The sequence below is a fragment of the Leucopleurus acutus genome (assembly GCF_964270905.1).
Source record: "Leucopleurus acutus genome assembly, chromosome: 16".
Classification (NCBI taxonomy): Eukaryota; Metazoa; Chordata; class Mammalia; order Artiodactyla; family Delphinidae; genus Leucopleurus; species Leucopleurus acutus.
Window position 1 is genome coordinate 56,009,870 of NC_139158.1, and position 288,358 is coordinate 56,298,227.

At 42.0% G+C, this 288,358-nt stretch overlaps 2 protein-coding genes across 3 annotated transcripts; both read left to right on the forward strand.

Moving 5' to 3' along the window:
• Positions 1 to 22,970: 22,970 nt before the first annotated feature.
• Positions 22,971 to 170,591, forward strand: SLC23A2 (solute carrier family 23 member 2; the record flags this gene model as incomplete). Of its 2 annotated transcripts, XM_082856961.1 has the most annotated exons (16): positions 22,971 to 23,049; positions 74,061 to 74,314; positions 111,065 to 111,163; positions 128,378 to 128,494; positions 130,555 to 130,712; positions 142,331 to 142,419; positions 143,441 to 143,511; positions 144,460 to 144,641; positions 154,453 to 154,573; positions 155,100 to 155,256; positions 158,800 to 158,947; positions 160,071 to 160,176; positions 165,576 to 165,705; positions 166,394 to 166,531; positions 167,386 to 167,481; positions 169,057 to 170,591. In XM_082856961.1, the coding sequence occupies exons 2-16, from the start codon at positions 74,207 to 74,209 to the stop codon at positions 169,287 to 169,289; spliced, it is 1,953 nt and encodes a 650-aa protein (XP_082713087.1). In that variant the 5' UTR covers positions 22,971 to 23,049; positions 74,061 to 74,206. The 2 variants fall into 2 exon arrangements, with proteins under 2 accessions (XP_082713087.1, XP_082713088.1); XM_082856962.1 differs by lacking the exons at positions 130,555 to 130,712; positions 142,331 to 142,419; positions 143,441 to 143,511; ... (7 more) ...; positions 167,386 to 167,481; positions 169,057 to 170,591 and having other exon boundaries at positions 128,378 to 128,503.
• A 66,920-nt stretch (positions 170,592 to 237,511) lies between these two features.
• Positions 237,512 to 261,459, forward strand: RASSF2 (Ras association domain family member 2; the record flags this gene model as incomplete). Its single annotated transcript, XM_082856433.1, has 10 exons — positions 237,512 to 237,570; positions 239,777 to 239,852; positions 242,455 to 242,606; positions 245,687 to 245,775; positions 255,256 to 255,416; positions 256,665 to 256,766; positions 258,241 to 258,292; positions 258,779 to 258,900; positions 260,110 to 260,207; positions 261,364 to 261,459. 10 exons carry the CDS (start codon positions 237,512 to 237,514, stop codon positions 261,431 to 261,433), a joined length of 981 nt encoding a protein of 326 aa, XP_082712559.1. The 3' UTR covers positions 261,434 to 261,459.
• Positions 261,460 to 288,358: the final 26,899 nt, after the last annotated feature.

Genomic DNA, 288,358 nt, shown 5'->3' on the forward strand with positions numbered 1-288,358 from the left:
AACATTTCTGGGCTCTGGTATCTCAGAATGAAAATAGAGAAAATAATGCCTCCCTGCAGTGTGAGGGTGAGAAAAATATGGTGCAAGGAGCACCTGGTACCTGGTAGATACACATAAATATTAATGTGGCACTCTCTTCTCTTCTCCACCATCTTATGTGCGGTTGAACTTGCTCCTTGCCATGTCTTGTAACAAGACTTGCAGGATCAAGTGATTCCTGGCCGAGAAACAAAAGCAGTATTGTCCCATTCCCCAACGTATTAGAATGAAAACTGATAATACAACAGGTAAAATTCGGAGAGAAGACATTGGAGCAGAACCAAGTGGGGTCTATAAGCAGCCCCACACATGAGGAGGCAAACATATTTATGCTGTGTCAAAGTCACTTACATCTTACCATATCACCCTGAGAACATCACTATCTGAACAGCTGGATGTATTTTATTGGGAAAATGATTTTTCTCTTTGTGTCAGTGTTTCTGCACTAGTGCTTTGGCTTGGTAATAAATATGTAAGACCTTTTGTTGGAAGGAAAAAAATGTCAATGTGAACTTCAGTTTCACAATTTTGCCTGAGGCCAGCTTTTGCAATACATGTACATGTATGTGAAAAACTCAGATAACCAGTGTCCAGAATGTATGAAGAACTTTTTTTTAAACCATGATGAAATGCTATTTATTACCACTTAAAACCTCTTACTAATTGTCTATAGGCACAAAGCACAAATTTCCATATCTTAAGTTACCAGTTGGTCATTTTATTTATTTATTTAACATCTTTATTGGTGTATAATTGCTTTACAATATTGTGTTAGTTTCTGCTGTGTAACAAAGTGAATCAGCTATATTAATACATATATCCCCATATCCCCTCCCTCTTGTGTCTCCTTCCCACCCTCCCTATCCCACCCTCTAGGTGGTCACAAAGCACCTAGCTGACCTCCCTGTGCTATGCGGCTGCTTCCTACTAGCTCTGGTAGGACTTGGTAGTATATATATGACAGTGCTACTCTCTCACTTCGTCCCAGCTCACCCCTGCCTGCCATGACCTCAAGTCCATTCTCTATATCTACGTCTTTATTCCTGCCCTGCCACTAGGTTCATCAGTACCATTTTTTTTTTTCAGATTCCATATATATGTGTTAGCACACAGTATTTGTTTTTTTCTTTTTGACTTACTTCACTCTGTATGACAGATTCTAGGTCCATCCACCTCACTACAAATAACTCAATTTCATTTCTTTTTATGCCTGAGTAATATTCCATTGTATATATGTACCACATCTTCTTTGTCCATTCATCTGTCAATGGACATTTAGGCAGCTTCCATGTCCTGGCTATGGTAAATAGAGCTGCAATGAACATTGTGGTGCATGACTCTTTTTGAATTATGGTTTTCTCAGGGTATATGCCCAGTAGTGGGATTGCTGGTCATATGGTAGTTCTAATTTAGTTTTTTAAGGAACTTCCATACTGTTCTCCATAATGGCTGTATCAATTTACATTCCCACCAACAGTGCAAGAGGGTTCCCATTTTCTCCACACCCTCTCCAGCATTTATTGTTTGTAGATTTTTGATGATGGCCATTCTGACTGGTGTGAGGTGATATCTCATTGCAGTTTTGATTTGCATTTCTCTAATGATTAGTGATGTTGAGCATTCTTTCATGTATTTGTTGGCAATCTGTACATCCTCTTTGGAGAAATGTCTATTTAGATCTTCTGCCTATTTATGGATTGGGTTGTTTATTTTTTAATTTTATTTAAATAAATAAATTTATTTATTTATTTTTGGCTGCTTTGGGTCTTTGTTGCTGCACGCAGGCTTTCTCTAGTTATGGCGAGCAGGAGCTACTCTTTGTTGAGGTCGCGGGCTTCTCACTGTGGTGGCTTCTCTTGTTGTGGAACATGGGCTCTAGGTGCATGGGCTTCAGTAGTTGCGGCACGTGGACTCAGTGGTTGTGGCCCATGGTCTTAGTTGCTTAGTTGCTCCACGACATGTGGGATCTTCCTGGAACATGGCTAGAACCCGTGTCCCCTAAATTGGCAGGTGGATTCTTAACCATTGGGCCATCAGGGCAGTCCCTGTTTGTTTATTTAATATTGAGCTGTTTATAATATTTTGGAGATTAATCTTTGTCCGTTGATTCGTTTGCAAATATTTTTTCCCATTCTGAGTTGTATTTTCATCTTGTTTGTAGTTTCCTTTGCTTTGCAAAAGCTTTTAAGTTTCATTAGGTCCCATTTGTTTATTTTTATTTCCATTTCTCTAGGAGGTGGGTCAAAAAGAATCTTGCTGTGATTTATGTCATAGAGTGTTCTTCCTATGTTTTCCTCTAAGAGTTTTATAGTGTCTGGCCTTACATTTAGGCCTTTAATTAATTTTGAGTTCATTTTTGTGTATGGTGTCAGGAAGTGTTCTAATTTCATTCTTTTACATGTAGCTGTCCAGTTTTCCCAGCACCACTTATTGAAGAGGCTGTCTTTTCTCCATTGTATATTCTTGCCTCCTTTATCTAAGGTAAGGTGACCATATATGTGTGTTCATTTATCTCTGGGCTTTCTATCCTGTTCCATTGATCTATATTTCTGTTTTTGTGCCAGTATCATACTGTCTTGATTACTGTAGCTTTGTAGTATAGTCTGAAGTCAGGGTGTCTGATTCTTCCACCTCCGTTTTTTGTTCTCAAGATTACTTTGGCTATTAGGGTATTTTGTGTTTCCACACAAATTGTGCAATTTTTCATTCTAGTTCTGTGAAAAATGCCATTGGTAACTTAATAGAGATTGCATTGAATCTGTAGATTGCTTTGGGTAGTAGAGTCATTTTCACAATGTTGATTCTTCCAGTCCAAGAACATGGTATATCTCTCCATCTGTTTGTATCATCTTTAATTTCTTTCATCATTGTCTTATAGTTGTCTGCATACAGGTCATTTGTCTGCTTAGGTAGGTTTATTGCTAGGTATTTTATTCTTTTTGTTGCAGTGGTAAATGTGAGTGTTCCTTCAATTTCTCTTTCAGATTTTTCATCATTAGGGTATAGGAATGCCAGAGATTTCTGTGCATTAATTTTGTATCCTGCTACTTTACCAAATTCATTGATTAGCTCTAATAGTTTTCTGGCAGCATCCTTAGGATTCTCTGTGTATATTATCATGTCATCTGCATACAGTGACCGCTTTACCTCTTCTTTTCTGATTTGGATTCCTTTTATTTCTTTTTCTTCTCTGATTGCTGTGTCTAAAACTTCCAAAACTATGTTGAATAAGAGTGGTGAGAGTGGGCATTCTTGTCTTGTTCCTGATTTTAGAGGAAATGGTTTCAGTTTTTCACCATTGAGAACAATATTGACTGTGGGTTTTTCATATATGGCCTTTATTTTGTTGAGGTAAGTTCCCTCTATGCCTGCTTTCTGGAGAGTTTTTATCATAAATGGTGTTGAATTTTGTTGAAAGCTTTTTCTTCATCTATTGAGATGATCATACGTTTTTTATCCTTCAGTTTGTTAATATGGTGTATCACATTGATTGATTTGCGTATATTGAAGAGTCCTTGCATTCATGTAATAAACCCCACTTGATCATGGTGTATGATCCTTTTAATGTGCTGTTGGATTCTGTTTGCTAGTATTTTGTTGAGGATTTTTGCATCTATGTTCATCAGTGATATTGGTCTGTAATTTTCTTTTTTTGTGACATCTTTGTCTTGTTTTGGTATCAGGGTGATGGTGGCTTCATAGAATGAGTTTGGGAGTGTTCCTCCCTCTGCTATATTCTGGGAGAGTTTGAGAAGGATATGTGTTAACTCTTCTCTAAATGTTTGATAGAATTCGCCTGTGAAGCCATCTGGTCCTGGGCTTTTGTTTGTTGGAAATTTTTTGTTTCTTTTTTTTGGCTGTATCGTGCCGTCTTGCTGTTCGTGGGCTTTCTCTAGTTGCAGCGAGCGGGGGCTACTCTTCATTGCAGTGCTTGGGCTTCTCATTGTGGTGGCTTCACTTGTTGCATAGCACAGGCTGTAGGTACACAGCCTTCAGCAGTTGTGGCTCATGGGCTTAATAGTTGTGGCTCGCAATACAGGCTCAGTAGTTGTGACACATGGGCTTAGTTGCTCCATGGCATATGGCATCCTCCCAGACCAGGGATGAAACCCGTATCCCCTGCATTAGCAGGCAGGTTCTTAACCATTGCACTACCAGGGAAGTCCCTGTTGGAAGAATTTTTAATCACAGTTTCAATTTCAGTGCTTGTGATTGGTCTGTTTATATTTTCTGTTTCTTCCTGGTTCAGTCTTGGAAGGTTGTGCTTTTGTAAGAATTTGTCCATTTCTTCCAGATTGTCCACTTTATTGGCATATAGTTGCTTGCAGTAATCCCTCATGAGTCTTTGCATTTCTGCAGGGTCAGTTGTTACTTCTCCTTTTTTTTTTTTTTTTTTTTTGCGGTACACAGGCCTCTCACTGTTGTGGCCTCTCCCATTGTGGAGCACAGGCTCCGGACGCACAAGCTCAGCAGCCATAGCTCACGGGCCCAGCTGCTCTGTGGCATGTGGGATCTTCCCAGACCGGGGCACGAACCCATGTCCCCTGCATTGGCAGGCGGACTCTCAACCACTGCGCCACCAGGGAAGCCCTACTTCTCCTTTTTCTTTTCTAATTCTGTTGAGTTGAGTCTTCTCTCTTTCTTTCTTGATGAGTCTGGCTAGTGGTTTATTGATTTTGTTTATCTTCTCAAAGAACCACCTTCTAGTTTTATTGATCTTTGCTATTGTTTCTTTCATTTCTTTTTCATTTATTTCTCATCTGATCTTTATGATTTCTTTCCTTCTGCTAACTTTGGGGCTTTTTTTTTTGTTCTTCTTTCTCTAATTGCTTTAGGTATAAAGTTAGGTTTTTTTTTTTGAGATTTTTTTGGTTTTTTGAGGTAGGATTTTACTGCTGTAAACTTCCCTCTTAGAAGTGCATTTTCTGCATCCCATAGGTTTTGGGTCCTCGTGTTTTCATTGTTATTTGTTTCTAGGTATTTTTAAATTTTCCTCTTTGATTTCCTCAGTGATCTCTTGGTTATTTAGTAGTGTATTGTTGACCCTCCATGTGTTTGTATTTTTTACAGTTTTTTTCCTGTAATTGATATCTAGTCTCATAGTGTTGTGGTTGGAAAAGATACTGACTGATATGATTTCAATTTTCTTAAATTTACCAAGGCTTGATTTGTGACCCAAGGTATGATCTATCCTGGAGAATGTTCCATGAGCACTTGAGACAAATTGTATTTTGTTGTTTTGGATGGAATGTTGTATAAATATCAATTAAATCTATGTGGTCTATTGTGCCATTTAAAGCTTGTGTTTCCTTATTTATTTTCATTTTGGATGATCTGTCCATTCATGAAAGTGGGGTGTTAAAGTCCCCTACTATTATTTTTTTTAATTAAATATTATTAGTTTATTTATTTATTTTTGTCTGCATCGGATCTCCGTTGCTGCATGCGGACTTTCTCTAGTTGCCGCGAGCGGGGACTACTCTTTGTTGAGGTGTACGGGTTTCTCATTGTGGCTTTTCTTTTTTTTTTTTTTTGTGGCTTTTCTTTGTTGTGGAGCATGGGTTCTAGGTATGTGGGTTTCAGTAGTGTGGCACGTGGGCTCAGTAGTTGTGGCTCGTGGGCTCTAGAGCGCAGGCTCAGTAGTTGTGGCACATGGGCTTAGTTGCTCCATGGTATGTGGGATCTTCCCAGACCAGGGCTCGAACCCGTGTCCCCTGAATTGGCAAGCTGATTCTTAACCACTGTGCCACCAGGGAAGTCCCCTCCTACTATTACTGTGTTACTGTTGATTTCCCCTTTTACGGCTGCTAGCATTTGCCTTATGTATTGAGGTTCTCTTATGTTGGGTGCATAAATATTTACAATTGTTATGTCTTCTTCAAGATCAAAGGATCGTTATGTAGCATCCTTCTTTGTCTCTTGTAATGATCTTTATTTTAAAGTCTATTTTGTCTGATTTGAGAATTGCTACTCCAGCTTTCTTTTGATTTCCATTTGCATGGAATAGCTTTTTCCATCCCCTCACTTTCAGTCTGTAGTGGGTCTCTTGTAAACAGCATATATACAGGTCTTGTTTTTGTATCCATTCAGCCAGTCTATGTCTTTTGGTGGGAGCATTTATTCCATTTACATTTAAGGTAATTATTGATATGTATGTTCCTACTACCATTTTCTTAATTGTTTTGGGTTTGTTTTTGTAGGTCCTTTCCTTCTTTTGTGTTTCTTGCTTTGAGAAGTTCCTTTAGCATTTGTTGTAAAGGTGGTTTTGTGGTGCTGAATTCTCTTAGCTTTTGCTTGTCTGTAAAGGTTTTAATTTCTCCATCGAATCTGAATGAGATCCTTGCTGGGTAGAGTAATTTTGGTTGTAGGTTTTTCCTTTTCATCACTTTAAATATGTCCTGCCACTCCCTTCTGGCTTGCAGAGTTTCTACTGAAAGATCACTATTAACGTTATGGGGATTCCCTTGTATGTTATTTGTTGCTTTTCCCTTGCTGCTTTTAATATTTTTTCTTTGTATTTAATTTTTGAAAGTTTGATTAATATGTGTCTTGGTGTTTCTCCTTGGATTTATCCTCTATAGGACTCTGCACTTCCTGGACTTGATTGACTATTTCCTTTCCCATGTTAGGGAAGTTTTCAAGTATAATCTCTTCAAATATTTTCTCAATCCCTTTCTTCTTCTCTTCTTCTTCTGGGACCCCTATAATTTGAATGTTGGTGTGTTTAATGTTGTCCCAGAGGTCTCTGAGACTGTCCTCAATTCTTTTCATTCTTTCTTCTTTATTCAGCTCTATGGTAGTTATTTCCACTATTTTATCTTCCAGGTCAGTTATTCGTTCTTCTGCCTCAGTTATTCTGCTATGGATTCCTTCTAGAGAATTTTTCATTTCATTTATTGTGTTGTTCATCATTGTTTGTTTGCTCTTTAGTTCTTCTAGGTCCTTTTTAAACATTTCTTGTATTTTCTCCATTCTATTTCTGAGCTTTTGGATGATCTTCACTGTCATTACTCTGAATTATTTTTCAGGTAGACTGCCTATTTCCTCTGTATTTGTTTGGTCTGGTGGGTTTTTACCTGGCTCCTTCATCAGCTGCATATTTCTGTGTCTTCTCAATTTGCTTAACTTACTGTGTTTGGGGTCTACTTTTCACAGGCTGCAGGTTCATAGTTCCTGTTGTTTTTAGTGTTTGCCCCCAGTGGGTAAGGTTGGCTCAGTGGGTTGTGTAGGCTTCCTGGTGGAGGCGACTGGTGCCTCTGTTCTGGTGGGTGAGGCTGGATCTTGTCTTTCTGGTGGGCAGGGTTGATTCATTGTCTATTCAGGTATTCCAGAGATGCAGCGTACCTCAAGTTGATTGTGAGGCTGCTGGGAGAAATTTCCCTTTCTCTTCTTTGTTCGCACACTTCCTGAGGTTCAGCTTTGGTTTTGGCCCCACCTCTGCGTGTAGATTGCCCTCAGGCTTCTGTTCTAGCCCAGACAGGACAGGGTTAAAGCAGCGGCTGATTAGGAGGCTTTGGCTCACTCAGGCCAGGGGGAAGGAGGGGTACAGAATGCAGGGCTCGCCTGTGGTGGCAGAGGCTAGCATGATGTTGCAACAGCCTGAGGCGCACCATGTGTTCTCCTGGGGAAGTTGTTCCTGCATCATGGGACCCTGGCAGTGACGGGCTGCACAGGTGTCCAGGAGGGGAGGTGTGGATAGTGACCTGTGCTTGCACACAGGCTTCTTGGTGGCTGAAGCAGTAGCCTTAGCATTAAGCCTCAGCTCCCAGCCCCCACCCACCCTGGCGGGTGAGCAGACAAACCTCTCAGGCTGGTGAGTGCTGGTCAGCACCGATCCTCTGTGCAGGAATCTCTCCACTGTGCCCTCTGCAGCCCTGTTGCTGCGCTCTCCTCTGTGGCTCCAAACCTTCCTTGCCCCCACTCCCACACCCCCGCCCAGCCCCCGTCTCCACCAGTGAGGGGGCTTCCTAGTGCGTGGAAACTTTTCCTTCTTCACAGCTCCCTCCCAGAGGTGCATGTCCTGTCCCTATTCTTTTGTCTCTGTTTTTTCTTTTTTCTTTTGCCCTACCCAAGTATGTGAGGGTTTTCTTGCCTTTTGGGAAGTCTGAGGTCTTCTGCCAGCATTCAGTAGGTGTTCTGTAGGAGTTGTTCCACAAGTAGATGTATTTTTGATGTATTTGTGGAGAGGAAGGTGATCTCTTCTCCACATCTTACGCCTCGCCATCTTGAAGGTCCCCCCTCCTGTTGGTCATTTTATATTAAAAAAATACTTTATTGAGTGTGCAATTTAAAATTGAGTGTATTTTACTGAGTGTGTGCATTCATGAGCACAATCAAGTTTTGATCATTTTCATCACTCCCATTAGCAACCATTCTCCATTTTGCTCCAATTCCCCCAGCCCTAGGCTGCCACTAATCTACTTCTGTCTTTATGGATTTGCCTATTTTGGACATTTTGTATAAATGGAATCATACAATGTGTGGTCTTTTGTGACTTGCTTCTTTCACTTAGCATGTTTACAACGTTCCTCAATATTGTGGAAGAACTCAGGAATTAGTAATAAGAGACAAATAATTTTAAAAAATGGGCAAAAGTCTTGAACATTTCCCAAAAGAATATATTACAATGGCCAATAAGCACATGACAATATGCTGTTTATCACTGTCATCAAGAAAACATAAGTTAAAATTACCTCAAGATACCTCTTTACACATACCAGAATAGTTAAAATTTTTTAAATTGACAATACCTAGTATTAGAGGGTACGTGCAGCAACTGAAACCCTCATACACTGCTGGCAGGAGTGTAAAATGGTGCAATAATTTTAGAAATCTGACTGGCAGTTTCTAGTATAGTAAAACGTACATCTACCCCATAACCAGCAATTCCACTCTTGGTATTTATCCACATGAATGGAAGATATATTTATCTGTAAAATGGCTTGTACACGAGTATTCATAGTAGTCTTAGTCATAAGAGCCAAAAATTAGAAAAATAATTCCAAATATCCATTAACAGTATCTTCATACTGAAACAGGAGGGAAGAAGGCAGGGCACAACCTTTGAAAGAATGACATAGCCCAAGGACATGACATAGACTGAGTAGAACAAAATAGGTCCAAGATGGCAGACAAGTCAACTTCCACTAGACCTAGAGCCTCTGTATACGCTTATCGTAACACATCAGCAAGCTAAATGACACACTCACAGGTGCCATGACAGTTTCAAGGCCAACCATAAGGATCAAAAAGATGGCGGTGGCCCAATTCCCAGAAATCCCCGCCCCTTCTTGAAATAGTTGGAATACTCCTCCCACTCATTAGCCTATGAAATTACCCACCCCTATAAAAACTGACAACCCCATACCCTGGGCCGCTCTTGCCTTCTGAGATGGTCCACGCTCTGTCTATGGAGTGTGTTTCTCTCTAAATAAATCCACTTGTTACCTATCACTTTGTTTCTCACTGAATTCTTTCTGCAATGAGATATCAAGAACCTGAGCTTCATTACGTCCTGAAACCAGGTGTGTGATCTCAGTTGGAAGACTGTGGGTTTTGGCTGGGTTCAAGTCCTGGCTGCGTGGGTTTGAGTCCCAATCAGGATTTTGGCTGGGTTTGAATCCTGGCTGCATGGGTTTGAGTCCCAGTCTGAGTTTTGGCCAGGTTGGAGTTCCATCCATGTGGGTTCAAGTCCCAATCTGGGGTGCATGGTTTCAGTACAATGGAATGAAACACCTCTCAGCAATAAGAAGGAATGAATGATTGCTATATGCAACAGTAAGGATAAACCTCAAAAACATCATGCTGAGTAAAAGAAACCAGACACAAAAAAAGTATATATACTGTGTGATTTCATTTATGTGGCAAAACTAATCGATGGTGAGAAAAGTCAGAAAATGGTTACCTCTTGGGAGGTTACTAACTGGGAAAAGGCATGGGGGGAATTCCTAGAGAGATGGAGACATTCTGAATCTTGAAATGGATGGTGGTTACATGGACGTATACAAGGGTAGATAGTCATCCAGATGTCCACTTAAGAAGATCTGCACATGTTACTCCATATAAATTATACCTCAGGTAAAAATGTTAAAGTTGTTCCTTGGCTTTGACCAGCAGGCAACTTATTCTTGTTTGGTTCAGCACTCCGGCAACACCACCCACACCCCCTCCACTCGTGCTGTACCTTTAGTCATAGCAACACTAAAAGAAGATGGGTATTCTGCTTTTTGAGCAGGGCTAGGGCTGACCTTGGCTTGCGGGTGGGGCTGGCAGTGGTGGTCGGTGGCTCAGGGCAGCTACTCAGCAGTGCCCTATCAGGGGGAAAAAGAGAGTCAAGATTTATAGGGAGTTTTGACTCAGAAAGGAAGGAATTTGCTAGAATGAAAAGTTGTGTGTGAAGCACCTGGCACTGGGCTAGGAACCTTGTACTTTTGATCTCATGCTTCCTTCTGCTCCTTTTTGAGGTCTTTGCACACCTGCCTCCTCTTTTTGGCTCCAGGGCCAACATGCCTCTTCAGAGAGGCTGTCCTGGATGCTGTATCAACATGGCACCTACCCCTTACTCACTCTCATCTTGCTCCATTTGAATAATAAGTCGTGATCTGGAATGATCCCCTGGTATCTGTTGATTTGTCCTTGACTCCATTTTAATTGTAAACTCCAAAAGAGCAAAGACCATGTCTGCCCTGTGTGCTGCAATAACTGCAGGCTTAGTGCAGTGCCCCACTCAGAGTAAGTCCTCTACAGATATTTATGGCATCAGTGAATAGTAGCTGTTATGAAGCTGGAGCTATTACTGATTTCACTGTTGTTGAATCAAAGAGGAAAAAGGTGGTTTTGAGAAAGAGCTTAGAGGAGGCTGAGGGGTGGCAAATAGTGGGGAAGTCCAAGGTTGGTGAGAATAACAAAAAAGTCAGTGAAATTGGAGATTGGCTGGTGATGATGGAGATGGGGGCTAATGGAAGATATAAAAACTCAGGGAAAATAGTTTCGTTCCAACAGAAACAAGAATCAGAAAGTTTTGAGGCCCATAAGCCCAGGCCAGACCTTGGCTGACTCTCCCCTGTTCTGTCTCTCCAGAATGAGGTATCCCTGCTGCTCTGTGGCCCCCCAGTTTCCACTGGGTAGATTCGTGAAGATGAGGGCCAAGTCTTTATCTCCAGCCCTAAGCTGTCTCCCAAGCTCCTGACTCATGTTTCTAAATATCATCAGACATCCCTAGTTTGGTGTCCCACAGACATGCAAACCTTAACAAGCTCCAAACACAAAGTCCTTTTCCCCCTCTGGTTTCCAGCCTCTCGACTCTCTACTCACAATCCTGTGTTCCCAATAACACAGTGTCATCTGTGAAGTTGACATCTAACCATCCACAAAATTGGGCTCTTAGATGATTTTCATCTTTGGTCTTTCTCTCCAAATCCTCTGTCTTTCAAATCCTGTCATTCCTAATAACAACAATAAAAATAATGATAATTATTATTTTTATGGCTGCCATTTAATTGTTTCAACAATATTTTGAGAAAGGTACTAGCCATGGGACCTTAGGCAAGTTAACCTCTCTGAGCCTCAGTGTCTTTGTCTGTTGTGTGGAGACAAGAATTGTGTACCTCACAGGGTGGCTGTGAGGGTTACACTAAGGATAACAATGGTAAAGTTTTTGGAACAATCAGTATCTTGATTGTAGCAAAGTGCTCGGTAAACATTATTGCCACTAATATTATTTTTTCACTATTATTATAATTGACCCATTTTGCAGGTGATGCCCAGTTAGGTTAAGTAACTCTTCCAAGCTCACATAGATGGGTTTTTCCAGTCTGGTTCTTCATGTCTATCCCTACTGCCATAGCATTAATTATCACTTCTCATCTAGACTTTTTCATCACCTTTTAAGTAGTCTTCTCTCCAGCCATCTCTTTGCCTACTCTCCATTTTCCACACTTAGTGCAGAGAGTTTAAGAAACATCTCAAATGCCTATATGCTTTCAGTGCTCTGCCCAGATGCTCAACCCACCCAGGGTTCCATTGACAATTTCCTTATGTCACTCACCTGGTTTCTCTGTGCTTTTGCTTCCAGTGGCTTACATCTATATTCTCTTTAGAGGACTGTCTTATATCTGTACTGGGCTACTGGAATTGCTCTGCCTAAAAGCACAGAGAGGACAGGTGCTTATGACTGAAAAGTGCTGACTGAAAAGTGCTGGGGTATGAGCAACCAGCTCCCTTGCCTTGAGATATAATTTATGCTCCAGAACTACCCTATGAGATCAGGATGAGGCTGAGACCTTACCTAAAATTGCCTGTCTTAGCTTCTGATCTTTTCCTGTTCTGTTTTCCCCACTGTCTTACCAATTTCTCCTGGCAGTCTTTCCTTCATAAATCACTTGCAAACAAATCCTTATCTGAAGTCTGCTTCTGGAAAATCTGATCAAAGACATTGGGTCTTAGGGTGATATACAAGGCTCTCAGAAATTTGGCCTGGCCTCTGTCTTTAGTTTTGTAGTGCTTGACCTCTGTGAATGAACTATGTAGTATTTGTCTTGTGGATCACCTGGAGAAGAGAGAATTTGACTCTTAGGTGAGGCATCACAGTGTAGGCCAGCCAAGAAACTCATGACATGGTGTAGGAGACTAACCTGAGTACTCTGGAAAAGCAGGTGGGAAGAATCATTGACTAGAGAGAGAAAGGTAATATGCAGATTCTAGTACACATTTATGGCAGAAACTTCAGAACTTCAAATACAACAAAGAAACTGATAGTCACTTGTTTTTGTTTTGTTCTTTAAAATATTTAATTTATTTATTTGGTTGCTTTGGGTCTTAGTTGCAGCAGGCAGGCTCCTTAGTTGCGGCTCGCTGGCTCCTTAGTTGAGGCTTGCCAACTCCTTAGCTGTGCATATGAACTCTTAGTTGCGAGATGCATGTGGGATCTAGTTCCCTGACCAGAGATCGAACCTGGGCCCCCTGCATTGGGAGTGTGGAGTCTTAATCACTGTACTACCAGGGAAGTCCCCTGAGAGTCACTTGTAATCCTACCACCCATGGATAATTACTATTGATATTGATATTTTATTGTATCCCTGTTAGTTACCTATTGCTGTACAATAAATTATCCTCAAATGTAGAGGCCTAAAACAAAAGTAAACATTTATTATCTCACTTCTGTGGTCAGGAATTCAGGACCAGCTTAGCTGGGGCTCAGGCTTAAGGTCTTGGGAGGTTTTAGTTTAAGATATCAGCTGGGCCTGCAGTCAGTTGAAGGTCTGACTGAGACTAGAGAATCCTCTTCCAAGATGACATGCTCACAAGGCCTTTGGCAGGGGGCCTCAGTTTCTTGTCATATGAACCTCTCCCAAGGGCTGCTTGAACATCCTCATGACATGGCTCCTAGCTTCCCCTAAAGCAAGTGATCCAAGAGAGAGCAAGATGAAAGACACAAGGTTTTTTATAACCTAGCCTCAGAAGTCACACACTGTTCTTTCTGCTATATTCTTTGATTACACAGGTCAGCCCTATTCATTGTTGGAGGGATGTTTACCCTGTTTACCCATGTTTACCCTGTAAACCATTCACCTACCCATAAAACATTCACAAGTGTGTGAATAATAGGGGGCAAGAGTCACTGGGGGGTCATTTTGGAGGCTGGCTATCACAATCCCCCTCCACTCTTCTCTCTCATCTTCTATTTATCTCTTTTTTACTGTACACACTATCTTTTGTAGGAAATAATACAGGTTGCTCACCCAACTGCCATTCCCTTTTTCTTTCTTGTTAATGGAGCACCAACTCATTAAGGTTTTATTTTTAAGGATTCTTAGTAGCAGACAACATAATCTTCTCTAGCAGAAAGTGATATGTGTTGCTCAAAGAATCATTGGCAGGGCTGAAGAAACATGGTCTATGTTAGAGGTAGGTACATTATGGCCAGCAGGCTTGCTGCCAATTTTTATAAATAAAGTTTTACTAGAACACAGTCACACTCATTTGTTTACATATTGTCTCTAGTTGCTTTCACACTACAATGCAGAGTTGAGTAGTGAAGTTCTAATGATGGCCACTGGAAAAGAGTTCCTTGCTCTTAAAAAGCTGCATAGGCAAAATAGTCCCTCTTCTTCAGTTGGGCATTACTGTGAATGCATGCTACACCTGGAACCACGTTGCAACCATGAGGAGAGTTAAGCTGATATGTTAAAGAGATGGAATGGAAAGATGAAAAGAATTTGGGTCTGCGAAGATGTCATTAAGCTACTAATTAAACCTAAACCCATCCTTACCTCTGGGCTTCTTGTTAGCAGAGAGAATACATTTTCCTTACGCACTTATATTCTTTATTCCTTACACATAAATAGGACTCCGCATTCTTTGCTATTTTCAGGCAAAGGTAATCTAATTTATATGCATTTCAAACTGCTTTTGGCTTAGATTTCATGAACACTTTTTCCTGTCATTTGATATTTTTCTACATCATCAAACAAAATGGTTGCAAAATGGTTGCATAACACTTGTGTTGAAATGTATTTAACAATCCCTCTTGAGAATTCCCTGGTGGTCCAGTGGTTAGGACTCCACTTTTCCACTGCAGGCACGGGTTTGATCCCTGGAAGGGGAACTAAGATCCGTCATGCTGTGTGGCTCAGCAAAAAAACAAATAAATAAATAAAAAAATCCCTCTTATTAAATATTTACATTTCCCATTTTTATTATTACAAATCATGCTATGATAGACATCCATGTCTGTAAGTCTTTGCACACATTCATAATTATTTTCATAGGATAAACTTCTATGGGTAGACTTGTAAGATTAAAGGGTAAGCACTTTTTAAAGTCTTACAATATATATTACTAAGGTTTCCAGAAAGGTTGTACCAATTTAACTCCCACCAGGAGTGTGGGAAAGTTTTCATTTCCTCATATCTTCACCAACACTGGGTATTATACAGTCTCCTGTGCTGGAGGAGCCCCCTCAGGCTCATCTCGGGGGCTTCACTCCTCTCCAACTGCACTCTCTCCTCCTAGATGATCCTATTGGATCCATTGGCTTTATTTATTTTTTAAAATATTTATTTTATTTATTTATTTTATTTGGTTGTGCCAGGTCTTAGTTGTGGCTGGCATGGTCTTAGTTATGGCAGGCGGGCTCCTTAGTTGAGGCTTGCTGGCTCCTTAGCTGTGGCATGTGATCTCTTACTTGCAGCATGCAGGTGGGATCTAGTTCCCTGACCAGGGATTGAACCCAGGCCCCCTGCATTGGGAGCGCAGAGTCTTAACCACTGCACCACCACTGAAGTCCCTCCATTGGCTTTAAATATTACATAGCACTGATGACTCCCAAGTGTGTAACTCCAGCCCAGTCCCCCTCCCTGAGCCCATGTACATGAATCTGGATGAAGCTATCCAATTGTTCCCTCTTGAGATGTCACAGATAGAAGTCTCCCAGACTGTCCTCCATCCCAACCCTCCTCCATTCTTCCCATCTATGGAGTGGCCCCTCACCTACCTGGCTTCCCAAGCTCCAAACCCAAAAGCCTTCCTTGATTTCTCCCTTTCCTTTATGCTCCATATACAGCCTGTTAGCAATCCCTGTCATTTTATCTTCCAAGGATATTTTGAATTGGCCTCCTTATCTCCATTTCTACTGCTCTCACCCCAGGCCAAGCCACCATCTGCCATCTGAACTACTGTAACTCCTCTCTGTTCTGTTTGCTTTACCCTTGACTCCTCCAATACATTAACCACATGGCAACAGAGTGATCATCTTAAAACAGAAATGAGATCATGTTATTCCCCTGCTTGTACCCTCTAATGACTTCCTATTATACTTAGAAACCCTGTTCCATCTGAGCCCCTCATGACCTCTTCCTCAATCTCGTTTCATCACATTCTCCCTCCTACCTTCCATGTCCCACTCACACCAACTGCTTTTCAATTTCTCAAACATGACATGCTCTTTCCTGTCTCAGGACATTTATCCTTGCTATTCCTCTTTCTAGAATGGTCTTTTCACAGCTCTGCATAACTGGCTTCCTTGAGTCTTGGCAATAATGTCCCCTCTTTAGTCCTTCTTTACCACTTTACCTAAGATGGCCCCCCAACCTGGATTACAGTCAGCCCCTTTTATTGTTCCTTTTTAGCACTTACCACAGACACAAATATTATTTACTTGCTGGCTGCCATTTCATGTCTTAGAACACAAGTCTACTGGGTACCAGAAGCCCAGCCAGACGTTGGGTATACAATTATTTCTCTTCTGACCTCCCATACTTACCAGTATGTAGGCTCACTGGGGCAGGTGAGGTGAGTTTTGTCAATGATGTCTAGCCCAGTGCCTTCCAGGTAACATGTGACCAGTGAAGATTGGCTATACTAACTTATATCAGATGTAAGTGGTGCAGCCAACAATCTGGGCACAAAGGACCTTAATTCCAAGTGACCTTATATAACTGGAGACGTTATCGAAAAAAAAGAGAATGAAATTTAATATGGATGGAGTGTAAACATAGCCCATGGAAAGAATGAGTGTGTGATATTACGACTCAAAACAAATTGTGGGCTCAGTTCTGCAGCTAGATTAGGCCTCTTATACTAATAGGTATTTTGTATTTGTAAAGGGCTATGAAAAACATTTGCAGAAAACATGTTCACAGTAATTATATCATTTAATCCTTATACCCACCTAGGTGGTAGATAGAGTAGACAGAATTGTCTTGAGTTTGCATAATAGGACACCTACATGTAGCTTGGTTAAATGGTTGCCCCAAGGTCACTCAGCAAGGCAGAGATGGGGCAGGGACCCTGTGCCCTTTCTCTAAGGCTGCAGGAATAGTATGTCACATTTATCCTAGCACTAAAGAATATTCCAAATTAAACCTTCACATCCTACAGTATATATACACACATCCCTGTTTCCTAAAGTGCGCATTCCTGGAGACAATAACTTGTATCAGTTCACCTTCTTGGGCCTGACCTTTTGCCCCAGAACCCACTCGAGACTGGGGCTTCATTGCCACTTTCTTTTGGAGATGGACCATGTTATTTAAAATGGGGAATACCCAATTTATTGGATATAAATCTGTTAACTGGATTTTTTTCTAAGTCTAGTTGTTGCATTTACTTAATAAAGACTTTTTGTAGTATACATACAGAAAAATGCACATATCACAAGTGTGCAGCTTAATGAAATCTCACAAAGTGAATATGCTCGTGTGCCTATAGCACCCAGATCAAAGCAAAGAACGTGGCCAGCTCCTCGGAAGAACCTATGGTCTTCTCTTTAATCATTATCCCCCGACAGGGCAACAGCATCCTGAATTCCAACAGCCTGGATTAGTTCTGCTTCTTTTCTACTTTATATAATTACTGATGGATTTTTATTCTTTTTCCATTTTTTCCCCAAAGACTAAGTGTCTCCATGAGGGTCTAGGTTCAAATGACTCCCTTATTGAATAAAGTTTTATTTTATTTTTACCCTGCATTTGAGGCCTTTTGTGTTTTACCTCTAATTTGTGTTTCTCTCTTAGCTTCCAGTTCTCCAGGAACCTGGAAGTTAATCCTGAGTCTTTCTCTCCCTTCACATCTCACCTTCCATCAGTGGCCAGACCCCATTGGTTCAGTCCAACCTCTGAGATCATTAAGTACTTACTGAGAATCTACTGTGTGGCAGGCACTATTTTAGCTGCATGCAGAGTTGTATAGATCAAGATCTCTGTCCTGGAGGAACTGACAGTTAGTGAGGGAGGGAAGTGAGACAGAAAAACAAATCATTTCAATATAAGTCCATTCTAAATACTAGGAAGTACCCCAGGCTACACTTACACCAGCTGAGGGGCTCAAGAGAGGTTTCTAGGAGAGGCCAAGGTGAGACTTAAAGGATGAGCAAGAATGATCCAGAAGAAAGAGTAAGATGCCCAAGCAGAAGAAACAGCTAAGCCCCTGAAGGGCTTTTGAGGGGAAAACAGAAACAGACACAACCACACTCCCCCCACCCCCACCCCTAGTGTTTGAAGCAAGCAGGAGGAAAAGGAATGTGAGAAGGAGACAGAAAAAAAAAATGGTCAGAGATGTAGAAGAACCAGAAGGAAATGCAGCCACAAAGCCAAGGAAAGAGAGCTTTTCCTGAGGGAACATAGCACTAGCTATGCCAAATGCCTCCAGAAAGTTCTAGTAACATGCGTACAGAAAAGATCCCTTGGATTGTGCAGTTTGGAGGAAATGGCTAATCTACCTGGGCAGTTTCAGAGGAAAATAGGGACAGAACCAGATTGCCAGAAGGTGAAGAGAGGAGGGATGTCAGGATGAGGAGACAGGGACTGGAGGCAGCTCTTTCCAGAAGCTGAGCTGAGAAGGGGAGAGAGGTACATGAACTGGGAAGGAGGCAGGTTTTAGAAAGGAGTGGTCAGTGCCGGAATGCAGGGCAGGAGGACAGCTGAGGGAGGGAGGCCTCAGAGGGCTCTTTAGTCCAGAGGCTGGGAAGAGGGAACACACCGCTCATGAATGGTCTCCTGGGAGCAGGAAGCAAGTAGGGAGTATGGACAGATAGGGAATTTGAGGTTGATGGGGATGGGTAAGAAAGTTCACCTGTGAGGGACTTATAAAGGGTGGTCTTTGTCCTTTTGTATCTGACTTCTTTCACTTAGCCTAATGTCTTCAAGAATCATCCTGGTTGTAGCACATATCAGAATTTCATTCCTTTTTAAGGTCAAAAAATATTCTATGTATAGATGTACCATAAGATGACATCTTCACCACCAGGCTGACCACCAAGAGAGACAGCTGTGGGTACCAGCAGTCAGGTAACAGTGTCCTCAAGGTACAAGGAGAGGCTGGGAGTGCAGGTGAGAAATCTGCAAGGAGTCAGCAGATAAGAGGCTAAGGCTGCCTCGGCAGGAGGGCTGGGCTTGGTGGAGAGAATACCAGCATCTTTGTGGCTGACAGGGCTGGGCTTCAGCTGCGCTGGGTGTGGGGGTGAGAGGGGCTGAGGAGGGAGGGATCTGAGGTCAGGAGGGGCTGCTGAGCAAATGGGGACATGGAGGAGGCTGAAGGGGCAGGGGACATGTCTCCTTGAGCATCCTCAGTCATAAATCCCTGTGCTCTCCAGTGTGTGTTTGTGTCAGGTAAATTCCCTGAACTTGTATTCTGGGTTAAGGGTGCATGCATTTAAACAGATATTTTAACAGATATATGTGCATTTAAACAGACAGATATCTCTAAATCCTATTCCAGAAAGGGCAGACCAATTTAGACTTCCTCCCACAGATTTTGAGAGGATTCATTTCCCTTTGCCATAACCAACCTTGGATGTTATTAATCTTTGCCAATCTGATGGGTGGAAAATGATGTAATGATGACAAATTTTTGTTCCTTTTTGGGGAATAGAGGCCCCAGTCCTCAGAGAGGGACTGGGTTGTGTTCTGTAGTGATCAACCACTAAGCACATGTCCCTCCAGGCCTCAGGCTAGCTCTTTCCTGCCTGCTCACCACCTGGATGCTGGTATTCTCGCTTTGCCGACCTCAGTTCCAGACTCCAGAGAGATATTGGAAATAAATATTGTAAAGATAGCCCCGAGCTACAATTACCTCTCAAAAATAAAACAGCCTGGAAATGACAGAAATTTCAATCAAATTATCCAGGACACAAGATGTTCTTGATAAATTCTGTTGATTTAGTTTAGAGAATGGAGTGGGGGAGGAAAAAACCCTGCTTGTACCAACTCTAATAGGAAAGGAAAATGAATAGGAAATAAAAGGAAATTAATAGGAAAATATTCATGTATTTTTTGAATTAATAGTTAATTGATGATAAAAATAATTATATATAAATACGGATGTATTCAAGCACTAAATAAGCATTTTAATCCTCACAAAAACCCTGGCAATGTTGAAGTCAGGGTCAGCCTCTGACATCAACTCCAGTCTGCCAGCAGACTGTACTTTGTACAGAAAAAAATGAAAAGCAGCTGGAGACGACAGAGATGGGTCTTGAATGCTGTCCTGTCTGTACTGTTTCTTTTTACCCAGTTTTTCTGTAGACCAGGAGGCCCTGAAGAATTTCTAGGAGGGGTGTGAGGTGGTCAGTTCTGTGCTTTGAGATGATTACAATGATGGTTTTGGTAGATAACTCTTGAGGCCAAGAGGCCAGAGAGAAACTTTTTCAACAGTCTGAGGAAGAACAAGTGAGGGTTTGGGATGGTGGACACAGAGAAGAGAATTCCAGACACACTTTCCCACTCCAGCTGACCATAGGTGACAGTCAAAGTCAAAGCTGATTTCAAAGTTTCTGGTGGCAAAATGAGAAACCCCAGATAGAAGCAAGTTTGTGAGAGGAGGATAAAGAGTTCAGCAGTGGAGGTGCCATATTTAAAATTCCTGGGGACTTCCCTGGTGAGAAAACTCCGTGGGCCCGGGTTAGATCCCTGGTCGGGGAACTAGATCCTGCATGCCACAACTAAGAGTTTGCATGCTGCTACTAAGAAGTCCGCATGTTACAATGAAGATCCCGCGTGCCTCAACGAAGACCCGGCGCAGCCAAAATAAATAAATAAATAAATAAATAAACAAATATTAAAAAGAAAAATTCTAAAAAAAAAAAATTCCTGGATAATATCAAGGAGAGGTTATCTGGAGGACAATTGGAAATGTGTGCCTAGAAGTTCAGAAAGATGTCTGTCTGGTCTGGAGAGAGATTTGGGAGTCATGAGGAGATGGCTGATCTTTGGAGGACAAGGCAGGGGAAAAGATGGAGAGAAAGGAGATATTAAGGAAAACAAACATTTTTAGAGGTGAGCATAGGTAACTCTTACATCTCTGAGAGGGAAGTGGGGGGGTTGTAGGAAAAATTGCAAGACCCAGTGGTATTATTGCTAGAGAAGAGTTTTGAGAAAGAGGGAGAAGTCAATGGAATGTTACAGAGCCATCAAGGAAGAAAAGGACTGCAAACAGGCAACTGGATTTGGCAACTAGAAGGTCACTGGTGACATCGAAGAAAGCAGAGAGTGACAGCACCTGAGGAGTGATGGGGAGGATAGGAAGGAAGACAGGCAGGAAGGTGGGAGAGGCCAGGCTAGAGGAAGTTTTTTAGGATAGAGAAAATCTGTAAGTGAGGGAGAGGGAGACCCTGAGGATGCAACAGTTAGCTCTCCCATTTCTGCACTCGGGCTTTCTCTAGTTGCGGCGAGCAGGGTCTACTCTTCCTTGCGGTGCTCAGGTTTCTCACTGCGGTGGCTTCTCTTGTTGCAGAGCACAGGCTCTAGGTGCGCGGGCTTCTGTAGTTGCGGCTCGCGGGCTCTAGAGTGCAGACTCAGTAGTTGTGGCTCACGGGCTTGGCTGCTCCCTGGCATGTGGGATCTTCCCGGACCAGGGCTCCAACCCGTGTTCCCTGCATTGGCAGGTGGATTCTTAACCACTGCACCACCAGGGAAGTCCTGTTAACTCCCCTTCTTTTATCTGAGATATCTCATCCCTGGCTGAATAAAACACTTAGTACCTCCTTCGCGGCTCCACACTGATACCCCCCCCCGCCACCCCCTCCCCGCCAAAAAAAAAGGTTGGCTGGAAAAGGCTCTCTCTGGTATAGGAGGATGGTAGAGATGTTAGATGGACAGGGCAGTGTGAATTTTCTCACTGGTCACAGAATTTTTGTCCCTTATTTTCTCCATCTTCAATGTGGATCAAAACACCTGGTCTTCCAGGGTGTACTGAATTTTACAAGCCAACTCTTGTATTTTAAAAATACATGTTATTAGAGAAGTAAATAGGATGACATTATTGATTCTCAAAGACTTGGACCACATCTCTCTATTTTATAAAATTCCCACAGTTGATGGTCACTCCCCCGCCCCCCCATCGATATCTGTGATATCTCTAACATCCAGTCCCTCAAACTGTGTAAAACAGGCAGAAAACTCTGATGATAAAATCTGCTCCTCCCCATGTAAGGTCAGACACCATTCACGGTTCTTTAGCTCTCTCGAGTTGCTTGGGGCACTAGTCGGTTATTACTCGGTTGTAATAGCAACTAGACTGCAGCCTCAAGATGGAAGGTGCTATGAGAGTGCTAATTATTAGGTTTTTGTTTGTTCGTTTGTTTAGCTATGTGTTCAGATAGTCTTCAGTAGTGGCTCGCAAAGGGTAAACCCCAGAGAACAGCATTATCATCACCTGGGAATTTGCCAGAAATGCAAAATCTGGAGCCTCACTCCACACCTCTGGCCTCAGAAGCCCTGGGGGTGGGGCCCAGCCACGTGCATCTTGAGGCAGTTAAGGTGAAGTCGCGCTAAAGATTGAGGGCCACGGATTTACCTGAGGCCTTTCCGCTCAGCCGCCCTTACCCAGCGGCATCTCGGGCTGCACCCTGACCCACGGAATCAAAACCTGCACTTAAACACGACCCTCAGGGGAGTCTGAGAAGCCTCGGTCTATATTACCGTGTTTGTATAAGGTAATGAGGACCTCTTCCCCAGTAAGTTAAAAAACCTGACAGCCTAACTGGAGAAACGGTGAAAGCGCCTTGACATCCAAACCATTGAGCCCAAGGCGCCGCAGATTGCTTATCTTCACTGAGAAATGACGGCTCGGTGTCAGGCTGAGTAAAAAGGGGGTACGAGGAGGGGGAGACTCCGGGCGAGCACTCCGTATTCCAGGTGGGTCCCCAGAAGCAGGTGTGACTGGAAGGCAGGAGAAGGGGGGCGCTTTCCACGCAGGGGGTCGGGAAATAAAATGAACTTGGAGGGCGGAGAGGACGACGAGGGGGGGCGCCTGGGAGGCCAAGCGGCTCGCTTAGCTTGGCAGGCGCTGAGGGGGAGCCCCTCCCTCGGGGGAGGCCAGAGGGCGGGGGTCGGGCGCGGAGAGGGAGGTGGGTCCGGGCCGGCGCGGGGGCGGGCGGCTCTGCGGCTCCCCGCCCCTGGCCCGCCCCTCCGCGGCGCCATTTTGCAGGCGGCTGTTGCGGGGACCGTAGGCTGCGGCGGTTACTGCGGAGCCGAGGCGCGGCGGCAGGACGGGAGCCCGGCGATCTGCAGCCAGGTGAGAGCCGGGCCGCCGCGCCCCCCGCCCGGCCCAGGGGCCGCACCTGCCGGGCCTGGCCGCGAGGGGCCCGCCGCGCCCACGAGGCCGGCCAGGCACGGCCCCCGCGCGCTGTCAGCGGCGCGGCCTGCGCCCCCACACCCTGGCCCGTTTCCGGGGTTCCCCGGCCACCCTGACCGCGGGGCCCCGGGATGCCCGGCGACCCGCAGCCCCGCCGGGTCCCCGGGCGCTCAACCGTGCCTGCGGCCGGGGCCGCCGTGCGCTCGGGCCCTCAGGCCGCGCCGCGGGGAGGCGAGTGGGGTCCCCCCCAGGACCCGGTCGCCGCCGCCTCCTCCCCGGCCCTCGGCCCGCGCGGCCTGGGGTCGCTCTCCGGTCGGCCGTCCGCAGGCGGTGCGCGCGGGCATCTCCGTGCCCCCAGTAATGCAGGGCCATCAAGAGGGGCAGCGGAGGGGGGTGCCTTTTACATTTTTGCCTTTTTTCTACCCTACAGTGGCTGCGCCAAGTAATTTTAGGAGCTCTCGCTCCGACCCCAGGGCCTTTCTGTCTGGCCAGTTCCCCGGGGGTCGCCGTCCCCCTTGTTGCCACCTTGCTGGAAAGAGAAATTGTCATTTTCGAGTGTGACTAGTTTATGGGCGCAGAATTTTCTCCTTCCTATGACTCTAGATGTCCCTTTGATGGGCAGCTGATAGGGATTCGGCCTACAGGCTGGGGGTTTTAAGCATGACTGATGGGAAATTCTTGATTGTCAATCCAAAGGGTAAGTGAGGGCAACTGCGGGTGGAAGAAAGTCACTTATAAGGGATTTCTGGGTCTGAGGCATTAGCAGTTGCTGACTACTTTTAGTCGTGCAGTGATGGGAGAGAGGAGGGGGAAGATGCTGTCCCTGCTGATATTTGGACGTCTGTGTGCAGAGAAGGCTGGGCAGTGTGAGGACGTGCACAGTCTGATTTGAGCTGTCGTTAATTGGCATGTGATCTCCCTCACCCAGTTTCTTCCTCTCTGAAGCCAGAGGTTAGAATCACGGATGGTTGGAACATTTTAATTTTTATATTTTTGCATTTGAATGCTGTTGGACTGGGGCCTCGCCCTTCCAAGTTGTCTAGACCTGCCTTTTCACCTTTGCATATGACTTGGCCCACTTGACCCCTGAAGGTGAGTCTGGTGAGATTTATAAAAAGGGCCTTTTGGCTCAGAAATTCTGAATTCTGTACAGGGTCATGGTTGACTCTATCAGGGTCACTTGTGAACCTATCACTACTGGTCTCTTTTCACGCATCCAAAATTTAATAGCTTTGGGTCTCCTGCCTTCTAGAAGCCCAGCAGTGGGTGTGCACAGTGTAAGCCCTCATGACACACCTGTCAGTTAAAAGGGGTGAGTAGGTGTGTCCAGCTGACAACCTGTTTCACCTGACAGCCTGAACATGAGCTATCTGCTTTCTAGACTATATCGTTGCCAAAATGGTGACCAGCTTCTTTCTTTGGATACCAGGGCATTTCTCTTTTGGTTTCTTTGCTTGGAGTGAGGAGTGATTTTTTTTTTTTTTTTTTTTTAAAGAAACTAGGTATTTCAATAACTTTTCGTGGTAGTTCCCTCCCGCTCCCAAAGATGGTTGTGTGGCAGTTGTGTTTTCTGACTGTGGCACAGCCAAGCCGAGTTTTAATGTCTGTTAGGATGTTTCAAAACTGCTTATGAAAGTACCTGTGTAGAATATTGGATAGGGTTTTGCTAGGTTTCATGCAACACTGCCTATCTGGTTTGTGTAGCAAAGGCTACTGGATTTATAATAGCATTGCAGAAATGAGTTAGATGTACATCAGCTAATTTGGTGACAAGTGCTGTTAATCCAAATATTATTGACTAAAACCCAATCTTTTGCCTTCAAGTAGCCTAAGGTCTAGTGTGTTGGATACTGGAAATCCTGAGTTGGTTATTGCCACCATCTTCAGTGTCTCCACAGACAAACCGGGGATCCATTTGGGTACTCATTTCTGGCATCACTGGTGACTTAAGGGTTTTTTCCCATTATGGTTAAGGGAATTAAAAGTCAGCAGTCATAATTTGCAATTATATAGTGCTTTGTACTTGTAAATGAAAGCTTTTTAAAAACTTTATTTAATCCTCTTATGCTGTTTTATTTATTTATTTTTGGCTGTGTTGGGTCTTAGTTGCTGCGTGTGGGCGGCGAGCGGGGGCTACTCTTTGTCGCCGTGCTTGTGCTTCTCGTTGGGGTGGCTTCTCTTGTGGAGCACAGGCTCTAGGTGCGCGGGCTTCAGTAGTTGTGGCATGTGGGCTCAGTAGTTGTGGCTCACAGGCTCTCGAGCGCAGGCTCAGTAGTTGTGGCCCACGGGCTTAGTTGCTCTGCGGCATGTAGGATCTTCCTGGACCAGGGCTTGAACCCATGTCCCCTGCATTAGCAGGCGGATTCTTAAACCACTGCGCCACCAGGGAAGTCCCTCATGGTATTCTAACTTAAACATTTTGCAGTCCTTCCCTGACCTGTTTCCAGGCCTTGCCTAAAAACCTCCCAACATGCTAGTCTGTTCCCAGTGCCAGGTAACCTCATTAATTCATTTTCATTCCCTGCTGTTTTTCCAGTTATTCTCTCCTCAGAGGGCCTGAGTCTGGGCTTTCTTTCTTTCTTTTGCTGGGGAGCATTCCTGCTTCAGGTTAAGCTGTGAGCTACTACTAAGCGGTTTAAACTGGTCCTTTGTGCTCCTTGTGGCACTCTCTTCATTTTCTCCCTGGCTTTGCTATTTCTGGCCTGTTGTTTTGTCACTGGTTCTAGATTGTTGTCTCTCTAAGAATTGAGGTCTGCTTGCAACTTATGCTTTTCACAGGCCTCCCCACATTTAATACATGTATTGACTGCCGACTGTGTGCCAGGTAACGATCTTGGTGCTCCAGTTGCTGCATAGAGATTTCTTCCCCACACAGAGCTCACACTCTAGTGTGGAGGCAGACAATGAGACTTGTGCTCTGAAGAAGAATCTGGCAGAATTGGGGGTATTAAGTGTTGCCGTGGGAGCTCAAATTGTAGGAAATGTAGAACGGGAAGCTCTGAGTCATCTTTGAGTGAAGATGTGAAGGAAGGGAGTCATATGGATATCTGGGGGAAGAGCATTCCCGCGGAGGAAACTGCAGATGCAAAGGCCCTGAGGCAGGAGAAGGAGAATAACAATGGGAGTTGAATCATTTAAGGCTGCGTGGCACCTAGGAAGGCCTGTAGATTTTACTTTGAGGTGGGGTAGGAGCCATTGGAGAGTTTTGAATAGAGGAGGGATAGAGACATGCTGGTTGTTGATGTGAGAATAGAATGAAGTCAGGGTGAGCAGGGTAGGGCTGCAGGGCAGGCAGCGAGTACAGGGCTGAAGATGGTGATTGAGTGGAAGTGGGTGCCGGTACGGTGGTGGTGAGAAGTGTCGGATTGTCAGGTGGGGCTGAGGAGATTGCTGATGGACCGTCTGTGGGGGGTGAGAGAGGGAGTTCAGGGCAACGGCAGGGTTTCTGGCCTAAGCACCTAGAAAGAAAGTGGCTGCCCCAGGAGCCACATGCCGCATGATGCCAGCCTGATGCAACTAAATGCAGTGGTAAGGAGAGGGTGGATGTTTTGGGGGAGGTCTTCTTCCATGGAAATGTAACTCTTCTTGGGAGCTTCTCATTGTCCTTTGTCTTAATTCTCTCCTCTGACCTCAGGCGGGTAAGTCCCTCACCTCAGGTCTAGGTGGCCTCTAAGATCCTCCTTACCCCATGAAGGAAAGTTCCATCTACTCGTTTTTTCATAACCATGTCTTGCATTACTTCATATTTTTGTTGTTGTTGTTGTTATGCAGGCCTAAAATCTAAAGGTAGCACAAAAAGCAAAAATTCGGATTCATGAAAAATGGCCTCTGACATCTTAGAAAGTGTGGTAGACATGATTTGCATATACACTATATACAGAAATATCTAAGTATTCAAGTGTAATGGGTACAGCAGTGGATACTGCATAGGCTCATGGAGGATCATACTTAGGACTTCAATCAAGTAGTCTCACTGCCTGTGAACTTTTCAGCAACTTAAGGGTGCAGCTCTCAGCCTCTTCCTGTTGGCCATGGTCTTGACCCCAGTTCTTCCTTCATCATTGTTTCTCTGTAGCCTTGATGAGTTCTTCAGTTTCCTCCTTCAGTGAGGGGGTCAGGGTTGCACTGGGCCTCATGTTGCCTGGTTGCCACAAACCATGGCTTTTTATGGTCTGTGGTCCAGAAAGCCTTCTTTATTCACGGGTTCTTTCCACAGTTTTTCCCAAAGCAGCTGATCTTTAAGTCTCCTTGTGTCAGTTGCCCTGGGGCATCTCAATGAGTGCCTGGTGGCCACCTCTCTCTCATTTATGTGCATGTGACTCTTACTGAGTTGAATCTTCCTATCTTCTAAGTTGAACTCAAGAGCAGTTTAAAACTCTTCTCTCCAGGAGCCTCTCTAAGCAGTAGAGGGGACCCAAGAAAGACTAGACAGTGAGCCCCATGTGATAGGGCCAGTGCAATAATGATGGTGCCAGTGGTTATTGGCTATGTGCTGAACACTTGAGGTCACTATTGTTGGTTTCAACAGCTGGCAGCCAACATGGTTCTGGTCTGCATCTTATCAGTGAAGGAACTGGAGCTTGATAAACTTTTCTAACTTAACTCTTGGGTCTTGAATTCTGCTCTTAATGCGCCAGTAAACCTTGGGACCCTCAATGATAGAATGCTATTCCCAAGGCTTGCCTGAAGGTCTGTGTTTCTTAGCTCCTGTTGGCATAGAAGAGGGCAGGGAAACTAGTGTCAGTTGGTCAACGGGTACTTTGCCTAGCACTTCCTGTGTTTACTAATGGCATTTAATCACAACAGCCCTATGGTAATAGGTATTACTGTTCCCATGTTACATCTGAGGATGCTGAAGTTGGTGGTGGGCAGCTCCTTGCCCAAGGTCATAGTAGCTGAGTCAGAATTTGACCGAGGGCTGGTCTGATTGCTATGCTCCATTGGGTGGGTGTGGGGGAGGGGGAGGTGGGAATGGCGTGAGTAAAAGTGGAGAGGCTTGTGAGAGGCGCTGAATGTGTCAGGATGGTTGGAGGGAGGCTGAGGCTGAGGTAGGTGGAAAGGGTGTACAGAGCTTAAAGGTCCTTTTCATACTATATTATGGGGCTTGAATTTTGTCTGGAAGACCACTAAGAAATTCCCAGAAGGGGAGTGACTTGTAAAGATGTGCATTGTAGGAAACTCTGGGGCAGTGTGGAGGGTACATGCTGAGGCTGAAGGAGAACAGATCGTCCTCGCTTTCTCCTGCCTCCTCTTATCCATCCTGTTGTTCATAACAGGCTCAGTGTTTTCTTCTCTGCACCCCAGCTTGGGTCCTTTGTTCTTTCCTTTCCCTCATTTATTCCTGCAGGCTCCTCCCACAACCCCCTACCCCAACACATGCACATCTCCTTTATACAGGCTTCCTTTGAGGTGGCTTCGCTTTGTTCAAGTGAAGACATACATGACCCAGCGTTAATTAAACCTGCATTAACTTTTCCATTCTGGACCAAGGCTTCATTACAGAGGTCTTGGTATAATGACTCTGTGGATGGTCTTCTCCCCCGCTTCTGATGAGAAGCACTGCTTGAAATGCTGTTTCTCACAATTCAACTGTATTGGGATTTCAGTCTCCAATTTGGTATGGCTTTCTTGTCCCCTCTGCAGTGCTGGCTTAAATTCTTTGCTGTCTCCGAAGACATATCACCTGGTTGGGGGTACAACCTCTTCCTTGTCTAACATGATAGATGTTAAACTTGAGAGTTTCTCATTCAGAAGGTCTGGGATGGGGCCTGGTCTGCATTTCTAACCAGTTCCCAGATGATGAGGATGCTGCTGATTGGGGAACCACCAGCACCTGTTTTTGTAAATCAGGTTTCACTGGGACATAGTCATGCCCATTCAAGAGACCATATAACCTGCAAGCCTAAAATATTTGCTATCTGGCTCTTGTAGAAAGTTTGCTTATCCCTGCTTCATAGTAATACTTATGTGGTCAGTGCTGAAAAGTTTGAGTTCAGGACTTCCCTGGCAGTGTAGTGGTTAAGAATTTACACTGCCAATACAGGGGGCGTGGGTTCCATTCCTGGTCGGGGAACTAAGATCCCACATGCCGTGTGGTGCAGCCAAAAGACACAAAAAGTTTGAGTTCATATTTTATTATCAAGAGCTCTTCCTTTTTCTTTCTTTTTTTAAAAAATATTTATTTATTTATTTAGGCTGCGTGAGCTCTTGAGGCACGTGGACTCTTAGTTGCGGCATGCAGATTCCTTAGTTGTGGCACACGAACTCTTAGTTGCTGCATGCATGCAGGATCTAGTTCCCTGACCAGGGATCGAACCCCAGCCCCTCTTGCATTGGGAGTGTGGAGTCTTACCCACTGGACCACCAGGGAAGTCCCTCAGGAGCTCTTTCTATATTAAGACATTGCTTCACAAATTATTCCACAGAAGTATGGTATGGGGGAATATATGCATATTTTGAAGTGTTAGAGAATATAAAAAGCATGACACTTTTAAGTCTTTTTATCTAAAATTAATGTAAAGTTTATATTCTATTCCAGAAACATCAGTGCTTGGTTTAACATGAAACACTTTTCCTCCCTAATCTTTGAGTAAAGTTGATGCTGCTAGACGTGTTACATTTGATCCTGCTTTCACTTTGTTTGAGAAATATGCTATTAAGATTTGCATTTTAAAAAAGTGCTAGAGAGGGTTTGGAGAAAAGGGAACCCTCCTACACTGTTGGTGGGAATGTAAGTTGGTGCAGCCACTATGGAATACAGTATGGAGGTTCCTCAGAAAACTAAAACTAGAATTACTATACGATCCAGCAATCCCACTCCTGGGCATATATCTTGACAAAACTATAATTCAAAAAGATACAGGGACTTCCCTGGTTGTCCAGTGGTTAAGAATCTGCCTTCCAATGCAGGGGACATGGGTTCGATCCCTGGTCAGGGAACTAAGATCCATCTGCTGCGGGACAGCTATGCCCGCACTCCACAGCTGTGCCTGTGCTCCGCACCTACTGAGCCCACGTGCTCTGGAGCCCATGTGCCACAACTAGAGAGCCCACATGCCACAACTAGAGAGCCTGTGCGCTGCAACTAGAGAGCCCATGTGCCGCAACTACTGAGCCTGCATGTTCTGGAGCCCCTGCGCCACAACTAGAAAGAAGCCCGTGCACTGCAACAAAAGACCCCACATGCTGCAGTGAAGATCCTGTGTGCTGCAACTAAGACCCAACATGGATAAACAAATAAGTAAATAATTTTAAAAATTAAAAAGAAAGATACATGTACTCCTATGTTCATAGCAGCACTGTTCACAGTAGCAAAGACATGGAAGCAACCTAAATGTCCATTGACAGATGAATGGATAAAGAAGATGTGGTACATATATATATAATGGAATACTACTCAGCCATAAAAAAGAACAAAATAATGCCATTTGCATCAACATGGATGCACCTAGAGATTATCATGCTAAGTGAAGTAAGTCAGAAAGAGAAAGACAAATATCATATGATATCACTTATATGTGGAATCTAAAATATGGCACAAATGAACTTATCTATGAGACAGAAACAGTCTCATAGACATAGAGAACAGACTTATGGTTGCCAACGGGGGAGGAGGGGGTAGAGGAGGAATGGAGTGGGAGTTTGGGGTTAGTAAATGCAAACTATTACATGTAGAATGGATAAAGAACAAGGTTCTACTGTATAGCACAGGGAACTATATTCAATATCCTGGGATAAACCATAATGGAAAAGAATATAAAGAATGTGTATATGTGTATAACTGAGTCACTTTGCTGTACAGCAGAAATTAACATTGTAAATCAACTATACTTCAATAAAAAATAAATTAAAAAATATTTGCATTTTTTGGTCATAAGTTGCGAATATATGCTCTATGCTTTGAATTCAAATCTGTCAGTTTATCTTTCCCATGCCTTCTCTATCCAAAGATTTTATAAATATGCATGTATATTTTCTCTTAGTTCTTTTTTTAATATTCAGCTATAATTAGTATTTGTGTTAGAGTATGGCATGAAGTAAGGATTTTTTTCTGTACATTAATTCCAACACCATTTATTCATTGATTCATTCTGATTAACTTATTAACCATAATCATATGCTGAATCCTTATATCTGTCATGGGACTTACTGTGTTATTCCATTTATCTGTGTATTCCTTAGCCATGACCTTGCTATTTTCATCATAATAATCACTTTATAGTAGGCTTTACTATGTAATAGTGCCTATGCTCAATTTTTTTCCCAGTATGTTTCAGTTTAGGGTTTCAAAATAACTTTTAATGGGCAGTTTCATTGAATGTATGTTAATTTGGGGAGACTTCTCATCTTTATAATATTGAATTGTTCTGTCCATAAACAAATCTTTTGATTCATACAGATCTTTAATAGGTCTCATTTTTTAGATTCTTCCTAATGTATGGTCTACAGATCACTTATTGATTGCTCTTTATTTTAAAATGCTTGCTATTTAGAATAAGGTGATTTTCCTCCTTCTCCCTTACATATATACTGTTTCCTAATTGGTATAAAGCAAGTATACTGCATGCAGTCTATATATCTCTTCTAACTGACCTCTAATGTTGTTCAGCTTAGTTAATGCTAGCCAAAATCTGTACACTTAACAAAATAAAAAGTTATTTCTTGCTCACATTTTTCTAGGTGGTTCTCCCCTAACTGGTGAGTTGGGGATTTAGACTCCTTCCATCTTATAACACAATTGACTTCAAACTCTGGCCTCTAAGTTTGCCAGACTTTGGCAAATTTTGTGTATGGACGATTTTTTTTATGGGTCAAGCTTGGAGTTAGTAGTATTTTCTTCCACAGTCTCTTAGCCCTATCCTAGGTGCAAGGGAGCTGGGAAACAGAGTCATTTGTGTGTCAACAAGGAAAATGAAATAGCTGGTGCTGGTGTACTACCTAACCAAACTCTGTTATTCTTTTCAGTTGATTCTCTTTAGTTTCTTAGATAGGCAGTCATAATAGCTGCAAACCATCATTTGTTGTTGTTTTTTCTTCTTAAATACCTCTTTTTCTTAATATAAACTGCAGAGTACTTACAGAACAGGTTTAAATGTGGTAGTGGTCCTTCTTATTTTCAATATTTATTGGAATGCATTATTGTATATAATCTTTAATGATAGTAAAGTGTCCTATTTTCAATGTCTTTTTCACTAAATTACAATATACATAGTGTTTTGAATGAACAAAGTTTGTCACCTTGACATTGACCCTGGAATTTTATGTACCATAAAAAAAATTCTTTGTAGAGTCTGTTCCTGTTTTTGTGGTAATTCTCCAAATTCAGTTTCCATGCTGATTTAAGGATGACCTCAAATTTCTTGCTGGAAGGAATTATACAAGTTATATCTTTCCTTCAGGTTCAGATATTCTGTGCTGTTTGCATCTTTTGTGTCAGGGATTCTGACCCTCAGTCTTTGAAAATGTTCTCTCCCTCAGAGAAGTTTTGTGGGTTCTTGTTTCTCATTATTTTTTCATCCCTGCGAAGATAAACAATATACTAGCAATATCGATTTTTCCCTTTTCTGTTCTCCTTTTTGTACCTGCTTTTTGACACCCAGTGTTGGGGTGTTGGGGCCCTGCATTTCCGGCAGGGATCCTGAACATCCTAGGAGCAGGAGGCTCCTCTGAACCCACGCAGAAGTCCTGGGAGGTAAATGGGGTAGGGAATCTTTTATTACTTCACTAGATCAATAAAAACAGACATGGGGTCCAATTCACTTTTTCTTTTTAAAATTAATTTATATTTTGGCTGCGTTAGGTCTTTGCTGCTGCGTGCAGGCTTTCTCTAGTTGTGGAGAGTGGGGGCTACTCTTTGTTGTGGTGCGTGGGCTTCTCATTGTGGTGGCTTCTCTTGTTGCGGAGCCTGGGCTCTAGGTGCATGGGCTTCAGTAGTTGTGGCACGTGGGCTTGGTAGTTGTGGCTCTTGGGCTCTAGAGTGCAGGCTCAGTAGTTGTGGCGCACGGACTTAGTTGCTTCGCAGCATGTGGGATCTTCCCGGACAAGGCCTTGAACCCGTGTTCCCTGCATTGGCAGGTGGATTCTTAACCATTGTGCCACCAGGGAAGTCCCCAGTTCACTTTTTCTAATGTTTAGTTCATTGCCTAGGGTGATGCTCCAAAGTGGTTTCAATTTTCTTTCAATTTGTTTTTGACTCTGAGATCTTGTACTTATTGTTTTGTTTCTTTTTTTGGGGGGCGGGTCGGCACACCAAGCGGCTTGTGGGATCCTTTTTCGCCGACCAGGCATCGAACCTGAGCCCGCCTGCATTTGAAGCGCAGTCTTTACTGCTGGACCGCTAAGGAAGTCCCTTGTTTTGTTTCTTGAATAGGTGTCAGTCAACTTCTACAATATATTTTCTAGACTTTGTTTTGACTGACTCATTTTTCATCAACATATATATGTCTGTGTGTCTGTGTGTGTGTATCTCAAAAACAAGTGTCACAAAAACATTATATGCTGTGTATTCTGATATTTTCTATTTCACTAACTAAAAAAATTAGTGTGTCACCCAAAGCGATTTTTTGATCTGGTCATGAAATATAAGGCTCAGAAGTAAGGCCTTTGAGTTACTACGAATAAATAACCTTTTTATTGTATGGTAAAGGAACCATATGAGGTTCTGTGGGAATGACAGGGAAGGGGCACTTGACCGGCTAGCCTTAAAAAAAAGCATTATTGAGATATAATTCACACACCATAAAGTCTACCCTTTGAAAGGTACGCTTCAGTTGTTTTTAGATTTGTGTAACCATCACCACTATCTAATTTCAGAACATCTTTTTTCACCCCAAAGAGAAACCCCATACCTATTAGCAGTCATTCCCCTTTCTTCCCTCCCCCTACCAGGCCTTGGCAACCACTAATCTGTACTCTATTTCTGTGAATTTGCCTTATCTGGACATTTCATATAAATGGAATCATGCAATATGTGGTCTTTTGTGATTGGCTTTTTACTTAGCATAATGCTTTTATGGTTCATCCACCTTGTTGCAAGAATCAGTGCCACATTTTGTTTATCCATTAATGAGTTGATGGACACTTGGGATGTTTCTAGATTTCAGCTATTATGAATAATGCTGCTGTGTACATGCATATACATTCATGCACATGTTTTTGTGTGATCATGTTTTTAATTTTCTTTGGTAAATATCAAGGAGTGGAATTACTGGATTATATAGTAATTCTGTGTTTAAAATTTTGAGGAACTGCCAAACTTTTGCAGTTGGGTGCAGTTTGCAGTTTGGGTGCATCAGCAATTTATGATGGTTCCAGTTTCTCCACATGCATTATTGTCTGTCTTTGAGTATAGCCATCTCAGTGGGTGTGAAGTGTGTCTTGTGGTTTTTATTTGCATTTTCCTAATGGTGTGGAGCATCTTTTCATGTGCTTGTTGGCCCATTGTATGTCTTCTTTGGAGAAATGTCTATCAAATCCTTTGCCCATTTTTAAATTGGATTGTCTTTTTATTGTTGAGTTGTAAGGTTTCTTAATATATTTGACATATGAGTCCCTTATCTGATATATACTTTACAAATAACTTTTACCATTTTATGTGTTGTGTTTACTTTCTTGCTGGTGTCCTTTGAAACTTCGAGTTTTAAATTAAACTTTCTGAAATTTTAATTAAAAACTTATGGTTTTTAATTTTGTTAAAGTCCCATTTCTCTTTTTTTGTTACTTGTACTTTTGTTGTCATATCTAAGAAGATTTACCCCTGTGTTTTCTTTGAAGAGTTTTATAGTTTATCTCATAGATTTGGGTCTTTGATCCTGTTTGTATATGGCGTGAGGTAGGGGTCCAACTTCATTCCTTTATGTGTGGATTTCCAGTCATCTCAGCAACATTTTTTGAAAAGGCTATTCTTTCCCCCATTGAATTGTCCTGGCACCCTTGTCAAAAATCACCTGACAAATGTTAAGATTTATTTCTGAATTCTCAATTTTATTCTGTTGATTTATATGTTTATCTGTATACTGGTACTATACTGTCTTAATTACCACAGCTTTGTATTAAGTTTTGAAATTGGAAAGCGTGAGTCCTCCATTTTGTTCTTTTTCAAGATTGTTTTGACTATTCTATGTCCTTTGCATTTCCATTTGAATTTTAGGATCAGTTTGCCAAATTTTTGCCAAAAAAGCAGATGGAATTTTTGATGGTGATTACACTGAATCTGTAGATCAATCTGGGTAGTAGTGTCAAGAATTATATATATATTTTTAACATCTTTATTGGAGTATAATTGCTTTACAATGGTGTGTTAGTTTCTGCTTTATAACAAAGTGAATCAGTTATACGTATACATATATCCCCATATCTCTTCCCTCTTGCATCTCCCTCCCTCCCAGCCTCCCTATCCCACCCCTCTAGGTGGTCACAAAGCACTGAGCTGATCTCCCTGTGCTATGCGGCTGGTTCCCACTAGCTGTGTATTTTACATTTGGTAGTGTATATATGTCTGTGCCACTCTCTCACTTTGTCCCAGCTTACACTTCCCCCTCCCCATATCCTCAGGTCCATTCTCTAGTAGGTTTGCGTCTTTATTCCCCTCTTGCCCCTAGGTTTTTCATGAACATTTTTTTTTTTTTAGATTCCATGTATATGTGTTAGCAAGAATTATATATTTTTAATTGAAAAATTTCTTGAGAATATATGTATCTGCACTAGGAGCAATACATTCTGATATTTTCTTCTAGTCTGTTCCATTCTTTTATTTATTTTTTAATTAAAAAAGTTGCTGGCCCCAGCCCGCTGCATTGATTTCTCTACTCTGGTGAGTCATTATCTGATGTTTGAAAAACATGCTTCAAGTCAGTGGTCCTTAACCTTGACAGCAAATTGGAATCAACTAGGGTGCAGTTGATCAGAATACAGCATAAGCGTAGAGGTTTTAAAAAATCTCGCAGGTGATTCTGGTGTGCAGCCGGGTTTTGAGAACCCTTGCTATAAATGAACTAAAATGCAGATATTTACCGCTTTTAAAGACTTTGAATAGTTGACTAAACATACTGTGAGATCCTCGTGTGGAGCATTAGATCACTTTGGTGAAGAATGTATTAGAGAGGTCTGTGCACTTTCTCTTAATTTAATATAATCAGTGATGTTATTCTCCCAAGAAATGATTTTGCTTTTGACTTCCTCCCGGCTATGTGTAGTTGTCCCTAGTCTGTACAGAGAGCAAGGATAGAGTGGAGTCCCTGGAGAGTGTCTGTTATTTCTCAGGAATTTTAGTGTTCTTTTTCTTTTCGCTCTAGGAAATGGGGTGATCTGCGAAGAATATGCAGGAAATTCACAGTGATTTTAGGGATTATGATATGGAGAACACAGAAGCTGTTGGTTAGAATCGCTCTTAAAGTATATGTAGCAATTGGTCAGAATTAAGATAAAAATTACTGGAAAAAGATCTGGAAGTGGGACTGGTATCCTGTCTGAGAGATATTAAGGAATATTAGGATTGTGGTGAAAACTCATACACAAAATAGTTTCGTTTACTCATTGATGATCCTTTTTTTTATGATTTATTTGAAAGTAAAATGTGTGTATATATGCATGCATACATGTATGTTTATTTGTGTGTGTTTCAAAATAGAGATCATACAGGGCCTTTTTTTTTTCTTTTTTTATTTTGCTGTGGTGAACATAATACAGTGGTGAACAGCCTTGTACAGAAATCTATATGCATCTTTCTGATTTTTTTTTTCTTCAGACTACATTTTTGGAGGGGATATCATTTGCATTTTTAAGGCTTTGATACATATGTAACATATATGCCAGATACTTCTGCATCCAGGTTAGGGAATTACTGTTATTATTTAAACTTAAAAAAATTTTTTTAAACAATTTGGGTGAAGGATAGAACCATGTTTCTTTTGCTTTTCTTTGATAACTAGTGAGTTTGAACACTTTTTAATGAGGTTTTTTTGCCATTTATGTTTTGTTTGGCTTACTCATTTCTTTCACCAATTTTTCTAGTCTTGTGTTCATCTTTTTCCTGGTGATTTATAGCAGTTCTCTTTTTTTAAAAAATTTATTTACTTTATTTTTGGCTGTGTTGGGTCTTCGTTGCTGTGTGCGGGCATTCTCTAGTTGCAGCGAGTGGGGGCTACTCTTTGTTGCGGTGTGCAGGGGCTACTCTTTGTTGCGGGGGCTACTCTCATTGCGGTGGCTTCTCTTGTTGCGGAGCACGGGCTCTAGGCACATGGGCTTCAGTAGTTGTGGCTCGTGGGCTCAGTCGTTGTGGCTCATGAGCTCTAGAGTGCAGGCTCAGTAGCTGTGGCACACGAGCTTAGTTGCTCCGTGGCATGTGGGATCTTCCTGGACCAGGGCTCCAACCCGTGTCCCCTGCATTGGCAGGCGGATTCTTAACCACTGCACCACCAGGGAAGCCCAGCAGTTCTTTTTATATCCAGGATATTAGTACTTTAAAAAATGTTACAGATATTTTGCCCATTTTGCCTTATAATTTTATTTTATGATGTATTCAAGACATACATTTTTTATTTGTAGTTCATTTTTCTTGGGGTTTAGTTTTCAAAATAAAAATCTAATCTTTTTTCAAAGGAAATATTTTTCTTAAAGATGAATAATCAGAACATGATTTTGTTTAAAATATTTTTTAGATTTCAAGTTTGCTTGTTTGTTAAAATATGCTTGGGATAATCAGCTGAATTAAAAAATAAAATTTGAACTTGAAGAGTATTCAACATCTTGGTCCCAGTAAATGGGAACTTTAAGTGGTATGGTCTGAAAGTTGGGTGCTCTTATTCTAAGCAGCCAGAAAGTGAGGCTAGGTGTCATTTATAAACTTTCCACTCAAGTTTTAAATTTCGGTACTTTTGGTGTTTAGTGCTTGACCCTTTGGGCACATATGTCTATTTTGAGTTGATGGAGCTCTTGTGCCTTAATTCCTTACTTTTGCTCCAGTACTATTAAAAAATAAAATTTGAGACTCTGCATCATACGTTGATAATAGCCTTATGTGACTCTGATGATATCCTTTAGGCTTTTTTCAAAAAATGGGCTTCCCCTTGTATTCCAGGTCTCTAGAAACACTCATCCTAACTACATTTTAGGGCTAACTCCTCGAGGTTGTGGGCTGGGAACTTAGTGTAGCAGAGGCATGGAGTAGGCACTAAGAGCCCTCTGCCATCCTGGCACTGTTTTCCTCTCCATAGCTTCTCAGGAGAAATGAGTCTGGTCTGGGTTCTGGTTATCCTGCTGCCTCTACTGTGTGTGAGTCTCTGCTGCAGGATTTCTAAACCCTTTGTGTTCCTTCTCCCACCCTCCTTTGTTGAGCACCGTCTTTGGGCAGAGTGCTGGGTCAGGCACTGGGGCACAGTTTGGGAGAAGCAGCCTGTCTGGGACTCTGGCATGACCATCTCCAGGTCTTCTCTAGTTTTGAGTTCAAAATTTTGACTCCCGGTATTTTAATCTGATCAGTATCTAATTGTGATCACTCCTAGACATTTTGGAAAGGTTTTAGAGTTTTTTTTTTTTAATTGAGGTATAGTTGATTTACAGTGTTGTGCCAATCTCCGCTGTATAGCAAAGTAACTCAGTTTTACACATATAGACATTCTGTTTTTATATATTATTTTCCACTATGGTTTATCCCAGGAGATTGGATATAGTTCTCTGTGCCATACAGGGAACCTTGTTGATTATCCGTTCTAAATGTAATAGTTTGCATCTACCAACCCCAAATTCCCAATCTTTCCCTCTCCCTCTCCCCCTCCCCCTTGACAACCACAAGTCTGATCTCTATGTCTGTGAGTCTGTTTCTGTTTTGTAGGTAGGTTCATTTGTGCCATATTTTAGATTCCACATGTAAGTGATATCATATGGTATTTGTCTTTCTCTTTCTGACTTACTTCACTTAGTATGATAATCTCTAGTTGCATCCAAGGAGGTTTTGGGTTAGTGTACATAAAACAGGCTTTTCAGCTTGATTGAGCTGGGCAGTGCTCATTCATACACTGATGCACAGTCTACTAGGGAAAATGGAACCATTTGTGTTAGCTGAGTTTGAGTTACTATCACCACTGATCTTTGCCATTGGCTTGTGATATTAACTTGGTCATTTTGCCAAGAATATAAATCAGGCATTACTGCCTGATTTAGGTAATTAGGTAGATTGGCAAGACCCCCATTTTTCTTGAACTAAGTTTTTATTATCCCATTTGTAATATGGGATTAAATAAGTGAAGGAAAGGCATCTTATTTTTTTTGCAAGACAGTTGCAACTTAAGCATGTGGGCAAAAATTTTTAGTGACTCTTTTTGCATATGTATTTATGAATTTTAAACTTTTTTTCTAATCACAAATATAATACAAATTCATAAGTAATGTATAAAACAAAAAAGCATAAAGAAATGACATCACTTGGAATCTGACACCCAGGGAGGATCACTGTTAATGTTTAGGTAAGTGTCTATACTGCCTGGCTTTTCAAATAAGTGTAGTTTTTATATAAAAATGGTATTCTGCCTTTTTTCCCCCCACTTAGTAGCAGTTCATGACTATTTCCCCATGTCATCAGATAGTGTACTGTAGAATGGCTTTGTAGTATTTTATCATAAAGTACTTTACTGTTATAATTTACTTAGACTTGTTCTACAACTAAAGTTAATATAATTATACTCATCTAATTATTTTCTTGAACAGTGATTTTATTAAATATGCAGTTTTTAGAGATGGATGTTACATATATTAAAATGATTCTGAGCAAAAACATCTGGCTGAAAATAATGGTGACTGTTTCTCTGATCTTGGAATGGAGAGGGACTTTCTAAGCATGAAAGTGATAGAAGAAATTGCAAAAAGATACTAGATTTGACTTAAGAGAAATTAATTAAAAAAATCCTTCATTTCAGGTGGTACAAACAAAATGGAAAAAGCAGTCTTTTGCTCTTTCTGGGGATAATTTTGCAACCCAACAAAGAGTTAATGTGCTTAATTTATAAGGAGCTCTTACAGACGAACAAGAAAAAAAACAAACCTATTGAAAAAAATGGGCAAAAGGCACTTACAGTTCATAAGAGAACTGTAGACATGTGGATCAAAGAAATCAGGATTAAAACCAGATGTCATTCTTTGCATGTCATATTTGCAAAAGTTAAAAAAAAAATCTAGGAATGGCAAGTGAGGTTAACATACAGTTTTCTTCTCTTGTGCTTTCTTTGTTAGCTTGTCAGTTTTTCCAGAAGAAATTGGGAAGGTTACCAATTTCCCATTTCTTACCAGGAAGATTAGGAAATAACTGGCCTGTGAATTTGTCTGAGTCTGGCACCTTTCTTTATTCTTTTTTAAAATAAATTTATTTATTTATTTATTGGCTGCGTTGGGTCTTCGTTGCTGTGTGCGGGCTTTCTCTAGTTGTGGCAAGCGGGGGCTACTCTTTGTAGTGGTGTGCGGGCTTCTCATTGCGGTGGCTTCTCTTTGTTGCCGAGCACAGGCTTTAGGCACGCGGGCTGCAGTAGTTGTGGCATGCGGGCTCAGTAGTTGTGGCACGCGGGCTCTAGAGTGCAGGCCCAGTAGTTGTGGCACACGGTCTTAGTTGCTCCAGATCTTCCCGGACCAGGGCTTGAACCCGTGTCCCCTAAATTGACAGGTGGATTCCCAACCACTGCGCCACCAGGGAAGTCCCTGGCACCTTTCTTGTGAATAATTCTTTGCTTTCGTACTTTTCTCTATTTGTTTATTGTTACTTATTCTGGATTTCAAAAAAGTTTTCCTAAAAAAATTGCTCATTTCATCTAGATTTTCAGGTACATACACATGTGCTTCTTTTATAAGTCCTTTAAAATATACAAACTAAATGAATAGTATATAGTATTTTTGTGTTTGCCCTTGTTTTCAGAAGATATTTTTTGTTATATTCAGCAAGTATCGTTATAATTTTAATTGAAGAGGTTTTGTTTTTGTTTGTTAAATCAGGAGTAGGTGTTTTGTCAGCCTGTTTGGCATCTACTGAGTTGATATAATGATTTGGCTGCTCATAGTTTCTGACTTGTGAATGGTATTGGCCCTGGGGTTATCTCTTTCCTGCTTCTGAAGTGTTAACATCCCTTTTTAAGGAAATGGTAAAATGCAAAAATGACAATTCTGTATTATTCCTACCACATTTTTTTGGTGACTTTTTTTTCCTCTAGGAAATCAAAGTCTGGCAACCCCAGCATGTAGCACTTTTGCACACCCCAATTAAGAAACAAGAGAGCACTTCCCTGGTGGCTCAGTGGTTAAGAATCTGCCTGCCAATGCAGGGGACACGGGTTCGAGCCCTGGTCTGGGAAGATCCCACATGCCGTGGAGCAGCTAAGCCTGTGCGCCACAACTACTGAGCCTGCGCTCTAGAGCCTGTGAGCCACAACTACTGAGCCCACGTTCCACAACTACTGAAGCCCATGTGCCTAGAGCCCGTGCTCTGCAACAAAAGAAGCCACCGCAATGAGAAGCCCACGCACCGCAACGAAGAGTAGCCCCCGCTCACCGCAACTAGAGAAAGGCCACTTGCAGCAACGAAGACCCAATGCAGCCCAAAAATAAATAAATTAATTAACTTATTAAAAAAAAAAAAGAAGAAGAGAAGCACTGTGAACAGTTTCCTGTGAGTGGGGAGTGGCCTTTGTTGGGGGAAAGTCGGGTGGCACGTCATTGTTCTCCCTCCACGTGACGTTTCCTCTGAAATGCTCTCAAGGGCCTGGGCTATGATGTCAGCTGGGTAACCTTGTGTGCAAAGGGCGGGTTTTCATGTTTCCAGAGTACAGTGGAGCCTACGAAGGGGAGGGGTGTTACAGGGCCACTTGACAGAAGTTCAAGGATGCTCACTTGATAACTCAGTCTTGTTTTTGTTGAGTGGCTCCTCCTGCTTAATTCCTTTCTCAAGGTTCCTTTCTTAAAAATATGTTTGCATTTCTCCAATATTACTGATAGAACCTCTGACCCAATTCTGTGTTTTGGTCTCTGATAGTTGTTCAGTAGCGTAGAAAGTGAGTTCTTCCAAACACTCATCTTACCAATCAGCTTAAAAAAATACTTTCCAAAAATAAGTATTCATAGAGTCATAGTACTTTCACTTTCAGAATTTTTCTGTGATTTGTCTAAATGATATTTTGTTAATTGCAACTTTGCCATCATGGAACCTTTTTTTAAAACAATATTTTTTAGCTTTTTAAATGATTTATAAAAGAAGCATATGCATGTTGGAAAATAATTCTAACTTGTCAGAATTGGATAAAGCAAATTTTGAAAGTCATACAGACTCTTATGCCCCCTACACTCAAGGCAGCTTGATGTTTAGCCATCCCAACCCATTCCTATGTCCACAAATATGTTCTATGTAATTATACTTTTAATAAAAGTCAGATTATACTATACATGTTGTGCAACTTGCATTTTTCAAAGTACAAAGTATATAATTTGTTTCACTAAAAATAAGATATTATTTTAACGCTTTTCTTGTTACTTTTTTCCATGTTCTTCCCACTATTCCTCTTCTTGACTAATCTTCACTGATGGATACCTCCCTTTTGACTCTGTAAATTTTTAATAAACATACCTTAAAATTGATTTATGGTTATGAAGATTTTATTTTGGGAAGTAAATTACCCCCCCGTTTTTTTTTTGGCAGGAAAAAAACCATAATTTCTCTATTCATATTCTAATCATTTAAAATGACTAGTATTTTTTGTCCCAAACAGCAAAAGACCAATGTTTAGTTTCTGAAATTAAAAAAAAAAAAAAATACAGGATCATTGGACACTCGTTGAAGCCTGGAACGGGTATAACTCTGATGGCATTTGTGTGCTTATTTACCTAGAGTCATCTGTGAGTGGCAATGCTAAGTTGCCCTAGAACAAACAGTGAAGTTGAAAGATTCACAGCCTAAATATTTTCCAGTGAAGAACTTGTTGGTATCTGGCTAAACTATAGTCATCTCATACGTTTTTCTTTATAATGGAGGGTCAGGCTCATAACTGGTGTTGCATTGACTATTCCAGAGACGCTGCCTGAGTCAGGCTCTGGGTTTTTATTGTGAAATGCATGCATAGGTACAAGCATGTATAAAACACGTTCATTTAATAAACAGTAAGATGAATATCTGTCTACCCAAGCTTAAAAAAACAGAACGTGACCCAGCTTTTTTGGAAGCACACCCCGCCCCCCCAACGTATTGATACATTTTTAAGAGGCTTTAAAAGAAAGTGATTTTTGAGTAATTAAGTCTTCTGTTTTCCCACAAATACAGTACCTGCAGTTTATTCTAGTGGTGGCATTGAAGGCAATGTAGAGTCATAATGAAAGGTGAGGGTTCTGCTGTCACAGTCCTGATGGGCTCTGTCCCCTGTCTTGTCACGTCTCCTATAAGCTCCAGGACCTTGACCAGGAGGCCTCACCCCTTCTGGGTTTTCTTACTTATAAAGTGTGGGCCCAGTTTTTCCCAAGGGTTGTTGTGAAGATGGAATTTCACACATAGGATATATAGTACAATGCCTGGCACATAGTGAGAACTAAAATCTTTTAAAAGTTTTTAAAATTTGAGGCCCGGTGCTAGGGAATATGGAGTTAAAACAATTATCAAGAAAGCCCACTGGGTAACAAAATTTACTTCTTCTGGTGCTCTAAAATACTGTCTTTCAAAATATTTTGTGCAAATGGAGAGTTAATTTTTAAGGGACTGAAAAATTTGTAATCCTACCTAGGGATGCATTAGGGCCTTGGAGATATTCCTTTAGAGGGAAGAAGTAATAGAGCGAGTTCTAGGATTGAGCATGGCCCATTGAAAAGTAGACTGCATAAACCTCCTGCCAGGTTTATTATTACTTTTTATTTTGATTTACCATTTGTTTTTCTCTGGCTAGGTCTTAACTCCACTAACCGGGACTCCACATGCTGTTTTGAGCTTGGGCTTTGGCAGCACAAGGAAATGTAGCTCAGCAGCTTATAATGGAAAGCATAAGGACAGGTCTGCATCTGAAACACGATCTTTCTTGTTCTGCATTTTGTGAGAGTTGTACTGACGGTCCTTTTGTGCTTGACTTTGCCCTTTGCGCATGTCAGCAAAGGTCTAAATGCAATCCTGGGAATAATTATTAGGTTAATGCTAATGATAAGGTAATACTTCTTTAATAAAGGCCAAATTCCACATAAGTAGCTTAAACTAGAAAACAAACAGGCACGGTCTTGCCACTTATACTAATTACAAGGTAGGAGGTAAATATTTTCATTTTCATTTACATGCTTTTGACTTTTTTTTAATCCACTAACATTTGAGTGCCTGTTGCTGTTGGGGTTCTTGGTCAGGGTCACAGGTGTGAAGCCTGGGGGTAAAGAAATTGAAGACCTGTTCCCTCGCTCTTATTCAGGTATTCAGCAATTTAAGTAGTGAGACTAAGCACAAATACATTACTAAGGAACATTACTTTTTTTCTCTCCTTTCCTTCTACCATCTCCCTCATCCTAAAGCTTGATGGGCGTTTTGGTTATTTAAAAATTTTTGCTATTATAAATAATAATGTAGTGAAATTTCTTGTACATACTTTGGAGAGACTACCCATAAGTAAATTTCTAGCCGTAAAATTGTTGGGCACAGTGATAAGATTTTCCAGTTTTTAAAATTTTGGTAGATACTGGCAAATTGAAGATTGAGAAGCTGCAAGAATTTATATTCCTACTGATAAACATTCTCTCATTTTGTCTTGTCTAGACGAAATTTATTCAGTATGGTGAATGTCAAACACTACATCAATGGTATTTTTGTCTATTTAATTTTAATTTACATACAGTGAAATAAATTCACTAGGTGTACAGTTATAAGAACTTTCAAAAATGCTTAGAGGGAATCATGCCTTTTTAAAACATATTTTTTATTTTCTAATAGAAGCTATGCTTGCTATTTTAAAAAATAAATAAAACTTGGGAAATTACAAAAATTAGGAAGAAGAAAATATCCTTGAATCCTCTACTTAATGACATCACTGAATATTTTTGTGTATTTCTTTCATTCCTTTTGTTTTCTGTGTGTAGTTTTTTTTCCTTAAGCCATCATCATTAAATTATATGTTTTGCATTCTTAAAAGTAATAATTGCTAAAGATAAGGGAGGTGAGGGGAAGGCAGCTGTGTTTGGGGATATCTGCAAAATAAATGGTCTCCCAATCCCAGAGTTTCAGTTACCATTTTTCTATTTCAATTCATAAATCTCTTTCTCTGCTCTGTTCTTTCATAGAGCTTCTCTCAATTTCTGGTGGTCTTTGTTGGACACTTGTCAGATGTACATGCCACCACCAGCTCAAATTCAACACGTCCAAACTTCATTCATTACTTGCCTGTCAAATCCATTTACTTATTTCTGAAGGGGGAACATTCTTGTTCTCCCAGAGGTCATCTTTGACACCAAGTCTTAGATTTTTCTTTTTTTTAGAAATCACTCCCACTATCCATCCCTTGTTGTTTCCATCGTCCCACTTGCCAAGATCCGTATAGTTGGATTAACGCAGTAGCTTCTTGATCTCTTATCTTGAGTATCCAGCGGTGGACTCTTGCTAACTCTTATCATCTGTCCAGAAGCTCATGTGTCATAAAGCTGTGTTGCATTCACATTGGACTTTGGAGACTCCGAAGATCCTGTGAGGCGTTTTCTTCCTCCATCTAGTGTGCCCTGGTTAGCCTGTTTTCATGCCTACCTCTGGACTGACCCCATGGTGGCCTCCTGCTCAGGACTCTCCATCTTTCAAGGCTGGTGCCAAGTCCCAGTTCTCAAAAGTCATTTCTGACAGTTTCAAGCCCTGTTGAATTCCTGCTTTTCTGAGCTCTCATGCACTGTTTGATAATTAGGCAGTGTTTCTTTAGTTCACTAGTTGTTCCAGTCTGTCTAGGTATATTGCTTCACATGTACTCCCATTTCCATTTCAGTGCTTAGACAGTTGTGGCAGTTCAGGAAGCTAGCCAAACAGTTGGTTTAATCCATTTTCTTTGAGACTGTCAGTACAGATGCTAAAATATTGACCTCTTACTAAACTGGGAAAAAGAGAAGCCTTGATAGTACCTTTCATCATTGTTAACAGGAGCATATAGGCACTTCCCTGGTGGTCCAGTGGATAAGACTCCACGCTCCCAGTGCAGGGGGCCTGAGTTTGATTCGTGGTCAGGGAACTAGATCCCTTATGCTGCAACAAGAACCCGTATGCCGCAACTAAAAGAGCCCACACGCGACAACGAAGAGGCCACATGACAACAAAGATCCTGTGTGCTGCTACTAAGACCCTGCGCAGCCAAATAAATAAGTAAATAAATATTAAACAACAAAAAAAGAGCATACAGGTGAGAGTTCACTGCCTGGGCGTTCATAGCTGAGAGCAACAGCTCTGCCCAATACATGGAGCCTACAGACTGGGTGCTGATTCAGGCTCATTTTAGAAGTTGATTGAACTGCCACAGATATGGAGGGACTTAGATATAAACTGGATCAAAAACTGAGCAGGGAAGGGAAATTTCTATTTTATTGGAGGCTGATTTCTGAGAGGCCTCACTGTGTCTGGTAGTTCTGGTGTTTTTGGTTTACAGATTCTTCATGCCGTTGACGTCAGTGTCCTACTTTCTCATTACTAAACATGTTATATGAAAATGCTGTGTTGTTTATAGTTTGATCAGTAGCAACAAGAGAAATATTTACCAGAGAAATTGAGTAGTTTTGCAAAACTATATAAACACTGATGATGATTACAGAGCTTGCATAAGAAGGTAAGGAAGGAAGATTGTAATGGTTATATGAAAGAGATTCGAAGCATATTAGAACAACTCTGGCCTTTTCAGTTGGATATATTTTAAAATCAACATGTTAGTGTTGGATTAAGACCAACTGTCTATAAATTGTCTAAGTTGTTTGCTGACTTTCTGTTTGGTATGGAAAAACCTCATCAATAAATTTGTCCCATTCCCTCTGATGATAATTTGTTTTAAATACAGGTATTTTGTTTTAGGTTTGCCATGTAAAACCAGAACCTGCAATTTAGTAATTATAAAGCCCTTTTGGATTTGAGTAGTGTTTACCCTTGGATGGACCCTGTGTTTCATTTAGATTTCTTATGCTGGTTCTGAGCTTCTTAAAAAGAGCCTCTGACTCCCCTTTTGGCCTTTCAGCTTGTGCTTGTTACCACGTGGATTTCTGCTTTGGCCTTTTTCACATCTGACTCCCTCCCTCCTCCCAGTGCTGTGAGTGAGAAATTAGGTTATGGCACTTGTTCACCTCCATCATAGTGCAGGCTGCAAAGTTGATTACGTAGGATATGATATAGGGTTTGCTTTGATATTTGGACTAAGATACATGGCCATGCCTCTGTTGTGTATATGTGTATTTGTAAAAAGGTGTCAGAACACACTCTTTGAATGGAGTCTGATTACCATGGTTATCTACTATGAAATAACATTTACTTTTTTTCCCTGATATCCATTTTCTTAGACTGGTGCTGTCCAATACAATTACAGTGGGAGTCACATATGTAATTTTCTAGTAGCTATGGTGAATAAAGTTAAAAACAGGTAAAATTTATTTTAGTAATACATTTTATAACCTAATGTATAAAAAACATTCATGTAATCAATATAAAAATTAATGAGATTTTACTTTTTTTTTCATGGTAACTCTTTGAAGTCTGGTGTGTATTTTACATATCTCAGTTGGACGGACCACATTTCAAGTGCTCAGTAGTCATATGGGGCTGGTGACATTGGGTGGCACAGCTCAAGACCACATTGCTTTATCTACTGAGTTGTCAAGTTGTAAGCTTTTGGATTCTGGGGTATTTCATAATGTAAGACACTTCAATTTAAGGACTGCCTAATAAAATATACTCATAGTTGAGTGATGTTTCTGTCACCCCTTTCTCATTTTTTTCCTGTTAAATGGAGAGGTTTCCCATTGCCTGAAAATTGTTTCTGAACCAATTTCACAATTAGATCGATTGATAGGCAGTATTTCTAGATGTTAATCCATTTATTCCCTCGCTTGAGAAGTAGAAAAAAAATTCTTAACATAGCATTTAAAATTTATATATATATGTAATTTTTTTAAAGTAAGAAGTACAGTACTATTGTTAGATAAAAATGGGCTTTGGAAGAGTTGAAATCAGAGAATAAAAGGATATGAGGAAATACAGGAAAATCAGGAACCCCTGAACCCGGTAGGTTTGCAGCACATTAAGAACGCCTACCTTCTTAACCACACCTTTGGTTCCCTTAGTTACTCAGGTGCTCTCAGCAAATCACAGAAATGAGGAACTTAGGCATATCGTTACAGGGAGACCCATCTGTCCCCTGCTGTTTGGGGAGCGAGCACATTGACTACATCAGTTGGGTGTGTTTCTTCAGCACTGGTTTTGAGTGCCTTAGCTTCTTTTTTCTAGTTTGTGTTGCCTTCATATTTATTTCAGTATTGACCTTATGCAGTGATTTAAGGTTTAAAAAATTTGAAAGTGATACATATACATTCTAGAAAAATAAGAGGAAAAAAATCAGTTTTAATCCTGTCATCTGGAGAATCTGTTTTTCCGTGTGTGTGTGTGTGCACGCGCGTGCGTGTGTGCGTGCGTGTGCGTGCTTAAGTGTGTGTGGTTACAACTTTAATAGGATTGTCACGTATGTTTTGTAACCTGCCTTTTCCTCTACTCAGTGACACAGTCAACACATTTCCATGTCAGTGAAATGTTATTACCAATTTTTTAATCCCCATAATATATTATTATAAGAATTAACCCACGATTTAACCAACCAGTTTTCTATTTTTAGACATTAATAATTTACCTTCCAGTTTTGGATTATTCTAAGCACTATTTAGTGAACATTCTCACTTTGAAAAATTTGAGCCTATTTTAATTATTTTGTTATGATAAATTCTTTAAGAATAGGATTGTTGGGTCAAAGGTTAGGTGTATTTTTAGAGCTTTTGATTAATGTTGTTAAATGGCCATCTAGAAATGTTAAAGCCAGTAATTACTCCCACTAGCAGTATATCCAAAGTGCTTTCCTGCTTAAGGGACGTTAAAAATTATTTAGTAATTTTATGATTTGCTGAGTGAATTATAAGTAATACATTTTATTTATGATCTTTTGGATTTCTCACATTTTTCAGAAGAAAGCTTACACATGATTATATTCCCATCAGCAATATAGTGAGAATCACATTAAAATTAAAAAGGAATCTTGATGTGTTAGGAATTCTTACAGCCAAGTGGACTGCTTTTAAGTGTGTGTGGCTAAGGTGTCCTAAATCCAATTCATCAGAGAACCTGCCTTCCTGACCTGGTGGCTCTGGATAAATTTTGGGGTATACCCTTCTGAAATCTTTTATTTTGCTAGTCCAAACTTAGGAACCAGATAGATTGAGGAAAATGTGGATTCCTCACTGCATGAACTCAAAAAGAGCATAAATTTGGATAAAGAAGGATACTTGGTATGAATTGTGTCATTGCTTTGGAGGGAACAGTGAAGGAAGGTGAACAGTTTGACTTGGATTTTGAGGGGTCTGGAAGGAATTGATCATTTAAACAGAGATCTGAAGTATGAATAGGAATTCTCCAGATGTTATAGCATTCCAGGTAGTGAGAATAGCAGGCTGTGTTCTCCAGCCTTGATGCCTGTCAGTTTTGAAGTTCACATCAGTCTGTGATACCATCCTCTCTTTACTTTGTGCCATCATCTACCAACTTCTTGGCCATTTATGTGCCTTGGATGTTGGCTCCTGGCTTGCTATGTTTCTTTCCACTGTGTCTTCTAACATCGTCTCTAAGTTGTTGGCTTATCCAGCCTTCAAACCTCACCCTTCCTCTACATTATCTTTTCCAGGGAGTTTTACATCCAGTTCACTTCAGCTTTCTTGGGCCTTGTTATCTCCCAGATGATACTTTGGGAACCTTGAGCTTGGAGAATCTCCCCTCTGCACACATCCTGTCCTTCCTAGCTCTCATTTATTCTCCTCCAGCAGTCCTTGTTACTTGGGCACTTTGGTGTTCTCTGGCTTCCTCTTGCCTTCCCAACCCTTCTTACCTGCTGTGAACTTCAGGGAGTCTCGTTACTGTCATCTCACCAACACCTTGGTTTTCTCATTCTCTGAATTGGCCCCATAACTTGCCAACTTTCGTCAGTGGCACAGTCCTACTTGTTTAATTTTTCTGTCTTTTTTTGTTAGTTGCACTCTGCTGGAGAGAAATTGGATAACAAGGTGACTTTCTCCTTTACGTATTTATAAGTTTTGGGCTCAGCTAGATCCTTGACTTTTTTTTTTTCCTTTGTCAGTAATTTTACTCATTCCTTTCTCATATCTCATCCTTGGCCTCCTCCTTCTCCACCATGACCTCCACTTTTTAGTTCATTAAGAAAATAAGTCATCAGATAAGTGCTCCCTCAACTTCCTGTCTCATTGAGTGTTGAGTAATAGTGACTATCTCTATACATCTCTACCCACTTTATTCCACAGAGGACATGAGGCAATCACTACAGACAGTCTGTGTGGACCTGTTGTTACAGATTCTGAAAGTTTTCCACCCAGGATTACAGGAGAACTGCTTACTGCTCCTTATTGGTATACTTAGAATTTCAGATCTTCAATTTATGGAGAGATGTTTGTGTTTTCGCAGAAAATAGGATTTTAGAAGTGACACAGCCCTTGGAGAGGGGTGGATTAAATCACCTCCCAAGGTGACAGAGCTCATTTGTGGCACAGTCTGGGCTGGAATCTCCATTAGTAGCCTTTCTTTATCCAAAATAAAAATACTTTAGTTTTTTTCCCCCCTTGGAGAGGGGTCGGATTTGAGGTGAAGAGTACATCAGATTTATTTGTAATTTAAAATAAAAAAGGTAGTGGATATACATGGAAAAAAATTCAGAAAGTACATGAAGACAGATATGGAAAGTAAGTCTCCCTTCTGTCTGCTCCCAGTTTCCCTCTCTGGAGGCAACTGCTTTTACCAGTTTTTGCATGTGTTTTGTGTGAAACTTCTGGAGTTTCTTTGTTAGAATTTTGTTTTTAATTGGGAAATTTCAAATATAAAGAAATTGAAAGAATGAACCCTCATATGTCAGATACCCAGATCTAATAAGTCTAACCACATTGTCTTTGCTTTAGGGTTTTTTCTTTTAAATAAGAAAATAAAACATTTTAAATATCCTTTTTGTATCCTTTGCTAATATCATCTTCTCTCTCTCTCCTAGAGGTAACTTTGCAGTCCACAGTTTTACTTTTGTATTATATGTTTCCATATCCATAAGTCAACATACAATATTGACTGATTTAAAACCCATAATAAAAGATCTCATGTGGTATGAATTCTGCAGCCTACTTGCTCATTCAGGTATATTTTCAAGCCATGTTGATCCAAGTGACTAGAGTTCACTTGTTTTAACTGCTCTGTTTTATTCCACTGTTTAAACATACCAGAACTTATTTTTATATTCTCCTATTGATGTGTTGGTTGTATACTGTTAAAATGGGGTGGAGTATGCTGAGAAGTGGCATTGCTGAATCATAGGGCACACACATCTTCAACCTGCTGGATGTTACCAAATTGTTCTCCCAAGTATTTGAACCAATTTATGTTTCTGGCAACAGTGGGAAAATTCCTGTTTATCCACAGCCTTTCCAACACTTGGTATTATTAAACTCTTTTATTCCTGCATTATCTGGTAGGTGTGAAATGATACCACATTTTAATAGGCATATTCCATGGTTTGTTTATCCATTCACTAGTTAAAGGTGAATGTTGTTTCCAGGTTTGGGCTATTGTAAACCACTGTAAACATTTATGTACAGATTTTTGTTTGAGCAAAAGTTGTCATTTCTCTGGGTAGATACCCAGGAGTATATTGCTGGATCTTAGAGTAAGTGTGTGTTTTAACTTTATAAGAAATGGCCAAACTGTTTTCTAAAGTGGTTTGCCATTTTAACAAACCCATCACGAGTGTATGAGAGTTCCATTTGCTCTGTGTCCTTATTAGCATTTGGTATTAGCAGTTTCTTTTTGTTTTAGCCATTCTAATAGGAATGTCTTTTTTTTAACCCAAAGAATTAAATTTTAAAATGGATTATGTTTTTAAATGATTTAAAATAATTGATATTTGCCTTTCTTGGTCTTGCATGTTCTTTTTTCCCCCTTTAATTCAAAATCAGCATTGTGTTAGGGTAACCAAATAATGATAAAGAGATAGTATAGTGCAGCCTAACATTTGCAGGCTGCTACTAGAAAGCTTGGTAAATGTATTTTTTTTGCTGCTCTCAGCAAAGTTCATATGGTTATGGAATCTTTGATTTACTGGTTGGGGATTTTTAAAATTTGGTTTTATTTCTGGAAAATGTGTATTAAAACTTTATAGTGAAGAGTATTGAGTCCCCATTTTAATGACATCATCCACCTACTTATGTAGACTGCCCCCCTCCCAGCTTTGAATAAGATTCAATTTGAGGGTGCTTGTTTCATTACTGAAAGCAAACATGCAAAAACCACAGATATGGGCCAACACCCTTATTTTACAGAGCAAGACATCTGAGGCCCACTGGATAATGTCTTTCCTGCACTTACACCATCGTGCATGGTCTGCACAACCATGGGCTTCTGGATTCTCAGTGAGTTCTGTTTTCCCACTACCCCTTGTATTCGACTTCAAGGTACTGACCAGAACACACTGTAATGTGAATCATTAGTTTGAAGGATGTAGTCTTCACAGTGGATTTACTTTCAGAATTGAATACACTTACTTTTACCTTTATTGCTGAATTCTGGATGTGCTGTCAGCACATATTCCGAGTTGTGCTTTGAGATTATGAATGAAAGGCCAGCCTCTAAGTGTCTGCTGGAGAAGCCAACTTAATAAGTCTTTGATAGTCAAGGGGAACAGTGAATTTATTCACCTCACACAAATGTGTATCCTTTATTGTGATCCTTCCATTTGGTTCCTCTGAAGGAAAATAGAATTTAGCCAGGTTTGAAATATGTACTGATTTATTTCCTGTTGAAAATTTAGCGACTGGGTTTATTCCAAATGTGTTGTCTTGCCAGATTTTCTTTCTACGTGTGTGAGTTTTTTTTTTTTTGGGAGGGGGGTAATAGTTTTGGCTGTTCTATTATACCCAAATATGAAATAGCTTCTTTTTCACATAATCTGGCTCCTTTTTTTTCTTATAGTTTCACCATTCCTAGAGTATTGATTCATTTACATGGCTCAAGATGTTTCCTTCAGCCAGTGGGAAGAGGGAAAGGAGAGAGCATGTTTACTCCAACACATCCCACTGGCCAAAACATAGTCACACGGCCACATCTAGCTGCAAGGGAGGCTGGGAAATGTTGCCTGAATTTAATTGGTTGTGTGCTGAACTTAAAATCAAGGCTTTTTATTAGTCTAGTTATTAATTGAATGACAGAGGACTCACACCTGGTGGTCTCTGACAATTAAGTAGAGAATTTGCCACATGAATGAAAACAATACATAGAAATAAGTTGGATATGAAGTTAAAATGTATTTCAGTTCTGTCTACTTTTCTGTGTGAAATTTTACAAAATATTAAAAAATTTTTACATTTTATAATTTATCTTAATGAAGTGCCATTTAAATATTGTAACACTAGAGGGTGCTGTTAATATATTTGCTTTTAGTGTTTACAGAATTCCTTCCCCCCTTCCCCAGGTTATCTTATTACAGGATCAGAGTAGTTTTGTCCAGTTGCTAACTCTAAATCTCCTTTGTTGTTTTACTCAGTTTTACAACAGTAGGGACACTGAAATGTCAGTATGTAACATTTATTTGGAAAGGCAGAAATAGATAATCACCAAATGTGTAAGGTTTTAAAAAAATAGTTTAAATTTGTCCTTAAAGGGAAAAGATAAATCAGAGATTACATTAATCAAATTAGATATTTTCAAATACATAATTATTTCTGAAGAATTAAACATTTTTTTCAGTATTTGGCCAAGTTTAGCCTTTTGGTTGTTTTGCCTAATTTTTGGTCCTAAATTTACTGACCTTATATGGGTGCCAAGAATTGAACTACTGCTAATTTTGCCTCCTAATACATTGGGAGGGACAAAATTAAGACTTAAAACTTTTCCACAAAGTAAAAACAATTATAATCCTACTTTACAGAGGTAACTGGTATAAGCAGCTTGGTGCATCACCTTTTGCTTTCTTAGCACACTTGCACGTGCATGTATACAGTACTTTAAAAGAGGGTCATCATATGAGTTAATGCTAGTGCATAGGATGGTTTTTTTCTATGTTCATTTGTAAATGGCTACCATTCTGAAGTATCTTATTCTAGTGCCCCCCCCACCCCACCAATTCATTTTCTTTGTAGACAGATCCATTACCTGTGAATAATTCTTTTGTCTTCCCTTTTCTATTATTTGAACTTTAAAAATCTTTTTCTTACTGTATTATTTAGAACTTCCAGAACAGTTTTCTGTAACGGAGGCCATCACATTCCCTTCTGTTTTTGGCTTTAATATAACCTTTCTGGGTTTTTCAGAGTAAGTATCTCATTGGCTTTTGGCATGAGATAGGGATTCTTTTTGAGGACATTTTTCTTCTGTATTGGAATGCATGAAGAATTTCATTCAAAAATTGATTTTGAGTTTTATCAAATGCCTTTTTGGTTTCTGGTTTTCTTTTTGGATCTTAATGGTTTTTCTTCCTTCTGCCTGTTGATATGAGTTGTAATACTAGCTTTTTTCCTTTTTTTGTGCTTTGTCAAGTTTGGAATCAGGGTTATGCTTAGGTTTCTAAAATGATTGACAAGCTTTTCATCCTTTTCCGGTGCTTTGGAGCTAAGTGTAAGGAGTAACTTCCTTAATGCTTGGAGACGTTTGCCTAGGAAACCACCTGGGTCCAGTGTGTTTTTGAATGGAAAGTCTCTATCTGCCTTGGCCTTAAGAGCCCTCTTGGATGTATTTATCAAATTTATCAGTTCTGTTGCTTATTTCCTAGCTAATTTTTTCGTCTTCCTCTCTTTAATTTTTTTTTTAAGTTTCTTTAGAGTATTTTGTTGCTTATTCTTTTTTTGTAAGGGTATTTTTAACAGTCTCAATTTCACCTTTGACCTAACGGTTATTTGGGAGAAAGGCTAAAAATTTTGAAGTTGTTAAACTTTCTTTGTTGATAATTATTTTTTATGTGTTTTGACATTATGATCGGGCACTGAGAAGTGTTCCTTTTTTGTGGGGGCTGAAATTTTCATTTGGCATGGTGGTCAGTTTCCACTAATGCTCTTTAGCTGTTGAAAATAAAGCTCTACTTTCTATGTCATGGAAAGTTTGATACTTATTATGTTAGCCTGATTCATTATATTGGTCAGATTCTCTAATTGATGCAAAATAAAATTAACATAGAGATCAAGCCTGTGCTCATTACCCCTCCACCCTCTTGCCCCCTATCTTCTTGGAGGCAGATAGGTATGTTTATAGTGTTGATCATTCTTCTGTATTGCTAACCATTATGGATCTTATTTCAATGAAATAATGTTCAGAACATAAAATTAACATATGAATTTTATAACATAGCAATGTAAAATGACCCTCTTTTTCCCCTTTTAATACTTGCTGGCATGAATTCCATTGTGTCTGACATTTAAAAATAATGATAAAGCAGCATTAATGTTGCTTTAAGGTTTACCTTAGGCATTTATTTATTTATTAATAAACTTATTTATTTATTTTTGGCTGTGTTGGGTCTTTGTTACTATGCATGGGCTTTCTCTAGTTGCGGCGAGCGGGGGGCTACTCTTCGTTGTGGTGCGCGGGCTTCTCATTGCAGTGGCTTCTCTTGTTGCGGAGCACGGGCTCTAGGTGTACAGGCTTCCATAGTTGTGGCACACGGGCTCAGTAGTTGTGCCTCACAGGCTCTAGAGTGCAGGCTCCGTAGTTGTGGCACACGGGTTTAGTTGATCCACGGCATGTGAGATATTCCTGGACGAGGGCTTGAACCTGTGTCCCCTGCATTGGCAGGTGGATTCTTAACCACTGTGCTACCAAGGAAATCCAGGCATTTAGTTTTTGACAAACCTGGGAATATTTTTAATGGAATGAATTTAACTAATTTACAGGTTTAGTTTTAGTCTATAGTCTGTTTCAAATTCTAATAGTAGTTTCTCTAAAAAAAAAAAAAAAGACTTTCTTCAGTTGTCATAGCTAAAATCTAATGGTATTTTCCCATTCCCGTCTGTTTGGGAGAAGGGCTTTCAGCATCTTCTCATTTCCTGCATTCAGTCTTTAATGTACTCTTGTTCAATCTGCTTTGTTTTTAATTACGTTTTTAACATTACATAGCACATTCTTAAAGAATAATTTGATCTATGCAGTCAGTTTTTTTTTTTTTTTTTGTGGTACGCGGGCCTCTCACTGTTGTGGCCTCTCCCGTTGCGGAGCACAGGCTCCGGACGTGCAGGCTCAGCAGCCATGGCTCACCGGCGCAGCTGCTCCGCAGCATGTGGGATCTTCCTGGACGGGGGCATGAACCTGTGTCCCCTGCATTGGCAGGTGGACTCTCAACCACTGCGCCACCAGGGAAGCCCATATGCAGTCAATTTTATAACTGGGTTTATGTCCTGATCTTGATGGTTTTGGCTGGTATACATTGTTAGCAACCCTGTTTATTAGTGACCACTCCGAATTTTACCTCTTATGTAGCTGGAATATAGCCTCAGGCTTTGCTTTTTTTCTTTCTCAGCCCATGCATATCTGAAATTGCAGTTTTGGGCTTTAACACATGAAGGGCAACTTGTTTGATTATAAAATTCTTTGGGAAACCCTTTTCTCCAATTTTCTATAGATCTATATTTTCTATTGACTTCTGGTGTTTAATACTGCCTTGGAAAATCCTGGGGCTAATCTTAATTATTGCTACTGCTCAAGTAAACCAAACATTTTCTCCATCTCCCTGGGTGTTTCTATGACTTTTTCATCCTGTAGTTAAAATATTTTGCCAGGATATGTTCAAGTTAAGTTTCTTCTCTAATTTTGAATGACTCTGGTGTGCCCGTTTCTATACTCAGATTTTTCTTAATCTCAGAATTAGTTGTGGTTTTTTCTATATCTGTTGTATCTTTAAGTCTCTTTCATTGTTCTTTTTTAAAAAAGTTTTATTGAGATGTAAATCACATACCTTAAAGTTCTCCCATTTAAAATGTACAGTTCAGTGGCTTCTAGTAAATCATACTTGTGCCACCATCACCACAATCAAATTTTAGAAATTTTCTTCATCCCATAAAGAAATCCCAAACCTATTAACGGTCACTCTCCATTCCTGTCCCCCCATTTCTACCCCAGCCCCAGGCAACCACTAATCTTTCTGTCTCTATAGATTTGCCTATTCTGGACATTTCATATAAAATGGAATCCTACAGCATGACTGGCTTCTTTGTTTTTTAAGTCCATTTAATAAGCACTGGATTATTCATGTCTTGGCTTTGCTCTTTGCTTTTTTCCCTCCATGGTACTCATCTCTGAACTGTTGTTGCCTTTCTGGACTTTTCCTTGTCTAGGAGTTTCTCAAGCTTGTCCTCCACCTTTCAGTTTTCTGCTGTTTTCTGCAGTTTCACTTCTCTTTAATGCTTCTAAGCTAATTTTGTGCTTTTTGTTTCCTCTCAGTTCTTCCCCACCCCAGTTGTTGTCTCTTGTTCTTAGTCCATTTTCTTCATATAATCATCCGATCCTGTTTCCTTTGTTGATACACAACTGTCTTTGTTTTTTATTCTTTTTTCCTTTTTTCCAAATTGAAATTTTCTTTTGATTCCTACAGTAGAACCTTTTTGAAGTTTGAGTCTTCACAGAACATCCTGATTATAGTTCTTGTATTCAGGATACAGAAACTGGAGTATTTTTCCCATAGGCCACACACTGGGTTAGCTCACCTTGGAGCAAGGGACTACCTGGGTATGTTGACCTGATGGGTTGGGTGTGTCACGTGTGACCTGTGTTCTGGGCACTTGTGGTTGTGAATCTCTTGCCCCTGAACAGTTAAAGTGCTTGCCTTTCAACCATCTCCCCAGCTTCTGCTATAGCTTCTCCCCTAGTCAAGTGGCATCTTCCTCTTATGCTCACTGCTGATTTCCTTAAGATTATTCATGAATAAGTAACACTTAGAGCTACTTTTCTCTCCAGGAGTTGTCCTTGTTCTTCTTCTGCCTTTATCTCAGGGATCCCATCTTCCAAGATGCATCTTCTGCCTAGCTGTTTCTCATCTGAGTTTCATGGTTTTCTGTCTGGATTTGGGAAGTGCAGTGGTGTTGGGGAGGTGGGGGCAAGTATTTGCCCTCTCACAGCAGAGGCGAGGTGACCATTGCCTAGGTTTTGGTAGGCCCTTGCCTGGAGTCAGGACTGGAAGGGACAAAGTCTGACTGCAGCTGCGGCTTCTTCCTTCTCACTGGTACCAGATTGTCAGTGTATGTCTGCCTTTTTCTATGTCTTCATGGCACTTTCACTGTCCAGTGGGGCCTCTGCAGCTGGGAGTGTACACGAGGTGCCGCATACAGTGGGGCTCCAGCAGTTAGAGCTCTCAATGTTATGGTTATTGTTGGCTCTGCCTGTAATCTAATGAAGAAATCATACCTTCAGATCTATTTTTTTTTTTTTTTTTTGCGGTACGCGGGCGTCTCACCGCTGCGGAGCACAGGCTCCGGAAGCGCAGGTTCAGCGGCCATGGCTCACGGGCCCAGCCGCTCCGCAGCATATGGGATCCTCCCGGACTGGGGCACGAACCTGTGTCCCCTGCATCGGCAGGCAGACTCTCAACCACTGCGCCACCAGGGAAGCCCCCAGATCTATTTTTAATCTCTGAAAGTCTTTGAGCTTTGAAAATAGTTGTCTTTGGGCCCCTGATTGGGGAAATGAAAAATTACCAGGGAGTAAAATTAATCTCCCTTTTCACTGAGCTGAAAGCAGTGTGGGTGGACTTGTTCATCTGAACGGAAGGGTTTGGAAAGATAGGTTTTTATTTTCCTTATTTGTGTGGGTTTGAGAAACGTAATCGCAGCAGCTGCTTGGTTTCCACAATAGAATATCCAGCCTGCCACATAGAAACCTGCTACAGATTGATGGTAAACAAACCATACTAGAGGTATGCAGTAACCGTTTGTAACCAGAGGGTGGCTATTGTGTAATACAAAGTAGATAGCATTTCTGACTAGGTGGTGATGTTATACAATTTTGGTGAGCCTTTGTGGGTTATAAAAGCCAAAATTCCTTCAGCACCTGAAGAGTCTTATGCTGAGCATCAGAAGGATTCCAGCCTCACACAGATCCCAGCACAGAATTGGTGGGTAGGGCACTGAATACAAAATATTGTGGGGGGATACAGTAAGATTTCACTCTTCAGGTAAGACCATTTCTTGGTACAAAAGCTTTGCTTTGGGGAATTAGTGTCTGCATCTGCCTATGTCTGTGCATCTGGGTTTATGGGTGTCTGTTTCCATGCACATGCATCTGTGACTATGTGTGCTCCTGTCTATGAGACTGTGTGTCTTGTTGTTGTTGTTTTTTTTTTCCTGCGAATATATGGCTATGTGTGTGTATGTCTGTGTAGGTGGGTGAGGAGCCTATGGCTCAAGTTTCCTAAGCTGGGTTACCAGAAAATCTCCACAGTCTTTCTTGGTGCTGTCAGACATTATTTGAATATTAATAACATTAAGATTTATGCAACCCTTAGAAGGCGATGCCCTTCATTAAATATGTGAGAGTGACAATAAAAACCTGATCTGCAGCAATTAAAATGTAAGATTCAGTGTTTTTCAGGTGCTCATTTACCTTATTTTCTGAGTGAGGTCCAGTCCTGGGACTTCCAAGGCCCTCTGTGCTCTTTTATGTTTTATTTTATACAAAATTTTAGGGATTTGAGGAAAAGTAAGTACACAGGCAACAAGGAACATAGATTAAACAAACCTCAGAGAGAGCTGGAGCCTCTTTTATAGCTGAATACATCTATTTATACTCCTTTTAAGGTTTTGGGGTTGTAAAAATGTCAGGTTTTGACACCAAAAAAAACAATACATCTGTGCCATAGGATGCTAAGTAATTGTAGTCTCTATATTGAATGGATGTGGGTTTTTTTTTTTTTTTAATGGATTAGGAGGAACATGCTCCTCTGCAGAAAAAAATATATATATAACATACAGGCATGGGATGTTTATTAAAGGTCAGGAAAAAGGCTCCCATTTAATGAAGGTCAGGGAAAATTTATTTCAATCACTGTGTACTTGGTTTTAGTCTAGAGAAGAATTACAGTGTCCCAGCCCCAGGTAATTGCAGTGCAGTGTAGTCAAACCCACTGTTCAGCCATCAGTTAATCCATCAGGGTAGGTGAGATTTCAGAGTGCCCCTTTCCTTATCTTGGGAGAGTCTGTGGGGAGGAGGAGACAGAACTCTTAGTAAACTGGAATAGGGAGCAGGAGGGCTTGGAGGGGAGAAAAAAAATATTGCAGAAGAGATTTGCAAATAGGATTTCTTCCAGACTATAGGAAGAGAGCAGGTGGTTGAGAGAACTAAGTAACTGTGCCAAAGTCCAGCAAAACAGAGCAGGTGTAATGGGTAGTCAGGAAATTAAGGAAAGGTGGGGCTTGACCTCTCTCTGCAGGTGAGAGAAAGAAATTTGGTTTTGGCAGTTGGGGCACAGGAAAGGTGAGAACATTCCAAAGAGGAATGGTGTGGTCTGAAGGGTAATTCAAGGAGAGAGCTGATTAGTCCATTTGAGCTTGAGGCATGGAAATGCTTCTCCCAGCACATGAGCAGTGCCTTCTCTTCTCCAGCGGAGCTAGCAGTGGCAACAGTAGCTAGAGGTGAGAGATGAGTTACCTGTGTGCTAGAAATGGAGGATGAAGCAGGAGCTGGGGTGGTACTGAGGGGGCACAGGGTTAGCAGGGCAGAGCCATGCCCTGGAGGTTACTTAAGCACCCAAGTGTGTTGTTGTACTGGAAAGGTGGGGGGAGACATCGAATGACAAAGGTTACTTGGAGGTGTGGAAGAGGAGAAAGTGTCTTTCTTTTTATTCCCTGACAGTAACTGGGGACTTTCCTCAGCTTCCTCCAAAATGACCTTCAGACATAACATCTCAGGTCTTTTCTGGCTGTTCATCTTTAGAGCCTTGTTCTGTTAGTCTGTAAGGGAATAGGAGCAGTTTTCATGCTCTCAGTGATTGCTTTGTCTGTCATTTGCCCTTGGCTTTTGTCCAAGGGTATATCACCCTCTCTGTGCCTCAGTTTTAAACTGTGGGGATAATAACAACCCCTCCTAGAATTTTTATACAGTTAAGTGATATCATGTTTGTATCTTGGATATAATAGTCAGTTTTGCATATGTTTTATCTTGTCATTAAAATTCCATATAAAATTAGCTTTTCAGTGGCCCCTGTACATTAAAAATAGTATTAATACACTAAAAATAGTGTTTCCATAAAAATACATTATTTGTACAAAAAGTGATATGTTAAATCACACAGTGGAAATAAATGCAATAAAATCCATCTTGATTCTGCTTGAGTTTTCTCAAATATCTGTTTATATTTTAATTCTGGCCCACAGACTATACCTTTTGCTCCACTACCTCTCCCTTACCCTCTCTCTTTTCCCAGCCACACGGTTTCCTTGAGTGAAACTGGAGGGCAGGGATTAGGTTTTGTTTTGGTTGTATGGCTAACTGACCCATGGAAAAATTCTCTTTTCCTCATATATTTGAATGCTTTTTATGTGATGAACACTGTGTCTCTGCCCCATCCCTGCCTGGTTGGGAAGCTGGACCAAGAAGCAGTGTGCTATTGAAACATGGAAGTAGAGGAACAGCTAACCCAAGAATGCTTCCTATAGGAGGAGACTTTTTTTTGCGGTACGCGGGCCTCTCACCGCCGCGGCCTCTCCCGCTGCGGAGCACAGGCTCCGGACGCGCAGGGCCAGCAGCCATGGCTCACGGGCCCAGCCGCTCCAAAGCACGTGGGATCCTCCCGGACCGGGGCACAAACCCGTGTTCCCTGCATCGGCAGATGGACTCTTAACCACTGCGCCACCAGGGAAGCACAGGAGGAGACTTTTTGAGCTAAGACCTGGGAGCTCTGCAGGTCAACATGGTTCATATGGATAGTACCTGGGGCAGGAGAGGCACAGTGAGGATGATGAGTGTTAAGGTCTTGTCATAATTTTGAATAAAGTTTGGGGAAGAGATTTCTGTTGTATGGTACTAGCCACAGCATCTGATACCTACGACCTACAACATTAGGTCAGAAAAACAGAGATCACTGATGACTTTGTATTTTAAAGCCACCAAACTAACAAAACATCAGCTGCTTTGACCTTTTACTGTAAACTTGACTCCATCTTTCCCCTAATTGAGCAGTCAGTGAGTCATTGTTTTCTCCTCTAGACAGCACGACCACCAATTTTCATGACTCAGGCTGTGTGTAAACTGACATCAGCAAAACAACCTGTCTTGGGCTGGATGTAAGCTTCTTTAGGATTTAGAGTCTATTTGGGACTAGAGCTTATTCTGTACCAAGGGCTTCCCAGGCCAAGTCTCTGGAAGAGACTGAAGGTGTCTTCTGAAGGCAGAGCATATTCTTTAACATCTTCCATCATTTTATCAGTTAGGCATGTCATCTTATGCTCCAAAAATATTTGCTTTCAATTAGGAATGATCTTCCCTGCTCACCTCATCCCACAGATGTTCCAGGAATATTTGCCGTGTCTATCCAGTGGCTTTGCATCCTCTCTGGCCCACTGTTGAGGACCCTGACTATATTCTTAGGTGATTCCTAAGTATTTGAGCAGCATTCATCCGGGGGCCCTTTCCCTTCCACTTTGCCTGTAGGATTGTGCCATGGGCGCCTCATAGGCCAGAGGCTCCTGAGGTTCTCAGCATGTGGTTTCTGAGATGAAACCTGACAACCAATCCTGATTCCCCTTCAGAAATCCGGTTTTATCTAACTTTTTAAAAGTCTCTTCTTCTTAAGGGAACAAATTGACAAACCAAGACAGTGACAGAAGCTTACACAGCTCATTGGGGTGCAGCAGAGCCTGTCTTGATTGCAGTCACTGAGGTGGTTTGGTTTAGGGCTCTGATAGATTTTAAAGAAAGGCCACTCTGAGGCCATGATTCTGGGTGCTGTCTCCATCCTTGTGGCAAGGGGATGTTATGATATTTTGTTAATCAGTGTCATCATCTTGTACCACTTCGGCAAATTATTTCTGTGAGTATGTTAAAGTTCAGCAAATAACCTGATTTAAATTGGGCACTTGAAATATGCCTTTTGTGTCACTGGGCAGAACTTTAGTTTATATCAGTGACTTTTAGGCTCTTTTTGACTGACCCACAGTTTTTACCTTGAAACTCTGGGTTACCCTTATCTTGTGAGATGTGCTCTGAATTTTCTTTATTCTGTTAAATTTCATTGTTCTGCAAATTCTGGTTGAGATCCAGTTGGTTTCATGGCCCACTAGTGGGTGGTGACTTGCAGTTTGAAGAATAAGAGCAAGGGTTCTTAGAGTGTTTTGGAAAAGGCTGTAGGATGATTTTTTTCCCCCCCAGTTACACCATAACCGTAATCACAAGGTCAAATGATAACCACTTCTTACAGGTTCATTTCATTACTGTTTAAATGGAATAATGATAGCTAGCCAGGGTCAATGTCAGAATTCTAAACCCCCTAAAGCAAGACTGTATGTTAGGCAACGATTTAAGTCATTATATTTAAAGGAAGTTTGATCACGTACAAGTTGAGGATATTTGTTCCAGTAATCTTTCTTTTGGCTTGAATTAAAAGCATTTAGGTCAAATGTTAGCATTTAACAGAATTTAATGGAGCAGCCACAGTTCAACTATAATCCCCTAATGATCGGATTTAAGCAGAGAGCTACAAATTGACTTTTTAAATGTGCTTTATCATTGAACCTGGCCAGCTCTGAAAGTTCTTGTTTGTATCTTGGGAAGGACCAGATTACCACTTGGCAAGTTGAGGTTTTGAGTTTCCTTATCCCAGAGTTTTCTTTCGTGATCATATAGTCTCACCTGTCTAGATAGATTTCTGCAAGTGGGGAAAATAGCTTTATCCCACCCCAGGTTGCCCATCCAGAGGTGTTGATCTGAGGACCACTAGCATCAGAACATTTGTGCATTTGTTAAAAATGTAAGTCCCAGGTTTCGATGCAGGTCTGTGGAATCAGAATTTGGGGGAGGGGACATTTTTTTAAAGTTGGTGGGATTATGGGAGTTAAAATTTTTTTTTCTTCTAAAATCAACTTTACTGAGCCATAGTTTACATACAGTAAGTGGATATACATACAAATGGAGCCACCAGAATCATAGCTAAGTTATGGAACATTTCTGTCACTCCGTAGGTTCCTTCCTCTGCCTCTGGAGTCCCTCCTTCCCATCTTAGCTGTTGTAGGTCACCACTAACTGTTTCCTGCCACCGAAGATTAGTTTTGTCTATAGGGATTCAGGCAGCACGTCTTGTGTCTGGCTTCTTTCACTCAACGTTGTGTCTGTGCGATTTCTCCATGTTATTAGGTGCATCAGTAGTTGCTTCCCTTTAATTGCTTAGTATCCCTTTGTGTGGACCCACCATGTTTTGTTTATCCATTTGCCTGTTGATGGACATTTCTGTGTCTTGAGTTTGGGACTGTTATAATAAAAACAGCTTTGAATATTTTTCTGCCACTATATGTGTGGAAGAAATCTGCATGTTGAATAAGATTCCCAATTAAATCTTAGGTACATGAACCATTGATTCTTATTCTCTCTATTCCTTTTTAAATTTTTTAATTTACTCGGTTGTGCTGGGTCTTAGTTGTGGCTCATGGGCTCCTTGTTGTGGCATGCATGTGGGATCTAGTTCCCTGACCAGGGATTGAACCCAGGCCCCCTGCATTGGGAGTGTGGAGTCTTTAACCACTGTGCCACCAGGGAAGTCCTTCTCTATTCTTTTTTTTCTTATTCTTTATCATTTTGGAGAACTGTAGGATTTTGTATCCAGATCAAGTGATGGATTTGCTTTGCAGTTATGTGTTCAATGTAGTATTCATTCAGTGCCATCTATTTGGGGTAAATGTGGCTCTCATCAACATTTGTTGAGTACTGTTTTATGAACTGGAATATAAAGATGAAGTGTACACAGGGGGATTCTATCCTTCAGAGGACTCTTAGTGATTAATTCATTCAGCCATAGAGTGTTTTGTATGTTGTGTGCTAGGGACTACTAGGAGCTGATGCTGGGAATACACATTTTCTTAGCATTTGATTGTGCTTCCAAGAAACACAAAAGATGTTGGTATTATGTTCCAGGAGCAGTTTGGCCCTTAAATCCGCTGTTTGGGTAGTACCATCATACTTTCAAGTCAGGTGGCCATGGTAAGCCACAGTTGAAAAAGTTGACACTGACAGGGGAAAAATGGTCAGATAAAAAAATTCAGTGCAAAAGAAATGATCACTGGGGCTTCCCTGGTGGTGCAATGGTTAAGAATCTGCCTGCTAATGCACGGGACACGGATTCGATCCCTGGTCCGGGAAGATCCCACATGCCGCAGAGCAACTAAGCCCGTGTGCCACAACTATGGAGCCTGCAGCGCTCTGGAGCCTGCGAGCCACAACTACTGAAGCCCGTGTGCCACAACTGCTGAGGCCCGTGTGCCTGGAGCCCGTGCTCTGCAGTGGGAGAAGCCACCACAATGGGAGGCCTGTGCACCACAACAAAGAGTAGCCCCTGCTCTTAGCAGCTAGAGAAAACCTGCATGCAGCAGCGAAGACCCAATTCAGCCAAAAATTAAATAAATGAATAAATAAATACATTTATTTTAAAAAAAAAGAGATGATCTCTGGCTGAATAGCTGATGAAATAAACACTGATTAAGAATTGTTATTCTGCATTTGTGCATGATTATCGGTGGCTAGAGAGCTGGTGGCTCAATCTTTAGGGAATTGAAAGATTTGTTGAAGATCTAAATATTTTCCTTTTCTATTTGCTCATAGCAGAATTTCCCAAATTGCTATTTTCCCACCCTATGAGGCTTACATTTATTGAGGTTGATTTATTATTTTTTGAATCTTCAGTGATTTCTTGCTTGCTCTAAGGTAGGGATTTTTAACTCTGGCTGCAGGAGAGTTTTATAAAATCTAAATGCTCAGGCTATACAGTCCTATTCAGTAGACTTTCTGGGTGGGTAGAGAGTATTTTTAAAGTTTTTAGGTGGTTCCAACATAGAGTCAAAGTTGAGGATCACTTCTTGGGGCAGCCTTGGCTATTGATACGCCTCTTTCATTGTTAGTTCCCTCCTTGCTAAGTATAATTTACAAAGCCTTGTCTTTTCTCCATTCTCTGACGACAAAAATTACAACTTTAAACATAAGAACTTTACTCCACACCACTTTGCAATTATAGAGTTGTGTTCTGATCTCTCAACAGAAAGGACTGAATGGCTTTGTATCCCCTTGTTAAGGGAAACTGATCACTTCTCTGGATTTGATATGGGTGCTGATGTGGCTCTTGGGGGAGAAAGAGAGCATAGCATTCATTGTTGAGTAAATAACTTCAGGAAAAATAGAGGAATAAAAGGAAAAAGATAAGTCCTTTGCTGTCCCACCAGTCAACATTTTGGTTAACATTTTGGTGTGTATATGCGTGTGGCACACTTATCCATACACAGTGGGTTATTTCTGTACATACTGCTTTTTTCATTGTATAAATTTCCTTTAATTCTTTTCACTGCATTATTTTAGCAAATTGATATCTTTTATTATTAATTATTACTGAGATCTACCCTCTTAACAAACTTTTTTTTTTTTTTTCTTTGTGGTAAGCGGGCCTCTCACTGTTGTGGCCTCTCCCTTTGCGGAGCACAGGCTCCTGACGCGCCGGCTCAGCGGCCATGGCTCACGGGCCCAGCCGCTCCGCGGCATGTGGGATCTTCCCGGACCTGGGCACGAACCCGTGTCCCCTGCATCGGCAGGCAGACTCTCAACCACCGCGCCACCAGGGAAGCCCTTAACAAACTTTTAAGTGAACAATACAGTATTGTTAACTATAGGCATGATGTTGTACAGCAGATCTCTAGAACTTACTCACCTTGCTTAATAAACTTTATACCTGCTGAAAATCAACTCCCCACTTCCCCCTCCCTGCCAGCCCCTGGCAACCACCATTCTACTCTGTGCTTCTATGAGTGACTGTTCCAGATACCTCACATAAGTGGAATCATGTCATGTTTGTCCTTCTGTGACTGGCTTATTTCCTTTAGTATAATATTATACTTTAGAAAAAAAAACCCTGTTTCCTAATATAACATAAGGCAGACATTTTCCCACGTCAATAAATATTTCTGTGCCATCTTTTTAAAAAAATTATTTATTTATTTGTTTGTTTATTTTGGGCTGCGCCGGCTCTTTGTCGCTGTGTGTGGGCTTTCTCTTGTTGCTGCGAGTGGGGGCTACTCTTTGTTACGGTGCACGGGCTTCTCCTTCTGGTGGCTTCTCTTGTTGTGGAGCACAGGCTCTAGGGTGCGCCGGCTCAGTAGTTGTGGCTCACGGGCTTAGTTGCTCCACGGCATGTGGGACCTTCCCGGACCAGGGCTCAAACCTGAGTCCCCTGCGTTGGCAGGCGGATTCTTAATCACTGCACCACCAGGGAAGTCCGTGTGCCATCTTTTTAATGGCTGCAGTGGCATTCCTTTGTATGAACATACCGTAGTTTTACCATTCAATTCCCTAGTGTTGGATATTAGATTTTTCTTGATTTTTGGTCTTATTAACAATGTTAACACGCACAATTTTGTAGCTAAATCTTTATATGTCCTAATTATTACCTTAAAATACATTCCTAGAAGTAGCATTTCCTCAGGACATATTAGAAGTGAATATGAATATTTATAATTCTTGATACATATAACCAAATTACCTTCTTATTAGCAAATTTGTATTTCATTAGGAGTGTTTATTTCTCTAACACTGTCCAATAAGGGTATTATAAATGACTGATGTAGGTTAAAAAAAAAGTATACCTCATTTCAATGTACTTTTGATTTTAAACAAGGATCGAACATTTATTTTTCTGTTTGTTTTTGTGGGAGACTAAGGATTAGAAGCTCATATGTCTTGCCCATTTTTGTAGTAAGGATTTTTGTTTTCTGTTTATTGGTTTGCAAGAGCTCTTCAGATAGTAAAGATATCAACACATTATCTTACCTATATTATATTTTGTTTTTTGATTTTGTTGGATTTTTGTCCATACAGAAATCTAAAAAAATTTATATTGTAAAAATCTATCAGCCTCCATCTCTTTTTCATCTTTAATGATATACTAAAAATGGAGTCCCCTACCCTAACATATAGTCATTTAGTGGCTTTATTACTTTTCTGGATTTTATTAATAGTGAACCAGTTGTCTTGGCATGTTGTATTGAAAAATCCATACTTTGTTTTAAGATTTAAATGCTTCCCACATCATATATTTGTCACTTTGTGGGTTTTCTGTTGTGTGACCTATTTGTCTCTTTTTATACCTAAGTTGAACTCCTCTGTTTACTACAACTTTAGGGTCCCTTTCTGATAGAACATGTTCTTCCTATTCTTTTTTCAAATATTTATGGCTACTTTTGCTTATTCTTCCACAGGAATTTTAGCAAGCCCCCTTTTCTCCCCCTTTAAGGTATTAATTGATTTTTATTAAATTTATATACTTTATGTTTGTAGGAGAATGTATACCCTTATAGTAGCTCTCTTATCCAAGAACATTGTCTGTTTTTCTGGTTATTTTATGGCCCTTAATAATAGGTTATAGCTTTATTTGTAAAGGTCATGCTCATTTTTGTTAAATTTATTAAGTATTTAATGCTGTTATTACCATTCTAAACAGGATTCCTTCATCCTCTTACCTTTGGAGTCAGCAGACTTTTCTGTAAATATCTTAGGTTTCATGGGCCAGATGGCCTGTGTCATATGTTCTTCTTCCTTGGTGTTGTTTACAACCTTTTAAAAATGTAAAAATCATTCATAGCTGGGGACCACACCAAACCAGGCCAGGCAGTGGTTTGCTAGCTTCTGATCTAGATGCTTATTGCTGGCAACTGGGAAATGTTAGAATCAGTCAGCACTGAAAGAGCCTTGCTCATGTGTTTGTATCTAGCCATCTATGCAAAGATTCTCTACAATTTTCATATCTCTTAATATGGCTATAATTCACTCTTTTCCTTTCAAATATTTCCCCTCATCTTTCTCTGTCAGTTGAATGATAGCAGTGATGTCGACAACCTGGCTTGTCCTTGACATTAATGTATCTGTTGTATCACAGATAAGTTTGATATTGGCTGTTACTTTTCTTTTCCAAGATTAAGAAAGAGTATTAAGCAAGAATGACTGTTACATTATATGAAGTACCTTTATTATTATATTTTTAAGCATCATTTATTCGTTCTACATATTTTGGGGAGCCTTTAATACAGGTGCCAAGTTAGGCACTGGGGATAATGCCTCTTGTTCTGCACCTGTCTGGCTGAGCAGGTAGACATTATCTTGTTGTATCGTAACCATCTTTATGGTTCCCAGACGCCATGATGAGGTGTGGTGATCAGAGGCAGCACTGATGGGAGTTACCCCAAGGGAAAGGGGAGAGATGAAGGGTGCCTATTTTGGAGGGACAGCATGTGCAAGGGCCTGAGGGCTAGAGGAGAACCCAACACCTTCAAGGAACTGAAAGATGGAAACTATAGCATAGCGAGGGCAAATTTCACCATAGGCTTCACAGTGGACCTGCAGCCTTGTTAAGGAATTTGCGTGTCATTCTCTGGCTAATTAGGACGCCATCAAAGGGTATGGTAGTTTCTGTAGCATGGCCGTGCCCGCTGCAGTAGAGCTATCAAGATGGAACAAGAAAATGAGACAAGGCTGTTGTGCTGTTGAGATGATGGCTCGTGCCACACAGTGGCCAGAAGTGTGCAGATTTGGGGGTTCCTGGTCTAAGGGGAGCAGGCTTTAGCCCTGGAGAAGGAGCTTGGCCGTTTCTGCCCCTTGGACCTCCCTCAAAAATCACAAGGAGGACAGAAAGTATCCTGAAGACAATGTTTAAGGCCAGCTGGCCTGGACCTTATTCGCTCAGGGAGGTTGGCTGTAAACTGAGGATAGTTTTATGTCTTGTTTGTACAAACATTGTTAGGACAGGAATACTGATTTAAGTTTGAATCCTGCTGCTGCACTGCTTATAGCTGTGTGTCCTTTGGCAAGTTACTTAACTTCTGTGAAGCTCAGTTTCCACTTTTGTGGAGTTAGTGTGCCTGTCAAGTAATACTATGCTTACTAGGGAGAAATAATTGCCATTTATATAATGAGATGTAAGACATGTGTCTGGCACACATCGGCGCTTAGCTGGAAAACTGCTGTCATTATTACTGTTTTCGTTATTTGTGAATCTGATCTTTTATCCCCCAGCATCTCCTTTCCCCTTGTCATGTGGTCAGGGGCAAGATAGCAGTGGCTTTGCTTATTCTCTTTCTTTTGCAAGGAGTAGGAAGTGGCGTCACTGGGCACTGTGGGAGGACAAACTTTCCCTGGTGTCAGGTTCCCTGGGAGATTTTGCCTTTTGTTTTACCACAAATTCTAACACAGGCCCTAAACTCCACCTTTTTAAATCTTTTGCTGCGTTTGCCTTTGGGCCTTGGCATTTCCCCACACAAAAGTTCAGGTCTGTGCATAAAACACTCTGATCTCAGGTTGATGCGTGGTTTCTGGCCTTCAGGCTGTCTTCATCAGTCTTGAGTACTTGGCTGTTGAATACTCTGTCATTTTGGAACTTAAAAAGATGCGTTTTTGCTTTCAGTGTTCATTATCTTCTCCCTTTCTTCCTCTTCTTCTTCCCTCCATTTGTCCACCCTTCCCAGGCTTTGCAGTCCTCTGCCCCAAAGCCTTTCTCGAAGCTTCCTGCCCTGTGCTTTCTTTGGCCCCAAAACCTTTCATGCTCATTTGGGTCTATATCTTCAGGACTCTCTGAAGGCTGCTGTTGGGTAAGAGACAGGCAAAGGGAGTGGATGGGCCCCCTCAGTATAGCTTGTGAGGGTCGGTTAAACATTTGGTAGGGAAATGGAGTACAGAGTACTTGACGAAAAGTGGTCTTGTCAGGATGGAATTGGTCCCCCTCTGTTCCTGGTGATGGGGAGCAGTGGGGAGGGTTGGCTACTGCAGTGGATGTGCACATCTGAAACAAACATGAAGATAAAATTAACTTAGTAGAATAAATGTATTCTACATTAAAGTCCTGTCATTTTCCCTAAAGTTAACGTGGGTCTGCTGGCATCCTAATGGCAGTGGGGCTGGATGTAGAGCAAAGAACTTATTGGTCCCTCTGAATGTGACTGTAAGGCAGGTGGTCTTGTAAAAATCTAACAATTTCACCATCCTCTTTGCTTGTCCTGTCTTCGGGCAAACATAAGCTCTTGGTCAAGGTAAAAATGTCAGGGCTACTTCAGGCAGATTTTATATTTAGGTATGTTTGCTGTCACACTGTATCTTTTTTTTTTTTTTCAGATCTTGGGAAGTTGATGGATGGCAGTGGCTAAATCACAATGTAGAAGATTGATGGATTTGATTACATAAAAATAAAAACAGTTCTAAAAGATCATTCACAAAATTCATGAGCAAACAAAAAGCTGGGATAAGATATTTGCATCAAATATAACAAAAAATTACTGTCTGTCCTGTGCATGTTTAGCAGCACTCCTGGCCTCCACTTATTAGATACTAGTAGCTCTCCCCTAGTTGTGACGACCAAAAATGCCTCCAGACATTGCCAAATGTCCCCTGGAGGAAAAAAATCACTCATCGTTGAGAGCTGCTGCTTTAAAGAGACATGTATATAATGTGAACAAGAATGCAAAATGTGCATGAACATTTAAACCAAAAGAGCCACCTCAAAAAATTTTGGTGTGTGCACCTAGCTCGATTCTATAGAGGCAACTTGATATTCTGGCAACTATTTCTTTTATTTTTCCTTTTTGCCCTCTAACTATTGAATTTTCAAATTTTGTTAATTCTTTCTCTTTTTTTATTTGTTTCTATTTCAGTTTTTCCCCTGGCTCATCTAAAGTATTTGTTGAATGAAGTGTGCATAAGAGAATTCTTTGAACAGAAGTTTTCCTACTTGTCTTTCCAAACTTCTTGTAGGTTTGCCTTCACATTTGCAGGACAGCTTGTCTGGGTTATTCATTCCTTGTGGGAAATTAATTGGTGCTAAGGTCTATACGCATTGTTCTAATCTGAGTGCCAGTGAATGTTTTCTGTCCCTTCTCACCCCTACATGCTTGTGGTATTTTTTTCTTTATCTTAGGGAATTCCCTGGCAGTCCCATGGCTAAGACTCTGCACTTTCACAGCCAAGGGTGCAGGTTAAATTCCTGGTCAGGGAACTAAGATCCTGCAAGCTGTGCTGCGTGCCCCCCACCAAAAAAAAGTAGAAACACCTAGGCATGTTTGATTGTACGTGTGCCAATCCTGGAAGGGATCCCTTGTGCCCTCTCTCTTTTTTTTAAATAAATAAATTTATTTATTTATTTTTGGCTGTGTTGGGTCTTTGTTGCTGCGTGCAGGCTCTCTCCAGCTACGGCGATCAGGGGCTACTCCTCGCTGCAGTGCACGGGCTTCTCATTGTGGTGGCTTCTCCCATTGGAAGCACGGGCTCTAGGTGCATGGGTCTCAGCAGCTGTGGCACGCAGGCTTCAGTAGTTGTGGCTTATGGGCTCCAGAGTGCAGGCTGGGTAGCTGTGGCTCATGGGTTTAGTTGCTCCGTGGCATGTGGGATCTTCCCGGACCAGGGCTTGAACCTGTGTCCCCGGCATTGGCAGGTGGACTCCCAACCACTGCATCACCAGGGAAGTCCCTGTGCCCTCTCATTTTTTAAGCCAAATTCTCCAAATGCTTTTTAATCTTTTGGTGGATCTCTTATTATTCAAGTAATACTTCTGTTGTTTGAAATTGAGTTTTTAATATTTTCTGCTGCATGGGATTGTTTCAGTAGCTTCCTGCCTTTGACTTTTACTTGGATTTTCTCTTAGTTTGGAGCGTTGTCCAGATTCTCTAAGATTCTCCGAGCATGTCAGATCCACCTTGGGTCTTGATTCTCCTCGGACCCTTTCTTATCTCTTGCCACTTTACTTCCCCAACCCCCTTTTTTGGGGTTGGATTACTTTTTTAGGTTTATGTTGTCATTTGATTTGATATTGAATGTTTCGGTTCTGTTTTTTGTATGGCATTCTAGCCCATTTAAGCTCACCTTGCCACCTTCCTGGAATTCTGTATGGCCATTTAATCCTAGGTTGGTTTTGTCTCCTCTTTTTTGTGCTTTTCAGTGTCTTCCCAGCCTTTAATTGGGCACCTGTAGGAAATTCAGAATTATTTTAATATCCATACAGTTGTAGTAAATTGGCTATAACTGAACTGTCTAGTATGATTGCCACCAGCCACAAGTGGCTATTTAAACTTAAATTTGATACAGTTTAAAGGTTCAGTTTCTCTATTGCACTAGTCACATTTCAAGTGCTCAGTAGCCAGTGACTAGTGATGACTGTATTGGACAAGGCAGATGTAGAACATTTCCATCATTGCAGAAAGTTCTATTGGATAGTGCTGGGCTCTAAGATAGATACCATAATGCATGTCAAAAAAAATCCCTCTGCTATTTTTTCTCCCTAGTATTCTAATATTTTTGGTGGTTCACTTTGGTGGTTCCCCACCCACCGCCCGCTCCAAAAGGTGATTCAGAATCTGAGTGACTATAAATGAAGGTGGACGGGGACTTAAAGAGTGTAATAAGTTTTTTTGGTGTTTGGATATAATTTGTACTTCGACTTTCCCATGCAGGAAACACAGTGTCTGTGTGTCCTGTACTGTTTGAGTGCTTGATGTAATTTGGCTGCTTTCTCTTTTTCTAGGTGTGCTGAGAGATGGCACTTGTGGGGCTCATCTCTGCCTGAGAATTGGCACTGGAAGAGCTGACTCTGATCCTGGGCTCCTTGTGTGAACAAGCCTTAACTTCCAGCCACTTCAGTCCAAAGGTCAAATTACTCGTTTTCTCTTAATGATGGGTATTGGTAAGAACACTACATCCAAATCCATGGAGGCTGGAAGTTCAACTGAAGGCAAATATGAAGATGAAGCGAAGCACCCGGCTTTCTTTACTCTTCCGGTAACAGCATTTCCTGTCTTTTTTCTTCTTAAGTCACTCTAAAGTAGTTTCTGCATTGACTAGGATTAGCTTTTTTTTTTTTTAACCCAAAGAAAGTTTAGTATTAGTTTTCTTTTTTATTTTGTTTTGTTTTGTTTTATATAGCAGGTTCTTATTAGTCATCAGTTTTATACACATCAGTGTATACATGTCAATCCCAATCGCCCAATTCAGCACACCACCATCCCCACCCCACCGCGGTTTTCCCCCCTTGGTGTACATACGTTTGTTCTCTACATCTGTGTCTCAACTTCTGCCCTGCAAACTGGCTCATCTGTACCATTTTTCTAGGTTCCACATACATGTGTTAATACACGATATTTGTTTTTCTCTTTCTAACTTACTTCACTCTGTATGACAGTCTCTAGATCCATCCACGTCTCAACAAATGACTCAATATCGTTCCTTTTTATGGCTGAGCAATATTCCATTGTATATATGTACCACAACTTCTTTATCCGTTCGTCTGTCGATGGGCATTTAGTTGCTTCCATGACCTGGCTGTGGTAAATAGTACTGTAATGAACATTGGGGTGCATGTGTCTTTTTGAATTATGGTTTTCTCTGGGAATATGCCCAGCAGTGGGATTGCTGGATCATATGCTAATTCTATTTTTAGTTTTTTAAGGACCCTCCATACTGTTCTCCATAGTGGCTGTATCAATTTACATTCCCACCAACAGTGCAAGAGGGTTCCCTTTGCTCCACACCCTCTCCAGCATTTGTTGTTTGCAGATTTTCTGATGATGCCAATTCTAACTGGTGTGAGGTGATACCTCATTGTAGTTTTGATTTGCATTTCTCTAATAATTAGTGATGTTGAGCAGCTCTTCATGTGCTTCTTGGCCATCAGTATGTCTTATTGGGAGAAATGTCTATTTATGTCTTCTGCCCATTTTTGGATTAGGTTGTTTGTTTCTTTAATATTGAGCTGCATGAGCTGTTTATATATTTTGGAGATTAATCCTTTGTCCATTGATTCGTTTGCAAATATTTTCTCCCATTCTGAGGGTTGTCTTTTCGTCTTGTTTATGGTTTCCTTTGCTGTGCAAAAGCTTTGAAGTTTCATTAGGTGCCATTTGTTTATTTTTATTTCCATTTCTCTAGGAGGTGGATCAAAAAAGATCTTGCTGTGATTTATGTCAAAGAGTGTTCTTCCTATGTTTTCCTCTAAGAGTTTTATAGTGTCTGGTCTTACATTTAGGTCTTCAATCCATTTTGAGTTTATTTTTGTGTATGGTATTAGGGAGTGTTCTAATTTCATTCTTTAACATGTAGCTGTCCAGTTTTCCCAGCACCAATTATTGAAGAGACTGTCTTTTCTCCATTGTTTATCTTTGCCTCCTTTGACATAGATTAGTTGACCGTAGGTGTGTGGGTTTATCTCTGGGCTTTCTATCTTGTTCCATTGATCTCTATTTCTGTTTTTGTGCCAGTACCATATTGTCTTGATTACTGTAGCTTTGTAGTATAGTCTGAAGTCAGGGAGTCTGATTCCTCCAGCTCCGTTTTATTCCCTCAGGACTGCTTTGGCTCTTCAGGGTCTTTTTTGTCTCCAAATTTTAAGATTATTTGTTATAGTTCCGTAAAAAATGCCATTGGTAATTTGATAGGGATTGCTTTGAATCTGTAGATTGCTTTGGGTAGTATAGTCATTTTCACAATATTGATACTTCCAATCCAAGAACATGGTATATCTCTCCATCTGTTGGTATCATCTTTAATTTCTTTCATCAGTGTCTTACAGTTTTCTGCATACAGGTCTTTTGTCTCCCTAGGTAGGTTTATTCCTAGGTATTTTATTCTTTTTGTTGCAATGGTAAATGGGAGTGTTTCCTTAATTTCTCTTTCAGATTTTTCATTATTAGTGTATAGGAATCCAAGGGATTTCTGTGCATTAATTTTGTATCCTGCAACTTTACCAAATTCATTGGTTAGCTCTAGTAGTTTTCTGGTGGCTTTTTTAGGATTCCCTATATATAGTATCATGTCATCTGCAAACAGTGACAGTTTTACTTCTTCTTTTCCGATTTGTATTCCTTTTATTTCTTTTACTTTTATGATTGCCATGGCTGGGACTTCCAAAACTATGTTGAATAATAGTGGTGAGAGTAGACATCCTTCTCTCGTTCCTGATCTTAGAGGAAATGCTTTCAGTTTTTCACCTTTGAGAATGATGTTTGCTGTGGGTTTGTCATAAATGGCCTTTATTATGTTGAGGTAGGTTCCCTCTATGCCCACTTTCTGGAGAGTTTTTATCATAAATGCATGTTGAATTTTGTCAAAAGATTTTTCTGCCTCTATTGAGATGATCATATGGTTTTTGTTTTTTTTTTTTGCTGTACGTGGGCTTCTCACTGTTGTGGCTTCTCCCGTTGTGGAGCACAGGCTCCAGACGTGCAGGCTCAGCAGCCATGGCTCACGGGCCCAGCCGCTCCACGGCATGTGAGATCTTCCCGGACTGGAGCACGAACTCGTGTCCTCTGCATCGGCAGGCAGACTCTCAGCTACTGTGCCACCAGGGAAGCCCAATCATATGGTTTTTATTCTTCAATTTGTTATTATGGTGTATCACATTGATAGATTTGCGTATATTGAAGAATCCTTGCATTCCTGGGATAAATCCCACTTGATCATGGTGTATGATCCTTTTAATGTGTTGTTGAATTCTGTTTGCTAGTATTTTGTTGAGGATTTTTGCTCTATATTCATCATTGATATTGGTCTGTAATTTTTTTTTCTTGTAGTATCTTTGTCTGGTTTTGGTATCAGGGTGATGGTGGCCTCATAGAATGAGTCTGGGAGTGTTCCCTCCTCTGCAATTTTTTGGAAGAGTTTGAGAAGGATAGGTGTTAGCTCTTCTCTAAATGTTTGATATAATTCACCTGTGAAGCCATCTGGTCCTGGACTTTTGTTTTTTGGAAGATTTTTAATCACAGTTTCAATTTCATTACTTGTGATTGGTCTGTTCGTATTTTCTGTTTCTTCCTGGTTCAGTCTTGGAAGGTTATACCTTTCTAAGAATTTGTCCATTTTTCCAGGGTGTCCATTTTATTGTCATAGAGTTGCTTGTAGTCGTCTCTTAGGATGCTTTGTATTTCTGCGGTGTCTGTTGTAACTTCTCCTTTTTCATTTCTAATTTTATTGATTTGAGTCCTCTCCCTCTTTTTCTTGATGAGCCTGGCTAATGGTTTATCAATTTTGTTGATCTTCTCAGAGAACCAGCTTTTAGTTTTGATCTTTGCTATTGTTTTCTTTGTTTCTATTTCATTTATTTCTGCTCTGATCTTTATGATTTCTTTCCTTCTGCTAACTTTGGATTTTGTTTGTTCTTCTTTCTCTAGTTCATTTAGGTGTAAGGTAAGATTGTTTGTGAGGTTTTTCTTGTTTCTTGAGGTAGGCTTGTATAGCTATAAACTTCCCTCTTAGAACTGCTTTTGGTGCATCCCATAGGTTTTGGATCGTCATGTTTTTATTGTCATTTGTTTCTAGGTATTTTTTGATTTCCTCTTTGATTTCTTCAGTGATCTCTTGGTTATTTAATAATGTATTGTTTAGCCTCCATGTGTTTGTGTTTTTTACGTTTTTTTCCCTGTAATTGATTTCTAATCTCATAGCCTTGTGGTCAGAAAAGATACTTGATATTATTTCAATTTTCTTAAATTTACTGAGGCTTGATTTGCGACCCAAGGCGTGATGTATCCTGGAGAATGTTCCATGCGCACTTGAGAAGAAAGTGTAATATGCTGTTTTTGGATGGAGTGTCCTATAAATATTAATTAATCTATCTGGTCTATTGTGTCATTTAAAGCTTGTGTTTCCTTATTAATTTTCTGTTTGGATGATCTGTCCATTGGTGGAAGTGAGGTGTTAAAGTTCCCCACTATTACTGTGTTACTGTTGATCTCCTCCTTTATAGCTGTTAGCAGTTGCTTTATGTATTCAGGTGCTCCTATGTTGGGTGCATATAAATTTACAATTGTTGTACCTTCTTCTTGGATTGATCCCTTGATCATTATATAGTGTCATTCCTTGTCTCTTGTAACATTCTTTATTTTAAAGTCTGCTTTATCTGATATAAGTATTGCTACTCCAGCTTTCTTTTGATTTCCATTTGCACGGAATATCTTTTTCCATCCCCTCACTTTCAGTCTCTATGTGTCCCTAGGTCTGAAGTGGGTCTCTTGTAGAGAGCATATAGATGGGTCTTGTTTTTGTATCCATTCAGCAAGCCTGTTTCTTTTGGTTGCAGCATTTAATCCATTCACGTTTAAGGTAATTATCAATATGTATGTTCCTATGACCATTTTCTTAATTGTTTTGGGTTTGGTTTTATAGGTCCTTTTCTCCTCTTGTGTTTCCCACTTAGAGAAGTTCCTTTAACATTTGTTGTAGAGCTGGTTTGGTGGTGCTGAATTCTCTTAGCTTTTGCTTGTCTGTAAAGCTTTTGATTTCTCCATCGAATCTGAATGAGATCCTTGCCGGGTAGAGTAATCTTGGTTGTAGGTTCTTCCCTTTCATCACTTTAAGTATATCATGCCACTCCGTTCTGTCTTGCAGAGTTTCTGCTGAGAAATCAGCTGTTAACCTTATGGGAGTTCCCTTGTATGTTATTTGTCGTTTTCCCTTGCTGCTTTTAATAATTTTTCTTTGTCTTTAATTTTTGCCAATTTGCTTGCTATGTGTCTCGGTGTGTTTCTCCTTGGGTTTATCCTGTATGGGACTCGCTGCACTTCCTGGACTCTGGTGGCTATTTCCTTTCCCATGTTAGGGAAGTTTTCCTCTATAATCTCTTCAGATATTTTCTCTGGTTCTTTCCCTCTCTCTTCTCCTTCTGGGACCCCTACAATGCAAATGTTATTGCATTTAATGTTGTCCCAGAGGTCACTTAGGCTGTCGTCATTTCTTTTCATTCTTTTTTCTTTATTCTGTTCTGCAGCAGTGAATTCCACCATTCTGTCTTCCAGGTCACTTATCCGTTCTTCTGCCTCAGTTATTCTGCTATTGATTCCTTCTAGTGTATTTTTCATTTCAGTTATTGTATTGTTCATCTCTGTGTGTTTGTTCTTTAATTCTTCTAGATCTTTGTTAAACATTTCTTGCATCTTCTCGATCTTTGCCTACATTCTTTCCAAGGTCCTGGATCATCTTCACTATCATTATTCTGAATTCTTTTTCTGGAAGGTTGCCTATCTCCACTTCATTTAGTTGTTTTTCTGGGGTTTTATCTTGTTCCTTCATCTGGTACACAGCCCTCTGCCTTTTCATCTTGTCTGTCTTTCTGTGAATGTGGTTTTTGTTCCACAGGCTGCAGGATTGTAGTTCTTCTTGCTTCTGCTCTCTGCCCTCTGGTGGATGAGGCTATCTAAGAGGCTTGTGTAAGTTTCCTGATGGGAGGGACTTAGTGGTGGGTAGAGCTGACTGTTGCTCTGGCGGGCAGAGCTCAGTGTAGGATTAGCTTTAATACTCCTGTTTTCAGCGAAGGTTAAGGCATTTGAAAACCAAATGCTTTTCACGAGAGAGAGGCTTTGGGAACCCTGTTGGCTGACAGTGGTTTTGGCTCTGCCTAGAGTCACCTGATGGGATTAACTCCAAGAAGGAAGCATGCCTTGCTGTGAATATTGTGAAACTGGCCCAGTGCTTACTGTGTACTGGAGGATGTTGAAGGCTTAATTTTATCTCCAAAAATGTGTTTTTGTGAAATAACCTGTCACCCAACTTCATACTTGTATTTCAAGGTGGAAGAATGAATGAATGACATTCATTGTTTGGAACCCAAGTGTCCATGACTTGTATTATGGCAGTAGCATCAAAGATAGAGGTATTTTGCCTGGACAAGTTATATCAGTCAGAGAAGGTTGATTACACACCTTCATTATATTCAATGCTAATATTTTTTTCAGATGTAGGATTATGACTTGATGTGTATAAAGTTACCTAAAGTGTTGGTTTAAGAAAGAAAGAAGCTCTTTAGAGGGAACTTGCTTCAGCTGTTTTTCCCTTAATATAGGAAATGAGGTTAATGTCAAGAATACCATTCTAGGATTCCTTAAAACATGGTCCTAGAATTTGCCTCACTGAAACATTACCCAGTAAGAAAGATGTGAACATGGCATCTTTAAGTACGTTGGTTGCCCTGATTTACTGTATTTTGAATTTTACTCTGTGAATTTAGAGAGATGTTCCACTGATTTTACAACTGGTGTTACTTGTTTTCCTTCTTTCTGTAAAGTGAAATTTTGAAACTAGATTTTCTGTTATACTGAAGACTTAAGGTCAACACAGATTATCTAGAGGAAGAGATGTCAGGTTTCCAAGTTTAAATTAGAGCATCTCTGAAAAGTGAAGAGGAAAGTTCATGCCTGAGTATTGACTTGTCTCTCCTGCGGCATTTGCCCAGCAGACCATTCACCCTCACCCTTCTCCACTTGAGAGACAAAAACTTGAGTACACCTTAGCCACCCACTTGCCTTGTCATTTTGGCTTAGAGTTTTAGGCTTATTTTAGCATTCAGATTGTGATATTGCACCGTTAGCAGTTAAATTCACCAGCATGTTATCAGTTTTCATGTTCACTGTTGTTTCTTGTAGCACTCTCCTTCCCTCTTTGTTCACTTTTCTTTTAAACTACACCAAGGGACTGTGAATGGTCACTGACTTTGTCTTTGCACATCTGAAAATAACTGTATTTTGCTCTCAATTCTTGAATGAACTTCTATTAATTATACACTCCCGTTCTGTCTCCATTTCTCTTTAACTGCTTTCTCATGGTTTGTATATCTTTTTCTAGTGCTTCCTTTTGGCTGGATTCCCTAGTGTTATTTTACAATTTATTAATTCTTTGTGTACAGTCATGTGTTTATGTTGAAGTTTTATTGCAGTGATTCTTTTCTTATTTCTAAAATTACTATTTGGTTTATATCTGCCTTTTTTTTTTTTTTTTTTGTGGTACACGGGCCTCTCACTGCCGTGGCCTCTCCCGTCGCGGAGCACAGGCTCCGGACGTGCAGGCCCAGCGGCCACAGCTCACGGGCCCAGCCGCTCCGCGGCATGCGGGATCCTCCCGGACCGGGGCACGAACCTGTGTCCCCTGCATCGGCAGGCAGACTCTCAACCACTGCGCCACCAGGGAAGCCCTATATCTGCCTATTTTTGTTCTTAATTTCTTGTATGTATGTATTTGTTTTAAAATGTTTGTACTTTTAAATTATTGAGGACCCTAATGTACTAAAGTATTTTTCCAATTGTTCTACTTTCTTCTGGTGTGAAATCCTTGTTTCTTTTGATATTTTCTTCTCTCTCTCTGCCACTCCCCAATTTTTTCCTATAGTTTTGCCTTTTCCTTTCCTGGATCCAGTCCAGAACCTGTTCTTACAGTGGAGGTCTTCCTGTCTTCCCCCAGTGGGTACAGACCATAACATGAAGGAGTGAGGAGACCTGCTGGCCCCTGAGCACTGAACCTGGTTCTGGTCCTCCCCTTGTGTGGGGACCCTTAAGTCCCTGTTTTTCCATGGGAGCTGCCTGACTGAGGTCTTCCAGGCTCAGAGTCTCGTGGGTCCCAGTGTCCACCCATTCATTGCTTTATGTTTCTTGTATTCTAAAAGGCTTGTCTGTTTTTAGCCTTGTCTATTTTGGGGCTTTCCCAACTCCATTGTTATTTAGGGGTGGGGTTGGGACGGAGTATTCCTCAAAGCATTAATTTCCAGATCCATCTTCAGCAGGATTACAAGTACATGGGAGCTGGGAATGTGGATATAATATGTAGTTAGACATAAATATAATGTGAATATAAAGTAATTTAACACTAGAGCAGTTTCATATAGGGATGTTATGGAATTTTTACTCTAGTCTTGGGCTATAAAAGTAGGCATTATAAAGGGAGAAGAAAAAGAGGAGTAATAGAGTTGGAATCATGGGATTGAGCTAGTGGGAGGAGAGCGAAATATCAAGGGGATAAGCTGTTAAGGTCAGCACATGAATCATCAGGATGACTTAGAACAGGGATGCCAAGAAGTGTGTTAACATGTGCTACCTCGAGCTTATGAGAAAATGGAAGGTGAAATAATAGAAGGAAAACAGATGAAAACAAAAGCCTATCCAAAAATTTTTATAAAGAAATAGTTCATTTATTAGAATTTGGGGTTGTAGAAAGTTTTGTTAGAAAATATTTTGTAATACAATAAAAAGAGGAACAGTAGTGCCTATATTTAATCACTAGTGAAATTGCTACCCTAAGAAAACTTCGACAGTAAGATAGAAGACCATTTTGAATGATTTGCTTGTTGATAGGACAGAGGTAGGAGGCTAGGTTAGAGCTGGTCCCTTTTCGCTGCCCAACTGGTAGGATTATTTTGGTCCCTGCCTCTCTGCTCTTAGGAAGTGTGTCTGTCTCTCCCTGTTCCTCATTCAGGGACTACAGGTCTACACACTAATTTCATAGACTCTGATAGCCTTAGAGGTGAAAGTGGCTTTAGAACTTTCCAAGTGGTTCTTTGGGAAGGTGAAATGTAGGGATTTGCCCAAAGCATCTAGCTCACATGGTGTGTTAATTAAGTAAAGTTTATATCAGTTGGATCACATAGGCTCTTGTCCCCAAGGAGTTCACAGCCAGTGAGCAAGGCAGGAGCTGCACATTAGCAACACTAACAACAGGTACAGGGCATTTATCTTCTGAGTTTCACAGATGTTCTTGGGAACGGTCTTCGAAATAAAGAGTTGGGAGTGGTGGTGATTAAACTGCTATAGCTGATGCTCCAGTGGGAGCAGTGGTGAAAAATGAGGCTCAGTTTTGTTTCCTCCAGCTACTTGTCTGTGTGAGCATCTGACTGACTTCATGGTTCTGGTTGTGTTTTTCTTTTCTTTTCCCTATAATGTGGCCACTCAGTGCATTTGAGAATTGGTATTTTGGAGTATAGGGTTAGTCCTCCTAAGAGAATCTCTAGGGTAGTTTCAAATATAGGTGATATTTTGGCTGACTTTAAAACACATCTCCCATGGAAAATATGATTGCACTAGACAAAGAGAGGTGTGGGTAAGAGGCAGGAGGTGTTGAGGTGGGGAGAGGACCCTGGCTGTGTTGGGCCCTGGACGCAGGGGCAGCTGAAATGGACCTTGAAGTGAAAGGAGGCAATGTTGGAACATGTTGGGATAGTGCAGAGGAAGGGATCAGCCTGAGCCAAGTCAGGGGTAGAAGAGGAAAGGTGTGGAGGAATGGTGTTAGAACCATTAGGCTAGAAGCCTAGATTCTGGGTGGTTCCTGAATGATTTGCTAAGGGATTTGGAAGTTTCTACTCTATCAATAAAAAGCTCTGCAAGAGTTTTGACCAGGGGAATAACCCAAAAGGTTGTGCTTTAGAACAAACTGGAGTAGGGCACGATTAGATGAAGAAAGAAAAGTGTTGTTTTAGTCACCTCTGGCTGCTATAACAATTTACAATAGACAGGGTGACTTAAGCCACAAACGTTTATTTCTCACAGTTTTGGAGTCGGGGAAGAACAAGATCAAGGTACTAGCAGATTTGATTCTTGGTGAGGGCTCTCTTCTTGGCTTTTGATAGCTGCCTTCTCACTGGATCCTGACAAGGCTGACAGAAGAAGCTCTGGTGTCCCTTTTCCCTCTTATAAGAATACTGAGTCTATTATGAGGGTTCTACCCTTATGATCTTATTACCTTCCAAAGTCCCTTCTTTTTTTTTTTTTTTACATCTTTATTGGAGTATAATTGCTTTACAATGGTATGTTAGTTTCTACTTTATAACAAAGTGAATCAGTTATACATATACATATGTTCCCAAATCTCTTCCGTCTTGCGTCTTCCTCCCTCCCACCCTCCCTATCCCCCCCGCTCCAGGTGGTCACAAAGCACGAAGCTGATCTCCCTGTGCTATGCAGCTGCTTCCCACTAGCTATCTACCCTGTGTTTGGTAGTGTATATATATCCATGCCTCTCTTTCGCTTTGTCACAGCTTACCCTTCCCCCTCCCCATATCCTCAAGTCCATTCTCTAATAGGTCTGTGTCTTTATTCCTGTCTTACCCCTAGTTTCTTCATGACATTTTTTGCCTTAAATTCCATATATATGTGTTAGCATACGGTATTTGTCTTTCTCTTTCTGACTTACTTCACCCTGTATGACAGACTCTAGGTCTATCCATCTCATTACAGATAGCTCAGTTTTGTTTCTTTTTATGGCTGAGTAATATTCCATTGTATATATGTGCCACATCTTCTTTATCCATTCATCTGATGATTGACACATAGGTTGTTTCCATCTCTGGGCTATTGTAAATAGAGCTGCAATGAATATTTTGGTACATGACTCTTTTTGAATTATGGTTTTCTCACGGTATATGCCCAGTAGTAGGATTGCTGGGTCATATGGTAGTTCTATTTGTAGTTTTTTAAGGAACCTCCATACTATTCTCCATAGTGGCTGTATCAATTTACATTCCCACCAAGAGTGCAAGAAGGTTCCCTTTTCTCCACACCCTCTCCAGCATTTACTGTTTTTAGATTTTTTGATGATGGCCATTCTGACTGGTGTGAGATGATATCTCATTGTAGTTTTGATTTGCATTTCTCTAATGAATAATGATGTTGAGCATTCTTTCATGTGTTTGTTGGCAGTCTGTATATCTTCTTTGGAGAAATGTCTATTTAGGTCTTCTGCCCATCTTTGGATTGGGTTGTTTGTTTTTTTGTTATTGAGCTGCATGAGCTGCTTATAAATTTTGGAGATGAATCCTTTGTCAGTTGCTTCATTTGCAAATATTTTCTCCCATTCTGAGGGTTGTCTTATCATCTTGTTTATGGTTTCCTTTGCTGTGCAAAAGCTTTGAAGTTTCATTAGGTCCCATTTGTTTATTTTTGTTTTTATTTCCATTTCTCTAGGAGGTGGATCAAAAAGGTTATTGCTGTGATTTATGTCATAGAGTGTTCTGCCTATGTTTTCCTCTAAGAGTTTGATAGTTTCTGGCCTTCATTTAGGTCTTTAATCCACTTTGAGCTTATTTTTGTGTATGGTGTTAGGGAGTGATCTAATCTCATACTTTTACATGTACCTGTCCAGTTTTCCCAGCACCACTTATTGAAGAGACTGTCCTTTCTCCACCGTACATTCCTGCCACCTTTATCAAAGATAAGGTGTCCATATGTGCGTGGGTTTATCTCTGGGCTTTCTATCCTGTTCCATTGATCTATATGTCTGTTTTTGTGCCAGTACCATACTGTCTTGATTACTGTAGCTTTGTAGTATAGTCTGAAGTCAGGGAGCCTGATTCCTCCAGCTCCACTTTTTGTTCTCAAGATTGCTTTGGCTATTCTGGGTGTTTTGTGTTTCCATACAAATAGTGAAATTTTTTGTTCTACTTCTGTGAAAAAATCCAGTGGTAGTTTGATAGGGATTGCATTGAATCTGTAGATTGCTTTGGGTAGTATAATCATCTTCACAATGTTGATTCTTCCAATCCAAGAACATGGTATATCTCTCCATCTATTTGTATTATCTTTGATTTCTTTCACCAGTGTCTTCTAATTTTCTGCATACAGGTCTTTTGTCTCCTTAGGTAGGTTTATTCCTAGATATTTTATTCTTTTTGTTGCAGTGGTAAATGGGAGTGTTTTCTTAATTTCACTTTCAGATTTTTCATCAGTAGTGTATAGGAATGCCAGAGATTTCTGTGCATTAATTTTGTATCCTGCTACTTTACCAAATTCATTGATTAGCTCTAGTAGTTTTCTGGTAGCATCTTTAGGACTCTATGTATAGTATCATGTCATCTGCAAAGAGTGACAGCTTTACTTCCTCTTTTCCGATTTGTATTCCTTTTATTTCCTTTTCTTCTGTGATTGCTGTGGCTAAAAATTCCAAAACTACGTTAAATAAGAGTGGTGAGAGTGGGCAACCTTGTCTTGTTCCTGATCTTAGTGGAAATGCTTTCAGTTTTTCACCATTGAGGATGATGTTGGCTGTGGGTTTGTCATATATGGCCTTTACTATGCCTACTTTCTCCAGGGATTTTAGCATAAATGGATGTTGAATTTTGTCAAAAGCTTTCTCTGCATCTATTGAGATGATCATATGGTTTTTCTCCTTCAATTTGTTAATATGGTTTATCACATCAGTTGATTTGCTTATATTAAAGAATCCTTGCATTTCTGGAATAAACCCCACTTGATCATGGTGTATGATCCTTTTTTTTTTTTTTTTTTTGCGATACATGGGCCTCTCACTGTTGTGGCCTCTCCTGTTGCAGAGCACAGGCTCTGGACGCGCAGGCTCAGCAGCCATGGCTCACGGGCCCAGCCGCTCCGCGGCATGTGGGATTTTCCCAGACTGGGGCATGAACCCGTGTCCCCTGCATCAGCAGGCGGACTCTCAACTGCTGCGCCACCAGGGAAGCCCTGTATCATCCTTTTAACGTGCTGTTGGATTCTGTTTGCTAATATTTTGTTGAGGATTTTTGCATCTATGTTCATCAGTGATATTGGCCTGTAGTTTTCTTTCTTTGTGACATCCTTGTCTGGTTTTGGTATCAAGGTGATGGTGGCCTCGTAGAATGAGTTTGGGAGTGTTCCTCCCTCTGCTATATTTTGGAAGAGTGTGAGAAGGATAGGTGTTAGCTCTTCTCTAAATGTTTGATAGAATTCGCCTGTGAAGCCATCTGGTCTTGGGCTTTTGTTTGTTGGAAGATTTTTAATCACAGTTTCAATTTCAGTGCTTGTGATTGGTCTGTTCGTATTTTCTATTTCTTCCTGATTCAGTCTTGGCAGGTTGTACATTTCTAAGAATTTGTCCATTTCTTCCAGGTTGTCCATTTTGTTGGCATAGAGTTGCTTGCTTGTAGTAATCTCTCATGATCTTTTTTATTTCTGCAGTGTCAGTTGTTACTTCTTTTTCATTTCTAAGTCTATTGATTTGAGTCCTCTCCCTTTTTTTCTTGATGAGTGTGGCTAATGATTTATCAATTTTGTTTATCTTCTCAAAGAACCAGCTTTTAGTTTTATTGATCTTTGCTATCGTTTCCTTCATTTGTTTTTCATTTATTTCTGATCTGATTTTTATGATTTCTTTCCTTCTGCTAACTTTAGGGGTTTTTTGTTCTTCTTTCTCTAATTGCTTTAGGTGCAAGGTTAGGTTGTTCATTCGAGATGTTTCCTGTTTCTTAAGGTAGGATTGTATTGCTATAAACTTCCATCTTAGAACTGCTTTTGCTGCATCCCATAGATTTTGAGTCATCGTGTCTCCATTGTCATTTGTTTCTAGGTATTTTTTGATTTCCTCTTTGATTTCTTCAGTGATCACTTCGTTATTAAGTAGTGTATTGTTTAGCCTCCATGCATTTGTATTTTTTACAGATCTTTTCCTGTAATTGATATCTAGTCTCATAGCGTTGTGGTTGGAAAAGATACTTGATACAATTTCAGTTTTCTCAAATTTACCAAGGCTTGATTTATGACCCAAGATATGATCTATCCTGGAGAATGTTCCATGAGCACTTGAGAAAAATGTGTATTCTGTTGTTTTTGGATGGAATGTCCTATAAATATCAATTAAGTCCATCTTGTTTAATATATTATTTAAAGCTTGTGTTTCCTTATTTATTTTCATTTTGGATGATCTGTCCATTGGTGAAAGTCGGGTGTTAAAGTCCCCTACTATGAATATGTTACTGTCGATTTCCCGTTTTATGGCTGTTAGTATTTGCCTTATTTATTGAGGTGCTCCTATATTGGGTGCATAAATATTTACAATTGTTATATCTTCTTCTTGGATCGATCCCTTGATCATTATGTAGTGTCCTTCTTTGTCTCTTCTGATATTCTTATTTTAAAGTCTATTTTGTCTGATATGAGAATTGCTACTCCAGATTTCGTTTGGTTTCCATTTGCATGAAATACCTTTTTCCATCCCCTTACTTTCAGTCTGTATGTGTGTCTAGGTCTGAAGTGGGTCTCTTGTAGACAGCAGATATATGGGTCTTGTTTTTGTATCCATTCAGCTAATCTGTGTCTTTTGGTGGGAGCATTTAGTCCATTTACATTTAAGGTAATTATCAATATGTATCTTCCTATTCCCATTTTCTTAATTGTTTTGGGTTTGTTATTGTAGGTCTTTTCCTTCTCTTGTGTTTCTTGCCTAGAGAATTTCCTTTATCAGTTGTTGTAAAGATGGTTTGCTGGTGCTGAACTCTCTCAGCTTTTGCTTGTCTGTAAAGATTTTAATTTCTCCATCAAATCTGAATGAGATCCTTGCTTGGTAGAGTAATCTTGGTTGTAGCTTTTTCTCCTTCATCACTTTAAATATGTCCTGCCAGTCCCTTCTGGCTTACAGAGTTTCTGTTGAAAGATCAGCTGTTAACCTTATGGGGATTCCCTTGTGTGTTATTTGTTGTTTTTCCCTTGCTGCTTTTAATATGTTTTCTTTGTATTTAATTTTTGACAGTTTGATTAATATGTGTCTTGGCGTATTTCTCCTTGGATTTATCCTGTATTGGACTGTCTGTGCTTCCTGGACTTGATTAACTGTTTCCTTTCCCATATTAGGGAAGTTTTCAACTATAATCTCTTCAAATATTTTCTCAGTCCCTTTCTTTTCTCTTCTTCTTCTGGAACCCCTATAATTCGAATGTTGGTGTGTTTAATGTTGTCCCAGAGGTCTCTGAGACTGTCCTCAGTTCTTTTCATTCCTTTTTCTTTATTCTGCTCTGCAGTAGTTATTTCCACTATTTTATCTTCCAGGTCACTTATCCGTTCTTCTGCCTCAGTTATTATGCTATTGATCCCATATAGAGTATTTTTCATTTAATTTATTGTGTTGTTTATCGTTGTTTGTTTCATCTTTAGTTCTTCTAGGTCCTTGTTAAATGTTTCTTCCATTTTCTCTTTTCTGTTTCCAAGATTTTGGATCATCTTTACTTTCATTATTTGAATTCTTTTTCAGGTAGACTGCCTATTTCCTCTTCATTTGTTAGGTCTGGTGGGTTTTTATCTTGCTCCTTCATCTGCTGTGTGTTTTTCTGTCTTCTCATTTTGCTTATCTTACTGTGTTTGGGGTCTCCTTTTTGCGGGATGCAGGTTCGTAGTTTCCATTGTTTTTGGTGTCTGTCCCCAGTGGCTAAGGTTGGTTCAGTGGGTTGTGTAGGCTTCCTGGTGGAGGGGACTAGTGCCTATGTTCTGGTGGATGAGGCTGGATCTTGTCTTTCTGGTGGGCAGGTCCATGTTTGGTGGTGTGTTTTGGGATGTCTATGGAGTTATTATGATTTTTGGCAGCCTCTGTGCTAATGGGTGGGGTTGTGTTTCTGTGTTGCTAGTTGTTTGGCATAGGGTGTCCAGCACGGTAGCTTGCTGGTCATTGAGTGAAGCTGGGTGTTGATGTTGAGACAGAGATCTCTGGGAGATTTTCGCCGTTTGATATTATGTGGAGCTGGGAGGTCTCTTGTGGACCAGTGTCCTGAAGTTGGCTCTCCCACCTCAGAGGCACAGCAGTGACTCCTGGCTGCAGCACCAAGAGCCTTTCATCCACACGGCTCAGAATAAAAGGGAGAAGAGGTAGAAAGAAAGAATTAGTGGAAGGAAAGATTTAGTAGAAAAAAAGGAGGGAAGAAGGAGGGAAGGAAGGAAAAAAAGAAAGAAAGAAGATAAAGTAAAATAAAATAAAGTAAGGTAAAATATAATAAAGTTATTAAAACAAAAAAAATTAAGAAAAAAATTAAAAAAAAAAACCAGAATGGACAGATAGAACCCTAGGACAAATGGTGGAAGCAAAGCTTCCACACAGAAGCATACACATACACTCTCACATAAAGAGGAAAAGGGGAAAAAATAATAAATCTTGCTCTCAAAGTCCACTTGCTCAGTTTGGGATGATTCGTTGTCTATTCAGGTATTCCACAGATGCAGAGTACATCAAATTGATTGTGGAGCTTTAATCCGCTGCTTCTGAGGCTGCTGGCAGAGATTTCCCTTTCTCTTCTTTCTTCTCACAGCTCCCAATGGCTCAGCTTTGGATTTGGCCCCGCCTCTGCGTGTAGGTTGCCAGGAGGGCGTCTGTTCTTCGATCAGACAGGACGGGGTTAAAGGATCCGCTGATTCGGAGGCTCTGGCTCACTCAGGCCGGGGGGGATGGAGGGGCACGGAGTGAGGGGCAGAGGCCGGCGGGACGTTGTACCAGCCTGAGGCGGGCCGTGCGTTCTCCCGGGGGAGTTGTCCCTGGATCCCGGGACCCTGGCAGTGGCTGGCTGCACAGGCTCCCCGGAACGGGGGTGTGGAGAGTGACCTGTGCTCGCACACAGGCTTCTTGGTGGCGGCAGCAGCAGCCTTAGCGTCTCATGCCCGTCTCTGGGGTCCGTCTTTTAGCTGCGGCTCGTGCCCGTCTCTGGAGCTCCTTTAAGCAGCGCTCTTAATCCCCTCTCCTCACGCACCAGGAAACAAAGAGGGAAGAAAAAGTCTCTTGCATCTTTGGCAGGTCCAGACTTTTCCCCGCACTCCCTCCCGGCTAGCTGTGGCGCACTAACCCCCTGCAGGCTGTGTTCATGTTGCCAACCCCAGTCCTCTCCCTGCGCTCTGACCGAAGCCCGAGCCTCAGCTCCCGGCCCCGCCCGCCCCGGCGGGTGAGCAGACAAGCCTCTCTGGCTGGTGAGTGCTGATCGGCACCGATCCTCTGTGAGGGAATCTCTCCCCGCTTTGCCCTCCGCACGCCTGTTGCTGTGCTCTCTTCCGCGGCTCCGAAGCTTTCCCCTCCGCCACCCGCAGTCTCCACCCGCGAAGGGGCTTCCTAGTGTGTGGAAACCTTTCCTCCTTCACAGCTCCCTCCCACTGGTGCCGGTCCCGTCCCTATCCTTTTGTCTCTGTTTATTCTTCTTTCTTTTGCCCTGCCCAGGTACATGGGGAGTTTCTTGCCTTTTGGGAGGTCTGAGGTCTTCTGCCAGCGTTCTGTAGGTGTTCTGTAGGAGTTGTTCCACGGGTAGATGTATTTCTGGTGTATCTGTGGGGAGGAAGGTGATCCCCGCGTCTTACTCTTCCGCCATCTTCCCGGAAGCTGGCCCTTCCTTCTAATCACGTTGGGAGTTAAGGCTTCAACATATGAATCTGGGGAGGGGGGGGCCAAAATGTTCAATCCATAACAGGTATCTGTTGCAATAATCATTTAGCAAATATTTATTGAACACATTCTGTATAAGAGGTGGCCCTTATCTATGCATAAAACCTTACAACTTACTCTTTTCCCTCAAGTAGTGAATGAGCCAGAGCAGTGAGTAGACAATTCCAGCACAGTAGAGTGAGCACTGCAGTAGGGATTCCTATAGCGTGCAACAGGAGCCCACTGGAAGGCCTCCAGACTCTTTTTGGGATGACTCGTTGGGGTGAAGACAGGTTAGGACAGGGAGAGTCAGGGAGACCTGAGAGATACCAAAGTCTTAAGCATGGGTAAGTGCAGTTGGAGTGGAGGTGAGGCTGACAGAAGAGATGCCAAGGAGATTTTGAGGGCTGAGAGAGAGGACTGAGAGTTAAGGGTGATATTAAGATTTATATAAAGGAAACTGGTTGTGTGATGGTACCTTTGCAGAAAATAAGGAGTCCAGGGAAAATCATAGGTTTGAAGGGTGGGGAAGATGGAAGATAATGGGTTTCATTTGAACAATTGTGGATTTGAAATGCTGATGAAACTCCTAGATCCTCTAGGAATTGGGGGTGTGGAACCTGGAGCAGAGAGAGAGCAGGAGTGCAATAATAATAATAATAATAATAATAAATTTTTAAAAAGACTTGGGGCTAAGGTGGCTGGTGGCTGCATCTGAAGAGGCGGATATTGCTGCCAGGGAGAGAGCTGAAATGGGAAGAAAGGAGAGTTGAGGATCTCACTGCTGGAGATGCCTACATGTGGGTGTCTCAGAGCATTGGCACCAGGGCATCACTGCCTGCTAGGGCCTTACTTCATCCTGGCTTTCCAAAACATAAACATTGAAGAGTGACCAATAGGGCAGCTCTGTATTTGTTTTTTTCTCTAGATCTGTGCCACCCCTAGGTTCTCTAGCTCTTGTGCTACCAGCTACTAGCCACATCTGGCTGTTTAAATGTAAATGTAATTTAAAATTAAATAAAATCTAAAATCTAAAATCTAGTTCCTCAGTTGCACTAGTCAGCTTTTTTAAAAACTTGCTGGTAAGGGCCTTCCTAGACTCTAAAATGCAGGCTCTTATTTCCTTGTTTGCTTTGGAGTCTGAAGCTGGGCCTCAGGCTGGCTGTTAAGATATTTAGAGACTGGTGTGCTGGAGTGTAGGGAGGTGGGGCAGTGGGAATCAAAGCTGTCTGTTCCTCAGAACCAGGTTTGGGGAAGGTATCTCGAGTGGGTTGCTGGTGGGGTGTGTGTTCAGGGTCTCACTTGGGCATCCTATGTTAGATAACTGCTTCCTCAAATGTCACAAGTGCTGATTTTTAAAAAACTCCTATGGGAGGAAATCACAATGTCTTTAAACAAAATAAAAGAAAGACCCATGAAAATAAAGAGAAAAAGAATAAGTCCATAAATAGAGGAAGAATAATGAATGGATCACATTAAGAACAAGAGACATGCAAAGCCCCAAGGTTGATAGAAATTAGATCATATGATCAGTGTTGATATTAAATAGAAGGATAGCAAAAGGTCTTCTCCTTATCCCATGGGAATCTTGTTAGGCAAGTTTGTGTGCTTTTAAAGGCAGCTAGGAAATGTGTAAGGGGTGAATGCAGCCTGGCAAGAAATTGGAACCAGAAAAACAAAAAGAGTCTCGAAGAACTGCCATACCCTAAGGACACCGGCCGGGGAAGCACAGCCAGGACAAAGTCATGTGTTGCCTCTACAGTCCTCCTATGTTGGTAGCTCCTGTATCTTCTGAACCTGGAAGGGCATCCAGGGAAAACCAAGTAAATAGCTTAAACTTACTGTTGGCAAAGGCCCACCTATAATACAGTCTGATGTTTCCACCACCCAGTTCTGGGCTGGGTGAAGTGCTTAGGGTGCCTTAAGTTTTTATTTTCTCTCCTTCTAATAGGCTCTGTGAGAATATTTGAGTCTCCTCTCTTGGGTACCAAGAGTGGATCATTCAGTCTGGAGATATTATGGACAGAGGAGTAGCTTTATTTGGTTCAGTTTTAACAAGGAATGGGAGAAATACTCATCAGTGTTCATACAAATCCGCTATTTGTTTCAGATTTCCCTAGTGTATTTTCTTCAGAGCCATATAATGTTAGGAACCCATAATGCCCCCAACATGGTGGGTACCACACAAACCTGGTAATAAGCTACTTATAGCCCACTTGAGGTGTGAAGTAATAGAAAATATATAAGTTGGTCTTTGCCCCTGGTCCCTGGCACAGAACCCCTGTGTAATTTCTGAACTCCTGAACTCCTTGTAATTTCCTAAATGAAAAGAACACTAGGAACATCATGTTCTAACAAGATGACTCTGCGTGGGCTTCTGGATGGTGACTGGTCACCAAAAAGACCAAGCCGTGATTTGAAGCTTGGCATTTTCAGCCTCATATCTCATCCTCTAGAGAGGGAGAGGGGCTATAAATGGAGTTAATGATTGATCATGCCTACTTGAGGAAGCCTCCATACAAGCCAATAGTAGAGAGTTTGGAGAACTCCTAGGTTGGTGAAAACATTCACACCAGGAGGGTGATGCACCACAGCTCCACAGGGACAGAAGCTCCTGTGCTCAGCCCCTCCTAGACCTCACTCTCTGTATCTCTTCATCTGGCTGTTCGTCTGTATCCTTTATCATATCCTTTAATAAACTGGTAAACATAAGTGTTTCCCTGAGTTCTGTGAGCTCTAGCAAATTAATCAAACCTGGGGAGGGGGTCGTGGGGACCTCCAATTTGTAGACAAATTGGACAGAAGTTGTGGGTAAAGCTGGGGTTACTACTTGAGATTGGTATCAGAAGTAGCAGGGGCAGTAGTCCTGTGGGACTGAGCCCTTAACCTGTGGGCTCTGACACTCTTATCTAGGTAGACAGTATCAGAGTTGAGTTAAATTGTATTGGGTTGGCCAAAAGGTTCGTTTGTTTTTTTCCATAAGATGGCTCTAGTAGCACTTAGTTGTCTTTAACTTCATTCCAAACAATTTTGTTAGATTGTATTGTGACAGCTGTCATATCAGCGTGCATTTAAAAAAAGACATCAAAATTGGTGAATTTTTGTGTAGCCATTTTAATGTTGAAGATGGAAGAAAAACAACATTTTTGGCATATTATGCTTTATTATTTCAAGGAAGGTAAAAATGCAACAGAAATGCAAAAAAAAAGGATTTTTGCAGTATATGGAGAAGGTGCTGTGACTGATCGAATGTGTCAAAAGTGGTTTGTGCAGTTTCATGCTGGAGATTTCTTGCTAGATGATACTCCATGGTTGGGTAGATTAGTTGAAGTTGATAGTGATCAAATCGAGACATTAATTGAGAAGAGTCAATGTTATATACCACACGGGAGATAACCGACATACTCAAAATATCCAAATCAAGTGCTGAAAATCATTTGCACCAGCTTGGTTATGTGAATCGCTTTGATGTGTGGCTTCCACGTAAGTTAAGTGGAAAAAACCTTCTTGACCGTATTTCCGCATGCAATTCTCTACTGAAACGTAATGAAAACGTTCCGTTTTAAAAACAAATTGTGATGGGCGATGAAAAGTGGATATTGTACAATAATGTGGAATGGAAGAGATCGTGGGGCAAGTGAAATGAACCACCACCAACCACACCAGAGGCCAGTCTTCATCCAAAGAAGGTGATGTGTATATGGTGGAATTGGAAGGGAGTCTTCTATTATGAGCTCCTTCCGCAAAACCAAACAATTAATTCCAACAAGTGCTGTTCCCAATTAGACCAACTGAAAGCAGCACTCGACGAAAAGCGTCCAGAATTAGTCAACAGAAAATGCATAATCTTCCATCAGGGTAACGCAAGACTGCATGTTTCTTTGACAACCAGGCAAAAACTATTACAGCTTGGCTGGAAAGTTCTGATTCATCCACCATATTCACCAGACATTGCACCTTTGGATTTCCATTTATTTAGATCTTTACAAAATTCTCTTAATGGAGAAAATTTCAATTCCCTGGAAGACTGTAAAAGGCACCTGGAACAGTTCTTTGCTCAAAAAGATAAAGTTTTGGGAGAATGGAATTATGAAGTTGCCTGAAAAGTGGCAGAAGGTAGTGGAACAAAAGTTTGAATACATTGTTTAATAAAGTTCTTAGTGAAAATGAAAAATGTGTCTTTCATTTTTACTTAAAAACCAAAGGCACTTTTTGGCCAACCCAATAGAACACCTAGCTGGTGTCACCGAGAATTACTTGCTGTGGAGAAAAATCCCTACACATTTGGTAGCAGGAGTGTCAGAAGTTAAGTATTCTGTGTGAGTAGTAAAGGAGATACACAGGAAAGAAAGATGCAGGAGGTAGACCAAACTGGGTTTTTCTAATATAGCAGGAGGTATGGCAAGTTGACAAACAAACCATAGTGTTAGGGTTTGAATTCAGTAAGGGTGCTGTGAGAGTGCCCACAAGGGACCCCTGCCCAGCCACAGAGGAGATCACATCAGAGTCCTGAAAATGTCTGGGTGTAGCAGGTCCAGGGGAGGGAGAACGAGGGCCTTTCGGCTGGGGGAACAGTGGAACCATGTTCACTCTGGGCACAAGTTCAGTGTAAACAGTACACCAGAGTTGGGTTGGGCAATGGAGGTGCTCATGAATGGTTGTAGCAAAATCAATTGCATTCAAATTTTAGGGTAGAGAATTCCTGCTGTGGGCACTGGGAGTGGAAGGATCTGGGGATTGGAAGGAGAGTTAGGGTATTAGAGCAGTTCAGGTGGGCACTGATCGTGACCTGATCTGGGAGAGTAGGAAGGAAAGGAATTCTTTCCTTCCCAGACGCTCCATGTGAGGCGCTGAGAACACAGGTTCCTACTGCCGTGAAATTGATCTCCTGGTGGTGGTGAGAGGAGACAAAAAATAAACAACTAAGCAGAAGCATCATGTAGTGGCTGGTGACAAATTCTGTGAAGAAAATAAATCAAGGAAGGGGGATAGTGAGGAATAGAATATAAAGTCAGATAGGGGTGATTCAGGACTTGCAGACTATTGATTAATTTATCCCTTAAAAAAATGCACTCGGAAAAAAAAAAAATGCACTCGGTATTTCCCTCAGGTTCAGGGGTCTAGGAAACAGCAGTGAATTAAACAGCAAAAAACCCTGACCTCACAGAGCTTTCCTTCTGGCAGGGGAGACAGGTAATGTACACTAAAAATAAGTCAGTTGTGTAGGTGTTAGATATTGATAAGTACCAAGGAAAAAATAAAACCAGGAAGAGGGATAGAAACTGCTAGGGGTGGTGTGTTGACCTTTCAGGTGGCCAGGAAAGGCTGCACTAGAAGATGGCATTTGAGTAAAGGCCTGAAGGAGTTGAGGGAAGCCCGTCATGGTAGTGTGAGCAGCAAGTGCAAAGGCACTGAGGCAAGAGGCACTTGGTATATCTGAGGAACGCTGAGTAGGTGGTGCTGCTGGACAGAGGGTAGGGCAGGGTCAACAGACTGTGTAGGCCTCATTGGCCCTGGTAAAGATTTTGGCTTTTCTTGAGTTAGATGAAAAGCTGTTGGTGGCCTTTGAGCAGAGGTGTGACGTGCTCTGCCTAGTTTTAAAGGATCATTCTGGCTGCTGAGTGGGAAGCCAACTGAAGGAGGGGAGCAGAAGAGCATTCAGGAGGTGACTGCCATAGAGCAGGTGAGCTGACAGGGCTCCAGCCAGGGTGCCAGTGGTGTGGGGGTGGTGACCAGTGGTCAGGCACTGGAGGAGAGCTGACCTGGATGCTGATGGACTAGACGAGAGTAGGGGCAAGAGAGAGAAGACAAGGATGGTTTCAGGTTTCCCCCAAGCATCTTGGAGAGGAACTGGCCAAGTACTGACATGGAGCAAGGCGCAGGGAATCGTCATGAGTTTGGTGTTGGCCGTGGAGACACTAGATAGAAAGTTGGTAAGGGAAGCAGTGTGGGCTGGAGCTATTCACTGGAGCTTAGCAGTGTGGAGATGGTATTTAAAGCCAAGGAATTAGATGGCATCTCCTGGGGGTAGATGCCCCTAAGAGAGAAAGGGGGTCTGAGGGCCCTGCACTGAGGAGATGCAGTGTTTGGAGGTATGGAGGCTGAGGAGGGCCAGCAAGAGGGACAGGTAAGGAGTGGTGGCTGAGGTGGGAGAGAGACCTCAAGAGAGGTCATTGTTTGAGCAGGAGAATGGCATCCTTCTTGCGTGCGTTTGCAGTCAGTGAGGAAAGCACTGTGAAAGCCAGGTGGATGAGGAGTAAGGATGGATTGCTTGATTTAGCCAGGTGAGCACCAGAGAGGACAGTGAGGGTTTGTAGTGATGTGCCATGGTCCCTAGGTAGGGTGAAGAGGGAATTAAGGTTGATGCAGGGGCTCTGGGGCTCAAGGTGTTGAAAAGGCATTTGGGTAAAGGGTTTGGCAGTCCTGCTGAGGTCAAGAAACTGGGAATTGGGGTCCTTGGGGGCATCTAAGAGGAAAGATAGGTGGATGAGGAAAAGGCAGCTTTGAGAGGTGCTGAAGAGGTAGATGTGACCAGATTTGGTGCTGGGTTGGATGTGGGTACAACAGGAAGTCAGGAATGACCTGAAGGGGTTGGGGTAGGGCACCTGGGTGTATGGTGACACCCGTCCATGAAAAAAGAGACACACAAACAGAACACAGGGTACATTTTTTGTTTGTTTTTTAGTTGGTTTGGGGAAGTAATGAACTGATAGAGCAGAATCTTTAATTCTGTATCCTTCCATCATGCTTTGTATTCATTTACAGTCAGGAAAGTCATGATTCCTTTGCATCTGAGGTCTTTTCCCTTTTGTCTTCTAGCAGCCAGGAAGCAAGTCTTCCTTCTTTTGCTGAGAATGACCATCTGAAATCAGATCTGAACATGATTTATATTGTCATCATCTAGCACAGAAAACAGCTTTCTGATTCACAGTTAGGAAGAGGATTGTAAAGAGATCTCTCTCTCTCTCTCTCTCTTTCACTCACACACACACACACACACACACACACACACACACACACACACACACACACACACACACACACACACACACGCATTATAACATTTGGGTTTGCTGGGCAGTCCTGGTTTATGCCTGTTGTCCATACTTCTTGTTACAGTTCCCCTTTATGCTCACAAGAGTCCTGGTTTGGCTGATATATGGTCAGCTTAATTACAAACAAATGTAAGCATATAAATAGCTGAAAACATTTTTGGCTCTTGAGAAACTTTTCAAAAAGTCATATGTTTTATTAGACTTACATAAAAAAGCCCTTCTCTGATTATAAAAGTAATCCATGCTCACATTAGGAAATTTAGAAAATACAGTAAAGTATTTAGAAGATAAAGGTTATTTTTGCATTGGATGGTTATGGAATTGATCAGAAAACAATTGGTTCCCCTCCCTCCCCCATTTTGTATTACTACAGGTGGGTTTTCTTCTTCCTGTAAATTTACACTTGTGCCAAATTGGAAGGAAGTCAGAGAAAGAGGCCTGGTCCAGGCATAAGAAAGTATATGAAGAACAAATAACCCAGGAGGGAGAGGTTTGGGTGGCACCAAGGTGGGGGAGGGGTGGCCAACAGCTTTATAAAGAAGAGATGAGACGTCCTCCTGGAAGAGATCTAAGACCCCAGGGCAGTGGCTGGATGGGTGTGCTATAGGGGGTGGTGAGCATCTCAGAGCTGTGCCCACGTAAGGATGAAGCCAGGGAGACAGATGGTCCTCTCCTTCCTTTACTTTTTCCTGTCACGTCCCTCTACTTCCTCTCCTTTCCTTCCCTCTCCTTTCTTCCCTTTCTTTCCCTTCACTTCTCTTGTCTTTTCTTCTTGTAAGAGAAGTGACTTTGGCAGACATGGGGAGGGGTGGGTGAAGAAACCATATAATGGTGTTAGTTCAGAAACATGCAGGACAGGGAGAGACCAAAGAAAGAGGCAGACACTCCAGATTGGTAGGTGGCAGGTTTAACAAGCAAGGGAACTTACATGCAAGGCTTTTCTTGGGTGGCCTCAAGAGGAGTGGATCTCCACACCTCCCCTCCAGAATCTTAAAGTTTATACAGAGGCCTCAACAGGGTTCAGTCATGTATCCCATCCAGATGGCCCCTGTTGGATGTGCTCTCTCAAAGCTGTGTCCTTGGAACAGCTCGCACTCTGGGAAGTGGGCAGAATGTACATTCCAAGGATGGGGGTGGGGAGCCTCCAATTGCCCAGGTCCAGCTCTAGGGTCAACTGGTGGTCACGTCCTCTTGATGACCTCATCTTTGATTCCCCTGGGCCCTTGACTCTGTAATGGCAGATTTGAACATGCTCATTCTCAGCAGTGAAAAAAAGGCACAAGATTTTTTTTTGGTGTAAATAGTCCTTTTAAAAAGAGTGAATAAGGAAGCCTGGAACATGTCCTTGTTCATATGACTTTAATACCAGGTGCTGTGGAGTTCCTTCTTGTACATTTCCTAAATAGAGAGTTCAGAGTTGTTAGATCTTAAAATTGAAAGTTTTAGTTGGATGATAATAATAGTTGTTTTAGAAAATGTTCTTTTTTTGTAATAATAATTAGAAATTGGGATTGAGATTGTGTCGTTCTAAGAAGAGGATGAAGAGAGAATATATTTCCTGGAGCCTGCCCAGAGAATTGGTTTAATTCCCCTCTTTCTGTAAGATAAGAGTTTGAATCTACTGCATAATGGCCATGATTTAGGGGAGGGAATGTTGATGGGTCAAAATTTAACAGCCAAAATGAACAGGCTTTTCTATTTAAAAATGTATGTGTGGGAAAAATTTTTTATTTTAGAAAGGGAATATGCCAATATATGCTTTAAAATAAAAATACTGAAAAGATAGGATGCAAATGAAGGTTTTATGTATATTAAGAGATTCTTTTCCTTACCTCTTCCTTCCTTCTAGAGTTTTTGATATTTTAAAAATTAATTTTTCTGCTCTGGTTTTGAGTTTCAGATAGTTTCTTATATTGCAGCTTTTCATTTGAATGGAGTTTTGGTAGTTTTAAATGAAATCAGAGATGTTAGTAATACAAAATGCCCATCTATTAATTGGGACACATACAGTTTGGCATGAACTATCTTAAAATAAGAGTTGCTCTAGTCACCTCCTAGAGCAGGTTTACAAAGTTGATTGGCGTTTTGGCTGATTATCTCTTACTGGTGTTGTGTGAGGCCAGATCCATAGAATTTGGGCCTTGAAGGACATCTTGTCCCATCTGCTCTTATTCAATGCTTGCCTTGTGCTCCAAGCTATACCAGACGTGAGGAGAATGCAACAGACATAGTAGCCTAAGCTTCCTATCTTCCCTACCCTATAAGGCCACCATCAGCACCATCCCTGCTGCCACTGCTTTCTTTGGGTCCTCATTATTTCTTGCCAGGATCACCAGGACAGCCTCCCTGCCTCCTAGTCTGTTTCCTTTCCCACCCCTCATTGTCATTCCTGCCTGTCTTTTGCATTTCCTAGACTAGTTAAGAGTTCTTTTTCTTCTAGGTGTTTACACCTGCTGAACACCCCCAGCTTTGAATTCTCCATTCCTTCATTACCTGTATTCACCCAAGCTAGGTAGGCAGTCTCCTGAGCTTTAATGATTAGAGGTAAGATATTTCAGATTGATTTCTTTACCACAATCTAAGCCCAAAATTCTGTTGGAGAAAAAGCTTATTTCCTGTTAGGATTTAATAAAGTAGTTGAGGAGGAAAATAGGTTGTGGGAAGTTGCATGGTAGTAATTACCTGGTCATTCCCCCTCCCCCTTTTACATTTTACATGTTTTAAAGTATCTGTATTTCTCACCAGGCTTGTTGTCACAATGAAATGGAAGTAGTAAGAAAACCAACGTGTTCTTTCACTGTACCTTTTTTCTAGCTTGTATATGTTTATTTTCTGTCAGTTTTGTTATTTGTATAAATTAACTCATTTAGAAAAGAAATATGTTCACTGCAGAAAATTTTGAAAACATAAAACAGTGTAATGAGGAGGAAACCAAATCAGTTAAAGTCCCATCAGCCAGAAAAACAACATGCTAATATTTTGGTGTATTTCTTTCCAGAGACTTGAAACAAATATTTGGGTATTCTGTAAAATTCTCTCTCTCTCTCTCTCTCTCTCTCTCTCTCTCTCTCTCTCTCTCTCTCTCTCTCTCACACACACACACACACAAACACATAGATACAATCTGCTTTATAAAGCCCTTTAACTTCATATTATATCCTGGCTTATCAGTGTCATTGAAATACATAATTTGTAGTGGTGACATGATAGCAAATCGTGGACCTTACTTATAACTTCGTTGGGACCTTGGGTTGTTTCTAATTCTTTGCTATTATAAATGACAGACTAGTGTATGTTAACCTTATTGTAGCAGTTTATACTCTTAGCAGCTATGTGAGAGAACCCCACCCACCCCCCTACCCCACCACTGTGCACACAGGCCAATGCTAGATGTTAGATTTAAAAATCAACAAGTCGATAAGTGAAATCTAATTGTTTTAGTTTTGAATTTTAATATGTGGAAAACTTTTCCCCCATGTTCCTGGCCATTTATATTTTTTGTGAATGTCTCTCTTCTTCACCCCTCCCCTTTTATCTCTGTTGAGCGATAGTGATGATCCGAAATAGCTCAGCTGTCAGAGTGGCACACAGGGCTATTAGAAGTTACAGTTGCAGAGAAAATGCCTGGATCACATAGCAGTTGGAGGGAGAAACTGTAGCACTGCTAGCCAGAGCTGTGCCTGCTGTCAACCAGTAGCCCCAGGGTAGGAGGGGGAGATCACATTTGGTTCCATCTATGGAGGAGCAGCTTGGTGTGTGGAAAGATGTGGCTTTGGGGCCTTAACTGTAAGTCTCAGTTTACCCCTTGATACCCGTGAGAAACCGTGCGTTCACTCATCCTTGAAGCCACAGCCACCTGGGATGTTTGAAAAGTAAATGAGATTACACATAGCAGCATCAGATCATATACACAGTATGCAGTGAATACATGTTTGTTCCACTCCTCTTCTCCACTTCTGCTGTGCCTCTTAAACCACAGAACCCAGGCAGATGGGAGGATCAGAAGGGGGACTCAAGCCATTGACTCTTTTACAAATGTTAACTGGCTTTGGGAAACAATCCTTCTCTGATAGGCTTCTTCAAAGGCCTGCACAAGTATGTGGACCAAGGGAGGGTGGGCACCTGTAGAGTGATTATCTAGATTTTATTTAAAGCCTCAGCCAGAATCCTGAAGGAAAGAGCTTGAGGTCTGGAGTAAGGTCTGCATTGCAAATGTGACTCAGACCCCGAGGGAATTGCTTAAATTCTCTAGGTATCTAGTTTTCTAGAATGGGAATGCAAATAACATCTCAGAGTTGTCTCAGAGTTGTCACAGGGATAAAATGAGAAAATATATGTAAACTTATTAACATGGTACCTGGCATTTGTGAAATGTGCAATAAATAAGAGAATAAGGAGAAACTAGTGGTTAGTTTAGCTAAAATGTCAAAATACTTTGACAGAGTTTTTCGACCAAAACATTGGAAGTCGCACTAAGATGGGGGAGAATCTTCTTTGCTCCATTCCATCTCCTTTTGAAGGCTCATCCTTGTGGCCATATTCATAGAAACCAGGAAAGAAAGAAGTCCAGATGGAAGGAGTCCTGCTCTCATGTTGGAACCGGTGGTGAGGGTCAGGAAAAGTTTCCATATTAATACATGGTTGGGAAGCAGGGTGTGTAATTCTGTCATCCAGTGTGTATGCGCAAATGGGCTGGTACTTTCGCAGACTGTCTGTAACCAGCTTTACTGAGTTTATTAACAAGGTGCCCTGGACCTCTTTCCCAAAAAGTTCAAATGGATTTGCCTCGTCCTCATTAGCAACAACATGGTATTTATCTTAGAAGATGTACCATAATTTTAATTGGTCCTGAAAGGAAGTTCTAGTTTTAAATTAGTATTTATTTTTTAAACATTAGGTAATATATTTATATAATTCAAAATTTAAGAGTTCAAAGGGTATTGAGTGAAAAGCCCCTTGCTTGGTCTTGCATGCACCAATTCTCCCTACACACTACCTTTCAAGAAATAGTTTGTGAATATGTAAGCAGATCCCCTTTTACACACGTGTGTGCATCTAAATATCTATGTCTATAGCTCTGCTCTTGCTTTAGCCACTTATATATCATGGATGATGTTCTGTATGTACCTACGTCAGAATATAAAGCTCATCCTCATTCTTTTGGTAACTCCAGAGCATTCTGTGGTATGGATGTATCGTAATTTATTTAACTTTCTAGATAGGCATCTAGATTGTTTCTAATATTTTGTTATTACAATTTGCACTTCAGTGAATAACCATGCACATGACAGTTCACTCAGATGTAATAGAAGGATAAATTTCTAAGAGTGGGATTGTTGAGGCAGAGGGTGTGTGCCTTGGTAATTTGAGGGGTACAGCTAAGTGACCTCTGTTGAGGTCATTTCATCTCCATTTGCAGATTGCCTGCCTGTTTTCCTGTAGGCTTGCCAGTGGAATGTGGGTCAGACTGGGCCTTTGGCCAGTTTAATAGATGAAAAGTTTAGTTTTAATTTGCATCTCATGAGTGAAGTTGAACATCTTTTCAAATATTCAGGAGCCATTTATATTTCCTTATTTTCCTGTTGGAATGTTCACCTTTTTCTTGCTGGTTTGTAGCCCTTACATATTTGCATGTCAGAGAATTTAGCTTTGTTATCTATAAAGTGTTAGTGCCTGGAAAGAACGGAAGACAATGGCCCTCTTTTGGGTGGTGTGCCGTACGTAACCTGCTGGGTGCCCTTGGGATTTTTACTGGAGTCAGTCTGAGGATGGGGTGGGGGTGGGGGTGGTCCAAGGGACATACCTAGTTAAGCTCTTGCAAACATTGCCTTGAAGGGAAGATATCTGGTGAAGTGCCCAGCCCAGTGCTCGGCGTGAATCTATGCCCAGCAACATTAGCTTTCACCGTCACTGCGGCTGTGAGATGTGTGTGGGAGCAGGAGGAGCAAAGACAATGTTCACAGTACGAGCCAGTGATGGCACATCAACCCATCCAGCCCTTTGGGGTAGGGGCTGGCTTTAGAGAGAGGTGAGGTACCTTCTGCTCCTCTTGAAGGACAAGTCATGCTGGGGGGGCAGGTGGGACACACCTGGAACCCTGAGGGATTCTCTGGCTGCTGTGGCCCCAGGAGCTTTCTGGAGAAGGCTGAAGAAATTCAGAGCTACCCTAAGACCTGGGCTGGGCTGGGGCAGTGCAAGGGAAGGAGGCTGTGCTTTGTAGGGTTGGCTGGGCTTTTGGCTGCAGTATTGGTTGCTTCTGATGGTTTTGCTTGCACGTAGCCACTGAGTGTGTCACAGGGAGCTGCTGTATTTGAAGAAGCAGTGGAAATAAGATTAGGGGCTTTGCTGCCTCTGCCAACTTTAGGGTCAGTAGCATTACATTAGATCTACCAGCTAGATCTTTTGGGGTGTCATAACCTAAGATTGACAAGCTCTGGAGGTTTAGCATATGTTGTATTATACTCACTTTGATTTATTTTTCATGGCAGTTAATCTTGAAGTTTCAAATAATTTGAAGGTAGGTGGGAGATTTTTATGTTCATTAAAAGGAGGCTTGGGTTAAAGGCTGTGAAACAGTAGTCTTGATATCATCTTTATTTAAAACACATTTTAATTGTAGTATAGATACACATATCAGAGGAAATAATGGTGTGTGTAGGGGGGTAAGAATAAGGTGTGTTACCTCCATACCACATTGCTTGTGGGATCTTAGTTTCCCAACCAGGGATCGAACCCAAGGCCCAGGCAGTGAGACCGTCAAGTCTTAACCACTGCACTGCTAGGGAATTCCCACCTTTTTATTAAAAGAATAGAAAGCACTTACTTTGGGGACCTTTATTACTACTCTGAAAATGATTGTTTTAGTAGAAAATGGCTCACTTGACTACCAGACACATGACAGTCAGTGGTGGGTAAATTTTGCCAGATCTGCAATAGGTGATAAATTGAGCTCTGAACGTTCTGATCAGAGGTGCTGGGTTTCCCTGGTACCTACATCCTTTACCTTCTATATGAGTAACACAGGCTCATCCAGCTGTCAGCTTAAATTGGCATTGCTGTCATAATGATGCTCAGTGTGGGACTCCTGGGCTATCACTCCTGTCACTCCTGCTTCCTATACAATTTGACCATCTCAGGATTACTGTTCAGAAACAAATACTTTAACGTTATTGTTAAAGAAAGCAAGAAAGACATATTTACTGAGCAGTAGACACATACCCCCACCAAAGGCAGCATAGCCTTTTTTTGTTGGAGACAAAACCAACTGGAAAAATTTAGGCAGAGAGAACCTGCTTTCCTAAACTGATTGAGTGATTGTATAATATTAGTTTAGGCAAAAAAAATTTAAAGCCACAAGTTTGATTTCAAATAGTTCTGGGGGGAGAAAGGACATGGTTCCCGAAAAATGTTAAAATAATCTGCTGATATATATATATATATTTTAAAGAAAAACATGATCAGTTCCCTGAGATGAAAGATTTCCCTCTGTTATCTGTGATGCTATTAATAACACAAAAGAAAATCCATTTTTATTAAGTTTAGAAAGCTTTCTAAGACATGTTTTATTTCCCAGTTGAAATAATATTTAGAGGTTCAAAAATATGGAGCTTTCATAGTATCAGCAACATTTTAATCTTTTTCTCTTAAAGAAAACAAAACAAAACTCTGTGCCTTTCCTGAAGAACTGATCTGATTTTTTAAATTAAATTTCATGTTTTTAAGAAAATGGACCATTAGAGTGGCTAATTTAATATGCCAAAGGGAAAATATTAGTGAAACAACTAGTGTTTTACTTTCAGTGATGTTTAGTCACTCCCTGCACATAGACACAGGAGACATAGCAGGTCAGTGGTCCCTTTCTTCTATAGCCTTGGCTTCCCCCTGGTGCTGAATTCCCCTTTCCCTTGAGTGAAAACCTGTTTCATCTCCCATTTGCTCCAGAATCTCCTACCTTCTAGGTTTGTTCCCATTCTCAGTTGGAGCGCTGATGGAGCAGGGGCCTGGGAAGAAGGGGCGCATTTTCCTCTCTTAGGGGTGAGGATGGCTTGGAGAGAGGCAGTGGCTCAGCTCTGGAGCATGAGACTTCCAGGGAAGGTGGGCTCTGAGGTCCCCAGGGATCGCTTTACCTATGGAAATATGTTAGAAATCGTAGGTCAATAATATTTACAGTTGAATAAACTTCGCACACTGGCCTGGGAACGTAAGCTTCTTTACGGGGTGATTTCTGTGGATCAAACATATTTTGAATTGACTTACAAACTTCTGTTTTACCAGTTTGTCACTCTGTCTCTCCCTACACAAATCTCTTTGGGACCAGCACCTCCATCCACCGGCCACCTGAGTGAGTGAACTGGACAGCAGCCCAGATGCTTTACCCCTCTGCCCGCAAAATCCAGTCCAGGCCTGGGATGTTGCCTATCGTACTGTGGTGGTGTCTCCCCCTGCACTCGCCCTGCAGAGCTGCAGTGCTGTGGTGCTACGGCTCCTGTCTGGGCAGTCCCCAGGCAGTATTAAGGCCATGTCTTAGCTCTCTCTTGAACCAGACTACCTTTCCCAGAGCACTGTTAAAACCTTGGCTCAGGCCACTGTCCCTTCTTGTCTGGCAGTTGCCTCATAAAGGGTCTGCCCGCCTCTGTTCCCGTCATCATCCCCTTTACTTCACCCCACCCTTCCACTCTCCCGCTGCAGTCAGCATGTCATCCAAAGCCAGATGTGGCACACTGGATCATGGCACACCTGTCCTGGGCAGCACGTCGTGACTCCCTGCTGCATCCTTTGTTCAGTCACAATTCTGTAACCTGACACCCATTCCTGGGGCGTGTCAGGACTGCATCCTCATTGCCTGGGCAGAGTAGATTCTCAAACAGTGTTTGTTGAATGAATATGTGAGCCTTTTCCTAGTCTGGGGACCACCTCATTTTATAGTACCTATTTATTTAATTGTGTGTGTGCGAGATTGCAGTAAGTCAGGGGAGGAGTGAGAGTTGCCTACTCCTGCCAGAATCTACTCTTTGGTGACACATATACAGATTAAAAAAAAAATATTGAGGTGAAATTCACACAACAAAATTAATAATTTAAAAGGGAACAATTCAGTGACATTTAACACAATCACAGTATTGTGCAACCATCACCTCTGCCTAGTTCCAAAACATTTTCATCACCCCAAAAGAAAACCCCATACCCATGAAGCAATTTTGCTCTCTGCGGCAACCACTGATGAATGTAGATGGTTAGTTTTAGCTGGGATAGGACTTTAAATCAGGCCTGGGTTTTTCGGATGACTAAGTAATTAAATGTTGTTTGAAGACGGTTCATCCTGAGTGTGTGTACCTCTTGGCTTCTAAGTGGGTTGAGTGCTGCTGTGATATGACTTGGAGCATGGTTGTAATAGTGGGTTAGAGTTTTATGTTGTGGACTTGAACTTGGCTTGGAGCATGTATCCTGCCGGCAGCTAGTTTTATAGGCAAACAAATGCCACAAATTCAGTCGGCTGTGTAAAAAGCTATAGCATGACTTAGAGAGAGTTTTAAAAGCAACTCTTTATTTGAAATAAAAATATTTTATCCTGTAAGAATTATGTACTACTTAATGGAGATTTTTGGAATACTTTAAAACTAGCCTTAGACTTGGGTTATATAATCTATATGACCTTGAATAAGAAATTAAAATGTTCTCTGACCTGATTTCCTCAAGTGCAAAAATAGGTGGATTGAAATCTCTCTGGACTGCCTTAGTTAGTCCAAACCATGCTGCTTGAATCTTTAGTCTTTTTAATTTCTTCCCTGTTATAAAAATAAATTGTCCTCATTAGAGAAAATTATCAAAATATATAAAGGGAAAAAGAGGGTGAAAATGGCCCCACTGCTTAAAGGCAATCACTGTTACTGTTTTGGTATACTGGTGTACGTCTTTTTTTTTTTTTTTTTAATATCACTCTATCTATCTAATCTGTGCCAAGTCTTAGTTGTAGCACTCGGGATCTTAGTTGTGGCATGTGAACTCTTAGTTGTGACATGCATGCAGAATCTAGTTCCCTGACCAGGGATCGAACACGGGCCCACTGCATTGGGAGCACGGAGTCTTACCCATTGGACCACCATGGAAGTCCCTGGTGTACATCTTTTTATTAGCCATTTTAAAAAGCAGTATCAAATAACACACGCATATACTGATTATAAAAGATCCAAATGCTAAAGAAGGGTTGGTAAAGAAAAATGAAAGCTACCCATCATTACTCCTTGCACCTAGGGCAACCTACATAGTAGTTTGTGACTTTTCTGGATCCTTAACCAAACATTTGGACAGATAGAGAGGATATTAAAATTTTATTTTATTTAGCATAATTGGGATAATTCTAGGCTTACTGTTTTGTGGCTTTTTTAAAAAAAACAGTATTTCTTGGACTTGTTTCCTTGTCAGTACATCAGTTTTATTCCTTTATTTTTTTGCGGTACGCGGGCCTCTCACTGTTGTGGCCTCTCCCGTTGTGGAGCACAGGCTCCGGATGCGCAGGCTCAGCGGCCATGGCTCACGGGCCCAGCCGCTCCGCGGCATGTGGGATCTTCCCGGACCGGGGCACAAACCTGTGTCCCCTGCATCGGCAGGCCCAACCACTGCGCCACCAGGGAAGTCCAGTTTTATTCTTTTAAAAAAACTTTTTTCATTAAATGAGTCAATCTACGTAAAGTGCCCTTTTTTTAAAAAATTTATTTTTTTTTTGGCTGTGTTGGGTCTTCGTTGCTGCGCGCAGGCTTTCTCTAGTTGAGGAGAGTGGGGGCTACTCTTCATTGTGGTGCCTGGGCTTCTCATTGCGGTGCCTTCTCTCGTTGCGGAGCACGGGCTGTAGGCGCACGGGCTTCAGTAGTTGTGGCTCACGGGCTTAGTTGCTCTGCAACATGTGAGGGATTGAACCCGTGTCCCCTGCATTGGCAGGAGGATTCTTAACCACTGCGCCAACAGGGAAGCCCAGTTTTATTCTTTTAAATGGCTGAATATTGGGAATTCCCTGGTGGTCCAGTGGTTAGGAGTCGGCACTTTCACTGCCGTGGGTCCAGATTTGATCCCTGGTCAGGGAACCTGCAAGCCATGTGGCAGGGCCAAAAAATTAAAAACTTAAAAAAAAAATGACTGAATATTATTCTTGAAACGGATATATGATAATTTAACAACGTCTGTCTTTTTGATAAACATTTAAAGTTTTCTAAGTGTTCAGCATTGTAAATAATGCTGTAGTCATCAACCTTGAACATAGATATTGCATAGATATTTCTGGAGGATAAGTTTCCGTGAGTGTAATTGCTGGCTCCAAGAAAATGCCTGTTTCGAATCCCAGTGCTAAGTTCCCCACCACAAAGGTCATTCCACCAAGAACATAATCTCCCTACACCCTGGTCAACACCAGATTCGTCTTTTAAAATTTCCCCCTAATTTATGTTAAAAAATGAAATTATATTTTGTCACTTCTATAATTTTACGTAAGGTTGAACAGCTTTTTTTTGTGTCTCATTGGATATTTTAATTTTTTTTCCCCCTGTGGATCATAGACTCCTATTCTTTGGGTTATTTGTATTACGGATTTGCAGGTGTTCTTTTTGAATTACTAATACCAATCATTGTTACGTGTTGCACCGTGTTTTCTCTTACACCATCACTCATCTTTTACTTCTCCTTAGGGTATTTTATAACACCAGAATTTAAACTTTTTGTGTGGTTTTTCTTTTTTCCTCTGTATTTAAAAAATGTGTTGTTATTCATACATATAATTATATTCAGTATTATTTTTTTCAAGATAGATTCTTAAAAATGGAATCATTAGGCTAAAGACTAAAAATATTTTAAGGTTCTTGCAGTCAGCCAGGACCTAAGGAGACTATGCGTTATCTCACCAAGGGTAGGCATGAAGACGGGTCGTGACCTGCTGGGTGCCCAGGTGTTTTATTTTGATTCTTAGGATAATTTCTAGTCCATACCTTTAGGGCCCAGAAACTCAATTTTGTTGGCGTAGACAGCCCCTGCCCATCCACATCCCTCCAATGCCACAAAGAAAGGCACACACCAGTGGGCTAGTTTATTTAACTGCAGTGAGAAATATAAGTTAGTAAGTTAGGGTAACAGCAGTGCGTGAATTGCTCTAACTGGCACATTTCTTCCCTGTAGGGACATAGAAGTAAGTTGTTATCAGGCATTACCTGGGAAGGGATCTCAACCAAGGCAGCTCAGAATGCCTTTCACCCGCTCAGAAACTGCAGCTTTGTCCTCTCAGCCAAGCCTCCCTTGTCCCTGGAGGCTGTTGAGGGTCCTACTCCTTGTAGTTCCTTTGGGTGTTGCATTTCTGGTCTCCTTCAGCTGACCCCCATTCATGCAGCCTCACTCTGTAGAAAACATGGTACGTTTCTCCATCAAAAACACGTGTGATCACTGGTGCAGCGCACTTGTCAGGAGTTTCATTTAAGAAAACTTAAAACTTGGCTAATCTGATAAGTGAAAATGCAGTTTTTTTCTTTGGGGCAAAATGTTTTCATACAACAGAGCGTATAGGGTGAAAAAAGCCTCTAAATGAAGTGTTTCCCTTCAGGTGGTGATCAATGGAGGTGCCACATCCAGCGGTGAACAGGACAATGAAGACACCGAGCTCATGGCAATATACACGACAGAAAATGGCATCGCAGAAAAGGTACTCCTTGCATCAGCCCCAGCCACTCACCCACCACTGCTGTCCCAGATCCCCTACAAGGAGGCAGATATCCATCTGGAGTTTTGTCTCTACCCTCCTGAGTGTGTGTGTGTGGGTTCTCTTTACAATGGAAATAGAAGGAGTGATGAGGAATAGAAGTTACTAATTTTTAATTGTTTTAATGGCAACATGAAAGTGAGAACCATGTAGAGGTCTTTATCTAGATATTTTTAAAACCTCAGCCAGGATGCCAGAGGGAAGCGTTAGGTCTGGGTGCTAATATGACTCAGACCTTGAGGGGGTCTAAAGCTTCCTGGGCCTTAGTTGCCTCATCTCTAAAATGGGTATAAAAATATTAGCATCTGTCTTAAAATTGTTGTGAGTATTAAATGAAATAATATGTGTAAAGTTATTAGCATTGTGCCTGGTACATACCATGTGTACAGTAAATAGGAGACACCAGTAGATAGGTTATGTAGACTGTGAAAGTACCTTGGACAAAGATCTTTGAAAATCATGCTGAAGTGGGAGAACCTTTTTTTCCACCTCATCCCCTCTGCTTGACAGGTCAGTCTATGTGACCGTAGAATGTGTGACCATGTTCATAGAGGCCAGGAGAGTGCTGCCTGGAGAGGGTCCACATGGCTTGATTTCTTTTTCTCTTTGTATCTGCCACTGTGCCTAACACATATGAAAAGTATGATAACATGGCATTTCCAGACTGCATTGCAGCCCTAAGACTTCTCAATTTCATTTGAGTTTCACTTGACAGACTTTTAAAACAGATTTTATTTTTACTATCATCAACTTATATAATGATGCATTATATTCTAGAACCACTGTACTGCACTGTAAACAGTATATACTATGTATTCTAGTAACAGACCACTAGGAAGTTGATATATACAATTATAATACCCAGCTTGGGTATTAGTGCAGTAAGTTTACAGTGTAATCATGAAAATGATAAAGAACAAAAGAAATTATATTGAAATTCTTAAATAATCAAATTTTTTGTGTCTGTGATTTCTTTCTTTTTCTCTTTCTCCCTCTTTCTTTTTCTTTCTTTTCCAGTTTGGGAGATGGAAATTTCATTTTTGGCTGTCTTGACCAATATGGCTGTTATTTGGTCAAGCTATTCTAAGTTTTGTGGAAGCTAGATTCATGCTGAGATGTTGAAATTCCTGCAGTGTTGGTTTCCAAGTTGCTCCTCAGAGCACAGATTGGAGCAGCCATGGTTGTGGCTGTGGTCTGCAGCAGAGACTCATTCCACAGGGCAGGATCTGGGAGGGGCCCACTGCCTGTCTGGCTTGGGTCTCAACATCCAAGAGGTACATCTTATAGCAAAGTGCTTCTATTTTTACAGACTTGTTGGGCTGCATCCAATCCTCAGTTATTTGGGCCTTAATCAGAGAGTCACCAGAATTTCCAGGCTGTAGGCTGTCATGAGTTTTGATGTTCATTATCCGGGAGTTGATGGCTGTCTTTTAATATACGATATTTGTTTTTCTCTTTCTGACTTGCTTCACTCTGTATGACAGTCTCTAGGTCCATCCATGTCCCTACAAATGACCCAATTTCATTCCTTTTTATGGCTGAGTAATATTCCTTTGTATATATGTAGTTTATACTGTGATGGCTGTCTTTTTTTTTTTTTAACATCTTTATTGGGGTATAATTGCTTTACAATGGTGTGTTAGTTTCTACTTTATAACAAAGTGAATCAGTTATACATATATATATGTTCCCATATGTCTTCCCTCTTGCGTCTTCCTCCCTCCCACCCTCCCTATCCCACCCCTCCAGGCTGTCACAAAGCACCGAGCCAATATCCCTGTGCCATGCGGCTGCTTCCCACTAGCTATCTACCTTACTATGTTTGTTAGTGTGTATATGTCCCTGACTCTCTGTCGCCCTGTCACAGCTGACCCTTTCCCCTCCCCATATCTTCAAGTCCGTTCTCCAGTAGGTCTGCGTCTTTATTCCTGTCTTACCCCTAGATTCTTCATGACATTTTTTTTTCTTAAATTCCATATATATGTGTTAGCATACGGTATTTGTCTTTGTCTTTCTGACGTACTTCACTCTGTATGACAGACTCTAGGTCTATCCACCTCATTACAAATAGCTCAATTTCGTTTCTTTTTATGGCTGAGTAATATTCCATTGTATATATGTGCCACATCTTCTTTATCCATTCATCCGATGATGGGCACTTAGGTTGTTTCCATCTCTGGGCTATTGTAAACAGAGCTGCAATGAACATTTTGGTACATGACTCTTTTTGAATTTTGGTTTTCTCAGGGTATATGCCCAGTAGTGGGATTGCTGGGTCATATGGTAGTTCTATTTGTAGTTTTTTAAGGAACCTCCATACTGTTCTCCATAGTGGCTGAACCAATTCACATTCCCACCAGCAGTGCAAGAGTGTTCCTTTTTCTCCACACCCTCTCCAGCATTTATATTTTCTAGATTTTTTGATGATGGCCATTCCGACTGGTGTGAGATGATATCTCATTGTAGTTTTGATTTGCATTTCTCTAATGAATAATGATGTTGAGCATTCTTTCATGTGTTTGTTGGCAGTCTGTATATCTTCTTTGGAGAAATGTCTATTTAGGTCTTCTGGCCATTTTTGGAGTGGGTTGTTTGTTTTTTTGTTATTGAGCTGCTTGTAAATTTTGGAGATTAATCCTTTGTCAGTTGCTTCATTTGCAAATATTTTCTCCCATTCTGAGGGTTGCTTTTTGGTCTTGTTTATGGTTTCCTTTGCTGTGCAAAAGCTTTGAAGTTTCATTAGGTCCCATTTGTTTATTTTTGTTTTTATTTTCATTACTCTAGGAGGTGGGTCAGAAAGGATCTTGCTGTGATTTATGTCATAGAGTGTTCTGCCTATGTTTTCCTCTAAGAGTTTGATAGTGTCTGGCCTTACATTTAGGTCTTTAATCCATTTTGAGCTTCTTTTTGTGTATGGTGTTAGGGAGTGATCTAATCTCATACTTTTACATGTACCTGTCCAGTTTTCCCAGCACCACTTATTGAAGATGCTGTCCTTTCTCCACCGTACATTCCTGCCACCTTTATCAAAGACAAGGTGTCCATATGTGTGTGGGTTTATCTCTGGGCTTTCTATCCTGTTCCATTGATCTAGCTTTCTGTTTTTGTGCCAGTACCATACTGTCTTGATTACTGTAGCTTTGTAGTGTAGTCTGAAGTCAGGAAGCCTGATTCCTCCAGCTCCTTTTCTCGTTCTCAAGATTGCTTTGGCTATTCGGGGTCTTTGGTGTTTCCAAACAAATTGTGAAATTTTTTGTTCTAGTTCTGTGAAAAATGCCAGTGGTAGTTTGATAGGGATTGCATTGAATCTATAGATTGCTTTGGGTAGTAGAGTCATTTTCACAATGTTGATACTTCCAATCCAAGAACATGGTATATCTCTCCATCTATTTGTATCATGTTTAATTTCTTTCATCAGTGTCTTATAATTTTCTGCATACAGGTCTTTTGTCTCCTTAGGTAGGTTTATTCCTAGATATTTTATTCTTTTTGTTGCAGTGGTAAATGGGAGTGTTTTCTTGATTTCACTTTCAGATTTTTCATCATTAGTGTATAGGAATGCCAGAGATTTCTGTGCATTAATTTTGTATCCTGCTACTTTGCCAAATTCATTGATTATCTCCAGTAGTTTTCTGGTAGCATCTTTAGGATTCTCTATGTATAGCATCATGTCATCTGCAAACAGTGACAGCTTTACTTCTTCTTTTCCAATTTGTATTCCTTTTATTTCCTTTTCTTCTGTGATTGCTGTGGCTAAAACTTCCAAAACTATATTGAATAAGAGTGGTGAGAGTGGGAAATCTTGTCTTGTTCCTGATCTTAGTGGAAATGCTTTCAGTTTTTCACCATTGAGGATGATGTTGGCTGTGGGCTTGTCATATATGGCCTTTATTATGTTGAGGAAAGTTCCCTCTATGCCTACTTTCTGCAGGATTTTTATCATAAATGGGTGTTGAATTTTGTCAAAAGCTTTCTCTGCATCTATTGAGATGATCATATGGTTTTTCTCCTTCAATTTGTTAATATGGTTTATCACATTGATAGATTTGCATGTATTGAAGAATCCTTGCATTCCTGGAATAAACCCCACTTGATCATGGTGTATAATCCTTTTAATGTGCTGTTGGATTCTGTTTGGTAGTATTTTGTTGAGGATTTTTGCATCTATGTTCATCAGTGGTATTGGCCTGTAGTTTTCTTTCTTTGTGACATCCTTGTCTGGTTTTGGTATCAAGGTGATGGTGGCCTCGTAGAAGGAATTTGGGAGTGTTCCTCCCTCTGCTATAGTTTGGAAGAGTTTGAGAAGGATAGGTGTTAGCTCTTCTCTAAATGTTTAATAGAATTCGCCTGTGAAGCCATCTGATCCTTGGCTTTTGTTTGTTGGAAGATTTTTAATCACAGTTTCAATTTCAGTGCTTGTGATTGGTCTGTTCATATTTTCTATTTCTTCCTGATTCAGTCTTGGCAGGTTGTGCATTTCTAAGAGTTTGTCCATTTCTTCCAGTTGTCCATTTTATTGGCATAGAGTTGCTTGTAGTAATCTCTCATGATCTTTTTTATTTCTGCAGTGTCAGTTGTTACTTCTCCTTTTTCATTTCTAATTCTATTGATTTGAGTCTTCTCCCTTTTTTTTCCTGATGAGTCTGGCTAGTGGTTTATCTATTTTGTTTATCTTCTCAAAGAACCAGCTTTTAGTTTTATTGATCTTTGCTATTGTTTCCTTCATTTCTTTTTCATTTATTTCTGATCTGATTTTTATGATTTCTTTCCTTCTGGTAGCTTTGGGGTTTTTTTGTTCTTCTTTCTCTAATTGCTTGAGGTGCAAGGTTAGGTTGTTTATTCGAGATGTTTCCTGCTTCTTAAGGTGGACTTGTATTGCTATAAACTTCCCCCTTAGAACTGCTTTTGCTGCATCCCATAGGTTTTGGGTCATTGTGTCTCCATTGTCATTTGTTTGAAATGAATAGTAGGGAACATTAATTCTTCAGGTTTTTAAACATCTGTAGCTGTACCTTTTACTGATCTGTTGGCAGGAAAAATATCTAGTACACTAAAGTTAGCACATTTCTGCTAGACATTTATTGTTTGTGTGAACATTTTTTTCATCATCTAAACTTTGATAGGTGTGTATTTCCTTGAATACTAGTGAAATAGAGTATCTTCCTATTTTCCTGGTCTTTTTTTCCCTTGTATTACGAAATGACAAGGATAGTGAGAGTTATCATGTGTTTAATAGTGCTAAGCATCCAGACCCTTGGCTGAATGCTTTAAGCAACCTGTCACATTTAGTCCTCATAGCAACCCTGTTAGAAAGGTGCTATCACTATCCCTGTTTTAAAGGTGAAGAAAATGAAACGTTTAGGTCCTTTGCTGTCTTAAATTTGTGTAAAGAAAACTTCATACCAGAGGATGCTGCCCTCTGGGATCTTGCTTTTCAGATGGCATTGAAAGGCTATCTGAACACCTGACTGTGAAATAAGAATGGACCATTCAAGAAGAGACAAGAGAACTGAGAGCAGGAGAGCCTGTCCTTTGCGTTCCCCATATTCACAGGTTTCTTAATTCATTGTAATGTATTCACTTATTTTATTAAAAACTTGACTTTTCTGATGTCCATTAAAACTCTTGAAGTTCTTATGATAAATGCTGGCTAATATGATATTAGCTATAAGATACTCATCTTGGAATTTGCTTAAAGGGATTGTTTTTCCTGAAAGGATGAGAAGGATAATGCCTCAAATCATCAATCATGAGTCCATAGGATGGACCTCAGTATCATTGGGACTCTTAGATTAGGGATGTTGAAGGACTTGAACTTCATAATGAGGGTATTTTTTTAAGTGTTTTTTAGTTTTTACCTTTTTTGACTTATGATTCCTGCAGATTCTCTTTAAGTTACCTTTTATCCCGGTACTAGCTGGTCTTGAAAAACAAAGTTCTCTTGAGCATACTTGTTTAACATAAACAGTTCAAAATTGTATTAAACAGTTTAAAATGTGCTGCCTCCATTCTTGGTCTACCCCACATAATTGGCAGCGGGCAGTCTGGTGTGTATATTCCACATTCTTTTCCACTCATGCCCACACACATATCCGAGAGTGTTGTACCGTGGACAGTGAGCCACTGCTAGTCCCCACCCCACCTACATAATGTATACCTCACCAGGTTAGTAAATGTATATGGAATTTTTTTATTTTTAAAATTAATTTTAATATCTTGAATAATCTCATGGTTTTAAAAATCATTCTCTCTATATACACCTATTATTTCTGAACTGTTTGAAAGTAAGTTACAGACATAATGCTCCTTTATTCCTAAATAACTTCAGTGTGTATTTCCTAAAAACAAAAACATTACGATATTCACATTGATACAATTATTATTGATAATTGGTTGATTTCATTAATTTCAATTTTAAAATAAAGCTTAATAATTTTCATTTCCTCAGTTCCAGTAATGTCCCTTACAGCTAAATAATAAGGAGTTAAATAGATAAAGCTTAGTTACAGGATCCAAATCAATATCACTTAATGCATCTAATTGTTAATGTGTATCTTTTTTTATTAATTAATTAATTTATTTTTGGCTGCGTTGGGTCTTCGTTGCTGCATGTGGTCTTTCTCTAGTTGCGGCGAGCAGGGGCTACTCTTTGTTGTGGTGCGTGGGCTTCTCATTGCAGTGGTTTCTCTTTGCAGAGCACGGGCTCTAGGTGCACGGGCTTCAGTAGTTGTGGCATGTGGGCTCAGTAGTTGTGGCACGCAGGCTTAGTAGTTGTGGTGCACGGGCTTAGCTGCTCCGTGGCATGTGGGATCTTCCTGGACCAGGGCTCAAACCCCTGTCCCGTGCATTGGCAGGCGGATTCTTAACCACTGCATGACCAGAGAAGTCCCGTTAATGTGTATCTTTAGTCTCCTTTGATCTGGAACAGTTCCATAGTGTTGTTTGTCTTTCATTACCTTGACATTTCTGAATAGTATGGGCCAATTTACTTTGTAGTATGTCTCTCAATTTGGTTGTCATACTATAATTTTATCTTGTATTTTTCATTAGTGAGGTTGCATCTCTTTTTCACATGCTTAAGAGCCACTTGTATTTCCTTTTCTGTGTACTTTCTTTCATATCTTTTATGCCGTTTTAAATGTTGGTTCTTGGTCTTTTTACTAATTTCTAGGAGAGCGTTGCCCTTTTTGATAGGAGTTACAGATGTCACCATTTGGCTTATGATTTTTGCCATGTAGAGCTGATAAAAAATTATGTAGTTAAATTAGTCAATCTTTTATGGATTCTGGATTTTGAGCCATGGTTAGAAAGGCCTTTTTTTATTCTAAATTTATAAGGGAATTCTCTTCTTGTTTTCTGCTAGTACTTTCATGGTTATTTATGTTTAATAAATACCCTGATCTATTTGGAATTACTCTTAAGATATGGCTCCAGCTTTGTTTCCCAGATGGCTACCCAGTACCCCGACCCCATTTATTGAATAATCTCATCTTTTCCTCAAGTGATATGAAATACCTTTGTCATATACCAAATCCCCAATGTAATTAGGCCTATTTCAGGGCTTTATATTCTGTTTAGATGTTCTGTCTATTCAGGCACGAGTAGCATATTTTTATTGTAGGCTAATGGTGTTTTATATCTTTTAGGGCTAGTTTCTCCATGTTGCTCTTTTTTAGAATTTTTGTAATCATATTTATGAGCTGTAGAATCAGCTTGTCTAATCACCCTCATCATCCCCCAACAACCCCAAAAATACCTATTGGTATTTTTATTGGGATTGCATAGATTTAGTAATTCGCTTAGAGAAAATTGGCATCTATATGATGCTTAGTCTTCATGTTTAAGACTGTGATAAGTCTTTCTGTTTGTTCTGTTCTTCTTTTGTATCTTTTAGGAGGGGTTTTGAAGTTTTCTTCATTTATGTCTTTCATATTTCACAAGTTTATTGATAGGTAGTTTATCTTTCTCATGTCTATTTGTAATCAAACTTGTTTGTCCATTATATCTACAAACCTTGTAAACTGTTGATGACTATGTATTGGTTTTATATTCCATTACTTTACTGAATATCTTGTTTTCACTTGATTACTCAGATTTTCCAAGTATACATTCATGTCATTTGCAAATAGTGATAAGTTTACCTTGCCTTATCTAATTTTTATTCTTGTAATTTCACTTTCTTATCTAGAATAAGAAAACGAACTTTCTTTACTAGAGGTATCTAGCATTGGCTAGTACCTTCAGTAAAAGTAATGGGGGTAATAGTGGACATCCTTGACTTTGGTGGTTATAGTTTCTCTATTATGATAGTGGTTTTGGCCTAAATAGATACATTTCACTATGTGAAGGAAATATCCTTATTCTTAATCTATTGAATCTTTCAAAATCAAGTATAACTTTTGAATTTTGAGCAGATGCTTTCTGTGTGTTATAGAGATGATCATTTGATTTTCCTCCTAATATCTCTCAATATGATCTATTGAGAGATAGATCAGCAACAACTGAGGCTGTCAGTGTTGAACCATCAATGCATTCTTGATGTGTATGATCACAATATATTATTATTTTTTAATGCATTGCTGGATTTTGTTAATACATATTTCTTTAGGATTTGAGCATTAATATTCATGAGTGGGGTTGATCTGAAGTTTTTTTGGGGGGGTGGTAGTGTCATCTTTGGGAGGTTTAGATATCGGTATTATGTTTGCTTCACAAAAGATTTTGGGGAGGGACTTCCCTGGCAGTCCAGTGGTTAACACTTTGCACTTCCACTGCAGGGGGTGCGGGTTCAATCCCTGGTCAGGGTACTAAGATCCCACATGCCATGTGGCTTGGCAAAAAAAAAAAGATTTGGGGGAGTGTTCTTTTCCTTAAAAAACATGGGAATTTGTGTCTGTGTATGAAACATAAATATTACATGTAATATGTTGAGTGTGTGTGTATTTAAAAGTTTGTTAGTGTTCCCTATAAAATCATCTGAGTCTAGTATTTTTTTTTGACATACCTTTGAGAATTTCTGTTTCTTCTTTGGGAATCAGTCAGTTTGGGACTTATTTTATTCTGGAGTCAGTTTTGGTAAAGTATTTTTTTCTAAAAATTTGACTCATTCTAATTTTCAAGTTATATACATAGAACTGAGCAAAATGGATTTTTATGTTTTTTAATTCCTTTATTCTGTGATTATTTCCACTTTTTTTCTGATTTTTTATGCTTGTCCTTTCTCCTTCCACATTGCTCCATTTTTATTTCCCTGGATTAGCTAGTTGGGTTTTTTTTAATTTAAAAGAACTAAATTTTAGATTTACTTAGTGCAAATGCTTTTCTGTTTTCTAATGTATCCGTTTTTTATTCCTTTATTGGTTTTCCTGTTATTTTCTATTATTTTTTGAGGCATATGCTTAGTTTGTCTTTTTGTTTTAAGTGCAAAGACTATGAATTTTCCACTAAGCACTGCTTTAGCTATATCCAGTGGATTTTCATAGTTAATTCTAATAAATTTTCTATTTTCTAAATAGTTTTCTATTTTGGTTCATATTTCTTCCCCTTTGCCCTTTAAGGGGACATTTAAAAATTTCCAGATAGAGGAGGGTTTTTCTTTTTCTTTTGGCTGAGTCAGGTCTTAGTTGCGGCACATGGGATCTTTTGTTGTGGCATGCAGGCTCCTCATGGTGGTGCGCAGGCTTCTCTCTAGTTGTGACGTACAGGCTCCAGAGCGCATGGGCTCAGTAGTTGTGGCATGTGGGCTTAGTTGCACTGTGGCATGTGGGATCTTAGTTCCTGCACCAGGGTCGAACTGGCATCCCCTGCATTGCAAGGCTTATTCTTAACCACTGGACCACCAGGGAAGTCCCTGGAGGAGGGTTTTTTTGTTTTGTTCTTGTTTTTGTTTTTTGCTGTACACGGGCCTCTCACCGCTGTGGCCTCTCCCGTTGCGGAGCACAGGCTCCGGACGCACAGGCTCAGCAGCCATGGCTCACGGGCCCAGCCACTCCGCAGCATGTGGGATCCCCCTGGACCAGGGCACGAACCCGTGTCCCCTGCATCGGCAGGCGGACTCTCAACCACTGTGCCACCAGGGAAGCCCCGGGAGGAGGGTTTTTGATTGTCTGTTTTTTTAATTTCCAGTTTTATTGTATTGTGATCAGAAAATGTTACTTGTATTATTTTTTGGAATGTATTGATGTGTTCCTTATGGTTGAATTTTTGCAAATATTTTTTGTGAATTTTTGTGTTCTAGATAATTGAAAACAGTTAAATATTTAGGTTATATTTTATTAGTTATTACATCTTTTCTTTTGCCTGCCATTTGGTCTGCCATAAATTGAGAGATTAATTTCCCATTATTGGTATTTTTTAGATTTCTCATATTTCTGAGATATTTTGCTTTATAATTATCGACTCTCTCTTATTTGTACGTAGACATTTATAACATGTTTATGGTGAATTGTACCTTTTATCATTTAAAACATACTCATATTTGTCTTGGTTATTGCTCTTTAGCTAGAATACTACCTTGTTTGAAGATAATTAAGACTTTATTTGCATTTTTCTTTAGCTTTGCTCATTCTTAGGTGTATCTCTTATATACAGCATAGAATTGAGTTTTGCTTTGAGAAGGTCTTAAAATCTTGTTCTTTCAATAGTTGAGTTTAGCCTGTTTACATTTAGTGATAATGACAAGTATCTATTTTATTTATTTGTGTGTGTAGTTGTGATATTTTAAAACTTCTATACTTTATTCTAGTGGACACCTATATAATCATAACTATAGAACAATATACTTAACCCTTTATTTCATTGTCTTCTAGTTTCCTACCATGAACAGTAACAAAATTACTGTTTTTCCTTCCTTCCTTTTGCTCTTTCTCTCCTCTACTATCTGATTTTGGTCAGAAATATTACTTTTGCCCATCATTATAATTGATTTGTTAGCTTCAAGTATCATCCTTTGACTTCCAGCTATATTAGATGACAATTAATTTACTCTACCGCTTGCCTTTTTCCTTTTCACTCTCACATTTTGTTAATTGTAATGACTATCTTTTTGGTGCATTTATATATTCTGGCAATCTAATCCCTATTTTTAGTTTTTTTTTTTTTTTGGTATTTTGGAATTTTTGAATTTTATTTTTAATTTATTTTTTGTACAGCATGTTCTTATTAGTTGTCCATTTTATACATCTAATCCCTATTTTTAGTTTTATTTCTACAGTTAATTTGAGACAAGCCTTCTGCTGGTTTCCCTAATAATTTCTGGGTTGACCGAAGTTCACCCTCTAGGCCCTTGATATTCAAAGTGTAGTCCATGCACTAGCATCATTGACATCATTACCTACATGTTAGAAACGTAGAATCTCTGCCCCAACCAAGACCTGCTGAATCAGAATTTGCATTTTCATACAATTCCTATGTGATTTGTTATGTTCACTGAAGTTAGAGAAGTAACACTATAGTAGTAGTTTCCAAGAGAAGAGCTGGATCATGGGAATAGTTTTGGATGAGAATTTATCTATAGCATTTAGCCTTGAAGGAGAGTTCAACTGGGTGTAAAATCCTTGGGACATCGTTTGGATCCTGACTCAAATAAATCAGCTGTAACAAAGTTTTGATACAATATGAAAAAAGTTTTAAAAGCATTGGGTATTAGGTGATATGAAGAAATTGTTAATTTTATTAGCATGTAATGGTATTTTGCTTCTTTTTAAAAGTCTTTATCTGCTGAAGAGACATACATATGTGTTTATGGACAAATTTATGTATTTTGAGGATTCAGTTTAAAATAATCCATCCCCTTACCCCAGTAAAGTTGGAATGGTATGGGGAATAGATTAAAGAAGAACATAGGGCTAATAAATTTTGAAGCTGGAGTTGGGGATAGATATAGGGCAGGCATTTCATATTCCTTCTACCTTTGTATATGTTTGAAAAATTCTATAACACAAAGTTAAGAGAATAATTGAATCATAATAGTTTGCTGTTTTCCCATTTTCTGGTGTTGAATGTGGCTATGAAGAACTCAGGCTGGTTTTTTCTTTAAGTCAGTATCTTGATCTTTTTGCCTGTCCTATTCTTTATTTATCTTTGATAATCAGTAACTTTAATGACTATCATATGATAATAATCATATCATAAGTTTTGATGCTGACCTGGGTCAGTTTTTCCTGGCACTTTCAATATTTAGCTTCAAGGCTAATGAATGTTGTCTTGAATTATATCTTTATTTTTTGTTCCATTCTCTTCTTTTGGTTTTCTTATTTGGGGGCTCCAATTATGCATATTTTGGATCTCCTTTGTCTGCCTTCTTTATCACTTCTCTCTAATCTTTTTTTCTCTTACATTTTTTTCATGTTGTCTCTTCCCTCTTGTGCTCCTATCACTTTCATCTTTCTGTTTTTCCCCCTTCTGTCCAGATTCTTTCAACTCACATTTTATTTCCCTTTGTTCTTAAATTTTTTAATACAGTTGATTGAGTTTTCAAAATATCTGAATCCTTTTTCATTAATTTATTGAGTACTTAGTGCATCTTTCTAATTTGTAGGCATATCCTTTAGTTCTTGGAAATTTCTTATTTCTTTGATTCCTATATTCTGTTTCCTTCCATAAAAATTGTTATTATTTCTTGTCTTTTGTTTTAAGCAACCTTTTTATTATGCTCAAAGATTTGGGATGGCGCATCACGGGCTGGTTGCTTCTGTCATGCTGGCATGACTTTTTTTCCTCCCCCTCCCCTAAATATTTATTTTTATTTATTTATTTTACTTTTGGCCGCATCAGGTCTTAGTTGCAGCATGTAGGATCTTTCATTGTGGCACACGGGCTCTTTATTGCAGTGCGCGGGCTTCTCTCCAGTTGTGGTGTGTGGGTTTTCTCTCTCTAGTTGTGGTGCACAGGCTCCAGAGTGCATGGGCTCTGTAGTTGTGGCGTGCAGGCTCCAGAGTGCGTGGACTCTGTAGTTGTGGTGCGTGGACTCTGTAGTTGTGGTACGCAGGCTTGGTTGCCCCGCTGCATGTGGGATCTTAGTTCCCTGACCAGGGATTGAACCCACATTCCCTGCATTGGAAGGCAGATTCTTTACCACTGGACCACCGGGGAAGTCCCCGTATTTGTCTTTTTGTTATTTTGAGCACATATATTTGACTTTCAACCCTTTTGTTGAATTTTTTTTTACTATTTTGTTTTTAGTTTCTAAGATCTCTTTTCCTGTTTTTTTTTGTTTGTTTGTTTTTATTTGCTGATTAAAGCTTTTAAAACGGCAGTGCTCTCCTCCCAGGTTCAAAATATTTTTATTTTTGTGAAGACACAGGTTTCTCCCCCCCCACCCCCAATATGTTTTCTTTCTACTACATGGACCCTATTTCCTCTGTTTATTTGGTTCTTAGTTTTGGAGGAATGTGAGGCAATAAAAAATATGACTGTAGGGTCATTGTGTGTGGATGAAGTTTGTCTACTGATGGGCCTTTCCACTGAGTAAGGAAAGCTGTCTTATCACTGTAGGGTCTAGAGATGGCAGTGTCTTGTCTCTGAGGCTGATCAATTCCTCTAGAAATAAATCCTCTAGTCTCCTCCTGTGGGTATATAACCTGGCTTCTGGCATTTGGAAGCAGATGAGGATCCCGCTGTTCACGCTTGCATTTAACTCCACATAGCATTCTTCAGTCTGAGGTGTTTCTGATTTGTATTCTTCAAACAATACATTTTTGTGTCTTGTAGGATGAAGACAGCAGTAGGCAACAGGGTGTCTGATTGGTTCGCAGAGTTAAATCCCATCTTCTTTCCATCCCTACTCTGTCTTGTGCCTCCAAGCATAGAACCTTTCTGGACTTCTGTTGGTCAACCAACTTGCTTCTTTATACCTTCCCTCTCCAGGCACCTATGTTTTAGGTTCCTTCCCTCTCCTAAATGGGTCACAGCTCATACAAATGCTTTGCATATTCCAAAATATGTTATTCTCATTTCTCTTTCTACTGTTTTCTTTGTCCTTGTAGATTTGTGTCATATTTATTCTTAGTGTTTTTAGGAGTTAGAGGAAATGACAGATGTGGTCAATCAACCATGTTTTACTAGAACTCAAAAACTGGTTATTGAAAAGACCAGTGACATTGATCTTTGGTGGACCTGATTAAGGTGAAAGATGAGAAAGCACTAATGCATATTAGCAATGTGAAAGGAAATATAAGAAACGTGTATAAGAGAATATTAACTACAACTTTATGATAATCAATTTGAAACCCTATAGCAGGGTTAGCAAGCTGCATCCTGCAAACCAAATCTGGCCCAACACTTGTTTCTGTAAATAAAGTTTTATTGGAACACAGCTATAACTCATTTGTTTACATATTGTCTAATGTTCTTTTGCACTATAATAGCAGAGTTGAGTATTTGTGACAGAACCATATGGCTCACAAGGCCTAAAATATTTACTGCATAACCCTTTATAGAAAGAGTTTGCTGACTCCTGCTGTAGAGGAAATTATTTCCTAGAGAAAAAGACTACAAGTGACTTAAAAGTGCTGTACTAGATAAATAACCATAGGAGAGATTGGAAAGGTTATTAACGATCTTTTAAGAAGTCTCCAACAAGAGAACTGAATTCTGAGTTCACTAATCTTTGAAGAACAGGTAATTTCCTTTTCCTTTAGATTATCTTAGACCATAGAATAATATGGAAAAGCCTATTCAAGATGATATCATCAAATTATTAATGTAGTCATCTTTTAAAGAAACCTCGCTGTTGGAGCTTTTTGTTTTGCAGTTTTAAGAGAGTTCATATTGTTCATGCAGTGATAACAGCATGTGGTACCAGGGTCCACAGTGACCAAACACACTCCTTCTGTCTCTGGGAAGGGTGGTGCAGCATTTTTCTGACAGAGTTCACTGATCCCCTTGACCACACAATTCCCTACTTTTTCTTAATACCATTTGTGGACTTTTTACATTAGTTCCATTTCTGAGTTGTAGAACCACCCTCATTACTAAGAAAAATTGTGTGTGTACAGTATATGTATATGTTTGTGTACACATCTTAATCTTAGCCTTCCAGGCCTGAAAGAGGACAGATGCAGTCTTTTCATTTCTGTTCATCTGTTTTATAGTTAAAACTAGTCATTTTGGAATCATTAGAATAATAATGCGTATAATATTATTGTAACAGATTGTACTAATGTAGTAATTGTAGTGTTACTATACTCTGTTTTCAGGTATTTCTTTTTGTTACTTTGTGAGCAGTAACATTCCCCATCTGTAGGTCATATGATAATGTTGAATTGTCCTTTTTATAGTGAGTCCAGTATCCATAGTTGCATCATGTCAGCAAATGGTCAACTTAGTTCAGGGATTTCCAAGACTGATTTGGGAGTCCCAAATCAGGTTCAGTGGTTTGCTAGGAGGACTCAGAATTCAGAAGAGCTATTACACTCCTGATTACAGCCTATTTGAGAGAAAGGGTCAGATTAAGATCAATGGAAAAAAACATGTAGGGCAAGGTCTAGGAGACACAGAACAAGCTTTCGGTTGTCCTCTTCCTAGTGGAATCATGTGAGCAGTGCTTAATTTCCCCCGAAACAAAGTGTGACAACACTGAAGGAGTGTTGCCAGACCCTCTGGAGTCAAACTGATACCATGTGGCCCAAGGCCCCATCATCAGTTGCATTGTTAGCATAATCTATGAAGGGCAGCTCAAGGCTTCATTCAGGTAAACAGATACACTCTTAAGAGGCAGGATATTCCAAGAGCACAGAGGTTATCTTCCAGGTGGCAGGCAAGGGCCAAACTTCTCTTTGAAATGTGCAGGGTTTGGACAACCCAGACCTGCTGAGTTAATCCTTTACTGTACATCACCACATATCAAGTTCCTCACCATATGTACTTTCTCTACCACTACTACAAACAAATTTTAAATGACACTTATAATAGGTTTAAACGCATTTAATAATGCAGATCTGCCAGCATCCATTTTTGAATGGAAGAAAAAGTTCTTTCCGAAAGGTCATATTCAATTCACATTTGGATTAGATAAAATGTCAATTTACATCAGATATTTACCTTTAGGCTTTAGAAGGTAAGGCTGAATTGTGTCACTTCTTTCGTTCAAGAGTATTTGGCCCCCAAATCCCTGTGCATGAAAAATGGAGTGATAAACATAAGGAGTCAGCATCTTTCAAATGTGGATCAAATCCATTGGAAAGGGGGTACAAATTGGGCTAGGTGTGGCCAAGGATCAGAATGTTATCATCTTTATCTTTTTTGTGGCATATCTTTTAATTTTATTTCCTCTTAGTCACTTTATGTTATTAAAAAACTAAAAAAAAAAAAAAATGCACATCTTGGATTCCAAGAAATTGTTTGTAGGGTTTTAGAAACTACAGCAGTATTGAGGGTATATGGGGGAACCCCCGAGTTTTCAGTTTGGCTCAGATACTGGATGAGTTCAAAAGTGATGCTGAAGCTGAAGCTGACTGGAAATGTCTAGACTATAACCTAAAGTGTCTGGTCTTTGTAAAGATTCTGGCTTATAAAGGATGCAAGGCTTAACATTTAAAAAAATCTTTAGTAATGGTGAGAGGAAAAGAAAAAAAAAAAAGTCCCCTGAAATATAAATACATTTTTAGTCTGTTTTTTAAAACAAAATTTGAATCATCATATCTGTATACCTTTGCTCTCTTCACTCACCATTATGTCTGAGCAGCAGTGTTTTAAAAGAAGGGTGTTTAGGTACAGAAGTCTTTTTCCTTGCAGGGATGGAATGGGATAGGAGGGACAGATTAGTGCTCTCTGTTGGAAAGTGGTTAGCATTTTGTAACATTGCTTCATTAGGGTTACTACCCAAGGGCAGCTCATGCCAAGGTATTACTTTGTGGTCTCAACCTTGGGAGCATCCCTCTCCATGCAGTGGGTGCCCAGTCTTGGGGAGAAGCTCTGAGCAAGTTGGGTGCTCTTGGGTGTGAGTTGATGGAAGGAATGCTGAAGCCCCAAATCCTGAGAGCAGACTGTCCCACCAAGTGAGTGTGCTTGACACTGTGTCAGAGGTGACCAAGGCTTAATTTTACAGAAGAGCAACAGACACTTTATAAAGTTGTTTTTCAGTAACAGTAGCCTGTGCTGAGTTAACTTTAGTCCTTGCTTCCATTAAACAACTTGTTTTCTCCCTCTCGTTCACAGAGCTCTCTTGCTGAGACCTTGGATAGCACGGGCAGTCTTGACCCCCAGAGATCGGACATGATTTACACCATAGAAGATGTTCCTCCCTGGTACCTGTGCATATTTCTGGGGTTGCAGGTAAGATGATTCCTTTGGAATATAACCACCAGCAGATGCTTGAATTGTCTGTCTGGATTATTTAAAATTCAATTTTTATTTTTTATTTATTGACAACTTTAATATAAATTACTCTTTTAAGAATGTTGAATGGGAATTGTTAACATGAACTTCATAACAGTGAAAGGAGGAAAACAGGAGGAGTAGGTTAATCATGGAATGAAAGAAGGAAAATGTTCAGGGAATAAGCAAGAGAAATGACATGGAAGTAAGGGAAAAAGATCATAGATGTGTGGAAAGGGGAGAATAGAGGGAAGATAAAGGTAGAAGAATAGAGGAAAAAAGGGTTAATGTTCATCTCTCATGCCTAGTTAATCAACCACAGTCACCGTCAGTTCTGCCATGAAATATGGGTGACACTGAGAAGTGCTGTGTTGGTCACGGCATAAATGTGGAGGCTTCAATCTCATTTTTAAAGGAAGGCAAACTTCGCCTCCGTGGTGTCTGCTTTGTCTGCTGCAATTTCCAGTGGGAGCAGAGCAGGGAAGCTGCCAGGGGAGGGGTGGGGGGATGGGGCGAGAGGTGACCCAAGCTAATGCAGGACTCCTGAATCTTTGGTACCCACTCCCCCCCCCACCACCACCACTCCCTTTTCCCACTTACGATTGAAGTGGGGCTTTAAGAGAAAGGGGATGACATGGAAGCTTCTTTGTCCAGACACATACCCCTGGCCTGTGTTTGCCTTGGTTTTGAGGTTTCACTTTCCATTCTTTACGTTTGAATGATCAGTTCATGCTGAGAAAATCAGTCCCATTATCCAGAGAGGTTTATTCACTTGGAGGTGAACTGTACCTGATGAGAGCTGATGCTTTGGTCCCGTTTCCAGGCCCCTCCCCTTAGGTATCAAAGCACTTGGTAACCTGGACAAAAAGGCATCTAATAAAGAAGACATAACCAAAGGATTTGACTGGTCTTGGCAAATAATTTCCCTAGGGCTGAGTATCTGGAATCAGATTCAAGAAACTCGTTTTTTGAAATGTTTATATTATAGATGTTTCTAGAAGTAGTCTTCCCTGTTCAGATAGGATTGGGAAACCCTGTGTGCATCATGCCCTTCTTGACAGTGCACAGCACTCTTAAACTTGTGAATAGCTCTGGGAAGTCCTGGATGAGAATGTTCTCTTCCCCTCACCAAACACCTATTAGTGTTACACAGTTAGGCTTTATGGGCTGCAAGCAGCACATTTTGGCAAACATGACCAGAGATGGGGAACTATTAGGAAGAAATGTAGGAAGTTTGCAGAACAGAAGTAGGAACTGAACAGGCAGGCCTCTGGGAGGGAGGGAAGTGAGCAGTGAGGGCTGGAATGTCCTGCCAGGGCCACAAGGAATGGGGGAGGGGCCCTAAAGGAAGAGTGGGATGGGCTCTTTCTGGAGGATTTCCACAGCTACTGTGTGACCCTAGCCCTTCCCTGATTGCTGTTAAACAATGCCAGACCATAGAAAAAGATGGAAAACGCCTTGTGCAATGAAGCTTCTAACTTTAATCCCCAGACCTAAAAGAATTAAAAAAAAAAAAAAGGACGAATTATCTCAAGAACATAGATGTAAAATTCTACATAAAATATTGGCATATCAAATCCCAGAAGAAAAATCTAGCATGACTAACTAGAATAGTTCAGTGCCACACGGTTCATGTTAACAGATTAGAGGAGAAAGACCTATGGTTTTAGCAATTGATGCTGAAAAGCATTTTAAAAAAGCAAATATTACCAGTAAGAATTATATAAATAAAACACTACCAGTGTTTGTGTTGAGTACTTCCTTTGTGCTGGTCTGGATTCATGCAAGTAATAATTAATAATACAAGTTAGTGATAAGACAAGAAAATGTAATGGAAAGGAGAAATGCAAAAAACAGAGATGATTTGGCATATGATAAGAGTGTGTATCTAAAAAACCAAATTCTTCATGTGTGTAACTTTTTAAAAACAACAGGGGGGTGGGCAAAGTTAGGGTAAAATCAGAAAAAATACAAAGAAGGGTTTATTCTTTTCCCCTCTGTCTCCCTGTCACCCGTAGCATTACCTGACGTGCTTCAGCGGCACCATCGCGGTGCCCTTTCTGCTGGCCGATGCCATGTGTGTGGGATTTGACCAGTGGGCCACCAGCCAGCTCATCGGGACCATTTTCTTCTGCGTGGGAATCACAACTTTGCTGCAGACAACTTTTGGATGCAGGTGAGATTGGGGCACTAAATTGGGGATGCTGAAGCACCCATGAAGCATTAAGCACTGCCATTCACCTAGGGCTGCTTAGAGGGTCTGACTGGAGTATAGGGAGGTGTGTCCTAGTGGCATTTGCCCTGCCTTCCCCCAACGCTACTGTGTTTCTTCTCTAGGTGTGTGGCACCGCTTCCCACCTAGTTGTGCAGGCTGGAAACATACTCACTCTCAGCTCCTTCCATCCCACCAGTTGGCAGGGCAAGTTTTCTCTCCAGTACCCCCTCCCTGCCCACATTCCTGAAGTTCAGGCCTAGACTGTTCTACTAGGTTCCTAGTTGGTTTCCCTGCCTCCAGGGCTACTCTCCTCTGCCCTGTTCTGTGTGCTACTCTAGTGCTGTCTTTCAGTGTTTGCATCTTCCTGGGTGTTACCAGGCTACAGCCCTACTTCCTGTTTAAAAAAACAGATGTGCCCACCCTGTAGACTTCTCCCTTGTTTTCTGTCCCACCACCCTTCCAGCCATGTCCCTGCGCCCTGCAATCCCCTTCCCTGCACTCACCCAGGGGTGAGTTCCTCCCCGAGCCCACCCTGCTGTCTTGCCATCCTGTGCTTGTGCTTCGCTGCAGCCTTTCAGTCCTGGCTTGCCCCTCTCCTCTCTGTGAAGCATCCCTGACTTCCCAAAGCCTCCTTTCTCTCTGAATTCCCACACATGCACCTTGTGTATGTTCTTCTAATGTGGCTCTTATTCCACTTTGTCCTTTTTTGTTTGTGTCTTTTCTTGCTGATTCGTGTTTCCTTCCTTGATGCCAGAACTGCGCTTTGCATCCCCAGTCCCCAGCTTAAATGGGTATGGAGCTGGCATAGGTAGGAAAAGAACTGTCCTGTCTTACCTCCTCCTGCAGGCTTGCTTTGTCCCCTCCTGTCCCCTTCTTCCACCCTCTTCACATGCAGCCTTTTCCTCTACCCTAGGGTGCTGCTCAAGGGGTGGAGCCTGTGGGGACAGGACTGTCCTCAGGGGGAGGACAGCAGAGTAAACATGCGAGTTCTGTCTCTCACTCCATTACAGACAGTCTGCCTTCCCTGCTAGGAAAATGGGAGCAAAGGCAGAGGGAAAAGAAGGCAGCTTGGGAATCATGGAGTGTATTCCAGTGAGTCAGAATCCTCAGGGTGACCTTTACTTGAGGGGGGGCGGGGCAGGAGAATATGGGAAGAACAGTGTTAGGGCATCCTGGTTGGCGGCATAAGCAATGTCCTCAGGAGGGATACGGCAGCTCCCTAGCAGTTCTGCTGATGGAAGGAAGGCTGTGAGGGCTGGCTAGCTCTTGGGGTTCTCAAAACCCCAGCCCCTGCAGGACTGCCTGCAGCCACCATGCTGAGCAGATCCCTTACCTCAGAAGGGAGGGTCTTCTTAGGGGACCCCTGAGGGAAAGTCAGGGTGTTATTGACCTGTTAGGGAAGGAGATGTGTTCAGGCATTCCAGAGAGGACTTGATTCATTTTCTTAGAGCCCAGGTAGTTAAATTTGGCTGGCAGCATCTTTCATTCTTTCGACACAGCATTCAAGGTTCTGTATTTCAAAGCCAGAAAGGATTAGAAAGCTTTTATTGAACGACTCAAGTGTACACAGGACACTGGTTCTCTGGGGAAATATTCTTTTTCTAAACAGCTAGCTCATCAGGGAACTTGTAGCACAAACCATCTGTAAATTTGGGCAGTGCCTCTAGTTGAGAATTGTTGGTTGACTTGAAGAGGGAATGAAAGACGTGTTTACTGAGGTACAGCAGGTACCAGGTGCAGCTCTGCCTTGGTCTCATATCAGGGAGGCTAACCCTGACTGACAGTTGAGCCTGGCTTGCTGGGCACAGTTGCCTAATGGTGACATAGTAGGGAGAGTTTGGCGTAACTTTTGGTGTGTGCTTTCAGTTATGGGAGGGCACCCATTCAGGACCCTCTTGCCCATCGTTGGGGCACAAGAGACCTAAACAGAGCAGCCTGGGTCAGTGCAGTTTACCCCCTCCCCTCCCCCTGAAGGAGCACAGTGGAAGGAGGGGAAGATGGGAAAAGAGGAGTCAGTTAACTTTTGCTCTACTCCCTTCTTTGTGCTATAGCACCTTTTTCTTGCCTGGAATCCTTGCCTCCAGCTCCCATCTAGTAGGGAAACAGTGAGAAGGCACTCAGCGCCATGGTTTCCAGCTCCACAAAGCCTCAAGCTGTTGTTGATACATTCTTTTTAGTTTTATCCAGCATATATTTGAGGGCCTGCTGTGTGAAGGTGAACCCAGATGATGAGGTGGGTGAGAGGCATTTCCTTCCCTGCCTGGTTGGTCACCACCTCTGGGGTTTGTTTGCTGTATCTGTTTATTCATGTGTCCCATCTCCTCCATCCTCTGCATCTCCCTGTCCTTCACCCTTTTCTGTTAAAACTCTTAACTCCTCTTTACCCATCTTCCCTTCCTTCCATGGTGCCCAAAGAGGCAGGGCTACCCCTACTAACTGAATCACCTCTCACACCCTTGCCCCTGGTGTTCCTGTGGGTTTCGTAAAAGAAGAGCAGAGATCTCAGGAGTGGCCAAATATCCCACTCCTCTAGTATTTCCAGCAGACCAAAATTGGCACTCAGACCTCAGTAGAGTGGGGACCCACCTCTGGCACCCAGTACTTACTCAGAACGGGGGCAGGGTTGAGCATCCCTTGACCTATTCCAGGGGACCCACCAAAGCCAGAGCAGCAACATTGCCAGTGTTAGTTAAAATCAAGTTGTTGAATATTGTAATGATCAACTTTAATCCCATGGGCAGTCAGAATCTACAGTTTCCAGTAAAGCATTAGCTTATGCCACATGGCAAATGATGGTTTCTTCCCCATTCGCACACGGGGGAGTGAAATGAGTGAGTATGAGAAGTTAGAGGGACCTATGCAGCGTTATGACTCTGGACAGAAGACCTCTCCAGCTCCCAGTTTCCTTTTGTGAAAATGACAGGAGGCTCTTCCTAAGGTATCCTGTGGATGACATTTGCCATCACTGTGTTTTTGTAGATTATTATAAGCTCTTCCTAAAATACATTTGGGAAGTTACAGAGTATGAATAATGTGAAAAGCCTTTTAATTCTGCTGCCTGCTAACATAGACCCTCATCGTAGACTGTGAATTATCATCTTAACAGACTTGTGCATTTACTTCCTGATCACAACAGGATCAAACAGATACAGCAGTTGGGGCAGAGGGAATATCAAGGTGGGACAGTGGGAAAGAAAGGCTGATGTGCCAAGAGTGGGGTTTATTCCCAGTATCACAGACATAGGATTGCAGATGGCCTGTACGTGTTTGTTGGTGTTTGTTTGCAGTTCACACTCATTTCCTTAGGCAGAGAGCTGCAGAAGGAAAATCATGTTCAGCTTTCATGATTTCTAGGACAGATTTTCAGACTTTTCCAACTCTGAGTGGTTTGCCATGTGTGTCTGAGTTCTGTCCGTTTCTTCGTGTGTTTACCTGTTGAGTACCCAGTACTCCCTTGCACTGGATGTAGTGTGTACATGGGACCTGGAGACCAGCCATAGTCCATGCCTCTGAGGGGTGGGGCCTGTATTGTGAGGAAGCTAAGACCATGATCGCAGGTCTAGAACCGAGGTAGGAAGTATAAGCATTCCCATCCTCTGGGCTGTGGCCAGGTCATCCCTGCTCCGTGTTTCACACGGGCACTCTGGTGAAGAGTGGCATGCTGTTCCTGGAAAGTTGTTTCATTCCATAAAAATAACCAAAATTGATACGGAAAAAGTGAGGGTGAAACAGATGTGTGCCTTTGCAAACCTGAACACAAGCTCAGAATGCTGACTTTAAGATGCTGTGTTGTAAAATACTCCTTTGGGGGCATGTTTTCCATGGGCTGGGCTGGCTAAGGACACAGAAAATGTGTCTGATGCAGCGTGTGCTGCAGACCCTCCTTCCTTCACTACACATCTCCCCTGGCATGAACATGCTTTCCTTTCCTCCAGAGATCATGACTTGTTTTGAAATGGAGGTCATATGTTTCTGCCCCAGTTGTGTGACTTCTGTGGCTTTAGTGCTTCCCAGGGCTTCCACCTGTTGGAGATGGGCAGTTTCTGTGACAGCTGCTTCTTCCATCCCCCTCCTCCCATCCAGCCTTTTCCTTCTTCCTTCTTTTCTTTGACTTTTATCCCCTGCAGTTTGCTTTCAACAACGTCTTTACTGTCGAGTGCCCTTGGGTGAGGTTTCAGATTGCTGAAATCAAACCTTATTCTGATTGATTTCAATCCAACCTACCCCTTGGGCTCTTTCCAGGAATTAGTAAAAAACCTTTAAAATCCCAAGAGCAGGGGCAGGGTTCAGAGTCCCCTAACTCAGATGTTAGCCAGCCAGCAGCAGCTATGCCTCCCTGGCTTTGGTGAGGACTCAGTTCATGCATAACCTAGGCTGCTGTTGTCTTTTCCATCAGAGACCAAGCTTTGATAGCAGCTCTGAGCTTCCCAGAGCCCTTGTCCTCGGGTGTTATGCATAGCTGGGGGTGAAGGAGGGCCCTCTGGGATGGACCCTGCCCCCTTGCACACCATGCTGACCTCCAGCTTTCCCTGAGGTGTGCAGGTGCTGTGTTTGGGGACCACATCCAGCTTTTTGTTCCAGGTGCCTCTTGGAGACCTTTCTCTCAGCTCTCCAGCAAAAGAAAAAATTGCAGGTGGAGTGGCCCGTTTCTTGAGAGCCTCTCTTGGCCATAACAGGCCTACTGTAGACACACAGAATATTCCTTTGCTGAGAAAAGTAGGGTTTTGGCTAAGAGAGTCATTGTAGCTGGTGCAGCAGCCTGGTCTCTAACAGAGTTGTCTGCCTTGAGGAGAGAGCTACCCTGTCTTCCATCTCCTTTGGTTCTGGGACCTGTACGGTATAGGAGGCAGCTCCAGGATACTTTAAAGTCTCAAGTATAAGGCTTTGAACTCTTAACTGTTGATAAAATTTAGAAGAATGGAGAGATGCAGTGCTTGGATAGGGGTAGGGGAGAGTGGGATTTTCCCCCACATTCTTTTCCTGTATATGTGTTTGTGTGGGGGTGTATGTGCAATTTTTTAAATTACTTGAGAATTTCAGGCAGCATGATGATGGCTCACCCCCAGATACTCTCCTAAGAATGAGGGTCACCTGTGTAACCGTTTACCACATCTGAGAAAGCTGAGTTATATCATCTAATATGCAGTCTATATTTAATTCCCCTAGTTGTCCCTAAAATATCTTTTATGGCTATTCCCTCCACCTCTCTGAACTAGGATCCAATCAAGTTCGTGTGGTGCATTTGTTTGTTGTGTTTCTTTGGTCTAGTAATAAACAGTCCCTACATTTTTCTTCCACATCATCCTCTTCTTAAAGAGTCCAGGCCAATTGTCTCGTTGAGCATCCCGTGGTCTGAATATGTCCGATTGTGTCCTTGTGGTGGTATTTGATTTGTTCCACAATCCCCCTATTTGTTGTAAACTGGGAGATGGGGCCAAAGGCATAGTTGATTCAGGGTGAACATTAAAATTACTGTGTAGATGATAGTGAGCCTGTGATGTTAAGCAGGCTCTTAATAGCAAGTCGTAGGTTTTTCCTGCCCCCATGTAAAAAAAAAATTACTGTTTATTTAACTCAAAGAATTATAGGTAGTACATTAAAAACATGGGGGCCAGTGAGAACCTGGAGGTAGTGACCTTGGAGGAAGGTTTGCCCTCACCAGCTGTGTCGAGGGGCTCTGGCTTCAGAGGTGGCGTCACTCCCATTCTACTGTTTACCAGCTCTGTGGCTTTGGGCAAGTTACCTAGTCTCAAAGTCCCCTTTGCTCCTCCATAAAATGATAATAATAATAATAAAATTGTTAGTGAGCATCAAATAAGATAATGCCTGGCACTCGCCCACACTTGCCTGTTGGTGCTCATTATTTTAGTGGACCCTCTGGAAGGGTGGGTGCAGGTGAGGCAGATGGGGGTGCAGTGGGCAAGGCTGGTATGCCAAATGGAGCAGCTTGTCCTTGATGACATGGCAGGGGTTGGGTGTGCTCCTTGGCCACATGGCCACAGGTGGACTTCTTCAACTCTAGCTTTTCTGGGTGGTCTCCCCATTCAGTGAACATGCTGATCTCTGTTTGCTAATATTTCTGATGCTCCAGGAGACTAGGAGACTAAGTCCTCTTAGTATATGTGGGGTTAATGAATTTAGTTCCCCACAATCTTTTTTCTTTGAACGTCACATCTCACTTGCCCCGTATGTTCCCACTTGTTCTAAAATGCTCATCTTCTTCCTCATGGCCCACTAATTCTCCCTTTTATCATTCCTTTTCAGGCAGGTGACTGCCTGGCGAAAGCTGTACAGGGATAGAGCAGCACTACACAGGAGCAGAGGATAGAGCTTCTTGTCAAATACCCAGAGGGAAACTCTTTTCTTTTTTTTAAAATTTTGTGTTTTTTGTAACTATTTGACTTTACTCTAGTATTCTAAGGACCATGTTACCATCCTCCCCCATTTCTCCTCCCAGAAAGACACTTTATAGACATAATTTTTTTAAGTCATATCTATTGAGGGGTAATTGACATACAGTAAAATTTTCCCTTTTTCACTTGCATAGTTAGATGAGTTTTTACGCATGTGTACAGTCACTTAATCACCACCACAACCAGATAGAGCATTGCCACACCCCAAAGAATTCCCTTATGCTTCTCTGTGACTGGCTAGATCTTTAAGTAATAAAACAAACTTTTGACCTGAAATAGTTGATACTATCATGCTTGAAAAGGTTATCAAAATTGTACCCAGCCAACCCTCCTAAATTTCTGTGCTCTGTCTGGACGAAGCCTTCTGCTGGGAGCTGGGAGAGGAGCCAGTCGGCTGCTTCCTACTGAGGTTCCCTAGGAGTGTGTCTAATTGGAAGTGTTGACTGAGATAGTTTATATAATTTTGATATTTACATATAAGACCAGAATATCATGGACTTGAAGATAAAGGTTAGATTTGCCTTTAGTTAAAAGTTTTCTTTGAATCAACTGAAAATGGATTAGAGATCCAAATGTAAGAAACATGATACTATATAACCATTAGAATAAAACGAGGGCAAATTCCTTTATAACTAGAAGTTGGGAAAGACTTTTAAACTAGGACTCAAACTCCAGAAACAATAAAAGGATGATAAATTTGATGCCATTAAATGTTTTAAAATTTTTAAGCTTTGCATTGTAAAAATATACCATAAACAAACAAAAATGACAAACTGGAGAAAATATTCATAATATAGATAAGTTCTAATATCTCCAATATAGAAAGAACTCTGAAAAATCAAAGTTAAAAATTACCAAAAATGGTATAGAAAAAAAGGACAGAAGACATGAATAGCTACATAAAAAGCTATATAATGGCCCTTCACCATAAGAAAGGATCAAATTGACTTTATAATAAGAAATACAAACTAAAGCTACCCTGAGATACCATTTGTCTCCTTTGTCAGATTAACAAAAAATGATTTTTTTTTTTTTTTTTTCTTTTTTGCAGTACGTGGGCCTCTCACTGTTGTGTCCTCTCCATTTGCGGAGCACAGGCTCCGGACGCACAGGCCCAGCGGCCATGGCTCACGGGCTCAGCCGCTCCGCGGCATGTGGGATCTTCCCGGACCGGGACACGAACCTGTGTCCCCTGCATCGGCAGGCAGACCCTCAACCACTGCGCCACCAGGGAAGCCCCAAAAAATGATTTTGACAAGCCACTCTGATGGCAAAGCTGTGGGAGAACAGGCATTGTTACACATTGCTGTCAGGAGTGAAAATAATTCAGTCCCTGTGAAGAGGAATGTTACGATATCTAGAGTACATATGCATTTATCATTTGATCCAGCAACCTACTTCTAGAAATTTACCCTGGAGATATACTCCCACAAATGCAAAATAAATATAAAAAGTTTTTTTTTATTGCTGTGTAATTTGTAATGGGAAAATAGTTAACACAACTTAAATGCCTATCTGTAGGAGACTACCATACATCACACAATGAATTACTATGCAACCCTGAGAAAGAATAAGAAATATTTTCATGAACTGGTATACAGTAAGTTCTGGAATATATTGAAAAAACAAGTTGCAAAAGAGTGTGTATATGTTTGAAGAAACAAGAATAAGTTAGAAATTAATAAAAATGGTTAATGATCAATAAGTCAGATTTGGGGGTTGGAGGGGATAGGAGTGACGTTTTCCTGGTATATCTCTATATGGTTTGATTTTTTTTTAACCGTAAAATGTTCAGCATATCCAAAACATAAAATCTAAAAGGATGAAGAAACACAAACCCTAAAATTGAATACAAACAGAAACAAGTGAACCTAACTTTATGTCAAATTGCTGACCACATGGAGAAAAGAATTAATTCACAGACTTTAGAACATAGTACTTTGCACACTCTGAATGGGATATATTCTAAGAAAAAGAAAACACAGAGAAGTCTTAAACTTAGTAGTCTTGTTAGTAGTGACATTGGTATAATTCTGGAACTGTGCTGCTCTGGGCAAGTTTGAGACAATTTAATTATTAAAAGGAATAGTCATGGAAGTATATTATTAAATTGAATAAAAAATGAATCCATGTGTCTATGGTGATATTCAAAAAAAAGGGGGGAGATAAAAATTGGACAAAAAGGGAGCCGAGAACAATTCCTAGAGGAAGTGGTATTTTCTCTGTGCCTTCAATGTTGAATAGAAATGGAGCATTAGCAATGAATTGATGACATAAATGAGATGAGCAAAGGCTCAGAGGCAAGAAAGTAGACCGCTTGCCTGGAGTGCAGGCATGTAAAGTGGCCAGTGAGAGACTAGACTGGGGAATGGGTTCAGGTCACCTGGACACCGAGGAGGAAATGAGGCACCTCCAGCAGGGTTTTGAACACAGTAAGAACTTGTCTGGGGCTGGTTAGGTTCTTTTGCTGTCCTGGGGCTAGAGCCTGACATGGGAATGTGTCACTACAAAGGTGACTGTCTGCTCAGGGATTTTTTCTTAATGGCATCCAGCAACACTATTAACTTTAAAAACTTCCATCTGCAAAAATCCATTTTTGGGGTATCTTCACATATTTAAGATACACTTCACATATTTAAGATACACTTAAGGTCGGCAAAATTTTTTCCATAGAGTGATAAGCAGTGAATATTTTAGGCTCTGTGTTCTCTGTTTTGACTATTCAGCTCTGCCATTGAAGCATAAAAGCAGGCACAGACAACTCGTGCATGAGTGAGGGTGGCTATGTCCCAGTGAAACTCTACTCAATGAAAACAGTAGTTTGCCAGATTTGTTTCACTGTCCAGTTTGCTAACCACTTATGTAAAGAAAAGCACAGTTTAATTTGTTTCCTTTCCAGTCATCAGTAGAGAATAAAATAGCAGACAGTCCTGTCTGCTTGCAGAGCCCAGGGATCTGAGGTTTAGGTGATTGTGTGAGTGAAGAGCCCCAGGAATTGACCAGCTTCATGCTGGGGAAGTGCCTGAAAAGCCACTTTATCAGCTGAGAATATCAAGTGCTTTATCATCTTCAAATCTCTTTTTTGGAAAATTGGCTTTGTTGATTTTGATTTAGGGGAACTCTTGTTTAATGAAGTAGTGTGCTCTCGCTGCAACTTTCCCTAAGAATATTTCAGTCAAGCCACTGATTTATGCTGCCAGTTATGGAGACCACACTTCACTGCTGGGATACTTACTGTAAGCCTGCTGCTTGTCTTTCAGCCAGAACTGCTTGTGGCAGGCAGTGTGCGTAGCTGCAGAGTGAACACATAAGCCGGCATGTGCATCTTTTACCAGGTCATCTTGGGAAACTTTGTCTGGGGCAGCACATGTGAGAATTTTCTGTTAGCACCCACTTTCAAAGGAACCCAGGGGCCTGGTTGTGTGAAAGTGAGTGAGCTCCTTTGCAGCAGTGCTCTCAAGGCCTTTGGTCATGGTGAAAGCCATAAAATGCACTCCCTGAAAGGTGCCCAGGCAACAGGCAGGTTCAAACTGAGACTCATGTCACCGGGAGTGGAGCCCAGAGCCAGTCTTCACTTTCCCACATCCAGTGAGTCACCAATGCAGGGTTGATTGCAGTGGTCCTGAGGATGAGATTTCTAAATGCAATCCATATTACATTGCTTGAAACATGAAATGATAGTAAAACAGATGCTGTTTGGACCATTTGAAGTAGCATCCATTCCTGATTAGATGCTGACCTCCCTTTACCCTTTCAGTACATTTCTGAAAAATCGTGCTTAAGGAATTTTTGTAAATCAAGCAGCGTTTTCCTTTTGCTATACATTCCCACTTCAGGGGACCTTCACTCCACTTTTGATGGTACTATGCGCCAGGCCCCTCCAACAGGTAATTTATTAATGGATAGTTGTGGAGGGCATGCCCATGGGAGTGGCCGCTAGCATTGCATCTGGTTTGTACTGTGCAGCCTGCCTCTGTGTCTTAAAGCCAGCATCTCTCAATTGATTTCATTGCAGGATTAAAATGGCCAGGAGAACAAAAGAATCTTAACCCTCATATAGCTCAGAATAGTGTGTACCAGCTCTGGACTTGTAAAGTGGCTACATGTCCTTCAGCCAGAGCCACTGTTTCTCAGTCCAGTTACTGTATCACTCAGGGCAGAATATGCTGCCAGCTCAGAGGAGAGCATGCTGGCTTCCTATCCTGCTGGCCAGGACACTGATTCAAGGCTGCTTAGGAGTATTTAAGAATGATCTGGACATCTAGGAGTTCCTAACCTTGCTAACCAAAGGCTAGTTTCATATTTTACCTGCAAAGTAATGTTAAAGATAGTGATTGAGTTCCCATGTTAGCCCATTATACATCTCTAATAATAAATGACAAAATCTTTTGAATTTGAGTAGTACCAGTGCTCATAAAGTCAATATGAAGTATCTAAAATGTGATTGAATGATGGCATCTGAGGATCTCTGCATTTAGTTTGACATTGGAGGCAGGAAATTTAACAGTCTGCAAGCTTTCTGGGTCCTTTAAAAATAAGAGTTCGAGCACTTTTGAGTATTTTTTATGATTAAGAAGAATATTATATCTACTGTTGATTTGTAACTTACAGTTTTCCTTTTCCTCAATAGATAGATAGCTCACGTGATTTTAATGCTTACCCTCAGTGATTTAGGGCAATTTTTGACTTACAAAATGGAACAATAGGGGGAGATAGATTTTTTTCCATGATAACCAATAAGAATTTGAAAAGGAGGAGAAAGAAGAGGAGGATGGTAAAATAGAAGATGTACACTGATGTTTATTAATAAGGAGCTCACAAGCTCAGCAGGACAGAAACATCCAAATGCCCACATCCCCCACCCCCAAGGGGAAAGGTGGTGATGGCAGGGGCTGGTGTTGGGGTGCTGGCACTGACCACAGAGCTCCCCCAGGGCCCACCCTGGGGCTGTCTGTGGGGAGAGCAGCAGGAGGGGAGGACGGAGAAGCCAGCATCCCTGGCTGTGTGGCCGAGGACATCTTTGCAGACTGGGGCTCTTTCTTCCAGGTGTGCCTGCATTTACTCATGTGCTGTTTGTCTATGGAAAAGACTGTTAAGCTGTCAAATAGTGAACTACCTCGGTAGTTCCTGATGCCGTGATCATGGTTTTGGTCTCGTTTCTTTTAGGTTACCCCTGTTTCAGGCCAGTGCTTTTGCATTTCTGGCCCCTGCTCGAGCCATCCTGTCTTTAGATAAATGGAAATGTAACACCACAGGTAATTGCAGTTATTTCCACATATGTCATTGGGGTCCTTTAATGCAGGTGATAGAAGGGAGGCCTGGGCGTGCTGCCCCCAGCAGTGTTAAATCCTTTCTGGAATCAGGCACAGAACACACAACCAACAAACAGCTTAGAACGCTCCAATCTGTGGATCATGTTTCTGGCTCTCTCTATCCACTTGTTCATCCCTAACCCCAAAGCAAGTAAGGACCAGAAAAGGACCTCATTTCTCTGTGCTAATGAAATTGATAAATATGGGGAAAGAATAGAAAAATATTTGTGCTATTTTTCTGCCTCTTTCTTTCAGTGGATTTTTTTGAACCACCAGTTAAACAACTCTCTTTGCTGCAATAGCATCCCTTCTCTGAAACATCTCTGCTTTTTAAGGATCTGGCTGCTTTGGTTTTCTGCAAATGACTTTCATTCCCCCTCGCATTCTCCTCATAGTGATTGCAAAGATCCTCAAATAACCCAGTAAGGTCAGGAAGAGATCAGATAGGGGATTTGAGGAAATCACATAGACCTGTTGTACTCTCAAAATATTGTTAAATTTTTAGGTTATAGGAGCAAAGTTTTCTAGCCCTCGTTTCCTTCCTTGCTCCTAGGAGTTGCTTTGTGACCACTGATTTGATTTAGGAACAGGAAAAGGGCCTCTGTTTTATCTAGGTTTTTAAAATCTCAATCAGGCAACCTTGCTATTGGGCATGTCAAAGAGCTGCTTGCAAAGGTTGGTCTTTGTATTAGGCTGGGACTAGCAATGTATATCACTAGTTCAGTCAGCTTTTGAGAAGCCGGGAGCGCTTGTTGATGAATAAATTTGGTTAAATTAGCAATGGGGGAATCCACCTCTCAGTATGATATGCCATAGTGTTGTAACTTGAATTTTAGGGATGAGTATTTATACAAATATACTTAGAACAGGGAGGAAATTCTTCTTAAAAAGAGTGAAATGAATATGTCCCGTGAAACATCAGTGTCACTCCAAGAAAAATTTTGTCTTTGTTTTTGTTTTTAAGATGTTTTGGTTGCCAATGGAACAACGGAGCTGTTACATACAGAACACATCTGGTATCCTCGGATACGCGAGGTAAAAGATAAACATTGTCTGCTTATGGCTTCTTTGTGTTTCTACTTATTTTCAGTGTTGGTCGTGACCAGTAAATTGCAGTTGCTCTTTTTCTGTTTCAGGTACTGACATGTTCATTTCTGTTGTTAAAGTAAATGTAGATGGCATCACTGTAAAATAAAGCATGCAGAAATGCTTTGTGTGACCAGACAGTATTGTTTCTTACCCTCTTTTCCATCCTCCTTTCTCCTCCTCTCCTCATGTGTACCCACAGACCTATCTGCTTACACCCTCCGGCATAACAGCTCCCTTTGGAAGGAGCCACAGAGTCGATAGGTTGCAAAACTATTTATTCTGGCCTCAGTGTTTGCCTGTATTGGTGGAAGGAATTAAAGACACTTGTCTGCTTCAGTGTACTTGAATAGAACAGGGCGTAGGAGTCCTTAGGTATGAAGAACAGCTGACAGTTTATCCGGATTTTCCAAAACCTATAAGATCATTCACCATTAGTTCAGAATTAACACAGATATGGCCATTCTGCACAGTAGAAACATTCCTTTAGAATTTTTGTCAATAACACTATCTTCTGAATGTCCTGCAGCGACTTACTTTTTAAAGTCAAGAATCTTTGTACTGCATTGTTCCTCTGAGGCTGGTTATGAATGTTGTGTCTTAAATGAGAATTATAAATTATGTCTGTCTCAATCAGTGAGAATAGGCAAGCTGACTTTGTGTCCAGTGCCCATTTCTGTAATACTCTTACATTAGTCAGGTTATACTTAAGTTTGCTAGATCCCAGTAACCCCCACTGGTTTCTTTTGGGGTTTGCCAGGAATTTTCCAGCTATGTTATACCTGTTATATAATAACTTGGTGTCTTACAGAATTCTCAGTTGTCGTTGCAGGTGACATTTAGAGTGTGTGATGTATAAGCAGCTTGCTCTTATGTCTGTGTCCTCTCTTGCTTCAGATCCAGGGAGCCATCATCATGTCCTCATTGATAGAAGTGGTTATCGGCCTCCTAGGCCTGCCTGGGGCTCTGCTGAAATACATCGGACCCCTGACCATCACACCCACGGTGGCCCTCATTGGCCTCTCTGGTTTCCAGGCGGCAGGAGAGAGAGCAGGGAAGCACTGGGGCATCGCCATGCTGTAAGTGTTCCAAGACCACTCAAAAGTGAACAGTAAAAATCTCCCCTCTTCCCAACACTGAGGGACAGCCTCTTTGAATGTTTTGAACATTTATATGAACTTCAGGAGACACTTAAATTAAGATTAGTCTGGTAGTTTAAACTTTATTTGCTTCATGCCAGGGAATTATTGAAGTAACATGCAGCCAAGGTATTCCAAAGACAGATTTGGCAGTGATGTGTAGAGGGAGGGTTGTAAGGTTTTAAACTTTGGGATGGGAGTAAGATGGTGACACCATTAACTCTTGACTTTTGTGGTCATGCCAAGTCTCATACACATGAGCTGGAATACCAAGAAGCTGAATCCTTTAGATGAGACTCAAAAATACTTCCAGACTGGCAGGAGACAGAGATGCTACAGGAGGTGTGTTGACATCAAAGGTGATTTGGCTCCTCGGCCAGATAGCTCTGCACATCTGTCAGGAAGCTGTTACTCCTTCCAGACTCCTGCTAGTCAGTGCCAGTCCTTTTGCACAGTACTTGAAGTTGATTAAAGATGTCACTTACCCCTTTTTAAGTAATGTCAGTAAAGACATCCAGGACTTTATAAGATTATTAGAGCCACAGAATTCTATATACCACAGATAGAACCCACATTCTCTGTGTGTATCTGTAGAGCATATGTAAGAGTTGACCATATCATAGGGAAATGGTTCCAAGACTAGAATTTTACCAATCAGTAAAATTGCTTAAAAAATTTAATAACAATACAAGAGGATTTCTAATTGTTTTTGTTTTGCTTTGTAAAATGTTCTGTAATTATTAAATAACAAGCAGTACTTGTTGAGCCTGTGCATCAGTGTTATATACCACTGGTTGTATATATTATAAATTAAGATAGGTACCAGTGTTATCCCTGTTTAACAACTAAAGAAATCGAGGGACAAAGATGCAGAGTTAGTTGCCTAGAGTCACACAGCTAGTAAGTGACCACGATGGTTTTCAAAACCCAAATAGTCTGACTAGAACTTAACCCATAACACTTAATTCTGCCTCTCTGTGTTAGAACATGGTTTACAAATAAAGTGAATCCTTGCATAATTGTAATCCATGTATCATTATAAATTAAGGTATAGGAAAATATCCAGTGTTGCTCTTAATTTTCTCATTTCACCAAAGGTTGTCAATATTTCCATACCAGGATGGGTGAGTATAAGGCACATAAGAATGTTCACTCAGTGAAATGCAGTAAGTTCCAAAAAGGAGAAATTGTATTTACCATCACGCAGTAAACTTTAGGAACCAATAATAAAAGAGTGAACAAAACCCCCAAACGACTTAGAAGCAAAAGAACACCATTGTAAATAACTCAGAGAGGAACTCAAAATTTCACAATTGCTGACAATTTAGCAAATGATGACGATAACAGCACTGGTCACACAGAGCAGTCAGTTGTTCTCAAGAAAAGTCAAATAAAAATGAAGTACATGAAGAGCTTATCTCCAGAAACTAGAAAAACATGATAAAAAATGAACACAGTGAAAGCAGGGGAAAGAATTAGTAAAGATACAAAAAACATGAAACAAATAGAAGTGATACATCCCAAAGGTGGTTCTTTGGAGAATGGCAAACATATACTATAGATAGGCTTCTGGCAGGGCTAATTAAGGTGAGAAAGGAATGCACGCACAAAGAGAGGGATAAAACTGCAGCTCCAGGGAAGATGTGTTGAATCTGTGTTCCTGCCCCGAAACTTAAAAAAAAGAATAATAGAATAGGTGGTTTCCCAGCTGTTTCATTTGATAAATAATCAAAATTGACTCCTTCTCCCCCTGACATCTGGATATTAGGGCTCCTCAGAACTTGGTCCTGGGCCTCCTCCTGTCCACATGCTCTTCCCCTGGGACATCTCATCCAGTTCGTGGCATCAACAGACATGCATTATGCTGGTGGCTTCCACAGGAACCTGAAGCCCAGGCCTCTGAACTCAGACTTACAGATCGAACCCCTGACTTGCCCTCTCCATTTGCTGTTACACAAGACATTTCAAACTTCAAAGGAAGAAAGCTCCAAACTTTTCATTCCCTCCTTGCCCCCAAACCAGTTCCTTCTGTTGTCCTCTCAGTGGCACAGCCACACACCCAGGTGCTTAAGCCAGAAGCCCTGCAGTCATCCTTCTTTTTTCACTTTTCCTCATTCCCCACGTACAACCCATCATTCTGTCCTACCTCCAGAACAAACAAATCCCCAGTCTATCCTCTGGACTGTCATTGCCACCACTCCCAGCCATCACTTCCAAACTGGTCTCCAGCTCCTTTTTTGTTCCCTTCCTGTCCATTCTCAGTCCTGTAAAATGCTTGGCCATTATGTCTTCAAGGCCACCTCTTCTGTCTCCTCCTTTTGCTGGAATTCTAGAAGCTTTTAGGTCTTGTCATCACGATGTCGGAAACCTCACATGCTGCCCCTTGGTGGTCTGTTTACATCTCGGGCTTGGCACTCTTGGCCTCTTCTCTTTGGAATCTCAGGTGTTCATGGGAAATGATCTTGAATTACTTCAAAAATGCCCTCCTCCCCTCCATCCCTGCTTGTCTCTCTCTTTCTGGAACTTCTAGAATGTTGGTCCTCCCAAAGTCGTCCTCTTAACTTTCCTCTCCTGTCTTCCATCTCTTCATCTTTTTTCTGTATTCATAGGAATTTTCCTCAGCTTTATGACTCCTTCCATTGAGGTTTTTATTTCTGCTCTCCTGTTTTTTAGTTTCCAGAGCTCTTCTTTTGTGCTTGGGATATCAGCTGTATGAGGGCAGTCACCATGGCACCGACAGCACCTGGTTCACCATCTGTCCCAGGGCAGACGTTCAGTGAGAACATTGTGAATAAGTGAAGGGGGAGGGTCGGGAGGTGTGAGCACACCCCTGACCATGGGAAGAAAAGTCAAGATGTTGTGGAAGGACTTTCATTCCTAAAGGATGTGCTCCATTGATTAGACAGTGAGTGTATTACATCTTCAAGGAACAGAGAATTCCTGCACTGTTTAAACTGTTCCTGGAGCTTTGAAAAAGAAGGGAAACTTCACAGTTCTATCCTAATGGCAAATCCTGACAGAGCTAATGCAAAAGGGAGATCCTGGACCAACTTTTTCTTTCCTGGGGTTGTGTAAAACCCTGAGCAAATATATTCAGGTAGTAGCATCTAAAGCTCAACATTTTTGTCTACTGTAAGGCTCCGTGCAATCTCTAAGATGTAAGTGTATAGAAAACTTTCAGAAAAGAGCCTTAGTAGACAGCTCTGCACATACTTAATTTTTGAAGTGCTACATCTATAAACATAATCTGAAAAGAATGTTCCTTGGAACATGGTTTGGGAAAACGCCGCTATAGATAATATAATAAAAGGGCAATGTATTTATCATTTCAGGAACTCAAGGATGATTAAATATTAGAAAATTTATTAATAAAATTCATTATAGGTCTCTGGTGGGTTTTATTAATAAAAATCATGGTGACAAATTTTTAAAAATTGATCAAGTTCAACCTGTATCCCTACTGCAAACTGTTAGCAGTGATAAATAAGATTTTTAAATGCCCCATACATTAATGGTGAAAGACTTAAATTAGGCCTGCCTATTGAAATCAGAAACTGAGATAAGCATGTTTATTATCAGTATCATTTAGAGTTGTTCTGGATGTGTAGCCAATGCGTAAGACAAGAAAATAAAATAATATGGATCAATACAGAGAAAGTCAGGGAGAAGGAAATGATGACTTGCCCTTAACAATAATTAAAACACATTCCAGAATTTAATAACAACACTGTGACCTGAGACAGGGTGGACATTGGTAGAGCAGAATAGGAAGGCTAGAAACATAACCAATTAAAAAACTAATATTTAGTATATGATGGCAGGTCATATTCAAAATCAGTGAGGAATGGGAGAACTGTGTAGGAAGATAATTATTTGGAAAAAAGCTAGATTTCTGGTTTATATCAGAAATACATTTCAATTACTAACATACAGAAAATAAAACCATGAAAATGCTACAAGGAAACCTACATAAGTGTTTAATCATAAAAAAACAGGTTAGATAAAGCAGATATGGAAAGAGGAAGATTGATTTTACTACTGATGAATTTAAAACTCATATCAAAAACCAATGAAACTAAATTTTAAATGAATCTGGGAAAATATAACAAACTCCACAAGAAAGGCTAATGTTCCCAATTCATAGAGTTTCACCAATTAATTTAAAGGAGAGAGAGTCCTGGTGGAGTAGTGAATGAAGGGTATTGTACGAACAACCACTTAACAGAAAAAAAGAAATACAAATAAACCAATTAGTGTTTTAAAAAGGGTTGCCCTCCCTGGTTATCAAATTGTATATTCATATGGAACGCTTTAGCAGTGGGGGTATTGGTGGTGGGTCAACATGGGCTCCTGAGTCAGCCAGTAGATGTGGCATTTAGAGACAGACTCTCAGGGAAGAGGAAATGTGGTGAACCAGTACCTGCCATTTCTAACATGATGCATAAGTCCCATGTTTTTCCTGAGAATATTTATTTTCTGTTTACTTTTCTTGTGGATAACTTAGAACCTATTCAAAAGTAGAATAGTGTAATAAATTGCCATGTACCATCACCAAATGCTCAAGAAAAGTCTCATTTTGTCTGTACCCCCAAATTCATTGAAATTCTAGGATTTTGAGGTTTAATAATTAAACAGAGAAATCTAAAGTAAAGTAATGGTCCCTCCCACACACCCCCATCCCTCTAAAAAATCTTCTCATGAATAACTAACAAAAATATAGTATTTATTCTTCCATATTTTATATTATTGATGCAGAAATACAAACGTGCACATATACAGCTTTACCATTATTTTATAATTTGTTTTTCATCCCAATAATTTGTCGGGGTCACATTTCCAAGACAATGTGTTTAGGTCTTTTTCATTCTTTGTACAACTGCACAATGTTAAGTAGTATGAAATAGTCTATATTAAACCATTCCCCAGTTGATACTCAAGCACGTTGTTTAAAATATTTGCTGTTGCAAACAATGCTGAAATACCTATTCTCATGTGTAAAGAATGAATATTAAAATAAATGATGATACAGTTTTTTAAATTGATGAAGTTGGTAGGGATTTAAAAGTATAAGACCCTGTGTTGCAGTGAGTAGCAAATGGACACTCTTTTTTTAAAAAGTTTATTTTATTGAAGTATAGTTGATTTACAATGTTGTGTTAATTTCTACTGTACAGCAAAGTGATTCTTATATACACATTCTTTTTCATTATGGTTTATCACAGGGTATTGAATATAGTTCCCTGTGCTATACAGTAGGACCTTGTTTTTTTATTTTTTTGTTTGTTTGTTTGTTTTGGGGTTTTTTTTTGGCTGTGCCACGTGGCATACAGAATCTTAGTTTCCCGACCAGGGGTCAAACCCGTGCCCCCTGCAGTGGAAGCATGGAGTCTTAACCACTGGACCACCAGGGAAGTCTCAGGATCTTCTTGTTTATCCATTCTATATACAATAGTTTGCATCTGCTAATCCCAAACTCCCAGTCCATCCCTCCCCTCCCCCCTCCCCCTTCGCAACCACAAGTCTGTTTTCTATGTCTGTGAGTCTGTTCTATTTTATAGATAAATTCATTTGTGTCATATTTTAGATTCCACATATAAGTGATATCATATGGTATTTGTCTTTCTCCTTCTGACTTACTTCACTTAGTATGATAATCTCTAGGTCCATCCATGTTGCTGCGAATGGCATTATTTCATTCTTTTTTATGGCTAAGTAGTATTCCATTGCATATATGTACCACATCTTTTTTTTTTAAGTGTACGTGTTTTTTTTTTAATTGAAGTATAGTTCATTTACAATATCGTGTTAGTTTCTGTACCACATCTTCTTTATCCATTCATCTATCTATGGACACTTAAGTTATTTCCATGTCTTGGCTATTGTAAATAGTGCTACAGTGAACATTGGGGTGCATGTATCTTTTTGAATTAGAGTTTTCTCCAGATATATCCCCAAGAGTGGGATTGCAGGGTCATATGGCAACTCTGTTTTTAGTTTTCTGAGGAACCTCCATAGTGGCTGTGCCAATTTGCATTCCTACCAGCAGTGCAGGAGGGCTCCCTTTTCTCCACACCCTCTCCAGCATTCGTTTTTTATAGACTTTTTAATGATGGTCATTCTTTTTTTTAAAAGATTAATTAATTAATTATTTTTGTCTGCATTAGGTCTTCGTTGCTACGCATGGGCTTTCTCTAGTTGTGGTGAGCAGGGGCTTCTCTTGTTGCGGAGCATGGGGTCTAGGCGCTCAGGCTTCAGTAGTTGCAGCACACGGGCTCAGTAGTTGTGGCACACGGGCTTAGTTGCTCCATGGCACACGGGCTTAGTTGTTCCATGGCATGTGGGATCTTCCCAGACCAGGGCTCAAACCCATGTCCCCTGCATTGGCAGGCAGATTCTTAACCACTGCGAATGATGGCCATTCTGACCGGTGTGAGGTGATACCTCATTGTAGTTTTGATTTGCATTTCTTTAATAATTAGTGATGTTGAGCATCTTTTCATGTGCCTGTTGGCCATCTGTGTGTCTTCTTTGGAGAAATGTCTATTGAGGTCTTCTGCCCATTTTTCAATTGGGTTGTTTGGTTTTTTGTTATTGAGTTGTATGAGCTGTTTGTATATTTTGGAAATTAAGCCTTTGTTGGTCACATTAGCAGATGGACATTGGTCTCTGTGTGGGATTGTAAATTCACCCAACCTTTCTGTATATATTTAGCAGTTTGTATCAAACACTTTTTAATAAGGTGTTCACTGTTTGACAGATCTGTTCTAGTCCTAGGAACTTGTCATAAGGAGACATTCAGACTGGTGCCAGAGAAGGATGATTCATAGCAGTTGTTTCTGTTGCTCCCAATGTCGTACCTTAGGGGACATGTTTAAATAAGATGTGGTACATCCAGTAGATGGAATGCTAAGCAGCCACTAAGGTGGTGATGCAGGTTGCCATCTCTTGAGGTGAGGGTGTTAACTGAAGCTGCAAGCTAGTTGGGAAGCAGCATGTAAAGTATGATTCGAGTTTGGTCCAAATGATGACCTGTTTGTGCTCTAGGGGCAAGGATGACATCAGATAGTCCTGTCTTCTTCTCTAATCCTGGTGCCTGGGACCCGATGACATGCTCTAAAACAGGCGTCCTCAACTCCCAGGCCGCGGACCAGTACTGGTCCGCAGTCTGTTAGGTACCGGGCCGCACAGCAGGAGTGGCGGGCGAGTGAGCGAAGCTTCACCTGCCGCTCCCCATTGCTCACATGACCACCTGAACCATCTACCCCCCATCCCACCCCCGTCTGTGGAAAAATTGTCTTCCACAAAACCGGTCCCCGGTGCCAAAAAGGTTGGGGACCGCTGCTCTAAAAAGCCCTGGGAATTGATAGACCAGAATGCTGCATGCTTATCGCCCAATGTGAGATGATGAGTAGTCTTCAAGATTTTGTCTCTTTTTGCTTATCAGCCTTTTATAATTTTTCTACATCTTAGTATGCATTGCTTGCATAATATAGGTAAAGTTAAAACAAAGGCAGACATCTATAACACACGCCTACACACACACACACAATATACACACACATCCCTACACACACACACACACACTGCTAACCACAACACACACACCCATATACACACACCCCTACACAAACACACACCCCCTACACACACACACACTCCTAACCACAGCACACATACCCATATACACACACCCCTACATACACATATACACTCCTAACCACAACACACACACACACACACACTCCTAACCACAACACACACCCCCATATACACACACCCCTACACACACACACACACACACACACACACACACACACACACTCCTAAAAAAACCAAAAAAAACCCAAAAAAAACAAAGGTAGACAAACAAACAAAATGTAACGAGATGGAAAACACCTGATGTGGTGGACAAGAACCCTGGCCTGAGGATCCGGGCTCAGATCCTGTCCCTTATGTGCTAGGCCAAGTCTTATGAACTCAGACACATCACCCACTGCTGAGCCTCTGCTTCTGCCTCTCTGCAGTGGGGCTGCCTGCCCTACCTGCCCCACAAGTGTATTTGAGGATAAAAATAGAAGAGTAGTGTTCACCTGCCCAGTTCACTTACTCAATTTCAGTTGCCATATTTGAGCCTGAGATCTGGGTAACCTTCCTTGTATTCTGTTATGTGTTTCCTTTCCATTTTTAAACGTGCTTTGAAAAGTGAACACCATAATGCAGGTGTAACTGTCAGGTGGGATGTTGTCTGCAATAATTATAACAGTAATAATAGATACCAGGCTTTTTTGGATTTTAGTATATACTTTGGAAGGAAACCAATAACTTTTTTAAGACATGAAAATTTTACGTTGGTCTAAGTTTAAAATACACCTGTTTTAGTATCCCTCATTATCATATTGGTTTTTGTTAAACTTCACCTTCCTGGGGGAGTTGGAATAACTTGGGCACCATTTATGTTTTCATCCTTGAACTGGTACTGGTCTGATGACTTTGTGGTGGTACCAGGTCAGCAAAGTGCCTGCATAGGTGGGGAGATGGTAGAGTGGTGGCTGGCTGCAGTCAACACCTCAGGTGGAATGTGACCATGAAGCTGCAGTTGACCAGCTCTTAATGAAACTGATAATTCCATCTCACCAATTAGAATTGCGCCCAGGAACATTTAAGCTTAACTTTGACTGAGAATCAACTCTTCCTGCCAACTCTACCTCAGGTTGTAAGGGAAAGAATGAGTCCCTATGGGTGATGAGACATATTGTGTACTCCTTCATCATTTCAGCGGTGGGAAGCCATCCCACACCTGCCACACATGGGGCACCAGACAGATGAGGTTGTGTTGGGTCCTGCTGCAGGGGGGTGACCAGCCGACCTGCCTCCTGCAGCATTCAGTGTACCTGGGTCAAGAGTGTGGAACTCGGTAGAGAGAAACTGTTGAGTCAACCCAGGCATCCCTGCCTTCACAAACAGTGCGGCAAGGTAGTTCAGAACCCAGGCTGTAGAGCTAGACCTCTGGCCCACGTAGCTGCATGATCTTGGACTGCTGGCTTTGTTTCTCTGTAAAGTGGATGGTTATAGAAGCCGCTGTAGAAGGCTGGGATGATGGGCAGGAAGACCTATGTGTAATGTCTGACACAGAAACCTCTCAGGAATATTATTATTAATATTGAATTCTACTGTATATAGCTTTCTTAAATATTGAAGTTTTACTTTTTGCTTTTTAAAAGTAATTTATGTTCCTTACAAGTAAATCAGAAAATACAGAAAAGTGGGGGAAAAAAGGTCACAAATCACATTGCCACCTGAAGCCAATCCTTGTGAGCATTTTGGATCCTGTCCTTCTTACCTGTTTGTATGCATGCATGTGTGTGTGTACATGCACTCTTGTGTGGTAGCTGCTTTTTAGTTAATTTATAGTTGTAATTATACTGTGCAGTATGTTGTATCTGGCATCTTGTTTTTTTCCCTTACATAGTGTGAGATTTTCCTATCAGTGTGTACATTCTTTGGGTTTTCTTATTCTATTAAGGAATATTTAGCGAAAGCATTTACATGACAATTTCATTTCCATATCTAGAAATGTTAAGATCTAAAAATCATTTCCAAAAAATATGATTTCCCAAATGATAGAGGACGAGCAGCTTTGTAGAGAAATGAGTTGAACACGTGTGGTCAATTTTGCCATTGAAGATTTGAGTATTATTTTTAACACAGATATAACAGCCTTTAACCTAGATCATTTTCTTTCTCTCCTCAGGACAATTTTCCTAGTATTACTGTTTTCTCAATATGCCAGAAATGTTAAATTTCCTCTCCCAATTTACAAATCCAAGAAAGGATGGACTGCATACAAGTTACAGCTTTTCAAAATGTTCCCTGTGAGTAGTCACCTTTTTTTTTTTTTTTTTTTTTGGCAATATTGCCTTTGGTTCATATGTAAAATGTTTATATGAGAAGAGGGGTTTTAAGCAGGTCATCCTGGGGGGACCATGTCTGTGTGATGATATCAGGGTACTAATGACCACCCAAATCACCATGGACCTAAAATTTAAAAGCAGTGGAAGTTTCCAATGCTGGAGTCCTTTTAGCAGTATGTGAGAGGACATTGATTGTCCTTGGAATTGAGGGAGGTCTGACTCCATGTGGCCTTTTCAGGCCCATTATCCATTATTCTTATTTTACTAGCCAGATTCGGACTAAATCACTTTACTACATAAAATTGCTCTCTCTAAATGTGATTCCATTCAAGGAATAGTTTCTTAGCAGATCCCTTATGTATTTTTTCTGCAAAGTACTGATGATGATGGGCTCTGGGGTATGATATTCCGACTGCAGGAAGGCGTCTTTTGCCAACAACCACCACTTCTGTTGGCCTGACAGAGCTTTTTCCTTTGACCACTTCAGATCATCCTGGCCATCCTTGTGTCCTGGCTGCTCTGCTTCATCTTCACAGTAACAGATGTCTTCCCTCCTGATAGCGCGAAGTACGGCTTCTACGCTCGAACTGATGCCAGGCAGGGTGTGCTTCTGGTAGCCCCGTGGTTTAAGGTCCCATACCCATGTAAGTATTCTGGTGGCCAAGAGGGGTCAGGAGCCCACAAGGGCCCAACCTAGAGGAGTTGGAAGTTGGCAGGAGGCTCTCCAACATGAAAGGCCTTCTTTGTCCCAGAGCATGCCCTGGAAGTCTTACCATTCTGGCCCTTAGAGGATTAGACCGCAGAAAAGGGAGGCAGGAGGCTTTGTCCCCAGAGGGCCATAATTAACACACAGAGACTAACCAGCTCCCTTCTCAGGTATACTGGTTGTTTCTTTTGGTTCCACTAAGGGAAAATCCCAGACATAAAGGGGTCTCTTGCCAGATTTGATCTCTGGTGGCCAGGATTTGAGGGCAGCTGCTTAGAAAGGCAAGTACAGAGCTGCACAGTACCCAAGCCACTGAAATGAACAGACTTGAGTGGGAGGGGCCTGAAGATTAGCAGATGGCTCAAGCATGATGGAGTTTGTATAATCTTTTAATGTGTAGCTATAATTTTTTTTTAATTTGGTCACAGCTGTCAGGTAAACTAATATTCATTCACAAATGGATGGACGATGGATCTTACGTTATAATTTCGGTGTTGGGTAACTCTTGGCCAGGTGGCAGGGATGTACAATCCCCATCTGTGAGGTATCACTTGGATTCATGTGTAGCATTTTCTAGACCCCAGCCCCGAAAGTGATTGGTGTGAACCCAGTGATGATTGCATGCTTGTTGTTGTATTGTAAAGAGTCTGTTCTTGGCATTTAAGGTTTTTATTAGAATGGAAACCTGAACTTAGTTGGGTTGTGCCAATTTATGCCCCTGTCCAGCAGTTACATTTTCATATTTTATGACAAGGAGGAAAAGCCAAGGGTGTTAAGACTGGGTTAGAGATAACTGTTTTAAGGACTTCCCTGGAGGTCCAGTGGCTGGGGCTCTTGTGCTTCCATTGCAGGGGGCACGGGTTCAATTCCTGGTCAGGGAACTAAGATCCCACATGCCATGACATGGCCGAAAAAAAAGAAAAGATAATGTTCTAAGCATGTTAAATGATAAGGATGCTGGCAGTTGTTCCTTCTGGTCTTGACACATTTACAAACACTGTAAAAAGCTTAGTCTTTCTAAAAAACATTCTCATCAGCTTAAATGGTATAAGTATGTATTTATGTATACACAAATTCGTCCCCCCATTCCCCCCCAGTACATGGTTCATAAACATACATGTAATCTGAGATAAAGTGAGTTTAAAAGTCGATTGGTGAGGGAGTCAGGGGAGGCATGGGAGGGCAGGTAGGAGGAAGCCCCCACGGCACATGCGGGGTGGTCCTCGCTGCCTGTGCATGTGGCTCCCAAGATGAGCACAAATAGAAACACAGAGTGGGGTGTCCAGGAGAACCAGCTGTGTGTGTGTTGAAAGACCAGAGAGATTTTGCTCAGGTACCATGGGGCCCATGCACAAGGAGGCATAACTGAGTTGGACAGGACCTTAATGTCATGACAGCAGAGAGTGCTGTCTGGCTCCTCTTGACAACAGCCCTTGACTGCCACCAGCTTCTCTATTGCCAGAGCTCCCCTAGATAAAGAGCTACTTCCAGAGCCAGAGGATGTAGTCTTATGTACTCTCTAATGATTTGGCTTAATCCAGAGACAAGTTTTCATATATCTAGAGCAGTGGTTCTTAGTCTTTAATATGCTAAGAATTACCTGGATTAGTTGTTAAAATACAGATTTCTGGTCCAAAATGTCAACAGTGCCGAGTTGAGAAACCTGCTATAAAGTAACAAAATAAATTAAAGCTTCTAGATAAGAGGAAAGATGAAATAACAGACTTAAATAGAAGGCTGGAAGCCAGCAGGTTTAAAATTTAAATAAATAATCTGAAGGAAAAGGGATCAAAAATTAAGATTACAAATTTTAAATGTTGAAGAAAATGGAATAAATATTTTTAAAATAAGGACTTCAGGCAAAGGGGAAAAAAATAAGAAAGCAGTAAAAAAGTAAAAAGACAGAAAATAAAAGGCAATTTCTGAAAAATAATAAATGGCAAAATGAAACAAAAATCCAACCCCCAAAATCAAGATACTAAAATGAAACCACAGTGCTACATCAGCAAAGGTAACCATATAAAAGGTTATCTAGAAAACACAAAATGTTGCTTGATAAAGAAATCATCTTCATGAGAAGAATCCATTCCAAACCAATCCAGAGACGAGATGTTGACCAAGCCAGTTGCTGGTGGGTCTGCACCTTGAACCCCTGACCACAGGCTGCCTCTGCACCCCCTGGTCAGCTCCCACAGGGTAAAGTGAGCTCCAGGCAGGAAAAGTTCTGTCTACACATATACTCCAGGCATATTCTGCACATCTTACTTTACATGTCATCTTTTTCTTCCCAAACTTCTGGTTGCTCCCATTACCTATGAGACAGAGACCAAACCCCTCCAGGGGGCTGGTCAAGGCCTTCCAAACTTACCTGCCCCATGCTGCACACCCTCCTCTGCTGAGCACTAGCCTATTCCTGCCCAGCTGCATCCATCCACTGATGCTCAGGCTGCTGCCTACCCAGAACGCCCTCTCCACCTGTCTCCTGCTCTCCAGGCCCTTCTTGGATAGGGACTGTGCTACTTCCTGACTTCGTAACTGGTACTCATTGTGACCTGGTTTGGATTGCCTTCATTTGAAGTCTAATCATTGCACTGGTTCCAAGATCTTTTAGTGTTCTGATCCCTCAGTACACTGTTGGCCCCTGCACAAGATAACATTTTATACATTTCTTTTTTCACTGTCCTTTCTATTTAGTAGCTCTATTATAACTAATGGTTCAGGGAAAGAAGGTCTAGGTACTTTACAAAGAAGTCTATTCGTTCTAACAGTGAAGGTTCCTCATGCTATTTTTATTAAATAAGATCAATGGTTTTTGGTATCCAAATAGATATACTTTTAAAGAAAAAAAAACCCTACTAAAAATTAAATCTGGATAGGATACTCAAAATGAAGCTACCTGGGGACTTTGCTTTGCTTTCTTAAAGGAAGCTCTTTAATTTTCCATAACATGGTTTACTTAAAAAAAAAAAAAGTGCTGGAATTATACTAGAGAAGGGTTATCTATACTTTGTGCCATGCTTTACTGTTGGGATTTAAATTTAGCTGGTGATTTTTCATTTGACGCCACCCCCTGGGCAGGAGCACTATTTTGTATCATGCTTGCACAGCAGGGCTAAAAATCCTCTTCATACAAATTCCTATGCCAACAAAGCAGGCTGTGTTGAACTGTAATTTAACAGACACTGAGTGTGGCTTTGAAGCAAGAAGAGAAGCACCCACCTCTTCCAGCCAAACAATTTCTTCTTTTAAATAAAGCAGATCAATCCTGGTTATGGTTGTCTTCATCCAACTCAGAAACTGTTCCCAGGCATATAGTGCACTGATGACCTAGGTGTAAAAATAAATAGTTTCCATGAGCTTCAAAAATCTGAGTGGATCTTGTAGAGTCCTCTAACATACTGAAGGACTCAACGTCCTGAAAACTTTTGCCTGCCTCTCTAAGAAAGTTCATGAGGCTTTCATGCTTGTTTTCCTTCCTTAGTTCAATGGGGACTGCCCACCATCTCTGCGGCTGGTGTCATCGGCATGCTCAGTGCGGTCGTTGCCAGTATTATCGAGTCTATCGGGGACTACTACGCCTGTGCAAGGCTGTCCTGTGCCCCACCGCCCCCCATCCATGCAATAAACAGGTGCGTTCCTGAGAAAAAACGAGCTCTTCATCGGGCCCAGCGCCTCATACTTTGCTCTTTGGTTTGGATAACCAAGAGTTTCAACATGAAGTAGCCAAGCACCAGGGCTCTTTATTGGCTGTTTGTTTTGGACACGTCACTGCCCCCATTTTGCCCTGATTTTCCTCATCCATAATATGGAGCAGAATTCCCACCCTTCTTCCTCATGGTAACAGTTGTATAAGACATTCTCTGTGAGATCACTCCAGACCTTAAACTCACCAAAACAAGTACCAGATACTGCCATTGTTCTGTGCTTGGTTTGGGTCATGGATGTATTGTCCCCTTTGATTTCTTGTTTTCCCAGCTGTTCTATTCACAGTTACAATTCATATATAGAGAGATATCAGCAGGAATAAATGAAGTCTGTAGAATCTAGAGGTTTATGAGCTGTGGGGTTTATATTCTCGGCACATCTGGTCTTTAGTTTCTGGATGCTGGGGGCAAATTGGGCCCTATGGAAGCTGCAGAGAAGAGAAAATAGCCCAGATCATTCCGCCTTTCCCAGCCAGCTGCCGCCCTTCCAGAAGGGATTGTGTGTGATGAGATCCAAAGGGCTGGTGTCTTAGCACCTCTTGCATTGGTTCTGTTGGGGTTTAGAGTCCTGGTTTTTCTGTTTTTCTCTAATGGAGTTATTGCATATGAGTAAATTACTTACATACTGATTCTTTTAAAAGTTCTAATGTTTACAAAATTACAAAGCATTTCCTTTCTGATAAAACTATATAGTAATAGGAAAGGAATCAAATCAATGGATGACCCATGTTTGTCTTAGATTCCAACAAATGACTTTATATTTCTGGCTAAAATCTTTTAATTTGGAATAATTTTTAAACATTTGTGTCTGATGTGTGGTTCAGAGATGTACTTCTCAACGTTGAATGAGCATGGAGAATACAGTTAAAATGCAGGTCTTCAAATCTGGGATGGGGCCTGAGAGTCTGCATTGCTAAACCCTCCTGGGGAGTGTGGAGGCTTCAGGTCTGTGGACCCTGCCTTTGGGTCACAACCATTTAGAGTGTATTTCAGAGTATTTCTCCCATGGAATGAATGTTTTTCTTTCCCCCATCCCTTTACGTTTTAGGGGGATTTTCGTGGAGGGTCTCTCCTGTGTTCTCGATGGCATATTTGGTACTGGGAATGGCTCTACTTCATCCAGTCCCAACATTGGAGTTTTGGGAATTACTAAGGTACAAATATTTTTCTAATTAAATGGTTGGGCCTCTAAATGTTGATCCATTTCATTGATTGGTCTGGCCACTGTGAGTTCCAAAAGGATGGCCTCCAATTCCGAGATCATCTTCTTCCCCATCTCTTATTTTTTCATTGATGGGTTTATGGAATGCTGATAGAGGTCTCTTTCGCCTTGACTGACCTGGGTAGGCAGGCACTCTGGTGCTGTTCCTTCATACATTCCACAAATTTTTATTAAGCACTGACCCTTTGCCAGGCTACTGTTCTAGGCACTTGGGATACATCAGTGAATAAAAAAGAGAAATATCTCCATCGTCTATGGAATTTAGATACTAGCAGAGGAAGACAAGCAATAAATAGTAAGCATAATAAGTATGACAGAAATATGGGGCAGGGTGGGGGATCAGGAGGGTAAGTGTTAAATCGGGTAGTCAGGCTAAGCCTCGTTGAGAAGATGACTTTGAGCAAAGACCTGATGGAGCTGAAGGAGGGAATTGTGCAGGTACCTGGGGAGGGGCATTCATTCCGGCAGGGCAACCGCCAGTGCAAAGCCTATCATAGGAGCAGGCTGGCACTCTGCAGATCAGCAAGGAGGCTAGTGGGGCAGGAAGCAGAGAGGGAAGTGGGAGTGGGCCTGGTAAGAGCAGATAAGGTTCTTGGGGTAGCTGAGGGCCAGGTCCTGCAGCCCTACAGGCTGCCAGGGGCCGCGTGGAAGAGGGGGCCGCAGGGTGTGACTTGATCTGATTTTTTTTTTTTTTTTTTAAGAATCACTATGGCTGCTATGATGAAAGAAGAACATGGTGGGCAGGAGAGAGGGTAGAAACAGGAGACCAGTTAGGAGATGGCACTAGTTCTAGATGAGAAATTATATTACTCATTACAAATAAATCAACCTTACAGTAACACAGTTTTCAAACTGCAGCAGCATCATTCTCTTTCAGATGAAATCGGTTGTGGAGTTAAGTGGCAGCACAAGCCACAGCGAGTCACTCAGATTGAAGCAGTGCCTGGGTCTGAAGTCCTCCCCACTTGTCTCTCCTCCCCACCCCACTCCAAGCACAGACACCACAATCCAGCCTCAGTAAAAAAGGAGGCTACTTCTTGGCCTTTCAAATTTACTAGCAAATAAATTTTATATCCCAGTTGCTTTGGGCCAGAGCTTGCTGTTTGCCCAGGGTGTTGAGGAATGCAGCTCGGCCCTGGCCATTGTATGTTGCACAGCTAGACACCGTTAGAACTGGTTCACCATCTAGGGTGGCCTGCATGAGTCAGAGGTCTTCCTCCTGAACTTGAGAACTTGGGGGTGGGCTGGAGCCTTCTAGAACTGTTTGACCTCTTTAAAATTAGAAATCCTCCTCCAGCCCTCTGCAAGATTATATAACCAGATAAAAAACCAGATACTTAGTTTGGTTAATTGTAACTGCAAATCCAAGTGAAAGGGAGCAGGGCATGCACTGTGCAAGCCTGACATGCTGGTTGATTTCCTGTAAGTTGGCCAGGCCATCACAGAGCTCAGCCTCAGGTGTGCTGGTGGTGGCCCCACCTGCTGCCTGTTGCTCCTGGCACATGACATGTGAGGGCTGCCTGATGGGCACTTCCTCCAGGATGCCTGGGTCCTATTGCTGCCCATGGTGAGAGCAGATGCTGAGCTCTGTATGCAGATGCTGAGCATACAGAGCTAAGGGAAGGGTCAAATGGGCACCAAATGGGGCATAAGCCACTCACTCTTTAGCCAGTTTGCTGCCATGAGCCTGTAGACATATAACTAATCCAAAATAACAGAGTAGTAAAATTATTATAGATGGAGGGACTCTTGGGGAAACAGTTTAACAAGCCAGCTCCCTTTCTGCACCTTTTTAAAACACATCATCACATAATTTAACCAAGGTCACTGTAGGGAGTAAGTAGTGCTGTCATTAAGGTTCCTTCTAAAACTTGACTGAGATGGTTTGGGGAATAATTATCTTTATTATGATTTTGATAGTGCTAGCTTATTCTGAAAAGGCACCCTGCCCGCATTTTTTAATTGAGCCAATTGATCTTACCTCAGAATCCCTTTGGACCCATTTACCCTAGGCAAAGGCCTTATCCATTTGAGAGCAATATCAGCCCTGGAATTGGTTTCCATTGCCCTGACTCACAAGGGGGTATAATTGAGCCATCTACACAGATGCCTTGGGGTGGGGAAGTAGGACTTGCACCAGAAACTTCTCTGTGGCCTGAGCCATGTGGCTGATGGAAGATTCCTGCCCAGGAAAAAGGAAGCACAAGGTTATAGGCAGTATTCTGCCTCTTGTCCAGCTGAAGGACTTGGGACAGTCATTTTCTGATTAGAACTCAGATCTGAAATCTGACAGTTCTAGATCTAGATCTGTGTTATCTAATATGGTAGTCAGTAGCCACATGTGGCTGGTGGCCACAGGAAAGCACAGATACAGAACGTTTCCATCACTGTATGAAATTCTTCCAGACACCACTGTCTGGACCATTGTATCAGACTTCCAGAACAAATAGAAAGAGGGTGATATGTGGCTCTTCCAGAGAATCTACCTCCATTTCCTGGCAACTCCACTGTTTGCTATCCTTTATCCAGTTATGGCGTTCCATGTACAGACATGGACATTCTAACTATTTGATCAGAGTTGAGGCTGCCTACCCCATTGTGTGTTCTGAAGTTCTGAGGGTTGAATGGGTTGGATTCCATGTGCAGGACTTCTCTGCTGAGTGTGTTCCAGTGTCTGTCCCACAGAGAAGGGCAGCATGACATGGTAGGGAGGTGGCTGCTTTGGATCCAGCCTTGGTTCCATCACATTCTCCTAAAGTGACCACGGGCAAGAAACGTCACCTCTCTGAGTTTCTATACCCTTGTCTATAAAGACAACTCACAAGGTTTTGGAATTAATAACTTGATGTAAAACACTTAGCATGTGCTTAAATAAGCAAAATAGAGATACTGTTATATGATATTTAGCCCTAAGTTTATTTCTAGGAAGAGTAAACACCATCTTCCCTGGCTGGACTATCTCTCTGATGGTATCCAGAGGGAGGTCATTTCTCCTCTGCAGCATACCACCCTGTTGAACACTTTGGAAAGTCAGAAATGCAGTGTCGATTTTTCAGTGGCCCTAGGCAAAGCCACAGTTCAGGAAGGAGATCAGAAGGGAGTCTGGGAGGTGATTCCAGGGAGTGGAGAAAGGAGATGTGAAGGCTCCATGTAAGCACCAGCAGGGCAGGGATTTTTAGGGCTGTGTCTCTGGTGTTTGGAACAGAAATGTGTAATAGGCACTCACTTAATGTTTGTTGAACAGAAGAATGGCTAACTTGCTGCTTTTTTTGGACAGCATCTAAGGCAGATCAGCCTTCCTTGCATGGTTTTCATAAAAGATTTGTTGTTTCAGGCATCCCTAGGGCCAGCTCAGCCCTCCCCCCTGCACACCTAACTGGCCTGACCCTGCTGGGAGGTGGATCCCTCTGTCTGGTTGCTCTTTCTCTTAACTCATGCCTCAAGACCATCTCCAGGGAACCCTCCCCAACTTTTCAGAGTTTTCTCTTCCCACTGGACTCCCACGCAACATAACAATTGCAACAGTACAATTATTTTATCATAAGCTTGTGACTTACTCATCTTTGTATCCACCACCGCCCCCCATCCCAGTTTCCCAAGTGCTGGTCACGTAGTAGGTCCTTGAAAATGCTGAAAAACAAGCTATTTGTAAATGAAAGCCTTCCTAATCATGTATTACAGCCAAGTGTAAGTCACTTTTGCTCCGTTTGCCAGTTTGCATGACCTTTTTACCGCTCCCCTGAACATAGTGGTGGTATAATGGGAGGAACTGTAAATTGGAGTAATGGACGCTAGGCTCCAGTGTCAGCTGTGACTGATTCTAGCTGGACAGCTCAGTAAAATCTTCAATTCTTATTCTGAAATTGACCTTTGGGCACATTGAGAAGCTGTCGGAAGGTCCAGCCCAGCATCATCCAGTAGAACAGTGCAATAGTGGAAATGTTCTGTACCTGCACTATCCCCTGTGGGAGCCCCCAGCCACACATGCCTACTGAACACTTGAAATGTGACTAGTACAACTGACGGACTGACTTATACATTTCATTTCATTTTAGTTACTTAAAATTTAAGTAGCCATCTTCTATTCACTAAGTCATACATAAAGCCCTGTGGACACTATTCCGTTTCTGGAACCTCTTTTATCCAGTTTACGTCCTCAGGATGTTTTCCTGGGAGAGGCAGCACAGAGTAGGGGCCAACAGTGTAGGATTCTTGAGCCCAGTGCTAGCTCCATCTCTCGCTACCTGGGTGACAGTGGACTAGATGAACGCTTCTAGAAGGCAGAGATCAAGCTTAACCAATAAAGTTGGGACCACATGGGAAATGCTTTACATGGTGCTGCAGAAGTCCAGAGTTGGGGAAGCCAAGCCTTGGAATCAAAGAAGGCTTTGCAGAAGAGGTAGCATTGGGGTCGTATTTTGAAGGATGTGTCTGAGAACTGGCCAGAAGGGGGATGAGAACCCGAAGACTTAGGCAGGGGACTGACCTCCCAAGTCACGATGTTAAAGAGGTCACTCCATCATAGTGGAGAGGACATGTGGGCAGAGGAAAGGCCAGAGGCAGCAATTTCAGGTGGGAGGCTGTCAAATAACCTAATGCTTCCCAGGTGCTGTTCAGACTATTTTATATTGCATCTCATTTAATCCTCAAAGCAGAAGCACACCGTTCATTGTTACAGAGATGAGGATCCTGCCACCCAGAGAAGCTAATGCCTGTCTCATAGTTAAGAGGTGGAGCAGAGACAGGAGCCAGGCAGCTCCTGCACTCTTTGGTCTCCAGGCTGTGCCACCTCTAATGAGTAATACACCAGGAGGAAAAGTAGTTCCAGAAATGTTTGGGGGTTTTGTCTGATTTGCCAGAACCCAGAAGAGAAGCAGGAGCCAAGTGTAGTTTTTGCATTTGAGACACTAGAAGATCATCCTGGCCAGTGACTGTGGGCATTAGAAACCCAGGACCAGAGCGCAGGAGCAGGTGCACACTGAGGTGACATTGCCCAGGGCTCGGAGACGCAAAGGCTGAGCCCCAGGATCCCCGTAGTCAAGGAGAGCAGAACAGTCAGCTTCTGGCAAGAACCGGATGGGATGGGAACAAGGAAAGGTGGTGGTAATCTTTTTACTCTAGTTGTGTTTATAGTAATATTTATGTGTTTAGAGTATTGAGATCAATCCTCATTGTGAAATGAGACTGAACCCTCTTAACTAAAAGTTTTAAGAGTAATCCAGATTTTGTCTGTGGGTTTTGTCACATTTTCCCGCGGGGCCTGAGTAGTTGTGTGTGCTGCTGGAGGGCCTCAAGGTTAACGCCTGTCTCTGCCCTCTGTGTGTCCCACAGGTTGGCAGTCGTCGGGTGATACAGTACGGTGCAGCACTCATGCTGGCGTTAGGCATGATTGGAAAGTTCAGTGCCCTCTTCGCCTCGCTCCCGGATCCTGTGCTTGGCGCCCTCTTCTGTACTCTTTTTGGTAAAATTCCATTTCCTTGATAGCCGGCTTCCTTCTCAGGCTCCTTTTCTTTCTTCACATTTGCTAAGGAATCCCTTCAGTGAGATTGAAGGTAACGATAAATTTCTTTTTTAAAATACAAAAGGATATACCTTAAAAACATATAAACAATATATCACTTTCTGAGTTGAGTTGATGTTAAAGGTAGAATAATTGAGCTAGGAAAAATCAAATTAAATTTTATTCCCTCTAGTTGCCATTTCTAATTGATTTAAACTCAGGTATCTTCCCTTCTGGGCCATTTAAAACTGACCATTTTTATGATGGGACTCGATTTGATCTCTGTGCCATTCAGCTATAGTAATCAGGGACTTGATATTTGGGTGCATTTCCCAATGTAATTGAAATTGTTTGAATCAAGTTTTTGAGGGAGAGCCAATGTCCTTAGTTTTTTGCCTGGTCTAAAAAAAGCATAGTGTGATGTTTATGCCCCTTATTTAGGCCCAAATAGTGCCTAGGCCGAGGGTCATTTGGATCAGAGACCCAGGTGGTCACATTTTGGTCCCTGTCCTGTCACTACACAGTCTCCCAACCTGTTTCTGATGGGACCAAGAAAGGACATTGTAGGGAGTCTGTCTTCAACAGTGTATCTGTCATCCATGCCATAGGTGAGATAATGGAACTTGTGGTCTAATGTTTTTCTCTCCAGGAATGATCACAGCTGTTGGACTCTCTAACCTGCAGTTCATCGATTTAAATTCTTCCCGGAACCTCTTTGTGCTTGGATTTTCAATCTTCTTTGGGCTTGTCCTTCCAAGTTACCTCAGACAGAACCCTCTCGTCACAGGTAGGGAAAACAGGCCTTGAATCTTGTGGGGAAGTTAGAACCACAGCCAGCACTTCACAAACAGCTCATCACCAGTTGGAGGGTACTTTAGAACTTCAGGAATCATTTTGTTGAATGTTCATCTATGTTTTTCATTTAAATCCCACTTGACTGAAGCTTATCTGGAAGCCCTTTGCACTCCTAACCACCTGTTTTCCATAGCAGGTGAACCATTTTACATTCCCACCAGGTATGTGGGACACAGTGATTTCTATTTCTCCATATTCTCACCAAACATGTTATTTTTCTGTTGAGGATCATTATATTTTTAAATATAGAAAGTGTGTGAACTTCTGTCTTAATTTATCTCATTCATGTGATAACATCTTTAGAAATAAAGTTGCTCCTAATTAAAAGAAGCTAAGCACTAATTAGTAACCCAGAATTCTGAAGCCCTTCGTTTGATTGCTGACCCCACAAATATTTTTGTTGTCTTGTTATTCACTTTGTAAAATTTTCAGCCTTACAACAGCCATCTTTTATATTGATTTTTTTTTAATCTGCAAACAACACCACCCTCCACCCCCAAAGTCTTCATAGTTCATTACAGGTTGAACTTCACTGTATTAGATTTATCATCTGTGAACCATTGTTAGGAATTTTCCTTATGGAGATAACTTTTGATTATTGTTGAAAGCATTCATAGTAGTTTAACATGTTACTGGCAAAAATTTATCTACACATGCATAGCAGAAATTTACACTTTTATGCACTGTATTGACGGACTGGCAATTAGTGTCCACCCCAGTGTTCCTTTCTAAGTCAAGAGCAGGCCTATTCTGGCTGGCAGTGACCAGTTGCTATGTCATTTTCAGGGATAACAGGAATCGATCAAGTGTTGAATGTTCTTCTCACAACTGCTATGTTTGTAGGAGGCTGTGTGGCTTTTATTTTGGATAACACCATCCCAGGTATGTGGTATATATCAAACATGCTTATTACATATGTGACTTACTTTTTTTGACAAATAAATGTGGGAAGCAGGAAGAGTGAATCAGTTCAAAGCAATCACTGGTTAAAACTGTCTTTTCTAAAGTGGTTAAGATGACACTTTCAGCCACCTTTCATGAATCACTTTTTTGCTAATAAACTTAGTTTTTTTTTTTTCTTCTTGCTGAATTACATTTAAGAAAAAGCAGGTGAATTCCTTGCATATGGTGAAGTGGCAGCGGGATGCCTTAAGCATGCTCCAGCTGCCTGCCCTTCTGCTCAACCTTGCCTGGAGCTCTGCAGTTTGGCTTTCATTGACTTGTTCACACACTCCTGAGCCAGCTGCTACCAGTGGGCAGCACTTCTCCTTGTGGAGCCTGTCCTTTAAATGAGTCATTGCAGAGGCAGGCCACTGCCAGGACCAGTGCCTGAGAGATGTATGGAGGCAGCTCTCTCTCCAACACCCATAGCCCTTGTTTCACAGCTGGTGCGTTCTATGCCAAGTGCTGGGTGATGGACTAGGATGTGATGTCGGCCCTGCCTTGTGGCCTTCCCAGCTTCCTAGAGGAGGCTGCTTTGTATCGTTGTAAAGTGCTGCCATGGACGCACTGGTAGATTCATCCGCTGTCAAGGAAGGATGATGTTTATTCTGGAGCTTGAAGGTTTTATTGAGATTTTGCCCGTAACCTACCTCCAAAAAGCCTCAATCAAGAAGAGGTTACTAGGGGCGCGAGGGGTGAACACATCTGGCAGAAGGAATCACACACATGAATAGGTGGAAGGTGTTCGATTTGTGGGAGGCCAGTAACATCCTCTTTCTCTCCTAAGTCAGCACTAAGTGAGAGAGAGACAAAGGAGTCAGGCAGATGGAAATTAAAGTCAATGTTATTACTGAAATGCCCATGGGAGGGCATAGCTTATATGTGAGAGGTTCCTAAGCCCTGCACCATAGAGTCAAGCTCAACACCCAGGCTCAGGCAGAGAAGTACATTGTTAGGGCTCCCATGTAGCTAAAAGCAGGTGCCAGTGCTCCTCTCTGCACTGGAAAGATTTTTGAAAAGGAGTCCAGGAGTTGCTGAACCCTGTAGGTCCAGATCTTTCTCCCTGACTCATCTGTCAGGGTACAGAATTGCCAGGAGTGTTATGCCAGTGGCAATTCATCCTCACAGGAGCACAACAAGTGGGGAATATGTGACAAATGCACCCCCCCACCCACCGAAATGGAGCAAAACAGTATAAAAAGTGATATGTCTGGATGAGTGGTGGGTGGGTGTGCAATGACCAAGTGGTGAAGGCATTGTGAGATGTAATAATGACTCTGGGCCCCATTTTGCAAGATCAGATCAGCGTTTTAGAGAGAAGTGGTTCTTTTGAGGGATTAGTGATTCTTAGATTTCTGGATTGGGCATCAACTACTCCTCAAGTGTTCTTTGTGTCATCCCATTCCTTTCAATCTATGAGACAGCAGCAGTGGAGAATCTCAATTCTTGGTAGAACTATTTAACTAAACATTCCATTGTTCTGTTTTTGTTTTGTTGTGTGTGTGTGTTCCACAGGTACTCTAGAGGAAAGGGGAATCAGGAAATGGAAGAAGGGCGTGGGCAAAGGGAGCAAGTCTCTTGATGGCATGGAATCCTACGACTTGCCATTTGGCATGAACATTATTAAAAAATACAGATGTTTCAGCTACTTACCCATCAGCCCAACCTTTGCAGGTTACACATGGAAAGGCCTCAGGAAGAGCACTAACAGCCGGAGTTCAGATGAAGACTCGCAGGCCACAGTATAGCCGTAGCTCGCCCTGTGGCCCAGCCGCAGTGAGGCATGAACCTGTAGTTCCTTGCTGAGTAACAAGCAGTAACATATATGTTTGTAGATCTGCATTTACATTGTCCACCCCAGAGCTAAGACAGATTACAAGTAGCTTTTTTGTTGTGGGTTGTGATCCTGTCTAATATGGTGTCTCACCTATCTTTTTATTTAAGCCCTTGACCCTTTGCCCTTGAGAGCATCCATTGCTGGCCATGGTCACTGAATTTGAAGTTCCTGTCCTCCCGTGGGAGTGGATGCTTAAAGCCCACAGCGATTCCTTGTTTTCAGTCCCCTTCTAATACCCTGTGCTAGCTTTCTTACAGGCCACCTCCAGGGTCCAGGGGCTTTCTGTGCTTGGAAGCACCAGGACCTTCACCTGCAAAGACCTCCTCTGGTCAAGGGACACCAGTATCCTTGCATTGTCAAATGAGATTCTGTGTTCCCTGATACTCCTGTAGGAGGTGGCTGCTGGCCAGTTGAAAACAGTGACATGCTTACCCTATCCCCAAATCTGTGCATGGGTAAAGTCTGTACAGATATAATTAGAATGGAAATTGGGGGATTGGACGGGAAGGGAAGGTACCTTGAAATCAGTATCTGATTCTCAACTACACTTTCTTGGTGCCACCCTGGCCCAAGCTGGGCCAGCACATCTCATATTGGCCTCTTTTTGTTTACTAGTAGCTGAGACACTCTAGCTGGCATTTCTCACTCCTGGCTGGTGTGACGGGTATAGAGTGCCCATGAGGGCACCAAGCAGGTGTTTATGGGAGTCTTGGTTCTGCTGACATGTGGATGTCAGTTATTGTTGTGTGTATCTATTATTACAAGATTTTATTCCTATTTAATGTTATTGACTATAGATTTTTGAAATCAGTGTTTTTCCATGTGACCCTCTTACCTTACATCCCTATTACTTGTCCCTCACCTCCTATCCCCCATTAAGAAAGGAACCAGCATTTGTAAAGCTGTAGACACCGTCAGGGAAGCTTGTTGTCCTGGCTCTTAAAGGCCAGTAACCATTATTGCGGTTGTGTTTTGTATTGCTTGATACCATGAAAGTGTAAATACATAATGCTTAATCTATTTATCAAAACTGACTACTGGACCAGAGCCCAGAAACCATGGGTTAAGTTATAGTGAATTTGTTTTGTGAAGAAGGGAAGCTGGGGCAGGTGACAAACAGCCGCCATATTGAATGGTGCGGCCTCCTGGTAAATTAATCACTGCAGTTGTGTTGCCATTCATATCTGGCAGTTAAGGCTTAAGGAGACTTTCTGTGAGTTGCCATGTTGAATGTCCACTGGATTTTGATTTTGCAGAGGGGAAGATTAGATCCCCTGGCCAAATGCTGCCTTTCCTGTTTAAGTTATTGCTGAAGGTAGTAAGAAGAGCAGCTGGCAGGCCCCCTCTGTTGAATTCTAATTAATAATATTAAATTGTTTCTGATAAAAATGACTTTTATTGAATTTGGCTTGAAATTTGCAATCAAAGAAAAATCCTGAGTGACCTCGTTTCTTGAGGTAGTGCTTCTTAAGTATTTACCTGGTTGTTTACCAGGCAGTGAGCACATGGCGAACTTCCTGCGCCCGCCCGCAACTGGCTCAGCTTACCACACTGGGATGTCTTTGGCAGCATTATTGTGTCACTACAGCCTCCTTGATTCCTGTAAAGTTTGGGGCTTTAAGGCCTATTCTGGCAAGAACACTTCAGAGCCACTGCATTGTTTTGCCAAGACCTTATTGCAGATTAAGTAAAGAACTTAGATTCTAAATTTAAATTTGTATGGTATGTTTTTTTGAAGTGTATTTGGTGCGTATTTACTTTAGAAGCACACTGGTTAAATGATTTTCATCCGTTTGACTTGGTAAGCCCTTGAGGCTGACAGCCCTAGTTGTCCCCTTAGTTGCTTAGTTCCTTCTATTTGTATTTTGCTCAGCATCTCCAATTTCTCTCCTCTGAACAATGGGGAAAATTGTAAAACATCCCAGAGATTGCAGTATTCTAGCTCTCTAGATGAGCAGAAGGACCAAATATCCAAATGAAAGCCTCTGAACCATTGGTAATTCAGGAACAAGTTCCTTTCGGCTTAACTTGACCCAGGAATCTTCCCTCCCAGTGGGTAACACTCAGGGCATGTGCTTCAGATGTCTAGGAATCCTCTCCCTTCTGAAAACTCTCCTGGGCTGGGCTTATTGAGAGGTTTCAGATCTGCTGGTCTGGGGGGATATTTTCCATAAGCCTTCAAATGTGCAAAGAAGCCCTGTGCCCACACCTCCTATTGGAAAAAGAGGGTTTTTGCCCTTCTTGTTCCATTGGGGCCAACTTAGATTCTCTGTCCAAGGTGGGGGAAGGGGACAGGAGATTAGGAAGTCTGTCCTCTGGCTAGCAGATATGCTACAGAACGAGTCTGTAGTTGAAAGAAAAATATATTCATCTGCTTCTTGTGTTTAAGCACACACCTGAAGGGGAGGTTTGGGGGGACACAGTGGCCATGCACGGTCTGTGCCTGTGCACCTCCCACTTGCATTGCTGGGGCCACATACCCACTATGCTTTGGCCAATAGAATGTTTTAGGATATTTTGGATGTGAATGTCCTTGGGCAGGGCATTCACCCTCCAATTCCCACATGAACACCTACCCACCGTTTTCACATTTACATTGGTGATCCTGATGTGGAAAGTAGAAACTTATAAATGGGACAGCAGATGCTGCAATATCACTGTGGTGGCAAGGGCGAACCCACCACTGGTTTTGATAAAATATCTAAATGGTTCACAATGGGAAGTGGCTCCAGTCTTTGTAGGCGATTTCCATTCTCATTCTCACTAGGGAATTAAACATAGATTCATTGATACAGAATCTTTCTTAAGATGATTTCAAATGTTAGATTGTAGTAAGTTTCTTGTGATTGATCAAGGCAAGGGAAGTGGCTTAACCATGGGTCCTGATGGTTTCTCGTTTTCATGGTAACAGAGTCACACACAGGATTTGCTTCATACTGTAGAATACTGACTTTCATGATGACAACCTGGTTTATGCATGAATATTACAGTATTTCCATATAGTAAAATAACATTTCTACCCAGGATAATAGTCACAGTTTTCCAGGGAGGGAATGATAATTTTCATGACAATGTCATGTGATGATAGAATTTCTCCATTGATGAATCTTTCGTATGTGTGTATACTTTATTTACCCATGCATATATTTTATGACCATGAGCTAAGTTGTTATTTCTTTAATTCATGTCTCTGCTGAAATATTGGTACTAGCAACTTAGACTTGAAGTTGGCAACTATAATCTTCCATAATATCGATGCCACAAGAGTGGTCAGGCCAGATAGGAGACGAACAAGGAGCTGTGGCGGAAATCTCATCAGTCATCAGAACCTGTCTGGCGCAAAGAAAGGCAGCATCCTGCACACTCACCCCCACGGCTTGGGGTGGATGCTCAGCTGCAGGCAGCAGGCCTGGCATGACTGTTGCTGCCCCCTGGTGTGCTCACCCAGCTGTGCCCCCTGGACACGGTGACAGCCTGAGCTCTCACAGGGCCCAGGGAACCACTGTTGGCTTTAGGGAAACACCTGGGGCCTCACATGCCATGCGTGTTGTGCTCTGTCCCCTTATGATTTGACACAGAGAATAGGATCTCCCCCACCCTCCACCCCTCCCACAGTCACAACTGGAGTAGTGCAAGAAGATTGCCTGTTTTTGCCCGCGTTCAGCATCTGCCCATGGACCTGTGAAGCACATTAGCGCAGAGGATCCCTTTTCAGCAGCCTCCACACATTCCTGTCCTTTTAGTCTGTTCTTGACTGTGCCTCGTCTTCACTCTACACTAGTAACATCCAGCCTCCTTAGAATTGCTCGGTGTGTTTCCCGACACTTAGGACACCCTTCCCAGTGGTGCCGTCTTACTGACAGTCAAGTTAATACCCTTTTTGTTCGTTCGTAACAACCTTTGTTTGACATGTTAATAAATTTCTGACTGTTCTTAAAACAGTGGGGATGCCTATATTTTCCTTAAGTTTTTGTGACTGACTTTGGCTATATACCTTTCTGGGATTTTGTTTGGTTTTTATTTTGCATACTGAGGGTATTTGGGGTGGGGTTGTTTTTTGAGATGTCTAATTCTTTTATGGAGTTTTTAAAAAGAATTTTCATATTGTTTTTCTAACATGGCTTCATTAAACGTTTAAGTATTTTAAAAATATGTAATATTTGGACCAGATGTTGTGAATAATAGTAGAGATAAAGCTATTTTATTCTGTATTTTTAAAACTGTTCCGTACAAATAAAAGCTCTCCTGGACACAGTTCTGCTGTTCACATACCTTCTTTGGCTGGTCTTTAAAGAAACCTGTCATTATTTAAAAGTCATCACTTAGGGGAGGAAACTCGACCAGTAAAAAGTTTAGTTCAACAAGTTCACCTTTGTTAGATACATTGAAGACTCAAAGGAGGAAAGCAGTTGTTGAAGTATCATTGGCCCCCACAGCTAGAGAACCACGGTGGGCTCCTTGGGAGGATGCCCAAGGGGGAAGGGAGACCTTGGTTAGAGGATGCACTCATGCTGGACTTTGGCGTGAAATTATGAGTCTCTTAGTAAGTTAGTGACATCTGGAGGCTGGAGACCTTTTAGGGACCAGAAAGGCTGTCGTGTCCACACAGTGGAATCAAAGGCTCCAGAGCAGTCTTGGGCCCTTCAGGCCGACTATTTAGGCTGGGACAGGAAATGCTGAAGTGTGGGTGCCAGAAAAAGCTCAGAGCCAAGCCTGAGGGCAGTGAGTGACAGCTCATTCAATCAGAGGCATGGCTCCTGGTGGGGTATGAAGACAAGTCCAGAAGTGTGTAATTGGTGTGTTTCTTAATTTAGAACAAACTTAGAACTCCTCCATCCCCATCTCTATCCCTGGTTTGTCTCTGGCAGTTTCAGCCATAGTGACCACCACGGCCACTCCCATAGGGTGTTCAACCTGCTGCTTCCTGTTCCCAGTATCCTGACCTATGAGCCACTGCTAGGCATCCAGTTACAAGGTGATAATGTCTTACCTTACACTATATACATGCGGAAAATATATGTGAGGTATTTAAAAAAGAATACCCATGTTCTCACCCCCAGTTGGGACAACAGCACATTTCAGTACTAAAGGCCCTGCCACCCCCAACCCCATGGGCCTCTCTCCTGGTACATCCCCATTTGGGTTTATCCTTTTCTTTTCTTCACAATTTTGCCATATATATGCATCCCTAAAAATTTACTGTTTAGTTTTGCGTGTTTTGGGACATTATGTAAAAGGTGTATGTATTGTCACATTTTACTCATTGTGAGATTCTTTCATGTTGGTACATAACTGATGTAGTTCATTCATCTTCACTGCTGGATAGTAAAACTTAAGAGTGACAAAGACAAAAATAATTCTGAAAGCTTCCAGAGAGAATGAACAAAAACGAAGCCCTTTAAAGCTGGGAACCCATGGACACCAGATTTTCCAACAGCAGCCCTGTTTGTGGAGTTACATTTTTAAGGACTGAAGAAAAAGAACTTTGAACTTAGAATTTTATGTCTAGCCACTCAAAGGCCCCCATTTAAATACTTTGGATGAAGTACTTAAATATGAGGAAAAACAAACCTAGGAAGTACTGTACGAGATAACTGAGGGAAAGGTGAGCAGTAAAGATCTGGGTAAACTTGCATCTTGGTCCTTTATGGCAGCTCTCAGGGAACCATAGACTGGGTGGCTTAGAAACAAAAACTTTCTCACAGTTTTGGAGGCTAGAAATATTGGCATGGCAGATTCGGTATCTGGTGAGGACCTGATTTGGAGATAGCCATCTTCTCTCTGTGTCTTTACGTGGTGGAATGGGCAAAAGATCAAGCTCTTTGAGGCTCTTTTATGAGGGCACTACTCCCATTCGAGAGGGCTTCAACCTCATGACCTAATCACCTCCCAAAGGCCCCACCTCCTAATACCAACACCCTGGGGATTAGGTTTCAACAGATGAATTTGGGTGGACACAAACAGTCTATATAACACCTGGTCATTAAAATGTAGTGAAGGCCAAAGGAAAGAAAAAATACCCATAATGTGCTCAAATTATAATTCCAGGCCATATCAACTTGGTGATGGGAGAAGAGAGGAGACTTACAGAGATGAGAGAAACAAGCCCAAATGTACCAACTATAACAAGCCTAACTGTAAATGGACTAAACTTGCCAATTAAAAGATAGTTTGTTAGGCCAGATAACAACAAAATCCTGATAATATGCTGTTTACAACACTGAGCTCAAAAGTGTGGCTGTGATTGTTGAAGGCTGGAGCAACTTATTTTCAGAAGTTGATAGTGGCTTAGAAACTATAAAAGTTTTATAGTTTTATGTGTGTTGAATCTAATACTAAAATATCTGGCTTGTAGTTTGCATGTCTAATTCTAGAAATTAATTTTTTGGTATATTTTACAAAAGTCTTAACCTGTAATGGATTGGGAAAAACAAAAACCAATTGCTCCTTCACCACAGATATGTTTAGAAGCACTGTTTACACGAGACTGGTTTACATAAGGATGTGCAAAATTGCAAGTAAAAGAATGGGGGAAAAATCACATGGGGCAAATACTAACCATCTATTATATTATTTTCAGACAAATCCTAAGACAAAAAAAAATAATTGTTAAGGATAGGGAGGTTCTGGGAGTTCCCTGGTGGTTAGGACTCAGTGCTTTCACTGCCGTGTGCCTGGGTTCAAGCCCTGGTCGGGGAAGTAAGATCCTGCAAGCTGCACAGCATAAACAAAAGCGGGGAGAAAAAAAGGATAGGAAGGTTCAATTTACAAAGAGGGGTCAATATTAAGCACATGCACCTAATCAGATAGCCTCAAAACTTATGCAGTGTAAATGGACAGAACTACAGGAAGAAATTGGTAAGTCCACGTGCCAGTGGGAGGTTCCAATACTTCCCTTTGATAGGTCAGGCAGACAAAAGCTAAACAAGGTTAAGTGACCAAAGGGCATGTTTAGAATTCTGCATCCAACAATTAGAGAGTACACATTCCTCACAAGCACTCAAGGATGTTTCTAAAAGCTGTTCGTGTTCTAGGCACTAAAGCAAGCCTCAAAATTTTTTCAAAAATAGAAATCATATGGAACATGTTCCATAACTATACACAACGTTAGAAGTTAATAAATTTTAAAATCTCTATGTATTTGGATGTATAAAATATTGCTAAATAACTTGTTAGTTAGAGAAGAAACCAATAATGGACATGTTCTTTAATGAAGTTTATTGCTTGTCCCCTGTTGGTTCTGTTCGTGCATTCTTCTGGAATTCTGATTTTATGTTCACACTGCATCTCCCACGTCTCTAAGTTTCATGTAGTTTCACTCGTTCTATCTTTTTCCATTTCCTCTAAGTTCTGGGAGAATTTCCTGTGCAATGATCTAAGTCACTGACTTGATTTTCTGGAATACCCAACCTCTTGCTCATGTTTCTAGCGCAATTTTTGAGCAATTTGTTTAAGTAACTTTCAAACATGCACAAAAGTAGAGAGAATAGCATAATAGCCCCCCATGTGCCCATCATCCAGCTTAATGGGTATCAACTGCTGGCCCCTCTTGTTTCATCTCCATACCTCAACTTTCCCTTCCCCATTGTTTTGATCAAATCGTAGACATTTCACTTCATTTATAAACATTTCAGTAGTTACCCCTAAAAGATAGGTTTTTAAAAAATTTCCTTCCTATTTATTGGTTTATTTTGGCTGCATCGGATCTTAGTTGCAGCATGCAGGTTCTTCGTTGTGGTGTGCAGGCTCTTCATTTCGGTGCTCAGGCTTCTCTCTAGTTGTGGCGCGTGGGCTCCAGAGCGCATGGGCTCTGTAGTTGCAGCACGCGGGCCCTCTCATTGTGGCACGCAGGCTTAGTTGCCCCACGGTATGTGGGATCTTAATTCCCCAGCCAGGGATTGAACCTGCGTCCTCTGCATTAGAAGGTAGATTCTTAACCCCTGGACCACCAGGGAAGTCCCTAAAAGATAGTTTTTAAAAAACCAAACAATTATCTTAAAAAATTAGCAGTGTTTATTTAATATTATAAATTTTTAGTCAGTGTTCAAATTTCCAGTTGTCTCATAAATGCTAGAGACAAGATCCACGTAATGTCCACACGTTGCCATTGATATTGATTGATACATCTCTCTTGCTCTCTCACTCTTTCTTTCTCTCTTCCTTCCTTGAAGTTTATTTTGTTGAGCAATTTATTTGTCCTGTAGTTTCCTACAGGAGGTGCTGAGTGCATTCCCCCCAAACATATTCCTTTGCCTGGGGTGGGGGAAGCACTACTTTATAAGTGATTGTGTGTCCTTCCATCAGGCAGCATGTGGTCTCTCCTTTTGTGATGTTTACAGCCATGAAATCTCAATTCCCAGATCCAGTAGTTTATTAGGGGGCATTCCCTTTTTAAATTTGGGCTTTGTAATTGTAATTCAAATTAAAACACAATCTTCCATGATGCGATCTTTTCACAGATGCAATAACCTCTCAAGTCCACTGAAAATGTATCTTAGGAACTTTGCTTAAAAGTTTTCTCCCATGTCATATGTGTGTTTCATTGGGAAATGTTTCTTTCAGAATAGACACTTTTTTTGACTATTGAATCTTTTCATGTGCTTGGTGATTTTCTTTTTTCCCGACTGTTTATACTAAAGAAGATTTCTGTTTGTTCGGCAATAGGACTTATGGTGGATTTGATTAGTTACTTTTTCCCCCAAAGCCCATGACTTGAAATTAAAATCCTTTAGGCCTTTTGAGTTGGCCTCTCCTTGGACTTTTCTTTAATTTGGTTCCATCTGCATCCATTTACCAGACTCTTGTTTATTCAGCAATAAAGATATCTCATATTTCAATTTTATTACAAATACCTTTATATTTATGTGAATGTGTGCTTAAAAGAAATGAAAATATACTCCAAAACTTTTGATCATTATCTTTGGGAAGTGGGGTTACAGGTTACATTTATTCCTTTTTTTCTATCTTTTTATTTTTCTGTATTTTCTAACTATTTTAAATACAAATTACTTATATAAATGCTTTTTTCAAAGGGATGAAAACTGTATTACAATTTTTAATTGAAGTGTAGTTGATGTACAATATTGTATGTTAAAGGTGTACAGTATAGTGATTCACAATTTTTAAAGGTTATACTCCATTTACAGTTATTATAAGTATTGCCTATATTTTCTGTATTATACAATTTATCCCTGTAGCTTAGTTTATACCTAATAGTTTGTACCTCTTAACCCCCTAACCCTATTTTGCCCTTCCCCCCTTCCCTCTCCCCACTGGTTAACCACTAGTTTGTTCTCTATATCTGTGAGTCTGCTTTTTTGTTATATTCACTAGTTTGTTGTATTTTTTAGATTCCACATATCATATAGTATTTGTCTATCTCTACTTGACTTATTTCACTTAGCATAAGACCATCCAAGTCCATCCATTCCCTTTTATGGCTGAGTAGTGAAAATTGTATTATAATTGTATTCAGCAATATTGGAGTTTAAGAAATGGGAAAGTCCCTGTACTCCTCTAATACTAATATAAAACATTGCACTTCCTCAAATTGTACTTAACATTAAAATAACAGTTGTAGCCAAATATATCTCAGTAAAAATATGAAAATGCTGAAGCTAATACACCTTTTGTCCTGTATAGGAAGGTTTTGCCTAATAAATGACATGGCTTGTTGGATGAAATCTTCCAGAACATTCCATCCTTGGGAGGAAAAATAACCATGGTGAGGAATGACTCTCAGATGGTGAGATTTAGGCATCTGCCACTGAGTAGTGCCCAGAAGTCTATAGTGACCACCCTCTCGTCACTCCCTTCCCCCTAACACACACACCAACCTTCCAACCTATGAAGACGCTGACCCTCAAACTTCCAATTTGTATCACCTATGAAGCAACTGTCTTTGGAGATTCACAGGTAGCAGAGAGCCTCTTATAAATGTACCTGTATGTGTGTGCATGTGTAATATATATATATGAACACATACATATCATTTATTTGTTATGTTTTACCTCTTAGGCAGCAGGTGATCCATTGTGGCCTTGGGAAAATTGTTGGAATGAGTTTGAAGCAGGATGAATGACCCTCAGAGAGGTCCTCCTAGGAATGAGCTTCTTGCCCAATAGAAAACTGTGAGAAAAATAAAAATATTTCACCTCAAGTAGCATCCTAACCATTTTTAATGTGGTTCAGGATAAGACGATGAGCTTTGCAGGTAGACGGATCCACACTCAAATTTTGGAAAGCCCTCTTCCCACTGTAGCAGGGACCACTAAGTTTCCCTCAGGATCTATTCCCCCATTTTTCCATGGTCATGGAATTTCAGAAGGGCACAAGACTATACTTCTTAGCCTTGCTTGTAAGGCTGAGTGTGATCATGTGACCAGACTCTGGCCAGTGAGCTGTAAACAAGGCTGAAATGTGCAACCTCAGGGTTATGTTCTTAAAGGGTAGATGTTTACCCTCATCTCCTCTCCTTCCCATTACTAAAAAGCAGAAGTGGTGGCCAACTGACTTGGTCCATTTACACAAGGACAACACCTGAGAGGGCAGGAGAATATGAAAGAAGGAGCCTAAACTGATGAGAGAGAGCAGCCCAAACATTGACATGAGTGAGAAATACACTTGTTTAAACCATTATTATTTGGGCCTCTGTTGTAGCAGCCAAAAACTACATCCTAACTGTTAGAGATTTTGTAGATCACAAACAATCTAAAATTATAGGACACCTATCATATCATTCCATTTGCATGAAATGTCCAGAATAGACAAATCTAAAGAGACAGAAAGTAGATTAGGGGCTGGGGGAATTGGGGAGTGACCGCTAATGGGTACAGGGGTTTTTTTTGAGAGTGACGGAAATGTTTTAAAATTTATTGTGATCATAGTTGTACAACTCTACGAATATGCTAAAAAAATGTTGGATTACATACCTTAAATGGGTGAATTGTATGTCAATTATATCTCAAGACTGTTATATTTAAAAAATAGTGATAATGGAGGTGGTGTTTCAGTTCGGGAAGATGAAAAGGTTCTGGAGGTGGATGGAACAATATGAATGTACTTAATGCCACTGAAGTGTACACTTAAAAATGGTTACAACGGTAAAGATTATGTTTATTTTACCACAATAAAAAAAAGAGAGCAGGAGAAAACAATCTAGAATTAGACTAGCAATTCACAAGCTTCAACCTAACAACTGACCAGCTATATAGGCTTTAGCATGTTCCTTAAACTCTGGTCCTCTGTTTTCTTCTCTTTAAAATGGAAGTAATACTCATCCAGAGTATTAGAAAGGACTATAGGAGTTAAGATATAGAGCCTCAACAAGCTAGGTTTCATTCCTCCTCAATTTCTCTCCTGGCCTTGCAGGCACACACAGATATTTTTATAGAGCTATAATCATATTGTAGGTGCTTTAACTGGAAGGATTGGCCAGGCCAGAACTGAGACTTGGGTGTGTCAATCAGTAGAGTTGTGGGCTCCATCCTTAGTTCCTCTGTTCTCTAGAACAGCCAAATTCTTAAGTGGCCCAGAATTTTCCAAGAACTTCACAGATATCCAGACACATTCCCTGCATTTGACTACCTCCGGGGACTTTTGTGGGAGGTAACCTCAACTCCCTCTACCTATGGGACTCAGATGTCCGCTTGCATGTGAAGTGGATAGGATGGGGCAGCTTGTGGGGCACTGGGCTATGTTCCAAGCCAGATGTTCAGGGAGGAACAAAAAAGGAGAGAAAAAGAAACCCATTATTACTTCAGGGTTTTTTTTTCTTTATTGATGTTTTAAAGCTATCAAAGTAATACATGCTTATTGTGACAAGTGGAACAGTGCAATCAATACAAAGAAGTGAAAAGTGAAAACTATCCCCCCCCACACTGTGCAGTAACCATTGTTACCCCCTGTGCATCCTTTCACAGTATTCTCCTTGTTAAACAAACTCATAGAATCATAAATACATGTATACTGTACAAGGGTTGTACTTGCCTATTTGGTTTTTTTAAAAATTTTATATTGGAGTATAGTTGATTTACAATGTTGTGTTAGTTTCAATACCTATTTGTTTTTATTGAAATAGGATAGTGGCATACTATACTCTACAACTGGCTTTTTTTTTTTTTTTTTTTGCAGTACGCGGGCCTCTCACTGTTGTGGCTTCTCCCGTTGCGGAGCACAGGCTCCGGACGCGCAGGCTCAGCGGCCATGGCTCACGGGCCCAGCCGCTCCGCGGCATGTGGGATCTTCCCAGACCGGGGCACGAACCCGTGTCCCCTGCATCAGCAGGCAGACTCTCAACCACTGTGCCACCAGGGAAGCCCTTACAACTGGCTTTTTTCACTTTAAAATATAGTATCAGAATTCCTACAGATGGGACCGTACAGATCTATCTTTTCTTTTTTCCTGATATTTTATGCATTGAGATACAATTTAGCATAAACAAGATCTTCTACACACCAATTTCTTTTTAGTGCAGACTTCTTTCCATCTTTTCTGTTTGCTGCTTCTCTTCCATTCTCCTCTTCCTCTGCCTGTCCTTCAGCACTGCTCTACTCACGCATGTTAGCGAGCATTCATACATTTCTCTGTATTCATATACCCATGTAAATATCTATCTCTATCTACCTATTCACACACACATGCATCAACCCCACATACTCATTCATGTTTTGTCATTCTTTTCTCTACAAAAAAAATGGATCATCTTATACAAAATTTTCTGCGTCTTGCATTGTTCTCTCAACAATATCTTGCGGAAATCCCTAAGTCAGCTGACATCACTCCAATTCATTTTTTCCTAATGGTTTCATAATATTCCTAGCTGGGGATTCACTGTAGTTTATTCAAAGTTGAGGGATATTGGGATTTTCAAGTTTTAGCAATCACACATAGCTACAATAATCATTTTAGTACCTAGGTTTTAACAAATGATAAAGTATATTCCCAGGAGTGAGATTGCTGGGCTAAAGAGTGTGTTTTAAATTTTAAGGGATGTAAACAGATTGCTTTCCAAAAACTACAATTATTCTATTTCCAATAGCATAATATGTGCATACCTTACCCTATTCCTCATCCATCCATCTCTGCCAGCAATGATATTATTTTTCTTTTAATTTTTCTCAGTCTAATAAATATAACGATATCTCATTGTACTTTAACTTGCATTTCCTTGACCAGTAATGTGTTTGAGAAGCTTTTTTATATTTCTCAGCCATATCAATATGCTCTTCTATGAACTATCTGTTCATATTATCTGCTCATTTTTCTTTTAGGTTATCTTTTATATTGTGAAATTTCTTTGTATACTATGGATAGTTAACTCTTTATCTGTATTGCAATTATTTTTTCAAATTTATTTGTCTTACTGTTTCTTGGCAAGAAATATTAGAAATAAAGTCAATAGACAAATAAATTTGGGAAAAAGAATTTTGATATTTATATAGTTAACTATATCTATCTGCGTCTCCAGAGCAAAGTGTGTTTCCTGTTTTGGTTATGATAATCTCCCCACCCCTAGGTTGCATGTGTAGTCTAAGAGTTCACTCTTGATTTTTTTTTTATATTTCTATACCAGTTTTTATTTGCTTTGTTAAAATTGTTGTGTCACCAATAAAGCCATGTAAGTAACTAGACTCTTAGTACACCTACCAAAAAAGATGAAATTATTCAAAACATATTAAAGAGACACGCTCTTTGTCAGAGTTCTTTATGGGCCACTTCCAAGATATAAGCAGAAGTTTCCCCATCAACTTTATAAGGAATCTGGTGGCAGTTGAGTTTCATAGAATCAACACCTCATACCTCTGGCAGAAGAGAGGAAAGTAACCATTTTGAAATATGCTGAAAGTGTTCTCCATAACAGGCCTACTTTCCAGCAAAATAGACTTCTCAAGACCCTTAGTTCCCTGGTGGAAGGGCATCTCCCTGATTCCACCTTCTTCTAGCCTTCCTTTTTCACCACCACACCATCAGGGCTCAACAATGGAGGAAAGCTGTCACTCTACATTTTTATTATTTAATTTTTTATATTTAAATGTTTAATGCTTCTGGAATTTTTTTAAACATCTTTATTGGAGTATAATTGCTTTACAATGTTGTGATAGTTTCTGCTGTATAACAAAGTGAATCAGCTATATGTATACATATATGCCCATATCCCCTCCCTCTTGAGCCTCACTCCCACCCTTCCTATCCCACCGCACTAGCTATCTATTTTACATTTGGTAGTGTATATATGTCAATGCTACTCTCTCATTTTGTCACAGCTTCCCTTCCCCACCTGCCCCCCATGTCCTCAGGTCCATTCTCTATATCCGCCTCTTTATTCCTGTCCTGCCCCTACGTTCTTCAGAGCCACATTTTTTTAGATTCCATATATAGGTGTTGGCATACGGTATTTGTTTTTCTCTTTCTGACTTACTTCACTCTGTATGACAGACTCTAGGTCTATCCACCTCACTACAAATAACTCAGTTTCATTTCATTTTATCGCTGAGTAATATCCCATTGTATATCTGTGCCTCATCTTCTTTATCTATTCATCTGTCGATGGACACTTAGGTTGCTTCCATGTCCAGGCTATTGTAAATAGAGCTGCAATGAATATTGTGGTACATGACTCTTTTTGAATTATGGTTTTCTCAGTGTATATACCCAGTAGTGGAATTGCTGGGTCGTATGGTAGTTCTATTTGTAGTTTTTTAAGGAACCTCCGTATCAATTTACATTCCCACCAGCAGTGCAAGAGTGATCCCTTTTCTCCACACCCTCTCCAGCATTTATTGTTTCTAGATTTTTTGATGATGGCCAGTCTGACTGCTGTGAGATGATATCTCATCGTAGTTTTGATTTGCATTTCTCTAGTGATTAATGATGTTGAGCATTCTTTCATGTGTTTGCTGGAAATCTGTATATCTTCTTTGGAGAAATGTCTATTTAGGTCTTCTACCCATTTTTGGATTGGGTTGTTTGTTTTTTTGATATTGAGATGCATGAGCTGCTTGTAAATTTTGGAGATTAATCCTTTGTCAGTTGCTTCATTTGCAAATATTTTCTCCCATTCTGAGGGTTGTCTTATCGTCTTGTTTATGGTTTCCTTTGCTGTGCAAAAGCTTTGAAGTTTCATTAGGTCCCATTTGTTTATTTTTGTTTTTATTTCCATTTCTCTAGGAGGTGGATCAAAAAGGATATTGCTGTGATTTATGTCATAGAGTGTTCTGCCTATGTTTTCCTCTAAGAGTTTGATAGTGTCTGGCCTTACATTTAGGTCTTTAATCCATTTTGAGCTTATTTTTGTATATGGTGTTAGGGAGTGTTCTAATCTCATACTTTTACATGTACTTGTCCAGTTTTCCCAGCACCACTTATTGAAGAGGCTGTCTTTTCTCCATTGTATATTCTTGTCTCCTTTATCAAAGATAAGGTGACCATATGAGTGTGGGTTTATCTCTGGGCTTTCTATCCTGTTCCATTGATCTATATTTCTGTTTTTGTGCCAGTACCATACTGTCTTGATTACCGTAGCTTTGTAGTATAGTCTGAAGTCAGGGAGCCTGATTCCTCCAGCTCCATTTTTCGTTCTCAAGATTGATTTGGCCATTCGGGGTCTTTTGTGTTTCCATACAAATTGTGAAATTTTTTTTCTAGTTCTGTGAAAAATGCCATTGGTAGTTTGATAGGGATTGCATTGAATCTGTAGGTTGCTTTGGATAGTATACCAACTTTCACAATGTTGATGCTTCCAGTCCAAGAACATGGTATATCTCTCCATCTGTTTGTATCATCTTTAATTTCTTTCATCAGTGTCTTATAGTTTTCTGCATACAGGTCTTTTGTCTCCTTAAGTAGGGTTATTCCTAGGTATTTTATTCTTTTTGTTGCAATAGTAAATGTGAGTGTTTCCTTAAATTCTCTTTCAGGTTTTTCATCATTAGTGTGTATGAATGCAACAGATTTCTGTGCATTAATTTTATATCCTGCTACTTTACCAAATTCATTGATTAGCTCTAGTAGTTTTCTGGTAGTATCTTTAGGATTCTCTATGTATAGTATCATGTCATCTCCAAACAGTGACAATATTACTTCTTCTTTTCCGATTTGGATTCCTTTTATTTCTTTTTCTTCTCTGATTTCTGTGGCTAAAACTTCCAAAACTATGTTGAATAATAGTGGTGAGAGTGGGAAACCTTGTCTTGTCCCTGATCTTAGAGGAAATGGTTTCAGTTTTTCACCATTGAGAACGATGTTGGCTGTGGGTTTGTCATATATGGCCTGTATTGTGTTGAGGTAGGTTCCCTGTATGCCCATTTTCTGGAGGGTTTTTATTATAAATTGGTGGTGAATTTTGTTGAAAGCTTTTTCTGCATCTATTGCAATGATCATATGGTTTTTCTCTTTCAGTTTGTTAAGATGGTGTATCACATTGATTGATTTGCATATATTGAAGAATCCTTACATTCCTGGGATGAACCCCACTTGATCATGGTGTATGATCCTTTTAACGTGCTGTTGGATTCTGTTTGCTAGTATTTTGTTGAGGATTTTTGCATCTATGTTCATCAATGATATTGGCCTGTAGTTTTCTTTTTTTGTGACATCTTTGTCTGGTTTCAGTATCAGGGTGATGGTGGCCTTGTAGAATGAGTTTGGGAGTGTTCCTCCCTCTGCTCTATTTTGGAAGAGTCTGAGGAGGATAGGTTTTAGCTCTTCTCTAAATGTTTGATAGAATTTTCCTGTGAAGCCATCTGGTCCTGAGCTTTTGGTTGTTGGAAGATTTTTAATCACAGTTTCAATTTCAGTGCTTGTGACTGGTCTGTTTGTATTTTCTATTTCTTCCTGGTTCAGACTCAGAAGGTAGGGCTTTTCTATGAATTTATCCATTTCTTCCAGGTTGTCCATTTTACTGGCATATAGTTACTTGTGGTAATCTCTTATGATCCTTTGTATTTCTGCAATGTCAGTTGTTACTTCTCCTTTTTCATTTCTAATTCTATTGATTTGAGTCTTCTCCCTTTCTTTCTTGATGAGTCTGGCTAATGGTTTATCAATATTTTTTATCTTCTCAAAGATCAATCTTTTAGTTTTATTGATCTTTACTATCATTTCCTTCATTTCTTTTTCATTTATTTCTGATCTGCTCTTTGATTTCTTCCCGCCTGCTAACTGTGGAGGTTTTTTTGTTCTTCTTTCTCTAATTGCTTTAGATGTAAGGTTAGGTTCTTTATTTGAGATGTTTGTTGTTTCTTGAGGTAGGATTGTATTGCTATAAACTTCCCCCTTAGAACTGCTTTTGCTTCATCCAAGAGATTTTGGGTTGTCGTGTTTTCATTGTCATTTGTTTCTAGGTATTTTTTGATTTCCTCTTTGATTTCTTCAGTGATCTCTTGGTTATTCAGTAGTGTATTGTTTAGCCTCCATGTGCTTGTATTTTTACAGATTATTTTCTGTAATTGATATCTAGTCTCATAGCGTTGTGATCAGAAAACATAATACGATTTCAATTTTCTTGAATTTACCAAGGCTTGATTTGTGACCCAAGATATGATCTATCCAGGAGAATGTTCCATGTGCACTTGAGAAGAAAGTTTATACTGTTGTTTTTGGATGGAATGTCCTATAAATATCAATTAAATCTATCTGGTCTATTGTGTCGTTTAAAGCTTGTGTTTCCTTATTTATTTTAATTTTGGATGATCTGTCCATTCGTGAAAGGGGGGTGTTAGAGGTCCCCTATATAATTGTGTTACTGTCTATTTCCCATTTTATAGCTGTTAACATTTGCCTTATGTATTGAGGTGCTCCTATGTTGGGTGCATAAATATTTACAATTGTTATATCTTCTTTATCCCTGATCATTATGTAGTGTCCTTCTTCATCTCTTGTAATAGTCTTTATTTTAAAGTCTATTTTGTCTGATATGAGTATATGAGATAGCTGCTACTCCAGCTTTCTTTTGATTTCCATTTGCATGTAATATATTTTTCCATCCCCACATTTTCAGTCTGTATGTGTCCCTAGGTCTGAAGTGGGTCTCTTGTGGACAGTGTATATATGGGTCTTGTTTTTGTATCCATTCAGCCAGTCTATGTCTTTTGGTGGGAGCATTTAATCCATTTACATTTAAGGTAATTATCAATATGTATGTTCCTATTACCATTTTCTTAATTGTTTTGATTTTGATTTTGTAGGTGTTTTCCTTCTTTTGTGTTTCCTGCCTAGAGGATTTCCTTTAGCATTTGCTGTAAAGTAGGTTTGATGGTGCTGAATTCTCTTAGCATTTGTTTGTCTGTAAATGTTTTAATTTCTCTGTCAAATCTGAATGAGATCCTTGCTGGGTAGAGTAATCTTGGTTGTAGGTTTTTCCCTTTCATCACTTTAAATATGTCCTGCCACTTCCTTCTGGCTTGCAGAGTTTTTACTGAAAGATCAGCTGTTAACCTTCTGGGGATTCCCTTGTATGTTATTTGTTGTTTTTCCCTTGCTGCTTTTAATATTTTTTGTTTGTATTTAATTTTTGATAGTTTGATTAATATGTGTCTTGGCGTGTTTCCCCTTGGGTATATCCTGTATGGGACTTTCTGCACTTCCTGGACTTGATTCACTATTTCCTTTCCCATGTTAAGGAAGTTTTCAACTATAATCTCTTCAAATAGTTTCTCAGACAGTTTATTTTTCTCTTCTTCTCTGGGACCCCTATAATTTGAATGTTGGTGTGTTTAATGTTGTCCCAGAGGACTATGAGACTGTCCTCAATGATTTTGATTCTTTTTTCTTTATTCTGCTCTGTGGTAGTTATTTCCACTATTTTATCTTCCAGGTTATTTATCTGTTCTTCTGCCTCAGTTATTCTGCTATTGATTCCTTCTAGAGAATTTTTCATTTCATTTATTGTGTTGGTCATCATTGTTTGTTTGCTCTTTAGTTCTTCTAGGTCCTTGTTAAACGTTTCTTTTATTTTCTCCATTCTATTTCTGAGATTTTGGATCATCTTTACTATCATTATTCTGAATTCTTTTTCAGGTAGACTATTTCCTCTTTATTTGTTTGGTCTGGTGGGTTTTTACCTTGCTCCTTCAACTGCTGTGTATTTCTCTGTCTTCTCATTTTGCTTAACTTACTGTGTTTGGGGTCTCCTTTTAGCAGGCTGCAGGTTTGTAGTTCCTGTTGTTTTGATGTCTGCCCCCAGTGGGTGAGTTTGGTTCAGTGGGTTGTGTAGGCTTCCTGGCGGAGGAGACTGGTGCTTGTGTTCTGGTGGATGAGGCTGGATCTTGTCTTTCTCGTGGGCAGGACTGCGACCGGTGGTGTGTTTTGGGGTGTTTGTGAACTTATTATGATTTTAGGCACCCTCTCTTCTAATGGGTGGGGTTGTGTGCCTGTCTTGCCAGTTGTTTGGCATAGGGTGTCCAGCACTATAGCTTGTTGGTCGTTGAGTGGAGCTGGGTCTTAGCGTTGAGATGGAGATCTCTGGGAGAGCTTTTACTGTTTGATATTACGTGGGGCCAGAAGGTCTCTGGTGGACGAATGTCCTGAACTTGGCTCTCCCACCTAAGAGTCTCAGGCCTGACACCTGGCTGGAGCATCAAGACCCTGTCAGCCACATGGCTCAGAAGAAAAGGGAGAAAAAGAAAGAAAGAAATATAAATAAATAAATAAAAGTTATTAAAATAAAAAATTAAAAAATATTATTAAAAATAAAAGATTAAAAGTAATAAAAAAGAGAAAGAAAAAAAGAAGAGTGCAACCAAACCAATCAACAAATCCACCTATGATTACAAGCACTAAAAAGCATACTAAAAACACAAACAAACAAAGAAAAACCACACAGTCAGAACCTAGGACAAATGGTAAAAGCAAAGCTATACAGACAAAATCACACAAAGAAGAAGCATATACATACACACTCCCAAAAAGAGAAAAAGGAAATATATATATATATAAAGGAAGAAAGCAAACCCCAAGTCTACAGTTGCTCCTAAAGTCCACCACCTAAATTTTGGGATGATTCGTTGTCTATTCAGGTATTCCACAGATGCAAGGTACATCAGGTTGATGGTGGAGATTTAATCCGCTGCTCCTGAGGCTGCTGGGAGAAGTTTCCCTTTCTCTTCTGTGTTTGCACAGCTCCTGGGTTTCAGCTTTGGATTGGCCCCGCCTCTGCATGTAGGTCACCTGAGGGCGTCTGTTCCTGCCCAGATAGGACGAGGTTAAAGGAGCAGCTGATTAGGGGGCTCTGGCTCACTCAGGCCAGGGGGAGGGAGGGGTACGGAATGTGGGGTGAGCCTGTGGCAGCAGAGGCTATTGTGACGTTGCAACAGCCTGAGGTGCCCTGTGTGTTCTCCCAGGGAAGTTGTCTCTGAATCGCGGGACCCTGGCAGTGGCGAGATGCACAAGCTCCTGGGAGGGGAGGTGTGGATAGTGACCTGTGCTTGCACACGGGCTTCTTGGTGGCTGAAGCAGCAGCGTTAGCTTTTCATGCCCGTCTCTGGTGTTCGCACTGATATCTGCAGCTCATGCCCATCTCTGGAGCTTGTTTAGGTGGTGCACTGCATCCCCTCTCCTCACGCACCACGAAACAATGGTCTCTTGCCTCTTAGGCAGGTCCAGACCTTTTCCCGGACTCCCTCCCGGCTAGCTGTGGCGCACTAGCCCCCTTCAGGCTATGTTCACGCAGCAAACCCCAGTCCGCTCCCTGGGATCTGACTTCTGAAGCCCGAGCCGCAGCTCCCAGCCCCCACCCACCCCGGCGTGTGAGCAGACAAGCCTCTCAGGCTGGTGAGTACTGGTCGGCACCCATCCTCTGTGCGGGAATCTCTCCACTGTGCCCTCTGCACACCTGTTGCTGTGCTCTCCTCTGTGGCTCTGAAGGTTCCCCACCCACCGCCCAGCCCCCGTCTCCGCCAGTGAAGGGGCTTCCTAGTGTGTGGAAACTTTTCCTCTTTCACAGCTCCCTCCCAGAGGTTCAGGTCCCGTCTCTATTCTTTAGTCTCTGTTTTTCCTTTTGCCCTACCCAGGTATATGGGAAGTTTCTTGACTTTTGGGAAGTCTGAGATCTCCCAGCGTTCAATAGGTGTTCTGTAGGAGTTGTGCCACATGTAGATGTATTTTTGATGTATTTGTGGGGAGCAAGGTGATCTCCACGTCTTACTCCTCTGCCTTCCTGGAATTTATTTTTATGATTGTTTATTACACTAATTTATCTATCTGTTCTATTACATTAATAAGGTAAATCCATGCCTATTGTTCTTTTCCTTATATTTACTGGGTTTTATTTTCTAAAAAAAAAAAAAAAAAACTATATTGTTTCATCACTACCAGCAGGAGTGGCCTGCATGGGATGGTGGGTATGCTGGGCTCAGGTTATGTGTGGGGCTATGAGGAGATGATGATTGGGAAACTGGAAATAAAGAGGGTGGGTTTGGAGGCCAGGCCCAAGGGCTCCTCAGATTTGCTTCTGGGAATGGGTAGCCATGATAAAGGAGTCATGGCAAGCCATGGCCATGATACCAAGAAGGTTAAGAAATTCTTGGAAATCTAGCTGCCTACCACAGTTGAGGTCCCATTTCTGCATCATGTGGTCAAGGACACAGGTCCTTTTGGCTCTTTGTGAAGGCAGCCATTTCTATATTTATGAAGCTTAGGAAATTGCTCTTGAACAATCTGCAGTTGTTCCCATCCTTTCCAGCATACTTTTGGGAAACAGTAATGAGGATTCAATGCACCACTGTCTCTATAGGGCTGGAGATTTTTGTCTTGTCGGAGTTGAACTGGAGGCTGTGGCACAGAGAGTGCTAGGTAGACTTCAGGCATTTATTTATTCTGTGCTAACATTGTGTTAATCACAGTTTATCCAATCCCTAAGAAGCCCTGTTAAGATTCTAACTAGAATTACATTATATTTATTTATTACTTCCCAATAAAGTATGTGATATGTCCTTTTGCTTGTTTGGAATATTGTTTTTAAGACTTCTAAAAAGATTTTAAAGTTTTCTTCACATAGATCTTATGTTTCTCATTAGATTTGTTCATAAGAACTTAATAGTTTTTTGCTATTATACATGGAATATTTATTCAATATCTATTTCTCTGTGTGTGTTGTATAGATCAGTTATTTATTTTTATATATTTATCTTATATCTAGCTAACTCACTAAATTCTTTTCTTAATCATTTTAGTTTTATTAGTCAGATTTTATTTTTTTTAATTTATTTAATTTATTTATTTTTGGTTGCGTTGGGTCTTCGTTGCTGCATGCGGGCTTTCTCCAGTTGCGGTGAGCGGGGGCTACTCTTCATTGCGGTGCACGAGCTTCTCATTGCAGTGGCTTCTCCTTTATTTATTTATTTTTTTGCGGTACGTGGGCCTCTCACTGCTGTGGCCTCTCCCGTTCCGGAGCACAGGCTCCGGACGCGCAGGCTCAGCGGCCATGGCTCACGGGCCCAGCCGCTCCGCGGCATGTGGGATCTTCCCGGACCGGGGCACGAACCCGCCTCCCCCGCAATGGCAGGCGGACTCTCAACCACTGTGCCACCAGGGAAGCCCTGCTTCTCCTTTTGTGGAGCACAGGCTCCAGGCGCACGGGCTTCAGCAGTTGTGGCTTGTGGGCTCTAGAGTGCAGGCTCAGTAGCTGTGGCGTACAGGCTTAGCTGTTCCGCGGCATGTGGGATCTTCCCAGACCAGGGCTCGAACCTGTTTCCCTCGCATTAGCAGGCGTATTCTCAACCACTGTGCCACCAGGGAAGCCCTTCTTTTCTTTTTTTCTGGTCATACTGCAATTACTAGAGTTCCAAGATGGTATTGAATAATAATGATGATGTTGGGCATCCTCTGTAGTTGCTGATTTAGGTTGTTTGTCCATTTAGAATATTTGTCACTTAATCTTGGTAAATAGTCTTTATTATATATTTAAACAGTTTCCAGTTTTATTTAGCATTTTAATTAAGAGTGGCTGCTGATTTTTATCAAATAGCTTTTCACCATTTAATTATTTATTACATGGTCTTGTCTTTTAATTTATTGTAAGGAATTACATTGCCGGGGTTCCTGATTTTGAACCAGATTTGCATTCCTGAAATGCAGCACACAGGGCTTCCCTGGTGGTGCAGTGGTTGAGAGTCCGCCTGCCGATGCAGGGGACACGGGTTCGTGCCCCAGTCCGGGAAGATCCCACATGCTGCGGAGGGGCTGGGCCCGTGAGCCATGGCCGCTGAGCCTGTGCGTCCGGAGCCTGTGCTCTGCAACAGGAGAGGCCACAATAGCTACAGGCCCGCGTACCGCAAAAAAAAAAAAAAAAAACACATGAAATGCAGCACACACTGTCACAGTGTCACACTCCAGGTACATGGCTGGATTCTACTTGCTAACAATCATTAAGATTTTTACAGCCATATTCACAAGGGCAATTGATTACAGTTTTTTAATATTTGTACTGTCATATCAGAATTGAGTGTTCAGGTTATTGTGGCTTCATAAAAGAAATTAGGAAGCTTTCAATCACTTGTCCATGACCTAAAATAATTTAAATAACACTGAAGATTTTCCTTCTTTAGAGGTAAATAAACATGGCTGTGAATGCATCTAGTTCTGGTGCCTTTTTGTTTCAGTGGTAGAGCTTTAATCACTACTCTCTTTATTATAATTAATTTGTCTAATCAAATTTCTACTTTGGGGGTCAATTTTTCTAGAAAATTGTTTTCTCTAAGTTTCAAATGTATTTATACAGTGTATAAATGTATTTATACAGTCAAATGTATTTATACAGTGTTGGGTAAATATTCTTTGATAATTTTTATTTTACACTTTTCTGTATCTCTTTCTTCATTATCAAATTTTCTTTATTAATTTCCTCTTCCTATTTTCTTTTGCTTTAATTTTTTGCCTTTTTCTAATTTTTAAAAACTGATCACTATATTCCTTTATCTTTCTAATTTAATAATGAAATTTTAAGGCTATACAGTGTATATTTATTTTCCTTTGAATACAGTTTTTTGCTGCTAATAGGTATTTATATGAATTGTTCTCCTCTTCATTGATTTCTAGATAGTTTCTAATTCCTATATTAATTTCCTTGGATATCTAGAAATCTATTTCTTAATTACCAAGTAGTAAAGTTTTTGGTTACTTAATTATTTCTAATTTTATTGAATTATAATTAGAAAATGTAGTCAAACACATGATCAGTCTTTACAAATGAGTCATGGGTATATAAAAATTACCTATTCTTTACTCAAAAGATTTAAGTATGTTGATTGTATTATACAATTACTCTATCACCTTCAGTTTACATTTATTACACATGTCAAAATAAAAAAGAATTGTTTAAATCTCTACAATAATTTTTAAATGGAATTCTCCTCACATTTCTAGTAATTTTTGTTCTATATCTTTAGTTTCCACGTTGTTTGGTGTTTACCTGTTTACACCTGATATTTATAGTTATATCTTCTTTAGAAAGTGTGACTTTTATCATGATGATCTTCCTTATTCTATTTTGTGCTTTTAATTTTAAATTTCATGTTGTTCAGTATCAAAATTACCAGACTCTGGGGACTTCCCTGGTGATGCAGTGGTTAAGAATCCCTCTGCCAATGCAGGAGACATGAGTTCCATCCCTGGTCTGGAAAGATCCCACATGCCACGGAGCAACTAAGCCCGTGCACCACAACTACTGTGCCTATGCTCTAGAGCCTGCGAGCCACAACTACCGAGCCTGTGTGCTGCAACTACTGAAGCACGTGTCTAGAGCCCATGCTCCACAACAAGAGAGCCACTGCAATGAGAAGCCTGCACACTGCAAGGAAGAGTAGCCCCAGCTCACCACAACTAGAGACAGCCCACATGCAGTAGTTAAGACCCAACGCAGACAAAAAAAATTACCACACTTTTGTTAGTCACTAATAAATACAAGGAAGAGAGGTATTTGTATCTACTTGGTATCTCTTGCCCATCCCTTTATTGTTAGTCATTCTTTATCATTATATTTCAACTGTGTTTTTATACAGCATATAGCCACATTTTACATTTTAACTCTTTTTGACATTTCTGTCCTTCTTGGGATAATTCATTCTATTTGAACTTATTGTATTAGCTGATATTCTTAATTTTATTCCTTCTTCATTTTGTTTATTATGTACTTTGTTGTATCTATTTTACCTTTAAAAATTTTGTTAATTGAATAAAATTGTGTTAATTTCAACATTCCTCCCCCATCTCTTCCCAGTTAGGTAGGGGATATCATTAAACTTTTCCCAGATTTTATAATTAAACAAATATAATCCTGTTATGAAAACAAGACACCAATCATTCCTTTCACTACTCCCATCCTCTCTCTTCAATAAGTTGAGACAAACATAATACTCTCATTTCCCCATCTTCCAAGATTAGACATTTAGAAAGCTTTTACTTTTGAAATCCTGTCACTTTGTAACTCCTAAAACTCTTCATTCCAGCTGATTACTTGTATTCTTGCAGTATGTCTCTGCTATTTGTAATTCCTTCCTGAGTATTTGTACTACACAATTTCACACAGTATATTATTTTGTTAGATTTAGCAGTGTGCATTTTGAAAGGTCCATTGCTCAGCACTGTTTCCTCTTTCTTGAACATCTCTCAACTTGAAATCTCAGTTCTGACTCATTTGTTTTTGGACAGAGTCCTTTCTTGAAAGTTTTCCTAAGGTGCAGTACATTCTGATGCCTCTCATATCCACAGGTATCTTTCTTTTACCCTCACATGTCAGTGATATTTATGTTGAATAGCTGTTTCTTGGGTTGCTGGATTTATTGGGGGTTTTTTATCATTAATTTATTCTACTGTTTATTAGCTACCTGTGTTTCAGATCAAAAGTGTGATGCCATTTTGATTATTTTTCCCATGTAAATTCTTTCTTTCAAATCTTGACATTGGCCATCCTTCAATTCATTTACTGAATATTTTAATTTAAAAATCACATATTTATAACTGTCATTAGATAGTAAGATGCCCATATTTTTTAAAGAATTAACTTTAAAATACTTTCATGAAGTAAAAATTTGGATAGATAAAGCAAGTGTTAAATTGTGGTTAGACAAGAGCAAGTGCATATTAGAGATGCATACTAAAGTATGTAGGGGTGACAGAACATGGGTATGGAACTGGCTTTGAAACAGTAGAGAAGAAAAGAAGATAAATGAAGCATATGTGGCAAAATCTTTATGTGCTGAATCTGTACGATGAGCATGTGGGGATTCATGGTGCTTTCTACTTTGTGTATGTAAATATTCATAATAAAGCTCAATAATATTTTACTTCCAGAGAATCTTTTTGTGCTGCGCTTAAATCTTTCTAGGTGCTCTAAATAATTGTTTGCTCACATTGGGGTCTGACAGCTGACTGAGCAAAGTCAAGGAAGTGTGAAATAGGGGAGCAGATGTAGGGAGTGACAAGCACTTCACTGTTGGAGCATAAAGTATGAGCCAGAGAGAAGTAAGTCATGAAAATGGAGGCTTAGGCAAGGACTAATAAATGGGCAGCTTTGTAGGCTGTAGGAGATATGTTGCTGCCCCAACATCATCTCTATCACTGAGCCCACTTGAGTTCACCTACAGCTGCAGAGGAAGAAGGTATTTTCCAGCACAATGACAGCTTCCTACCACCTTAAGCAACTGTACATCTTGTTTTTTCTCCGCTTAAAACTTGGAAATCATGATAGTTTGCTCAATTGAAAGCAGGTGTACACAGAAGTGGTGGATTCAGGGATTTAGCCTCAACCAATGCAGGACTGGTATAGGTGGGAAATGCCCTAAACTTCCACCATCCAATGGGATAAGTCTAAGGCATAGTCTACACAGTTTCTCAGACAAATTGTATAATTGAGCTCCTATTACCCACAGGGGTAGCCTGCTTATTATTGCAACTTTAATTGGCCTTTCTCTCCTCCTTGATCCACTTAGCTACTCCCTCACTGATGCTTCCTAGGATTACCTCCCAAAGAAACCACCTGCATCAAAATTCTTTTCTCAGGGTGTGGTGATTTCAGAATTCTTTGACACTCCTTCCTTAAAAGGTAGAGCTAGGAAGGACATGGCCTTATATTAACATGGGCTACAGTTCATTTTTCTCACACACAGTGACTGCTAGCAGCATCCAAAGTGATGACATGATGACTTAGAGATGTGATAATGAGAAACACGATGGCATTTTCTTCAGGTTTTCTAGTTAACACATCAAAAGTGTATCTGTATACACAAAAAAAGAAAACCGTTTAAAGAGGTAATCAGGAGACCTTCAAGATGGCAGAGGAGTAAGACGTGGAGATCACCTTCCTCCCCACGAATACATCAAAAATACATGTACATGTGGAACAACTCCTACAGAACGCGTATTAAATGCTGGCAGAAGACCACAGACTTACAAAAAGATAAGAAAATCCCCACATACCTGGGTAGGGCAAAAGAAAAAAGAGACAAAAGAATAGGGACAAGACCTGCCCCTCTGGGAGGGAGCTGTGAAGGAAGAAAAGTTTCCACACACTAGGAAGCCCCTTCACTGGTGGAGATGGGGGTTGGGTGGGTGGGGAGCTTCGGAGCCACAGAGGAGAGCGCAGCAACAGTGGTGCAGAGGGCAAAGTAGAGAGATTCCTGCACAGGGGATCAGTGCCGACCAGCACTCACCAGCCTGAGATGCTTGTCTGCTCACCCCTTGGCGGGGGGGGGGGGGGGGGGGGCGGGGGCGGGCTGGGAGCTGAGGCTCAGGCTTCGGAGGTCAGATCCCAGGGAGAGGACTGGGGTTTGCTGCGTGAACACAGACTGAAGGGGGCTAGTGCACCACAGCTAGCCGGGAGGGAGTCCGGGAAAAGGTCTGGACCTGCCTAAGAGGCAAGAGACCATTGTTTTGGGATGCACAAAGAGAGGGGATTCCTTCCCTGTCTGCCCACAGAAGGTAGAGCACCACCTAAACGAGCTCCAGAGACGGGTGCAAGCCGCGGCTATCATCTCAGATCCAAGAGGCGAGCATGGACCGATACCACTGCCATGTCTGCCACCAAAGATCCTGTGTGCAAGCACAGGTCACTACCCACACCCACCTGGGAGCCTGTGCAGCCCACCACTGCCAGGGTCCTGAGACCCAGGGACAACTTTCCTGGGAGAACACATGGCGTGCCTCAGGCTGTTGCAATGTCATGCCAGCCTCTGCTGCCCCAGGTATGCCCCACATTCCAATTGTGACTACGGTACCTCTCCCTCTCCCTGGCCTGAGAGAGAGCCCTAATCAGCTGCTGCTTTAAGCCCCTCCTGTCTGGGTGGGAAACTGACTCCTGAGGGCTGCCTACACATAAAGGCTGGGACAAAACCAAACCTGAACCCCAGGAGCAGTGCAAACAAAGAAGAGAAAGGGAAATCTCTACATGCAGCTTCAGGAGCAGCAGATTAAATCCCCACAACCACCTTGGTAAACCCTGCCTGTGTGGAATACCTGAATAGACAACAAGTGTTCCCAAAATTGAGGCAGTGGACTTTGGGGGCAACTGTGGACTTGGGGTTTGCTTTCTGAGTTTGATTTGTTTTTGGTTTTATGTTTATATTAAATAGTTTCTAGTGATTGTTTTTATGTGTGGGTTTGTTTATTGATTTGGTTTCTCTCTTCCTTTTTTTTTCTCTCTTTTAGTGGTGTGTGTATATGTTTCTTTCTGTGATTTTGTCTTAGTTTTGCTTTTACCATTTATCTTGGGGTTCTGTCTGTTTATTTTTCTTTTTGTGAGTGTGTGTGTGTATGTTTCTTTGTGTGATTTTGTCTGTTTAGTTTTGCATTTTCCATTTGTTTTGGCGTTCTGTCTTTTTTTTTTTTTCCTTCCTCTCCTTCTGAGCCGTGAGACTGACAGGATCTTGGTGCTCCAGCCAGGTGGTGGGCCTGAGCCTCCAAGGTGGGAGAGCTGAGTCCAGGACGTTGGACCACCAGAGACCTCCCAGCCCCATGTAATATTAATCAGCGAGAGCTCTCCCAGAGATCTCCATCTCAAGCCTAAGACCCAGCTCCACCCAATGGTCAGAAAACTCCAGTTCTGGATGCCCCATGTGGAACAATTAGCAAAACAGGAACACAAACCCACTCATTAGCAGAGAGGCTGCCTAAAGTCATACTAAGTTCACAGATACCACAAAACACACCACCAAAGGTGGCCCTGCTCACCAGAACACAAGCAACAGTCCCCACCACCAGGAAGCCTACACAACCCACTGAACCAAACTCACCCACTGGGGGCAGACATCAAAACAACAGGAACTACAAACCTGCAGCCTGCTAAAAGGAGACCCCAAACACAGTAAGTTAAGCAAAATGAGAAGACAGAGAAATACACAGCAGTTGAAGGAGCAAGGTAAAAACCCACCAGACCAAACAAATAAAGAGGAAATAGTCTACCTGAAAAAGAATTCAGAATAATGATAGTAAAGATGATCCAAAATCTCAGAAATAGAATGGAGAAAATAAAAGAAACGTTTAACAAGGACCTAGAAGAACTAAAGAGCAAACAAACAATGATGACCAACACAATAAATGAAATGAAAAATTCTCTAGAAGGAATCAATAGCAGAATAACTGAGGCAGAAGAACAGATAAATAACCTGGAAGATAAAATAGTGGAAATAACTACCACAGAGCAGAATAAAGAAAAAAGAATCAAAATCATTGAGGACAGTCTCATAGTCCTCTGAGACAACATTAAACACACCAACATTCAAATTATAGGGGTCCCAGAGAAGAAGAGAAAAATAAACTGTCTGAGAAACTATTTGAAGAGATTATAGTTGAAAACTTCCCTAACATGGGAAAGGAAATAGTGAATCAAGTCCAGGAAGTGCAGAAAGTCCCATACAGGATATACCCAAGGGGAAACACGCCAAGACACATATTAATCAAACTATCAAAAATTAAATACAAACAAAAAATATTAAAAGCAGCAAGGGAAAAACAACAAATAACATACAAGGGAATCCCCAGAAGGTTAACAGCTGATCTTTCAGCAGAAACTCTGCAAGCCAGAAGGAAGTGGCAGGACATATTTAAAGTGATGAAAGGGAAAAACCTACAACCAAGATTACTCTACCCAGCAAGGAGCTCATTTGGATTCAACGGAGAAATTAAAACCTTTACAGACAAACAAAAGCTAAGAGAATTCAGCACCACCAAACCTGCTTTACAACAAATGCTAAAGGAACTTCTTTAGGCGGGAAACAAAAGAGAAGGAAAAGACTTACAAAAACAAGATCAAAGCAATTAAGAGAATGGTAATAGGAACATACATATTGGTAATTATCTTAAATGTAAATGGATTAAATGCTCCAACCAAAAGACACAGACTTGCTGAATGGATACAAAAACAAGACCTGTATATATGCTGTCTACAAGAGACCCAGTTCAGACCTAGGGACACGTACAGACTGAAAGTGCAGGGATGGAAAAAGATGTTCCATGCAAATGGAAATCAAAAGTAAGCTGGAGTAACAAAACTCATATCAGACAAAATAGACTTTAAAATAAAGACTATTACAAGAGACAAAGAAAGATACTACATAATGATCAAGGGATCAATCCAAGAAGAAGATATAACAATAGTAAATATTTATGCACCCAGCATAGGAGCACCTCAATACATAAGGCAAATAAATGCTAAGAGCCATGAAAGGGGAAATCGACAATAATGCAGTAATAGTGGGGGAATTTAACACCCCACTTTCACGAATGGACAGATCACCCAAAATTAAAATAAATAAGCAAACACAAGCTTTAATGACACGTTAGACCAGATCAACTAAATTGATATTCATAGGACATTCCATTCAAAAACAACAGAATACACTTTCTTCTCAAGAGCACATGGAATATTCTCCAGGATACATCATACTTGGTTCACAAATCAAGCCTTGGTAAATTCAAGAAAATTGAAATCGTATTAAGTATGCTTTCTGAACACAATGCTATGAGACTAGATATCAATTACAGTAAAAAAACAAACAAAAAAAACTGTAAAAAGTACAAACACATGGTGTCTAAACAATATGCTAATAAATAACCAAAAGATCACTGAAGAAATCAAAGAGGAAATCAAAAAATACCTGGAAACAATTGACAATGAAAACATGATGACCCAAAACCTATGGGATGCAGCAAAAGCTGTTCTAAGAGGGAAGTTTATAGCAATACAATCCTACTTCAAAAATAAGAAATATCTCAAATAAATGACCTAAATTTACACCTAAAGCAATCATAGAAAGAACAGAAAAACCACCAAAGTTAGCAGAAGGAAAGAAATCCTAAAGATCAGATCAGAAAAAAATGAAAAAAAAATGAAGGAAACAATAGCAAAGATCAATAAAACTAAAAGCTGCTTCTTTGAGAAGATAAACAAAATTGATAAACCATTAGCCAGACTCATCAAAAAAAAAAAAGGGAGAAGACTCAAATCAATAGAATTAGAAATGAAAAAGGAGAGATAACAACTGACAATGCAGAAATGCAAAGAATCATGAGAGACTATTGAAAGCAACTATGTGGTAATAAAATGGACAACCTGGAAGAAATGGACAAATTCTTAGAAAAGTACAACCTTCCAAGAGTGAACCAGGAAGAAATAGAAAGTATGAACAGACAAATCACAAGCACTGAAATTGAAATTGTGATTAAAAATCTTCCAACAAACAAAATCCCAGGACCAGATGGCTTCACAGGCGAATTCTATCAAACATTTAGAGAAGAGCTAACACATATCCTTCTCAAACTCTCCCAAAATACAGCAGAGGGAGGAACACTCTCAAACTCATTCTACGAGGCTGCCATCACCCTGATACCAAAACCAGACAAAGATGTCACAAAAAAAGGCTACATATCTACATAACTACAGGCTACTATCTCTGTTGAACATAGATGCAAAAATCCTCAACAAAATACTAGCAAAAAGAATCCAACAGCACATTAAAAGGATCAAACACCATGATCAAGTGGGGTTCAAGCCAGGAATGCAAGGATTCTTCAATATATGCAAATCAATCAATGTGATACACCATTTTAACAAATTGAAGAATAAAAACCATATGATCATCTCAATAGATTCAGAAAAAGCTTTTGACAAAATTCAACAACCATTTATGATAAAACCTCTCTAGAAAGTGGGCACAGAGGGAACAAACCTCAACATAATACAGGCCATATATGACAAACCTACAGCCAACATCATTCTCAAGGGTGAAAAAATGAAACCATTTCCTCTAAGATCAGGAACAAGACAAGGTTTCCCACTCTCACCACTATTATTCAACATAGTTTTGGAAGCTTTAGCCACAGAAATCAGAGAAGAAAAAGAAATAAAAGAAATCAGAAAAGATGTAAAATTGTCACTGTTTGCAGATTACATGATACTATACATAGAGAATCCTAAAGATGCTACCAGAAAGCTACTAGAGCTAATCAATGAATTAGTTAAAGTAGCGGGATACAAAGTTAATGCACAGAAATATCTTGCATTCCTATACACTAACAACAAAAAATATGAAAGAGAAATTAAGGAGACCCTCCCATTTACCACTGCAACAAAAAGAATACAATACCTAGGAATAAACCTACCTAAGGAGACAAAAGACCTGTATACAGAAAACTATAAGACACTGATGAAAGAAATCAAAGATGATACAAACAGATGGAGCGATACACCATGTTCTTGGATTGGAAGAACGAACATTGTGAAAATGATTATACTACCCAAAGCAATCTACAGATTCAATGCAATCCCTATCAAACTACCAATGGTATTTTTCACAAAACTAGAACAAAAAATTTCACAATTTGTATGGAAACACAAAAGACCCCGAATAGCCAAAGCAATCTTGAGAAAGAAAAACAGAGCTGGAGGAGTCAGGCTCCCGGACTTCAGACTATACTACAGTAATCAAGACGGTATGGTACTGACACAAAAACAGAAATATAGATCAATGGAACAGGATAGAAAGCCCAGAGGTAAACCCGCACATGTATAGTCACCTTATCTTTGATAAAGGAGGCAAGAATATTCAATAGAGAAAAGACAGCCTCTTCAATTAGTGGTGTTGGGAAAACTGGAAAGCTACATGTAAAAGAAAGAAATTAGAACACTCCCTAACACCATACACAAAAATAAGCTCAAAATGGATTAAAGACCTAAATGTAAGGCCAGACACTATCAAACTCTTAGAGGAAAACATAGGCAGAACACTCTATGACATAAATCACAGCAAGATCCTTTTTAACCCACCTCCTAGAGAAATGGAAATAAAAACAAAAATAAACAAATGGGACCTAATGAAACTTAAAAGCTTTTGCACAGCCAAGGAAACCATAAACAAGATAAAAAGGCAACCCTCAGAATGGGAGAAAATATTTGCAAACAAAGCAAGTGACAAAGGATTAATCTCCAAAATATACAAGCAGCTGATGGAGCTCAATATCAAAAAAACAAACAACCCAATCCAAAAATGGGCAGAAGACCTAAATAGACATTTCTCCAAAGAAGGTATACAGATTGCCAACAAACACATGAAAGGATGCTCAATATCACTAATCATTAGAAAAATGCAAATTAAAACCACAATGAGGTAGCACCTCACACCGGGCAGAATGGCCATCATCAAGAAATCTACAAACAATAAATGTTGGAGAGGGTGTGGAGAAAAGGGAACCCTCTGGCACTGTTGGTGGGAATGTAAATTGATACAGCCACTATGGAGAACAGTATGGAGGTTTCTTAAAAAACTAAAAGTAGAACTACCATATGACCCAGCAATCCCACTACTGGGCATATACCCTGAAAAAACCATAATTCAAAAAGAGGCATGTACCACAATATTCATTGCAGCTCTATTTACAATTGCCAGGGCATGGAAGCAACCTAAGTGTCCATCAACAGATGAATGGATAAAGAAGATGTGGCACAAAAAACAATGGAATATTACTCACCGATATAATGAAATGAAACTGATTTATTTGGAGTTAGGTGGATGGACCTAGAGTCTGTCATACAGAGTGAAGTAAGTCAGAAAGAAAAAAACAAATACAGTAGGCTAACACCTACATATGGAATCTAAAAAAAAAAAAAGTGGTTCTGAAGAACGTAGGGGCAGGACAGGAATAAAGAGGCAGATGTAGAGAATGGACCTGAGGACATGGGGGGCAGGTGGGGAAGGGAAGCTGTGACAAAGTGAGAGAGTAGCATTGACATATATACACTACCAAATGTAAAATAGATAGCTAGTGGGAAGCAGCTGCATAGCACAAGGAGATCAACTCAGTGCTCTGTGACCACCTAGAGGAGTGGGATAGGGAGGGTGGGAGGGAGGCTCAAGAGGGAGGGGATATGGGGATATATGTATACATATAGCTGATTCACTTTGTTATACAGCAGAAACTAACACAACAGTGTAAAGCAATTATACTCCTATAAAGATGTAAGAAAAATAATAGGTAATCAGGAAAAAAATAGAGCTAATTTCCCTCCTCTTGAGTGTGGGTGGATTTCATGACTTATTCCTAAACAATGCAATAGTAATGACAGTGTGTGTTTTTGAGGCTAGGTCATTAAAAACATTACAACTTCCACCTTTTTCTCTTGGATCATTCACCCTGGGGGAAGCTAGCCACCATGTTGTGAGGACACTCAAGCAGCCTTATCAAGAGGTCCATGTTATGAGGCAGAACTCAGGTCTCCTGCCAACAGTCATGCCTGTGAGCCTTCTTAGAAATGGATTCTCCAGCCCCAGTCCAGCCTTCATTTGTTATGTAGCAGTAGTTAATTAATACACAGAATAGGCTCTTTGGTGAAGCCAAACAAAGAAATAGGAGGATTCAGGACATAATTTTATAGGTGTGGGAAGTTACAAAAGGATTTTAAGGGAGAAGCTCGTACCTCCAACTAACAGACCCCATCTTGGGACTATTCTCTCTTCAGAATGCCCATTCTCACCATGGCCATGGCTTATATCAACATCTAAGGTGGCACATGCAAATTGAATATATGCAAAAATGAAACATTTTGTCTATGAGTGACTGTTCTTTTCTTTTCTTAAATATTATTTATTTATTTTGGGCTGCATTGGGTCTTTGTTTCTGTGTGCAGGCTTTCTCTAGTTGAGGCGAGTAGGGGCTACTCTTTGTTGCAGTGCACGGGCTTCTTATTGTGGTGGCTTCTCTTGTTGCAGACCATGGGCTCTAGTCACGTGGGCTTCAGCACTTGTGGTGCATGGGCTCTGGAGTGCAGGCTCAGTAGTTGTGGCACACAGGCCTAGTTTCTCCACGGCATATGGGATCTTCCTGGACCAGTGCTGGAACCCATGTCACCTGCATTGGCAGGTGGTTTCTTAACCACTGCTCCACCAGGCAAGCCCAACTGTTCTTTTCTTGACTCTGAGAAACTATTAAAATTTTTCATCAGTCCTCTCCAGTACAGGCAGTCCTGTAGGTAACTTTTTGGTCCTGCTTAGGACCTGTTCAGCACAGCTCCTCTGCAGGCTCCCACACTCTGAGTTGCCCCCAGCTTCCACAGGGTGAAGGGCCACAGCACAGTGCCTGGGGGGTCCATGTCCTAGTCTGAGCATGTGCTCAGACTTCTGGCTACTCTTCCTGCAGAGCTGATGATATCCAGGTTGTCTTTTGTCTCTGAAAAGGGCCTCTGAACCTGCTACAGGTACAACAATTTCCATATACCTTAGTCTGGGCCCCTTCACTTCCCCACTCCCCACTCTTGTCTAAGCAACTTGCACTTGAATCTATGTCTTGGGGTCTGCATTTGAGGGAAGCCAAAGTCTCACAGCTATCACTGAACTTCACAGGTGCCTCTGCCTAGAGGTGGGAAAAGGGAGAGGTTGTATAGTACTCTGAAGTTTTTACAAATAATTTTCTCAAAACAAACAAACAAACTAGAACAAATTTCCTCTTTCCTGCCAAATGCAGAGCTTATATCCTCCTTTCAGCTTCTTTGAACCTGAGAGAGAATTGTTATCTCACATGGCAGTATGGTGCCCCTTGAACTTAGTCACATGAAATCTGAAGGAGTCAGGTTGGGGAAATGAGGACAGATCTTGCATGGTGTCTCAGGTTATGGCCACAAGCAAATACTTCACAAAGCCCTCTGGTAGGTTTGATAAACTGATGACTGGCCATTCTAAACCTTTACCCAGACCTTGTCTCCAAGTTCTAGCCCCTAAAGCCAACTGCTTACTTGACACCACCATAGGTACCTCTCAAACTGGTATGTCCATGAAATACACCTCTCCTCCAGCCCCACTGCACTCACTCATGATTCCGCCTATTCTGTCATCTCCCATATCCAATCTTTCACCAAATACCACTGGTCCTGCCTTGCAACCATGCCCTGAATCTATCCTCTTCTCTGCATATCTACTGTTACCTCTGGTCACACTGATTAGTGTTACCTAGTATTGCCACTGGTAGAATTGAAAACTTGTTATATCACTTTTCTCAATTATTCACCCACCCTGAGTTCACACCATTTGATATGTGACTCTAGTTCCTCCCACTAGAGGTGGAGTGTACTTCTCATGCCTTGGATTTGGGCTTGGCCATGTGACTTACTTTGGCCAGTGGAACGTGACAAAGACTTGAAATGTGCTTGTGTAGTGAGGCTTGCTCTCTTGTGCCTCAGCCATCACCAGGAGAGGAACATGCCCTGGTTAGCCCACTGGTCTCTGGAAGATGAGAGAATGTAGAACAGAGGGGCAGTTCTTTAGCATGAAGTAGAGCTGTCCCAACTGTCCCAACAAATGACAAATGCAGCTCTGAGGCTAGCGTACCAGCTTCTGCAGGTCACCCACAGATTGTGAAAGACAAATACAGCTTCCGGTTTGTCCTCACATATTCTGGTACATCTTTTGGGGTTCCCATTTGTCCTTCCTGTCCCCCACTTTGTGTCCAGCTTTTCTTTTCAGCCTGCACTGGCTGACCTAGGTTTACCACTGAGCACAGAGGCACAGCCTTTTGTAGATTTCTTCACTTCCCTTGCTTTGTGGTTCCTGGTTTGTGACTTTTTTCTAATCCTCCAGTGGTCTTCTTACAGATGTTACCTCACCAGCTTCTCCCATAAAGATGCAAGGGCTAATCTCTAAGATAAATCCATTATTTAAGGGCATCACATTACAATATGAATGAAACCCCAAACTCCTCACTGTGGCCTGCAGTACAAGAGGGCATGACTTGGCCTCTCCTGCTTCATCTTGTGCCCATCTCCCTGCACCCTCCTCCCTGCTTGCCTGGGCACTGTTTTCACCATTCCCTCAGGACAAGAGCCAACTGGCTGTATGTCGGAAGTAACATTCTCTGTCCAGTCATTTAGCTCCTTCAAGACCCTCCTCCCACCCCTTCCCTGATGGTCTGGGTCTGGGGAGGAAGAGGTTAAGGATGTTGGAAAGCCTGGACAGCCCCGGCCTGGTCTCCATCAGGGGCACAGCAGGAAGGCCTGGGTATCCTTGCTGGATCAGGAAGTCTCCTAGCAAAGCAATTAGGTAGAGTGTGGAAGAGGATGTGCTGCATGCTGCTCTCTGTGCATCCCTGTGCATTGAGGAAGGCGGGGTGGTCCAGGGATGGGAAAGAGCGGCAATCAATGCCTCAAAGTGGTGAAAGCCCTGACAGTTGGCTTTCTACTGCAGAGATTTGTCCAGCTCTGGGCAGAGGGTCAGCCTCTCACACAGGCCAATGGCCGGGCTGTCCTGCCCTCCCCTCCTTGGCTTTCCAGAGGTATCTTGAAAGGCCAAGAGAGCATGTCTGTTCTCCAAGAAACTTCCCCCAGCAAGCTCCTCCTAGTCAGTGTACATCTCCATGAGAGAGGTGGCATTGGCTCACCCTCCGGCCCTGCAGTTTGGAGAACTTTCACACGTAGGGAAAAGGGAACTGTGCTACTGAAACACCACAGGAACCAGGGTCGTCTTGAATTTTGTTTCTTGGCTGCATAAGCAGAACTTAAAGTACTTCTCACCTCCCACCTTCTGTTCCAGCCACACTGGACCACACTGTTCTCTGACCCGCCCAGTCTGTTCATGGCTCTGCCTGGAATGTCCTTCTCCATGCTGGAATGTCTACTCTTACACATGTAGTCCTGCCTTCCTAGGCACTTCCGTATAACACCCGAGACTATTAAAGCAAGGGGTCTCCACCATTAGCATGCACACAGAGCACCTGGCCTTATTGTTTTTGTTTTGTTTTTAAATTTATTTATTTTATTTATCTTATTTTTGGCTGCGTTGGGTCTTCGTTGCTGCATGCGGGCTTTCTCTAGTTGCGGCAAGCGGGGGCTACTCTTCGTTGCAGTGTGCGGGCTTCTCATTGTGGTGGCTTCTCTTGTTGCGGAGCATGGGCTCTAGGTGTGCAGGCTTCAGTAGTTGTGGCACGCGGGCTCAGTAGTTATGGCTCACGGGCTCTAGAGCGCAGGCTCAGTAGTTGTGGTGCACAGGCTTAGTTGCTCCACGGCATGCGGGATCTTCCCGGACCAGGGCTCGAACGAGTGTCCCCTGCATTGGCAGGTGGATTCTTAACCACTGTGCCGCTAGGGTAGCCCTCCACCTGGCCTTATTGTTAAACTTGAACATGGCCTGAGGCCTGGTTCTATATTTTTAACCCAAATCCTAGATGATGTTAGTGCTGCTGGTCCACGAACCATACTTGGAGAGGTGAAGATTGAAAACATTTATCTCATTCTCTCACCTGGATTTTTTGGTCAAACACATGAAACTTTTTAAAAAGTATAACTTAATCTCTACTTTGAACTCCTAGTTGACTAATAGCAGAAAACATGTTGGTTAATTTCTGATAAACTTGGTCATTACAGGTTAAATTCAGCTAATTCTGAAAATTTCCTTCCTGCCTGCTCCATGCCTCTCTTTCTCCGTAGGCTTTCATCTCAGTTTTGCTTGTGGTGGTGGGCTTATGGAACATCTTGGCAACTGGGGGTGGGAGGCGACATCTGTGCCTAAGTGAGTATACTGCTGGTTTTGGGTGCAGCATCTTTCCATCCTGGCTCCCACAAGATGTCTGAGTTCCCTTGGGGTCCCTGGCATGGACCAGAACACTGTCTTTCTGTGGGTCCTCTTGTCCCAACTGTGAGATACTCTCCTGTCCCTCAGTTTTCTCCCATCTGGCTTGCACAGACGTCTCTGTGGTGTGGAAAATGTTGGCTGTCTCCCACACTCCCTGTAATCCCCAGATGCTTTCTGGATCTGACTAGGTCCCTCTACTCCTGAAGATGGCTTAAGCAGCCACCGTGCCATGGGTACCAGGATACTCCATGTGCCTGATAAAAAGTGGCACAGTTCCTCTTCACTTTCAGATCCCAAACTGGTCTGAAATCTGAGGGTCTTACTGTCTACCTCCATCTTTCTGGATATAAACCTAGAGAGGAGGCAGCATCTCAGACACCTCAGCAATCTCTACCAGCATCTAAATGACTTGCTTAACCAGCAGGTCACCCCACTCCCTCTCTCCCCTCCCCGCTCCCTGCATCCCATAAAACTGCCTTTCCTTTTAATTTTTTGACTAGTTAATATATGCATATGGAACAAATAATTCAAATAGTACAAAAGAGTACTCAAATTTTTATATAATTTATTTAATCTTCCTGCCTTAGGACAATATCAGCTGAATCTCCACAAGCGATGATGAAATCAGCGTGCTTCTACTTTACTCCACCTCTTTTCTCTCCTTTCCTCAGTTTTGATAGGTCATTACTAGTATTACTTCTAATGCTTAATTTCTCCATGAGGATGAATGAATGTGTTTATATGAAACAAATCTTCTTTGTGCAAGACAGTTGAGCCCTTGGCAGGTTGCTCATTGTGTTTGATCCCAGCACACTAACTGATATCAGTGCTGCTCAAGCTCAGAGTACCACCAAGGACGCAGACCCTACTCTGGCTGCAAACTGCTATCTAGTGAGTACCAGACAATTTTAATTCATTTACATCTCTATTATTTGGACTATCTACTTTAAACATCTTTTCATTTCCTTTTTATATAAAATGAACAAATCAGGATACTTAAATTCTTACTTTCACTAGTTTTATAGTTTTTACGTCATAATGGTTTATAACATTTATGTTTTGTTTTGTAAACATAATCCTAATAGTTGAAATAGAGTACTCTCACTCCAGGGACTACAAGGTGATGCTCCCAAGGCTATCAGTGCCCATCACTGTAGAGATTGCAAAGAAACAATAACCTTCTCTCTACCCCCACCCCACGACATATGCCAGCCTCAGGTTCCCCATCTGGTTTCAGGTTTTAATTGGCATTCAAACATAAAAACTAAGAAAAATTTCCTAAATTAAAAAATCAAATTTGTAGATTAAAAGGCCATACTATATTCTGAAGAAATGGAAAGAAATGGGTTTTTTTTTTTTTTTTTTGCCTTTTAAGTATTTCACTAAAATGTAAATTCCATGAGGTATAAGGACAGGGATTTTTGTCCTTTTTATTTACTGCTATGTCCCCAGTGTTTAAAATAATGTCTGGCACCTGGGAGCCCCCTGTAAACATTCAATGAGTTAATTGCTAAAGGAATAGACCAACTAATACAAACATATCCTATTAACGTTATTATATTTCAAAGATAAAGTTTCCTTTGGTTACCCAGCAAAAAGGTCATTCTATCCTCCCAGCCCCCAAAATCAGGCTGGCTACAAACTTCAGCACAGCAACACTCAAAGTGAGAAGACAATCTTGTACCACCTATGACACCATCAAGGCTAGCAATCTGGGGGAGGATCAGCGGGTGTCACCTCCATGCCTGGACTGGCTTGGCTGAGGAGGAAGAAAACACAAGGATTCAGAGAGGGACTTGAGATACATTTCCCAGGTTCATATTCCAGCTCTGGCACCTGCTGACTGTAATCTTAGGAAAGTTACCTAGTTACCTCAGTTTCCTCATCTATAAAATGAAGATAAAAATTGTACCTCCTCCTAGAGTTAGATGAGAATTAAATGAGTTAATGCTTGTAACTTGGCAAACAAGGAGATGGGATTCATTTTTTTCATTCATCAGATATGTATTGTGGCAGATGGAGAAGGAGATGAACTGATAAATAAGACAACTTTGTTCTTGGGCTGGTTGACCCAAGAAAGTGGTCCTTGTAGATGCATTTTGAAACAGTACAGTGAGAGCACTGAGTAAGTGATGGGGTGAGTGGGGCCTTCATGGAGACGGACCCTCAAGCCTTGCCACGAACCTGGCCTGCCAGACATGTAAGCGTCAACAGGTGGGAGATGAACAGAAGATGTGACTACTCAGTAGAGACTTTAAATATTTTCCCCTCTGCCCACCCCTTCCCATTTTGAGAACACTGACCCATCTCACATCCTGGCCCTACCCTGCTGCTGGCCACAGAGAGAGTATGTTGATGGTGGTTGCTGGATCTAAGTGCATGTAGACTTTGGGATAAAGGCAGCCATCTGGGCAGAAGTTAGAGCACATATGTGGAGAGATAGCAATACAAGAAACAAGGAGGAAGAGAGGGAGGAAGCAGGGAGAGAGAGAGAGAGAGAGAGAGACAGACAGACAGACAGACAGACAGACAGACAGACACACACACACACACACACACACACACACACAGATTGAACCCTGTAGGTCATATTCTAGTTCATCTTGGACCTGGTTCACTTCTTTCCCATGAGTTCTGCAAGAAACTCTTGGTTCTTTAAAAACAGTCTTACTCTACCTAGGCTGGCTCAAATGGCTTCTGTTTCTTGCAACCAGATGATGTAGTGAGTTGATTTATCTAAGTCTCAATTTCTGAGCCTGCCAAGTGATGTTATTAAACTAATGCTGCCTAATATTTTTCTTAGCTTCATTATTCTTATTTTTCTTATTTTTTTATCATGCTTAGCATAGCACCTTGCATACCATTGATGTCTAGTAAATATCTATCAATACAGTTTTGAAAGCGTATTCCTTTCCCAGAATATTGCTTTGGGAAGGTGGGGTGTATGTGGGAGGAGAGTTCCCCAGATGCATCTCTCTCACAAGCTCATAAACAATCCAGAGGTCTCCAGACTGGTGTCGACCAATAGCCCAGTCATGTCAGCCATGGACACTTCATCCTGTTCTTTTTTTTTTTTCTTTGCATTAAAGGTTTTCATTTTTTGTGTTTCTTTTTTTCCAGCTTTATTGAGATATAATTGACATATAACATTTTGTAGGTTTAAGGGTGATGATTTGATGTACATATATATTATAAAAGAATTACGCCAATAAGGTTAGTTAACAAATCTATCACCTCATATAGTTACTATTTTTAAAATCCTGTTAAGTTCTTTAACAGTTAGCTACTGCTATATAACAAACTATCCCAAATTTAGTGGCTTAAAATAACAACCATCTATTTATCTTATGCTTTTATTGGTTGGCTATTTGGGCTAGACTCAGCTGCGCTCCCTCATGCATCAGTGGTCAACTCTAGGTTGGGTAGGAGACTTTACTGATCTTGTTTGGACTCTCCCACATGTCTGGGGCCTTGGATGGAACATCTGGACTGCCTTGGCTCTGGGCCATCCTCCAGCCGGCTAGCGCAGGCTTATTCACATGGCAGAGCAATGTTCCAATAGAAAGAGTAGAAGAATGCAAGGCTTCTTGAGGCCCAGGTTCTGAAAAGGCATGGTATGACTTCTGCCGCATTCTACTGTACTGGCCAAAGCAAGCAGCAATGTCAACCCAGATTCAAGGTGGGGAAGTAGACTCCACCTCTTTGTGAGAGGAACTGCAAAGTGTATGCAGGGAAGGGGATAATTGTAACCATTCTGGCAATCCATCTACCACTTTCTGGGTAATGTTGTCAACATACCAGGCCCTTGAAGTAGAGAAGCTGAGTGTTGGAGTGTTGGTCCCTTAAATGTTACTTAGCAGCAGGGTCACCAAGCATGGCTGCCTAGGCCCCAGAATATCCCTGAATATCATGAAACAGTCTTTTCCTCTAAGTTATAACTTAGAGCCTCTTCTATCTTCTCAACCCCTCCCCTCACTATGTGTCCAGGGACTCAGGTTGGAGGCAGAGCTGAGAGACAATCTCTCATCTCCCTTCTTTCAACTAAAGCTTTGTTACTGGGCCGAACTTGGTTTCTTCTTTCTCTAGAATGAAAATTATCTCCAAGGGGGGCCCTTTTTCACCTCTCCAACAAATATATTTCCAGCTAGACCACTATGCTAGTGTGCCAGACATGTCCAGGTGTATTCAGGTCCCAGGGACAGACCTCACCTAGGCTTCCTTATTTCTCTATTAACTCATTGGATCTTCCTTTGCAGGTTCTCACCTCCTACATAGCAGAGGGACAAAGTGGAGTATGACGCAATAATTTAAAAGTCCTGCTGGTCTCGTTAGGTTAAAAACTCTCTCAAATTCTTCCTCCCTTCCCAGTTCTCTCCAAGATAGATCTTTGGGGGAGATTCTGTCTTACCTTCTCTTGCAGTGGCATTTGAGACTGGTGCCTCAGTTCTCTTGGCTCCCCTGAATAGGGCTTGCTTTGTACCATACCTTTGAAAGCAGCATGCTGAGGGGTGGTGGCCCCATTCATGAGCGTTTGGCTGGCATACTCTGCTGATGCCTGCAGCCTGTGTACCTCATGGTTTGGGTGATCCATGCTCCTTCGGAGCTCTGTAGTGTTCCCTGTCCTCCCTAACCTTAACTCAGCCCTCACCAATTGCTCCCTCTGAGTCCCCATCATGTTGTCCTGCCAGCCTCCAGGGTCAACTTGCCCTCTTCATGCTGGGTCTTAGAGCAGATGATTTGTGTGTCCTGTGTCGCCTCCCCTCAGCCCAATTCTCACCCTGGCTTAGCTGTGGTGGGCAGCTCCATGCACAGTAACTCGTCCCACCTCAAGTGCCAATGGCAGTGGCTCCAGCTTTTCTGCCTCAGATGTTTCCTCGAAGCCAAAGATATCCACACAACCGGAAGTAAGAAGAGGTAAACTCTCCTGGGAATAATCCTCAACTAGTGGGGAATGAGAGTCAGCTGATAAATCCCCAGCTCCCTGACATTCAGAGCGAACAATTCTGAGGGGCATTTTACACAGGTGCTTAGAGGGTCCCCAGAGGAATGGAGTGCCAGTTGTATATCCTTTATTAGCTTCTCCTCCTTCCCTGTCTTCTCTTGCTTCCTGGGATCAACTCCTAAGTAAACGACCTGCACCCAAGTTCTTGTCTCATGTTCCGCTTTTGGGGGAGCTCAAACTAAGGCCCTATAGAAGGGCTTTGGCTCACAATTTAGCTTTCTTCTGAGGCCTCTGGTCCTTGGGAGCAGGGGGGAACTCTGCATCGGGTCTAGGCCATGCAGGAACTGTGGGTGACCCCAGAAAAAAACCCAGGCCCTCCCTTTATGTAACATAAGCGATCCACTAAGTTGACCTTAATGAGGCTGCCCTCCACCCCCAGGTGAGTGTCTGAGAACTGGGGAGAAAGAGGTAGGCAGCCAGTGTGGCAATCTCCTCTATTTTATCCCCAGAACTCCCTTCAGCCCATCAACATATCTTCTCACTCTGGTCGAAGTCACAAATGAAGAAGGTGCATTTCCTACTATGTCCCCCACTTCTTCCTCCCTTCTCCCAGAATCCCCTGGGTACTTAAGGGTAGGCTTTGGGCCTCCCCACTTCTCTGCATCTCCTGCTTCTTCCCAGGCATAAAGTAGAACTCTGATCTAGGTAGGCAAAGTCTGCCTCTTGAGATGTTATAGGGAGACATAAAAGAATGCGGAAAATCATTTTCTCTGACCATGCTTGATATTTCTGTCACTGTTTTGCTAAAGAGAAAAGGGAAGTTGGCTTTTTTTTTTTCTTTGGCTGCACCACCTGGCATGTGGGATCTTTGTTCCCCGACTGGCACCCCCTGGACTAGAAGCACAGACTCTTAACCACTGGACCACCAGGGAACTTTGGGAAGTTGGCTTTGAGACTCAAGTTCATCAGTGACCTCTTTGCTCTTAAACTTGTGCTGTCCCAATATGGTGGCTACTAGCCACATGTCGCTCTTATGCACTTGAAATGTGATTAGTGGAACTGAGTATTAAGTTTATGAAAACTTAATTAATTAAAACTTAAATTTAAAAACTGATAATTCAGTTATTGGGAAACTTTTAAGCATGTTGGAACAACTTGGGTATGTGAATATACTTTTTCAAGTGAAGATTTTATAAAACCTAAATACAGATCAAGTATTTTTAAATTTTTGAAATTTTATTTCAAAATTTAACATCCATATTGAGATGTTTTGAAGTGTAAATACACACCTGATTTTAGCCTTGGTACAAAAATAGAATATAAAATACTTCATGAATTTTTTTTATATTGTCTACACATTGAAATGGTAATATTTTGGTTATGTTGGGTTAAATAAAATATATTATTAAAATTAATTTCACTTTTTAAAATTATTTTTAATGTGGCTAGAAAGTTTTAAATTGCAACTGTGGCATGCATTGTATTTCTACTAGAGGATGGCTCTAGAAATACTTTTCTGCTGCTTCTTTGGGGCCATGTGCCTCCTGGTTTAGTCCATGGGGGTGGAAGTCTACAAGAAAACATGGTTTAAGGAGGCTTTAATATAGCAGTTTAATATTTGCAATATATTACCCCTGTTACAGAAGTATTGGCCCTACACTGCCTTGAAGGATAAAGGCATATTCCTTTCTCTCTTGTGCTTTCTGTATGGGGAAATTGATGAAAAGAAAGATGTTTTCTGGTGTCTTGAACTAATCAATCAATTTATTCACCAAGATGGAGACTCTAAGTGGCGAGGAATGGATTTTGTTTTAAACAGGTCAGGACTCCTGGCAGCCTCATTTGGACGATGGATGGTCACCTGACCTAAACTGGGCCAATGAGTTGCTGTCCTGGGAAACTGGAGTAGAGACTAAGAGATTCTAGTTCCACCTGGCTGCCTTCTTCAACAGGGAGCTCTAAGCCCCAGTGATGGAAGTGATGGCCACCCTTTGCCATGTGTCTGGGGTGCAGCGAACGCCAGTCTATGGTGAAAGAGAAAAGTAGGCTTCTCAGAGAAGACTTTCTGGGTTACTGGAAGCCCTTCAAGTTCTAGGTTTGCTTCTTACCAAGCTCTCCCTGCAGTTCTGACCCTGAGGTTGTAGGGAAATCCCCATGTCCTCATAATACGTTTCCCTGAGTGTGCTCTTATTACCTGCAAAGCAAAGAAGCTTACTAATACAGAGTAGTAACTCCAAAATTTGGGGTGGGGGAGGGGGAATTAATAATTGACCTTTCTGTTTATAGCTCCAGAAAGAACCAGAAGATAATTTTTTTTTTTCTATAGTTGATCAGTGGTCTCCTTGTTCTGGGGTAGCTGACACAGTTTTCACCACCAAACTTCAGCTGCATTTTGGGTTCAAAAAACTTCTGTGGCCAGTCTGGGAAGCAGGTCACCATTTACAACATTGTTTCTAAGGGAAACACATTCCAGGATCCAAACAATGAATTTGTAAAGAATGTTTCGCTTCCAGGAGGGATGAGCTGACCCAGCTGTACCCTGAGGGTTATCTACCCATTAATCCTTAGTCCCCCTTCCACGCTGAAAGGCAAGGGGACCGACCCTGCAGGGTTGGAGTATGTATGTTGGGGGACAGTTGTGATAAGCGCGAGGGAACAAATAGGGCGCCCCAAATCTGGGATGCTCTAGGGCTCCGTGTATACTGAGAGGCCCTGGAGGTCCAGGGATGGCTAAGAGGGGGAGGTGAGAGGAGGACAAAGAAACTTGGCCTCCTTCACATTTCTGTCACGTCTGCCAGCCCGCGAAGTCCAAGGGGCCTTGCTCAGCTCAAACCCTTTTTGGAATAAGCAGGTGTTAGAAAAAAATCCCATATCAAAAAATCCCGTATCCTCTGCCTGGGGAATCCAGGGCGCTCGACGTGGGCTCCGCGGGGCAGCGTGACTGTTCTCTGGGAGTGGCTGTCACCGCCCGGAGCAAACCAAGGGGCTCGGGCCAAGACTATATCCCTTTTGGAGAAGGCCGCGGAGAATGGGGTGCGTGAGCCAGCTCATCCTCCCCACCCCCTCACTTCTACCCCTCCACCCCAGGCCGGAAGAGGCGCTGGCAGCCTGAGCCCGGACTCGCAGGGGATGAGCAGCTACAGCTTTGTCTGGGAGGGAGGGGAGAAGCCCCGCCCCCCCGGGGGGGAGGGAGGGCGGGAGAGGAGGGGGAAGAAGAAAGGCCAGGGAAGAGGGGTGGAGGGAGAGATGGTGAGCTAAAGAAAGAGGGGGAGGGAGGGCGGTCAGATCCGATTGGGGTAGATAAAGGCAGAGGGGCGGGAGAGAGGGCGAGGAGGGGCGGAGGGGGACTGGGCGCCCGACCCCCAATCGCGCGGCTGCCTCAAGCTCAGCAGGGCTGTAAGGGAGCCGGGCCCGCCGACCGCTGACCGAGACGCTGGCTGGAGCCGTCCCCGGCCGCAACACCCCCACTTTCCAACTCCAAGGTCCCCGCAGCGCGCAAGAGGTGCAGCCGGCTCCGGACGCAGGCAAGGCGCGGGCCGCGGGCCGCGGGGAGCAAGGCTCCGGGCCCGATTTGCGGGGCGCAAGGTGTGGTGCACTGGGCGGTCCTCTCTCCCCTTGCCGAAAGTTTTCCTGCAGTGTCCCTTGCCCCGTCCAAGTCAGCCCCTCAGTCCTCGTCTGCTCCTGTTCTCCTCCCTTCTTCCCCAGACACTGGGGGTTCCCGGGCGTGTGGACTCCGCAGGGGCCGCGTAGGTGAGGAACCCCAGCCTGCCCGCCTTCCGCGGGAGAAAGTTGTGGCTCTAGGCTCGTCCTCCCCCTCCGATTCCTGGGGCGTCCTTCCTTCTCTCCACGCCGAGGGCGGCTGCAGGAAGGCGCCCCCACCCTATCCCCGGGGTCCCCGGGATGCCCTGGCTAGAAGGTGCCGGGCGGGCAGGTGCAGGGATGGCAGGCCCCGACCCTTATCGGGGGGTGTCCTGGGGGGTGTCCGATCCTAATCTGGTCCTGTTCTTCCCGGCTCAACCCGCCTGGAGGCGGGTTCCAACCTCCGGCGCCCGAGCCTCCCTTGGCCTTCAGAAGGGCGCCGGATGCGCGGGGGCCCTGGGTCCTCGTTGTACTTCCCCTTTGCCGGCTCGCGGCCCGTCTCCGGAGCTGATACCGGAGGTCGCTGGTTCTCGGGTTTGCATCCTCTCTCGCCAGAGAGGCAAGTGCCTTGGGCCAACCTCGGCCACTTCTGCGTTTCGAGTGCCTGCACTGCACTCAGTTCCTAAGCTGGGAGATCCCTGGGGACAGCAGAGAGGCACGGTGGCCTGACAGGGAGATATAGGGTTCCATCTTACCCTGGGGCGCTCCGTGGGTCCTGGGTTGTCCACCGCACCTCTGGGCCTCAGTGACAGGAGTTGCTGAGCGCCAGGCTTCTGAACGCTGCGATGCACTTTATTTCTAGGTGTGTGGAATCTGGATCCCTAAAACTTGTTCTCCCAGAGAACAGAGGCCATGTCTAGAACTGGCCAAATTTATAATAAGTACTTTACATGTGATGAATGAATGTATGAACCAATGAGCTGACAAATAACAATTCCTGCCACAGTTGATCTTGGTACAATGGGAGGAAAGAATTAGAAACAATGATTCTTTGAAACAGCTGTGAGACAGAGCCAGGGGCCTTCTTTCCCAAGCATCTGGTTGAGGAATCTGGGGTTGGATTTATTCTATTCACCAATCCACATTTCCTTTCCTTACTGGGAAATTTTTCTGCAGGTGGTCTGAAGAATTAAAGAAACTTCTCAGTGGCTATATTGGGTAGTTTGAGGAGTTTTGTTTTGTTTTGCTTTTTTGTTTTCAAACTTGTGTCCAAATGCAGTGTCTCAGAGAATGTGGAGTCTGCCTGTGAGGTGCCCATTTGGGATCAGAGACCCTGGAGTATGGCCATGAGTGTGGGCCCCAGCTGTGCTTTCTCCTCTGAACAGGTCAGCCTGATGCCTGGGAGCTGCTGCAGTCGGGTGGGCCTCAGGGGGACAGAAGAGGACCTCAAATGATGCCTGTGCTCGGAAAGGGACAGTAGCTTTGGAAAGAGGGTATTTCTTGCCTTGGGACAAGGAGGTGGAGATAGAGCATGCAACCTGCCCAGGCACCTGGGAGTCTGGGCTGGTTCGATCCAGGATTCCCTGTGCTGAGAAGGCTGGAAGGTGAATCCTGCTCCTCCTTCAGAAGGGAGAGCAGAGGTGGAGTGCAGGGGGGATAGGATAATCTTTGGAGTGCAACCTAGGCATATCCTATGTTCCTCTGTCCTAGTTTTTTATGCTGGTGAAATCTGGTTAGAATGATGAGGGATACTTTTGGGGAGCTTGGCTGAGAGAAGGCCAGGGGATCTGGGGCCCCTAGTCATACCCTCTTCCAGGGGAAGGTAGAAGATGTGCCCTTTGCACCTGGCTGAGTGGGCCAGGGCCTGTGCAGTATTCTGTCCCTGCTGTACCTCTGGCTGGCAGCACCCCCGCCTTCCTGAGGGTGGTCTCACTCTGCCCCAGAGTCCACTTCTCTGCATCTCTGCATGGCTTCTGTTCTGGGTTCAGGCCCTCTCTCCAGATTGTGTTATCCTAGGAGTTGGTCCAGGATGGTTGACAACCCTACACCTCGTTTTCAGCCCCTCAGTTCTCCTCGTCACTCTTGGATGCACTGGCCTACCTGGGACCACTCAGTTACCGAGTTTTGCTTTGATTTCTTGGTCTGTTTCCTGGAGCCAAGCTTTTTGTCTGCCTTCTGTGCATGAGCGCCTTAGGAGTGGCCAACAGAGTTTGGCTGGAAAGGTGTCCAGGACCAAGTATTCTGGCACCTGTGCTAGAGTGCCAAGAGCTGGACTGCGGGCCTTGCCAGAAGGGGGTCCTGTCACCAAAGTACAAAAGGACCTTGGCCTAATTATGTCCTTCAGTCTTCTCTAGGATACTTTTGGCAGGAAGTGTCCTCACTGGGAGGTGAGGTGTGGAGGGGGGACCAGATTGTCAGAGAATCCCTTGGAGAACTTGAGAGACTGGATGATCCCAAGAGCAGTCTCAGGATTTGTCCACATTCATTTTCCTCTGCCCAGAGTGAGAAACTGGGCAGGTCTCAGTAGTGTTCTTAGAATGGAAGAAGACGTACAGTCTCTGTCTTCAAGCTATAGTTGCGGAGAGCTGCTACAGCTGGGTTTGTAAAACTAGGGCAGTGGTCTCCTTCTACACTTCCCCGCCCCTCCCACCACTCTTCACAATTTGGTCGTTATTTATCCCAATGACACACTGTGCTATTTAAACACCTCCCTGCCTCTCCAGAAGAATTGTAAATAAATCTTTGAGGCTGCATAAGCTACCACAGGCCCATGACTGAAGGCTTCATTTATTTGGCTATTTGTGGATTCCCATGGAGGATGTGGTGGGGGAGGGGATGGGGCAGGAGGCAGTGGGGGAGCAGGGCACAATAAACAGGAACATCTTCCAGACTCCATTGGCTAGGTGGCCAGAGGGTCATTTTTTAATCATCCCTTGGATGGTAGACTCTGGAGCCTGTAATCAGAGGTTGATGCAGCTGCTCGGGGATGACAGCTTGAGGCTGTAGAACTGCCCAAGGCAGCTGTGACTGAACTAAAGAAGGCAACCTCTCACTGAAGAGGCGGGCAGGGAAGCGCATTTGGTTAATTCCCGTGAGATGAGCAAAGTGACTTAGAATGGCTTTTTCTATTCCTTATATTGATAAAAATTAGCAAAAAGATACCTTATATTTCCTTGGACATGTTAATCCGAAGTGATTTGGCAAATAGGTTTACTTTTACCAGCATAACACTTTATCCATAGTGTTAGTTTGATTAACTGCTCCTTTCTATAGAGAAATGAAAGAACTGTTGGATTTGGAGTTTGAATGGCATTCAGAATTTCTAGCAGCATGATATTGGGCAATGTAATAGATGCTGTCAACATCCTTCCTGTGTTCCCTTGACCTCAACCAGTGAGTGATGGGAGAAAGTGTATAAATACTCCAACTCCCTCACCTCTCTGTTGGGGTAACTTTGAGGCATATTCCATGCTGTCTTTCAAAGTTGCCTTGTAGAACCATATCCCAGTTGCTAACAGTAATAACTGTCTCCCTTCATTGGCTGCCTTCCCTTCCCTCTTTCACTTTCCCACTCCCTTTCAGCTTGCACTCTAATCCTTGTCTTTTTTTAAAAAAATACTTTTCTCTGTTTTTAAAATAAATTTATTTATTATTTTATATTTATTTTTGGCTGCATTGGGTCTTCATTGCTGCATGCATGCTTTCTCTAGTCGTGGTGAGCGGGGATGACTCTTCGTTGTGGTGTGCGGGCTTCTCATTGCAGTGGCTTCTCTGGTTGCAGAGCACGGGCTCTAGGCACACGGGCTTCAGTAGCTGTGGCACACAGGCTCAGTATAGTGTTCTGGCTCACGGGCTCTAGAGCGCAGGCTCAGTAGTTGTGGCACACGGGCTTAGTTGCTCTGCGTCATGTGGGATCTTCCCAGACCAGGGATTGAACCTGTGTCCCCTGCATTGGCAGGCAGATTCTTAACCACTGTGCCACCAGGGAAATCCTCAAATCCTTGTCTTATGGTCAACTTCTGGGGGACACCAACCTAAGGCTTTAGTCTGTAGTTAAAAAGTCATTTTAAGTCTTTGAGTCTCCATAGAGAATAGACCTTGTCAAGGGGGAGGATTGGACTGGGAGTTTGGGACTAGCAGATGCAAACTATTGTACATAGAATGGATAAACAACAAGGTCCTATTGTACAGCACAGGGAACTATATTCCATATTCTGTAATATACCATAATGGAAAAAAAAAGATAAACCCTGGTTCTGATAAAGTAGAACACTCCTACCACCCAGCAGGACCTACTCAGGGCTGAAAAGCTTGGGGCCACATTTGCAGCTACTTCCAATGTCACTGCGTCCAGGAATTGTTCCCTGACTATGCCCCATGGGAGTACAGCCCCATCTTTTGCCTTCTCGTCCCACATTTTGCCCATCCCTTTCCTTCTTGTTTCATTGTTCTCTATCTCTCACCTTGTGAAATTTGAGAGCAGAGTCCTTGACTGACTCACCTTGGTAGCATCCTGCAAAATGCCTTTTATATCTTGGATTCCTCTTAAATATTGTTGACTGAATAAAAAATGAGAAGAAAAAAAAATAAAGTCTCTGAGTCTCAGTTTCCTCAGCTGTATGATGGAAATGATAACTATCTCACTGTGATACGTGCTCAGACAGGGGCCTGGCACACAGCAAGCATTCAGGCAAACATTTGCTGGCTCTTTGAGTAGTACCGACGGGGCTATGATGGATTTGGGAATGGGTGTTTTGGTGGACCATAGAGAATTATAATACTTTGGAGAGAGAGGCTTGAGAGCCAGTAGGAGCCAGCTCTAGCACACACCTGGCCTTGACTGGGCTGGGATGTGATCAGTGATCTTAATTTCCGAGTTTGTACACAGGGTGAGGAGGATACGAATTGTACTAGGTGGGGGGCTTCCCTGGCGGTCCAGTGGTTAAGACTACAGGCTTCCAGTGCTTCCACTGCAGGGGGCACGGGTTCGATTCCTGGTCAGGGAACTAAGATCCCACAAGCCGCGCTGTGCAGCCAATTGTACTAGGTGTCAAAATTTAAGGTATGTTCAACTGTGCCCTGAACTGGCTGAATCACTCTGTATGAGACACTTCTGAGGTTCAGTTAAAGATTATTGAAGTGAGTGCTCTGAGTCTTTGGGGGCCTTGGTTTCCCCATCTCCAAAGCCAGGGCTTAGATGATTCCACAGGTCCCTTCTGGCCCTTGGTCTCCTCAGGAAGAGTCTATTGCATTCTCCTTCTGTCAATACAAAACATTTAACAAAAGAAAACCTTTCATATGTCTACAATTAGGTTGCCCACCATGGGGCACCCAGCACTGGGCCATCCTAAAGTTTTAGTCTTTTCTGCTGGCACAAGGGATTTCAGTAGAATTATCCCAGTAAAATGTTTGCCTTCCTTGTGTACCAGTTTCACTTAATGACGTAGGCATGATGTGTCCCCAGAGGAGGCCTGAGGAGTGGGTAAGGAGGATATGGAAAGGATATGCCCTACTTTCCCGAACCACTATGCAATGCTGTAGACACCCAAGTGGAAACCAAGAAAAGTCCATGTGGAAGAAGAGACTTCTGTATGACAGAATTCAGCATTCCTAGTTGGGTTTTACTCACAGTGCTCCATTGATAATCCTCCTGAGGGAGTCCCTGACTCAGCAATTCCACCCATAGGAATTCTTATCCTAAGGATATAATTGGACACATGAAGAAAAATATGTGCATCAGGGATGTCCCATGCAGCGTTTTTTATAATAATAATAATAATAACAACAACAAAAACGGAGACTAAATGCCCCCAAATAGTAAAATTGTTAATCATGGTGTATTTATACATTAAAATACCATGTGACTACAAAAAATTTAGGATACAGATGTGTATCTGTTAACATGGGAAAATAGGATGCATTTCTAAAAAGTAGGTTACCAAACAATGTGCTATTTTTGTAAGATATATCATATCATCCACTTATTTGCCTCTGGAATGATATATAGAAAAATGTTAATAGTGGTTGTCTCTGAGTGGTGGAATTTTGGAAGATTTTGATCTTAACTTTTTTACATTAAATATTTTCGATTTTTTATTATGGTAAAATATACACAATATAAAATTTACCTTTTTAACCATTTTTAAGTATACAGTTCAGTGTCTGTCTTAGTCTGTTTGAGCTATACTATATAACAAATCCCACAGATTGAATGACTTACAAACAACAGAAATTTATTTCTCACAGTTCTGGAGTCTGGGAGTCGTCAGGGTGTGAGCGTGGTCAGGTGAGTTTCCTCTTCCAGAATGCAGACTTCTCATTATATCCTCACATGGCAGAAGGGGCTTGGAAGGGTCTCCTTTAATCCCATTCGTGGCTCCACCCTTATGACCTAATTACCTCCCAAAGGCCCCACCTCCTAATACCATCATAGGATTTCAACATATGAATTCGGGGAGGATACAAATATTCAGACCATAGCAGTGGCATTAAGTGCATTCACAGTGTTGTATGACCATCGCCGTTATTCATTTCCAGAACTTTTCCATCATCCCAAACAGAGACTGTACCCGTTGAACATTAACTCCCCATTCCCTCACCGTACCCCAGCCCCTGGTAACTTCTATTATACTTACTGTCTTCATGAATTTCCCTATTCTAGGTTTCTTATAAAAGTGCAATTGCACAGTAGTTGTCCTTTTGTGGATCCTAATCTTTTTGCTTATCTATATTTTTAAAATTAAAAAAGTCTGTTTTACTTATGTAATAAAAAGGAAAGGAACAAGAAAGACCTGGGAGAGAATTGTGGTGCTTGGCCTCTGGTATTGTCATTTCAGGCTGGGCCACAAGGTCCTGGCCATCCTTGCTGCCTCCGCCGCCATTACCTGGGGTGGGGGTCAGCGTCTGACCTCCATCTCAGCCTGGCAGGACAAAGGTGGATGACCAGTGGGCCTCAGAACTAATCACGTGTGGGGCTTGCTGCTTGCTGGCAAATCATCTTATCCCAGGGTTTTCTGTGTGTGGTGGTGGGATTGAAAGGGTGTGCTTGGGGTTCACTGTGCCTCAAACCTAACAGCTGTCATGCAGTGAGGTCCAAACCAGGTGGAAGTCATGTTGCTGAGACCATCTTTCTTAAGATTGAGAAGGAGAACCTCAGCCTTTCTATTTTAAGCATCCTTTGTGTATTTCTGACCCTGTGGCTCAACTCAACCTACTAAATACCCACCAATGGCAGCTGTGGGTATGGCTGCTGAATCCTTTGTCCACAGGCAGGGTCTGCCTGCCAGGGATGCAGGGAGGACTTTAACTGGTGGAATCCATGAGATCCTAAGCACTCTGGGGAGATGGGTAGTGGCCTCAGATAGTCAGTGCCCTCTTCCTAAGGCTCCACATAGGCTCTTACGGTCGATTATACAGATATCTGGGGCAAGGATTGATCTCTTGTGCATGTGGTGGGTTGTGTATATGACAGGATAATTGGGAACATGGTGCAGAGGGGTGGGGGCAGGGGAGGTGGTATGTATGTGTGTTTCAGTCTGGCCTGAGGTGAGAGGAGGTCAGGAAGCTTTGGTACCCAGAAACTGGATACTAGGTTGTGTGGCTCTATTCAGGGGTCATGGGAGTGGGTCAAGCGGCTTTACTCTGGGATGTCTTGTTCTGTGGAAAATGTTTTTAAGTTTCTCATTAAGCAATCTCCCAGAAGAGCCTGCCCCAACCCTCCAGCGAGCTGGTGAAAGAATGTAGGTCTGGGAGGACAGATGTGCCTACTGTGTTCTCTGGGAATTTCTTCACCTGGCTCTGCCTGTTTTCTTTCTGCCCAGCAGAAGGCTGCTCTTTTAATCCCAGACAGTGGGGGAAGTATAAAGATTTTACGGAAACAGTCTTTGAAGTCCATTTTGAAAAGTTTGGTTTTTCGTGGTGCTGATTTTTCTTTAGGGTTAGTCAGCTGGTTGCAGGACAGGCAGAGGAGGGTGTGAGTGTGGTTTTGTGGAAAACTTCCCCTCAGCCTCCTGGAAATGTTCTGGAAACCCCTGGATGAGCTGTTTCTCCTGGGTCTGAGATCTGCTATGTGAAGCTTTCCCCACACCTGTTGTAGGGCATTAATGAGGTTAAAAAAGGGTGGATGTGAGATGCCCCACAGTGGCTACCCCAGGGTAGGGCTCAGCACACACTGACCCTTCCTCCGCTCGCCTTCCTTACAGCTTTCAAGGGCGAAGAACCTGCCTGTCTCTGGCGGTGGAGGAGGCCAGCGCTTTGGGCTTTTGGGTTTCCAATCCTGGCCCTGGGTAGCAAGGAGGGGAAACCCTAAGATCTCTGCACACAAAGCTCATAGTCTCAGCCTATAACACCAAAAAAGGGAAGCTGCTGGGGTTCCCTTAGGAAGGGGATGTGAGGTCAGAGATGAGTTTCAGAGAAGCACTTAGTAAACAGGAAGCATGGCCAGAAAGAAACCTGTGCTTGTAGGAAGTGGGGAACTGGAGACGGCCTCCTCACCTGCCAGGATAAGCCAGCAGTGCCTGGAGCTGACGGCGAGTGGGGGCTCAGAGCATGAAGAGTGACACAGACCTTGGGCCCTCCCTGTGGGACAGGGCTCCACTTAAACCTTGCAATTATTGGGCTGGAGGAAAGCTTAATTTGCCCTTCTGAAGGCAGGACTTTAAATACCCCATAAAATAGCCCTCGGTTTTGAGAAATGCAGGTGAAGGAATGCTTAGTCTTATGTGTCTTGTATGCCTCCACTAACTTCCCACTCTTTCCTCATGCCAAGTCAGTTACATGGAGTTTTGCACTTTGTTGAGTTTTATCCTGTGAGGGGCCATCTGGGCAGGGTCCCTCTGGCTGAAGATGACAGAGGTGCTGCTTCCCTTCCATCAGGGAGGCAGAGGTGGCCAGGACCTTCCCTGGGGCCTGTAGATACTGGAGGGTTCGCTTTCTGGGTCTTTGTGTTCTCTGAGCTGGAGTCTAAGTTCTTTGCACACACACACACTCCCTCACACACCCATACCACACATTCATATGTGCACTTGCATGCTCTCTCACACCCATATGGACACATTTACACACACACTCTCCCTTACATATCTACATCTATACATTTACTCACATCCACACACATACCGCTTCTTCTGTCTGGAGTTTTTGCTTCCTTTATGCCTTTTTTGGCCCCATTCCAACACCCTGCTCATCCCCTGTGAGGCTAAGGTTTCCTTCTAAATATCCGTCCTGAAGTCAAAAGCTTGTGGATGTTGACGGGACTTCCCTATAAACAAGTAGTTGCTCATCTGGGCCCGCGAAATGATCGTTTGGCGGGGGGTGACTGTTGTGACTCTCGGGGTCACTCGCCTGGCCACCTGCCCGCTGGCGTGAGAGTAGGAGGCAGGCCTTCCCGGCAGGCATCCCGAGACCATTCCCTCAGATCTTCCCCAGCCACACTGAGGGACTCACACCTGTGTGAGGAAGGCCTAAGCAAGAAGGGTCAAGGACCCAGCTGTCAGTGGAAGGAGCTGGGGCTTTGCAGACCTTGCTGCTGGCAGGAGGGCGCCCAGCTTGGCCACCTGTCCTGCTGAATCTCAGGTCCTCATCTGGCAGGTGGACCAGACAGAGACTGCCTCCTGAGATAGAAGTGAGGTTGCCTGTCAGCAGGGGTCTCGTACCTGTTGTCAGTCAGGCACCCAGGTTTTTTCCAGAAGGAGGGGGGCAGGCTGTTTTGGGGGCCCATGAGTGTAGGGGGTAGCTTGTTCTTTAGACAGAGGGTGAGATGTGTCTGGGGATTCGTGGCTCTGTAACATTGCAAATACCTGGGTCCCTGGATGGGATCTCCATCCCAGGCTCCTGCAAGGTCTACTTTCCCTTCAGCTTGTCTGCCAGGCCAGTCACTGACTCACCTGCCTTCCCCAGGGCTGTGGCCAGCAGCTGAAGCCAGCCTCCGGCTGCCTGTCCTACTCGGAGACCCTCATGTCCAGCCAGGGCACCACAGAAGGAGCACTGGCCTCATCATGTCAGCTCTGTGACCTGGGACAATTCACCTGACCTCCGGGAACTTCTGTTTCCTCATCTTTAAAGTGATAAAAATAAAGCCTTCCCTGTGGGTTCTTGTAAGGAATAGGAGAAGGCTTCTAGAGTCTTGTCACCAGCAGCACCAGCATCCCTTGGGAGCTTGCTAGGAATGCACATTCTCAGGCCCCACTCTAGAGGTACTGAATCAGAAATTGGGAGGAGGGGGACAGGAATCTGTATTCAATGAGCCCTCTGGGGGATTCTGATATACACTTCTCTAGAATATGGCCAGGTCAGGTGACTTTTAGCTGAAAACTCTTTCTTCCCATTCACCTCAAGAGAAGCTGTACTAAATAAGGGTTCTGCTTTGCATCAGACAGTCCTGGGTTTGAACTCTAGCTCTGCCTCTTCCTGGCTGTGTGTCTTTGGACAAGTTACTTCACTTCTTTGTGCCTCAGTTGCTTCATCTACAAAATGGGAATATTATTGTTTCTTTCTTCATGGGGTTGTTACGGGGATTAAATGAGTCGAAGCAGGTAATATCTAGCTTGTAGTAAGCTTGCATTTCTGGTAGTTGTCTATTATTCACACTTGTTGTTTTATTATTAACATAGTAATACTGTTGTGATTGTTCTGTTCCCTATTTGTGAGGGAAACAGGAGACCAGGACCTCCTTTGACTAGTCTTCTGTTAGTTCTCTTTGCTACCTGCCTCCACGTTAAGTGCCCTCCCTCCTCAGGCAGGACAAGCCAACCTCTTCCCAAATACCTTCGCCTCCCTTTTCCCTAACCTCTAACGTCCTTTTGGGGTGTGGAGGGGCAAAGCTTTGTATTCACATTCACGATAAAGCTGAGGAAGTAGAGTACATATACCCAGTACACTTGACCTTATCTCTCCCTTTGGTGCTGTTTGATGTTCTTTTCCTGAGCAGAGTGACTGAGAACCATGTGGGTGGTTCCCTGGGGGCCTGGACACGGGGTGGGAAAGGGATGGAGGAGGCACATGGGTTTGACCAGTAAGTGGGCCTTTTATTGAAGAAACCATGTAGATGGAAGGCAAAGTATGCTGTTTCCTTCCTAGGCGGCACGAATTTTGCCCATGTTTAGGACAGGCTCAGGTGGAATCTCTTGTAATCTCTAGATCTTGGCAGCGCCCCAGGTCGCAGCTCAAGTCTCCTTCCTTGTGTGGCGCAGTAGGGCTGGGGTTTCCTGTTTGCCATCAACACTTCTTCCTGCCCCCATACGAGGAGGCTGAAGTGCGGAGGGGCCAGAACTATCTCCTCTCCCACTGCTTGGTTACAAAGCAGGCCCTCAGGAGACCTGATGAGGCGGCCTTCGATGCTGCCTCGGATAGCATGAAGCCATGGATAGTATGAAGCACCGTGTCAGATAACTTTCTTCTCCAACCCTAGAGCTCCAGATCGTCCCCAGAGGGCAGGGCCGACCAGGGTTCAGAGAAGAGGTGGGGAGAGGCCCCAAAAGGGGAAGCTGCAGGCCCCAGCTAGTGTTTCCTTTGCATCTGGGGCCTGCAGCTGGCTCCCTGGCTTCTGGGGTGTAGTGCCCTGGTTTGGTGATGGGGCCCCTTGCATCAGCTCAGTGCCTATACACACTGATCCTCGGGGATGCTCTGCACTGTCCCCTCTCCCCTTTGAAATATTAGTAATGGGAAGGGGGGCACTAAAGACTCAACTCAGTTTGCTTTTAGAAAATTCTGATCCTTCCATTCTTGAAAGGCTTCGTTGAGATGCATTTGGGGGTGTCCTCAGTTTACACAGTTCTATCCCCATCAGATTTCATAGTGGTTCTCAGCCCTGGTTGTACATTGTCATGACCTGGGGAGGTTTTAAAAATGCTTGTGGCTGGACCTCCTCCCGGAGGGTCTGATGAAATTGGTCTGAGTTGCAGCCCTGACATCAGGAATTTCAAATTAACCCCCTACCCCATTCCCCCTCCAAGAGAGTCTAATGAGCACCCAGAATTAGAACCTCTGAGATGTGTGTCCTGAGTTCAGCTGTTACTCCTTCCCACTTTGGTTTCAGCTGAGGCTTGCCAAGTGCATGTCCTTCTCGCTGGTCAGGGGGTGGCTCTGTGGGGTTTGCCCCACTGGGAATGCTTCATGGAATAAGCCCTCCCCTTTCCCATCCTGTCTCTCTCTCCTAGTTATATTTTCTTAGAGACTGGGACTGCCTGGGTCCTATAAATTCATTGTTGCTCCGGCACCCCCCATCCTACCCTGGAGCTGAGGTGGGAGTGGGGTGGGGCCTGGCTCCTGGCTCCTGTTATGCAATCAGAAAGACCCTTTAGGAAACAGAAAACAAACAAAACACCACAGGGGTTCTTCATCTCACTCTGGACTTTCCAGCCAGGGGTGGCCCCCCTTTCTGTTCTGTATTTGCCTGCTGGGGACTTTCCAGTTGATCAATAAGATGAGAGACACTTGGTCTCTAGGCTGGAACAGAAACTGTGTAGGGATTAGCTAGCCTCCTGGGGATGCTCTGCGACCAGATAACTTCAGTGTGTTCTCTGGGCTCCCTGACAGAAAGCGAGTGAGGGCACAGGAGTCTGGAGGAACCAAGAGCTAAGAACAGAGGAGCTTCTGCTCTCTTTGAACAGAGCTTTGATGCCTTTCCCACCTCCTCAAGCTTCCTGAGGACTTAATGCTTGCCCTCATCACAGGAAACTGAGCTGGTTAATTTCAAGAGCCTGGCTGGCCTCTCATTTATTCTCGGGGAGGCTGGAAACACCTGTGAGTGGCGGGTGGGGGGGGAGCCGTTCTGTGAAAAGAAAGAGGAAAGGATCCTTTGTGCAACAGCTACAGGGTAGCTACAGGATTTTGACTGGTCTAGAACTTGGGCAAGTCTGTCTGCATTCCTGCAGCTCAGCCTTGTACCGACTGCACCTGGAGATCCTGTGCAGGCAGCTGTTTTGTCCCAGCTTGAGAGTGGGTAGAGGAAGATGATAGAGCCAGGAGCTTCAAGCCCTAACGTGGAGCAGGTGTCGTGGCCGCTACTGGTACCCACCCAGATCCCCTTTACCTATTTTTTTAAAAATAAATGTATTTGTTTTTGGCTGCATTGGGTTTTCGTTGCTGCATGCGGGCTTTCTCTAGTTGTGGCAAGTGGGGGCTACGCTTCGTTACGTGCGCAGGCTTCTCTTGTTGTGGAGCACGGGCTCTAGGCATGCAGGTTTCAGTAGTTGTGGTTCGTGGGCTCTAGAGCGCAGGCTCAGTAGTTGTGGCTCATGGGCCTAGCTGCTCTGTGGCATGTGGGATCTTCCCGGACCAGGGCTCGAACCCATGTCCCTTGCATTAGCAGGCGGATTCTTTTTTTTTTTTTAAATAAACTTATTTATTTATTTGTTTCTATTTTTGGCTGCATTGGGTCTTTGTTGCTCTGTGCAGGCTTTCTCTAGTTGCAGCAGGTGGGGGCTACTCTTTGTTGCAGTGCGTGGGCTTCTCTTGTTGTGGCTACTCTTGTTGCAGAGCACAGGCTCTAGGCACACGGGCTTCAGTAGCTGTGGCTTGTGGGCTCTAGACCGCAGGCTCAGTAGTTGTGGCACATGGGCTTCCGCAGCATGTGGGATCTTCCCAGGCTAGAGATTGAACCTGTGTCCCCTGCATTGGCAGGCGGATTCTTAACCATTGCGCCACCAGGGAAGCCCCCCCTTTATCTACTGCCTGTTATGGGTGTGGACTGCTGACAGGTCTCAGTTGCTCCCTAGTCTTGAGAATTTCTCTTGCAGGATAATGCCTGGGTGCTCACCTCCTCCTCCCAGAGGTGGCTCTCAACCAGCGACTGACTAGCGTGGGGTACAAAGGCCTGGCCTGCCTGTCTTAGGGTGGGACAATTTGGTGGAGTTGTTCACGCCCTAGAGCTCCCATGGGATCAGGCTGTGGCTGGGCTCCAGTTCCTTCCCCAGCCCAGTCCTTCTTCCCTCAGTCCCTTACAGGTTTCTCCTGAAATCAATTCCTTAATAACTCATGTGCACAAGAATCCTCATTTTGACCTCTGCCTCTAGGAATTCCCTAACCTAAGACAGCAGGTTAGCTTTCTTTGGGCTGACTGTTGAATCCACTGTCTCCGCTGAAGAATTAATAATGAGAATGGGAATATTTGCAGGAGAGAGGCACAGTGTGAGAGCTGGGGGTCCAAAGAGAGAAAGCTGTAGGCCTAGGAGAGGAAAGAAACACCAAATGAATGGTTTCTGTGTGGTGGTATAAGTGCTGTGATGAAGGACAGGCTGAGGTGTGGGTGCCTATCCCCCCAACACTGCCCAGGGACAGCGAGAACAGTTTGTAGGAGGAGGTAAGTTTTGGATCCGGGTCTAGGGAACATGTGAGTTTGTTTGGGTCTGAAAAGCATGGGCACACTCACAGAGCATGAAAAACAGGCGTAGAAAGTTCTTTGTAGCTGGGATGTCATCATCTTCAATAGCTTAGGAACCTTCCCTTTGTCAAGACATTCTCTTGGATCTTAGGGATGGTTGTGCCCTCGAGTTGTCCTGGGAACAGGCAGGAAGTAGTGGATGGGTCTTCACATGGGAAGTGCTAGGTTCTGCTGACAGGCTGCATGGCATTGCCCAGGCATTTAATGGAGCTGAGGAGAACCCAGAACATGCCAGGGCATGAAGTGGTGCCAGAAGAGAGGACTGACTGGTTAGTGGCCTCAACAGGTCTCCACTGTAACTAGTTGACTAGGAGGCTCATGTCCTGACTTGGCAAGCCCAATGGTATTCACATCTCCAGACATGTTAGCAGACATGCTTTGTAGTTAGTAGACATTCAATACACATTTTATCTTTTAAAGTTTTTCTAAAGAGAAGTTGTACTGATCTAGAAGTCTTGAGGGCTAAATGGCCATGTTCACGGGGGGTTCAGTAGGTTTAAATATGTTTTAGACTTCTAAAGAGTGACTCCACATCAAAGATTATTTGTGTCAAATCTGCCCTTTCATTCCTGTCCCATTCTGTCTCTCTCCTCCTTTCTCTGTATGGGAAGCAGTGAGCTGTCTCCGTTCTGTGCCTGAGATGCTGGCTGATGTGGGAAGCACCCTCCTTCCTCTCTGTCTTGCTTTCCCCTCTTCAAAGAGATGGTGAAGATTGGTTCTATATTCTCAAGGCAATGTGGAAGCGATGCTTGGAAATGATCCTTACAAGGCATTGTGGAGTCCAGGAGGGCTTCATAAATTCTTGATAATAACAGAGAAGGCAGAAGAATTGCAGCCAGCTAGCTGAGCAAATCCCTCTCTTCGAGACTGTAGATGTTGGCAGGCACCCTTGGCAGAAGTGTCCAATTGAATGTGGATCCCAGCCCCATCAACCTTCTTCCTCTGACTCTTCCTTGTGTGAGAACAATACTCTGCTTAAGCAATACTGGACTGAACTCTAAATTTCCGGCCTTTTGTTTGCTCTGCTACTGTGTTTGCCTTAAAGTGTATGTAAATGTAGCTGGCTTTTTTTTCTTCTCCAGCTGGCTGGAGGTAGCCAGTGATTTGTGGTGATGGTTGGAAAGTTTATGAAGACAGATGCAGTTGTTGTCCTTGAGATAGACAAAGGAGGGGTTGGGTCCTAGAATCAGCTACCTGTAATTTCAGTTCAACAATGTGGTCGGCTGTGTAAGTATTTTCCTAACATTCCTAACCCAAGAAACGTAAAAGTAAGAAAAAAGGTGGGGAGAAGTCAGGCTGAAGACAAAGATTGGGCCAAGTGAGTCTATAGGTCAGATTTATAACAATGGCCTTGGTGAAGTCACTCAATTTGTAGACAGAGCTTTAGAGAATTCCCACATTTGGGACATCAGACTACTTGATGATTTATATCAACCTGGTAAGTAAAAAATAGTGATAAGGGAGATTGAACATCTTTATTAACTATTTGTATTTATTTTTCTGTGAACTATCTGTTCATGTGCTTTGACAAATTTTCTATTGAGTGTAGTCTTTTTCTTATTGAATTATTAAAGACTTTTACATATTGAGATTAACCTCTCATAATATGTATTGTAAATATTTTCCCCCAATTTGTCATTTGCCTTTTGACTCAGGATAGGGTAAACTTTTTTTATAAACAGAAGCTTAAAATTTTTACAAATTGGTATCCAGTTTTCTTTTTTCATCATGCCTTCTGGATTTTGGGTCAAGAAAGTTTTCCCCAGTTCAAATTTCCCTACATTTCCTTCTAGCATTTTATGTTTTTAATGTTTAAGTTTTTAATTCATTTATGATTCCTTTTGGTGGAAGAGTAAGGTAGGGATTTAGATTCCGCATCTCCCCCTTTCCAAAGGCCAGTCAATTCTCCGGCAACATTTTGTTTTATTAATCTATCTTTTCCCTGCTATTTAGAAAGGTAGCACACATTCTATGTTCCCAAATATGTTTGGGTCTATTTCTGTATGTGATATTGTTTCATTAATCTGCCTGTTTTCCTCAAGTACCAAATAGTTTTAGTAACTGCAGAGAAGACTTAATTTCTCTAATTGGTACTTTCAGTAGATTTAAGAGGATGTAGTGTCAAAAGGGATTTGTCTTGGGAGCAGGACAGATTGCTTTCAGATCCAAAACAAAATTACCAAATTGTAGGTTATTATGGAGGCAGTGAATGAGAGTCCTGCAGAAAATCCAATCAGTGATTTAGAAAATTATCTGTAGAATTCTGGGGAAAATAAGGAGGTGGAGACTGTGAGTAAAAATTATACGAGACTTGGAGGATAACTGCAGGGATGTATGTAAGTATGTATGTATGTATGTATAGTGCTGGAGAGAGGGGATAGAGACATTGCAGAAGAAAAAACAAGAATGGAAGGAAGAGAAGCAGGAATCAAAGCAAGTATAGGATATTTCCCTGGCTGGAGAAAGACCTGAATGTTCAGGATGAGGTCTGACAATGGCCAGGCACTACTAATCTGATTTCTACTCCATCCAAGCTTTGGCATTGGCTCTGGCCGAGGTCCCCCATGATTCTGTGTGGTATATCAGAGGCCCCTCTGGGTTTCCCTTGGGCTCCCACCACCAGCTCCTGGCTCTGCTGATCTTGGCCTTCTTCTCAGGGCCCCCTGTTCTCTTGGCTTCCAGGATACTGCGTCTCCTGTTTTCCCTCCCCTTATAAGGACTCATCTTTTCTCTGCCCATCCCTGACCTACTGGGTCCTTTGAATCCCTGCCCTTGGCCCTGCCCCTTCAGCCCTCCCTGTTCTCTCCCTGGTAATCTTGCCACTCTCCTGGGCCGCAGGCCTGGCTGTGCTTCTTGTCATCTGCATCACGGGGTTCCATGGCCCTGCCTCAGACTCAGCCCGTGTTCCTCACACCAGTGCTTGTGACTGTGCATGGCCACCTTCATCGCTATCCTCACCAGTAGCCAGGCATCGTGCTGGACTCTGCCTTTACCCCCATGTCGAATCTGGCCCTTTCCAAATCTTTTTATTGATGTATCATGACTTTTTCTCTACCTCTTTAAACTCTTTAGACTCTGTTACTCCATCCCCACTGCCTGCTTCCCTGGGACAGGCCTCTCAATTGGTCCCCCTACCTCTGTTTTCTTCCCCAATCCTTTCTCAAAGTAGACAGCAGAGTGTGATAATCATTCCAAAATTCAACTCAGATCACACCCTTCCCTTATAACTCCCCTTGTTTTCCTATTGCCACTATAAAAAAATCATCACAGACTTGGTGGTTTGAAACAACAAAAATATACTCACTTACATTCTGGAGGCCGGAAGTCTGACATTGGTTTCAGTGGACCAAAACTAAGGTGTCAGTAGGGCTGCGCTCCCTCTAGAGGCTGTGGGGGTAATTTCATTTGCTTGCCTTTTCTGGCTGTGTTCCTTGGCTCATGGTCCCTTTCTCCACCTTTCATCCACAGCGTAGCATCTTCAAATATCTTTCTCTGCTGAGGTTGTCTGTAGAATCTCCCTCTGCCTTTCTTATTAGGGCACTTGTGATTACATTTAGGGCCCACCCAGGTAATCTAGATTAGTCTTCCCATTTCAAGATCCTTAATTTAATCACGTCTGCAAAGTCCCTGTCACCATATAAAGTGACAGTGACAGGTTCCAGGGATTAGGACCTGGATATCTTTGGAGTCCATTATTCAGCCTACCACACCCCCCATTGTACTGCAAAGTCCAAACTCCTCCATATGGTCAAGGTCCAGCACACACACCACCCCATCCTGGTGCATGCTCCTGCCTGGACCACTCTGCCCCTCACCTTTGCCAGCTCTGTCTCATCACTGAGGTCTCAGTTTAGAGTTCACTTCCTCCAGAAAGCTCCTGGGACCCCACCCAAGTCCAGATCAGGTGCCTTTCCTGTGTGCTGCTGTGGCACCTGCCCTCCTCGATAGAATTGTCTTTCCCCTCATATCCCCTCCTGCTGGACTATGTACACTTGAAGGCAGGGCTGTGCCAGTTTACTTGCTGTTGAACTGCCATCAGTAAACGCAAAGCTTTGACACATCTTAGGCACACAATAAATGAACGTATACATTTACATATGCATAGAAGAGGTGCTTTAAAAAAAATGGGTACTCACTAGTTATGGTAATTGTCACTTAAGAAAAAAAGAAAAAGTTTCTCAGTAGTCTGACTTTCTTTCCTTTTCCTTTTTTTGCAGTACATATATACTCCAAATTTTATGATTTTTTTTTCCTTTTTTGAAGAATTGAAAAATTAAAATTTAGAGAGAACAGTTGTGTTCTTGGGGTACCACTTTTGGGTATACAGGTGGGGTATGAATTTTCTGAATGGAACTCTGCCCTCCACTCCCCTCCTCCCACTTATACCCCTTCCTTAGGGAGCCTTTGAATTAGTTTCCTGTTGTTCTTATAACAAATTACCAAAACTTAGTGGCTTAAAACAATACAAATTTATTATCTTCTGGTTCTGTAGGTCAGACGCCTGACATGGGTCTTCCTGGACTAGAATCAAGGTTTTAGCAGGGCCTGTGTTCTTTTCTAGAGGATCTAGGGGAGAATCCATTTCCTTGTCCTTTCCAGCTTCCAGAGGCCACCCACATTCCTTGGCTCGCACCCGATTCCCCCAACTTCAAAGCCAGCAACAGTGGGTTGAATCCTTTTCACATTGTGTCACTATAACACTGATTTTCTGCCTGCTTTTTCCATTTAAAAAATTTGTGGCAAAACACACATAAAATTTGCCATCAAAGCCATTTTAAGTGTACAGTTCAATGGCATTAAGTACATTCACATTGTTGTGCAGCCATCACTGTCATCCAGCCACAGAACTGTTTTCATCTTGCAAAACTGAAACTCTATACCCATTAAATAGTAACTTGCCATTCCACCTTCCCTAGCCCGTGGCAACCACCATTCTACTTTCTTGTCTCTATGGATTTGACCTAGGTACCTCATGTAAGTAAAATCATACAGTACTTGTCCTTTGGTGACTAGATTACTTCACTTGGCATAATGTCCTCATGGTTCATCCATGTTGTAATGTGTGACAGGGTTTCCTTCCTTTTTAAGGCTGAATAATATTACATTATATATATATATATATATATATATATATATATATATATATATATATACCCCCCACATTGTTAATCCATTCATCCACTGATGGATATTTGAGTGGCTTTCACCTTTTGGCTGTTGTGATTAATTCTGTGAAGAACATGGGTGTACAGATATCTCTTCAAGGTCCTACTTTCAGTTCCTTTAGGTATGTACCCAGAAGTAGAATTGCTGGATCATATGACAGTTCTATTTTTAAGTTTTTGAGAAACTGCCATACTGATTTCCACAGCGCTGCACCATTTTACAAATTCCCACCAATAGTGCACAAGTGTTTCAGTTTCTCTGCATCCTCACCAACACTTGTTGTCTCATGTCTTTTTGATGATAGCCATTCATCAAAGTGACTCAGTTATACACATATGTATTCTTTTTCATATTTTTTCCATTATGGTTTATCACACGATGTTGAATATAGTTCCCAGTGCTATACAGTAGGACGTCGTTGTTTATCCATCCTTTATATAATAGTTTGCAAGACTTACGTTTCCCTGATGATTAGTGATATTGAACATCCGCAGTCTAAAGCCTCCCAACAAAGAAAAGCCCCAAGACCAGATGGTTTCATTGGTGAATTCTACCAAACATCTAAAGAAGAGTTAATACTGATCCTTCTCAAACTCTTACCAAAAAATTGAAGAAGATGGAACACTCCCAAACTCATTTTACAATGCCAGATCCCAAAGCCAGATAAGGACATTACAATTAAAAAAAAAATACTGCAGGCTGAAATACTAGATGAAAGAAAATATAAAAATTCTCAACAAAATACTGGCAAACTGAATTTCAACAGTGCATTAAAAGGATCATACACCATGATCAAGTGGGATTTTTCTCAGAGGCTTTGGCGAGCAGTGGCAGCAGCCAGCAGTGTGGCATTTCCCTGGGTCAGTGTTGGGCTGCTCGAGCTGTGGATCTGGGGCAGGGACAGAGAGCCATGTGCTCCCCGCCTCTGGTACATGGTCTGCTGAGTTCCTAAGGACACAACCTGACTTTAACCTCTGTCTTCACCTTTCAAATATAGGCCTCTCGTCTGATGAAAAGAGAAAGGAAGAATGGACTACAGTCACCAAACTTCCCTAGTCCCATGTGGACAAGATAAATACATTTCCAAGTAAGATTTTTTGCTATGGTATTGTGTTTGCAGTGGCCAGTCCCATGTCAATGGAAGCCACTGGCAGAGGAACCTCCTCTGTGCATGAGAGGAGCTCATGTGTGTGAGAAGGAGAAAGCAACTGAGTGTGGACTAGTGAGAGCATCAGCAAGGTTGCTGCTATAGATAAAAAACATGCCCCCATGGGGCTTCCCTGGTGGCGCAGTGGTTGAGAGTCCGCCTGCCGATGCAGGGGACACGGGTTCGTGCCCCGGTCCGGGAGGATCCCACATGCCGCAGAGCGGCTGGGCCCGTGAGCCATGGCCGCTGAGCCTGCGCGTCTGGAGCCTGTGCTCCGCAACAGGAGAGACCACAGCAGTGAGAGGCCCGCGTACCGCAAAAAAAACACAAAAAACAAAAAAAACATGCCCCCAGAGCCTGGCCATAGAGAGTGAAGTTAAGGAGGTCTTTAGGACATGGCACCCTTAGGGCTTCAAAAGAGATGATGTCCTGGAGGGCTTCCAGGAGGAGGAGTTGGTGCTGGCTGCTCACTGTCTTGTCTGTGGTATACCCCAGGGAAGTCCTGGCTGGGTTGTGTCCCTGTGCTGCTGGGGTTCTGGCTAAAGTGGGCACAGGTGCCCCCTGAATAGCAGGAGACAGTTTCATTGCTTTATATGCACTAAAGTCTTTTGAACTCAGATTTTTGCTGATATGGCAGGGCCTAAGCCAAAATAGACTTTTTTAAATTATAAGTTTGCAGATATATTTTTACATTCTGCACAGGGATTTGTACATATTTTTCTCTATCTTAATGAAATGTTTAATTTATTTGAGACCAAATTGTTTGAATTCCTTTAGACACACTTGGCCATACACAGGCACACCGTTGTGTGAGCTGTGGATCATACTCATCTCTTCACTGATGGATTTCCCCTGGGCTTCTACTGACCAGTACTTTTAAATCCTAGTTTCAGATCTTTGTGTTCAAAAGTATCAAACAGCTTTTGTTTTAGGTTATTTGGAGTCACATTTTTTGCTAATTCACTCCAGCTTATCTAGGTTTAACTTGTCTGGAACTTCTTGGAGTTTCCAGCCAGTTTTGACCTCCTGTGTGGCCCCAAATCTCTCCATTGAATGGCTGGACTTAGAGCGACTGAACTCCCTTGCCTCTTGCCTGAGTATAGGCAAAAGAACACACCTCAGCCTCCTCAAGCCCTTCCCAGGCCTCCCCTCATTCACTTTCAGATAAAACTTGATCACAGCATTTTCAGGTTTGACAGCTCTCACTCTGATCACAAAGGGTGTGACATGCTCTCTCACATTTAGTAGAGCTGTGCTCCCAGGGGGCCACTTGGAAACCAGTATTTAGAGGCCTTGTAAGGTTTTTAAAAAATATTTTTATAAACTAAAAGCACCTAGAATAGATTAAAAAGATAAAAGCACCTAGAAGGGTACATTGCTAGGATTCAGAAGCCCCCTCATGCCCACTTCTAGTCACCACTCCCAAAGGTGAACCACTGTCTGAATTCTGAATTCATATAAATGGAATCATACAATATGTGCTCTTTTGTGTCTGGCTTCTTTCACTCAGCGTAATATCTTTGAGATTCATCCGTGTTATGTGTAGTTCATTCATATTCTCATTGCTGCTCCATTGTGTGACCATAGCTGCCTTTATTCATCTGTTCCACTCTTGATGGGAGTCAGTAAATTTTTAAACACATGATAAGGTCATGTCAATGAAGCATAAGCCAGTGGGACCCAGGCCTGTCCCTTTAACTTTCTGAAATTCTAGGAGTTTCTGAGTCTTGTGAAGGTTTGTAGTGATTGTCCCCTCCTCACTCAGCATGTGTGAGGGAGGAAATGCTGTGGAGAGGCTGGAGAAATCCTGTCTATGGGCTTTTGAAGTGTGTTTGCCTCTATGAATCTGTGATTTATTAAGGCCTGCATATTTAGCTTGGGTTTGGGGAGTGTTGTGAGAGATGCCAACCTTTGTCAGCAGACCAGACCTGCGTTGGTTTTCTGGAGTTGCTCTTTACATCCAGTCTGTTCTAGGTAGTATTTACTCTTGACCTTGACCTTGAACTCTGGGTGTGTGTATGTGTATATGTACACATGTAGACAAACACCCAGACTGGAATGACTGAAGGCCAGCTTAGAGGTGAGAAAAAGAGGGAATAAGTGGCTTCACCTGAGATTGTGACACCTCTTGTATTTTTCCCTTAAGGAACGAACTTCTTCTGCATCTGAAGACCTACAACTTGTACTATGAAGGCCAGAATTTGCAGCTCCGACATCGTGAGGTAAGGAGTCCCAAGGAAGATCTGTGAGGCTCCTTCCCTGGTGGCCAGCCCAGTCTTTGTCTCCACGTCTCCTGGTCTGAGAGTCCCTGCCTCTCCTGCCACAGTGAGGAGCCTCTCGATGCTAGTGATGTTATTGGGAGTCCCTAGAGTTCTTCAGAAGGAGACCCCAGGACCAAATTTGTTCTAAAAAGGATGAGCTTTTCTGTTCTGGAGACATTGCTGCGGCTGTGTGGCTGGGCTAGCGCCAGCCTCAAAAAAAGAACCCTCCCTTTCATGAAATGACTCTTTCAGCTAACTCTCAAGCAGCCTTCCTCCTTTGGGGCAATTCAGGAACTTCACACAGTCCTCTACGTTGACACATCTGGGCCCATGTCCTATTGCTGAAGCAACCTGGACAAGTTACATAAGCTCTGGGTGGTAACTCTTGGCCCTTCCCCACAACTGTAGCAGCCTTCCTCGAGTGCCTTCTTGGAGTGTTCTTTGTTATCCATCTGTCTTTCCCCAGCCCCCATCCTGAATCTAAGCTTATTCATACTGTATCCATTTCTGTAAAGCCTGTTTCAGATAGATGGTGGAGTAATATATACTCAAATGTCCTTGACTGATAAGAAGTTGTGTGTAATACCCTTCTAAACACATTTTCAGGTTGTCAAGCCATGGGGATTTAATTCATAGAAACAAACGGATATCCAGATGGCAGAAGTTCAGCTACTAAGGCAGGCTGGTTGGGAATACTATGTAGTGGCTTTTTGTATGTGCCTCAAACCACACCACATAGGCAAAGTCCTACTTTGGGTTAAATTCTGCCCTACAATCATGTGATATAAACTAATGATGCCAAACTTGACCAGCTAGAAGGCCATATATGACCTGTGCTTAAATAAAGCTTTTCTCCCTAAGATCCCCAAATGCCCTAAAGTTGCTGCACTCTTCTCCTGCCTTCTTTATTACCCCCTCCCTCTCTAAGGATGATCCTGGGGCCCAGGTTAGTTGTTCAGTGAACAAGTATCATCTTCATTTATGTGGCTTGTCCTGAAGATGTGGCCATAGCCCAGATATCAGGTCTTGGCCTGCTTATAAAACATGGGTTCATGCAGGGGACACGGGTTCGAGCCCTGGTCTGGGAAGATCCCACATGCCATGGAGCAACTGGGCCCGTGAGCCACAATTACTGAGCCTGTGCGTCTGGAGCCTGTGCTCCGTAACAAGAGAGGCCGCGACAGTGAGAGGCCCGCGCACCACGATGAAAAGTGGCCCCCGCTTGCTGCAACTAGAGACAGCCCTCACACAGAAACAAAGACCCAACACAGCCATAAATAAATAAATAAATAAATAAACAAAAACAAAAAAACATGGGTTCAGAAAGGTTTTTCTGAAACTCTAGAAAGAAAACCTGACCCTTTAGGCATTGTCCTCAAACCCTCTACTAATTAGTGGCTGGACCATTAGCAAGATTTTGGTCGTTAAACAGCTTTTCTGAGATGTGTCCTATAGGTGATTAAAAGGTTTTATGGTGATTAGTGAGATCCACTTCTTTGGGATAAAACATGCAAATGTTTTTAGAAGCGTTTCACATTTAAATTCTTATCAGTCAACAACCCTTGAGTATAAAGTTGGAATTCTTACAGGATTTATTCACCTCTTGGAGAGTTGTTATGTAGCACATTAGCTAATTATTGGCCTGGGAAGTTCTGCTGTTAAGAAATCTGATTAACACATCATCTCCCAACTCATGATCACACGAAACTCTTTTTAAGGTAACAATTGATCTGGTAGAGGAGCTAGTATTCTGTTAAACAAACTTGAGGAAATATTACTTTAAATCTCCTTCAACCAGTGGGTCAGATTAACATATAACATGTTATAGCTAAAGACACATCACTTTCCATAGTAGGGGAGGGGAAAGTAGCTAGTTTAAGGTTTTAGCTCTTGCTTCTGTTAGCAGGGTTAGTCTCACATACTTTAAGAAATGTAATTGGACTTCCCTGGTGGCACAGTGGTTCAGAATCTGCCTGCCAATGCAGGGGACACGGGTTCAAGCCCTGGTCTGGGAAGATCCCACATGCTGCAGAGCAACTAAGTCCATGCGCCACAACTACTGAGCCTGCACTCTAGAGCCCGCGAGCCACAACTACTGAGGCTGTGTGCCACATCTACTAAAGCCTAGAGCCCATGCTCCACAACAAGAGAAGCCACCGCAATGAAAAGCCCATGCATCGTAATGAAGAGTAGCCCCCACTCGCCGCAACTAGAGAAAGCCCGCACACAGGAACGAAGACCCAACGCAGCTAAAAATAAATTTAAAAAGAAAAGAAAATGTAGTTAATTTCTTTAAAGTCATTAGTATAAAAACAACAAAAAACATTGTTATAATTTGCACATGTCTATGAATTTTGAGGCAACTTTGCCCTGACCTCTGAGGTCAGCTTCAGAGCCTCAGGGGTAGTTTACAAGTGGAGAGAGTGTCTTGGAGCTGGGGTGTGACTGTAACTTGGGTGCACCCAGCTGGACACATCAAGGATGCTGTCAGTTACCCCCAACAACATGGTGCTGGCTTCCTTGAGGCTTTTCTGGGCTCACCCTGCCAATTGTTTTGTGGCAGGAAGAAGATGAGTTCATCGTGGAGGGGCTGCTGAACATCTCCTGGGGGCTGCGCCGGCCCATTCGTCTACAAATGCAGGATGACAATGAACGCATTCGCCCTCCTCCATCCTCTTCCTCTTGGCACTCCGGCTGTAACTTAGGAGCTCAGGGGTGAGTGAAGAGAGATGGGACTGGGGGGTGACCAGGGGTATCTGGGGGTTCCATCTATTCTCAAGCAGGTAAATTCCACCTTCTTCCAGCAAGCCTTGATCCCAGCACCTATTCCCACTGCCCCCTGCCTTCGACTTGGGATGAGGAGAAAGGGGTGTATGTTGGTGTTATTGGGCTTCCATGCCTGTCACCACAATCACTGAGTGAGAGTCAGAGTGATGAGGGGAGATGCTGAGTCAGAGAGGAGAAGCACTAAGGCCTGGGTGAGCAGCATGCCTTCCCCAGCGTGGAGACCCCTAGTCTCTGAGGGGTATCGTAGTGGCCAGCCAGGCCCAGTCTGCAGATTTCTGAAAGAACACCTGATGCCCCAGCATCCTCCCCACTGGGACCACTCCTTATAGAACGACCCCACCCCAGAGACATTTAGGGCTCAAAACTTCTGTCCAAAGCTCTCTGTGTCTGAGGGGAACCTGGAAGAGGAAAAAGAATATCAGGTCCTGTCCAAGCCAGCCAAGCAAGGTCTGCTTCAGGCCACACCTGGAGTTGGGTGGTGGCGTGATGGTCTTGAGAGGTCCCCTCTCCTTGGTTCCCACTGGAAGGTCTGTGAAGACTAAGCCTGTTCCTCCCTGTAGCCAAATGAGTAGTTCAATGCATCTAGTAAGGCACACCCTCTTTACTGTCTTTCTGGGGCTTCAGTTTTTAGGATCAAGTGACTATCCCTTGTTCCATCCTAAAATTTGCTGATACTGAATGCCTTGGGGCCAGAGCGTGGGTGGAGTGCGCCAACCGTTCAGCCAAACCACAGTGATGTTTTTTCTGTTTTAAGTAAGAACCAAGCCCTTTCTGTTGACCCCACTGAACATTTTGTTAAACTCCACAGCCAAATCTATTCTTTGCTAAAGTTGAGAGAAACCTACAATGTGGCCAAAGCCTGTTACTGATCTGGTTTCTTTCCAAGGGAATTTAAGGAGGAAAATCTTTGCCTGTCCCATCAGCGCCAGGGCGTCCAGTCAAGGTTCTCTGGTTTCATCTAACTTTGCCGGTTTTATACTCTGCTTTGTTTTCAGCACTTTCACTGTATTTGGTTTCGAGTGGGCCAAACCCTTTCCACAGCACCAGCCCAGGCCCTGGGGTGTTACATTCTGTTTCCTAAGTGAAATGATTTTTAAAATTCCACTTGACCATGTGGCCTTTGGCTGGCCTACTAAGGGGTCTTTCATGCTATACACTTATTTCTTTTCCATTCCCTGTGGCATCAAGCTGGTCTTGGTTGGTTCTTGAAACCTGCAAATACTTTGAGTTTTCAGGAATGGTAAATAATGTTGTCCCAGTGCCTGCTATAATAAAGTGAATGCCTGAACCACTGTGTTAAGAAGCATGCTGAGACCAGTTTCTGCTTTGGCAATAAAGAGTGCTTTGGACAAGGGAGTGGGAAGGGGCTGCTATGGGTGCCAAAAGTTCACCATTCCTGAGAGGCTCTGCTCAGTTTCATTCTGGGGCTCAGAAGCCCACTGGTTATAATACAATAGGCAGTTCTTTCAGATTTTCAATTTTAAATTGTCTTCACTTAAAATTAGCATCCCTTGGGATTTCCCTGGTGTCCAGTAATTAGGACTCTGCATTCTCATTGCAGATGGCCCAGGTTCAATCCCTGGTCTTAGAACTAAGATCCCACAAGCCACATGATGTGACCAAAAAAAAAAAAATTATCCTATCTCTGCTGAGTCCCAGTGTTACCAAACCACACTTGGGTCTGCTCATCTACGTGCAGTAAAGCCAATTTAGTGACACCAGGTTGTGGTGAAGGAAAGTGCTGCGTTTATTGCAGGTCCAAGCAAGGAGTCCAGGCAGTTAATGCTCAAAAAACCCGAACTCTCCGATGGCTTTCATCGGAGAGTTTTTAAAGGCAAGGTGAGGGGAGAGGGTCGCAGGGTGGTAGATGCTCTTCTGATTAATTGCTGGTGAGGTAACTGGGTGGTATTTCAGGAGTCAACATCATCTGGTTCCAAGGGGTTTGGGGTTTACCTGCTTGTGGTCAGAATGCAGTTAACTTCTTACACCTGGTGTAAGAAGATACTTTTAATATTTGCAAAGCAACTCATGGACATGGCTCAGGGTACTATCTATAGCCCTTGAGGAGGAACTAAATGTCCTTGACTTTGTTTTTTGGCTAAACTGTTATTATCAATATTTTGTCTTGCTTGACTCTTTTCCTTAGTTTCTGCATTTTCTCACTTCTCTGATTAAATTTGTTCTTTGGAACTCAGGGAAGGCCTAGGAGGCTAAAGCTTTTTTACAAACAAGAGGAGCGGGATACAGGGGTCTGTTCCTGGGAAGCCCCCACAGGGTCTGCTTTGTGTCACCAGGGCACCTGCATTCTTCTCAACATGGGATGGTCCTAATTGGTTAAATATTAGTCTCCTTTCTGGCCAAATCCTCTGTTGATTTTCGATGTGTTTCTCTGAACTGCCACTGTACTTTTAGGCTTTGAGGAGTATTTTCCAGCTATCATAGCAATACCAGGTCTCAACTCAGATTGCCTGCTTGTGACCCTTTCTCCAGCAACCCTGAGAACACTGCCATCAGGGCCACTTCCAAAGCTGCCCTGACTCTTGTAGCAGCCAACCTATTACTTTCCATTCCTGCTAGATGGTAGAAGCAATTTCTGAGTTATTCCTCCAACAGAAGTGGGTCTGAACTAGAATCTTGTCCCTAGAAGTAAATGACCATTATTAGGGTTTTCTAAATAAGCTATAGAATTTGTACGTGCTTAGAAACTCAGCACAGGCACCACACAGGTGTTCTTTGTTGTTCTCTGTCCTGGACTTCATGTTGCTGCAAATACTGGGAACAAGCATTTTCTCCCTCCAGAACTCCCCTTCCCTGCCCAGTGCTTAGCCCAGGAACTGGACCAGCCTCGTGAGACACTCAGCACAGCCTACCATGTCCTTTGTGACCTGCTGTGTGCTGGTACCCAGCCTTGCACAGGCCAAGTGCTCCCTTTGTATGAGTGGGGTGGGGTGGGACTGGGGGCGTTCTTCTGCAGGGGCTGAACCTTTTGTTTGTTTTCTGCTCACCAGCACTATCCTGAAGCCCCTCACCATGCCCAACATTCCAATCTCAGAGGTGGATGCCCTGCCTGAGAATGATCAGACATCAAGTCCCACAGGTACATGCATGGTGGGAGGATCCTCTAGTTTGGGGCCGACTGTGTGAAGACTGATGTGATGAATGTTGTTCACTGTTACTTATGTTTTGAAAACAAAATTCACACGGTTCAATATTCAAAACTTATTAAAAAAAAAGAATTGAAAGTTTCCCATCTCATCCACCCACTGAGTTTCCCTCCCTAGAAGCAAACTGAAGGCATTCTTCCCAAGATACTCTTTGCAATCACAAGGAAATACACACCAACAAAGCTTAATGGTTGGATGTCATTTCTTTTCTTCCCATTTTAATGTAAGTGGCTGCATTTTGCACATCCCTTTTCTATTAGTTTGTCTTGAGGATTGTTCCATACAAACCCATGGAGAACTTCTGCATTCTTTACAGCTCTGCTGTATTACATTGTATGAAAAAAATAATAATTTAATTGCTCCCTATTGATAAACATTTAAGTCATCTTTAGTCTTTTAGACAAACAAAAGTGTAGAGTGTCCTTATACATGTCTCATTTCACACATTTGTCAGTGTCTGTAGGATTCTTTGAAATCGAATTTCTGGATCTGAGACTATGTGCATTTGCAATTTTGTTAGATATTGTCAGTTCGACATTATCTTGCAAGTCCTTATATTGTGCTTATCCTGTGCAGACATTGTTCTAAGCGCTTTAAATGAATTAACTTATTTATACCCTCACAACAATCTCATGAGGTGGGTGCTATTGTTATCCCCATTGTATGGATGAGGAAACTGAGGCACAGAGAGTTAGTGATATATGGTGTTGGGAAGGAAGACAGTTTTCTCTACCTTCTAGGTTCTTCTGGCTGGTCTAAGAATTAAATTGACATGAGACAGATTAACAGGAGAAAATCAAACAAAAGTTTAATAACATGTAAACTTGGGAGAGACCCAGAAAAACTGAGTAACTCACCAAAATGGTTGATGCCCTCACCTATTTTTGTGTCTGTGTTTGAAATTTATTTTATTTTTTTATTTTTTTACATCTTTATTGGAGTATAATTGCTTTACAATGGTGTGTTAGTTTCTGCTTTATAACAAAGTGAATCAGTTATACATATACATATATTGCCATATCTCCTCCCTCTTGCGTCTCCCTCCCTCCCACTCTCCCTATCCCACCCATCCAGGTGGTCACAAAGCACCGAGCTGATCTCCCTGTGCTTTGCGGCTGCTTCCCACTAGCTATCTATTTTACGTTTGGTAGTGTATATATGTCTATGCCACTCTCTCACTTTGTCACAGCTTACCCTTCCCCCTCCCCATATCCTCAAGTCCATTCTCTAGTAGGTCTGTGTCTTTATTCTCGTCTTACCCCTAGGTTCTTCATGACATTTTTTTTTCTTAAATTCCATGTATATGTGTTAGCATACAGTATTTGTCTTTCTCTTTCTGACTTACTTCACTCTGTATGACAGACTCTAGGTCCATCCACCTCACTACAAATAACTCAGTTTCGTTTCTTTTTATGGCTGAGTAATATTCCATTGTATATATGTGCCACATCTTCTTTACCCATTCATCCGATGATGGACACTTAGGTTGTTTCCATCTCCTGGCTATCGTAAATAGAGCTGCAATGAACATTTTGGTACATGACTCTTTTTGAATTATGGTTTTCTCAGGGTATATGCCCAGTAGTGAGATTGCTGGGTCACATGGTAGTTCTATTTGTAGTTTTTTAAGGAACCTCCATACTGTTCTCCATAGTGGCTGTACCAATTCACATTCCCACCAGCAGTGCAAGAGTGTTTCCTTTTCTCCACATCCTCTCCAGCAGTTATTGTTTCTAGATTTTTTGATGATTGCCATTCTGACTGGTGTGAGATGATATCTCATTGTAGTTTTGATTTGCATTTCTCTAATGATTAATGACATTGAGCATTCTTTCATGTGTTTATTGGCAGTCTGTATATCTTCTTTGGAGAAATGTCTGTTTAGGTCTTCTGCCCATTTTTGGATTGGGTTGTTTGTTTTTTTGTTACTGAGCTGCATGAGCTGCTTGTAAATTTTGGAGATGAATCCTTTGTCAGTTGTTTCATTTGCAAATATTTTCTCCCATTCTGAGGGTTGTCTTTTGGTCTTGTTTATGGTTTCCTTTGCTGTGCAAAAGCTTTGAAGTTTCATTAGGTCCCATTTGTTTATTTTTGTTTTTATTTCCATTTCTCTGGGAGGTGGGTCAAAAAGGATCTTGCTGTGATTTATGTCATAGAGTGTTCTGCCTATGTTTTCCTCTAAGAGTTTGATAGTATCTAGCCTTACATTTAGGTCTTTAATCCATTTTGAGCTTATTTTTGTGTATGGTGTTACGGAGTGTTCTAATCTCATACTTTTATATGTACCTGTCCAGTTTTCACAGCACCACTTATTGAATAGGCTGCCCTTTCTCGACTGCATATTACTCCCTCCTTTATCAAAGACAAGGTGACCATATGTGTGTGGGTTTATCTCTGGGCTTTCTATCCTGTTCCATTGATCTATATTTCTATTTTTGTGCCAGTACCCTACTGTCTTGATTACTGTAGCTTTGTAGTATAGTCTGAAGTCAGGGAGCCTGATTCCTCCAGCTCCATTTTTCGTTCTCAAGATTGCTTTGACTATTCGGGGTCTTTTGTGTTTCCATAAAAATTGTGAAATTTTTTGTTCTGGGTCTGTGAAACATGCCAGTGGTAGTTTGATAGGGATTGCATTGAATCTGTAGTTTGCTTTGAGTAGTAGAGTCATTTTCACAGTGTTGATTCTTCCAATCCATGAACATGGTATATCTCTCCATCTGCTTGTATCATCTTTAATTTCTTTAATCAGTGTCTTATGATTTTCTGCATACAGGTCTTTTGTCTCCTTAGGTAGGTTTATTTCCAGATATTTTATTCTTTTTGTTGCAATGGTAAATGAGAGTGTTTTCTTGATTTCACTTTCAGATTTTCATCATTAGTGTATAGGAATGCAAGAGATTTCTGTGCATTAATTTTGTATCCTGCTACTTTACCAAATTCATTGATTAGCTCTAGTAGTTTTCTGGTAGCATCTTTAGGATTCTCTATGTACAGTATCATGTCATCTGCAAAACAGTGACAGCTTTACTTCTCTTTTCCGATTTGGATTCTTTTATTTCTTTTTCTTCTCTGATTGCTGTGGCTAAAACTTCCAAAACTATGTTGAATAAGAGTGGTGAGAGTGGGCAACCTTGTCTTATTCCTGATCTTAGTGGAAATGCTTTCAGTTTTTCACCATTGAGGATGATATTGGCTGTGGGTTTGTCATATATGGCCTTTATTATGTTGAGGAAAGTTCCCTCTATGCCTACTTTCTGCAGGGTTTTTATCATAAATGGGTGTTGAATTTTGTCAAAAGCTTTCTCTGCATTTATTGAGATGATCATATGGTTTTTCTCCTTCAACTTGTTAATATGGTGTATCACATTGATTGATTTGCGTATATTGAAGAATCCTTGCATTCCTGGAATAAACCCCACTTGATCATGGTGTATGATCCTTTTAATGTGCTGTTGGATTCTGTTTGCTAGTATTTTGTTGAGGATTTTTGCATCTATGTTCATCAGTGATATTGGCCTATAGTTTTCTTTGTGACATATTTGTCTGGTTTTGGTATCAGTGTGATGGTGGCCTTGTAGAATGAGTTTGGGAGTGTTCCTCTCTCTGCTATATTTTGGAAGAGTTTGAGAAGGATAGGTGTTAGCTCTTCTCTAAATGTTTGATAGAATTTGCCTGTGAAGCCATCTGGTCCTGAGCTTTTGTTTGTTGGAAGATTTTTAATCACAGTTTCAATTTCAGTGCTTGTGATTGGTCTGTTCATATTTTCTATTTCTTCCTGATTCAGTCTTGGCAGGTTGTGCATTTCTAAGAATTTGTCCATTTCTTCCAGGTTGTCCATTTTATTGGCAGAGTTGCTTGTAGTAATCTCTCATGATCTTTTGTATTTCTGCAGTGTCATTTGTTACTTCTTTTTCATTTCTAATTCTATTGATATGAGTCTTCTCCCTTTTTTTTTTTTGATGAGTCTGGCTAATGGTTTATCAATTTTGTTTATCTTCTCAAAGAACCAGCTTTTAGTTTTATTGATCTTTGCTATCGTTTCCTTCATTTCTTTTCCATTTATTTCTGATCTGATCTTTATGATTTCTTTCCTTCTGCTAACTTTGGCGTTTTTTTGTCCTTCTTTCTCTAATTGCTTTAGGTGCAAGGTTAGGTTGTTCATTCGAGATGTTTCCTGTTTCTTAAGGTAGGATTGTATTGCTATAAACTTCCCTCTTAAACTGCGTTTGCTGCATCCCATAGGTTTTGGGTCGTTGTGTGTCCATTGTCGTTTGTTTCTAGGTATTTTTTTATTTTTCTCTTTGATTTCTTCAGTGATCACTTCGTTATTAAGTAGTGTATTGTTTAGCCTCCATAGTTTGTATTTTTTACAGATCTTTTCCTGTAATTGATATCTAGTCTCATAGCATTGTGGTCGGAAAAGATACTTGATACAATTTCAATTTTCTTAAATTTACCAAGGCTTGATTTATGACCCAAGATATGATCTATCCTGGAGAATATTCCATGAGCACTTGAGAAAATAGTGTATTCTGTTGTTTTTGGATGGAATGTCCTATAAATATCAATTAAATCCGTCTATTTAATGTATCATTTAAAGCTTGTGTTTCCTTATTTGTTTTCATTTTGGATGATCTGTCCATTGGTGAAAGTGGGGTGTTAAAGTCCCCTACTATGAATGTGTTACTGTCGATTTCCCCTTTTATGGCTGTTAGTATTTGCCTTATGTATTGAGGTGCTCCTTTGTTGGGTGCATAAATATTTACAATCGCTATTTTTCCTTCTTGGATCGATCCCTTGATCATTATGTAGTGTCCTTCTTTGTCTCTTCTAATAATCTTTATTTTAAAGTCTATTTTGTCTGATATGAGAATTGCTACTCCAGCTTTCTTTTGGTTTCCATTTCCATGGAATATCTTTTTCCATCCCCTCACTTTCAGTCTGTATGTGTCTCTAGGTCTGAATTGGGTCTCTTGTAGACAGCATATATATGGGTCTTGTTCATGTATCCATTCAGCCAATCTGTGTCTTTTGGTGGGAGCATTTAATCCATTTATATTTAAGGTAATTATCGATATGTATGTTCCTATTCCCATTTTCTAAATTGTTTTGGGTTATTGTAGGTCTTTTCCTTCTCTTGTGTTTCTTGCCTAGAGAAGTTCCTGTAGCACTTGTTGTAAAGCTGGTTTGGTGGTGCTGAACTCTCTCAGCTTTTGCTTGTCTGTAAAGGTTTTAATTTCTCCATCAAATCTGAATGAGATCCTTGCTTGGTAGAGTAATCTTGGTTGTAGCTTTTTCTCCTTCATCACTTTAAATATGTCCTGCCAGTCCCTTCTGGCTTGCAGACTTGCTGCTGAAAGATCAGCTGTTAACCTTATGGGGATTCCCTTGTGTGTTATATGTTGTTTTTCCCTTGCTGCTTTTAATATGTTTTCTTTGTATTTAATTGTTTTTTTTTTTTTTTTTGTGCTACGCGGGCCTCTCACTGCTGCAGCCTCTCCCACCGGGGAGCACAGGCTCCGGACGCACAGGCCCAGCGGCCGTGGCCCACAGGCCTGGCCGCTCTGTGGCATTTGGGATCCTCCTGGACCAGGGCACGAACCCGTGTCCCCTGCATCGGCAGGCGGACCCTCAACCACTGCCCCACCAGGGAAGCCCTGTATTTAATTTTTGACAGTTTGATTAATATGTGTCTTGGCATGTTTCTCCTTGTATTTACCCTGTATGGGACTCTCTATGCTTCCTGGACTTGATTAACTATTTCCTTTCCCATATTAGGGAAGTTTTCAACTATAATCTCTTCAAATATTTTCTCAGTTCCTTTCTTTTTCTCTTCTTCTTCTGGAACCCCTATAACTTGAATGTTGGTGCATTTAATGTTGTTCCAGAGGTCTCTGAGACTGTCCTCAGTTCTTTTCATTCTTTTTTCTTTAGTCTGCTCTGCAGTAGTTATTTCCACTATTTTATCTTCCAGGTTACTTATCCGTTCTTCTGCCTCGGTTATTCTGCTATTGATCCCATCTAGAGTATTTTTAATTTCATTTATTGTGTTGTTCATCGTTGCTTGTTTCATCTTTAGTTCTTCTAGGTCCTTGTTAAATGTTTCTTGCATTTTCTCTATTCTATTTGCAAGATTTTGGATCATCTTTACTATCATTACTCTGAATTCTTTTTCAGGTAGACTGCCTATTTCCTCTTCATTTGTTAGGTCTGGTGGGTTTTTATCTTGCTCCTTCATCTTCTGTGTGTTTTTCTATCTTCTCATTTTGCTTATCTTACTGTGTTTGGGGTCTCCTTTTTGCAGGCTGCAGGTTCGTAGTTCCCGTTGTTTTTGGTGTCTGTCCCCAGGGGGTAAGGTTGGTTCAGTGGGTTGTGTAGACTTCCTGGTGGAGGGGACTAGTGCCTGTGTTCTGGTGGATGAGGCTGGATCTTGTCTTTCTGGTGGGCAGGTCCACATCTGGTGGTGTATTTTGGGGTGTCTGTGGACTTATTATGATTTTAGGCAACCTTTGTGCTAATGGGTGGGGTTGTGTTTCTGTCTTGCTAGTTGTTTGTCATAGGGTGTCCAGCACTGTAGCTTGCTGGTCGTTGAGTGAAGCTGGGTGCTGGTGTTGAGATGGAGATCTCTGGGAGATTTTTGCCGTTTGATATTATGTGGAGCTGGGAGGTCTCTTGTGGACCAGTGTCCTGAAGTTGGCTCTCCCACCTCAGAGGCACAGCACTGACTCCTGGCTGCAGCACCAAGAGCCTTTCATCCACACGGCTCAGAATAAAAGGGAGAAAAAGTAGAAAGAAGGAAGGAAGGAAGGAAGGAAGGAAGGAAGGAAGAAAGGAAGAAAAGCAAGAAAGAGGATAAAATAAAATAAAGTAAGATAAAACAAAATAAAGTTATTAAAATAAATAATTATTAAGAAAAAAATGTTTTTAAAGAAAAAAAAAAAGGACGGATAGAAGAACCCTAGGACAAATGGTGACAGCAAAGCTATACAGACAAAATCTCACACAGAAGCATACACATACACACTCACAAAAAGAGGAAAAGGAGAAAAAATAATAAATCTTGCTCTCAATGTCCACCTCCTCAATTTGGGATGATTCGTTGTCTATTCAGGTATTCCACAGATGCAGGGTACATCAAGTTGACTGTGGAGCTTTAATCTGATGCTTCTGAGGTTGCTGGGAGAGATTTCCCTTTCTCTTCTTTGTTCGCACAGCTCCTGGGGCTCAGCTTTGGATTTGGCCCCGCCTCTGCGTGTAGGCCCCTGAGGGCGTCTGTTCTTCGCTCAGACAGGATGGGGTTAAAGGAGCAGCTGCTTTGGGGGCTCTGTCTCACTCAGGCCGGGGGAGGGAGGGGTGCGGATGTGGGGCGAGCCTGCGGCGGCAGAGGCTGGCGGGACGTTGCACCAGCCTGAGGTGCGCAGTGCGTTCTCCCGGGGAAGTTGTCCCTGGATCCTGGGACCCAGGCAGTGGCGGGCTGTACAGGCTTCCCGGAAGGGAGGTGTGGAGAGTGACCTGTGCTCGCACACAGGCTTCTTGTTGGCGGCAGCAGCAGCCTTAGCGTCTCATGCCCGTTTCTGGGGTCCGCGCTGTTAGCCGCGGCTCGCGCTTGTCTCTGGAGCTCCTTTAAGCAGCGCTCTTAATCCCCTCTCCTCGCGCACCAGGAAAACAAAGAGGTAAGAAAAAGTCTCTTGCCTCTTCGGCAGGTCCAGACTTTCCCCCAGACTCCCTCCCGGCTATCCATGGTGCACTAACCCCCTGCAGGCTGTGTTCACACCTCCAACTCCAGTCCTCTCCCTGCGCTCTGACCGAAGTCCGAGCCTCAGCTCCCAGCCCCGCCCGCCCCGCGGGGTGAGCAGACAAGCCTCTTGGGCTGGTGAGTGCCGGTCGGCACCGATCCTCTGTACGGGAATCTCTCCGCTTTGCCCTCCGCACCCCTGTTGCTGTGCTGTCCTCCGTGGCTCCGAAGCTTTCCCCCTCCGCCACCCGCAGTCTCCGCCCGCGAAGGGGCTTCCTAGCGTGTGGAAACTTTTCCTCCTTCACAGCTCCCTCCCGCTGGTGCAGGACCCGTTCCTATTCTTTTGTCTCTGTTTATTCTTTTTTCTTTTGCCCTACCCAGGTACGTGGGGAATTTCTTGCCTTTTGAGAGGTCTGAGGTCTTCTGCCAGCGTTCAGTAGATGTTCTGTAGGAGTTTTTCCACGTGTAGATGTATTTCTGGTGTATCTGTGGGGAGGAAGGTGATCTCCGCGTCTTACTCTTCCGCCATCTTCCCGATTGATGATGCCCTCACCTTAACTGCCATCTTCAGCTAAAGACAAAAGAGGATGTTGGGGGTAGTGATTTGGGACTTCAGGGGAGGAAGGCAATTCACATGGAGATGGAAAACAAACGTTTGGTAAACAAATGTTTGCTGGGCCTGCAAAGACAGTGTGACACAGGGTGGACTCTGATCTCTAAGAGTTTCCCTCACCACATTTAGCCCATATTCTTTGCAGATGTCTCTGGTGATAACTCTAGTCCAGTAATAAGCCCGCTATCTAAATTCTTTAGGCAGTTAGGGGAAAAGGCAGAGTTTCTTCCTGAGTTTTTTGACTGAAAAATTGTTCACAACCTAAAAGTTTAGATTTATGTTTTATTCAGCGAATATTCTTAGGACTTCAAGCCTGGAAGGTAGGATCTCAAGTAACCCTGAGAGAACTGCTCTGAGGAGGCAAAGGGGGAGCTAGGATACATAGGAGTTTTGCAACAAAGGGCAGGTAGTTTGAATGTCAAAAGATTATTGTTAATTAAAGAAAACCAGATATCCCAAGTTAAGGAATTTAGCTCTTTTCTGTGTATGGGAAGATGCAAGAGTCTGGGCTCATTGAAATCATTACTTTGATAGGAACCTCAGCTATTTGGGGCCAGTATCCTGTGTTTTCACGTCCTGAGTTTCCTCAGGGGTTACCGTGGGGAGTGGCTGCAGTGTAATGGCTGCTAGATGGCAGGTGTTCTTTTCCGTCCTGAGTCCCCTTAGAGCTAACCAGCTCACCATCGCCTGTGGCTGCAATCTCTGATGACCGTGATATCCTTTGTTTACTGATATAGCAGGCTATATTTCATTTATCAGTCTTTTGGGGCTTGATTGTTTTCAGCATGCCAGAGACATTCGGGGGTAGCAAGTTTTGCTCCCCTACAATGACAGTGGTGGAGCTGGGGTTTGAACCTAGGAGTCTGTGCTCTGAACTTTGTCACTGTACTGCTTCTTGGTAAATTATGCATCATGTTTTTCCCCCAGCAGGAAATACTGTTTTTATAAAATATATTTTTGAGGAAGCTGTAGGTGCTGTAGCATAGGTCCGGAAGAGGGTACTCTGTGCACACTGCCACATTCCAGGTCCAAGCAGACAGAGCTCATCTTCCCCTTCCTTCTCAGACTCCAGGGCCCTGAAGTCCCTGCAGGAAGACACCCCACAACTGATGCGCACACGCAGTGATGTTGGGGTACGTCGTCGTGGCAATGTGAGGACACCCAGCGACCAGCGGCGAATCAGACGCCACCGCTTCTCCATCAACGGCCATTTCTACAACCACAAGGTAGAGGCGATAGGGTGGCAGGGGGCAAGCGCCAGCTCCAGTGGGGGCAAAACCCCTTCCTGGACAGCTGCCACCTCAGGGCTGCAGACTCCTGGGAAGCCACTCAGTCTTTGGGTCGTGAGTGGGCTGCAGGCTCTGCTGGCTCTGAGAGAGATAAGGGCCTCCCGATCAGGAGCCCTCCTAAATGATGGTGTTGTAGGAAAAAATGGGGTGCAAGAGGATGGTCATGTCCTAGGTCTCAGGTGAGTCCGGTGGCCCCAAGGCAATGGGTCGTTCGGGAATATGAGAGCAGCCCTGGGCTGTGGGGGTGATTAGTTTTTATGGGCTGGGTAATTTCATAGGCTAGTAAGTGGGAGGAGTATTCTGTCTTGGAGAAGGGGTGGGGATTTCCATGAATTGGGCCACCACCCACTTTTTGGCCTTCTATGATCGACCTCGGAACTGTCATGGCACCAGTGGGTGTGTCATTTAGATGCTAATGTATTACAATGAGTGTATAATGAGGTGAAGGTCTACTGGAAGTCAAATATTCTGCCATCCTGGGCCTAGTAGGTTCTAACCAGTTTTTGTGGTATACTGTTCTTAATGGCTGTGTCATTCTTTTAATGGTTGTGCCCTGCCCCCTTTCTTCCTGGCTCAGTGGGTGAGATGTGAGATGACCCCACAAACAGCCCTCATCAGAAACCCCCCATCCATGTGTTACTCTCTTTCTGCACCATGTGCCTCCAGCTGCTATGTGGCCTGACTTCTCTGTGAGTTAAGGGCTGCCCTGAAACAGCTGCAGAACTCAGATCACCCACCCCACCCCAAGCTAGTTGACTCTTCTTCCTTCCTGCTGCTTGGTTTGAATCTGGCCCCAGAAACAAGTGCATCATGGAAGAGTGGTCACAGACCTCCTCATGTTGAAGTCGTAGTAGAAGGGGCTTTGTGCATGTTTTATTTGGAGGGAGTGCCTCCCTTATCTGGTCCTCTTTCCCTCCTCAGCGCTGCCATTTGGCAAGCTCAGATCCCTCAAGCCTTCTGCGGTGGGGTGGGTGCGAGCTCCTGAGCTAGGCAAAGCCCAGGGCTCTTTACTGACATCAAAGCCCAATGCTTCTATGTTGTAAGGGACAGAGGACTCTCAGGGAGCACAGGTTGAGTGCCATTGTCCCTGTCCCTTTACCCCAGGTAACAGGGCCAGGACACCTGGGTTTTAGTGCCCCATCCTTGTCTGTACACCCACTCTGAGCTGGACCCCTCTATTGACAGACGTCGGTGTTCACGCCAGCCTATGGCTCCATCACCAATGTCCGCATCAACAGCACCATGACCACTCCACAGGTCCTGAAGTTGCTGCTCAACAAATTTAAGGCAAGTTCCCTCTGCTGGCTGGCCTCAGACAGTGGCATGTGTGCCTTGGGGCCCCAAAAGTGTAGAGGTGGGGGCTATGGAGAGTGTGTGGTAAGGGGGGCACAGGGCAGAGAGGGTTTAGGTTCTTTAGACCCCACGACATCAGCATCACCTGGGAGCTTGTTAGAAAAGTAGGTTCTCAGGCCCCCCTCTCCCCCAGATCAGACCCACTGAAGTGGAAACTCAGAGATGAGACCAGGGAACCTGTTCCACAAGGCTTACTGGGATTCTGGTGCCACTGAAGCCTGAGAAGCACCAGCCCTCAGGTGCTTTATGGGCCTCCAGAGAAGGACCCTGGACCTGATGACTGGTTCAGGGCTCCGTGCACATATCGACTTCTGTGCATTTGGGGAACCTACTTTGATGAGCCTTCAATAGATGTGAAAATTATAGTGCATGAGTGTTTTTGAAGTCCTGTTGCTCTGTATGTTTTCCACAATACCCTTCTAAGTCTTTTGGAAACCAGGTATTCTTATTTCTAACAGAAGCCAGTGTGTCCTAGTGGTTTAAAGCATAGGCTCTGGGTTTGAATCTCTATCTATCACCTGCTGGTTGGAGGAGTTGGACAAGTGACTTAAGCTCCCTGTGCTTCTGCCTCACCATCTGTAAAATAAGGTTAACAGGACCCCATTACTGGTGTCAACTGAAAAAAAATTGCACAACCTAAAAGTTGAGAGTTATGTTTTATTCAGCGAATATTCTTAGGACTTCAAACCCAGAAGGCAGCATCTCAAGTAACCCTGAGAGGACTGCTCCAAGGAGGTGAAGGGGAAGCTAGGATACATAGGAGTTTTGTCACAAAGGGCAGGTAGTCTGAATGTCAAAAGATTATTGTTAATTAAAGAAAATCAGATATATCAGGTTAAGGAATTTAGCGTTTTCCTACATATGGAAAGATGCAAGAGTCTGGGCTCACTGAAATCATTCCTTTGATACACACCTTAGCTATTGGGGGCCAGTATTCTGTTTTCTCACCCTGAGTTTCCTCAGGGCTCACCGTTGGGAGTGGCTGCAGTCTGATGGCTGCAAGATGGCAGGTATTCTTTGTTTCTTTCCTGAGTCGTCTCAGGGCTCACCAGCTCACCATCGGAGGTGGTTGCAATTGCTGATGACTGTGACATCCTTTGTTTACTGATATGGCAAGCAATATTTTATTTCTCACTGGGTTGTCATGTTAGATGAGTTAAAACATGTAGAGTTTGTTAGAACTGTGCCTGGCATGGTGCAATAAATGTTAGCTCTTATTACATATTATTATTGATAATGTTACCACCCCATTTCCTCACCACCTTTAAATGCTGTAGATAAATAGCCCTCCCCTCAAAAGAGCCTATCATTTATTTAGCTTTGCAGTGTTCAAGAAGAAGAAATGGCCACAGTTAGGATATGTAAATATATGCTTTCAGCAAGTATCTTTTGCTCCTTCCTGATTCAGATCGAGAACTCAGCGGAAGAGTTTGCTTTGTATGTGGTCCATACCAGTGGTGGTAAGTATAAAGAACACAGTATACTTAAAACTTTTAATTAAGTCAAAATAGCAAGTTAAAAAAAAAATCTCTGCCTCATTTGCTTGTTGCTTGGGTTTTGGAAACTTCCAAATGTTGTTTGCCTCCAAGGCTGGTGAGCTTGCTGGATGAGTCCACCGGGGAATGCCATATACGGTCAGTAAACTAACCCTAAAACATAACTGCCTATTAAAAAAAGAACTGGATTTTCTCAAAGCACAGAGAAAACCAGATTCTCCAATGCAGCATCTTCCAAAGGGCTTGAGGCATGGAAGTATTGTTGAGGGGTAGGGGAGCGGTAACAGTTGCTTTGAACTGTTGAATTGTTCGTTTACAAATCAGTCTCCTGACTTGTATGGCTACATCTCCTGAGGTGCCTGGTCCATTTGGGCCCTTGAGTTGACAACCACTTAAGGTGAGAAAGACCTCAGGCAACTCAGGGCTGCTCCTGGCTGTGTGTGGTTCCAGAGAAGCAGAAGCTGAAGAACACTGATTACCCCCTGATTGCCCGGATCCTCCAGGGCCCATGTGAGCAAGTCTCCAAAGTGTTCCTGATGGAGAAGGACCAGGTGGAGGAAGTCACCTATGATGTGAGTCCCTTTTCAGTCAGATGTCTGTCCCCAGAGGGTGGGGGATTTGGTTGGATAAACTACAACTGGGGTATAGCTTGGCTTTTTGACCAATGATCAGGCCCTGTTTTGTTGCTATTTCTCAACACCAGGTTTTCTTGAAACAATAATGAATGCAGAAGCTAGGTTGAGGGTGTGCCCTGTGGGGGTTAACTGGAAGAAAGCTCAGGCACAAAATGATTTCCATAGAAGGAATACATTTCTTGAGGCTTTCTGGGGTACTTAAGAGGGCTGAAAAGTTTCTGCAAACCTTTTCCAAGCAACTTCAAGGAGTTAGCAGTGATTTTATAGCTTTTGCTATAGCAACAAACTTCCCCAAGTCTTAGTCACTTACAACAGTAAACATTTACTTTCTTGCTCCAGATTCTGTAGGCTGGTAGCAGCGGTTCTGCTTTAGATTGTGGGTTCAGTTCAGGTAGACATTGCATGTCTTATTCAGAGACCGAGGGTAAGAGGCAGTGGCTACCTAGGTATGCTTCTCATGGCAGATGGCTGGAATGCAAGAAACCATGTAAGCTCCTTTGAAGCCCCCACCTGGATTTTATGTATATCACATCCACACACCCATTCCATTGGCCAGAGCAAGTCACATAGCTGAGCCCACCATTAACAGCGTGAAGAAACATACTTCTCCCACAGAGAAGAGTTGGTAGAACAGGGTGAGGGTTCTGGTGAGGGAGGAAGAGTGGCTGCTTAACTTCAGCTCACCTGGGAGCCACCCCCAGGCTTATAGCCTCTCAGGAGGCAGTTCACATTTGGATGCCTGTTTGAGCCTTGAGGCACAAAGCATCATTCTGAGCCGTGGTTCCTTAATTTCTCTTAGGGGAGAGCAGAGAGGTTTATTGAATATTATGTGTTCCAGTCTTCTCTGCATGCCTGACAAGAGAAAGTGCTTTTCTATGTTTGACATCACCTCTCAGGGATTGGATACATGAGATGAAAAATGAGAAGTTATGAGATGAAGTTATCATGTAAATGAAGTGATCTTCATCATAGACTCTATACCAGCCTTGAGAAGAATGAGGCTTGGCTCCTGCCTTTAAGGAAATCCCGGATTAGTGCAGAAATAGATTTCCCAAGGCTTTGTGCCTTATATGAGAGAGATGCCAAAAAAAATTAGAATAGTGCTGGGAGGGGTCTTGCACCCCAGACTTACTTTTTTCTCCCCAGGTGGCTCAGTATATAAAGTTTGAGATGCCTGTCCTTAAAAGCTTCATTCAGAAGCTCCAAGAGGAAGAAGATCGGGAAGTAAAGAAGCTGATGCGCAAGTAAGCATAGCCCCTGGGGTGGCTGGTTGGGTTTCTCCTGAGGCCTCAGTGAGAAGAGTCTCTGTTCAGGAACCTTGCAGGGGCTGTGAGGAGCTGCTGTCTGGGCCTGGGACTGTGTTCAGGGGGCTTCCCATTGACAATGCCAGATCTCAGATCTCAGGTGGGGACTTGAAACATCGGTGTGTTGGTCGTTCTGCTTCTCGTTCAACTTCTCATTTTGATGTGGGACATAAAATTGTTCCAAGGATTTCAGGAAGGTTGTCTCGGCAGTGGAAATTTGAGCAGAGTAACCCTAAAATCCCTTCCTCACATCCTTTCTCCCTTTTTAACATTTCTCTTCTGGAAATTGCATTTGGGTTGAAAAGTCCAGTACTAAAACTTCGTTCTGGGGAGGATTTTGTTATTTTTTGGTCATGTTTAGTCATAAAGTAGAGCTGCGTTTCATAGATATGGCAGAAAAATTGATTTTTTTGCCACTAAAGTCAATGCTACATTTTCTGTGTTGATGATAATAATATGATAGCAGTTAACATTTATTGAACACTTACTATGTGCCAAACTTTTAAAATAGTTTTGCTGTACAATGCAAAGCCACGTTAGCCCTGCATTAACAGTGCCCGCTCCAGTATCTGAATTACCATAATTCAGGGAAGGGATGAAAAAACCATACTCACCACTAAGCCATGGACCTCCATGCCTGGTAGTTGCTATAGTGTCTTTGGCAAAATGCAGATACTGATATTAGATTGAACCTTATGAAGTTGTCATTTTTTTAGGCTCCCCCAAAGTGGTAAAAATAATGGCAATTTCATATGGTCCAGCCTAGGTGAGGATTATATGATACTCTATGCATAGTACCTTGAGCATAGTAAGCACTCAACAGAGGGAATCCCTATTACTGTTCTTGTTATTTCACCTTCTCATTCTTCTCCAGACTTTTTAATCATAGTAAAATAATTAGCTTGGAGTGAGCCTCTTCAGTCCCTTTCATCCTGTTGTGGAAATGAACACAAGTAACGAAGTGGTTCAAGAGTGGGCCAGTGAGAGAAGCAAAGGGTTGGGACACTTGGCCCACACTGTGACCCAAGTGATGGGGGAGGGTCATGAGAAGGAGTGTGTTGCTTTCTGCTCTCCACCGAAGCTGTTCTGTCCCCAGGTACACCGTGCTCCGGCTAATGATTCGGCAGAGGCTGGAGGAGATAGCCGAGACCCCAGCAACAATCTGAGCCACAGGGAGGGGATCCAGACGCCGTGGAGGGCATTGTTGACCTGAGAAGACTCACAGGAAGCTGGGCGCCTTCCATGGAAACGTTTAAATGCAAACCTTTCCAGCTCCCAAACCACCATGGAGAAGCCAGCAGACAACTAACTCCCTGACCTTTTTTTCCCTGCTCCTTTCCTTTACTCACGAGGACTTTCCATTTTTATTATAAGAAGAACCCAAAATGTGTGTGTGCACGTGTGTGTGCACATGGTACACATCCACATGCCCACATGATATATTCACATGCAATTCAATTCCAAGCAGCCAGCACAGGTGCTATGAGGCTGGCAGATATTCTGTTGTGGGCAGGAAAATCAGAGGAGTCACCGATCTGAGGGGTTTTAGGTTGAAGAAAAGATTTCTCCCCTCAAGTGCCAGGGAGCAGCCATACATGTCTGCTTGTGTTTAGAAGGGGAAGTGGGCCCAGCAAACTCACCATTTGGGGTATTTTTATGTTAATAGATACTCTCCCTGTATCCCTAGGAAGGATCTGCAAGTGTGAGATCCTTGGCAGTTAACAAATTAACAAACCATGCCCTTGGGGCAGTTCTGATGGAAAGAAAAAGATAAACCATCAGTGGGGTAGATGCAATAAGCCCACAGGTTTTTACACTGGAAACTTCAATTGTTTTAAATAACAAGGACATATGTGATGGTTTGTGTGGATGCCAGTAAAGAATGGATTCTGCCTCCGCCCCCACCTCCCTGGCTACCTCTAGGAGATAGGGGAGCCTGATGTTTGTCTCAGCATGCCAAGCTGATGACCCCAACTCTTTGGGGCCTCCCTGAGTTGAAAGAAGTATCTTATGAAACAGGCCTCACTGGTTTGTACATGGCGCCTGGTCTTGTATGGCTGGGAAGTTTCCCTCCTTAGAGAAATGTGGAGGCTCCTCGCAGAATGACAGGTGCCTGTAAACCCAGCCCATTTTCATATCCAGTGGTCTTCTTGCACTTGGAGCTGAGGCCCTGCGTTTGCAAAGTCAAGGCTTAATACTTTACAACCACTGGATTTTTGCAAGTTGCCCTCACGTCGTGTGTGGAGATGGACTCTAAGAATGAAGACTTGTCCTGCTACTGACCAAGTGTGGGGTTAAGGGATACTTCTTGGGCTGCCCCATGAGAGTGTGTAGATAGGATGGAGCTCTCTCAGCTTCTCCGAGCAGCCACCTGGGTGATCTTTAGAGAGATTCCAATGGAGGGGGAAGGGCAGGAAGAGTCTGTCCTTCTGGGCCCCCATTGGTAAGATCGCCAGGTAGCTCAGCTCCAGTACAACGGATACTGTTTGAAGAGCGACAGATAGATGCTTGGAGCAGGTGCCTGGCTGTGGAGGTCAACCAAGCAAGGCCAGAAGCTCCTAACACTGAGCCTTGTTGTGGTAGGGAAGCTCCCCATCTGTTCTCCACCTCTTCTCCAAAGAAGGTTTGGAGAGCTGGGCAGTTGAGGAAAGAAGAGCCACTGATCCGTGCCTGCAAGGACAGTGGACCTTTGCAGCAGAGCTGTTCCTGCCCAGGCACCCTTGCTCCCTACCTGCCCCTGTGGCTTCCATGTAGTCTCACTGTTAACTTTCAAAAGGATGGCATGCTGCTACCTGGCATTTTGCTGAGGGTCTCTTAGCAAGCTTATCTCCTCTGTGGGGAGCGCCACCAGCCCTGTGGGGGATGGACTGGAAATCTGGAGGGCCTTAGCCTCAATCATACACCTCAGTGGGCTTCTGCAAAATGCACAGAAAAAAATGGGGGCCCGGGGAGAGGCTTCCTTTGTTACAGATGGGAAAGAGCAGTTTTGTGAATGCAAACATACTTCCTGAGTTTTGCATTTGAGAAATGACTTGGAAAACTTTTCTTCCGGTTATTTTTATTTTGAATGTTCAAAGCCTTTGTTGGCCCCAGTAATCTTCCTTGAGTGGCTAGGGAAAAAATTTTCCACAAAGCAAATTGCTAATGGCTAACTTTTATTGGACAGCCATTTTTGGTTTATCAAAGTTCTCTTTAATTTGCACTAGCAATATGATAGTGGTAAATATGGGAGTGTTGCAAAATGTCAGATTTGCCAGATCACTTTCTCAGAAAGTGATACTGAGGTAGACTTGGCTTTTTAAAGATGGGGGGTTGGGATGGAATTGAGGGGAAATCGCATCTTACATGATACATTCCACTTAATGCAGGCCGCACTTTTCCATTTTGGCTCACCCTGTTTAGAAATCATTTCTCACGTACTAATGACCCAGTCAGGAATTTTGGAAAGGTTCTTTGAAATAGCAGCAACTGAAATAGAGACCCTCTGCTGTGATGTGGAGATGGATTTTCTCACTGGTATCACATGGCCTTGCAGCTTTGAACTCCTGGACTGATTTGTGTGGGTTTATGTAATTGTGTGCAATGAACCTGAAATCGTGCGAAGAACAAAAAGGCTAATTTACAGGGTTTTTCCTCACTTGTGAAAAGCGGCATAGCCACATCTGAGTCTTTTTCCAGGGGCTTATGTTACAAGGTGATCAAATGAAGGAAAAACTTGAGTTTATCATTGGGAAGGGGATCCAGTCCCCCTGATGATGATGGAATTAAGCACAAGGTCACATTCTTAGTCATCACATTAGTGGGAAGGTGAGGAGTTAAATTTTGTGGTGGGGGGGAGTGGTTACCTTGGGGAGGGATTGAAAAGCACAAACAATAGGTTTGCCTGTGCAAACTGGTGAGGAATGTGTACACTGGTCTCCAGACTTGTGGACTTTGTGAGTTGAGGTTGAGGTGGGAGAATCTCGGATTAGCCACCTACCCCTGTGACAAATGCTGAGCCCTGAGGTTGAGGTTTTGGTCTGAGACTTCAAGGAGAAATATTTTCACCCTTCCCTCCTCTCTACCAGAAAGAAAACAATACTCTCTCCTAGGGACCTCCAGATAAAGACATTTTATCTCTGTAGATAAGACTTTAGGATATAAAGACCAAAACAAACAAACAAAAACACTCAAGAAACAAACTCTGTTCTCAGATGCAAACATGTCTTGGCAAGAATTCTTTTCTTTGGAGTTGGGCTGTTATTTCAGTGTTAGGAGGTTGGAAGGAGAAATGGACCAGAGAAAAGCAGGAAGCTCTCTTAAGGAAAGAGAAGCTCTCTTTAAAAAATAAAACTATTTCAAAGCTCTGTAGCACAGAGAACATGGTGCCGTAGATACATCTCCAAGAGAAATTCCTATATGAACAAAGGAATTCCAGTGCCTCATAGTGACAAAACCATGATGTGAGGGCCAAGGTAGGAGGCAGAGATCTCCTTGAACACCTGTTGCAGCAGTACAGATTCTCGAGTCAAGCCTCTGAAAATTGTTTTACACAAAGTCTTGTTGGAGGCAGATGAGATGAAGAATGATCTCCTAGAGAGGTAAAAATAAAGACAAATGTGGCACCCCTTCTTTCAGAGGGAATTGACAGTGTTTACCCTGTCATGGGAGGTCACAGCGCCCCCTGTGTTATAGCCGGGCACCAGACATGGGCAAGCTGTGAAAGGAGAGCCTCAGTTTTCCTGTGGAGTCTCCCCGGCGATTGCAGACCTGTTTCCCAGGCTGATGGTTCCTGGTGTGTTACTGCTAGTGTTTCTTAAGGGTTTCCTCACTTGATTTAGCTTTGTGAAGTATCTTTCTTCTTAATCATAACTTGCTTTTCGAGCAATGGTACATGACCTCGTTCAATGTTTGGTTCTGAAGTTATAAACTGATGTGTTTAGGTACCTTAATGTAACTTGGCAAGTCCTCAGTAGGGAGCTGTGAATTTCTGTAACATTTTGATATGTTTTAAAGCACCTGACTTAGATCTTGTTGAATAAAGCACTTTCAAAGAGAAGTCCCCGGCGGACAGGTGTGTGCGTGTCCGCTGCATTACAGGAGGGTTGGGGATGGGAAAGTGAAGGTGCATCCAGGAGACGCTTTGATTTTCTTTTCAGAGTTTGTGGTTTGACTGGCACTCTGACTTGGTTCTAATGTTCCAAAAAGGAAGTGAAATGAGAAAATTCCCTTTGAATCTTGAGTTCAGGCCCTGGTGGAGCCAAGAATTGTAGAAACAGCTGGGGACAGCTATTCAGTGAGGCTGGATTTTTGTCCTAACTCTACCCTTGGCTTGTTGGGGCCAATTCACTGAACCTTTTTCTAGGACTTGGTTTCCTCATCTGTAAAATGACCAAGCCACTGTCAGGGTTTGGGGACCTGGGCTTGCCTCTGTTGGAGGCACAACCCCCCAGGGGTTGCCAAGCCTAAGACCTTTAGACTAGGGCCCAAGTTGCACGCTATGGTGTGAGACAAGTGTGATGGTTAATTTTATGTGCAACTTGGCTAGGTCATGGTACCCAGATATTTGGTCAAACACTAGTCTGGGTGTTGCTGTGATGGTGTTTTTAGATGAGAGTAACATTTAAGTCAATAGACTTTGAGTAAAGCAAATTACCCTCCATAATGTGGGTGGGTCTCATCCAATCAATTGAAGGCTGTAACAGAAAAACACTGACTCACCTGAGGGAGAGGGGATTCTGCCTCCAGTCTGCCTTTGGACTTCAGCTGCAACATTGGCTCTTCTCTGGGCCTCCAGATTGCCAGCCTACCCTTCAGATTTTGGACTTCCCAGCTCTCACAATTGCATGAACCAGTTCCTTAAAGTAGATCCCTATCATCTATCTATCTATCTATCTATCATCTATCTATCTATCATCTCTCTCCATCCTATTGGTTCTGTTTCTCTGGAGAACTCTAACACAGAGAGACGTTGTGTGGCTGGTTCATAACATTTAAATATGTGATTGACAGTTGTCTTTCTAGGAAATCTGGCCATGGAGCATAAAGAGTGACCAACATAATTTGGCCTCTAGAAAAAAGGTAGCAACCAAGACAAGATTTTTATCAATGCTGCCGAACAATGCTTATAGGTACTTAAAAAGAGAGAAAAGTTTGGATAATGGTGGTTCCCCTTTAATTGTTGTTTTGATTTCTTACATTTAGAGTTTTCACTCCAAGCAGTAGCTTTTTAGGTGCTGAATTAACTAAACTAAGTGAAATAGATGAGGAGACACTTCCAAGGTAACACTTCCAAGGCAGTGAGGTTTTTGTACTGTACAGTATGTGGATGTAGGCAACATAAACAAAAGATAAATGGTCTGTTTGGGGCCCCACCAAGACCCCAAATCAGGCAGTAAACTTTATAGAATTTAAGAGTGCCTGAAGTCACCCAACAAATACTAATAGCCGCTGCCAAAGGAGTTAGCAGTTTTTGTCTTGCCTTATGAAAACAGATTTTATGAAATAATTTATTGGTATCCATTTTAGGTAATGAAGCTCTTACTGAATGGAGTTTGCTGTGAGCACCAGACTTTAAAGTTCTGAATACATTTGAGTAGGTTTTGCTGGAATGCTTTAGATGCAAGCAAACCTACTGAAAATTGAACTTGGATAAAATTGACATTGCTTTTTTCATTTTAAAACCAAGAAAAACAGGAGGTGGGGGGAATGCAGGGGAGGAAAAAACCCAACCAAACAAAATAAAAATGATTACTTTTATTTAAGTATGTAATTATATAACAATAACTATGTAAATTAACTTTATAGAAATAATACCTTATAAATATATACTTTTTAAGTACATAAGTTTAGAAGTTTTAAAACTATGGGCTCATTGGTAGGGGCTGTAAGTCCTGGTTTGCTCAGGACAATTCCAATTTATGTCTGTTGCTCTAGTGTAACTATTAATAGCACCCCCTTTTGCTCTCAAAATGTCCCATTGTGGATGATATATATGGTCACTCTATGCATTGGCCAAAAGGCAGCTTATCACAATTTTAACATGTGAGATTTTTAAGAAAAGCTGTAATTTGGAATTTAAATGTTAAATTTAAGCTTTAGGCTAGAACTGAAATCTAAACCGATGTTTCGGTGGAAGGCAGAATATAATATGGATATTTTATATATCACTGTTTTGATAATGCTGATTTAAATGTTCTTGCATTAGAGCAAAATCCATTTTTCTTTTGGAGTTTTAAAACTGGATACATTAGCACTAACTTGTGACTTTGAATGTCACACTACCCGTGTCTGCAGAACCATCTAAGGGATCAGCAGCACCTATATTTGGGTCTCTTAAAATATCCTCCACTGAGAGAAACCTGGGCTCCCGGAGGGTAGCTTGTGCCAAAGCTTGGATCAGAAGGAACAGGACAGCGTGGGCTGTCTTACTAATGGGAATAATTATGTCTCAGAGATGTCTGGAGTGTAATTTCAGGAACAAAATGCTGATGAGAACTCCCACACATAGCCAATATTGAATGTCTGGGGCCATAAAAAGCCTGGAATCCAAAATGACCCCAAAGAAAGATTTTTAAAGGCAAGGGACATACTTACAGAAATGTAATGTATTGTTTAATTTAAAAAGTTCCTTCACCAAATTTTGGCAATAACATGAGTCGTCACAAAAATTAATATAAGTAGTTTGGCCAAAACCCTTAAGTTAACTAAGCAAAAAGAGCAAACTACAACATCCATGACCCATTAAAAGAAACCAACAAATAAAAGTTGAATTTAAAGTGGTCATAATAATCTAGAGAGAAGTTATTAGAAACAATAAATTGATTTTACAAAGTTGCTAAAACAATGTGACTATATACAAATTAATTTTATTTCTATGTATCAGCAATAAAAGATCATAAAATAAAATTTAAAAATGGAAAGGTATACTTCATTTATGAATTGGAAAGATAGCAACTCTCTTCAAATTGATCTAATTAATCCCAATAAAAAGCCAAGTAGGTATACCTCAATCAAAAAAAAGCCAAAGCCGAGTAGGACTTTTTCTTTCTTTCTTCTTTCCTTCTGTGATAATGCTGCAGGTAAAATAAAAACCATAAACATGGGTATTATGCAGCCATTAAAAGTATAATTATACATTTATTTAGAAACATTGGAAAACATTACATAAAGTGAATAAAATTGCATGTTCAGTATGATTGCAGGCCTATATATAAAAGCCTATTGAAAAAGTTACCTTGGAGTGGTGAGATTATGTTTTCTTTATGCTTCTATTACATTGGATTTTTTTTTTTTTTTTTTTTTTTGCCGGCACATGGCTTGGGGGATCTCTGTTCCCCCACCAAGGATGCAACCCGTGCCCCCTGTAGTGGAAGCTCAGAGTCCTAACCACTGGACTGCCAGGGAATTCCCTACATTGGCTTTTGGATTAAAATTTCCTGTTTAGTGTGTCCAAAAGCACATGTAAATGTAAAAACACAAAACAATGAAAACAATGGCCAGAGGATTAAAGCCAGCTAGGCTCTCATCTCCCTGCCAGTGTCAGTTTTCTCTAAGCACAAGACTTCAAAATCCCGTTGTAACACGAGGCCCATCGTGCAACTGAAATGCAGTCTCTATATGCCAAAACCATATGTGTGTGTGTGTGTGCGATGTACACGCACCACACACACACACATACAGACACCAGAATGGAAAGATCACATCCATAGTTCTAAGGTCTTTGAGAAAACCAGCCACTCTGATGTCTTGACTGTGCTGAAGGATGGAGTCTCCTTGTGAGAAACTCAGGAGCTCCCTGTGTTTAGTCTCAGTCACACTGGACACCAAACTCACTTTCTAATTGTACTCTCAATGCTCCTTTCAGGAACTGGACAAGCAAAAGCTTTCAAAAAGAGGAAAAAAATGCCTATCATGAATTCTGGAAACCTGAGGTTCACCAGAATATACCATCAGATTGCTCTGCTTTCAGTTTCTCACATTCTGAAGTTATCTTTATTAAGAATTGGGTACCAGAAGCAAGGCCTGCTTGGCTAATCAAAGCCTTTTTTGGTAGATTCTGGATAAATGTATGCTTCACCCCACTCTAGCACACAGGACACTCCCTATTTCCCGATCCTGTCTCATGCACCTGGAGGTCTGAGCCAGGAGGTTTGACCTACATTCCCTCAAAGTACTTTTCCCAAGGGCTTTAGGGAAGATAATGTCTGGGGATAGTGGCATTGAAGATTCTTCCTGGAGTGACTCAGATAATTATCAAATAAATTGATAAATTTAATCAGGTATCTACCAGCACCCTAAAAACATATGCACACTCTTCCAACAATAAATAATACTAAAATAACTCAAATGATCCTAAGTGATCCTAAAATGCCCTTAGAATCTCCCCACCCTAGAAAAACTCGAGGATCCTGAAGATCCTTGTAAATTCCATGCCAGTGGTTTTGAACTTCAGGTGGCATCGTTGATTTATTTATTTTCTCCACTAGAACCCAAACTCTATGAGGGTAACCTCAACACCCAGAGTAGGACATGACTCTTGGTAGGCACCTTGATAATATTTGTGCAATGAACAAATGAATATCCAGATGTACCCCAAACACAAAGACCTCAAAATGCGAAGACCACCAAGGCTAACAACCTCAAGGTCTTGACCCAAATTCTTTATCACAATCACTATAATCCCTCTTAAAATGACTTTTCTTTTCTTTGCTTCTGGCTGTGCCTCATGGCCATGGCAGTGAAAGCCTGGAATTCTAAGCACTAGGCCACTAGGGAACTCCCTAAAATGACTTTGGAACATCCCAAACTATCCGATGGGCCACAAATCACTGCAAATGGACCATAAATTACTGCAAATGATCCTAAACCCTTGGTGATCCTAAATACCTGAAATGGCCTAAGACTTCAAATAATCTTGAAGATCCTGAAGAGAAGTAAATTACTCAAAATGACTTAAGCCCTAAGTGAATGTCAATGACTTTAAATGATGCCAAATGATATAAAACATCCTTCAAAACTCTAAGCAATCCAAGTAGAAGCTAAACACTGGAAATATCTAGAAGACCTTCAATATTTTGCCTCCTAAATGATCCTAACTCTAAATACATAAAATACCCTGAATGATGAAAATGACCCTAATTCTAAGGACTTTAAAGAATCCAATAATTTCAATGACCCAATGGCTAATGTGTCTAAAAACCCTAAAGCTCTAATGACTGGCAATGGTCCCACATGACCCTGCACTGTGCTAGAAGAGAGGCCTTCTTGAGGGAATCTTGTTAAGATGTTGATTCTGTAGATCTGAGGTGGGGCTTGAGACCCTGTCTTACTATCAAACTCTCAGGGGATGCCATTGTTGCTGGTTCACAAATCACACTCTGAACAACAAGGAGAGAAGTCACATAAACCTGGATGGCCCCAAAGGATCCTAAGAAAACTAAAACAACCCTACATTCTAAAATGTCCTCAAAGATCCTAAACAAAACTAGACCCTAAATCCTAAGCAGCACTAAACATCCTCAGGTTTCTTAAATGATGCTTAAAATCCTAAGCCCCAAATTATCCCATGTGACCCTAAACTAACTCAAACAGCTCTACATGACCCTAAGGATCACAATAGACTGTAAAAGATTTTAAACCTTACACCTCCCTATAGCACCTTTAAAATCCAAATTTGCTTTAAATGACTCTAAACCCTTTCAGTCCAAAAGGCCATAAAAAACCCAAGAAATCCTAAATACACTTAAATTCCAGATTCTCTAAACAATTCTAATTGACCCAAAATTATCCCAAACCCAAATTAACCTGAAACAGTTTCAATGGAGCCTAGATCTATTGAGCCTGACTTTCCCAGTCTCAGTGACATTAATGCTAACAACTCTAATAAACTTGACATTAATGAGTCAGCAATCCTAAACCCTAACAGGCAATGGAGCAGACACTTTATGGATGGCCTCTCCAGACTCTGATTACCCCAGTCCCAATGACTCACCTCCTCCCTGGAATAAAGTTATGATTCATCCCATTGCTACTATCATTGCACCTGCATCTCCACCATTCCAGCTGTGGTGGCTGAAGTGCAAGCCCTTATCCAATAGGATACAACCCATCCCGCTCAGCTAGGCACCTGGGTGCCCCAGGGCCCTGGAAGGTGGGGAGGAAGCAGAACATCATTCTCTCCTGAGGCCTGAGCAGGGGAGTGCCTCTTCTCTACAAGAGGCATCTGTAGAGAGATGCTTGTAGGCATCTGGCTACATGACTGACCAGAGGCCCATGTGGTCCTTTTCACACCAGTGACTCTTTCCATACTGGTTACACATTCTAGCATCTTCAAACCAATGGCTTGGGTCTGCTTTGACCTGTCATACCCAGAGTTAATGCTCTACCTCCTATCTGGAGCTTCCACCAGGACCAGCAGGGCCATTTGGCTCATGCTCAAATTAATGCAGGGCCTTAAATATATGCTTTTAACACTATCACTAGATGATATACAATAGTGTCTTAGTTTGGGTTCCTCCAGAAGGCGACTCTAAGTCCTGGATTTGAGGACTAGAAGTTTATTTGGGAGGTGATTCCAAGAAAGACTGGAAGTGGAGTGGGGAAGGGAAGGAAGCCAATATAGGGTGCGTTATCAGTTAAGTTACCACTATGGGCAACTACAGCTCAATCCCACAGCAGACCTCTGGGAGCCAGGGTAGAGCACACCTCAGAGTTCTCCCACTGAAGGGTGAGAGAGCTGGGGTATTTATACACCAACTTTCATCAGGCATTGGTAGGGGGCTGCTCTTGGGAGAGGGGGATCCATTAATTCCCCAGCATATCTGGCTTGCAGTGTACACAGGCAGAACAGACTCTGGTGGCCAAGGGACACAGGTGCTGGCTGTTAGTGGTCAGGTGTATGTACACAGAAATAGCAGGCGATACGAACAATGTCTGCTACATGAAGTTGTTGTAGGGATATATGTATGCATATAGCTGATTCAGTTCACTGTACAGTAGAAACTAACACAACGTTGTAAAGCAATTGTACTCCAATAAAAAAAGAAATACATGCTTCCTATTCTCAAGGTAAAAAAAAGAAAAAAGTGACAATTTGTTAGATGTAAATATTTAAGCTATTCCACACTTTTGTAAACTTGTTTCTGCATTTCTTCATCTTGCAATTTCCTGGATGCCCTAAATAGAAAGGGCATCCATTTCTCCTCCATTCCAGGAATTTATCTAGGGCCCACATAAATATTTCACCATAATTTCCCCCTTTCAAAATCCTTAACTTAATCACATTTGCAAAGATCTTTTTTCCATATAAGATAACATTTATAGGTTCCAGGGATCAGGACCTTACATTTTGGGGGGAATTTTCAACCTACTACACTATGGAAAGCCTGGACTGCTTTGGAAAAAGTGAAGTTAGAAAAAAATGATGCCCACAGTCGGTTGTATGACCCTGTTTAGCAGACAAGAAAATGCATAACTTTGAAGCCTGGAACACTTCCCAGCCATGAAAAACAAAGATAAGAGAAACAAGACCAAGGCAAGGCTGACCCCAGACCCCCAGCTCCCAGCACCCACACGTCTCAAAGCTCATTCCCTTCTTCTAGGCCATCTCAAGGCCACCAAAAAATTATGGGTAATTCCCAAAGCAATTAGTGAACTGAGGAAGCTTTGGTTATTTTCCTCTGTCATTCATTTAACACTAGAATCAATTAAGACCCCAGACACAGAGAGATGAGAAAGAGGGTGTTTTCATCTCTGGAAGGACAGTGTGTCCCAGGGGAGGAGCCCTTCTCTTTGCAAGCCTGAATGAAATGCTGAAATTGCCCTTCTATTTTCTTGCTCCGGCCCAAGCAGTTAGCTCCAACTTGTTTCACCTTGGTGAGGTTGCCTCCATTCTCAGATTACAACAGATGGCCCCATCTCAGATATTCAGCTTAGGTTTTCTTTCTCTAAGTAGTCCAGGTTATTTAGGTTTTCGGGGGCAACTTTGAGGTGATTTCCTTCATTCTCCTCAGAGAACACAGCTGACAACCCAAAGGTATCTGCCAGACAGAAATAATGACTGCAGGCATTTTGGGGACACACTGCTGAGTTTTCTGTCACCCAACCACATTAGAGAAATCCTTTGCTCTGCAGACTCAGGGACTAATTTATGCACCATAGGGACCAACCAGGCTTTTCTTTCCTGGAACACTGGACTTCCTAGGCTGTGTCCACAAGATGGCTTGTGGACTCCTAGGAGGGGGCATATAGGGATCTCAGGCCAGTGGTTGGGCAGTGCCCTTCCTGCTGTGACATTCAGCCTTGTCCTTTTTCTTCTGATTCTTTTTTCAGTTGTTCCAGGGGCTCATTTCAGGGGTCATACATTGGTGCCCACTTGTAGAACACTCCAGGCCACAGAGCCCACCAAGTGAACCTGGATCTTTCTGACTTGTCTAGGTCCTGCATGTTCCCTGCTGTATTTTCCACCTGTGGCCACAATGCCCACCCTAGACAACTTGGATCCCAGTTGCCTACCTGCTGTCCAGGCCACTCCTACCATTAGTTCTCAGGTAGCTTCTCGTCTTGGCTGCTTCCTCCTCCCTCTTCCATAGACTCTGCCTGGAGATGGCCCTGGGGCCCATCAGGCTTGGGAGCTCTCTTTCCTCTAAGCTGTCCCCCACTGGCTTCCAACTGCACTTACAATGAACTCCTACACAGTCTTCAAGGTCCTCATCACCAGCCCTTGGCTACCTCCTTAAGCTCATCTCACACACCTGTCCTCCTTCTCTCCTTGCTCACACTTTCCTTCTCATGCCACCAACACATTCTCAACTTGGGCCATTTGAACACATGGGTTTCTCTTCCTGAAGTGTCTTGGCTGCATAGTTACCATAGCTAACTAGCTCATTCTCATTCTAGCTCATTCTCATTTTTCAAGTCTCAGCTCAGATGTCTCCTTGCAAAGAGGCCATCCTGATCACCCCAGTAATGTCTTCCTTCTCCAGTCACTCTTTTCATTATTTAAGAAAGTTTTTTTTATTAAGATAAAATCTGCATACAATGAAATGTACCTATCTTAAATGTACAGCTTAGAGAGTTTTGGCAAATGTATACATCCAGGTAGCAATATCCCAAATCAAGATACAACCTTTCCTCAGTGCTTTGTTATCTGTCTGTTTCATCAACTTTACTCAGCTCTGTAGAACATTTCTTGTTTATTTGTATGTTGTCTGTCTCCCCCTCTAAAATGGAAGCTCCCAGAAAACAGAGCTCTCTTCAGTCTCCTTCACTTCTGTTATTCCTCATGGTCAAGACATCCTTCTCTGTTGCACTGAATGAACTAATGACTGGTCTTTTCTATTTGCATGAGCATAAAACCCTGACTTCTAATGCTGCAAACTCACCCAGGGTATTTTCTGGGATTTGACATTGCCCTCCCCTTGGTGGAAAGGAATACAAGATGATGCAGGTAATGCTGAGGTTAATAACACTCTTAGTCCCTGGGCCTAGGGGGAGTGAACCTGTCAGAGCTCTTTCCTCAGCAGTCCCCACGGACCGGTTTCCTGGAAGACAATTTTTCCAGGGTTGGGGGTGTGTATGTGTGTGTGTGGGGGAGGTGTGGGGGGGATATATGGTTCTGGCAGTAATGAAAGCACTGGTTCCTGCAGTAATGCGAGCGATGGGGAGCAGCAGATGAAGCTTTGCTTGCTAGCCCCCTGTTATACCTCACACTCTGCCTCACCACTTCCACATTCTGCATACGCTCAGCCTGAGAGGACACCTTGGAGAGTTAAGGTTAGGGTGATCAAATGCAGTCCCAAAGCAAAAAGTCATTCACACTAACCTCAGAGGTTTGGATGATGTGTGAGTGTGTGGGTTAGAGGTTTTTTTTTAAGCAGAATGTACTGACAGATGCTTCACCCTGAAATCATTAAAGAAGGTCTTTATAGATAGCCTCATCCACCAGAGGACAGACAGCAGAAGCAAGAAGAACTACAATCCTGCAGCCTGTGGAACAAAAACCACATTCACAGAAAGATAGACAAGATGAAAAGGCAGAAGGCTATGTACCAGATGAAGGAACAAGATAAAACCCCAGAAAAACAACTAAATGAAGTGGAGATAGGCAACCTTCCAGAAAAAGAATTTAGAATACTGATAGTGAAGATGATCCAGGGCCTCGGAGAAAGAATGTAGGCAAAGATTGAGAAGATGCAAGAAATATTTAACAAAAACCTAGAAGAATTAAAGAATAAACACACAGAGATGAACAGCTCAATAACTGAAATGAAAAATACACTAGAAGGAATCAATAGCAGAATAACTGAGGCAGAAGAATGGATAAGTGACCTGGAAGAGAGAATGGTGGAATTCACTGCTGCAGAACAGAATAAAGAAAAAAGAATGAAAAGAAATGAAGACAGCCTAAGAGACCTCTGGGACAACATTAAACACAACAGCATTCACATTACAGTGGTCCCAGAAGGAGAAGAGAGAGAGAAAGGACCCAAGAAAATATTTGAAGAGATTATAGTTGAAAACTTCCCTAACACGGGAAAGGAAATAGCCACCTAAGTCCAGGAAACACAGAGAGTCCCATACAGGGTAAACCCCAGGAGAAACACACCAAGGAGCATAGTAATCAAATGGGCAAAAATTAAGACAAAGAAAAATTATTGAAAGCAGCAAGGCAAAAGCGACAAATAACATACAAGGGAACTCCCATAAGGTTAACAGCTGATTTCTCAGCAGAAACTCTACAAGCCAGAGGGGAGTGGCATGACATATTTAAAGTGATGAAAGGGAAGAACCTACAAACAAGATTACTCTACCTGGCAAAGATCTCATTCAGATTCGATGGAGAAATCAAAAGCTTTACAGACAAGCAAAAGCTAAGGGAATTCAGCACCACCAAACCAGCTCTACAGCAAATGCTAAAGGAGCTTCTCTAAGTGGGAAAAACAAGAGAAGAAAAGGACCTACAAAAACAAACCCAAAACAATTAAGAAAATGGTAACAGGAACATATAAATCAATAATTACCTTAAATGTGAATGGATTAAATGCTCCAACCAAAAGACACAGGCTCACTGAACAGATACCAAAACAAGACCCATATATATGCTGTCTAGAAGAGACCCAATTCAGACATAGGGACACACACGACTGAAGTTGAAGGGATGGAAAAAGATATTCCATGCAAATGGAAATCAAAAGAAAGCTGGAGTAGCAATACTCATATCACATAAAATAGACTTTAAAATAAAGAATGTTACAAGAGACAAGGAAGGACACTACATAATGATCAAGGGATCAATTCAAGAAGAAGATACAACAATTATAAATTTATATGCACCCACATAGGAGCACCTCAATACATAAAGCAACTGCTAACAGCTATAAAAGAGGAAATCAACAGTAACCACAGTAATAGTGGGGAATTTTAACACCTCACTTCTACCAATGGACAGATCATCCAAACAGAAAATTAATAAGGAAACACAAGCTTTAAATGACACAATAGACCAGATAGATTTAATTAATATTTATAGGACATTCCATCCAAAAACAGCAGATTACACTTTCTTCTCAAGTGCTCATGGAACATTCTCCAGGATACATCACATCTTGGGTCACAAATCAAGCCTCAGTAAATTTAATAAAATTGAAATCATATCAAGCATCTTTTCTGACCACAACGCTATGAGATTAGAAATCAATTACAGGGAAAAAAACGTAAAAGACACACACACATGAGGGCTAAACAATACATTATTAAATAACCAAGAGATCACTGAAGAAATCAAAGAGGAAATCAAAAAATACCTAGAAACAAATGACAATAAAAACACGATGATCCAAAACCTATAGGATGCACCAAAAGCAGTTCTAAGAGGGAACTTAGAACTGCTTTTGGTGCATCCTATAGGTTTTGGATCATCGTGTTTTTATTGTCATTTGTTGTTTCCTACCTCAAGAAACAATAAACATCTCAAATTAACAATCTAACCTTACACCTAAAGGAACTAGAGAAAGAAGAACAATCAAAACCCAAAGTTAGTAGAAGGAAAGAAATCATAAAGATCAGAGTAGAAATAAATGAAATAGAAACAAAGAAAACAGTAGCAAAGATCAATCAAACTAAAAGCTGATTATTTGAGAAGATAAACAAAATTGATAAACGATTAGCTAGACTCATCAAGAAAAAGAGGGAGAGGACTCAAATCAATAAAATTGGAAATGAAAAAGGAGAAGTTACAACAGACACTGCAGAAATACAAAGCATTAAGAGACAACTACAAGCAAGTCTATGCCAATAAAATGGACAACCTGGAAGAAATGGACAAATTCTTAGAAAGGTATAACCTGCCAAGACTGAACCAGGAGGAAATAGAAAATATGAACAGACCAATCACAAGTAATGAAATTGAAACTGTGATTAAAAATATTCCAACAAACAAAAGTCCAGGATCAGATGGCTTCACAGGTGAATTCTATCAAACATTTAGAGAAGAGCTAACACCAATCCTTCTCAAACTCTTCCAAAAAATTGCAGAGGAAGTAACACTCCCAAACTCATTCTACAAGGCCACAAGCACCCTGATACCAAAAGCAGACAAAGAGACTACTAAAAAAGAAAATTACAGACCAATATCACTGATGAATATAGATGCAAAAATCCTCAAAAAAATACTAGCAAACAGAATCCAACAACACATTAAAAGGATCATACACCATGATCAAGTGGAATTTACCCCAGGGATGCAAGGATTCTTCAATATAAGCAAATCATTCAATGTGATACACCACATTAACAAACTGAAGAAGAAAAACCATATGATCACCTCAATAGATGCAGGAAAAGCTTTTGACAAAATTCAAAAGCTTTTCACCCATTTATGATAAAAACTCTCCAGAAAGTGGGCATAGCGGGAACCTACCTCAACATAATAAAGGCCATTTATGACAAACCCACAGCAAACATCATTCTCAATGGTGAAAAACTGAAAGCATTTCCTCTAAGATCAGGAACGAGAGAAGGATGTCTACTCTCACCACTATTATTCAACATAGTTTTGGAAGTCCCAGCCATGGCAATCAGAAAAGTAAAAGAAATAAAAGGAATACAAATCGGAAAAGAAGAAGTAAAACTGTCACTGTTTGCAGATGACATGATACTATATATAGGGAATCCTAAAAAAGCCACCAGAAAACTACTAGAGCTAACCAATGAATTTGGTAAAGTTGCAGGATACAAAATTAATGCACAGAGATCTCTTGCATCCCTATACACTAATGATGAAATATCTGAAAGAGAAATTAAGGAAACACTCCCATTTACCATTGCAACAAAAAGAATAAAATACCTAGGAATAAACCTACCTAGGGAGATAAAAGACCTGTATGCAGAAAACTATAGGACACTGATGAAAGAAATTAAAGATGTTACCAACAGATGGAGAGATATACCATGTTCTTGGATTGGAAGAATCACCATTGTGAAAATGACTATACTACCCCAAGCAGTCTACAGATTCAATGCAATTCCTCTCAAACTAGCAATGGCATTTTTTACAGAACTAGAACAAAAAATCTTAAAATTTGTATGGAGACACCAAAGACCCCGAATAGCCACAGTGGTCTTGAGGGGAAAAACGGAGCTGGAGGAATCAGGCTCCCTGACTTCAGACTATACTACAAAGCTACAGTAATCAAGATAATATGGTACCAGCACAAAAACAGAAATATAGATCAATGGAACAGGATAGAAAGCCCATAGATAAACCCACACACCTATGGTCAACCAATATATGACAAAGGAGGCAAGGGTATACAATGGAGAAAAGACAGTCTCTTCAATAAGTGGTGCTGGGAAAACTGGAAAGCTACATCTAAAAGAATGAAATTAGAACACTCCCTAACACCATACACAAAAATAAACTCAAAATGGTTTAGAGACCTAAATATAAGACTGGACACTATAAAACTCTTCAATGAAAACATGGAAGAACACTCTTTGACATAAATCACAGCAAGATCTTTTTTGATCCACTTCCTAGAGTAATGGAAATAAAAACAAAAATAAACAAATGGGACCTAATGAAACTTAAAAGTTTTTGCACAGCAAAGGAAAGCACAAACAAGACCAAAAGACAACCCTCAGAATGGGAGAAAATATTTGCAAAAGAATCAACGGACAAAGGATTAATCTCCAAAATATATAAACAGCTCATGCAGCTCAATATTTAAAAAAACAAACAACCCAATCCAAAAATGGGCAGAAGACCTAAATGGACATTTCTCCAAAGAAGATTTACAGATGGCCAAGAAGCACATGAAAAGCTGCTCAACATCACTAATTATTAGAGAAAAGCAAATCAAAACTACAATGAGGTATATCACCTCACACCAGTTAGAATGGCCATCATCAGAAAATCTACAAACAACAAATGCTGGAGTGGGTGTGGAGAAAAGGGTACCCTCCTGCACTGTTGGTGGGAATGTAAATTGATACAGCCACTATGGAGAACAGTATGGAGGTTCCTTAAAAAACTAAAAATAGAATTACCATATGACCCAGCAATCCCACTACTGGGCATATACTCAGAGAAAACCGTAACTCAAAAACACACATGCACCCCAGTGTTCATTGCAGCACTATTTACAATAGCCAGGACATGGAAGCAACCTAAATGCCCATTGACAGACAAATGGATGAAGAAGTCGTGGTACATATAAACAATGGAATATTACTCAGCCATAGAAAGGAATGAAACTGGGTTATTTGTAGAAACATGGATGGATCTAGAGACTGTCATACAGAGTGAAGTAAGTCAGAAAGAGAAAAACAAATATCGTATATCAACGCATATATGTGCAACCTAGAAAAATGGTACAGAGGAACCGGTTTGCAGGGCAGAAATTGAGACACAGATGTAGAGAACAAACGTATGGACACCAAGGGGGGAAAGTGGCGTGGGGTGGGGGGTGGGGGTTGGGATGAATTGGGAGATTGGGATTGACATGTATACACTAATATATATAAAATGGATAACTAATAAGAACCTGCTGTATAAAAAAAATAAATAAAATAAAATTCAAAAATTCAAGAAAAAAAAAAAAGGTGTTTAAAAACGTATCTCCAGGAGGTGGTAGATGTGGAGGCAGCAGGTGAAGGCGATGCTCCCTGATGGTACCTCCTAGCTCTGTGACTCCCTGAGGATTTCGTTGTCATTGCCCTACCCAGCTATTAGCGGAGAGTAACAGCCAGGCTCCCTATCCCAGGCCCAGCCCCGAGAAGGATTTGGAGCTAAGAAAGACAGGCCCATCTTTCATACTGGGTGAGCCTGATAGCTAATGAGAATGCGAAAAGCAAACTCGGCAGATGGCCTCGTTACAGGCGTTCAGGTCGTGAGTGCTGCAGACAGGTTAGGCCCTTGCCCTTTAGGGCCGGTGGTTTAGGGCGCCCTCTGGTGGTCCCGACGCTGTGTTATGCCCACTCCCCCACCTCTTCTGAGCAGTGGCTTCCAAAGTGGGGCAGGAAAAGACAGGACTATAACCTCCATTTCAATTGAAATAATTGAATTTTTAAAATTCTTAAAATAGTGACACTTTGATCTTTGTGTCCTTATTTGGTTTGTGTGTCAGCCCCATATCTTTTTGCACAAAGTGAAGGGAAAGGCACATCCTGGGAGTGCAAGAGAGCCTCACACCGTGGAGAGGCTGCTGGTGACAACTTCCCTGGGCTCAGTGTTCGGGACATAAAGCTTTTGACATATCCCTGGTGTGTTTTGATGCTTTCTGAGCCAGACTGTTCCGGTTCGAATCCTCATTCTGCTATTATGAGCCCTGGGTTACTCTCTGTCCACTTTCTTCATCATTTTAATGGGAATAATATTAAGACCCATCTCATGATGATGCTACAGGGATTAAATTCCTTTAAAATATTTAGAAAACTGCCTTGGTAAGGACGATATAAGTGGCAGCAGCTATTATTTTTAGTTTTACTGAAGCCCTCACAAAAAACCTAAAAGGCTTAAAAAAATCACTGCAAAAAACATAGATCAAAGATAATATGAATAATGCAAGTGCAAGAGGCCACTAACATTAATATTTAAAAGTACATGTATATAATTTATAAACAAATATTAGTATATATTAAGAATGTCACTGAGCGGGTGTCTAATCTGAAAAGTTTTGGAATCACTGGTTCTGAGCCTGGATGGGGACGCGTGATTCCAGTGGAAGGGTTGGCTTCACCCAGCGCATCTCTCTTGATTTGTCCTTTGGGTTGGCAAGGGCTTTAGTGTCATGTTTCATGTGGGGACACTGAAGCACAGAGAGGTCAGCAGCCTTATCCAAAACTGCATGGTGTGGTCACTAGCTTAGCTGGGCCTCTTCACTCCAAAGACTGCTGGTTTTCACACCCTCCTAGATGCTCTCCATGACGGTTAAACTCTTGTGGACCCCATTCTCCTCAGAGGTGCAAGGGGAGGCCCATCAACATTTGCAACTCACCCTGTAGCTGCCTCTGCCCCCTCCCACTCCCTTCTCTAAAGGATAATCAGGTTTGAGACCAGGAGAGTTTGGGGCTGGGCTCTGCTCTGAACTTTATTGGTTCTGCCATGTCCAGGGTGGAAAATACCTTACATGGTCTTTGTTCTGGTCAGGGCCACTTTCATGGGCTTTCTCTGCCATTCTGGACCTTGAAGTGGCTCTTGTAATTCGTAGGCCATATCCAAAGCAGTTGCTGACAAGTAGTATGTAGTTGCACATGATTAATAAAGAACTCCATTTAAGCAAAAGTTTGTGTCAAGTCCATCTCCAGCAAGAGGTATTTCTGAAAAGCCAACTGTCATGATGGTTTTATAGGACAATTGTTTGAATTTCAGCATAGACTTCTGGTTCAGAAGTTCATTCAAATGTATAAGGGACTGGTTAAAAACATCTGTCACTGGGGCTTCCCTGGTGGCGCAGTGGTTGGGAGTCTGCCTGCCAATGCAGGGGACACGGGTTCGTGCCCCAGTCCGGGAAGATGGGCCCGTGAGCCATGGCCGCTGAGCCTGCGCGTCCAGAGCCTGTGCTCTGCAACGGGAGAGGCCACAACAGTGAGAGGCCCGCATAACGCAAAAGACAAACAAACAAACAAAACAACAACAACAACAAAAAACATCTGTCACATGCCTGACACTGATCTAGGTAAAGATACATAAAACAGACAAGTGTCTTGCTTGCTCAGAGCTTACATTCTAGTGGAGAAGGGAGGAACAAAAATGTGACTTTGGGCTTGAGCATAAAACTTGCTTTGGACAGTGGAATGTGGGTGTGGCTGAACCACACAGACTCCATTTTGTCAGCTCCATTAGGTCAGCAGTTCTACCCCCTCCCCTTTCTCTGTGACTGAGCTTCAGCTACTCTCAAGGAATGTGCCCTAGCCAGATGAGTTCCCTATCAACTTTTACCCTTCCCTTCATCTGATATGAAAACTGGAAGAATGACTTTTGCTGATACAAATGGTTAATGGTCATGAGACCCCCAGGGGGAGGGAAAACTCCTGGTTCCTGTCAGTGCAGACATGCTTCTCCCTTGGTAGTCAGATTCTATTTTTAGCTTTAGCCTCTTTAAATCCCCCTGTACCCCTTTCGGTAGAGCAGATTGCAGCTCTGAATGCCTCTAGATCATCCTCTGCCTAATCCTGCCTGTAGGTGAGTTACACATGATAAACTTCATAATTTCACTTTATGAAGTTACCTGCTTTGTTTTTCCATCTCAGAGTTCCTTCTTGGTTCCCAGGATACTACTCAGTATCTCATCTTTCCAACAAAAGTGACAGTGTGTCAGTTTTGAGCCTAGATCTTAAGAGATCTCACACATTTCTGCTTACTCTATTGTTCCTCTGCCACTGCAGTGAGAAAAACATACCAGTCTGGTCCCAGCAGGAGGATGAGAGACGTGTGGAGCAGAAATGTCTCCACAAGCAACCCACAGCCCTCCCCTGAGGAACACAGCTGTGCCAAGCTGAGCCCAGCCAACCTGCAGATATGAGTGGTAATACAGGATTGTGGTTTTAAGCCATAGAGTTTGAGATGGTTTGTTACACAGCAATAGCTGACTGTTACAGGTGCTCTGAAGGGTAAAAGAAGCTGAGATAAAGATGCACCTGAAGGAACACACTTAGGCAGGATGGTCTGGAAAGGTCTGGAAAGGAGCTAATACTTAGGCTGAGACCCGAAGGTTGAGAAGGAGCTCTCCCATGATAATGGGAGAGGAGTAAGAAGAGACAAGGTCCTGAAGCTAGAAAGAACTTGTTGTGCTTTAGGAGCTGATGGAAGACCTGGGTGGCTGAAACAGAGTTAGTCAGGGAAAAGGGGCAAGTGAAGCTAGAAAGAGATACAGAGCTTTTGAGGCCAAAGAGTTTGAATTTTATTCTCAGTACAATGGGAAGCTTTAAAAAGGTCTTAAGGGAGAGAGAGAAAGAGAGAGAGAGAGAGAGAGAGAGAGAGAGAGAGAGATAAAGAAGAAGGAGAAGGGGAAGGGGAAGAAGAAAGAGAAGAAGAAGAGGAGGAGGGGAAGGGAGAAGAGAAGAGAGGAGAGGAGAGGAGAGAGAATTGATTTTATATTTGTAATAGACCATCTTTGTTCTTGTGTGAATAGAAGCAGGTGTGCCAGTTGGGAGGCTGTTGCAGACATCCAGGTGAGATAATGGCAGAGCCTGGGCCAGGTGGTGACAGTGGCAGTGCTGAGAAGTGAGTGGATTAATAATGCATTTTAGAGTAAACTTCATAGGACCAAGTTTTCTGGTTTAGGGTATGATGGAGAACTACTATCAGCTACCAATTCCTTACCCCCAGAAAACTGTTTCTGGAAATCCAGAGGAGAGAAAGGAAGGTAGATGATGGGTATGTCATGGCATTTGAATGAGAGTGTAGAAGTAACAGCAGCAGTGTAGTAACTAATATTTGTTGAGCATTCCCTATTTTCTAGGTACTTCCCTAAGCTCTTGACATTCTCACACCAACCCTGAGGCTGTTCTTTATCTCCACCTTACAGATGAGACAGAGACACCATGAGGATCAGTGATGTGTTCAAGGGCACACATAGCTGATAAGAGGAGCAGAGTGATTTGGGGTTTGGCACAATCTCTCTCTTGGCCATACTCCAAGGGAAGACCCCAGGAAAATGGTGTTGGAGTTTACCTTCGTAAAGCTTTCAGAGATCCCTCGTTTGGATCTGAGGAATGTCCCCTACATGGTGAAAAACTCTTTTCTCTTAGGTCTAGATCTAGACTAGAACTGACACCCTGTCTTTGAAGGCTGGTAAATTAAAGTCTGCAGTATTCTCAGGATAGATTAGCCATTCTGTAGTGGGCAGTGGGAGAAGTGTTGGATACAAATGTGGATGAGCTGATCCTCCTGGACTCCCAGCAGCTCCAGCCCCACCTGTTCATTCAGTGTCTGAGGAAGATGGCTCAAGGAGGCGGGAGTGTCCTTCAAAGCAGCTGCAAGCCCTTCTCAGTGAGACAGCCCAGCCCATCCCTCATCCAGGCCTGGTCGAGGACTCATGTGAACTGGAAATGCCTAAATTAGGGAAGAAGGTGCCCTATACATCGGTCTCTTTTCTGAGAGGATGTGATAAATGGAAATGGAGAGGAAACCAGGGAACTGAGCAGGGAGTGGTGACAGGGACTGGTTCTGTGACCCACAAGCTGAAAGCATGATTGTAGACCCCAGGCTTTCCAAACCTCTTGGCAGGGCACCTGGGACCAGGAATGCCATCTGCACCTGGTCCTGCTTTGGGTGGAGAGTGTGTCAATGCAGAGCTAGGTGGATTCTCCTGCTCCTCCCTGCCCCCACACCAGGGCCATGACCTCCACTTGAAGACTCCAGCAGCAAGAGATGATCCTCCAACCTTGTTGATGAAAATTTTTAAAATACTAAAATTTATTAAAAGGAGGCAACGAGATGTGGAAGTTAAAGTGAACCCAGACTGATGGACTAAGTCCCTTGCTCACTACCAATCACACCTAGTCCCTAAGCCTCCATCTCCCCTTCTGTGAAACAGGGTAATTATATGGACTGACTGATAAGGCTGTGAGGGTTAAGCCACAGGAACAGAGCTTGGCTCATACTAACCACTCAATAAATGCCTTTTTGAAACCTTGAAAATAATCAGCATCTCCAGTTATTAAATAATTTGATTTGTATGTCTTCATAAACTTTTTGTTAAAATTGTCATGGATTAGTAGAAACAAGTAAAGTGCATAAGAGGATGGGTGGATACAAAAGAGACTGTGTAATTTTTTTTTTTTTTTTTTTGCGGTACGCGGGCCTCTCACCGCTGTGGCCTCCCCCATTGCGGAGCACAGGCCCCGGACGCGCAGGCTCAGCGGCCATGGCTCACGAGCCCAGCCGCTCCGCGGCATGTGGGATCCTCCCGGAACGGGGCACGAACCCGTGTCCCCTGCACCGGCAGGCGGACTCTCAACCACTGCGCCACCAGGGAAGCCCCGAGACTGTGTAATTTAATTAAAATCTAAAACAAACAAAAAAAAAGCAGTTTTCCATATATCTGCTCCTTAAGCTGCCACGTGCAGAAGGCAGTAGCCATGTGCCCAGGCCCTGTGTTTGCCCTCAAGAAACAGCAGGTTTTTTTTGGCTGCACCTCTTGGGATCTTAGTTCTCCAACCAGGGATTGAACCCAGGCTCTCAGCAGTGAAAGCAAGGAGTCCTAACCACTGGACCACCAGGGAATTCCCAGTGCAGGGTTCTTTTTGGGCTATCCCTTCTTCTCCAACCCAGGGCCTTACCCTCATCAGCATCAGCAGCATCACCCAGCAAAGAGACACTAATTGCAGAGGAACTGCCTGGAGCCTTTCAGGTCCTCTCCCTCGGTAGCCTCCTCAGTGTTGGGTTGCTAGCTTTAAACTCACTAGAAGAAATCAATCAACGCCTCAGTCTTGGCCCCTCAGTACTTCCATCCTCATAGAATCTGCAGTTGGAGGGACTTGGGGTTCATCTGGTGGGCCCCCTGCTCACTGCTGCAGGAACCCCCTCCATAGCACCCTGAGGGAGATGGGATGCTCTGCGATGGGAGCCATGTTTGGGGATGACTCCTCGCCACTGTCCTGGCCCTCCCCCTGCATTGGAGCCCCTTCTCTGCCCCCCATGCAACCTCTCCCCATCCCCAGCAGATGCAAGCTGTGCCCTCTGGGTCAGCACAGGGACCCAGGCAGCTCCTCTGGATCCTCAGTCTTATCCTCAGGCTGCCCTGGGAATGGAAAGGCAGCCCTTGGATCCAGTGTCCAGGGATCCAAGTTCTCAGGCCCAAACAGGAAGGAAAAGCGGTCCCACGCTTTCCCTGTGTGTCTTCCCCCTCCCCAGCCCCCACTTCCGAAAGCAGGCACCAGCCTCAGCCACTTAAGGATGAAATCTTCCTGACACACAGGACTAGCCACTTACTTCTCAGGGCCCAGTGCAAAATTATGATACGGGCCCCTGTTAAAAATTATTGAAAATTTCAAATGTACACACTTCCAATTATAAAATGAGTAAGTCCTAGGAATGTAATGTACAGCACAGTGACTATAGCTAATAATACTGTATATTTGGAAGTTGCTAAGGAAGGAGATTCACACCTCCCTACCACGATTTATTTATTTTATAACTGGAACTTTGTACCTTTTGATTCCCTTCACCCATTTTACACCCCCCCCTTCCCTGCCTCTGGCAACCACCAATCTGTTCTCTGATCCACGAGCTTGTTTTTTATTTTTTAATTCCACATGTAAGTGAGATCATAAGGTATTTGTCTTTCTCTGTCTGCCTTATTTCACTTAGCATAGTGTCCTCAAGGTCCATCCATGTTGTCTCAAATGGCAAGCTTTAACTCGTTTTTATGGATGACTACTAAACGTGCAGATCTTAGAAGTTCTCATCAGAAGAAAAAAATGTAACTATGTGTGGTGATGGGTGTTAACTAGACTCCTTATGGTGATCATTTTGCAATAGGTACAAATATCAAATCATTATGGTGTACTCCTGAAACCAACATAATTGACATTTATTATTCACATGTATTATATGTCAATTACATCTCAAATTATAAAAAAAAAAAGAATTTCAAGGCAATAACAGCAGAGCATTGAACCAAGCACAGGGCCCTTCTGATGGCTGCACAGTCCACATGCCCATGAAGCTGGCCCTGATGACAGAGTGTGCCCTGCTTATTCCATTTTCCTTGGATTTCTGAAGCTATTTCTCTGTTTTTGTTTTCTCTTGGAGATATAATCCACATAGTTTAAAATTCATCCTACATAAAGTTCAGTGGTTTATAGTATATTTGTGAAGCTATGCAACCATCACCACTATCTAATTCCAGAACATTTTCATCACCTTGAAAAGAAACCCCATGCCTACCAACAGAAACTCCTTATTCCTCCCTCCCCCAGCCCTTGGAAATCACTAATCTCCTTTCTGTCTCTGTGCCTTTGCATATTCTGGACATTTCATATAAATGGAATCATACAGGTATGTGGACTTTTGTGTCTGGTTTCTTTCACTTAGCATAATATTTTCAAGATTCATCCATTTTTCATTCCCCCCACCCTTTCTTTTTTTTTTATAGTGTTATTTTTGTTTGGCTGTGTTGGATCTTTGTTGCTGTGCATGGCAGGGGCTAGTTGTTCTCTAGTTGTGGCGAGCAGGGGCTACTCTTCGTTATGTTGCACGGGCTTCTTGTTGCAGTGGCTTCTGTTGTTGCGGAGCATAGGCTCTAGGTGCGCAGGCTTCAGCAGTTGTGGCAGGCGGGCTCAGTAGTTGTGGCTCGCAGGCTCTAGAGCTCAGGCTCAGTAGTTGTGGCGCGTGGGCTTAGTTGCTCCGAGGCATGTGGGATCTTCCTGGACCAGGGCTTGAACCCGAGTCCCCTGCATTGGCAGGTGGATTCTTAACCACGGCACCACCAAGGAAGACCTTCATTCACTTTTATGGCTAAATAATATTCCATAGACCACATTTTATGTATTATTCCTTTGTTTTAATGTTTCCTTTTGAAATGTGATCTCTACATGATACAGTGAGTACAGTCAAATGACTCATTTTGTAGTAATTATCCCATATTCAAAGACTCACATATTTC